General features: G+C 34.3%; 9 protein-coding genes across 12 annotated transcripts in view; 3 read left to right on the top strand and 6 right to left on the bottom strand.

The window, feature by feature from the left end:
* Nucleotides 1-2,598: 2,598 nt before the first annotated feature.
* On the bottom strand, nucleotides 2,599-7,494 carry LOC132698199 (odorant receptor Or2-like). 3 transcript variants are annotated; one of them, XM_060664144.1, is made up of 6 exons: nucleotides 7,429-7,494; nucleotides 6,573-7,379; nucleotides 6,343-6,442; nucleotides 6,093-6,191; nucleotides 5,822-6,033; nucleotides 2,599-5,479 (listed from the first exon to the last, which is right to left on the bottom strand). In XM_060664144.1, coding segments are annotated over exons 2-6 (1,188 nt in total). In that variant the 5' UTR covers nucleotides 7,349-7,379; nucleotides 7,429-7,494; the 3' UTR covers nucleotides 2,599-5,478. The 3 variants fall into 3 exon arrangements, with proteins under 3 accessions (XP_060520127.1, XP_060520126.1, XP_060520128.1); XM_060664143.1 differs by having other exon boundaries at nucleotides 6,573-7,361; nucleotides 7,429-7,493; XM_060664145.1 differs by having other exon boundaries at nucleotides 5,878-6,033; nucleotides 6,573-7,361; nucleotides 7,429-7,493.
* A 21,298-nt stretch (nucleotides 7,495-28,792) lies between these two features.
* On the bottom strand, nucleotides 28,793-29,752 carry LOC132698639 (G-protein coupled receptor dmsr-1-like). Its single transcript, XM_060664833.1, has one exon. The coding sequence runs from the start codon at nucleotides 29,750-29,752 to the stop codon at nucleotides 28,793-28,795; it is 960 nt and encodes a 319-aa protein (XP_060520816.1).
* Nucleotides 29,729-113,203, bottom strand: LOC132698314 (uncharacterized). Its single transcript, XM_060664309.1, has 11 exons — nucleotides 113,060-113,203; nucleotides 49,513-49,781; nucleotides 46,470-46,676; nucleotides 36,469-36,681; nucleotides 36,140-36,388; nucleotides 35,908-36,063; nucleotides 35,742-35,858; nucleotides 35,568-35,684; nucleotides 33,673-35,514; nucleotides 31,578-31,723; nucleotides 29,729-29,844 (listed from the first exon to the last, which is right to left on the bottom strand). Exons 4-10 carry the CDS (start codon nucleotides 36,593-36,595, stop codon nucleotides 31,611-31,613), a joined length of 2,721 nt encoding a protein of 906 aa, XP_060520292.1. The 5' UTR covers nucleotides 36,596-36,681; nucleotides 46,470-46,676; nucleotides 49,513-49,781; nucleotides 113,060-113,203; the 3' UTR covers nucleotides 29,729-29,844; nucleotides 31,578-31,610.
* On the bottom strand, nucleotides 46,402-84,327 carry LOC132698638 (uncharacterized). The gene is made up of 5 exons (XM_060664832.1): nucleotides 83,923-84,327; nucleotides 82,177-82,836; nucleotides 49,513-49,781; nucleotides 46,470-46,676; nucleotides 46,402-46,405 (listed from the first exon to the last, which is right to left on the bottom strand). The coding sequence occupies exons 1-5, from the start codon at nucleotides 84,325-84,327 to the stop codon at nucleotides 46,402-46,404; spliced, it is 1,545 nt and encodes a 514-aa protein (XP_060520815.1).
* A 13,121-nt stretch (nucleotides 113,204-126,324) lies between the features above and the next one.
* On the bottom strand, nucleotides 126,325-130,155 carry LOC132698774 (uncharacterized). Its single transcript, XM_060665016.1, has 4 exons — nucleotides 130,057-130,155; nucleotides 129,633-129,793; nucleotides 126,472-126,573; nucleotides 126,325-126,413 (listed from the first exon to the last, which is right to left on the bottom strand). Exons 1-4 carry the CDS (start codon nucleotides 130,124-130,126, stop codon nucleotides 126,360-126,362), a joined length of 387 nt encoding a protein of 128 aa, XP_060520999.1. The 5' UTR covers nucleotides 130,127-130,155; the 3' UTR covers nucleotides 126,325-126,359.
* Nucleotides 130,156-132,034: 1,879 nt separating this feature from the next.
* Nucleotides 132,035-132,843, top strand: LOC132698364 (probable prefoldin subunit 4). Its single transcript, XM_060664375.1, has 4 exons — nucleotides 132,035-132,168; nucleotides 132,218-132,322; nucleotides 132,383-132,499; nucleotides 132,589-132,843. Exons 1-4 carry the CDS (start codon nucleotides 132,133-132,135, stop codon nucleotides 132,736-132,738), a joined length of 408 nt encoding a protein of 135 aa, XP_060520358.1. The 5' UTR covers nucleotides 132,035-132,132; the 3' UTR covers nucleotides 132,739-132,843.
* Nucleotides 132,844-134,256: 1,413 nt separating this feature from the next.
* LOC132698838 (serine/threonine-protein kinase Wnk) lies at nucleotides 134,257-160,733 on the top strand. Its single transcript, XM_060665169.1, has 7 exons — nucleotides 134,257-134,498; nucleotides 143,825-144,043; nucleotides 156,828-157,204; nucleotides 158,501-158,966; nucleotides 159,020-159,267; nucleotides 159,325-159,602; nucleotides 160,257-160,733. The coding sequence occupies exons 1-7, from the start codon at nucleotides 134,406-134,408 to the stop codon at nucleotides 160,376-160,378; spliced, it is 1,803 nt and encodes a 600-aa protein (XP_060521152.1). The 5' UTR covers nucleotides 134,257-134,405; the 3' UTR covers nucleotides 160,379-160,733.
* Nucleotides 160,734-171,887: 11,154 nt separating this feature from the next.
* On the top strand, nucleotides 171,888-194,089 carry LOC132698055 (heparan sulfate 2-O-sulfotransferase pipe). Of its 2 annotated transcripts, XM_060663904.1 has the most exons (8): nucleotides 171,888-171,996; nucleotides 172,053-172,187; nucleotides 191,832-191,971; nucleotides 192,019-192,086; nucleotides 192,146-192,423; nucleotides 192,482-192,638; nucleotides 193,197-193,476; nucleotides 193,574-194,089. In XM_060663904.1, exons 2-8 carry the CDS (start codon nucleotides 172,144-172,146, stop codon nucleotides 193,741-193,743), a joined length of 1,137 nt encoding a protein of 378 aa, XP_060519887.1. In that variant the 5' UTR covers nucleotides 171,888-171,996; nucleotides 172,053-172,143; the 3' UTR covers nucleotides 193,744-194,089. The 2 variants fall into 2 exon arrangements, with proteins under 2 accessions (XP_060519887.1, XP_060519886.1); XM_060663903.1 differs by having other exon boundaries at nucleotides 171,984-172,187.
* Nucleotides 194,090-194,874: 785 nt separating this feature from the next.
* The window catches only part of LOC132698637 (glycogen-binding subunit 76A), a 40,803-nt gene continuing 23,041 nt past the window's right edge, over nucleotides 194,875-212,636 (bottom strand). Inside the window, exons 3-4 of the mRNA XM_060664831.1 lie at nucleotides 199,961-201,565; nucleotides 194,875-195,312 (exon numbers count right to left, since the gene is read on the bottom strand). Coding sequence (XP_060520814.1) covers nucleotide 195,312; nucleotides 199,961-201,565 — 1,606 coding nt within the window. The 3' untranslated portion in view covers nucleotides 194,875-195,311. The remainder of the gene's footprint in view (nucleotides 195,313-199,960; nucleotides 201,566-212,636) is intronic.

Genomic DNA, 212,636 nt, shown 5'->3' with positions numbered 1-212,636 from the left:
CCCTAAAAATAGGCCAAGGAATACCTTCACGCTCAACTTGCTCACTCTCGAGGTCGTCTCTATATAAAAGTCGATTGGAAACGCAAAACTGACCAATCTCCGCGTCGTTTACCTCGTCTTGTTGAAGTTTAATCTACGGAGTAATTTTAAAGTTCTCTTCGTTTACGTCGACGGCCGGGTTTTAATTAACTCGCATAGAAAAACGTTCCGCTCCTGAAGCAGGGGCTAAGTTACATGGTTGCCCGGGCTCGCGTTACAGCGAAATTAAACTAAGAACGTTTGTCCGAGCTTTTTATTATCGGTTCAGCATTACAGATCCAATATCCTAATCCATCATGGGTTCATTTTTTTCAGGGCTGCAGAGTACTATATCTCGCAGTCCGTCATTTTATTACTAAAGTCGCCAACCGCCAATTTTCATTTAAAAGTAATTTTTCTAATGTCTCTTTCCTTCCTTGATTTATATAAACAACTTAGACATTTTTTCAAAGAAACTTCCACAGGCTACTGTAATACTATTTACAAAACTTTTGGATTCCTCCTGCGTTGGTTGTTGTTGAGTCGAACTTGCTAACGTTTCGCCAATCATCCTCCTGGCTTCTTCAGTTTCAGTTAAGCTCTGAAGAAGCTAACAGGATGATTGGCGAAACGTTAGCAAGTTCGTGTCAACAACAACCAACGCAGGGGAATCCAGAAGTTTTGTAAATAACTATCTTAGATAGTGAAAAATTATTTATTTATATATACATGGTGGTGAGAAACCTATCCGAAAAACTCAAGTTGCTGATTTCTTGTTTAAAATGAAAGGTAGTTTGTTATATAAACATTGGGTCAAAAGTTAACCGATAGAGAGATATCGCGCTACAAATACCGCGGAAAAATAATGTTTTTATTTTTTATTATAAACGAAAATATATAGAACAATAAAATATTACGGAATTATTACTATTATAAAACCACAAATTTTGCATATTTTTTTAAAATAGGTGGACATGATTGAATCAGACTGCTCCTATCATTGTTCTTAACTAAATTCAAATAAAAATTCATTCAAAAAAAAAGAAATTTCGTAGCTGGGGTTTATTAGAAACTGTTTTCTCTCCTCTAATTTTTTAGTCAATGTGACAAAAAATATATGCTTCTGAAACCTATGTTTTATTTCTGCAATTTTGGACTATTATCTTAGAATAAAATGGTGAGGGGTGATCAATGTTGTTTAAGTGAATAACTTTTAAACAGATGAACGGATTAAAAAAAAATCAGGCTCGTCGGAGAAAGAGACCTATCGAACTCATTATTTTTCGTAAGACCTGGTTGGTGATTAAATAAAGACATTGACGGAATCGTTGCTGTTGCACGGGATTATCCAAGGGTGGTCATTAACATACAATGCAACAAGATTATTACCTAAAGTTTGGAAATTTAAATTCAGGTAAAATTGTGGTCCGTAATAGAAAATAATTTTATACCTACCTGTGTTTAACATTCTTTGGTTTGGTATACTACTGAGTTTAAGTTCATTAGTACTCATTAGTACTCATTCTTATTTCGTGTGTAATACAGCGTGTGTTCAATCGTGTGCGAATTATTCGAAATATGTGCGAGTCTAGTGTATCTCAGGAGATGCTCCCGCCCAAATGTAGAAAACACTATTATATTGAGACTAAGGAAGTTATAAAGAATGTTTATTTGACTCATTGAACGTGGTGCGAGCAAGGAAGCATTTTTAGAAGAAACGGCATTGACGGAAATTCCAACATCAACTGTATGGAAAATTGTGAATAATCCCATTTCAGCGAGGAAAAAATGAAGCGATGCTGACATTTTCTCGAGTGTGGATGTAAGTGATCAAGATAAAATTTACCAGTTATATGAGGAACAAAGAGCGCCTACATTAGATATCTTAATTAGGAGGTTTGAAAAAGATGAAACCGGTGTTAAATGTGGCAGAACTACCTTATGGAAGTGTATTCAACACATGAGTTTTAGATTTAAAAAAATTGACAAAAGGCAAGTTTTAATGGAATCTTTTAGAATTCGGAAATGGCGACTGGAATATCTAGAAAAAAATAGGATTTACAGAGAACAACAATTATTTACTTAGGTGAAACCTGGTTCGACACTTATAATACCCAACTGATAAGTGTAAAACAAACGCGCCATCAAAAAGAGGTAAAAGAATAACTATTTTGCATGCTGCCTCTAAAGATGGTTGGATTCCATTGCCATGAAGACACCACCGCTGATTTATTTGAAAGTTGGTTTAAAAACCAACTAGTTCCAAACATTCCTCCTAATAGCGTCATTGTAATGGACAATGCAAATTATCACAGTAGACAGTTGACTAAAACCCCTTCCTCATGTGACACAAAAGCAACAATCCAAAACTACATGTATAATAACGACATTTATATTCACGAAGATTAATTAAGTTCTACAAAGCTTGAACCTACAAAAGGAATACGTCTGCGAGAATTATGCAAAAAATCTAGGGCATACAGTTTTAAGGTTTCCACCTTACCGCTATATATTTAATCCCATTGAACATGTTTGGCACCAACTGAAATCTGTCATTCGTCGAAACAGTGTTTTTGCCCGTGTTAACTCCAATGTCCTCAAACTTATAGAAACCGAAGTTTTTAACATCCCTCCACAAAGTTGGGCAAATTCTGTTAAACATAGAAATAGCAGAACAATCGTAATATAGAACAAATAATAATAATTTAAGTAAGTAATAAAAATAATTTGTAATTTTATTTTAGATTTAAACATAAATACATACATAAATAAATAAATATTGTTTAGTATCTTTCCGAACAAAACCCCAAATAATTAAATTCTAAGCAAAGTACGGAAGTGTTCGACCATATTTCATTATTTCGCCTTACCTGGGCCTTTCCTTAATTCGTATTAGTTAGTCACTTTCTTATATCTATGAACAGACTTTACCAGTATTTTCAAAGCGGTTTAATTAGAGGGAGCAAGTGTTAACAATCAGTTTTTGTTCAAGTTGTGTAGAATATGTTACCAACAAAATAGCACGAAAAAGATCAGTGTTCGTCTAGTTAATACGATCTATAAACACTATGTAAGGCATATACAATATGCTATGTTACAAAACTTATACATCACTGTAAACTACCTAGGTATATAAAAGTGTCAAAAATTAATATTAAGTTTTAATCAAGCTCAGTTTCACTCTCACTGTCATCATTCAAGTTCACAAAAATTCTTTCGCTTGCCTTGGCCACAGATCCTATACTTAATATAATTGTTCTACTTTTTAAAAACGGGCTACACAATTTTTCCATCTGGTAGGGACTAATTATTATTAAATCTACCACAAAAGAATTCAAAGTTGACGAACATCCCACACTGTAGTGACTCACCTAGGTGTCAAATCGAGAGTAGGGTGGGGTAGTGTATTGTAGTGTCATTTGATGTTTTAACTACTCTTTATTAATTATTTCACTTCTTGTAACGGAATTATCACGGAGAATTGAAGATCTGAGTCCCTGTTTCCACGGATGAAACATCTATCCAAACTGCGTTAAGAGAATTAATTACAATTAAGCTAGATCATCAAAATCTTTTACCTACAGAATTATTTTTAATTACTTCTGTTGCTGTCCCTATCCCCTTGAGATGAACAATAAATAACACGGGTTGAAGGTAAGGGATTTGCATTTTTAATATAGTAGATCGGAGGTAATATCATACATCGATTCTATTAGTCGTGCCGCTGCAGCGCCCTTTTTAGTGTAATAACAGAAATTGCAAAATTCACTATAAAATTACTACAAAAAACACATACAAATTCATACATTCATGTAACCCGTACCAAGACTTCCTAAACTTCCTAAGAACTAGTTAAATAAAATGTTCTTCTTCCTGTAGTCGTTACATTTTTCAGCATTTGCATTTGTTTGCATCTTTGCATTCTTAGGTACACATGCCGCATCCAGTAGTCGGTATGAACGTCTTTCTCGCCGAAGCATATAGAATGCGAGCTTAATATAACATTTTATTGCATTTCTCGTAGTGCCATTTGCCTATTCCAAAAGGTGTATTAGATGTGCGCGTGCTTTTAAGCGCACTCGTTCGCTTATTCTGTGCAAATACTTTCGGAACGCAAGGGAGTTTCTATCCGGAATGCGGAAACGTGGTAAAATTTTAATAAGTACTCTTAACTTAAGCGCTTTCATCAATTTATTGTTAGTTTTTTTAATAAACATGTTTCCGAAAATGACCTGTTAAAGAGAGGCCCCGAAAATATTTTTTTTGTTATTATTTCGGAAATAGTTAAAGGAACCTCAATCAACTGTTTGTAAATCAATCTGTATAATATACAGGGTGATTGATAGTGAATTGGAAAGGAAAATTGAAAAGGCATTCGTTATGAAAATCTGGGTACTTAGCCGAAATAAAATATCGTTATTTTATATTTTACATTACATTTTTTGATTCTCTGTTTCCTTTCAATTATTTTTGCTTAATACTTTCTCCGTGCTTATTTAGATATCTAAGATAAATTTGAGGATATGCGTTCAATTAATCCAAAATTTTCTTGATGATATCTTTGGAACTCCCTTAAGATTTGAACCGCAATGGATCATGGAGTCTTTTTGTATTTAGGCAAATTTACTTTCATATTTTTTTAAGAATGATATACATTGTATTGAACTCCCTAAACATTCTTGTTACAAACTTCTGATATGATTGAAAATTATTCCGCGATATCATAGCTGCGTTTGTTGAGTTCCAATTGATAGATAATAAAAAGTTTCATGGAAACTTCGTTTGAGTTGCTCAATTTTAAATTATTGTAAAGTAAATACTAAGAAGAACATTATTAATGAAAATTGTACAACTTTGGAATTCATTTTGAAGCGCTAGTTGAGCAATTACTATTAAACAACATGGTGTCGCTTGGCTAACTGATAAAAATATGTCTAGATAATGAGATTTTAAAAAATTGTGGCGATTATTTAGAAAATCGTACGACTTATGTGTAAAATAGTCTACTTTATTTTAAAGGAAATTTTATTGTCTTTTAGAGTTTGGAATAATGTAAAATAATAATAAAAAATAAAGTTTTAAAAATTTTTATATGTTGTGAAAATCATTAATTTTGAAACACCCTGTGCAGTATAGTGCAGTATATTATCGAATTTTGGATAAAATAGAAGTGGAAAATAATCAAAAATGCACTAGTATTAAAGTTTAAGTATTAAAATTATAATAAAATATAGGATATAATATTTTAGTTCGATATAGCAGACTTGAAAAAGTAGTAAAATTTAAAAAAAATCTCCGTTTCTTAGTAAAAGTGTACGCCTGGGTCGATTATCAATTACCCGGTATTATACAATCAAAGCATTTCATTTACTTTGAATCTTGCCATGCCGGCCTGTGTTGCATGCTGGTTCTAGTAGGTATTTAACATTACACTTATGTAGGTGTACGAGCCCTTCATTATCTGAAACACAATATTAACATTAGTATATTGCGCTATTAGTGGAGCGCCGTAAGGTTTATACCTCGGAATCCAGGGCCAGTCAATAAATCTTTTTATAAACTTTGGCAATGTGTTTTTAATAGCATATAGAAAAATGTTAAAAAAAAATATTTTGTGCGATCTTAATTTTTTAATAATTATTATAAATAATTATTAATTTTTTGGAGTTTTCCTTAAGTTATGTTAGTGTAAAACTAGATTTTAAAAAGAAGAACTATTACAAACTTCATCTTGGGACTCAAGGGACTGCAGGTATAACGATGAAGGATGGGGAGGGGCAATAGAGGGAGCAACAGTACTTACTAATTATTTATAGAATACTTCTGTGTAGCGTCATCTGGTTCAAAGAGGATACATACCGCAAGAGCTGATTCTGTCGTCATGGCATCGAACGGTCCGATAGTCAAAACCAGAGGCCTCTGCATTCGAATTAACACAGTCAATATCATTTTTTTAACGACCTCGCTTTGCTCGTACCACGAGCTCTCATATAATGAGTCTCCGAGCGCCAAACTCTATAAGAAGCAGTTTTAGACCACCATATTAATTACTTGAAGCAACCTGCTGTGGTTACCTGAGTTTTTATCTCATTTGCGCTCCATCCGAGGACGAAAGTTTGAACAATTAAAAGACCAAAGAAAATCATAGGAGATGCAAGTTTATTTTTCTCTAACTGAAACGGATAATTATAAAACAAGATTAATTAATATGAACGTATTTAAAGATACTTTCAATAGTTGACAGTTGAGATTAGTGGCAACTATTAAACAGACAATAATTTCAACCTAAAGTCGCAGAATAAAGCGTTTATGTTGTTAACTCACCGTGATTAACTGAATAGAGACGGTTGCTATATCCAGTGAGTTTAATAGAAAATCCAGAAAGATTAAGTACTTCACAGAATCGTTTAACTTTTGGATAAACCTGAAACCAAATAATTGTTCTAAACAATAAATATTTTATTTTGTTCAACTTGAAAATTATAAAAAGTTATATTAGCGAAAAAATGAGCAACTTCATTCATTGATAAATTATTTACTGAAACAAATTTTACCAGATGGTCTGTTGATGTTCTGCTATCAGTTCTTTCAAATTTGCCAACATGTCACTCCCAGCGACGCCCAGCTTCCTGAACCTTATCTGTAAAGTTTTCAGAACTGATGCGGGGAAGATGATACAGGAAAAGAAGATAATTTTACTCGAAGTAAACAAGAGGCAATTGAGGGGAAGCAGCACGTAACTGATGCACAACAGCGTCGTCTCGTATTTCGCCCGATCCAAGTTAAAGAAATACATATCGAACGTCAAAGGTTTTTCGATACTGCGATTATTTCCTTTGTTAAAATTCTCTATTTCGAGTCGTTGCAAATGGGTTTCCAGAAACATCGATATTCCCATCCAAACCGACAGCGACACTATTCCGAAACTCAACCTTCTGCAAAACTGTATTTGTCGGGAATGATATCGTAAAACGTCTTCGTCTTTTGATCGAGCTATGTTCGCGTCTGCTTTCATTATGTATTTTATGACGAGTCTTGCGTTCTTTCTTCTATACAGAATTATAGTGACGCCGACTATTAGCAAGCTGATGAGGAAGGACATTTGCGAAAACAACCCTTCGCGGTTTTCATCAGAGTTTCCGTCGTTCACTTTCAACCCGAATTGGATGTAAAGGGAAAGTAAAAATATCGAAAAAAAGATGTGTATCAGTCTACAATAGACCGCGTATGTTTTGCGGAGTGCCACGTTTTTCGTGGGTAGCGGTAGCGGCCACGTCCCAGCGAGGATCATGGAATTTGCCGCAAGTTTTAATATCGGTTTGAGTTCCATCGCATTTGCGTTTCTGTAAAAATATATAAAACTTTAAATTTTCAACTTACATTAATTTCTTAACAAATCTAGTTATATACCTCTATCTTTCCAGCTTCAAAACATTATATTTTCCATTGATCCCATTACACTAACCAATTTTCCTCAACTGCCACAACGTTTTAAACAAATCCGAAGGGAGTCTCGAGATTTTATAAGAAAATGGGGGCGATTGTATTCGTTTTCCTTCTGTGTACTTTAATAATATAGCTTTCCCTTCTGTCTTGTAATTATTGAAATGAATGGGTCAGTATATTATAGACGTTACTGCGTTTGTGGTCGTAAAGATTTCAGCGAAATCGTTTTTTTGTTGTTTTAGTAATGCCCATAAGGTCCGATGTTTTCTATACCTAATTTGTTTAGAGATACGTTGAAGGGAACTTTTGTGTTTGTTACAGAGGTACGGGTTATGAGTACGTATAAAAGTATCATTAATAATTAATTTTTATTGTATGAGTCTCAACTTGTCTGCTTTACTTTCTTTCGTCAATTCACGTGCAAATATGCAGGGTGTTATTTAATTGTTCTATATTTCACAGAGTGATTTCTCATTCGATCCTTCGTTTCCGATATAGAGAGCGTCAAAGTTTAATTTTTGTTTTGTTTTTTCTGAGTAATTTCTTAAATACTACAGATTTATTATCAATAATTGAGACCTGGGGAAATTTAAATTTGCTCTTAGTTTTAGGTCTAACTTTTAGAGGGAAATATGTACATGTCCTTTCTCATTTTCAAAGGCTCGTGACTTCTTATACGATCCTCTATTATATGTTTTGTGAAAAAATGAGCCCCATTTTTGGGTGGAAAAAGGTTCTCTTATATGTATTAAACCCCACGTTTATAGCAACTTTAATTTAAAATTATTTAAAAAATGACACTGGAACTATCGAACATCTATTAAATAACACCCTGTATTATCATAGCGTAGTAACAAAACGGGCAGACATAATTGCCGCAAACAGGCTATAATAAAGGACATAAACCGATTTCATTGTCTCGTTACAGTAACTTAGAAGAATTAAATCGCCTTGTTGCAAGGAGAAACCGTAAAAACAAAGAGGATCCTACTATGGTCCGAATCATTCCGATCCCGATGGGAATAGAAACTGCATTTTCCAGTGGGAATTGTACGGGGCGTTGGCCCCTTTGCGGGTTTAAAAGTTCAAACACAATAGAGAGCAGAGCTTAAATTGGGAGGCGAAAGTCGACTTTCTGAAATTGGAATACGGTGACCACGCGTATAAAAATCAACGGTTTCTGATCGTCGATACTGGACAACTTGGGCTTCCTCCGTTTGATGTGTCAACGCTTTAATGTATAGGATGGTCTTAATTTTAAAATTTTAGTCTCTTTATTAGGTAAACCACTTGTTATGAGATCCATTTTTGAGGAATTTTAGATAACTTTAACATTTTTTTTAAATAAAATGTAATAAATTCTCAATTTTTTGGAAAATGAATACAATTTTTTTATTCTATATAAAGAATGTCCCTGTTGACCCTTTTTCAATCGTGTGGTCTCTGATATGAAATTTTTTTATCCTTTATTGGATTTTTTTACTGGCTAAACTTATGCTTGAAATTCATTTATTAATTTGAAACCCTTCAAAATTACGGAAAGGCAAAAAAAATATTTGAGTTAAAATAGCCATCCTAATTTATGCCTAAACTTAAGCTTATCATCGAATTTTACCAGAGGTGAGCTATTTATTATTTGGGTTAAATTTTATGATTTTGTGCCCTCCTAAATTTTTCTTCTTTTTCGTGAATTTCAATTTAGTTAGTTAAAAGTTATACCCAATTGCTGCTGCATAAAATAAGAAAGTTGTAAACTTTTGTACGGAATCGGAGAATTACTGAGTACGTCACTGCATTAGACTAGAATAATTGTCTCTGTCATATCTTTGTCCTAAACAGTATAAATAAAAAACTTATCTACAATTTTGAAAATGGTCGAAAATTGATGGTGAAGATGGTGTAAATCAATTTTTGCTATACCTAATGTACAAAAATATTCCAATTATCACCACCCTATACTGTACTGTGTATCTCAATTTTAATAGTTTTACGGCGTTATTATCTAATAAAGCTAGCGTGTTTGGATTTTTATGACCTACCGTTTTTTTATGAAATGAAAGGTGACACAAATAGAAATGTGATAACTATCTTGGATAAAAAAGGTAAAAACTGATCTGGATAGGGTTTTTTAAGCAGGATCCAGTGGAGTAGTCAGTTTTTTTTATGCAACTCACAAATTTTGATATAAAAACAATACTTGAGTTTTTTAATATAATGTAACACTCTCTGCCTTTTAATAATTTTATTATGCTTTTTGTTAGCTTTTTAAAAAGACAATACTATTCCAAACATAAAGAAATATACATTTAATTTTATTTTTTTATGAGTGGGTCATGGAAAATACAGAATTTTGTTTACCTAAAATTGATTATAAAATGTCAAAATAAACTTGTGTATGTAGAAAAAAATTCATAGATTCATAACTCACAGCAAAAGTAAAAAGAGCGCCAAAATAAAATAATAATTACGGAAAACGGACATTTCTTTTGCATGTGTTTCTTCGTTTATTTACTAGGCTTGCTTAAAAATTAATTGTAAAATATAAAGTTGCGAAATCACAGCCACCGGGAAATTGTTAATAGTTATGAAAAATTACATCCGCAAAAACTTTATTATTTTAAATCTGATTACTGTGAGACTTCATAGGCTTTGGAAAAACGATTTTGGAATTCGGCGCGGGCGTCGTCTGCTTTTTTTATTGATGCAGCCATATGTAGGACGATAATTCTGGGAGTTTCGACGCAATTGATAAGAAAATTTGTCTCGTCCCACGGGAAATTAAAGTCAATTGTTGCGTGTGTCGCGCCGCGTCGCGGGGATTTTGAAACACGTCGGAGTTTGTTAACGGTGGATATTTACAAGCCAGGAGAAAACTTTTTTTATGGCTTTACTAACGACATCGCGAGTTGCGTTTCGTTATCGGTAGAAGGATGTTTGGCGCGTTTAAATGAATAACGACGGTTGAAAACACCATACTAGTAGGCACTTCAATAGGATACGGTTAATAACATTTGTAAAGTTTCTTTTCCTCTGCATTTTGTTCTTGTCATTTGCCTGAATATCAAATACTTAAATGCCTGTGTAATTTTTACCAATTTATTGTCAACTTTTACTTGAAGTGAAGTGTTTTTTTTTTTGAGGTCAGTTTTTTTATCTTTAATTCTGAGCTGAAACTACTCGCCCTTGTCAAGTGGCGGCATATATTTTTTTTAGTCTCTATTAATTTATTTCTCGCGTTAAATCACAAGTCGCGTTTGGTATAGCAATCATTTTTGGAGTAACTTTTTATTATAAAATTAATGATTATTAACTTGTTCAACACAATGACAAAACTAACTTTTTGAAAATTGCGGTCAGACCTATGGTTTGTATCAAAATATATCGCATCATAAACCCGTGACTAAAGTACCCGATAAATAAGGAGCAGTGATAATGATTTAGATATAGATAGATATAATAATATAGATAAGATTAGGAAATTTATTGTCTTTTTAAATAGGTCTAGCCTTAAAATTACATTAATGAAAAATAATGATATTAAATATATACAAAATTTGAATAAAATATTAATTAAATTATCTGCACATAATTATATTAATTTTTCAAAGAAACATCAACAGGCTACTGTAATACGTAATAACGTTAGCAAGTTCGACTCAGCAAAAACCGACGCAGGAGGAATCCATAAGTTTTGTAAAAATTACATAATTATATTTTTTTTGCAAATATAAAAGCGCTGTTCGTTCCACATTCAGAGTTGTCATTGAGATTAATTCCAAACAAAAATTATATTGATCTGTATAGAAATGTCCTCAACTCAACTAATATATCAGCAGGGGTCGGATTTCGTCAAAAGATGACACGATATAGTTTGACATGCACTATACAAAGTCAAGAAAAATATGACGCCTTTATATAAATTGTATATGAGTTTCGCACTAGCATCAACGTGTTTAGATTATTCTTTTGATGTTTTCTAAAGTTGGTTTATTACAAAATTGTCAAAAAAAAAAATTAAATAAAGTCTGTTCGTATTTATAAGAAAGTGACTAACTGATACGAATTAAGGAAAGACCCGGGCAAGCTGTAAGAATCAAATATGGCCGAACAGGTCCGTACTTTACTTAGAATTGAATTATTTGGGGTTTTGTTAGGAAAGATACTAAACAATATTTATTTATTTATGTATGCATTTATGTTTAGATTTAAAATAAAATTACAAATTATTTTATTACCTACGTTAATTACTTAAACTTATTCATATAATATATCAGTATCAGTATCGCTATCATCGCCTGTTCTAATTATTATTTGTTTGTTGATTGATTGTTCTGCTTTTTCTATATGTTTAGCAGAATTTGAACAACTTTGTGGAGGGATGTTAAAAACTTCGGTTTCTATAAGTTTGCGGACATTAGAGTTAACACGGGGCAAAACATTGTTACGACGAATGGCAGATTTCAGTTGATGCCAAACATTTGCAATGGGATTAAATATACAGTGGTAAGGTGGAAGCTTTAAAACTGTATGCCTTAGATTTTTTGCATAATTATCACAGACGTATTCCTTTTGTAGGTTCAAGCTTTGTAGAACCTCAATTAATTGCTATTTGGTATAATCTTCGTGAAAATAAATGTCGTTATTATACATGTAGTTTTGGATTGTTGCTTTTGTGTCACATGAGGAAGGGGTTTTAGTCAACTGTCTACTGTGATAACTAGTTTGTTTTGTCGATTACAATTGCGCTATTAGGAGGAATGTTTGGAACTACTTTGTTTTTAAACCAACTTTCAAATAAATCCATTTGGAATCCAACCATCTTTAGAGCCAGCATGCAAAATAGTTATTCTTTTACCTCTTTTTGATGGCGCGTTTGTTTTACACTTATCAGTTGAGTCAACTCAACCCTTTTGCGGGGTATCGTAAGTGTCGAACCAGGTTTCATCCAAGTAAATAATTGGAATTTGTTTGTTGATATTCCAGTAGCCATTCCGAATTCTAAAAGATTCTTTTAAAACTTGTCTTTTGTCAATTTTTTTAAATCTTAAATCCATGTGTTGAATACACTTCCATTAGGTAGTTCTGCCACAATTAACACAGGTTTCATCTTTTTCAAGCCTCCTAATTAAGATATCTAATGTAGGCAGGCTTTGTTCCTCGTATAACTGGTAAATTTTATGCCGTATTATATCTTGATCACTTTCATCTACACTCGTGAAAATGTCAGCATCGTTTCTTTTTTTCCTCGCTGAAATGGGATTATTCACAATTTCCCATACATTTTCGTCAATGTGGCCGTTTCTTCTAAAGATGCTTGCTTGCTGGCACCACGTTCAATGAGAGTCAAATAAACATTGTTTATAACTTCCTTAGTCTCAATAGACTAGCGTGTTGTACATTTGGGCGGGAGCATCTCCTGAGACTAGACACTAGACTCGCACATATTTTGCGTAATTCGCACACGATTCAACACATGCTGTATTACACACGAAATAAGAATGATTACTAATAAACTTAAACTAAGTAGTATACCAAACCAAAGAATATTAAACACAGGTAGGTATAAAATTATTTTCTATTATGGCGCACAATTTTACCTGAATTTAAATTCCGAAAATTTAGGTAATGATCTTGTTGCATTGTATGCTAATGACCACCCTTGGATAATCCGTTCAAAAGGAATTGGTCACTTTCTTATATCTATGAACAGACCATACCCAGAGTATGGTCTAAACTTTTTAAATCAAGTAATTAAAATTGCATTAATCTATAAAACTGTCTTGAGTTACGATTCAATTTCTACCCATTTTTGAATTGAAATTTGCCTGTAGAATATTATAATTCTTATCTCTATAATTATGTCGCCCTTTATAACGTTAAAATTTATACCTCAAAAATTGATTAAAATATTTGGGACGGTACAATTTTAATAAGGTGACATATTTATTGGCTTAGCCTAGAGTTTATAATTAATATTAAGCCCCGCAGGGTCTTGACACTTCAATATCCTACACTAAATCCAATCATATCGCACGCCATTGTTTGGGAGCGATAAATTGTAGCATCTGGGAAATAAGGATCGGGTTAATAGCTTTTCTGGAATTTCCGGTTGAAATTTATGGTCGTCAATGATCTTCTAAAATCGTAGGCTTGACACGCTTCCGATTCGTTCTATCGCAATTCTTTAAATTTTCGAAAATGTGTCTTAAGCTTTTTCTGTTATTTCTATGTCCGATTTTAACGTAAAACCCGGAATTGTATGCCATTCGGGGTTTCATTCGATAAGGTTAATGTCTCCTTTTAGAACCCACGTTTTACGACATACTTTTATACTGTTTTCACATTACGACTCGCACCGTTATCAAAAATAAATCTAGATTTTAGAGTCGTCAGTAGAGAGCAATCCTTAGCTTTTAACGATATAAAATTATTTATTTTTCACCTATCTTGAGTGCATCCAAATTGGAAGTTCATTCTTGCCTTCACGCTACACTGATTTTTTGGGCCACGTCTACCTGATCCTGATATTATGGTATAAGCAGTATTAAAATATATATTCACATATTCAAATTTAAGCCTTTCGTTGTTTTGGCTCATGCCATAGAACCGAGTGGCATAATTTTCAAATTCTCCATTGAATTAACACACTCGCTCAGTTAGTATCAAATCAAAATATTGTCTAAATTGGCATTTATCAACCTTGTATAATAATCCATAATAGCACTTACACTAATATTATATCAGTAGGTTTATAATGTTAAATATACAAAAAAGTATAAATTAGAAATAATCCCATGCAAATTGTCAGCATCTCATTTTCTCAGCTCAATCAGAAAATTTTTTACTTATTACTGGTCATTCTATTTTTCGTTTGTTTCTATTTAAAATGACAAAATTTCAAAACTAAACGACATGATGTTGCGTCTATAGGACTGAAAACTTTTCCATATTCTCCCTATTAATTTTTTCAATTTAACTTGGAATCAACTCCAAGGACTTCGCAAATCAGAAAAACTTTCGACGGGATTACTAAAAGTTTAATAGAAAGCTCGATCCTTGAACTTATTTCCAATAGAATACTTTCCCGAATTAAAAGTTTAGGTGAAACTTTTATTTCTAGAAAATTACAAAATTAACTGGATAAAATTTAGTCATGATACTGCAGAAAGAATATGATTACATTTTTTTCAGCTATGCCAAGTGCAAGTGTTTTTGTTATGGGTGATTATTAGTGACCAGAGATAAATGTTTGTAGTTTTAAAATGCCAAAAATAGTCCATTCGCGTAGTGGAGTGGTTTGACATTATTGATAAGAAAGCGGGTCGTACTCTACAAATGTACCTCTATACCTGTTTCAATCGCTTCCTCTGTTAAAGAATTATAATGAAAGGGTTTAGTACATGTGGATGTTTTATATTTACTTACAGAGGTTGACATGTGCAGCAAAAGTTAAGTTAAATTGGGCGAACCAGTCTTTCCAGTATCAGGTGATTGACAACTTACAGATCAGATTTAATTAAATAATTTTTGGATACCCTGTATAATGTTGCGTTTCTTAAGTATTTGGAAGATTATGATCAAATTCAAGTTATCAAAATAGTCGTAAGATTTGAGGTAAGTAATAAATTTCCTTAAGTACAAATATTTTTATTGCAAATTAATAAACATCTACATACCTACATACCTTGTTTGGGGTAACTAACCAATATAAACATTTGACAGATCGCTTCTTTTCTGAAATTAATCTTTGCCACGTAAAGCGAAAAATCCTCCAGTATATTTTGCTTACCTACCGTCTTTCATTCCCTGCAACATGTGGGTGTTCAAATTCCTATCGGATGTACCTTGGTATCAAATACCGTACCTATTAATAAAGCGGACTTATAAATCTCCAATCAAATATTTTCCCACGTGGTTAGCATAAACTCGTATTTCGCTAGAAAGCCAATAAAGACGATAAGTAGCTCGCAATCCTCGTGGGACTTTTCTCTTGTTAGGAGTATCGGATAAAATAACAGAGTCCCAAAACTGTAGTCCGACGACCTTAACGATGACGTGCGTTTTTTTCAACATCAGGATTACAGTTCCAGCGGCCTTATATTCCAGTACAGTTCGTTGGTGGATTCCATTTTAACACACGTAATCAGTGCCGACATTTTTACTTGGGATTTATTGGACGGAAAGGAAAGAGACATTTAAATTTCCATAAATTTTATTGAAAACGTTAACAGACACGACACGCGCACAACTGTTCGCAGTAGTTGTTTATCTCCATCTTAGGGCTCTCGTTCTAAAACAACGGAGATAAAAACTATCCGCGTTATCGTTTTCCGACAAGAAGCCTGCTCGTATCGACTATCGCTTCATGGAGGATTGTTTCGAAACGAACCCAACAATCTGGTATTCTCGAAACTTCGGATAACTCCTCCGTAGTGAACGAAATCTCATTTGAATAGCATCCCAAATGTGCTTTTGCCAAAGTTTCGATTCTGACAATCTCCAGCGAACGGGTTTCAGAGAGTTTCATGTCGGAAAACAAGAAACACAAAGATTTAATTATAAACAGCATTTACATTGATGGCATAACGATAGGACACGATAAACATCAGAATATTCGAATATGTAATACTTCCTGAAATCTAGCGCTTCCTTTTAAAACATCGAATTCTTTAAAATTAAATTTTTGATTTTACTATTTAACCATTTAAGAAAATAATGAAATATTAATATCAGGGCCGGCTCTAAGTGTAAGCAAATGACGTGGTGGTGGCAAAAGATAGTGGTATATGATCATATTTTTATCAGCAGCTCACCATGCAATAATTGTTAGTCCCCAAGTAAATTATATGACCATTTATCAGCTTGCCATCGAAAAGTGTAGGAAACCCGAAAAATCTTGCATTTAGGAGTTCTTTCCGTGGTGAACGTTACTAATTGTAATGGGTGTTTTTTTCGATATATAGAACTTTAAGTTGGCATTACTGTTCAAGATGGCGACCGATTTAACAGCTGTCAAGTGATTTATTCTCAGTTTGGTTTGGCAATTCATCATGAATAGACTCACGCCTGAACAACGCTTGCAAATAGTGCAATTTTATTTCGAAAATAATGGTTCTGTGCGGAATACGTATCGCGCACTACGTCCACTTTATCCTCGACAAAATCGTCCATCAGAGCAGTTAATTCGATTAATAACCATGGAACGTTTTCGCACCACGTTTACTCTTATTGATAACTCATTGGATCTGTGTCCATCCACTTTATTGAAGATTTTGCGGAAGGATCTTCGTTTACGTGCTTACAAAATCCAACTCGTGGAAGAATTGAAGCCAAACGATCATCAAGTAAGGCGTAGATTCGTTGAATGGGCTCAAAACGAGATTTTGTTTAACGATGAAGCGCACTTCTGGTTGAATGGCATTTGGAGCAAAGCTAATCGTCAAGTGTATGTCGAAACACCGTTACATCCAGAAAAACTGACTGTTTGGGGCGCTTTATGGGCTGGTGGAATTGGTCCGTACTTCTTCAAAAACGATGATGACCAGAACGTTACAGTTAATGGTGATCGGTATAGAGCTATGATTACTAACTCTTTCATTCCTGAATTGAATAACCATGACGTCTAGGAGATCGATTTATTGAAAGACACGTTTGGTGACCGCCTAATTTCACGTTTTGGACCTGTGAATTGGCCTCCAAGATCTTGTGATTTAACACCGCTAGACTACTTTCTGTGGGGCTATGTAAAGTCATTGGTCTATGCCAATAAGCCACAAACGCTTGACCATTTGGAAGACAACATTCGCCGTGTTATTGCCGATATACGGCCACAAATGTTGGAAAAAGTCATCGAAAATTGGACGTCCAGATTGGACTACATCCGCGCCAGCCGTGGCGGTCATATGCCAGAAATCATATTTAAAATGGAATGCCACAAGATTATCTTTCGGATAAATAAAATTCATGTCAATCGAATAATCCATGGTTGTTTTATTGCAACTTAAAGTTCTATACATCGAAAAAAAAACACCCCTTATTTGTGATATAGAAATTTTATAATTACTATCATCAATATTTACGTTAATTAGTTATACATTTATGTAAATCAAATTTTCTAATGTGCCTCCTGATATATTACTAGATATATTTGCTTTAATTTTTTTCAAGGAAGCAAAAAATAAACGTTACTATTTTTTAATAATTATTATATTTCTCAAAAAAAAAGAGAATTTTTAAAATAACGATAAGAAAACAGAGGCTTGATACAGAAGCACTGAAAGGTGGTGTGAACAAATTTCCTTTAATAACAAATTAAGAAAATACAATGCACTCTTCTGCATCGCATGACACATTCAACTTCAGCATCAACAGTAGACATTGAAGATAATCCGAATTCGACAACGATAATGAAGCATTCAGAAGCTCATTCGTTAACGATCGATACCAATTTACATATTTACCAGGAAGGAGATTCTAAATAAATAAATAATTTGGACCAATATTATAATAATTTTACTTACAATTCCGTAGCTTCTCGTGTACGCTCCTTTTCGAAATTGAAGTTAATCAAAACTTATTTTAGTTTAACGATATATCCAGAAAGATTTGTTGGTTTTCCACTATTTTCTATTGCAAGGTAAATATTTGACAATCTAGATTTGTGTCAATAAAATTCAGGAAAATTGCATTTTAATATTGGAAATAAATGTTATCAGAAAAACAAAAGTAAAATAAATCAATAAAAAATTGAGATCCAATTTTTGTGTAATGCTCATTTGAGGGGCGTCAATTACTGTTGTGCATCGGATCATCAAAATCCTAGAGCCGTGTGATATTTTCTATTATAAACTCGGTTCAATCTGAATGTGTGTTTTAAAAGTAAGCGAAATTCCAACAGGAGGGCATAATGTTGCAACTTTCGTCCCACTAGTCCTTCCCTTAATATTCCCTCCCTATTCGTACTCACATAAACATTATATACGATTTAGCGTAGTTTATGCTGTATACCACAGCGTCATACAAATTTAGCTATAGCGTTACTTTATACGTATAAACATATAAACGACTAGTTAATTTTATGAAATTTTTTTGTAAACATATCACAAATATTGTTCGTATATTTAATCGAATAAAGATTATTTACAGCTTATTTACAGAACAGTCGTAAAATCTCCAATAGTTCCTTAATCTAGCACAGGAAAACGTTGTAGGTAAACTCTGAAAACCGTGAGATCTTTTCTAATAGCGCGACTTCAATTCAGAAGCACCTTTTTAAAATTTCGAAGCAATGTTTTACAAGGATTTCGGTACACCAGTCTGTATCGTAAAATGGGCGTATGTAATCATATATGTATAGAGAGACAAGTATCCATTACGACGAATTGTAATGTGACGAAACTAATCGCTGTAATAAATTATACCTATGGTTAGACACTTATCGGTTGAGTTTGGCGAATCAATGGACTCGCTTCACGCAACGATCGGCATCTGTGTACAATCATGTTTTTTGAGCATGATAAAATATAGGCGCGGTATCTGTTTATGGTTAAACGGATGGTTAAATTTATTTAATTTATAACACTCAGAAATGTAGGATAAGGGAAAGCAAAATATGAATCTGTTCATTCGATGTAGACGCATGACGCAAGCAATTAAGCAAACTTAACCAAAAACTGTGGCTAGTGGAGAATGATAACGGAGATTAATGAATTGTGTCGGGTGTGGGGTTTCGAGACAACAGATAAAAAGACTGAAAACTTGTGTGAGTTATGGTTTCGTCCTACTTAATAATATAGTTATGAGTTTAATACAGTTAATTCCGATAAGCTCAGTTATACCAGGAATAAAATGGCCATCAAAAATGCAAAAACTTTTCTATCGTTTTTGACAATGTAGTGAACGAAGGGATGAATGGTTTCGAAAACGTATCAACATAGAGAGAGTTGTTAGCACACAGCGGTTCGTAAACTCGAGGTACGCAAGAGGACTCTAGGCTTGCTGAAATTTAATTATTCCCTGTCTACAACATTATTTCTGAAAGGATAATTCCATAAGTACAACTGCGCAACACACAACGGTGATATCCGAAATAGAGTACTCACCGATAGCTGCTAACAAAAACTGAAGGAGTTAACCACTAACTTCACTTCTTCAAGTGTATAAATTTTAATGTTCTTCGCAAGGTGTTGGAAAGGCAAGAGCGCGTCCGAAAATTTCACCGATAGTACGTGGTATTCAAAATTTTCGCGCAATCGCAGTATGGTACCCTGCACGTAGGTTCACAGTTGTGTGTTTGAAATATAGATAAAAATGACTTACTTTAATGCTTTTTACAAAACTTCTGGATTCCTCCTGCGTCGGTTTTTGCTTAGTCGAAATTGCTGACGTTTCGCCAGAGCTTGACTGAAACTGACTGAAGAAGCCAACAGGATGATTGGCGAAACGTCAGCAATTTCGACTAAGCAAAAACCGACGCAGGAGGAATCCAGAAGTTTTGTAAAAAGCATTACAGTAGCCGGTGGAAGTTTCTTTGTAAAATTAATGACTTACTTTACTTTGTTGCGTGTCCGCTGACATTAAAAAAACGATTTGTTCTTAACCCTTAAATGCATAATTTTTTATTTTCGTTTTGGATTAAATTTATTTACTAAATGAGGAAAATATAAGTTTGCGTTTTTCTCTTTAGCATAAAGAAGAATATTATTGCCAAAAGTCTACTATATGCATGTTGTGCATATCCCTTGCAACTTAAGTCCCAATCTTCTTTGGTGTTATATATTGAGCGCACGGCCTTCTTTCTTCGTTTTCTTGCAATCTTGTTGAACTCTTTTATATAAAAATCAAGCAATCACGGCTGATAAGTCTTGTAAAGTAGTTTCAAGTTCAAAAATCCTACCATGTAAAAAAATATTTTTGTTTGCCGGTGATAACTAGTACGAAGTCTCATCGGAATGTTCTAATTCAGCATTTTTTATTTCTTCTTGTCGGAATTCTCTTATTTGTAGGTTCTATGAAATTGCTTATGTCCCTCCGCCCTTCTTCTTCTTCTTCTTCGCCAGGTTCATGGGAATTCAGCAAATATGTAATATCAGCTAGGCTATTGGTATCGCTAAATTCACTCTGGACATCTGGACACTCTGGGAACCAGTGGAGAAATCGAATAATGAATGAAACCAAATCCAAATACATGCTGTTTCCAAACGGCAATAAATGAAAATAAATAACTTCTCTGAAATTCAAATGGTTATACATGATTGACATGCTCAAAAAATTATAATATTTACTTTCCTATACAATATATTCCGATGAGAGTGTTTTACGGAAAATGTATACAAATGGATATATCATTCCCTATAGGACTACTTCATTTTGCGTGAGATTGTGGGTCCTTCAATTAGGTAAATTACAACCATTAAAGTACTACTACTAATACTACTACTAAACTGCAACGGTATGCATTTAAGTGTTAACACGAAAGTGACTAGAATCATTTCTTATTATTTCCTAGACCAGTATTCGCAATTGAATCTGCACTATATACAAAACTACACCAATTAGTGATATAAAATGGTGTCTCCGAAATCATTGGTATTTTAATCATCACCTATCTATCGCGTTCTCTTCGATTATACTTTATACCTTATAGTTTTATAAATTGACACCATAACAACGGGAATTCAACATAACCACATGTAATATTCGTTCAAGCAAACTGTGGATTTTAACATAAGGAAACCGCAACTTTATTATCATATCACACTTTCTTCGGTGTCGTTTACGACCAATACCCTGCTCCAAATACTGCCGAATTGCCGGACATGCTAAACTAGCGACATCTTAGTCTCCGCCCTGTTCTCGTCGCGTAGGTTTTTTTGGTGCGGCCTAAAGCAATTGGACATCGATTTCAAGCGAAAAATCTCTTGGAACGTCACTCGAAATTGACGGGACATCGAGCAGTAGAGAATGAAGTTTATCGCAGAGTTCGTTAGGGCCATTATGTCCAAAACTTCTCCTGCAAATAAGAAATATTAGAAGCTCAGTTGGCCGTTAAGAAATCGCCGGGCATTAAATAATAATATCCATTTTGTCTTCTCTAACTTTGCGGCAACTGCTTATAAGTTTATTATAATTTGTCATAATCATAAATTAATAGTTTGTTGGTGGATTTCAGAGAGAAAAACATTTTGTATTTTTTTTGGGTTGTAGAAAGCTACTTCGAGAAACTCGAAAGCAATTCTGAAATAAATCGCGTCATAAAAATCTATTACTAACTAAAACGTGCTTCGTTTTCAAGAATATTTAAAAGAAAAGGATTTTTAATAAGTAGTAAGTAGATTGAAATTGTGAAGTCCACAGCCTTACTCGGGATTTATCATAACGAATACTATTGTCATAGAGATTTATGTTACCAATTTTTTGCAATTTTTATTATTTAATTTGAATGAGTCACTAAGAGTACAAATTTTTGGACTCTTGGGTTGTTTTCGAATTCGATAGTTATCGATCGACAAAATAAAAATCAAGAAAATTGAAAAAACGTATTTTTATGAACATTTATTTTTTTTACCCCATTGATACACTTACATAGAAAATGGGAAAAATGGCGCCCATAAGATTCGTTGGTGGTATTTACCCTACGCTTAGGAATTTCCGCACTATGAATTTTTTTTTTTCAATTTTTTTATCGTTCAAGTCGCATTGAAACGCACTTCCTAGATTTGTATCAGGCTGTCCGAAATTAGACGTCAATATTTAACTAGGTATTTTGTTATTATAAACTTTACATTGTATCCTTATTCTTCTTCTTCTTGTGGTGCCTATCCGTTACGAATGTTTGCGATCATCATGGCAATACGTACTTTCTCAACTGCTGCACGAAAAAGGCCTACTGTTGTTGTATTGAACCATGTATGCAAGTTCTTCAACCACGATATCCTTCGTCAAGAGGCCTCCTCCTGCCTTCCACCTTGCCCTGCAGAATTAGTTGCAACAAGTCATACCGCTCGCTGTTCCCCATTATGTGTCCCAGATATTCAAGCTTGCGTGTTTTTATTAAGAGAAGCAGCTTCTTGTCTTTACCCATTCTTTCTAGGACCCTAAGATTGGTTATATGGGCGGTCCATGGGATTCGTAAAATAACCACATCTCAAATGACTAGATTCTTGTACAGGCAGCCTCAGTTAAAGTCCAGGTTTCCACCCCGTAGAGTAGCACTGGAAAGACATAGCACCTCAATAATCTGATCTTAGTTGGCAGTGATAGATCATGGTATTTAAATAGTTTTGCCATTTTCAGAAATGCGGCTCTGGCCTTCCCTATTCTGCATTTGATCTCCGGAGAGTGATCCCACGCTTCACTTATCTTGGTTCCGAGATAAACACAAGTACGAACTCGTTCTATATACTGGTTATTTATAGAGAGTTGGCCAACATGGTTGTTGGTTTTTGACACAATTTTGTTTTCTTAAAGTTCAGAGAAAGCCCGTATCCTTCACTGACCTGGACCACCCGAACCATCATCTCTTGGAGACTCTCTAGGCTATTAGCGAACACTACCGTGTCATCTGCGTATCGTATGTTGTTTATATACTCGCCGTTGATCATAATTCCACTGTTCGTGTCTTCCAGAGTCTCCTGAGAAATTCGTTCCGAGTATACGTTAAAAAGTAGAGGAGACAGCACACAGCCCTGACGGGCCCCTCTTTCTATCAAAGTATCCTCCGACTCCTCTCCTTCGATGCTCACAGATGCGGTTTGTTGCCAGTACAAGTTGGCAATTATTCGTAGGTCTTGTTCACCCAATCCGATCTCCTTTAAAATTTCAATAAGTTTGTTGTGTTGCACGTTATCAAAGGCTTTCTGGTAGTCGATAAAGCAGGCAAACACATCACAACTGACGTCCCTGCACCGTTGGAACAGGACCTGAACACTAACTAGAGCCTCTCTGTACCTACAGTAGAATATATGTTATTGAATTACTCTTGTTAGTTGTCTAATGCCGTCCGCATCAAGCATTTTTACAAATTCAGAGTATGTGCCATCCGGACCGGGCGCCTTGCTGTCTTTTAGCTAGGATACAGCCTTCGAGACCTCGTCTACTGTTATTGGTAGCCTGTCTACATTGTTAAGATCTGGAGGACTTTCTGGCCTGGTGTCCGAAAAAAGGTTTTCTATGTAATTTTTCCAAGTGTTCACTTTCTCTTTGACGTCGGTGATCAGTTTGCCGTTTTCATCATGTAGTGTCCCAGATGTATGATTTTTGTATATTCCGGCTGCTTCTCTGATTTTCTTGTTCATATTAAACGTGTGGTATTTTTGTTCTAGTGACTCTATTTCCCTTGCATCTTGCGCTAAGCCAATTTTCTTTTGCACTTATTATTTCACGTCTTATTTCTCTATGAATATTTTTATACCTCGCGTCGATGTTTTTCGCTTTTCGCCTGTCTTCCATAATTTGCAGAATATTATCGATCATCCGGCTTTTCTTTTTCTCCCTGTTTGCGACCAAATGCTCGTTTCCGATGTCCCCGAAGAAATCAGACATTTTTTGCAGCCATTCCTCTGTGTTATCTACTTCCTCTAGTTGTTTAAATTTCTCAGTACGTTTGTCACTCTCTTCCGTGTTTCCTCCTCTTTCAGGGTTCTCATGTCCCATTCCTTGCGAACTGTTTTCTTTTTGACAGTCTTTCCGCCAAAAGGCAATCATCCGATTCGATGTCAGCGGCAGGGAAAGTCTTCACGGATAGACAACTATTCCTAAATCTTTTATTTACAAGGATGTAGTCGATTTGGTTTCTCACTGTTTTATCTGGCGATATCCAGGTATATCGTCGTTCAGTAGGGTAAAAAAGATATTAAGTAATACATGTCCTTCTTCTTCGACGAAGAGCTTTAACCTGTCACCGCGTTCATTCCTTGATCCGAAACCGAATCCACCTTTGAGTTCGCCGCATGTTCCTCTTCCAATCTTCGCGTTCATATCACCCATGATTATTGCCATATCGTGCTTATCAAACTGCTTTAGGACATCTATTAATGATTTATAAAACTGTTCGATTTCTTCATCCGTTTTATCGGCAGTTGGGGCATATATCTGGATAATATTCAATTAATTGGATGGCCATTATTCTTTCTGAGACAGCAATAAAGTTACAGAATACGTGGTTAAAATACTGACGTCTAATTTCGGAACACCCTACATTTAATATTCCACTTAAAACAATTCGATACATGAACACACAACAAGATCATGCCACTTTTTTTTGTGAGTCTCTGCTGCTTTCATTGAATTAAATTTCTACGTGAAACTTGAACTAACTCTGTATTTTCAGCGTCGCTAATGTTTCGCTACATTGCCAATTGAGCCATAATTATAACTGACGCTATCTGATATTGAACAAACGAATTGCCAATCGATTCGATTACGCTGATAAATTGTGATTTTATTTGTCTGCTAACTAATTAAATGATAATGTATGTCGCGTCCAAGTTTTAGATATTGAGCCTGTCTCTCTCTCGATCTCTGGTTCTTTCTTGTAATTAATTAAGACTTGATGTATTACGCACAATTTGTAGAAAGCAGCCTTTTACTAATTAAAACAACCTCTTTAATATTCGGAAAAGTTGTTTTCAAAAGAAAAATGAAGGGCTGTATGTAATCACCATTATTTCAAATGAATGAATACAGTTCTTTTTTTAGGCCCTAACTTTCCACAATTTTCATGGGCATTTTTACTAGCTTAGCTGTAAGTAGTGTAGTTAATTTTCGAAAAATGTTTTAGATAATTTTTTTCAATAATTGATTTTGATATGTTGGGTTTAGTTATGGCTCCAAACAGCTACGGCTGTCAAATATTGATAATTATTAAGTGTCTCAAATTCAAAACACGGCCGCACCTTCATTAATTTTTGCCGTTCAAAATTCCGTCCGAATTATGACCGGAATGCTTTAAGAATCGGCGATAAAAAGCATAATGAACCCATAAAATATTTAACAGTAAGGACCGGGGACCCAGTAGCCCATGAAATGGCGATAAATTTATGGATTCGAATGATTTATGTGACGGACGTTATTCAGCAGCCCTGTCAAGGTTTCGTTCGAAAAAGCTATAAAAATGAAAGCTCAGAGAGTGGGTTAAACTCGGAGTTATTTATTCAAGCGCACTCAGCCTTCCTGTTTTTAATTATGGCCTTGTTACCGATAAAGTAGAGCTCCGGTTAATTACTTTACATTTCTCATCAAAAAGGCACCAATTAGCAAATGTATCGGGCAAGAAATTGAAACATATATTGGCCAGACAAAACGGTAGTCTGTGTAAAATTGAAGTCGTATTACTTTTAACGCTGAAGCAGGTAGGTAGGTAGTATGTCCACAATAAGGATGTCTATCATTGGCGTATTAGAAACCATAAGAGACATGATGAAGACGGTTAAAAGGATGCAAGAAATATAGGTTAATAAGGTGTTGAGAAAAATGAAAAATTCCCATCACTCCCGAAGATGCGCAAAAAAAATAGAAATAGAATTTTTTTTCTGGTGTTAATTAAAGAGATATAAAAAATAAAGGTCACTTTCTTGTTGCCGCTTTTTGAACTCTGCAAGATAGCGTTGAGAGATTTTAAGTAGGACATTTTGTTTCGGCGAAGTCATCATCAACTTTACTTTTTCATATGGTTCGTGATAAAACTAAACCTTGCTCTCTCTGCAATAATTCTTGATAATCCTGGTACGGCTTTTGAGGTTTTTTTTTACAAACAGGTCAGATGTCAAAAAGTGAGGCGACTTTTAAGTTTTATCAAAAAGTATTTATTTGTTTATCAAAATTAATTACTTTCTGGTAAGCACATCCTGGTATAGGCTCGAGTTCTTCAAGCGATTTTTTTTTTATCTCCTCATTCGTTCCACACCTCCTTCCTTGCATGGGTTTTTTGAGTTTCGGGAACAGGAAAAAGTATATCCGGTGAATATGATGGCTGAGCCATGATTGTGGTTTTGTTTTTAGCCAAAACGTTAGGCACAAGCAACAATGAGTGAGCAGGTGCATTATCGTGATGCAAAACCCATTAATTGTTTTCCCTCAATTCCGGACGTTTTCTTCGCATTGCTTCTCGCAAACGAGGTCATACTCTTCATTGACCGTACGACCTTGTGGTAAGAACTCTTGATGTACTACGCCACGATAATCAAAGAAAACAGTAAGCAAAACCTTGACATTTGATCGAACTTGACGTGCTTTTTTCGGTCATAGCGAGTCTGGGTTTTTCCATTGAGACGGCTCGGCTTTGGTTTCGACTTCATAACCATACACCCATGATTCGTCACCAGTTATGACTTTTTTGAGCATATCAAGATCATCACTGACGTCGTTTAACAGCTCTTGAGCGATGTTCCTTCGGCGGTTATTTTGTTCAAAATTAAGCAGTTTCGGGGAAAAATTTTGCTGCCGCACGTTTTGTGTTCATAACTTCCATACCGTGCCCAAAAATTTGATGGCATGATATCTGTTGAAGGTGTTTCATACACTAAAGACTCTAAGAGCCCCCAATAAAAGAAGTCCATCGGATTAAGGTCTGGTGAGCGAGACGGAAAAGCTAGAGGTCCGCCCTGACCTATCCATCGATGTGTAAATACCTGATTTAAATACCTTCGTACAGCCAATGTAAAGTGGGCTGCGCCATCTTGCGTTAACCACATGTTTTGTCTAAACTGCAAGGGTGGTAGTTTTGGAGAAATTGCCAATACATTTTCCCATTAAGCGATCCGTTAAATAAATAAGGTCCTATAAGATTTTCTCCTATAATCCCTGCCCAGACGTTTATGGAAAACTGAAAAATGTTCCACTGATATATGTGAAAAATTACAATGCCAACACGACTGAAAGGAGCCTCGTCAGTGCACAAAACGATATTTAAGAGTTTCGGGTAATTTTTAATTTTTTCCTAAAATTTGATTGCATAAAATTACTCTCAATTGCTCATCACCCTCATACAGTGCTTGAACCCTTGAACATGTAAGGGCTGTACTCGTTGGCGGTCTCCCTTCATACATACTATCAGGTTTGAATGATCCTCTTTCACCGAGTCTTCTGTGTATGTTGATGAACATCTTAGCAGATGGAACGTTTCTAATGGAAACCTTGATATAAAGCCGTCGTGCTTGATCTGCATTTCTATTTGCCCTTCCGTAGCAAAAATGCATATCGCGAAATTTGAATATTCCTGATGGGCCATCACTGTAGCAGTTGAATAGTAAGCTCTTTTAATAGAAACTAATTTTTAACGGATTGTAACAATGACTTTTTCAAATTTCATCAAGTCCTGTTAGGTAAAATCACATTTATAGGTAAAATTCGAGCCGAAAATAAAAAATCGATTTGTGGTTAAACGATAACACTTAGCGACTTAAAACGAGAGTAGCAATTTTTGAGGATTTGTGATTCTGCTAAAGGCAATTTGTTCCCAAACTGTAGAGCAAGCGATTCTTTCCTGAGCAGCAAGTTTTCTCGTACTCGTTGACGGGCCAGTAAATTATTCTTTCTTCGCTTGTATGTGCCTTCTAAGTTTTGGATATATATGTACTCCAAGGAACTTTGCCGATTCTGGATTTTCACTTCGCTGGGTTTTTGCAAACGTGTCTTGAATTATATGCTATTTAGCACACAAAGGTAGGTAAACCGAACACTGCAGTTATGTACAAAAATCAAACAAACGACACAATTTTTTTTAACCATTCACAGAAATCTAAATATATTTTTTATTTTTGTAGGCCACAATGTTTAGTCGATAAACATGAACCTGCTAATGAACCGTCGATAAGTCTAAATCGAGTTGTATCGATTTGGTTTCCACAGTTAAATAAACGCTCATTAGTTGAACAAATTCTAACGACGACGCGTTGCTTTAAAATTAACAAACTAGAACATGAATGATTATCGTTTGACGGAGAAGTAGTCCGTTACAACTTCGCAATACAATTCTATAGATTTCCTGCGTAAAGCGCACTGGCTTGGCATTACCTTCAGGAAAAACCAGATTGTTTTCAAAATGTGGTTCCGCTATTTAGGAAGTTATTTTGGGAATTTGTTGACACAAATTTTTCGAACAATAACAGATATTACGGGATTTTAAATCGTTGAAAAATTGCATGCAAGTTTATAATAATACCCGGTCATGTTATTCTTAACCTTAAAAGTGCTGTTAATCACTCCATTCGCATGGTAAAAAGCTTTGCAATGCTGAAATTATATGAATAAGTGCAAATCTATTTCTGCGTACGGAAGTTCACCAAAAATACAACTTTAGATTTGATGAATTTAATAAAAAAACTGAACGTCAAGACTTACCCAAAGCCGCGTAACATTCATCGAGGAACTGTTGCCCGTAAATGGCACTAGTCAGACCAAGTATCGCCTGAGGGAATTCGGTGACTAGGAAGAGCAGCAACACAGCCAGCAGCATTTTTGTGGTCCGATCCGCCTGGTTTTCCTTGTAAAGTTGAATCGTGCTGGATTTGGGACGTCTACTGCCACTTTGCAGGGGGCTGCTCGAACTTAGGAGCTTAATTCTCCTTCTCCTCGTTTCTAATAGGGCAGATATTATCTTGTACGATAAGATCGTGAGCAAAATGCATGGCAGGAGCTTGAGCAACAAACTGTACACCCATACGCTCAAATAGTTTGGATCGTTCGGATGCAAAATAAAGATGGTTTCGTTCTTGAGTTTTCGATACTTTGGTCTGTCTTCTTTTAATACTATCACTCCGTTCAAATCACAGGTCTGGTTGTATCCCATTATTTCCAGAGTGGAATACATAGGGAAACATATTATGGGACAGGCGATATAAGTTACTAGTATCACTATGACCGTTCTTTTTTGGTCCGAGCAGATGTTGCTGGCGTGAATTTGAGATACGTAGACGTAACGCCAGATGGCGAGGATAATGGTCAGACAGCAAGCGATGAAATGCAAAACCAGGGTGAATAAGGAATGGAATTTGTAGAAAACCGCCCAACTGTAGTTAAAATGCGTGTAGTACAACGGTAATGATGGCAAATTCCTATGCACGGTAAAAGGTATGTACTGGGCCATTACTAAAAGGTCCGCGACGGCCAAACCAACCAGTATGCAGTTGGTGGGCGATCTCATCTTCCTCAAAACACAAATGTTGAAAATATTCGCTATCGATCCGAATATGCAGACCGTCAGGCTGAGATACCCGTGAATGTTCTCCTTGTAGTGTTTTCTGAATTCTTCCAAATCGCAGTAGGTAAAGTTGTTGGATAGATTAGCCATGGTTTTCGATGTTTCTTGCACTATGCGACGAGATAATGGCACTTTCGATCGCTGTTCATATTTCACAGAGAAGATCCTCTCGATAGGTTAATCTGTAACAGTAAATTTAATTTTTTTTAGACCAATATTCTGAATCGGAGGGGAGCAGTATTTAAAGCTACGATTCGGTTAGAACACGCAATTGCTGACAATTAAAAACGTCCTCCCTCAGTTTCCTTAGATTTAACTATCTGGTTGGATTGAAATGGTTTTGCTAACATCTGCAACGCGCTGAAAATATTTTCCTTTCTCTTTTAAATAATGAACGAGATCACAAGAGAATGTCGTACTAAATGCGAAAAGGTTTGCTTCACTCTAACCCCGGTCAAGATTAGTTTAAGGGTTTGTGTAGGACGGGTTGTTATCCCGACGGAGAGCTGACCCTCGGTTATAGATAATCCAGGAGTTAAGATAGAGTTAAGGGCCAAAATGTTTGACAGCTCCGTCTGAGTGGTTATTGAAAGTTTCCACGAGTTCTTCTGACATAACCGAATATTACGCGATTCTTGAAAAAAACATTATGTAAAATTATTGGTAGCAGTTATAAAATCAAATTGGAATTAACTTGTAATATTCTGTAAAAAATTGATAAAAAAGACAATTATCTGAATAGAATATGCATTAAGAAAATATATGAAAATTTTGGGACTCTAGCCCTCAAATTATATGAAAAATTTACTGGTTATAACAAAAATTTTTGCAAATGGAACGATACTAATTGTCTATTTTTATAAAGAGTTATATTTGAAATAAACATTTTCAGATCAACAAGAAGTTGTCAAAAGTTCGTATACAGCGTCTTGTATTTACGAGTTACTGATAGGAATGAAAGTTGTGGCACACATCATAATTATAATGGAAAATTTACCTTTGGCTCAAACTTATTGGGAGCAAGATGGCGTGCCACCAGACAGTGCAGTTACTTATTTTTAAATTAATGAATTGCAAAATAACTGGATTGCGAATCAGAGATCCATAAAACAAGTGACTAGATGTCCCGACTTGACTACCATGGATTTTTCCTTTGGGGAATAATCAGAGAGCTGGCATGTAGAGAAGAGATAAATACTAGAGAGTACTAGAAGTTGTGGTGCGAAGAGCTTTTGAAACTATAACGCCATTTGACAGGTAGCCCCTTATATTCTTTTTAAATGACGTTATTGTTATACAATTAGTGCTAAATTATCTTTTGTGTTTTTCCCAGACTGCTATTATTTTTCTTGCAGAAAATTAAACCATATGGTTTGAGTATGCGCCATAACATAGTTTTTATGTAATTTGAAAATATATTACGGTATGTAATACAATTAATGCATTCCGATTTATAAGAAAATATAATTTTATGCCAATACTTGATAAACGGAACTACTACAGAAATATAAATGTATGAGTAAATTTATATATAAAACAATGTTAGAATATTTATTAAAAAAAGTTATTCTATCTATTCTATTATTCACTATCGTTTTGTAATAAAAACCAATTCTTCGTATGAACGCACGCAAATTCTCTTGGCAACACTAAAAGTTCAAAACACTATGCAACTCTTCAAGTTCATGTCGGCTTACGTCTTAAATAAGACCCTGGCATGTGGTACACGTGCTGTATTGCTGATTGCAAATCAAAATTTTGTGTTTGCTGATATGATATATTTCACTATAAAAAAAACAGAACCTTCATTTCATTGAGGTGATAAATTTTTCGCATTTCGATAAGACATCCGATTTTCTAGTGATTGACGTTCTAATTTAATATCTGAGAGATAACCCATTTCCGTTTTGCTTACCTACGATTTTATTGACGCCAAAATATAACCCGTTTACTCAGCACGATCCGCCGGATCATGCTTCAACTTCGAGCAAGAACACGATTCCAATATTGTCGCCCGCAGATCTGTTAGAACTTCTCGTACCGCATTTTTGATATGCACTTCTATTTAGATACGAAATGTTAGAAGGAAATGTAAAAGTTTAAAACAGACAAAACGGTGTATGTATGGACCTAGATGGTAATTTACTGTTTTATGACGCCTTATCTCTGTAAAAGTATCAAAAACACTGACACCCATTCATATCTTTAAAATATTATGTTGTTATACAGGGTGTCCCATTGTAAAATCTTTGTTTATGGTTCGATTTTGACAAATTTTTTTTGTTGGATTGGTAGCCGAAGAATGCACTAAAATTTTGTTTTGCTTATTGCTTCAACTTAAAGTTATGGCCAACTAAGAATAAACAAAGAGAAGAGTCAAATTGGCAACAATTCTTATTCAGGGTTACTTAGAACCCAACTATACCAATTTTTATATTTCAATGCAGGGTGTTTGAAATATCGTTCGAGCCCCGCTCAAGGCTGTACATCGTTGTAAAATCTTTGATTACGGTTTGGTTTTTAATTTTTTTTTGTTGGACAAATCTCACAAAAATGACTAATTTTTGACGTCAAATATCGAGAAGGGCTATTAGGGATTTCTATAAGAATAAAGTGTCGAATTCTTATTCAGGACTACATAAAACCTAGCTATATTAACATCCATGAAGTTCGAATACAGGGTGCTGGACATCTCGCGGGCGATAGATCCATAAACAAAAATTTTACAAGGGTGTAGAGTTTTTAGGTAGGACAACACTTATTTTAAATAGAACTTCCTGTAGGTATATTAAGCGATTTTTGAATTCCTTTTTCTAACATATTTTGAATTTTATGCCAATTATTATATAATTGGAGTTTATTTATTTTTTATTTCTGCTTTAGTGGTTTGTGTTAATATTTCAAAAATAAATAAATACAGGGTGGGCAAAAATTAATATTAAAACATTAAATGGAGAAATCGTGAAGGCGTCTTTTTTCTCAAAAAACGGACAAGCTATAGATTTCGAAATATTAGCAATTGCATAATAGCAAAACGCTTTTACATTTTAAAAATGGTGTACGGACGAACATGGCACAAAAAATTTATGCACTACAGAAGTAGCAGCAATTTACTGCCAATTACTGTTATTAACACAAAAGTCATTTAAATTTATTTAGTTTCTAAGAACAGAAGAAATGTTATCAAAAAAATTTCCAAATAATCGAAAACCGACATGTAACAAGTGTTAAACGAATAATAAAAAATTAGTAAATTAAGAGTCGTTAGAATTAGGCAATTAATAGAGTCGTTTTATGAAAAATCTCACTTTTACGTATTTTTATCTGAATGCTGCAAATAATAAACTATTATTTAATTATTAAAAACGTTGTATAGACATTAGATCACTTTTTTTAAATAAAAAAGCAATAAAAATGACAAGGTAGATGGCATCAAACTGTCAAACATTCATTTCCAAACTCACAGGAAGCCAAAATAGAGACATTCCTGTAGTGCTCGATTTTGTTTTTCGTCCTCAATATCAAACCCAACTAATATCAAAATATGATATATATTTATATGCTTTACAGCATTTTTCATTTCTAACGGGTAATAGGTCATCTTATTCAAAGGCATTCTTTACACAATTTTCAATTTTTTTATTCTTACAATACAGTGATTCTGTACGAATTTTTATTAAATTTTAGTTTTTTTAGAACCTGTATTTATTTAATTTTAAAATATCAACAGGGACCACTAAAGTAAATCCTGTTCTATGATGAAACTCTCGAAGAAATCTTTACATACATTTACAAGCGCCACTTTTTTATGTTATGTTTAAAAAAAAGAAAGTGGTACTTGGCGACGAAAATATAAACATCCACACAAACAAATTTTACACATACACACTTTTTGGATATTTTTTAGCAATTTTTAAGATGCGATGTCATTCCTTACGGGCTAACCGGTCACATGGGACCTAAGTGTAGGTTAAAAACAACAAGCAAGTTCTATCTGGATAAAGATTTACCCAGTGTCGAGAGATCCATTTCGATAGGTACACCATTGACAACGCGAAGCACCATCTCATTTAGGGTAGAATTGCTATCGGTATCTTTGGAGTGATAAATGGAGCTGAGATGCGGGTCTTTTCCTTTTCGCCCTGATGCATTTTTGTCCATAGCGTGGCTTGCCCAATAAAAAGGGCGTCCTAAGATTGGCAAATTGTCAGTCGAAGCATCCGAAACATCGGCTTGCCATCCACTGGAGACATCATCGCCTTCAGAGTTACGCTTGTTTTCAGATTTTTTTATCATCCGCACTGCGGCTGTTGCTTCTTGTACTATATCAAAAATTAACTCCTTTATTTGATTTCTTCCCTTTTGCGAGCGCAGAATCATTGGTTTCTGCAGTTCCCCTACCAGATGTTCAAAAGTTTCTTGGAGGTAGTTCTCCCTCTCCGGATTGTCACGGCTCCATTTCATCTCACACACCAAATCGGCTAAGAAATTTACTAACACTTCTTCGAGGTAACGCTCTTCCCTTTCCAATCTTGTAAAAAATTCTGTAACGAAGTTTACAAAAGTCACCTTGAGAGTAAGATTTTGTTGGATGAGTTGGGAAGCATATGTAGCTTTAGGCCACAAGCGTTCCAGTTCAACAAAAATCTCTTTAGCGACGTAGTCCAGCAGGGCGGCGGTTTTTGCAAATATCTCCTGCTTCTTTTTGTACATCCCGCATATAATATTGTCGGCAAGCTCCTGCAAAAAATTATCTAACATCTCACTCGATTGATGAATGTTGGCATCCACAAATCGCCCGACTTCGATAACATTCTGTACTACTTCATCGTCATCTAAACAATAACAAAGGAAATTTTTGATGAATTGCTCGACTGCAGACTTGGAGCTGTTGATGTAGTCCAGAGCAGTTTTCTTCTGCGTCTCGTTCAATTCGGATGATAGTTTTATGGTATTCCCCAGCGAATCGGATATTTGTTCGACCAGTTCATTAGCGAATTGCGGAATAGGGAAAATGTTATCGACTACGTAATCGTGAAACACCCGTGGTAAAAAACTCCAAAATGTGAAGTCGGTAATTGATTTCCCTTCCGTTAGGTATTCGGCCATAAAAAGACTCGCGCTTTCTCTAACTTTACTCGACTTCAACACCGTATGATCTAAGTCAATGTAACTCAACGAGCTCGACCTTCTATCTTTTCGTGTGCTTGCAAGCATGTCGGCTATTAACTTAACAAAAACTTGGGATGATTTGTCCATGCTTCCACTTCTATCTTTATTTTCCCAAATAAGTTCCAATTCTCTCTTCACATCAGATCGTAGGTGTATCTCTTCTAGTAATTGCTTGACCAGAACCAGTGCAGACGGACCATGGGAAAGTACCATCGGTTTTAATTTCGAGCTACCTCGTCTTTCTGCATCAGACCCTTGAGTTACTTCAGACTCATGTGAATCATTATTTACCGGATGCATAATTTTCAATAGCGACTCTGCACATGAAATTACTTTCTCTTTTAAAGCATACCTTGATTGTATAGTACTTCTGTGGGCCTTTACAACTCGAACCAATTCATCCGCGAGTTGTTCCAGTTGATTTTCGGGTTCACTGTTCATATGAATCGCAAAGTCAACAACAGATTTCTTTACGTGCGAGTCTACGATCATCACGTTTTGGTCTGTTTCTGCATTGACAATGCTAATGGCGGGCGATTCTAGAGACTGCTGAGTGGCACCTGCTTCTTCAACCTTGCCTGTGAGATTTTCGAGATTTTCCGAGTGATTGTTTGTATTTAGGATATGCATTTCGGTGACATTGGACTCTGCTCTGTCTGTCTTTAGGCTACTGATAGCACCTAGGCAATATTACATAAGTGACAATTATTTTCTTAAATTGATTTACCACAACCATGTTCCGATGCGACATTAGGTTCCTCTGTCAGAACAGAAGCTTTGGTTTCAGATTCATCCTTATGGTCTACACTTTGATCCTCGTATGTCGAAACGTTTTCGGATGGATCTTCTTCTGTGAAACTTATTGCGTCTACGCAATGCTCCTTATGCCGTTTATTACCAACCTCACCTTGAGTTTCACCGTTCGGGATATCGATAATGCTGTGCGTTGTCGACCCGTCCAAATGGTTGTCGGTCTGTGACTCATATTGCTCAGCTTCTAGAACGATTGATACGCTTTTCGCATCTAGCAAATAATACTTAAATAGTTTTACAACAATAAGGTCATCTTTTACCCAAATCCTTATCAATTTTCTCGGCGTCTACGCAGTGCTCCTTATGCTGTTTATTACCAACCTCATCTTGCGTTTCACCATTCGCGATATCTATGATGCTGTGGGTTGTCGACTGGTCCAGATAGTTATCGGTCTGTGACTCATATTGCGCAGCTTCTAGAATGATTGATACGCTCTTTGCATGTAGCAAATAATACTTAAATAGTTTTACAACAATCAGGTCGTCTTTTACCCAAATCCTTATCGATTTTTTCGGCCTCAGCTCTGGATTTACTCTGAGCTCTTGAATTAGTTTCCAATTTTTTGGATTCCCTCGTCGGAAACATCTGGTTTTCTGGCTGGCATTTGCACAATAGTTGCGCAGCGTCTGGTATGCCGATTTGGGCTCGTCTACCGCATTTTTCGGAGCAAAATTTTAATTTCAAAGACTTCTGAGCTATTCGGGTGTTATTCATGTCTGGGTTGTTTCTTTGTTTTGAGTCTGAAACATGTGAGCGTGGTGAAAATATCAATTGCAGTTTTCTACATGAGACTAGTGGGATGAGAAGATTTCCTGCTTACCCTTACGATTACGACATATTTTTGATTTAAGCGGAATGGCACACTGAACCTTTGACTCTATAGTGCCGTACGGGGTGTACATTTTAGTACGCGATTCAGTTCTTATGACCTTCACTTGACTGCCCATAGATTGGACTGATAATTGACCGTTGGAATTACTGCGCACCAATTGTTCGTTTTGTGTCTTTTTATCCACCTTTTCTTTGTGAATGCCTACGAATGTGCAATTACTTACAATATCTTTCAAATTTGTCTCTAAGAGATGAAGTTTGGCTTATAATGGCAAGAGTTGCCTAGTCGGTCTATTAAATTCTGGAAGTAGCAAAGTCCGTTATGATATACGCATATTCCCATTTTCATGATATCAATGAGTTGAATTTGCAACCTTTGCCTATACATTAATTAATATTTGCCTTCCTGGCGAGCCAAGCTGTCGATGGTTACTTTAAAACTTTGTATAATACCCTTGCAGCGTTATCATTCCCTAACATCCCCTAAACAAAACCCGCAGGAAAATTAAGACTTTATTTATCTGAAACGATTCAATACGGATTTCTCTAAGCTGAGAGTCGCTATGACTTTTCTTCGATCATAATCACTACGTAATCAACGTTAGAATTGCACGCAATTAGGGGACATCTGCCAATACAACTTAATGGCATCGAATTGAGAATCGAGATCGTCGTTGCCGTCTCATTAGTCAAATGGGAATGGAGAGCAAAGGAATATTCCGATGCATATTGCCGTGCTAATTATAACACGATTGGATTGATGATGGAAGAATCTTTTAGAGATTCAGTAGAGACGTTGAAGTATGCCGCCTTAGTCATAATAGCTATCGAAACGCTGCAAATGTTAAAGACGTTTCTAATAAATTGCGTAAAAATATTTGTCATAATTAAGAAAGGGAAACTACAATTCGGACGGCATTACTACTACAAGTTGTATTCTAGAACTAAATACTCTAAACCACGTCCCCACCTTAAACTCTACAGGTCGAAATCTGGAAATTTCTAACATGTAGATTATTGAAAAGGCACGTCGAGGAAAATAAAAGATTGCAAAAAAAACAGATATAGCTTCAAACATCAGAAAATTATACTTATTCTAAGCTACCGAAATTGTCTAATTGCGATACTCATACGTATTATTTATTTGCCAAATACGTAACTTCCCGAAAAATTGAAATAACTTCAAAAATATTTTGAGAATTGTTGGGATGAAAATTAAAGGTGATTTCTTACCGAAACTTTCAAAATTAATAAAAAGCGAAATTCGTTTTCCATTGTACCTCATGGAAAGCATTTCAAAAATTGATGATGAATTCCGCAGGATCCTGAAGTGTCCTTGACGACTGGCCTTTTATCGAAACAATATATTACATTCCGGATAAATTTGTGGTAGCTTCTGATTGGGATTTACTGCGGAATTGGTTTTCGCCCCGTGTTGTTGGGAAATTGATATTATGGGGACGGGTTTCTGGCCGATTATTATTAATCCCGTATCTCACTTTGACTCGTAAGAAAGGTAAATGATAGTAATGAATATTTATTTACACATTTTGATTTCTGTACGGTTAAATGATTATGTAATAAAAGAAAGCATTTAACGCAAATATGAATAAAATACTTTTTATAAAACTTCTGGATTCCTCCTGCGTCGGTTGTTGCTGAGTCGAAATTGCTATTGGCTTCTTCAGAGCTTGATTGAAACTATTTCAATTTCAGTTCAGTTCAGTTTCAGTTTCACTCAAGCTCTGAAGAAGCCAACAGGGTGATTGGCGAAACGTCAGCAATTTCGACTCAACAAAAACCGACTCAGAAGGAATCCAGAAGTTTTGTAAAAAGTATTACAGTAGCCTGTGGAAGTGTCTTTGAGAAATGAATAAAATAATTTTATGTGTTTAATTAACATTATTATGCAATAACAATTTTACGGGTTCCTAGTGTAAAAGTAGTGCATATCCTTTCATTCTTGTTCAAATGACACGGGAAGTATTTTCGTATAATCGTAATATGAAAAAAGCACAAGTGTAAGTTATTTTTTGCTAAGAAAATTTTAATAAACATTATTAGTCTCTATAGCTGTTAATAAAGCAGCACATGTGTAAGGCAACTTACAATAGTGATAATTTTTATTCCGCATGTTAATTAGTCTAATTTGCAGACATCCTTATATGTAGATGTTATTCCACAAATAAACTAAACTAAGTGCAATCAGCAAAAATAATGCATTTTTTTAAGAAAATATTTCATTCCGATAACGACATCATTAAAATCCTCTTGTAGCATACTTTTAATTATAATTTCTCGTTTTCCAGTTTCATTTTATATGGCAAACATAATTATTAAAAAAAAATGTCAGACTGGAAATCTTTTCAACAGTATCTGGTTATTGGTATCGATCATGAAAAATGGTTGGATAAATGAGTCTTTTATGCAGGGTTAGTAAAAAATACGTCAAATATTTCGAAACTAAAAAGCGGAACCCAGAAAATGCAAAATGTGGGGGTATTTGAACATGCTCATCAGATTTATCACTTTTACGTTACATGTCACAATTTGGTTACTTTGAATGGAACTGAAGTTTTTTTTGCAACATGTCATAATTTCAATTTTTTTCTATTAACTATTGAGCTCCGACAACACAGTTTTTTCGGTAAAGAGTAGCGGAACGGCTAAATATCTCTTAAACTGCCAAAGCTGGAAAGATAAAATTCAATTCCTGGCGGTTTTTGAACATGCGGAACTTAAAAACGCTATAGGCAATGTTGTCAGATTTCCACATTTACATTGCATGTCATAATTTTGTTATTTTAAAGCTGCCAAAGCTGGAACGATACAATTTGAAAGGCAATGTAATTAAATGTAAATAAAAAATATGCGCTATTCAAATTATGTAGTGAAACGTAAAAGTGGAAAATCTGACAACATTGCTGTTAGCGTTTTTGAATTTTGCATGTTCAAGAACTACCAGGTATTAAATTTTATCGTTTCAGAGTTATCAGTTTTGGAGATATTTAGACTTTCCGGTACTTTTTACTGACCCTGTATATAAGTAACGCGTGCTTGTAGTTGTCAATATGAACTAACGACATCGCCTTTATTCTTTGTTGGATTTTGTGTTTTGTGTAAGATTTACATAAATGATAAATGTGTTACATATTGTAAAACTAAAACGCCAAAAAACATGTACGTTAAAGTAATCTAATTAATGTATATCTGATTAATATTAATAGCATTCAAGAAGGGGCCAATTTATTGGTTAAATTTTGATTATTTTGTATTTCAGTAATTTCTGTGTGATAGGTACTAACGCAAGTATTTTTTAAGACAACTATGATTATCAAATAAAATAATTAAATTGTATCCATTGGTGACTAAAAGCAGAATTATAGAAAAAAGTATGTCACTGCATTTAAGTTATAAAAAGTGTTTTAATAATGATTTTATCTAATCCATTCATTCTCATAAATAAAAAAGTTATCGGCAATTTTCTAAATGCCCAAAAATTAAAAAATCAACCAAAACTGACATGTAAATCGATTTCGCTCTAGTTCCCTTTTTCCTGCTAAAATATTCTACCCTGTACAGACCTATATTCTGGTCCCAACACCTTCGTTCCACTGATGTGTAACTGTAAATTTTTTACATCATTGGCCAATGTACCTCGTTTAATTTTATGTTGTCATCGGCCCAATCATAATAATACATAATTTCTATATTGTCAATAATTGACAAGGAATTATTGTCTTTGCCGTAAGTTCAATGCGTGGTAGAATGTTGTAAGGAATTTTAAGCTTTCATGGAGTCATTACGATTATATCCACTGTGATGTAGAGTAAGTAATATCTAGAGTCTAGTACAACTGTGACTACATGTGCGTCTGAGTGGTTAAAAATAAACTTAGTCGCGAATTTATGTACGTATTTTTTAAAGCAGAATGGGCAAATATGAAGCAAAAGAATTATCAAAGAATTGCTTCCGCACGCATAAAAATAGGGCTCCGGGATTTAAAAAAGCAAAGGATGGAATGAAATGCTTAATTTCAAAGTGCAAAAAAAATGTCGCATTTACACTCCGTTTACGAGTGTTGTTTTCCGGGAGTATATCTTTGGATCGCATAAAATCATAAAATTGGCTGTAAAATCTCTCGCCTCGTAAAATTGAGCGTAACCGTAATAGCATAAGAGTTTTTCCAACTTGAAAATATTATCCACTATAAAAAAAGGGCCCGGAAAGCAGTTCCACTTAACCGGAAATAAAAAATGCTCATATCCGGCCGCTTTCGTTGGAATGTACGTTGAGATGTTTGTCCATAGACTATTATTTACTGAGAAAATAATCTACGTAACCGAGTTCCGCGGTAAACTTCGTCAATGTTTTATTTTTATTTAAAAAGGAAGATATGGGGCGAAAGTAAAAATAATAACACTACACAGAAAATATAGAACCTGGAAAAGAGTGTTCCTTAGGTAGACGTAACCAAATTTAACTTAATAAATAAAATATTTCTTGAAAAAGGAAAATTGGGAACTAGATCAATTGGTATTACATACTGGCTGAAAATAATCAATAAATGTAATTGATTGAAGGTGGCTGACATTTCCGGTGAAAAAAATTCTCTCTGAAATTTGTTATCACAATGTACAAGATGAAGATAAACAAAATAATTATAACTATCGTAATTGAGGTAGTTGCTCTTGGTTAAGTATTAGTAGTCTGTTCTCGTTTTTTTTGTAAGCTTAATTTATGAACTGCTCAAATATCTGCTTTCATGTAGAAAAAAAAATTGTATAAAAGCAAATGTAGATGTTATGTCCATCTGACCGAATTTCACAAATGGGATATCATTATAAAGACAGTCGAACGCCGTTTGAAAAGATCTATCACTCGATCCCTTGTTCCATTTGAGATAGTAAGGATTTTGGCCCCATCTTTCCTAGAGTGTTAAAGTTACGCGTAGATCCGATTTCTTATAGAAACGCAAATATTTCTCTTTAAATGAAGAACCCGGTATATTTATTTCACTAATTAGATAAAAAGTTGGTGTTATTGAACTGAGGTGGCTTTTACCTGATGAAAATCCATTTATCAAAATAAATAAGAACCAAAAGTTCAGATTTTCACGACATTATATATTATGACATGACAATTGTTTAGACAACACCGTGCCTTTATCAAATGTTCACATTTAGTTCTTATTTATTTTGATAAATGGATTTTCATCAAGTAAAAGCCACCTCAGTTCAATTTTTGAAAGAAGCTGAAATTGGTTTCTTGGCTATTTGGTATTTTAAATTGCTTCTACGTTGCCGAATATGTTCCCAAAACATTTGGTTTTTTAACAAATGTCTGCAAAATAAGGTTTTTCCCAAATACATAAAATTGAAAACCAACAACAGAAAAAAAAGTTGGTTTTAGTTTCTATAAAATGAGGCAAATATTATACATTCATTCATGCATCAAAATATTGGGAACATTTTTTTGAATCTTCAATTTATCTTTCAGGAATTATTTATTACGAATGCTTCACCAACTCTCCGGCGCTTTTATTCCGTCGTTGATAAAACCGCCGTCAACGATGCCTACTGCAATATTTGGTTTCATTACAAAAACCGAAATTAAAATGGGCGAGACCATTGTCCGTCGAAATGAAAATTCTCTCGTTTTCGGTGTAATGGGCGATATTTTTCTAATCGATATTACTTTTAGGTTTTAATTGCGACGCACCAACGGTTCAATATTGAATTTGCACTCGGCAATTTGATACCATGTCAGAATGTAATCCGATAACGTAGATTGGGAACCGTCGGATTGCAGTTTTCACGATTACAACAAAGATCCGTGTTCATTTTCCAGAAAAGTGCGTCCAATGAAAACACCTAATTTTAGAATTCACATTTTATATATTATATAATAACATCACATTTTATCAATCAAAATGATAAAAATTGTCTATAACTTTGAAAGAACTAAATTTTCAAATTGTAATGGTTCAAAAAACTGACACTTTAGTCTCCAGCTTGGTTTGGCAGGAGGAAAGCGAGTGTTTAATAAACGAGAGACTGAAGAAGTTTGTCAACGTGTTGCATACTATACTTTTTTCTGCGACAGTAAGTGTTTGAGTACATTTTTGCAAAACAGCAGTAATACATTCACTGAGTAACCATCAGAAGTTAAAAACGTCAAAAAAACATCAGTAGCTAAAATCCACCGAAAATATACACCAAATATTTATTTATTTATTTTTGAGTAGAGATTATAGACAAAGAATTATTGTTCACTTAAATTTTCTGTGGCACATGGCGAAGAAATGCTTGAGTAATAAATACATTTTTGTAATCTGATATTTGTTCATGTAATATATGAAGCTGGTTTTTATAATGTATATGCATAGACCTAAAATAATAATTCAGTGATATACAACTTTTCGAGAAATAACAAATAGAACTATCCCAAGTTTGGTAGACCGTCATAATTAGTATACTTTCGAAATATTTTGTAAAATGAAGCTCTGCCATATCGAATAGACATATCCCTACACCGATATCTCGACGACAAATTTTCATCATTTTTACATATCTGTAAAAGCGTACATCATTCTGAGAACACCCTGTATAAATTTAAAAGATGAAAATTAAAAAAAAGGAATTTAAAAAATAGTGGTTTGGGCCCACCTATCAAACTTGAAGTAGAAGAGGAAAAATATTAATTATTTTTTTCCCGAAAAGCGCGGTATTTGAAATTCCAAAGTTGCCATTATGAGTACATCCTGCAACAATGCATTTAATAAAGCCTTTATATAAAATAACGCATACCGGAATGTTATTAAGTTTAATTTGCTTGATATTTTGTGAAATGACTATTTAATTGTTTAATTAAATTATCTAAATAAATTAAATATTTTTCAAAAACGGATCAAAACCTTGAATAATTAAAAATGACGCATATACGGCAAAGTTATAGTACATGATCCATTTTTATGATTAATTCGCAAATGCATCTTTGCGTTTCTGCTATTTGTCTACTTAGGTATTTTTGAGGGTCTAGTCAAAGACTGTAGTTTAATTTATTCCGCTGTCAATAGACGTCTTTGTCGTTCCCGTTTCGTACACTATTTGATAAGTTTGAAATTAAAGAGCACGTGGGTATGTCAATAAATCGATTTTCCTTTATTACTAACTCGTTTGTCAGTATATAATGGAAGCAGGAAATTTCGCCTGCGGATAATTCCATTCCGTGCCGAGATTAACGTGATCCTGCATTTTTAATCAAAGTCCCTTTTGAATCTTCCCAGGGGCGTTCTACAAGTCATATTATCAGTCGAAGATTGATACAATTCTGTGCCACACTTTCTAATTGCAATGGAGTAAAGGTATAAATACGTAAATACCTTAAAATGAATACTGCATTGTTGAAACACTTCATTTATACAATTTTGTTTAGAAAATTCTTAATTTATATTACTTATAGTTCAATATACAACGTATTAAATTTAAATTAAATCCTGACAGGAAAAAAGCCAAAGGAAACCTTCGGTTATCGGCGCTGACGAAATTGCTGAGCCTGAATTTAAAAATGGGGTGGACAAAGTTTGAAGCTTTTTTTTATTTTTGTATTCGCGTTAGCTATGATATTTATTATAAATCCGTTCTTCGTTTGTGCTTTAAGGATGCTGCATATCATTGCTCTAATGATTTAAAGAGACGAGGACTGTATAAAAAAAGAAAACCTGTTGTTTTCACATTCTGTAATCACGTCATTGAGCTGCTAAAAGAACGAGACGTAAACCAAAGGACAATAGACATTATTCGGGACATGAACAGCGGAAATAGCACGTATATAAGGGTAAACAAAGAACTATCCAGTAAAATACCAGTATCAACAGGGATCAGACAAGGAGATAGCCTCACTCCAATACTCTGCATCATTATAATGGACGAAATAGTCAAAGAATTTAAAACTGCAGGTAGAGGATACAGAATGGGAAAACATGAGTTTAAGATAATTTTCTACGCTGATGATGCGGTTGTAATATCAGAAAATGAGGATAATCTGCAAGAACTACTACACAGATTCGAAACAGCTGAAGCAGGAAAATTCAATATGATCATATCGACACAGAAGACACAATCCTTAACAATAGCGAGAGAACCCAGAAAATGCAAACTGGCAATTTATAATAAAAGTGGGGTGGCAGGTTATGTCTTTTAAGTATCTAGGGGTTAACATCATGAGCAATAGGAACCTGAAACAAGAAGTAAAAATGCAAACAATGGTAGCATCTAGGATATCGGGATTCCTTCGAACCGTGATATGGAGGAATAAATACTGAAGTATCGAAAGCAAAACACGGATATATAAAACTTGTGTTAGACCACTTATGACGACATACGCCATAGAAACGAGGGCGGAGACTGCAGCTGCTAAACAGATTCTTAGAACGACCGAGATGAAGACATTACGCTCAATCACAGGGAAAACGCCAAGAGACAGAATAAGGAGCAATTAAATTAGAAGAATGGGTGACGTTCCGGATATAGTGAGATTGGCCAGAACTAAAAGAAGAGCATGGAGAAATCATTTCAATAGAATGGAAGACGATCGACTGGCGAAAATCGCAAAGGAAGAGAGACCCAATACAAGCTGACCTCCCAGGAGACCACCAAAGCGCTGGTATGAGAGGAGTCACAACTTAGGCTGCTTCCTTGAAAACACAAGACATAATCTTAAAATAATAATAAGAAGAAGAAGTAATGTAAACTTTAAAAAATAATTGTGTATAATGTGTTGCCGACCAATGAACGACTGACTTAAGGCCTACTTTGCGCCATTTTCTTTGTGATCCTCACAGACTTAATTCGTTTTTCCAAAATTGAAAACTAAGGAATTGACGGGCAGTGGACATGTTGGATGTTGATGGCGATAAGGTCTTATTGGTAAAATATCAGGAAATGACATGGGGATTCCCATAATATTGAATGTTCATTATCATTTTCTTCAAAAGTCAATACAACTATTTTAATTATTAAATACGAATTTTGTAACCCATAAGTAAATATGCCCATTTTATGAAAATTACTTTCAAAGAATTCGAGAGCCATTTAATAAAAAATCGATTTCTTGGCGAAAGCCCAGGAACATGCAGAGCAACGGTTTTTTTATATTTATTTTAAAATAAATGAAAAAAAAAACGGAGAGATCAAAAAAGCCTCATTTTTGATTATTTTATCTAAAAAAATTATTAAATCTTTAACAGATCTGTAGCGTATCAGGATTTTACCTATCCATATCAATTATATCACTCTTTAAGACGCCACTGAAATGATTAATGAAAATAATTCAGTAATTAATATAAAAGCAATTTAAGGCACATGCTTATCCTTGCGGGATAAATATGCCATTAAATACTTAATTCTGAAACACCCTGTATATCTAGTAGCTACACCGGGTTCCCCACAACTTATTCGCTATAGAGCCATAGCTGATTCTATAAATTAAAATAAAAAACATTGTTCGATATACTTGTATCAAATTAAAATGTTGAAAATGAAACTTAATTTTTCAAAAATTCTATTATTTTTCAAATATTAAACTAAAATTAAAATTAAAATTAAAGTAAAATTAACTGTAAAGCTGAGACTATTTTGATTTCATACTAGAGAATTGTCATTCTTTCTTTGTAAATATCGATCTGTGCGAAAACCAAATTGTAATTGCTTTCGTTATTTTGTCAGTTATTTATTACTCTTAATTAAAATCTCTAGAGAATTAAGTTTTGCTATCGCATTTATTAAACAAATCTTCATATTTTAATTTATGGTACCCTCTATATATTGCCCACATGACGTCATTTTAACGTAAACGCAACATTTGAAGGGGTCGTGATAATATAAACGTACTAAATGGCGTCTCTAGACATTTTCTTAAATTACCTGGAAACCAAAGACATTTAACCGGAATTCTGCCTGTCCAAATTAATTAATTAATTCCAGTTACCCACTATCGCATGCTTCAGGACCGCAGAAACACCCCGCAGGATGATGAGTCAACGCCCCGCCCCTAGCGACTACTTCCGTCTGCGTTAATGCAACGTTTCGGCACATCTCGTATGTCGGAGTTTCCCGGTCTGCGACTCCCGCATCGACCTTTTCCGGAAGACGTCTTGTCCGATCTAATCCGCGTCCTTGGCTTAAGGTCTTGAACCTAAAGTTAACGTATTTGTAATCGTATAATTGGTGGCTTCCCTTCCCTTTATCGTGCCAGCGATTTATTCCATCAGTGACGAAGAAATACAAGGGTAATTAAATTTAAGGGATGCCAGTCGGATTATTTCACGCTTTTTGGTAAATTTGTTGCTGTTGTTTACGGGATCTTGTCGAATTCCCCAAATTTTACGCTTCGAAAGCGACGGAGGACCCCTTCGAAATAATGATGTCACTCTTTAATATTTTTAATTAAAATACCAACAGAGCAGGTAAATATTTTTTTTGTGGAATAAATTTGTACCAAAGCCCAAAAAAACGTTTATATGACATGTGATCTAAATGAAAGAGTATATTTTTAAAACTGATTGCATATTATTGTTGATTTGGATTATCACATACAAAAATTAAAAAATGAAACACGAAAATAAATATTACTTGTAACAATTATACAAAAATGTAAAAATATTCGCCTGAAAGTTGAAATTTTTCAATAAATTTTAAATGGATTTAACTATCCATTAGTAAATACAATAGTTTATGTTGCTAATTTGTGTCTTGTAATTAACTGGACTGAATTAATTGTATCCCAAAAGTCCTTTTTGTAGAAAATTACGATTGTGTTAAATATACATAAAGCATGTTGTTAAGTTGTAATAGTTAAAAGCCCCCTGCATGAATGTAAGTAAATAAGTGGAGCTGCTGATAGTAAACAAACGTGGACGTATTGAATATTTCAGAATGTTTACTCATTACCTGTGAACCATTCTATTTGTAAAAGCGACAATAAAGAATTATTCCCGGTTCCGTTAACAGTTTTTCTGGTGTGTGGTTTGTGGAAAATGCCGCAACAACCATGTCTGATAATGAAATACACTTTATTGTACATATTCAATAGATCCAACTAGCAAAATTACAAACAATCCCTACGAAATTAAAAACTGTAGAAGTATCCTTTCTTGTGGAGAAGTTGCAAGTGTATTGCTGTAATTCACCTAAAATATACCTCGGTTGGTTTATAGGACAACATTTTTACATAAAAAACTGGGATACGTAACGAAAGAAGATCAGCGACATATATTAACAGAGCATTTTGTGGTGTTTTATTTCCGTAATGGATTGCAATTTTATTGAATGATGAAATCGGCAATACGTTTCTGTACAACGAAAATTTGTTGCTAATTTAGGTTGGTCGAAAAACCAAACCAAACTTGCCAACATATTCTTTTAGTAGTTCCCAAACATTTAGATGTTACCCGGAAATAACAACAAATGCGTTTGACTGTGTTAGTTTTCCTTGAGTTAACTCGATTTCACTCAAATCAGTTTTTACAATGTACAAAAGTTTTTTAGCATTATCAAATATAGAGTTTAAAAGTTTAAAAATCCGATATCGATCTTCTACGTGCTCTATTACTATAAATTTTCTCTCAATTTTACTCACTGTTGATCTTGTAATGGTTATTTCTGGATATTTTGCGTTAAACAAATTACAAACTTTCTGAGTTCTCGTTTTGTCTAGGTTTCATTTAGATGGACCATTTTCCCTTTCTTTTCTGCCAGAAATATAATGGTGACAATTTAATAACTTTACTGGTACTAGCTACTTAAATGTTAATTTCTAAATTAAATTTGGTTTTTATTCTTTTGCCCATAAAGAGGCAGGTATAGGGTCCACTACAAAAATTGTGCCTGAAAAATGAACTTGGAATCGACATCAACTTTTTGATCCACCCTGTATATTTTCTGTTTACTGCAAAAAATGTCCAAGAAAAATAATTATGATAAACTTCTGCGAGCATTTTTCTTGAAATCTAATAAATGACTTCTAAATGAATTTGTTTCAGATATTAGCCGTTCACCGTATAACAATATTATTTTACTTCTGTAGATGAATATGTAATACTAGAATATTAACTAATAACCTCAAAATATAAATCGTTTGTATAAATTGTAAATAGAACTAATATGAAATATACAGTCTATTTTGCACTACGTCTGGTATATAATTTGTATTAGGTTTTTCTACTCCCTTCGGTAACATACCTACTTACACACCGATCTAGCATATGGGAAGCGTCACTAAACCACGTCCGTTTCGTTTCCCACGGATCCGAGCCAGGTCGGATATTTCCGGGATTTTACCACACGGGTTTCGGAGCAGTCGTATGTGTTCGGAGATATTTCCCACGTCTTGAATTTTGACGTTTGTCAATTCTGACGGTCATGTCAGTGAATGCATTCGTGTTGTTTTGTGGAGATATACCCAAAAACTAATAGTCGTATAGAAAGTATAGTATGCAACAAGTTGGGTAAACTTTTTAAATAACTCGTTTATTAAACACTCGCTCCGCTGCGCTGCGCTCGTATCAAATAAACTCGTGGGTGAAATGCCGTTTACCGCATAATATACTATTCTTTATAATTACCAGTTAAATATGATTGCTTGCATAATGTTCACATAAATTTTGTAGGTGAAAAGGTACGGTAATAAAATGGTATATTATGCAACAAGTGCGGTAAATGGCATTTGACTCACTAGTTTCGATTGCTTCCAAATCCGTGCGGTAAAATCCCGGAATGTCCGAAATGGCTAGGATTCATGGGAAACGAAACTGACGTGGTAAAGCGACGCTTTCCGCACGCTAGATTTGTGTGTAATTAGGTATTTTACAGACGAGAGTAGAAAAAATATTTTTTTGTTTGGAATTACCTCAAAATATGCATTTTTAATGCCAAAAACCAAATATTGAGCATCACCTAAATTTATGCAAAGTTAAAACTATTTTCTAACTCTGCTAAAAGACCAGAAGAAGATTTAAAATGACAATGCTAACCGTGATATAGATAGCTTCATATTTGGATCGATCACCGCAGCATATCTCCCGTTTGATTCCAACTGTTCGAAGGATTCAACAACTTCTTCGCTCCTCAAGTTTACCAACTTGCTGACTGAGCCACCTTTCGGTCGCAAAACGTCCGTCAAGATGCTGAGAACGTCGTCCCAAGTTTGAACATATTTCGGGTTGATGAAAATCGCGCGACCTTCGCCATTAAAGTCTCCATTTTCCCAAACCACAATACGCTTCGCGTCTTCGCCGGATTCCTTTGAATAACAAAAGGGCATTATTTTCATCGAAGGTTTTGTTTGAGGTACAAAAAATTTTTACTCGGTGTCTTTTTTTTGCAGAAACGTCACAAAGACATTTGCTTGGTTTACATTTCGCCATAATTTATATCTCGTTCCAATAAATTCTTGGAAATTCCCATTTTGCGCAGATCATTTTATCGGAAAATTTACTGAATTGAATAAATAACATTAAAATAATATGTATAATATATTATTATAAAAAAAACAACAAATTTAGCCATAATTGAGTTACATATCGCTCCTACCTGCTCCCCCTATGGAGACATCAAAACACCATTCCTGACGAAACATTGAAAACATCCATGGGTATTTTACGAGTTGGGAGCGAAAATAATATATAGAGCTTTTAAGAAGATTAAATTTTTAAGATGGTATAAGCAAGAAAAAGCAGGTCCTAACCTTCAATTTAGTTCTATTTGTAATGATGGGACAAGGATATTTGAAAATGGTACAATTGGTCTTGCCAAGATATTAATATAAAAACTGTAAAAAACCACCAAAGTTCATGCGAACGGTATGAACATTTTCTCTGGGAAACTTAAATTATAAATGTCACTTTACTTACCGAATAATCCACTAGATTTAAATTGTTGCTTACAGCACGTAGTATTTAAATTGTCTGATATTTTGTATAATATTTTTCTGTGTATTAGTTTTTGGGTACATTATTGCAAACCGACACGAATACATTCACCGGAATTGACAAATGTCAAAATTCAAGACGTGGCAAATATCTCCGAAAACATCCGATTGCTCCCAAACCCGTGCAATAAAATCCAGGAAATGTCCGAAGTGGCTCGGATCCGTGGGAAACGAAACAGACGTGGTAAAGTGATTCTTCCCGCAAGCAAGTTCGGTGTGTAATTAGGTATTTTACAGACGGTATTAGAAAAAACACATTCCATACACAACTTAAAATGCACAATAACTTTACGTTTGATATTAAAATCCACACTTAAGGCAGGTAAGTTTAGCATGCTGGTCCATTCTTATTCGAAGTCAAAATCAAAATTCATTACTAGGAACAAAGCTTTGCATGAACCCTTTATAGAGAAATAGGACGGGTTGCCAATTGAAACGTCACACTTGACTAAAACTGCTTCTGAAATTAACAAATGCGTTTAGTTAGCCCAGCGTAACGTGAAAATGGCGGGTAGTAATTGACTAACGCGTAAATTGTACATTTATCTGAGTACAATCTGTACTCCGGCATATATTTAGGTCAGTAATGGACCTCCCAGCGGCAATACAAAAGGGGCGTAACACACGCTGCATGCGATTTAGTATTTCAGCGAAGCCCTTAGTCCTAAAAATAAATAGTGTGGATTTCAAACCGGGAAGATTACTGGATTCTGGGTAACATTTGCAGACAACAACGACCGTCTAATAAACAAAGCATTGAAGATGTTAGGTTATATGAAGCTTTGACAATATTAAAAGTCTAAACGTACTTAAAGGTTTTCTGGTTTGTTCTTCCAATCGCACAGGCATTTTTTCTAACGTGCGGATTCATTGGTTTTAGATCACTCATTTCACACAACAAAAACTGCAATGGTATTTGTGAATTACAGATATGGTTTTAAAAAAAATAAATAATTAAAAATAACGTTACTTGCCGCTGACAATGTTCAAGTTTAAAATAATTTACCATATTTCTTTGCCGTTTATGGAAATAACTACAACACAATAATTTGAGTTTAAATTTAAAAATTTCTAAATTTAATTTAGGAGATACCTTTAGCGTTTAATTCGGTCTTAATAATGGCACTCGACACGAGGTTAATCAGATCACAAGGTTCAATCCTACTTCTGATGTTAATTTAGTATCAAATTAATAACATTTTCTCCTCAAAAATGGCTTCCTATCCACTTATAGGGAGTGCACCCTACAAGTATGATATTCTGCTCAAGCAAATATTTTTCTTTCCAAATTCGTTATAAATCACCATAAAACTCCATAGCCCAAGGATAAAATTTTCAATGAAAACCCGCTTAAATTCGTTATCGTTAAGATTCATTCGCCAGGGTGGTTCTGATATCGAATCCGGGGAGGATAAGTGAATTAATTTCCGAATGGCAGGTCCCGTTAAGTAAACTGAAGTTTTATTCCGGCACGTTTTTCCGGAATTGCTCGCAATTTAAATTTTAATTAGTTCAATAATTGCAAGTTAACGATAACTCGAATATAAATTGTTCGATTCTGCAGGTCCATATCTGTAATACTTTGACCTAAATCTCAGAAAAAGACTGTCTTGAACAATCGTACCGCGTTCATCCTAAATATGATGTAACGGGTATTAAGGAAACTGATGGTCCTGGAAATTTGAAAAATAATTTTTAGAAATTAATTTCGGGTTTCTGACATAATCAGAAGGGGAGTAGCTGCCACTTAAATTTTAAAAACCCGTTTTATTTCCATAAGACTTGATTTACAAGTGTTGGATATTGTCAGCATAATGTAAAAGTATAAAATTATCTTAGTGTAATTAGTAAATTAATAATAATACTAAGTAATACTGATGGATAAATAACAAATATATAAACAATAACAAACAACGAATACGTATTAAAAGGTATCACAACAAAGAAAATCCTTAATATTGCAATTTGAATTTTGTTTGAATAGTTATCTCCTTCAGTTCGACAAGCAATTTATTATAAATTTTTACAGTCAAGAGAAAGGGACTATTTGCTGTAAGAGACAGTCGATGTGTAGGTTTTTTTATGTTAAGATTCGGTCTTAAACTGTACTGAATATGTGAGTTTCTTGAGGGCATATAAAGATTAGAGTTACTTTTTACATACGTGGCACAATTTAGTATGTACTTACTAGGAAGTGTCAATAAAGAGTGTTGTGGAAATAGGTTCCGACATGAAAAATTCCAGGGCTTAAACAGTATAGTCCGTAAAATGCGTTTCTGACTTGCTCGGCACGTGGGGAACCTCCCCAACAAACCAAGGCGTAGTTGAGACACGAATAGACATACGAAAAATAGTACATTTTTAACAAGGGGAAAGAAACCTGATGGCGGAGCCTCCATATGACCAAGCAGTAAACAGAAAGTTTTCTGCGAATGTGGTCCACCTGTTGGAACCAGGAGAGTCTCGAGTCTACATAAACTCCGAGGAATTTTACAACACTTATTTAAATCCCGTGTTGAAAAGGCGATCATCTCAGTTTTACTTTTATTCAATATCAATTTGGTAATTTCTGCATAACGTTTCATTTGCTCAACCGTTGTCTTGGTTGCAATGCTAAGTTGCTCAGACGATGTTGCAGAAAGGGTAGAAACTGCATCATCCGCAAAAAGGGAAAAGTAAGTATGGGAGAAAGATGAAAATACATCATTTATAAACACTATAAACAATAAAGGGCCGAGTAAACTTCCCTGAGTTTCAATTCACTGACCTGGAATCAGAGACGTATTCAAATCCTAAGGTATCTCTCAATTTGACCAACTGCGTACGACCCCCAAGAAAATACTTTAACCAATTTAAGGCGTTACGTCTAATACCATATGAACAAAGCTTGTCCACTAAAATATCAACATCGACCAAGTCAAATGCTCTTTGTAGATCGAACAAAACACATGCTGTCTGCTGCCTTTCTTCTAACTGGGTGAGAATATGCTTATATAAAGAGAGAATGGCATCCTGCGTAGATCGGTTTTTTCGAAAACCAAATTGCATGCCGGAAAAAACGTCTCGACTTTCCAAAAAATTAGAAAGTCTTAAATGCAGTGCTTTTTCGAAGATTCTTGAAAAAACGGATAGGAGTGCTATAGCTCTATAATTTGAAATAATTCTTACTGCATTTTTTAGAATTCTGGGAAAGGATCCATGCAAAAAGGAATAATTAATGAGATATGCCATCGGTTCTGCAATAGTGTCGACCATATGCCTTAACACAGCGCAGGGAATGCCGTCCGAACCCGCTGAATACATCTTAGCGACAGACAGAATTATATTACTAACTTCTGTACATAAATATGGACTCAAGTACATGCTCTCTGCAAGAGCTACATTTAGCGAGATCGTATTTTTATGTGGTGAAAGCATATTTTTGAAACTATTGGCTAAATCGACGAAAAAATTGTCAAAACAATTTGTAGCCGAAGTCATATTAGTAACTTTTTCCCCGTCTGTATCAAGAAAAAAAATCCAGTGTTTTTTCGCACATTTTATTTCGTTATTTATTATTTGCCACGCGGAACGCGATTTGTTTTCGGAATTCAAAAGACATTGATCATTAAACAATTTTTTAGCTGCATATATGTGCTTTTTGTGATTTTTTTTTATTGTTTATAATACAACACGAGGCCTTAATTATGTAGTTTCAAGGTGGCGAATTTATATAAGTCTTTTAGTCTCACACCCTGTTGAATAATATCCCTTGGCTTATCCTTGTTACTTAGTACTCTTTGCTTTATGGTGGAAATAATTGTTGATATTCTAAAAAGAAATGATGAAGATTAATAAACTTCTAGTTTATATTTACAGTTGTTATTTTATTCTTTGCGATTCAAATTAAAATGGAACTAATTTTTTTTATTGCTTTTTAAAGAAGACACAAAAATACCCATTTAAAACAATTTTTTTCATATGAAAAATTACTCATATCAATTGCAGGAAACTAACTTGACTTACTCCTTATTGACGTATTAAGCATAAGAACCCGTAAAGTTGAAATGCTTCCCTAAATTCAAGTATTTAATCATCATAAAAAAATACGTAAAAAAGGGCAACGATGGGTTTTCAGCAAATTATTTTTTTGCGATTATGTCAGAACGTCTGATCTGGTGGCAGTCTTAGAAATAAAATCGCCTCATTTATAGCACGATTGATAGCCTAGGAAAATATTCACACTCCCGCCACTTGTCTTTTAGAAATACAGCAAACAGCATTAAACAAAAAGATTTCACTTTTTCTCACCTTGAAAATAATAGCGACCCTAACTATCAGTATAAGAAAGAAAAATCGAAGAACGGCGTTTATATATCAAAATGGGAATTACTTCTCTGGTGTCCATTTCAAAAACTTGGAAATAATTTTATTTCTTTATCCATCCGTTTCTCTAATGCTATGCCTCATTGTTGGGATATCCGAAACAGAATCTGTAAAATGATTTATAATATAGCAAGTGAAAACAATTGGTATTTTATAAAAATGTTGGTTTGAATTATTCATTTCCTTTGTAGCGAATGAAACCAGTTTGAAGCCTGTGTCGCTCCCAAGTGACAGCTAACTCTAACTAGGGTTAACTTTTAGAATTACTGTCCTGCCATTATAAAGCAAAATTATATGAAAATTCCCCGAATCTGCTTTTTCGTTGTAATGCATGTAATAGGAAAAAAGTTGTCGAATTAAAGTCGCAACTTTAATTTGACATGGAACTCCATATACCAACGTTCATTTAAATTGTAAATCGTATGCAGATGCCGGAAGTTGGAATATATCCCTAGGTTATTACTAGAGCCGGCAGAGTTATCTGATTCTATCCAAGCCAATACTCGGTGGAGTAAAACCTTGATACACACAATGGTCATAAAGTGGGTCTTAATTTTGGGCGTCGATTACGTAGGAATAAGCTCTAAGTAGGACCCGCACAAACGCACGTACGTGACTGACATAAATTGGTTTAGGACAATATAAGATTTTATGTTTTCCATTATAGCAAATGAGATTACTTTATACTGGGTATTTCTTAAGTGCGTGACCAAACTTCCATGATTTTAAGGCAAAAAGTTTATATACTGGGCGTTCGATATGGTAAGTTGCAGGTTTCCCTGCAAATAGCCGCCATTTGTTACTCGAATTTCCCCAAGATGCGAAAAAAATTTAAAACAATTTCATTTTTAGTTGCTTAGATCATTTGAGTAGGATGTCTTCCGGGACGCCACTGGAATCATTAATTTAATATAATTAATAAATAGGTTAAAACATTTTAATGTAGAATATGGTTGTTTTGGATTAATGATTTTTCTATGCATTTCAAACTACATTTAATTTTAATGGTATAACTACTAAAAAGTTGTCTAATTAAAAAAAGTGTATAGCTAAGCACAATTTTAATTCTGTTTGTGACTCTAAAATTACAAATTCATTATTGCTCACTGAATTCGAAAATTGGATACCATTTTATTTTTCGAAACCGTTTTTAGCACATTCAATGAACCCAAAATCGAATTATTTTCCGTCTATTTCCATTAGACGCCATCATTTTCGTTAAATTTACATTAAATTCTCCGGCCGGATGGGGCTAGCTTAACAATGATAAATGAAGCGCCCCAATCAGGCCACGTTATGTGACCAATATGATGGCATTGTTACTAATTTGATCCCTCGTAAGTTATAAAACGCCAAAAGCTTGCCAAGGCTTTCAAATTTCTGTAGAGTACGAATTAAAAAGAACGAATGTTTAAAAACCGGGTGTTGAAAATAACGTGAATGCAATTTTTTGATACCAATATTTTTATTTTAAATCAAAAATTCTCTTACATTTGGTGATTTTATCAACACCCCATTTTCAAAAAATTCCGATGTGGATTGCAAATGACAAGACAATGCCGTAATTAAAAGAAAAGAGTGCCAAATAAGAACATTTATGATAATAACAGTTCTACATTTCATAGCAAAAATCTACACTAAATTGTATTATAAAGTGGTACAGCACAAAATTTTTATGTTTCGGCAAAGACAAACTAATAGAGAAACTCCCAACTTATATCGAAATGTTTCATATACTTTAATTTTTCTAGTATTTGCGGGTTCTACAAAAGTGCTAATGTTGATTTAATCTATACAAGTATACTTCATAAATAAACTAACCAAACTAACCAAGGACAATTGCATCCAAAGGAGAAAAAACAATTCATTCATAAAGTGAATTGAAAACGTCAGTCAACAAACATTTGCAAATACATAGTTTGATTCCCATGCTTGTGGTGATAGATGGCATTTTCCATTCCATGATATATTTTTTATATAAGCAAGGGTACATTTCGTCAGCAGTATCTTCTTCCTGAACAACCTCACTATGTACTTTCCTTTCCTCTACACTTTTTCTCCAGATTTACACTTCAAGAAAAAATATTTTATAAACTTCTTTGCGTACCAAGAAGAAGAAGAAGAACGTCTGATTATTCAGAGTGGTTTCAGATACGGAAATAAGAAAAGTAAATCTGATCGAGTCTAAACTTGGGACCCTTCTGAGTTCCAAAATACTAAAAAATACTAAAAAATACTAAAAAATGTGCTCGGCATTCGCAATAAATATTTCAAGTTCTTTATGATTTTATATACCTCAACAAGTAAGTATCTGCCAATTACGCAAAATCGTTCGCCCAGAGTTCCAGCGGAGGCCGAGAATAGGATGACCCAAATCTTTTCTTGTAAAAGATAAGTTATAATCTGACACGAAGACGGGATCCCTTTTACGCTTTTGTGCTAGATGTGGGATGGAACACCGACCGTCTCGCAAAATTAATTTTTGCGGTCAAAGGGTCTCGCGATGGATACATTAACGGGGATAATTTAAAGGAATGAGATTTTTCTAAACTCAAATTGGAGGTTGAAGAAAATTTTTTTGAAGTGACGTTAGTGTTGGGACTGGTCAATTGACCACTTCTTAATTTACCTACTTCATTTCCTAACTGACTAGTCAAATTCGATGAAAATGTTTTAAATGACAACTGTAGAGTGTTGTCTATCATTATTTAATAATATTTTATATCTTATTTTATATATATATACACATGATGCTTACTGTGGACATTCGTATGACCTATACTACCATACCCAGTTTACATCCACAAAACAGTTAAGCAGGAACATCCAGCTGACATCGGATTACATCAGTCAATTTAATATATGCTTGTCGTCCATATTATTTTAATAACAATAAATACAATAATAAAAATCGATTAAAAAGTTTATTGAATAGATACCGGTGAGTTCATTTTCTATACTATTCTCACCACTTATAAAAACGAGGTAAAAGTCAATATAAAGATCGCGTAAAGCAAATCCGAAATAAATCCACATTAATAAAATTATTAAAAGTTGTACCTTTGCCATTTTTAGTAGGTAACTTATTATATTTAAGAAAATAATTTTCATAGCACAAATGACAATTTGTCAAATGTCATCTCGCTCCACTAGCTTTCCATTTATTCCAAAGCATTTTTCAGTTCTTTTAAGATTCTTTCTAGATACTTATCTAAGTTAGGGGATTCTATTTTTTTGACATGCTTGTCTTACTCTGGCACAAAGTGCATCTCGATTTCTGGACCTTGGTTATAAACTTTAGTTTTTATCACTCCCCAAAAATTAACATCGAGTAGTGTCATATCGGGGGATCTTGGAGGCCAGCGTTCAAAAGGTCAAGAATAATCCTTGGATGGATACACCATCTAGGTGGAAATAGGTATCCTGTCGCAAATTGGGAGGAAGGTTTTCTATATAATCCTATAATTCCACACCGAAAAAGTTCATTTAATGATTCATTATAGAAAAAAGGACTTATTATTTGGTCTTCCAAGATCCCACGCCGTACATGGACTTTTTTGAATATTGACCTGTGGAGATTAGTATCTACAATTTTGAGATGATGGTGAATGTAGCCTCATCGATAAACATCAGTTAATAAACTATCTTGGGCCCGATGACAATAATCCAATCTTTTATTCTCATCACCTTCCCTTAATGTATGTAAGAACTTTGGTTTATAGGGTTTGATTTTGGAACGGATGAAACATTTTGTTTTATTTTTACAAATACTTAGCTGATATGATAAATCTCGAAGGCTCAAGGGTGGATTTGCTCGATTGGCTGAGGTTGACCATCTTGATAGATTTTAATAACATTGCTATTGAAAGAAGCATTTCTAGCGGCTGCTTTTCGATGTGTAATGAGATTATTTCCATTTTTTTGCTGACGTTAATGATTGCACAACTGTCAATTCATTACTTTACACGGTACACTAGTTTACCGATTAAAAATATAATAATTATTATTAGAATATAATTCGGAACAACTTCTTCAAAGAACTATTTGCAAAATCTCAGCGCAAAGCGAAATACCGAAAATTGTTTGGGGCTTTGCAGTAAGCCGCGTATAAAATTTTAATTTCAGTTTCTTCAAAGATGTTACCTTAAACGCGATATATCTACTGTATGAGCCCTCTTAGTGTTTGCTTGACCTAAGAGTGTAATAGTTGGTTTGATTTATTAAGATATCAATCAATGATTAAAGCTTCCAGAAGTACGAACCATTTACACAATACCTACCACTCGGACATGTGGAAAATCATCCGTAAAATGGGAATGCATATAACGACAAATCAGAACGTAAATGCTGGAAAATCCGTACCAGCAGTAATAATGTTAAGCCGGTGAAATATTTAATCGAGTTTTGATGTGACCTGCTGCGTTAGCGGGCCGGCACGTGGTATAATAAAATTAATTTTTGCTTTGGATTCACAACTTCACTATAATGTGTTTTCGGCTGCTATATATTAAAAGTATGTTTGTTTTAATATTCCGTTTCTCTAAATCGTGCGTAGAAATAAAACCGCGATGCAATGCGACTTCAATTCAAAAGGTCAGGACCACTCAGTTTACGAACTTTAATTGATCATTGTTATGGGCCCAAAATATTGGCAATACGTACACGAAAGGTGCGCTAGTATTTGCATTGCATTTAATAAACGAGTGGCTTAAAAAGTTTACCGAACGTGTTGCATACTAGACTTTTTCTACGACCGTTAGTTTTTGGGTATATTTTTGCAAAACACGAATATTTTCATTGACATTAGCGTCAGAATTGACACACATCAACATTCAAGCCGTGCGGTAAAATCTCCGAAAGCATCTGAATGCTCCCAAAACCGTGCGGTAATATCAAGGAAATGTCCAAATTGGCTCGGATCCATGGGATAAGAAACTCGCGTCGTAAACTGATCCTTTCTGAAAACTAGATCGGTGTATAATTAGGTATTTCACAGAAGAGAGCAGAGAATAGTATATTAAGCAACAAGTGCGGTAATAGTATATTATGCAACAAGTGCGGTAAACGGCATTTGCCTCACGAGTTTATTTGACACGAGTGGAGCGCAGCGGAACGAGTGTTTAATAAACGAATGAGTTAAAAAGTTTACCGAACATGTTGCATACTATACTTTTTCTACGACCGTTAGTTTTTGGGTACATTTTCGCAAAACAACACGAATACATTCACTGACATGACCGTCATAATTGATAAATGCCAAAATTCAAAGCGTGGGAAATATCTCCGAAAACGTCCGATTGCTCCCAAACTCATACTGTAAAATCCCTCGAAGTGGTTCGGATTTGTGGGAAACGAAACTAACGTGGTACAGTGACGCTTCCCGCACCCCAGATCGGTGTGTAATTAGGTATTTTACAGACGGGAGAAGAAAACACCAATTAAACAACGTTTTGTTTTAACAAGTGAAATGTGTTACATCTATCGATTTATATTTTGCAAAGTACTCATATTGATCATTGAGAAAATTAATTCCGACTGTACAAATTTGATAGTTTAAGGTTAGAAGTTCCAGCTGAATGAATAGCTTGTTCGTATTTACTTTCTGCAGTACTCTGTAAAATATTTCTCCTTATTTCAAATATGCAATTTTGTAGAAAAATACTTGGTAAAATATTTATATTCCTTTTTCAACTAAAATGATTGAAAAAAATTAGCTGGATTAGTATCGAAAAAATACCTTGAATTTTACAACAATATTTAAAAAAATGTCCAGAGCCCTAATTAATTGAAATTCTAAAAGTTAATAATCATGCCAATTTTACTTATTATTATTTTATTTTATTTTCATTTATAACTTACAGAATGTTTTGTTATTTTTTACGATTTTTGCAAAAAAAAATTGTGACTTAAATACTTAATTTTGTTGTTTAGTTTTTTGTTAGATTAAATGTTTGACACTTTGAAAAGGGTGTAAATATAAAATTTTAACATTGTTCTTTTATTTCAATCACTTCCTCAAATCCTTTGCAATTTCTGTTAATATTAGAAAGCAAAACTACAAAATATTAAAAAACAGTTTCTTTCTTTCTTTTCTACCACAGGATCTCAAATTTCGCAACAATTTTGCAAAATTTTAGTATACATACAAATTTGTGTGTTAAGCGGCCAGGTAAAATTGAACTGCATTTTTACAGGAACGAAATTAAATAATCAGATCTTTAAAAAAACACAAATTAAATTTTGATGAGTAAGATTAAATTTAAAAATCTAATATCTTTCGAAATCACTAACCATGGTTAATTTTTTAGTTTTTATACATTTCTAAAGCCAAGAAATAAATTTTTTATTTCCTTGAATGTGTGCAGCTGTTTTCTACTATTACCGCAAAACGCTTTGAACCTTTACCGAAGACTGCTTTTTCTAGTACTGCAGAATCGCAACTTGTGGGGTAAAGGTTCTTTCCCCTTTTAAATTCTCCGAGCGAAACTTTTGGAAGGTAATAATTTATTCTATTTTGGCTTTCCTTACTGGAAAAGTTCCTTGACTCACCTTTGAATAGATGCGACCTAAAAACTGCTATAAATATATAACCACTTTCCTTATATGCTTTTTTGTTTTACATCTACCTTCGCCTAACCTTTCCGTTGAAAACTTTGTTGCCCTTGTTTGGAAGGGACGATGGCTTCTCAACTTCAACCCTCGCTATACATAAAGGTGCATAAATCTGAACTACTTGTGTCTGTTAAAATACAGAAAGTTTGTTGAACGGTATATTATTATTTCAATCTGTCAGAGGACCGAAGATTAACAACGTTTCTCATTGTTGCGATTATATCAAAAACTTACGGAGCATTTATATCCCAGACTATAATATTTTAAATGCTTTGAATATTTGGGATGGAACTTTACAAACAATGCAATATGGCGTGCTATCTTGTAATTTTATTTGTGCAAAGTGGTAAGTCCACCTAATTATCTCGAAAAACAGAGACGTTAGGTAATACTTTGGACTATATATTCGTAGAGCATTAAAGGGTAATGGAGTCTGGATAAACCTGTGCTCGCAAAGGTTATCGGATTAAAGACAATAAAATTAACTGATAAGTTTAGTAAGCGAAGGGATGAGCACAACTCCTCGACAATATTAAAACATTTCTCGGGAAACTTTGAAAGCTTTTAATCTGTGCATTGTCATTTATGTTGAGATTAGGACCGGATATATACGAAATCGAATTTGACTAAAATTTACTTACAATTGAAATAAAGTAAATAATTAAATTGTTTGTGTCAGTCTATATATATAAACAAAATTTAGAACGATGCATAATAATATATATATATATATATATATATATATATATATATATATATATATATATATATATATATATATATATATATATATATATATATATATATATATATATATATATATATATATATATATATATATATATATATATATATATATATATATATATATATATATATATATATATATATTCTCACGTATTGATTCACGGATGGAAAAATGTGATGACACTATATTCCGGGATATCATCCGTTCGCTCGTTGAACTCCGACTGGAATCCTGCATCCGACTGGAATCCTGCAAATCTTGCATCCGACTGGAATCCTGCAGACGTTTCGCCAAAATCTCACTTGGCATCTTCAATGCTCGCGCTCCGAAAACACTTCGAACACTCGAGTGTTCGAAGTGTTTTCGGAGCGCGAGCATTGAAGATGCCAAGTGAGATTTTGGCGAAACGTCTGCAGGATTCCAGTCGGATGCAAGATTTGCAGGATTCCAGTCGGATGCAGGATTCCAGTCGGAGTTCAACGAGCGAACGGATGATATCCCGGAATATAGTGTCATCATATATATATATATATATATATATATATATATATATATATATATGTGTGTGTGTGTGTGTGTGTATAATTTCTTGTTTTTTACATTTATGTAAATAAATTGTGCAAAGTTTTCATTAATTTTATTTGTTTTGTTAATATATTTCTTCTTGGCCGCAACAAAAAACGAATTTTTAAATTATACCGTAAATCGCAAAATATTTTAAAACTAAAATTCGGTTGACGCGAAACAGCAAAGGGAAATATCCTTTCAGAATATTATTTGGGGAGCAGAAACAGTCTCACGTATTGCGCTTTTCATTTCCAACGGTTTGTTGTGACATTTATGACACGCGTTCGACACATTTATTTCAAGTTTCAGTTCAAGAAGTGATTTGCTGATGCGATAGAGAGGTGGTAAAATGCAACCCAGAATTTTTAATGAAAAATACCTTATCTATCTAATCCACATCATATATCTATTTTTCTATTTTTAAAATTGCACTCGCTCAGTTTTCTTTAATTATTGTTTTGAACATTTTTAGTTTAGTTATAGTGTAGTATAAGTATTGTATAAGCCTTCTGCTGGTGAAGTTGGATCCCGAATTTGTACGAACGGTGTCTTCGTGGGTTTTCGGAGATATTTAAAAGCAAATATAATTGATCAAAAATTTAAATTTTCATTTTTTTTCACTGTCTGCTAAAGACAAATGTCGGTGATTACTGATCAACGATAAGACACATGCATCAGTCTCTGGAAAAGTCACTTTCGACAATTATCACATACACATGTGATTCTAATCGATTTAAATCGCTATTACCTTCCATGAAAACGCACTTTATTGCGGTACCGCGGTCGATGTCAAGGCATTAATTTTATGATCGCTGTCAGGAAGCCAACCAACCACTCTCTCTCCAGTCGTTGCTCGATTCCGAGCGTCGTGAGTTATTCATTGTGCAAGCCTGCTCCATGCCTATGTATGCTGTGCGCTTCTCAGAACTTGATCTGGTCTATAAATCGGACAGGTGATCTGCATCTCGTTCTTTTGCCGTCCACTTTCCTTTGGATCACAATCTTCCCCATACAATCCTTCCGTATCACGTGGCCAAAGTATTTTAGTATACGCTTTTAAATTGTTGGAAGCAGCCTTTGATGATCCTGAGTATTTAGTTCACTGTGTATGGAAATGTTTATTCTGCACGACGTCCAAGGGATCCTTAACATCCTACGGTCCTGCATATCATTTCAAATGCTTCTATTCTCCTGCGGCATGCTTCATTTAATGTCCAAGATTTCGACCCATAAGTTGCGATGGAGAATATTGCGCGTTGAGTAGTCTCATCTTGGTCATTTTCTGAATGTTGTATTCTTTCCATATTTAAGCCAGTCTACCCAAAGTTTCTTTTGCCATCCCAATCCTTCAATTGATTTCTGGTTCGGAGCTTCCTTAGCTAGTTAGTTTTGCCCCAAGTTGACAATGTCCTTGGTTTTCATATCATGAATGTGTCGAAGTATGAGCTGAACACGGTTGCGAAACTGCGCCACAGAAAGCGGATTAACCCCATTGCGTGTACTCAAATAACTAGAAAACTTTTCATGGATCTAAGTACAAGCGAACTAACATAACCTCAAAAAGATTCTATCTATTTTTTAAATTTTATTTTGTTGCATATTTTTAATCGGAAAAATTAAAACACAATGATAATATCTCTTTCAACGATTCGAAATCTCAAAACGAAATTTAAATTCTAAACCTGTTTTGGAAATAAACATGTAAACGTAGTAAATAAGACTTGTCATTTCAAATCTCGCGTTCAGCCAATAGCGGCGTCCAACAGTCGGAATGGAGTTGACAGCTAGTCAGTTTTCAATTTGAAAGTGGTTTGTTTTCGGTAGTATTTTGTCAAAATGTGTCCGCATTTTAATTTTCATGAAACAAGAACGAAAGTCTATGCAGATCGCTGTTTAGAAATGAAATGACTCAAGGTGCAGGACAGCAATATCCAAAATGACCATTTCACTTTTAAAAAGTAACTTTTCGAGATTAAAAACTCTCCCGCATTGACGTTAGCGTTTATTTGACATTGAAATTTCTTAACATCTGTATCGCAATTGTTAAACAAAGAACTATTTGTTATTTCATCGGTAATGTTTCGCGAAATATTAGCAAGACATTTTCTTAATGTATATTGGGTGAAATATCTAATTTAATTTTGCTTTTGAATTCATACAAATATTATTCTGTTCAAGCAATATGCCGTGATAAAAGTGATCGTAAAATCCGCCGGAACATCGTCTCAGTTCGTCAAGATATTTCCTTAAAAAAAAATAAGTAATAACTTTAAAGCTTTTTTTGTATTACATTAGTATTATTTTAAAAACTGTCAACTTTAATATCCACACATTCTATGAATGCCTGATTTCGAACAAATTACCCTCACAATAGCTTTGCGGCTGGTTGCTCCTTAATTTGATGTAAAACGCACAAGTTGCAAACAAGGGATGAACAAGTTAGGTGCTTCAAAAAAGGCCCCTCCGGTAATCAAGATTAATGCAGCCCTTGTAATATCGCGTAGTTTTAAATTCTCGTTAATCCTAATAAGACCGCATTGGGACGCCCGTACTTTAGGTTAGTAGATCTTGGAAACTATTTTTTGTATCTAGAGACGGCTCTTAGTATTAATTGAATTTGACATTGGATCAACGTTTTTGAAAAAGAGTGAGAGATATTATTTTTTTCTTCCCTAGTGATGAAATTCGTTTTCTGCAAAACGCGAGATTAATAGTTCGCAGCGATCATCACTTTGCTGCAACGTCCGCGTCTCGGGTGATAAAAACCCAATGCCCCCGAAAGGCCATAAACTAGATTTTAATTTGAGATAAAACGCTTCATACGCGTACGCAAATGTACTTCGGACGCCGTTTTATATTTGCGACGTCGTTACAGTATTTTTTAGATCGGCAATTTTGTACGTTAGTTTGACAATGTCTCTTTAATGCCATATCTATATTCAGTGGTTTCGGAATTGCGCAACATCCCTTTGCTAATAATTGGTTAAGGATTATCCGATATAGCCTTTTATGTATTACGAATTATTATGAGATATTAGCTATTTTCGCGCTGCCTATTTCGAACCTATTGGGGGCATAGCCCGAACACGTGATAGATTTAACGAAGATACATGCTTGTCATTGAACTTTGTCGTCAAAAAGTTAGTCTTAAATACATCTGAATTCGACTATTCCAATGAGACTATGACCATGACCAAACTTTTCAGTACAGTCCTTCCCAACAAACAAGAACTACTTAAGTTAAAAATTCAATAACAATAAAGCAAAAAAAAAATTACATTTTTAATTTATTGAATTTTGATAATAAATGACAAGGAATACAAAACCTAAGTTTATAACAATAAACATCAGCACAGTAGATTCTTCTAAATATCTCGGTTTGATTATCTACGGGTTCATATAAAACCTTTTTATTCAGTTAACGTTACGTATGTTTCATTTGCTTCATGCAAAATATTATTTAAAAAAAAATAGATAAATGTCAGAGGAATTCAAAAGGATGGTTGTTGATATAGAACGAAAAGTTAAATATTACTTGGTCTTGGTCCGTTATCTGATATATTTTTATTAAATAATATTTTTCATCAAGGAAATTAATGTTTAAAGTTGTGCACAATATGTGTTTTTTTTTCTTCAAAGAAACTTCCCCAGCCTACTGTAATACTATTTACAAAACAGATGGATTCCTCCAGCGCCAATTATCCTGTTGATTTCTTCAGAGCTTAACTGAAACTGGTTCGAATTCTACTCTGTATCTGCTTATATATTGTTCTAGGGGGAAGGAGCTGGACGAGGGTCATGAACATTGTCTCGGCTGGCTGATTCCCATATGGGCGACAGGTAAAGATCTGAGTCGCGGATAAGATTGTTTGTCGCTTATAGATTTCTATAAATCCTTGGATTTCTCGCGATTAGAAGAATAGATTGTATGCATTTATCGAATGGATTTATCGAATAAAATTGTATATCTAGTTTCGTGATTGTGTTCGGCAACTGCTGATAAATTTATTTGTCTTAGTCTTAAAGCTCTTTCGGGCTCTTTGAGACTAGTGAATATTTTTTGTCCGATCCCTCTATATGCGAAGCCTGTATCGTAATTGTGAAAGCAGATAAAGAAAATGCTACGGTGGTCATCAATATAAATGAATATTGGGAAAAGATTCAAAATATTCCTACAGACGGATCCTATCGTCACCTTAAAAAAGATCCTACATCATCTCTGGAACGCAAGCTTAAATCTGTTATTACGGCTTCTTCTCTACCAGAATCGGCGAAAAAGTCTGTTTCTCTACGGACCACCTAAGAATCACAAACCAGGATTAGCCCTTCGACCTATTGTCAGTACCATTGGTTTTCCAACATATTCTCTAGCAAAATGTCAGGCTTCAATATTAAAACCGGGGAAAACAGATAGTTTCGTATTTAATTCCTTTCATTTCATTGAACAATTTAAAAGCATTACATTAGACCCTCGGGATGTTCTGGATAGTTTCGACGTAGAATCCATGTTTATTAAATTACCCACTAATGAAACTCTCAACATTATTTCCTAGAATCTGAAACCAAATCTTCTCATCTTAAATGCTATGCTAAAATACTTGTCTGGAACATAGTTTTCTGATAAAGGTCAAATTTTTGAGTAAATGCCGGGAACAGCTGTGGGTTCTCCACCATCAATAGTCATAGCGAATCTAAAACCAAAATTATGCAAACGCTACGTTGATGATATTTTTGTTATTTGCCCTCATTGTCAAGAATCCCCACTAGATTTTCTTAGCCTTTTTAAACTCTAACATACTATTGAATTAGAAACTAAAAATAATCTCTCATTCTTAGATATTCTTATCAATAGAAAATCAGACCTAACATTGGGTCATTCTGTTTACAGAAAACCTACGCACACAGGCCGATACCTTAATGCATTGTCACGTCACCATCGGACCCCAAAAATTATCCTGTTTACAGAGCCATAAAACTATCCCAAGTCACTGAACACAGAATGAAAACACATTATATGTGCTCTTTTTTCTAGTAACTTCCACATTAGAGATATTGACCGCTCCATCACAAAGTACACTTTACCACAACCTTCTAAAGACAATGAGTTCGAAAGCAACCTCGCAATTGTCACTGATGTCCTTCCATACATTCAAAACTGACGACATACAGGAACTTCTTAAGAAATATGGCGTCAAAACCAGATTAATAAAAAAATCTCTTAACATCTTCGATCCGTCGAAGAGAAAATTCCGTTGTAGAAACTGGAAGAAAAATGTCAATTATGCTTAAAAAACATATATATAAGCAACCAAAAAATCTTATTATCAGTTTGAAGAAGCCAACAGTATAATTGGCGAAACGTTAGCAAGTTCAATCCAACAACGACCGACGCGACGCGGGAGAAATCCAGAAGAATTTTTGTAAGAAGTATATGTTTTTCACCGAAACGTACTTAATATTTACCGAATAAAACATTTTTAAATGACCGAATGCTCGACAAATTTTATTTTGTTTGATTAGGTGCATGCGGTCAGGAACTTCCAAAAAAAGTATAAAAAATTAGCCTCTGGCTGCTTCTGTGTAGGGGCCACATTTTACGAATTGGGAAGGGAAATTGCATGAAATGTATACTTTGCCCTCATAAATCTCGTGTCTTTTAGGGATCTTGTTTTCAACATATTTTGTTTTTCAAAAATATCCATCAGGAATTTATCCAACGCAACTGTGAAGGAACTAGAATTCTGAAGAAGGAAATAATTTATTAGCGATCGGCTCTAGGGCAATTTTTTATTGTTATTGCGTTATCCATTTATTTTTTGACAGTTGTTGGTCTTTTTAATTTGTTGTGTAAGCTTTGTCAATATGAAATAATAAATATTTATTTTCTTGGTCAACAAGATATGAGATGATATGTTTTGAATTACGCTCATAAGAACAAGTAAATTTTAAACTTCAGGCTCCTCCACAGTTTTCGTCTTTCTTTTTAACACACCGTGAGCAGGACCTTAAAGAATTTCCTGTCACCAAAATAATTTCGAAATTTAATGGAAAGACTGGGACATTCACTTTCGTGCCATATAAATCCGCATTTCTCCCATCCCCGCGTATGTAAATATCGTGAAAAGTAATACGAAGAGTTTTTTTTGCGGTTCTATAGCCCTTCTTCCGATACTGTTATGGTAATAACCACGCATTATGTTGCCTCAGAATCCATCTGCGTAGAAAACTCTGCTATTTCGACAACAAAGTCTCGTAAAGATCGATTTAAGTTCCAGATTAGAAGTTTTTTTCTTAAGGAGCGCCTCGCGTGTAAGGATTCGAATTGCCCTTTTATTTTTTCGGCGAGGTCGACAATCTCGAATGAGCTTTGGCAAATATTTACGATTACCTGCCGGAAATTGCCTTATACGCAGCCATTTATCAATAATTTTTAAGCAAAATATTTTTTATACGAGGAAATTAAAAGGCGAAATATGTTTTTTAACAAATAAGGTAACATAAAATTGAAGAAACTGTTATAATACAGTACAAAATTATAAAGCATTTATTTAGTTCAAAAATAAAAAAACGTTATTGAAATACAAGAAAATAAAAAAATATTTACAGGCAAAATTGACACTAAAGCCTAAACTAACATTTTCATCCTTCCAAATCGACGTAATATCGGTTCTTTAGTCTTCATTAGACTAGCCGTAATAAAGAAAAACGTTATTAGAATGTTAATAAAAAAATTACAGTGATGTTCTCTCTTACATTTCCAATGCTGTAGGGCAGGCGTTGCAGATAAATCTCTCTTCAGAATGTTTCTTACAAACGGATTTTCCTCATTTCGAACACGTTGGATACTTTCTATCTTTTGATCGTGGACATAGAGAGCATCTCATTCTTTTTTGAAGAGGAGGTTGCAAATCAGTGGCGTCGGCTTGACTTTGTTCTGCTATTCCGAGTACTTTTCTTATTATGTTTTTTATTTCATTAGGGATATTCAATGAGATCCGTTCTTGAAAATGTTCTTGTATCAGGGCTTTTCCAAGTAATACATGATTTTTTTTTCTGGTGATCTTATTTTCTAATTTCGCAGCTATAGATATAGTGTACGGGAGTTTACTGTCGAGATATTTAATATAGCAAAAAAAACTGTTAGAGGCCATCTTCGACTTCTTCTGCTACAAGAATAACTTGCACATTTTTGATCCAAACTCATTATTTATTTATTTCTGGTTTATTGGATCCCCTATTGACGTCATCACTGTGGTGCATCGAAGATAGCAGCATTACACTCCTGTTTCTTTTTGGAACAAAAGAGACTAGTGTTCTGTCCCCAGTAAAACCAAATATTGAACTTTGTGTGGTGCGATTTTTGTTGGGCATTATTTTTTCTGATAGTATCGAGGTACGTTAGACCTCTCGACTTAAGATCAGACACTAATTCATTAGAAGAAAATCAATTATCTCCTGTAAAATTTGTATTTGTGTTTTCAATCGGTGCAAAAGATCTAACACGTCTAAATTTCGGATTGATAATTTCTTTGGGTTTCTCCTTAAAACATTCTTGCCACTGTAAATGAACGCATTGATAAGATAATTTTAGCATCACATAGGCACCTAATCTTTAACATATATTTTGCTCATTATATGCATCCTAAATTTTCATTTTCCTCTAAACGGCACCAAGATTTCGTCAACATGTGTAGCCGGTACTGCAATTTTTTATAAAATTTGTAAACACTTCAGAAATTGCAGCTGCAATGTCAGTAGGTGTGATTCGGTCTGCTCTGGTATCAGCATTGTCAAATCGTATCGCGAATAATAAAAAAAAATCGCTTTAGAGTCATAGTAGCTCGAAAAATGTCTCTATCCGTTAAGTCCACAGCCCAGAGAAACTCTGCGTCTTCTCTCCCAGATTTAAAAACACCGGCTAATATATTCATACATGAGTTCTTACATACATACTCATACTCAATTCTGTAATCTTTGCGTTAGTATGCTCCAAAATGACTTTTAGAATATCGTCTATGAATAAGAGTCGCCAAGTCTCAAGGGGACTAGTTTTTTTATAAGATTCATTGCGCTAAGGGTCAACCTTGACCCCAGTATACCAGTTAATTCGTGTTAACAAAAAGGTCTAATGTTACTGATTGCAATTTTTTCCAGCGCAAAGATTTTTATTGAGTTTTTGGAAGCTAGTTGTTTCCTATATCAAATAAAGGTGAACAAATTCCCGTTTTCTTTTTGAATATCCTTTGGACGTTATGATTAGCTGTTTTAGAATAATGTTATTATATGTATAACAAAATTGCAGAAAACCGTTTCTAATAAAATTTATATACAAATATTCAATGTACACGATAGATTGCTTTTAATTTTCACTATTCGCTGTATTCAAATGATTATTAACACCGTCTATCCTAAAAACAAATATATTTTTAGGTAACGAATTATAGGCAGCGTATTTTCGCCATTTGAAGAAATGCAGTTTGTTCACATTCAATAGATAGATCTCTTTGCTCTAGGTAATCAAAAATTGTCAAAAAATATTTATTTCAATAATTCAAAATTTCCTTTGAGGGGGCCGTTAAACTTTGCGTCAGCCCGGTAAAAACTTTGATTACACACGACAGCAGAGCGAAAACAAATTACTTCCAAATCCAAATTGGCGAAATTGCTTTTCAAAAATTTCCTTCTTATATGTCAATGACGCTTTATTTATAGCATTTTCGCACCATTAGGGTCCATTAGCTGTTTCAAGTTTGTCTCCTTGTCCGTAAAACGCAAACATGTCATTTATTTTGAAGGACACCTACATTTTTTCTGTTTGGTAATAATTTCTTTTAGTACACAATTATTATTAACTACTTTATTCAATGAGTAGATCGATGAGACCAACAAAATTTTTGTTTTTATCAGAACCGTAATAATAATAATAAAATTAATAATAACAGCCTTTATTATAACAAAAAAAAGCAATATACAATATCAATATTTTTCAAAACAAAGCAAACAGATAGCTCAAAGGCGGCGCAGTCTAGCTTTAAATAGCTACTTTACTGAACCGGTAAAAAACTATTTATATAATCAATAAATTGCGCACTATTTATTGAAATAAAAACTGGATGAGCCGCAAATAAAATATGAAAAATAACTGCAAAAACCAGAACAATATAACTCTACTACACACTAGAGAAAATGCAATTGAAGATAAAGAATTTGATAAGTAAATATAATCCCTTGCTAATAACATAATTAGCAATACAGTATTAGGAAAACTTTATTTGTAACAAATGATCTTTGTACCTTTTTTTTAATTAATATAAATGTAAGTTTCTGTGACAAAGAATTATAAACACGAATGGAACCGGTATCTTAATTCACAGAATGGATAGTACTCCTACGAGTAAGCCGCTCTCTCAGCAAAGGGGGTGAATCGAGGTTATGGATAATTTTGATAACGAATATGTTGAAATGAAGAGCTCATCTTTGTTCCATTTTAAGCCAATGAATACATGGTCATACTTTCGAAGACCCATAATAAAACGAACCAACAACAACCTTTGAATATGGTACTTACACTCGTTATCAATAAAAAAAAACCATACACTACATCACAGTAATTAAAATGTGAGAGAACAAGTGATTCACGTAATTGTTTCCTTAGTTTAAAATTTAAAATTTGCCTTTTACTATATACGATTTTTAGTGAGAAACATGCTTTTTGAAAGACATTTTTTAAATATTCACGAAATCTTAGATCACAATCTATGATGATCACCCCCGAATTTTTTGCAGAATCGACAACGGAAATTTTAATATTATCTAACATTATATTAATATTTTGTTTAAGTAGCTCAACTTAATTTTTATTTCCAAATATCATTAAATGCGATTTTGATGGGTTTACCTTTAAATTATGGGCACGAGAAAGTTCACTAATCCTGTAAAAATCTGGATTTATAAATACCTCTGCATTCATGCTACTTTTAAAGTCAAAACAATTGAGTATCGTCGGTATATGCCTGAACTTTGCAAAAATTTAATGGTTTTAAAATGTCAGAAGTGTAAATAAAAAAAATGACGGCCCCAAAATGGAACCTTGCGGCACCCCAGAGAAAATTTCATTTTTTTTTCGAATATCTGTTATGACAATATATTTTCTGAAATCGATTTGAAAAATTTGAAAAACCATGGAAATTCAGCTTGGAAATCAGTAGATCATGGTTCACCGTATCGAAAAATCCAAAAGTATTAAGGCACTCATTAGTTTTTTATCAGTGGTTTGGACAATATCATCAATGACACTTATAAGAACATTCGCAGTACTTGACTTTCGTTTAAAACCGCACTGACTTTCTGTTACTATTCTATTATCCATTATATAAGTATACATTTGATTATAAAGAAATTTTTCGTATATTTTTGATAATGCCGGTAATATACTTATTATTCTTACGTCATTGAAACTTGTCGGGGCATTATTTTTAGCTAATGGTTTTCCAAGTGACATTTTCCAGCTTTTATCAGCTAGTTATCAATGTAAGGACTGCAGTATTTAAGCATAAGTGGAGAGATTTCTTCAACCCCAGTGGCATTTGTTTTAATTTCATGAATGTATTTATGAATATTAGCAAGATTTGTTAATTCAAAAGAAAAGTGTAGGGCATTATTAACACAATTGTCTTGATAATATTGTATTTTATCATTACAGTTTGATTTGTTTTGAAATAAGTGCGAAAATAACGTATTAATTTCTTCAAGGTCACTGAAGTTATATGGAAGAGAAGTGCTTTTTTTAGTTGATATTAAAATTCTTTAGAGCCTCCCAAGTTTGTTTGGAGTTATTAAGATTGCACAGTGAATCTAGATATATCCTATTTTCTCTTCTTATTGTACACATTGTAAAATTCCGAAGACTTTTATATAAGAGCCAATCATTATTATTCTTTTAATTCTTTGTAAAGCTGAATCTCTCTGCTTCATAAATATTTTAACATTTTCCGCCAACCAGAGGGCCTTTGCTTTACTTATACGTGATTCTTCAATTGGAGCATATGCATCAAATAATGTTAACAGTAAATTATTAAGTATTGTAATTTTCTCATTAATATTGTTTTCATAGTTGCATAAGTTGCACATATCATGTTTTGTATTTGTTGACATTAAAGTTTCTAAAACAACGGTACTTTAGAATCATGGGATCAATAGACTTTTTAAAGAAATCGAAGATGCAATAAATTAATTTATGGTCGGAAATATGATGTGTATCTAAAGTGCCAGATTCGTTAGCAAGCAATGGCTCATTAACAAAAATCGCATCAATCAACGTACTATTGCTGTAATTCTTTTGGGTTCGTTTATAACTTGATAAAGATTTTAATTTTCGAAGAAGGGTACTAGTGGATTATCGTGAGATAAAAGATTGACATTAAAGTCGCCAAGACAAACAGTGTCATCAACGGTGGGATAAACATGGGAAAATATATTGTCTAAATCACCCAAAGAAGCGTTTAAATTAATATTCGGGGTCTACAGAAACAGGAAAATGAGATTTTTTTTCCTTTTATGCAAATTTCGAAGATTAAATATTCTAATCTACTATTTACACTTAAAATTATGATTAATGACTTCTACATTTAAATTACTTTTAACATATGCAGTAATTCCACCCCCTCGACCCACCACAAAAAAGTCTGAATCTGAAATCTTTTTGGAAATTTTTTTAATTACTTTAAGTTCATTTATTAGCATAATTTTTGTGGTATTTAAAATCCAAAATGTATTAGATTTTTCATAATACTGTCCTGTTATGATTTTTATTATTATTTTATGTTTTTCTGGTTCCCGCGTATTAGAATTATTGTTTGAACATGCAAAGTAGGATTCCAAAGTCTGATTTATAGTTCGAAAAGTAGGGTGACAAACAATTGGGTTCCTTGAGGATCTGTTTTTAGGGAACTACTTAACCTAGAAAATGATACTATGATACTATGATATAACCGGCTCAAAAAGATAACATATTGAGATTTGAAAAAAGTAATTTCCAATTTTGAATTCGCCATTTTGTGTCTCCGAAGAAGTTGCAGTAAACAAGAGTTTACAAAATTTAAATACCTTTCATATTAAGGAAAACATGGAAAATATTTAAAATCACCATTATTTCAATTTTCCTATTCAAAATCAGATTATTCCGTGGCCCAAGCAACTATTAATAATTCAATAATAACGTAGTTTTCCAATCGGATACATCGAAAATGGGCCCGGCCTGTACATAAGTTATAGATATTTAGAATAAAGAGCAATGTCGAACAAGGATAGAACGCTGCTAGACGCGTGAACTATTTTTGACTCGTTAAACTAAACTGTTTATGGTGGTGTAAAATTGGCTAGGCCGAATTGTTGAGAATTATGTAAGTGCGGCCCTCCTCATAACCTGTTGAAATTACTTTCAGTATAATTAACTTCGCGAAGTTGATAGAGCGACTGGCATACCAATCGATTTTCGTTTTTGTGGGAGTCTTAGGGCTTCGATGTAATTAACAAGGTCGCGTATTTGGCATGTTAAAAAAACAAGACTAAGTGTATAAATCTCAGGACCTTAATCAAAATTTTCAAATGACCTTTAAAATATAAAATAAAAAATTAATAACATTACTATAGAGATTAATCAAACTGAAACAAAGGGCCGTTAGTAAAACTTGCATATTATCATCGCTTTTTTTTTTCGGGGCAAATCCCTTTTTAGTCATTCAGCTAAAAATTATTCTGAAGGTTGCCAGCAACTTTTTTGTTTCCCTTTCGCTTTGGGGACGTAGTACATCCCCAGCCTCAAATTTGGTTTTGACTTTAAAACCCTCGCGAGACAATGAGCTATTACGGTTGTTACCGACTTAATCTGGGTCGGCGCCCTTAAGATAGAAATTCACACCTTCTGCTGATCAGTCTGGAGAAGGTGGCTCACAGTTAGTTGAGCAAAAGTTATGCAGTTATCTAAATGTCTAATAGAAATTTACACGTAAATTCACTCATTTAATATACCGGTTTGATCGGTAACGACCGTAACGTTTTTATTTTAAATGGCACGATCTGTATTCTTTTTGCATTTTTCAATTTACAAATCAATTTGTAAATAATGAGAAAATTGATATGCTTTTTTAGAAAAAGTTCTAGACAAAGTAGATCTGCTTTTTACGGGAAGCCTTCTATGGTATATTTTAAACGGATTAGAATTTTGAGAGATTTTCATGCATTTTGAACTGTTTGAAGTTTTTTAATATCGTAAAAAAGTTTATATGGCTTTTAAGATATCTCTTTTATCTTAACAGCACCTCTCGTTGGATCAATCATGATTCAATTCAATGACAAAAACAACAAATAGGTAAAAATGTACATAGAAGCAAAGCATTTTTATTAAAATCGGATCAAAATTTATAAAATTAATATACAGCTCTGTTTTTTCTTAACGTGAACTTATTTTTTAACGAGTTTTTAAAATGTTTAAATCAAAATGTTTCAGTCAACGTGTCGGTTTTAAAAATTGTTTGTTCCTATTATGATGCTAATTGAAAAACCGGGTTTTCTTAAAAAATATTAGTTCTTTACATTAAATGCTATTAGCTGTAAGACAAATAAGGAAAAGTTGTCATTTAGAATTATTCAAATCAACAGTCGGACCGGTATAAATGGTATTTACTGCAGCCATACAAACAAAATTTTTGAAACAAAAAAGATCGGAAACATAATCTTATTCGAAAAATGCTTTTTAATGTAAAAAAGTTGCACCCAAATTTCAAATCACTGAGTCAGACTCGGTATATTTGTCCATTTATTATTTACATCATGATTTACATTAGACTTATTATTTAGCCATATTTTAGTTTTAATTACAGAAAAAAGATCTGTTAAAGTGTTCATATTTTTGTCTTTGTCTAGACATAGGAACTAACATAACATGACCGAGAGTGTAAGCGACAGAAATGAATGTTCTTAGCAGTTGTAGGGTAGGATATCACGGATAAATGATTGGGCCAAAAAAGATTCTAAAATTGGCAACCGCTATAGAGAAGAAAATGGGAAGAAGGAGGTGTGGAAGAACAAGATTGGATGGTTAGGTAGGGCTGGGAAAAGGGAGATGGCCACTCGCTTATTTATTTATTGGCTGACGAAAGTGTCCATTATTATATACACTAAAGTAAAAGCAAGATTAGACTAATACCAACATAAAGGCATTAGCAAAACAAGTTCGTTCTGTGAGACTACGAGGTTAAAAGCGGACAACCAGCCAAGGCATTGGTTCGTTAGAGGTTTGCGACGGGTACGCCTGTCTAAAGTTTGACCGACCATATACCGTTTTTACAACCTTTTATGGTTTTGACTTCAGAATTTAAGACCTGCCTGTTCTAAAACGGAAGGGACCATTCTTTTCAGCACCTGTACCACAAGCCAGGGCCGTATTTAAAATATTAGCCGACAAGAATTGTGCCGTGCGGACTGTTGTATTTTAAGAGTAGGGAAATTTTCTTTGATTAAACTGTTATGTTAATTCATATTAGCATGATTTTTATAAACCTTCCGAAAACAGTCCCTACTTGAGGTAGATCGATTTCAAGTTGAATTTGCCAATTAGATTGTTTGATCTCCTATATTAAAATCATATTAAAAAGCTTAAACTCATTTCCATAATAAATATAATATTTTCCTAGAAGTGCAATAATTTTTAATGGATGTTTTCCCAGATTGCTATTGGTTGATTTGTGTGGGTTGACATAGTTGTGATTGGTAGCCAAGAAAGAACAACGCGGTATGAAGCGTATCAGAAGAATATTGTTGAATTAGAACTTGTTGAATTAGAACTTTACTTGAGGAGTTGCGTAATATTTTGAACATTAACTGTTGGCAATAGACTTTGCGTGCGTTCGTACAAAGAGTTGCTTTTTATTACAAAACCATTATATATTTAGATGAGATCTGGTTCGATAGCCACGATACCGTCAAGGATGGATTTATGGTAACAGCAGGAAATATTCATTCGGATGTGCCAGTTTCGCGGGGCAAAAGAATTATCATACTACATGACATCTCTGAAGCTGGTTGGGTAAATAACGTTTTGTTGCACTCTGCTCTACCGAATTCGTCATCGACTAAAGAAGTAATTCAATTTTTTTGTCCGTCTTCCACCATATCACTGCAATTCTAATCCAATAGAACTGATATGGGGACAGCTGAAACCCAGTTTAAGAAGAAACAACACCTTTCCGAAATTTAGTTCTGGGCAATAAAATTAATTAGAAGTGAAGCAGAAAAAATATCTACTTCTAGTTGGAAAAAATGCGTAGAAGAAAATGTTTACAGACTAGTGCCACAATTAATTATTATTGTGGGGGACGAGTCCAGTTACGATAGTGAGTATTTTGATGTAGAATATTTTTTTTATATATATAAATAATATAAAATTGTTTTATAGCTAAATTTACTAATTCATTTACATTTAAAATAAACATTTTAATGGAATGGATTTTTCATTTCATGAACGCTATACAAATCCATCAGTTTTCATCATTTGTGTGCACGAAGTACCGAAGTAGGGTTCTGAAACGTCATTGTGGAATTGCGAATCTATATATTGAGGATTACAAAGAGAAACCCAAGCGAGGTAGGCCTGCAGTTAGACCTTTATAAAAATTTACCAAAGTTGAATAACGGATTATGTCTTAAAAACGGTATATCGTTTGGAGAACTTTAACGGAGGCAGAACACCGAGTTCACGAGATAGAGATTTATAATAAAATGGGCAATTGTGAAGAATTTTAATAAAGTGGAGAAACTTTCTTATATATTATATAATCCGTATATTATGATTTTGAAAAAGTGCATATTCTCACTGGGAACAAAATGTTTCTGAGAATATGAAATAATAAATTACCATTTAGTAAAAATATCTAAAGATGCGAAAACAATGGAACTTCGCGCAAGGGTGATGTGATCTAGGGCCAAAACTAGCGTAGCTGTCGGCACTGTAACTTTTAAATTTACTAAAAAGTGCCTTTTTTCAAAGATAAAAATTCTCTCTCCATCTTCATTCATATCTTTCGCTGTACGAAGATTGTCAATTAGAAATCAATAAATCAGTCATATTATTTTGAAGAAAAAAATAAACTAAGATCAATCAATGTTTTCTAGCGAGATTTACTCGAAACGGAAAATTGATAAATTACAGCTAAACACTCTTTAATCAGATTTCACACAATCCGAAATAAAACAAACATTATAGAGCAGTTTATAATACATGTGCCACATTAATCCCAGTCACTGAAAACGAACAATTTCGGATCGCCGAAACGGACGAATGTTTTCTTTTTAGTCATTTGAATGTAAGCAGAATCGCGAATGTTTATTTTGCAGCCCTACTTCTGCCGCCGCGATGTTGATGCCGAACAACGTGAAATATTTGGTGGACGATTTATATTTTAATATTGGATATTTTACTGACGCCGTTTTCCCGAAATTGATGTACTCCATCTGACAATAAAACGTTAGATAGACGACGTGGTTTTGTTGTACAATTTGTGCAGATTAATAAGGTTGATGGTGAATGAACTACGCTCAAAGTTACGTTTGAACAAAGGCAAAACAATGAATTACTTAAATAATAGAAAAACCATATCATCGAAATATATGTAAAATATATCCAATTTAATCGACAACATATAGAAAACTTTTTTCATTCTTAGTTATGTAAAAATATATTCTTTTTATAAAGTTCTATTGGCAGATATTCAATATTATCCATTTGAAAACTTTTCTGTATTATCCCTGAAAGTCTACGACACCTTTTCCCATATCACGTGGAAAGGATAATTACAGCAACATGTCAGGAAACCATTGAAGATATAATAAAGAATTTATTAAGGGAATCTAGACCGTCTCGACAAAGATGGTGGAAAGAGTGAGGAGTTAGCAAATTGATATAAATTTCAAATTATTTTGTTTCCAATTCAAATAAAATAAAACTTATTATTTTTTCATTATCAAAATAAAGGTTTTTCATATTCTCATTTGTAATTTTCATAAAGCATTTATCCAGAAATTTTTTTTATGCGAATGACAATTGTCAATATTTTCAAGATACTTTGCTCTCGTATAAAATTCGCCTTTTTCGACAAAGCTTGTAGACAACTCAACAAATTTTGTGTCTGATGGTAGTGTCTCAAGTATTTTTCCTAAAATTAGGAAAAAAAAGTGCCCCGAATGGTACTAAAACAGTATATCGTAGGTAATCACAGTTTTCTTAATTTAGAGTTAATACGTTCTCTTGGTTATTATTTGGATATTAAATATTAAAAAACAATTAACTAAAATTAAATTAAAACTAACCAATCAAGTAAATTTCGTTATTGTAACTATACCTACTGCGTCGTAACATGGAATTTAGACACACTTTGAGGAAAGAACCTTTGCAATTTCTGGAAGAAATACAATATCAAAATTTGGAAAATACCAAAAATTATTTAATGGAATGCAATAATAATAGTTATAGTTTTATTAAAATAGAAGCATTTATTTAATGATTTTAACCGAATATAATATTGACGTTTTGGCTTTTCGCGTTTTTGGTTTCAGGTTTATGTTCCTTTCAATTCTGTTGTTATCGAAGTGTTGACATTTATTTAAAAAACTGTTTTATTTTATCTATTAACTGGTGATCTTATCCCGTTAATATTAAGATCCGTTTTACACATTTAAGAGAGTTCTAAAATATGTTGCTTTTATATATTAAACTTGTAAAGAGAAATTTTTTACAATATGTATAATACAAATATGCAAACAGGACGACTGTTTTTCTTTAATACACTGCGCTAAATAAAAATTAAATTTATATTTCTGAAGGTTTCAAAATTCTCTCTCATCGTTCGAGTTGAAACATTTTCTCGGCTATATCCACAGTTTTTTTTAATATGGTTATCTTTTTTCTCTTATCACAGATCTTATACACATTGTTCACTGTCGCATCGTGCGCTATGATAAATTTAATTATATTCGCATTTCATCTCCCTGGCAAAAAGAAAAATAACCATCTCCATATTAATAAAAAAAAACATATTATTATATTTTACAGAATGACGATCTGGCACCAAAACCGTAGTTACAAAATTGTCCTTGGTGACAGGGAGGAATGTGAAGCATCGATCAAGGAAAGCCATGCGCTCTTGCCTCGCTGGGTCGGCGATGCCACATTTTTACTAATTATGAATACATTTTCAGTACGCTGCATGGTTACAGTTGGTTTTAAGTAACGGTCCGCATTATTTTACCAAATTTATGTAGGAAGGACAGTGAATTCATGGTGCAAGTTTTATTTAGAAGAACTTGGGTAGTAATGGAAATTATTTTTTTCTATTCCCATCTGTAAAATACCTAATTACCCACCGATCTAGCGTGCGAGAAGCGTCACTTTACCACGTCAGTTTCGTTTCCCATAAATCCGAGTCACTTCGGACATTTTCGTGATTTTATCGCACGGATTTATGAGCAATCAGATGTTTTCGGAGATATTTCCAACGCTTTGAATTTGGACGGTCATGTCAGTGAATGTATTCGTGTTGTTTTGCGAAAATATACCCAAAAAATAACGGTCGTAGAAAAAGTATAGTATGCAACACGTTCGGTAAACTTTTTGACTCACTCGTTTATTAAGGCCGGTCCAGACACTCCGTTTTGCACAACGTTTTAAATCCGCGCAGTTTTAAGACGGAATGAAACCGTTGCAACTTTGAGCGTCCAGACGGTATAGTCTTGACGGTGCAGTCTTGTATTTTCCGCTCAGTTTTGTGTGATATCGCCATGGAGGAGGTTCTCCTGTGGTCAATTTTCGCCTGCTGTATTGTAAAAAAAAAAAAGATTGGAACACATCAGAGGAACCGTTCGTTCAAAATGGTCACGGAAATGGCTTTTAAAAAGGCGGGACTTTTCCCATATAAGATTATTGAGTGAATTACGTGACGAACCTAATGATTGGCGAAACTACTTGAGAATGGACATGGACACGTATATTTACTTATTGGAATTAGTGACACCGCATATCAAGAAAGAAAATACTTGTATGAGAGCAGCAATATCACCACATGAAAGGCTAACAGCAACTTTAAGATTTTTGGCAACCGGCAGAAGTTACAAAGACCTGGAGTTCACAACAATTATATCAAAACAATCGCTAAGTGAAATCATTCCCGAAACATGTGAAGCTATCTACAAGGTGCTGAAGAAGGATTACTTGAAGGTAAGAAATATTGTTATTTTCCATAAACGATTTATTATTTAATTGAACATTATAAACTTTATTATTGTAGAAAAGTTATTATGGTAAGCAATAGAAATGCACGCAAGTATACTTCAGTTTGCTTGAAATGATGACAAGTAGGTTCCAACGGGAGAGTGGGCAGGGGCTTGGTGGGCGCGTGTCTGTACATCTTGTTCACCTTGCTGTGGGATGATGCATGAAACTGCCGGAATTTTCCCAATTGTTTTATACTCCTGAGTGTGAGGTATTTGTTCTGGGGCGTAGTTATGTGGCATAGGCTGCGGCTGCTGCGAGAAGGAGTGGTATTGTCCAACTTGTGAAGAAAGATTTTGTTGCATTCTGATTTGATGTGGCGTATTCTGTTGAGGCCAATAATTCGTGGCATTCATTGAACCAAAATCATCTTGTCGCTGGCTTTTCATGTCAACAATTCGAAAATTTCTGGTAAGCGTACCCAACTCAGCTTCGAATAAAACGTCGGAAATTAGTTTCTGAGCAATTATGTTTTGTGAATTCGGGACTTCTCTGAGTTTATTAGCCACATGTTTTCCGAATACCTGAAATGCATCATCTGCCTGTAGCGATTCCAGTTTCTTCCCTATCACCTGCAGGACTTCAATTGTGCCATCATCATTCCCAACAGCCTTCCTCTTGTTACGAGTTAACTTGTGCGAGGTATTGACAGAATGGGAAGTACTCGTAGATGCTTCGGAAGCAGGAGTAGCAGGGGTAGTAGCAGCTTCACTGGGCCCACTGTCAATAACAGTTTCTTGCACATCGTCTTCCACCTGAAAATATTAAACAATAAATGTATTATTGATCTCCATATTTTTATTATTTTTACAAATTTTCAATGATGAAACTCTTGCAATATTTCTTCTTTTTTTGTTTTGTTTCAGTTTCCCAAGACTGAAGAGTAGTGGATGGAAGTTGCAGCGGAGTTTGAAAGAATGTGGCAGTTCCCTCATTGTTTAGGGTCAATTGACGGAAAACATATTAGAATTGTGCCACCTAAAGGAAGTGGGTCCTATTATTTCAATTACAAAAAAACACACAGTGTTGTTCTTATGGCAATAGCCAATGCCAATTGCGAGTTTTTGTATTGTGATATAGGAACAAACGGTCGGATCTCAGATGGAGGAGTCATAAATAACACTCAATTTTATGAAAAACTCGTTAACAACGAGTTAAAAATTCCAAAACCCCGATCCATTGGAAGTTCAAACAGAGTTTTAAGATATGTTTTTGTTGGGGATGAAGCCTTCGCTATGCGTCCAGACCTTCTCAAACCATATCGACGAGAAACATTAACAAGGGACCGAAGAATTTTTAATTACCGCCTATCTAGGGCGAGGCGTGTTGTTGAAAACACATTCGGCATTTTGGCTTCCCGATTTCGTATTTTCCACACAAGTATTAATTTAAAGATGCACAACGTCGATACTGTAGTTCTTGCGTGTTGCGCTTTACACAAATTTTTGCGGAGAAAGTCCCCCCAAAACTACACCCCTCCAGAAAGTATGGATCAGGAAAATATTTCTGAATGTACTGTTCAATTAGGTGAAAGATGTAACCCAGAATTAGTGCACGACCTACAGCGTGGACCAAGAGGCCACATGTTGAACAATGCTAACGGGGTCAGAGATCATTTCAAGGAGTACTTTAACAATGAGGGGTCTGTTCCTTGGCAAGATAGATTTATAACTTTAAACAATTAATGGCGTACATAAATAATTATTTGGTACTTGTAATTTTTTAGTAGACACTTGTAATAAACATTGTAAAAGCTGATTGTACCTATTAAATAAAAGAATATGTTTCAGTTAATAAAGCGATTAGGTAATAATAGGAAATTTTGTTGTTTTTTTTCTTACCAGTTGTGATGATTCGTCGCAGTTTACAGACTCTTCACTTTCGTCCGTGGTATTCCTCGACGGCCTTGGTGTCTCCTGATCATTGAGAAAATGCAGCAAATCGAAATACCACAGAGATGGCTTGTAAATTTCGTCTTCTCCAGCCCCAGATCGAATCGATTTGTTTACCTTTGCCAATTCTTTGCGATAAACGCTTCTCAAAGAATTGATTTTCTTCACCACTGTCTCCCTGCTCGCGTTGACATCTATTTCTTTGAACTTTTCAACCAATCTCTCGTACGCTTCCCCCTTTTTGTCCCTGTCACTGTACTCTTTAGATTTAACTCGCCAAAGGCACGGAAAACTTTTATAATGTGAAATAAAATCCGTCAAAAACTCGCGAGAACAATGCCGCAGATCTGCCATGGTCGGATGATTAGAGAAAACTGAGGAACAAAACGGATTGGAAAACGGAGTAAGTGTCCACACGCAACGACATGTCTGCGCAGGTCACGGTTTTCAGAGCTCACGAGATCAGTTATCGCTGCAACTGTGCAGTCCTCCCGACGGACTCAAAACTGCGCAGTTTTCCGGTCCACACGCAACGTTTTGTCTGCAACGTCTTGAACTGCGGAGACAAAACGTTGTGCAAAACGGAGTGTCTGGACCGGCCTTTAAAAACTTGCTCCGCTCGTGTCAAATAAATTCGTGAGTCAAATGCCGTTTACCGCACTTGTTGCGTAATTACTATTCTTTTGTCAACACTTTAATAGCAATGGCAGATAATGGGAGAAATAATTTTGATTTGAACGACTTTGATATATTTTGACATTTTTAACGGTGATATTGACATGGTGGTGTCACTAAATATTGTTTAAAATGGAGTGTTCAAAATATCTACCAAACTTGAACAAAATACGGGTTTTATAACAGAGAGTTAAGTTGTTGGCGAGGAATAAATCTGATGTTGGTAGTCGATTTTTATTTGGTCGCTCGAAAACGAGATAAGATACAAGGACAACTTTTGTTCTATACACTCGGAAAGGAAAGTTTATTTTATTTGGGTAAGTAACATTAATATTAAAGTCTCTTGAAGTCATTTAAAAAAATATGTTATGGTTCTGTAAATGAAGTATTTCCATGTAATACCGAAAATCGTAAATTTGATTTTATCATTTGTATGGCATATTTCTGTCCATTATTTCAATTACAAATATTGTTTAAATGTATATTTAATATTTTTTAAGTTTATTAAGACAATCCTACTAAAAAAATAGATAATGTTATTTTCTAAATAATACATTTTTTTAAACCGACAGGAGAGACAAAATATTTTGAATTTATAAGTATATCAATTTGTATGATATATAAATAAAATTATAGTTATTTACCAAACTTGGAAACTGGCTTACACAAACTATTTACAGCTAGTCAAAAATAAGAGCAAAGATTCTTGGCAATTAATTAATACGGAGAGTTGTAGCATATATAAATATAATTTTACGAAAGATTTATCCCCTGACGAACTCCACATATTTTTTATAACAGCAGCGCATAAAATCAAACTCCTGCTAGGTCTTCTACCATTGGTATACATGTATCACACGGTGATTCATAACTCAAATAACATGTTTTCAGTTCACTCAGATAATCATAAATACCCCACTTCGTCCTCAAATTTGCTTCGAACTAGGAAGTTTAAATACACTAAAAGCATGAAAAATTCTCTTGACATAATTTTATACAAGTTAATTCTAAATCAACTCACAAACTTGCTATTTAAAAATTTTAAAACAAAAATAAAATCTTTTTTGTAGCTCTGTTTTTACTCTGTAGAGGAATACAAACAGAAGATAAAAATATTACAAGTTTGGTTGTGTTCAGTATCTAATCGTATGTGTTTGTGTGTGTGTGTGTATGGATGTGTATGTTATATAGTTGTATATTTTTTTTTCCTTTGTGTTTAGACGTGCTGTAAACATACTATATGTTGTAATTCAATCAAATAAAAATCTATCTATCTATCCAAATGTAAATTACTTCAGTAAGAATTATATCGGTAACCAATGTCATTAAACAATGAACAAGAGAAGACACAAATTCCCATTATTAGTTGTGTTTTTCTACTCTAAAATTTGCCTCACTTTTGTATCGCACCATTGTAAGGGTAGCAAACCATAGTCACTTCTCCCTTATATAAACAAATCTAAATCTATTTTAGGATTTTTGGTTCCATGCAAACAAAACACCAAAGACACGATAAAGGACACGCTCAAGTACATCTCACAAGCGATAAGGTAAACGACGTTACAAAGCCCGGCCATAACATAACAGAGCTATCGGATTTACCGGCGGAAAATGAAAAATATGGGAGCTGCAGTGTATGTGCACCCATAACGCTTACGAACTCACGTCTTTTAAATATGCCCAAAGTTTGAGCGTTTCCTAACAGCCATGAAATACGTTGAAAAAGAAAATTCCAAAGGCCATGTCGTTTCAAGTCACGATAAAGCTTTTTACACACACAGAGAAACGTCAATATAATTTGAATAGCCAGGCAATATATCTTCCCACATTTCATACTAGGGCTGAACTTGATGAGAGAGGTATAGAACTAAGAAATATCAGAATGGGCCATAATATAAACAGCAAAGTGTTAAAATATCAATATTTAGAGTGTTTCTCCATTCTAATGTTAATGTTTCTTGAAAAGTTGAAAGGAGTTAATATTAACGAGCACATAAAAAGAATTGAAATTTTTTTCTCCATAAGGAATTCATTACAGGAGACTATAAAGTTTTTAAATAAAACCAAACAGGTATCATTCATTTCAGAATCTACCAGTGGCGCACCGCCAAAAGTTCGTGGAAACAAAACGAGGTATGTCCACTAAACATTAGTCTTCCATTAGACCGTAACGATCAATGGACCTAAACTAACCAATACCTCAAAAACTGCAAAGACTATATTTGAATAAAAAACTAAAAAAAAAACATTCTATATAGTTTATATTCATTCATGTAGTTTAGAGGAAAAAAATCTTTTTTAAACTTAAAAAATATGTAAGAACTAATCCCGGAAACACTTTGTATGATAGCTCCAAAAACTGCTATTTATTTGAACATAAGAAATAAGAATTGTTGTCTCTTTCACTCGACTTACCATTATTTTTCATAAATCGGGGAAAGTCATTTGTTTGTTTATTAAAATTATTTTTGAATATTTCAAATATAGGCTAAAAGGGCTCTTACGTTTAGAGAGCAAGCAAAAAGATTACCTTCAAACTTCAAGACCCGTTCCAATAAATTTGATATGAAAATATCCCACAGGGGATTGCGCTTATTTCGATATTTCGTTTCGTTTGTTGGCATTCGTACTTTGAAGAGAGACACAAACAATAAATTCCTTTAAAAGGGAAAGTTCCATTCGTTTTCATTTCCATTCCTTTAAACTGCGTCATCGCCGTTTTCGTTATCTCCATTTAATCCTTCTTCTTTTGGAAAAGTAGCGTAATTCCTCCGAACTGCAAATTGGAAAATATCCGTTAATTTAGAACAGCGTTTAATAAACTTCCTCCTAAGGCCGGGCGCGCTGAACTTTGTCCCTGATATTCATTGCTCTACCTAAATTGGTGTTTTATTTTACTGCTGGTAAATCCTTGTTCCAATGAATAGAAATAGGTACATTATGCCGTACACGGAAAGCGAAATTTTCGAATGTTTGTCATATACTTTCAAAAAATCATTTTGACTGCTGTGAAATTTAAAATCCAGTCTCTTGGCAATTCAAGTACATAATACATATACTCTATGTATCGAAACAAGAGAGTTCCCTTGCAGTTCCAATTATTTGCATCATTTAATTCCGGGCGATAAATCAGGCGTTAGAAGTTATATGTGTATTTTTGCAATTTTCCCAATCAAAGTTTTTTAATTTAATTTTTAATTTAAACTAACTTAAACATCAATATGAAGTCGAAACCAGAAAGTTATATTTAGAACGTAGTAACTATTGAAAAACAGAAAACTTGGATCACGAGAGAAACAAGAAATAAAATGTGAAACTAAACTAAAATATAGTATTATAGTAATTTTTCTGCAGCAACAAATATTCTTCGAGAACCAGTGCGTGTGGATTTAGAATAGTAACATCATCGTCATCACTAATCGATAATTCCGTAGCCGTATTCCATAGGCGTAGTCTTGAACCTATGATTATTGTGCTATTGTAAGAAATTAGTTGTACGGAAATAGAAAAGTTACCGTTAGAACAACTTAAAATAGACTACTGCGAAACTGAGAGCAATGTTTGGACAGTTAATTTTGCATTTAAGTTTTCTTTTAAAAAATCCCTTTTTCTTATTTTCTTTTTATTGATTTTAAAATATTTTTATGGTCGAAAGGTCACCACTAGCTTCCTTATCAGATCTCGCTACACTAAAATTTAATCATTTTAATTAATTTAATCATTTTAATTATGGCAACTAATTGCTGAGTTTGCTATTTTTTATATATCACTGCAATGCCTATTTTAGATGATTTTTTATTATCATCTAATTAAATGTGATTTTTGGCAAACGTTGAACATAATTTTATTTTTGCAATAAAACCAACATGGCAACGGCAAAAATTCACTTAAAAATCAAGATGAAATAGAAAGTTACATTTAGAACGCAATAACTATTGAAACACAGAAATCTTCGAATTCAAGAAACAATAAATAAAATGTGAAAGTAACACAGCAAGAGTAGCTTCCAAAAACAGTGCGTGTAGGGGTAGACGGACATGTAGTTGACCTACCTGTGTCTCAATGTATAGGTATCGGTAAATAAGTAGCGACACAGCCAATCAATTTTGCAACCACCATCTAATAGCATACAAGTAAAAAAAATATTGTTTTCCAGCTTTGAATTTTTGAAAAATTTTAGACACCCTTTAACCGGTAAATCAATTGTCTACAATTTGGAAAATGTCATTTTTATTTTTTCATTTACCATACCAACGTTTAAACCAGTCAAATATAGATATCTAAACAATTATCGAAATTAGATATAGGGAAATCAGATCCTAACCCGTCATTCCTTTTAAGCTCTCTATTACTCTACAATCTCAAAACCCTATGGCTAGTATTTTAGTACTAAAATGGAATTAATTTAGCAAAAACCTTAGTGACACTAAGGGGCGTTGTCTGTAGGTAATCGCTGCCAGTTGTCCAATTCCCTCTTCTGACAATATATCAACGTATAAAAACATCCCCCGATCGAAACCTGTTGAAGCGGAACAGAACGCTGCATCTGATAGATCTTTTCACCGTTTTCCTAATTGGTATACGCGACGTCGCCTGCTAAAACGAAAACGAATTGTTCGAATGGCAAAATTTCATCATCCCCTTTCTTTATGAATCGAGCATTTATGAACGACAATAACTAGGGTGGGGAAGGGGGGGGGGGGGCAGCGTACAAAACGAACAAAAGGGAGGGTGTCTCCGACTATTATTTATCTCGTCATTGATATTTCGACGTTTAGTCGCCTATTCACCCGAAAGCGTATGTAAATCGCAATTCTGATAAAGTCTGCTTTACCTATCCCCCAAAATTCCGGCCGGATATAAGTGACGTATTTAAATGGAGATTTTAGTCACGACCTAGGGAGATTTTCTTTCGACCCCACGGGGCGTGAATCCCAATTTAAGTAGGGGCGCGGAACGACTGTGATATTCGGATAGGCCACGGGAGCACGTGTCAATAAAATTACCGTTCAAATAATTTAATGTCAGCCATAAGCGATTGTTCCAAATTCTCCTCAGAAGATTATGGCATAACTATATATACCTATTACACATACAAAGGATCTGTTTACGCTGGTAACACAGAAAATTTTGAATTCCCCATGAAACAAAAAGCAAAAGAACATAACTTTGCGGCTAGTGCATGAAATTTAAAAAGTAAAATATGACGAAAATGCTGCTTATTGCTCTCCATATTTAAAAGGGCACCAAATAAAAACTACTGCGTAGAATTAATAGAACTTTTTCACACACAAGCCTTGCAATATCAGCTCGCAAGACATATAATGGATATGCGGGTTAAGTGTGAAGTTGGTTTCGAAAAAACGTAATTAAGTTCTCTGACGGGAAAAAACGAAATGACTTTCCGAACAACCTTATTGTCATAATTTATAGTTACAAAAATACCATTTTTTATTTAAAAACAAATTATTTTATTTAAAAATAAAATTAAATAGAATTACCTTAGAATGAAAATGTTAGTTGTTTCCACAGAATTAACGTCTATTTCTTCTTTATTGTTTTAAACATTCTTTAAACGGGACGTTTGCGACAATTATTAATTGAAGACACTGCGAAAAGTTTCGAGCAAAATGAACCGAGGTGTTCATCTTGTCGATAAATTGCGAAAATAACGTGCTTTGAAAACGATAACCATTTTACTGAAAATAGCGTGTAAATTTAATAATATTGCCCTGACATCTGGAAAGTCCCGTTGGATCAGATGAAACTTTAAAATTTTAGCTCCGAACAAAATAAACTTTCCCGTCGTAGCTCGAATGAGTTCGTGTAGAAGTTAATTAACGAAATATTTAGTCCACGACAAAAGCATTCATACCTTTTGATCGGACCGGTAATTACTTAAACCACTCAAAATTTTAACTTAACCGGTGAACATTCGAAACTGCAAAATTAGAGTGAAAATGAATGCTGATTTTCTACTCTATCCCTAAGCTTTTGCAAAAGTATAATTTTCAACATAAATTAATTTTTCGGTTATGTCGACCTAGTCGACCTTTATGAAAAAAAAAACGCGTAACAACATTCCTAAGATCTGTATTAACTAAAAGTAAAAAAGAAGATTTTTCATAGACAGAATATTTTATACTATGTGTCAAATATCTTCAAGAAAAAAAAATTTCTCCTTCAATACTTCATTATTTTTATAATTCAGCGCAAATATTTTATGGTGTTAAATATTTGTGTCACATGTAAATATTTGTGTCACATGTACGAGGTTTAGATTAAATATTTTTGAAAGGGCAAAGGTATATCACACTTCCTCCAAAAATAAACATTATTTTCGGAATTCCCATTCAACTTAGATTATTGAATTATGACTAATTTTGATCTCTTCTTTTCATTCGAATTTAAAACACTCTACATATAAATATTTTTTTCTAACCCTTGTTGATATGAATTTTTGTTCTTAAAAATAATTAAACCATATGAAATATCAGAGAGCTATTAAAAAACATCCCGTAATTACCAGTTTTAAAGATTCATTTTTCTTTCAAAAAACTTTTACACTGTGAGATGAAACAACTAAAGAAACAAGAATGCCAGAAAATCGAAAATTTACTATAAATCCTTAACTTTTTTGAAAATGATTCAGTATTTTCAATAGATTTACCATAATCTACTAATTTCAAAATGTACATTATAGAGAACGCTAAATTTTCACGGTATTTTTCAAAATAAATTAATAGACAATACAATGCTTTTAAAAAATAAAGTTGAGTCCCACAACTTTTAAACTGGAATAGTCCAGTCTAAAAGTTGTATAGACTCCCATACTTCTATCAATCATACGTATCAAATAATAAAATAAACTTTTTTGAAAATCCTCAAAAAGAAAAAAGGCTGCGGAAACTTCGTTTGTGCACTTTTTAGTTTTTCAAAAATAACTAGTAAGTAAGTAATTTTAACTTTTTCTAACCTAGTCATTGCATATTAATATGGGGTGGAGCAGCCGCTAAATATTCTTCAAAACCATATGCTTAAAGTAATCTATAAAAAACCCAGACTATACCGCACCTCTTTGCAATATTTAGAAAATATCCTTATTGCTTATACATATTAAATGTTAGAACATCTGTAGCTGCTTATATACAATAGGGAATATACCTCTTATGTCTATGAAACAAGGCAAAGAGAACATAATTTTATTGTAACTCCTACTAATCATCTCATTAACTACGGACCACCAAAAATTTTCAACCAGCTCCCCAAGAGATTAAAGGCAGTAATAGGCAGATTTTTGAATCCATGAAGAAAAGAATGTCTCAGTTCATATATAGAAATAACGCTCTAATATTTGGAGAACTCTTTGGAGCATAGTAAATAAACAAATGCATTGGTTAAAAAATGATAGTCGTTTGTTGGGAATTATTGCGTTAGAGTGTGGGTAGATGCAGATGCAAATACTTTGTGATTATTATGATACACTATACAAAATTATTTTTCGTACATACGGCTGTTAAATCAGCTAGATGGCACCTAATAATTTGTAAGGTGCATATGTGATAGAAATAAATATAATTGTATTTGAAGAATGTATGATAAATTAAAATAAACAAACCATAAAAAAAGTTCATTGCAAACTTGACATACAGGGTCTGTAAAAATAAGCCGTGTAAAAATCAGTATTTGAAATCGATTTTGTTCGATAATTCAAGCCTGTTTTTACCTGTGCAACCACATAAATGAATATGTCAAATTGATTGAAAGCGGACTAGGACTAGGACGTTCGGATTTAGGTTCGAAACGAATTAAAACTATGTCATACAATACCGGAATCAAGAAACAAAATAAGACATACACATCAGAGATGTAAGTAAAATAATGCAAAATGTTTGGTTGAAATTAAAAAAAAAATTATTACTTTGTTTTTAAATTTGCAGATACATGGTTTTGAAAAAATCAAAAATTTTCGAGTATTAAACAGTTTATTTACAACGGGGCATTCTTTGCCTTTTTAACGACGCTGTTATCCAATTAACTATCGTTCGTTTTATGGTGGCAAAAAAAACACGTTTAACGATAGCTGGAGAATAATACGGGAAAATTTATGTACTGTCGACGAGAGACTTTATGGGAGCCTCGCAACTCCCTCTTAAAAAATAAAAAAGTCAAATGGTGAGCGACAGTATTCCGATGGCGCCTCCATTAATATTAAACCGCGTTTCCCGAGACTTGTAAATGGGAAATCAAAGCGTTTTCGCACTTCTCAGCTCCAGTCAACCAATAACACGTGCCGCTACTGGTGTCATCGATAAACTTGCAATTGACGAACGAATCTTTTAGGAAAACAGGAAAAACACATTTATCAATCCTGTCCCTCGCGGTGAACTTTAAATGAAGTTTAACAAAGGAGTCTATCCTATCCTATCCTATCCACTAATATAATTAAAAGGCTACTGCCAAAATAATAAAATGTTAAGTAACCATCATCAGTGGTGCAATCTGGAACGGTACCAAAACCAGTTAAGAAATTTAAGCGTTTATTAATATATAGTGAAGCCAGAATAATAATGGAATTATTGCTATATGTTCTATAGCGGAATTTTGGAACAAATAAGACGTTGATATAATATAAAATCCCAAACAGCTTGCCAGTCAGTATATTCAAGTAGATAGTAAGGAACTTTCTCCACCTTTGAGGAAATGTCAAAAATTTACACCATTTACACCATAGAATCTAATTTGGCATTGGATCTTTTTTAACAATATATTTAGTTTTAGAATCTATGACACACATAGATTTTTTTAGGTATTTAAGAAATCTTCATGAATATGTTATGAACTCTATAAATGTTAGTAGTATGTAATAAAGCATTTTTTCCAGAACTTCATTATAAATACAATAATTTATAGAAAGTTATTTCAAATTATAATAAATAAGCGGAAGGAGACCAACGAGTCTACTGCTAATAAAAAGACAACCTAATAAACTCTGGATCGCCCCAGAACAACTAGGAAGGGCATTCAGGATTCTATAAACAGAGCGAAACATTTCTTCACAACTCACAACAGAAGCAATAGCATATATATAACATATATATAACACATATATAACAAAATAACTTTTGTTGTATATGTGGTAGTTATTTCGTAGTAAAGCAAAAGCAAACTATAACTCCTTTTGTGAAAAATGTATACCACTCTTATTTTGGTGTGAAAATTATCAACCAAGTCCTGAGCTCCTCATGTTGTTTGTCCCGCTTGCGTTGAAGCATTAAGAAACTCGCATAAAGGTATGAAGAAATGTTTAAGTGTTCCTATGGTATGGTGATAGTCTAGGAATCACAATGATGATTGTTATTTTTGTTCGTGTAATGTCCAACGATTCAACAGAAAAGAGAGGAAACAAATTTTGTATCCCAATTCGACCAGTTTCTCATGGACCAGATGTACCGATACCCACCGCCCGAAAAAATTTAGAAAACGTCATCAGAAACAGAGGAATCTAATTCCGACCTAGATGACTCAGATATCGCACAAGATTTGAGAAAGCCTGAAGTGTTTAGCCAGAGCGAATTAAATGATATAATTGAGATTTGAACCTTTCAAAAGATGCATCCGAATTGTTCGCGTCTAAACTTAGTGACAAGCACCGGGATCGCGAAAAAGAGTTATGTCAATATTTTAGTCAGGAATAATTTACTCAGGGAATATTCCTGACTTAGTTTGAAAATTAGGAAATGTGCTGCATATAAAAGAAGAATGGCCACTGTTTATTGACTCAACCAAGCGTAGTTTAAAAGGCGTTTTATTGCACAATGCTAACGAACTGGCCTCGGTTTCCGTTGCACATTTGAAATGCATGAGAAGAAGGTATTTTTGTTGGGTTGCAGATGAGAACATTATGCAAAGACAAGGAATTTCAAAACACAATAACCAAGTTCGAGAAAAACGAAGTAATCGACAAGGTTCTTGGGATCACATTCACCGTCTAGTTTTTAATATGAGTTTGAAAATGCATTTCCTGTTTTCACACTTGAACCATTGTTCCGGAAATTTTGGAGCAGTTAGCGAAGAACAGGGAGAGACTTTTTACCAGGACACTAAGGAAATGGATCGGCGATACCCATGATGACGGCGGATTACTGCTGGATGTTAAAACGGGATATGCCCTTAAAAGCACACGGCCGAATGTCCAGACAACGCAGCTTTTTGGCAAACAGTCGAAGATTTCACTCACAAAAGTCTGAGTATTTCATTTTAACTTCTATAACTAGCATTCCACTTTGTTACTGAATAAAAAAATGACTTATTTTAGAAATATCGTTTTTTTTTCTTTAATTTTTGCAAAAAATTTAGTCGACGACGACGATAATTAGATATGGTAAGTATAAATGTTTGTGGGTAATCACAGATTGAATTTTAAAACAGGAGATAAGCCTAAAGTAACCGTCAAGTATAATGTAGCTGGACAACCGCAATGAATATATATTTATATTATCAGCGTCTATAGTAAATATCAGGAAATTGATGCATTTTGTTCTCTGTTACAACACCTAGGTGTAGACCTTCCACATCGTTTTTTAAATATAAATTGTTACTACAATGATTGATGTAGCACAAGCCCATATTCACAATCAAGACCGTAAACCTTGAATGAAAAAATCAATCAAAATATTCAGTTAGTTCCGAGTGCAATTTTCACTGAGCACCAAAAAAACCCCTATTTTTAACTTTCAAAATAATTGCGAAATTATCCAATAAACGCGTTGAAATTTTTACCTGGAGAATTACCCACTGTTTACCGGAAATTTCAAATTTTCTAGTCGGATGAAATCGACGGCAAAATAGTATCCAGAAAATTAATTTCCGCAAAAATTTCTAAAGGCGCTTCGTTAATATCCGGAAAATAAAAAAACAGCCCTAGAAATATATAACCTCTCGTATTTTTCGAGGCAATAATTTCAGCGATGAAATTTATTTATGGATGTTCCGATGGTACAATTATGAAGTCAACAATTAAGCACGAAATTTTATTTTGTTTATTGAAATTCCTATATCTTCTGTTTCTGGTCCCATTTGCTTTATAAAATTGCATACAAAGATACGAATTAGAGTTTTGTCTCAGTGTTCTATGTTTTCTGCTTAATTTTCTTTATAAAAAAATTGCCTTATCGTAAAAAGAAATGAAAAGAAAAAGAAAATTTCGTATAAGTTACATCACAGTATAGAGTACATATGATTTTGACGAGTTGGTTTTGGTTTCCATCAATGCGAGCAGACGTCCTGTTTATAAACAAATAAACAAATTTAGAACAAATAACAAAAAACAAAATGAAAAAGGTACATTAAAACCCCATAGGTATTTAAAGTATATAGTATTTTTGGCTGAATGTTATAAGTAGTCTTTTCTATATTGAATATCCACGCATTCATGAATTTCTTTTAGTACATTCAAAATAACCTCGTTTTGTGGTTCAGCATTCTTCTAACAGAATAAAATTAATTTCGTTTAGATTCATTTCAATTGGATTTTTTATAGCTACGGGAATTGTTTCCTCTGCGAACCGTGTTGCGAATACCGTTCCGCTGAATATTGAGCAAAATCCCTAATTTGTCAGTGAAATGAATTTTACGGTATCAGCAATTTCTCAAAAAAGGCCTCTGCTCGAAATTTTGCAGATATAAGAATCATTCAAATTCATAAATGAAATTATTTAAGCGATACAACCATACCTTTCGCTATAAAGCGGGACGGAACATTTGTCGGGTTACATCAGCAGATTTTATTCGTAATGATAAAGATGGAAGATAAATAAATTAAACGACACGTTATGAAACAGTTTCTGGTTAAAATCCAGAATTAATTGCGAACGTTTTAAAGTCTTTATAAAGGATGTCCCAAAATTAACCCAAGAATTGAATTTGCTGCCATTTTTCGGCGACCCTGAAACAATAAGAATTTGATAGCTAAGAATTTACGGTTAGTCAAAATGAAACATTATACATTAACGTGTTTTCGTTACTCAAAAAATATTTCAAAATAATGAAATTTTATACAAAATATTAACCTCGTCAACTGTAAGAAGGTCGACAGTCCAAAAACAAGCCGTTTAAATCTTAATATCGAAACAGTACGCGAGAGGGTTGGTGAAAACCCAGTATCATAATTTAAGCCAGCGTTGTGGACAAGAATTGCAAATATCAAAAAGCTCGCCATAAATGATCTATGTCTTCCTGCTTATAAAATTCCATTGTTACTGTTTGATGCGGATTTTGGGTTGCAGGCCATACAATGTGGAAAATAATGATGGTCAAGCAGTTACTGTTACTGGTGCTCGATATCGCGATATCGAAACTGAACGTTCTTAATGTTTCCAATATGTAATTTCAACAAGACAGTATCACGTGCCTGTTGTGAGTGAGTGAGTAAAATAATTCAATTACTCCATGAGATATTTGCTGGTCAAAACAGATCGGAATTGGCCCCTGATTTTATTCATTTAGATATTTTCTTATAGGGTTACTTGAAGTCAGCTTATGTTAACAAACCTACGGTCGCATGTGCATTACAAGAGGCCATTAAACGCTGCGTCGACGAAATTCAGCTACAATTATGGAGAAAGGTAATGACAAATTTCGAAAGAAGATTCTATATGTACCAACAAAGCCGTGGAAACCATTTTCTAGACGCTATTGCTATAACTAACTCGATCCTATGTACTTTATGGTTAATGAAAAACTGTATTTTATATTTAATTAAAATCTTGCGTTAATTTTTGAGACTTCCATTAGAAAACAATTTTAATAATAATGATTTAACAGCTATATTTATTTGGCGGATTCGATTTGATGGGCGCCATTTTTCAAAGTAATTGAGCTATTATTAATCATTTTCCAATAAGTGGAAGTGGATTCAAGACACGATTCTTAAATAATAAAGAATGAATGCGTTAATTAAAAAACTTCATTTCCAACTTTCCAAGAAATTATCAATGAAGGAGTGAGTAGCGTGGAATTCAAAAATTCCCTGCATCATTCGTTCCAGAACGTAGGAATTTTACGTCTGTTGCGAAATATCGAGGAGGGTAAATGTACCGGAAATTTGGCCCTTCACCTTATGGATCCCAAACATATACGGTGTCAGTTTCAACGAAATAGCTTTTAACTTTTAATGGTGAAAATGCGTAAAGATTAAATTTGAATGAATACCTTGTCACTGGCATAGGGAATAATAATAGATATCTGCAGAAGCATCCAATCACAAGCAAATATTTGCTGTTGTCATAAATCTGTAACTTCTAAAGTAAAATCTTTTATTCATACCGTAAAATTTTTCAAAAAAAGAAAAACCTGACGAAGTCTTGCAAATTAATGCTATTCTACTCAATCTGGCACTCATTTCTCGCGCTTTACCAACCGATACAATTAATAATATCATCAATAATACTGATACCAGATCCACCCAGCCATCAACGAGTCTGCGCTTGTATTTAAATTTACGAAAAGTATAAAATCGTCTGGAAGAAAACTAAGCCAGTTAACACAGTTAGTTGTAGATAAATGATCTTTGAAAGAAAGATGTACTAATACGGGGCAAATTGTATTTACATTACATTCATATGATATGCACTGAATGGATTGAATTTTGTGTTTTGAACACAATGGTGCTCAAAATTTTGTTGGCAAAAAAATAAAATTTCTTATAAAAAGATATCAAATTGAGATGGCAACAAAATAACAAATTATCTCTAAAGTTTCGTTAATTCCTTAATAGTATACTAAGCCACAAGTTGATAAACGCTATTTTACTCACGAGTGGAGCAACCATCAAAAGGGACAAACGTCAAAATATCACTAAAAACATCCGGTCGTCTCAAACCCATGATTCATTTACCAGAAACTCCCGAAGTGGCTCGCAGCAATGAATAATAAAGCTGTAGGAATAGGGAGTCGAAAAAAATGTTGGTCCCTGTCATTTTAATACGTTGCAACCTCCCATATCTCAGGGTCGACATTAAAAAAAATATATATTTCACAGGAGAATTGCCTTGCTCCGCTAGCAACCCGTGCTCCCAAAAGGAATTCGTACCAATTAATATAAAAAGATAATAAAAAAAAGCATACAAATTTAGACGCTACCTACGCATCTTCGGTGTACGCATTGTGTTAAGAGATAGAGGGAGGGTGGCAAAAAAAAGGAAACGTACTGAGTAAAGTCGGAAAAGGACTAGATTTATCACAGCTGAGTAGTGGTCGCTGCAAATACTAACATTTAAAAAAAAATTGAACAATAAATTTGAAAAAATAAAACAAGTGATTTTGGATAGACGCTTACGAACAAAAAAAACAAAAGAAATAATGTCCACTATTTGTGACAGATTTTTATTCCGCTGTCATTGTGCACACGAAGAGAAGAAAAGTACTTATAGGTTAAGCGCTCCCCCTTCTACAGTACAGTCCAGTATGAGCTGATCCAAAGGCTACCTCCAAAAGATCTGCACTTACTCTTTAAAGTTTAGTAAATTATATCACATTAGGGAAAAAGAAACAACACAGAACGCTTAAAATTAAACGAATTGCTTATCTGCTCTCCTTGCGTTGTGGACCACAAGAGCAAAACGACCGTTCGCCACCAAGGCAGGGCAGGAACACGAATAGTCAGAACAAGAAGATGGCGAAGAAGAAGAAAAAAAAGGAAAAAAAAAGTGGACTAGGAAAAAAAATACAGAAGAATACTGAACGAAAGGTAGATTGAGGTAAGCCTTGAGTCCAAAAGAAATAATTAGTTGATGATTTTATTTACTAGTCCATGGCTTTGGTTATGGACACACAGATACAAACTACGATTGCTTGCGGTATTGTAGTCACACACATACTGAGCGATCAGATGTTTTCAGTAGATTTTAGCCAAGGTATTTTAACGTTTGTTACTCAATCGTATCAGCTTAAAGTATCATTTTGTGATCCAAATAGTTACATATTCATGTCAATATCTTTCAAATACTAGTCAAAAAGGCGTCATCGGGCATTACAGTAACGCAAACCTTTATAAACCATTTGATATCGATGTAAAACCCCCTTTCTGAGTCAAATAGTTGCCCATTTCGATAAGATCCCAGTCAGAATCTGCTTTTTCGCCTCTTATTGCACCGAAATCTAGCTTAGAAATGCACTGAAAATCCCTCCTCTTGCAGTTTTGCAAAAAGAAAAGGTATAGTATGCAACAACTTGATTAACTTCAGTCACACGTATATTAAGCACTGGTCCGTCTCGTGCCAAATCAAACTCTTTACATAATATATTAATTGGTGTTTTTTTTTCGATGTATTGAAGTTTAAGTTGCAATAAAACAACGATGGATTATTCGATTGACATAAATTTTATTTATCCGAAAGATAATCTTGTGGCATTACATTTTAAATATGATTTCTGGCATATGACCGCCACGGCTGGCGCGGATGTAGTCCAATCTGGACGTCCAATTTTCGAAATGGTCAAGCGTTTGTGGCTTATCCGCATAGACCAATGACTTTACATAGCCCCACAGAAAGTAGTCTAGCGGTGTTAAATCACAAGATCTTGGAGGTCAGTTCACAGGTCCAAAACGTGAAATTAGGCGGTCACCAAACGTGTCTTTCAATAAATCGATTGTGGCACGAGCTGCGTGACATGTTGCGCCGTCTTGTTGAAACAAAATCTCCTGCACGTCATGGTTATTCAATTCAGGAATGAAAAAGTTAGTAATCATAGCTCTATACCGATCACCATTGACTGTAACGTTCTGGCCATCATCGTTTTTGAAGAAATACGCACCAATAATTCCACCAGCCAATAAAGCGCACCAAATAGTCAGTTTTTCTGGATGTAACGGTGTTTCGACATACACTTGAGGATTAGCTTCGCTCCAAATGGGGCAGTTTTATTTGTTGACGTAGCCATTCAACCAGAAGTGCGCTTCATCGCTAAACAAAATTCGCTTATGAAAATCGGGAACAACGGCAATTTCGTTTTGGACCCATTCGACGAATCTACGCCTTACTTGATGATTGTTTGGCTTCAATTCTTGCACGAGTTGGATTTTGTAAGCACGTATACCAAGATCCTTCCGCAAAATCTTCCATAAAGTGGATGGACACAGATCCAATTCCTGTGTTCGATGGTAGGCACCGTACGGCGTCTCCGGCGATGCTAGTTATCAATAAGAGTAAACGTGGTGCGAAAATGTTCCATGGTTAATCGAATTAACTGCTCTGATGGACGTAGTGCGCGATACGTATTCCGCACAGAACCATTATTTTCGAAATAAAATTGCACTATTTGCAAGCGTTGTTCACGCGTGAGTCTATTCATGGTGAATTGCCAAACCAAACTGAGAATAAATCACTTGACTGCTGTTAAATCGGTCGCCGTCTTGAACAGTAATGCCAACTTAAAGTTCTATAAATTGAAAAAAAAAAAAAACGCCCATTATTTGCGACGTTGTTGAAAAATATACCAGTTTCTATTCCGTTTTTAAATTACCATATACCATAAAATTATATTTACTGCTCCATAAGGATAACTGAACGGAGAACTGCATTTGGATCAGTATAAACAATGAGGATCTCTTTTTTTGTTTGCCGCTTAGCCGAAATTGTTGCATCTACTCGTCTTTTTGTGATCGGCGTAAATCTACTAAATTTCCCGATAAATCGAGGATGTACTTTGCGCAACAATTGGGGTTATAGGTATTAACCTTAATGCGATTCGAAACAAAACACTCGTAAAGAAGCCAGTGTTTAAGTTAGTTTATCGCCACATAAAATTACTGTAAACCGAGAGAAACGAGAATTTAAACTAATAAAGCCAATTGTGAGATGAACGGTCTCAGTGGCTTCTACTTTCAACCTGATATAGTCCCTGCTAATAGATGGCTGATAAGGAGAAAATACTACGATAATCTCGTTGTGTTAACATTTCTGACCATGCTTTTCTTGCAGTTCAAGTTGCCGATGTAGGTAGCGCGCCGGTCGATTTCGGTTAGTTTCTCAACCTTAACAGGAGAGATATCTTTGCATTAAAAACGTTATTTGGCCCGGACTATAGTGTTTACATCGAATCTAAATGAAGCTCGCACGTCACGGGATGATTTTTCTAAACTTACTAAGATTACGTGTAGATTGTGAAATACCGCGCCTACGATAGTAAAAAATAAAAAACTTAGACGTAACTTGATTTTTTATTTTTTTTTAAATTTCAAGCAGTTGCTAGTATATTGATTATGGTGGGTTTAAGAACGAAACTGGATGTTATCTCTCAATTTACAAGATTTAACCTGAATAATTGAAAATATGGTTAAAATGAAATTAAAATTAAATTAACTTTAGTTTTGATTATGAAATAAAACTACAAGTTCTTGAGTCTGTTCTGTTTGAAGCTGCCTTGGCATTCAATATGGTTTCTACAAGGGTAGGTCGATTTTGACTAATCTCGTCCGTTCAGAGAACCTATGAAGCAATGAAGAATGGCCGTGACGTTGCGTTGGTCTTACCGCCTTTTCCAAAGCGTTTAACAATGTTCATCACCATATGTTGACTATTATATAGTTGGACATTTCGGTCTGCAGGGAAGGCTTCTTATTATTATGTGCAAGATAGGACTAGGTATGTCGCTTTTAATGGAATAATATGAGTTTGCTTGCTCTTTGTTTTATTTTTATATGATATAGGACCTTATTTTATGGACCTTCACGGTACGTATTCATTGTACTCTAATAACGTGAAGTAGCCTTTAGACATATCAAATCTGCCGACAGCCTTAGACGGATTTCCTGAGCACAGAATCTTAATCGCCTCCACTTAAATGTTGATACACGTCACTAAATAGTTTTTCCTTTGCTGGACCCCATGAGGAATCCAAATATGAATTTTAAATTAAACAATATACAATCAAAACATATTACGTAGTTAAAAGTTTAGAAGTTGTTCTGTGTTCTAAACTGACATTCGAGTCCCATATAGAGGCTATCATATGGAATCCACTGCGTAATTTAAAATTTCTGAAGTATTCGTGAACAGTTTGGAGTCCGATGTACCATATTTACGTCAATCGAATGAAGAGTGTCCAAATAAAATTCATAAACGCTCTTAATTTTCGTTTCGCTCGTATAATGAAAACTTATATCATCCCTTGCAATCATTGAAGTCCAGAAGCCAGTGCTTTGATATTTTCTTTATTTACAAGGTAATAAACTTATGGATTTTGAGTTGTATGTAAACTATATGCTCATTAACGCTAGCACTTATGCCCTTCGGAAAAGACTAACTTTCCTTGTGTACATTGCAATGAGATTATACAATAATATGGTAAATAATGGAAATAATAATAATTAGATAATACGAGTCATTAAAAAAATTATTAGGAAATAAATTTCTAAAACATTTCACTGAGATTGCTCTTCGCGTATTCAGCGGATTTGTTGTCAATTTTTTATGTTAGAATTTTTTTTGCCAATTATCTAATTCCTGTTGCTCTATACTCGGTCTGCTTCACGCAGGTGGTTGAATAACGTTGCTGGTATAAACAAATAAAGAATTAAAAAAAAATTATTAAAATAAAATAAATGTAATGGAAACTCGTAATGAATATAAGGTTTTATTGAATGTGATTTTTATTTGACTTGCCAGCCATTTGGGTTGAAAAGCATAACACTAAAAAAAGCATAGAAAACAGTTCCGTATTTCAAAAAGTGAACAATTTAGTAACAATTTATTTATAGAAATGTAATTACCTGTCGACCATTCCTTCAGAATTGCCATAAATGGTTACCGATAATAAATAGATCATAAAATCAAAACGAATATGCGGTTAGCATTCAGAATAATATGTGAAAAAGCATCGAAGTCACATAGCGATTTACCTGAAAGGAAATCGTTAGTTATAGTCTACACAATATGGGAAACACTCCTCGAGGTGTTTGTAAACGTATTACTCAAGTTGTGGAAGTTATATTAAAGCTTGCCTACAAACTTTCGTCGGTAGGCACGTGGGGGTTAGAAGTTATATTAATTTTTCAAACCCAACTAAACAACCTAAACTTAAGATTCAGCTTATTCATTCCAATGTAGTTTCAAGTGATCTATATCTTGTATAAGGAAGACTTGAATTAGCAATCTGAAGGGAAAACTCACTTAAATACAAAGTCGAAAATGAATGACGCTGTCTGTGTACAGTGTACAGTGTAGTACAGTAAAAGTATAATATAAAATATATATAAAAGTATATAATAATATAGTATGCAACAAGTTCAGAAACTACTGCAACCACTCTTTTATGAAGACTCGGTGCACTATAAGCTTCATTTTGTATTATCTAAGATGCTAAAACCGCATGGCGCCTCATGTGTCCAGTTCGAACTGGTTCAATGCAGTCAGTTTCTATTTCGTAGAAGGCCAAGTTTTTGTCTGCCATTGCTTTGTAATTGAGAAAAAAATTCAATTCAATTTCAAATTTTATACCCCCAGAGATTATCACTGAAATATCTTGTTCAGAAATTTACCTCGTGAGTTTTTGTTAAAGTGGTAACTCAATGGTACAAGCACAACGTAACAGAGAGAAAGAAAATTTTCATTCCAGCGCAAAGCTCGCGCCGTTGAAATAATTTGAGGCGAATAAATTAAGTCTACCCGCATTACCAAATTTTGCAGAATTTAATTTAGTCGTTTTTGGGATCCAAGCCGGCGAATTTTCTGGCTGTTGGCTTTATTGCGCACAAATTTTCAGCCAACTCCAAGGTCTAATTTTAAAACTTTAAAATTAAATAAAAAGCATAGACAACGCATCCTGTGTTGGAGCTTAATGAATGAGAAGAAACCAGCACCCAAAAATTATATAATCAAAATATTCTAAATTCATAAAAGTTGTATTATCCATTACAGAATGTTTTTTAATTTTTTTTGTGTTAATATATAAGAAACAAGTAGAAGTTTTCTGTTTAATATTTTTTAATCTTCCTTCAAATATTTTTGTGCATTAATGTATTTTGAATTAAACAATATGTTCTATGTTACAGTAAGAAATGATATTTTTGGTATGTAAAGCAATATTTCACCACATAATAATTTATCAATACTATAACTAACAAGTTTACCAAGAATTAAAACTATAAAATGTTGCTGCACAGACTTGCCTATTGATTTCATTGACATGCATTTTTTTATGCGCAAAATTCGTTTTATATACGGGGTGATCCCTAATAAATATGCCAAAAACAAATCCTAGCTTAAACTAGTGAAAATAAGGATTTTGAGCCGAACCTCCTGAAGTTGTTTCTGAGATATCGACAAAACAACATGGACTCGCTATTTTATGCCATAAATTTAAATTAAATTATGATAGAGAGATTATTTATAAATAAAAAAGATAGACTATCATTACTTCGATTAAATATATCGTTTTCGAGATATTTGAATTCTAATTAAAAACTCAGTTTAGTTTATACTGATAATATAATAATTTCCCTATTCGTTTAGCATCTTAAACAGTGTTTTGATTTAACCAGAGAATTTTAAATTGTTTTTGTCTCTATCACCAACGTGCTATATCTAAATATTAATTTTCCTTTTTATAAGAATACGTTTCTACACAAAAATATACCAATACATCATATTTTCGTATAAAGCAAATTAAAAAATTTTGGGTTCAAGATCAAAAGTTACCCACAGGGGGATTAAACAGATTCGACTATTTAGGCAAGAATTTGCCACTTAGCAAAATAACTAGCACACCAATATTAAATAATAAAATGAGTTGAAAAAGAAAGTAACTTTGTCGTTTGTTGAATATTTTTGCAGTTTTGTCGGAATTTTTAATATCGCTGTGGATCTTAGTAGTACAAGATGATTAGAAAATAAAATTCGTGGTTAAAAGTCGTTCCGAATGAAAAATCCCTGCAACGATTCCATAATCTATCGAACAAGTTCCGATTGAGTTCTAAATTTAAAACGCCTTCTCGTGAAACAGAATTTTTAATCCAGAGTGGTAATTTTCAACACAGCGAACGGCATGCGCTAGTATTATGAATACGAAAGGGTTCAAATTTATGGATTAATCAATATCAATAAATCTAATAAAATATGTTTGGACAAGGATTTAGGTTAATAAAGGTTCATTTGTGTCTTGTGTCTTTTTTTCAAATTTTGGCAGTTTTAGATTAATTCCATTTGATTATATCGACACCGAATTTCCCGTTAACCTTTTCCGAAAAACGGCGCATTTATCACGAACTCGAGAAAACGCTGATTACTAATGGAAGTGTTGGAACTCGGCGATTTTTTTCATGAAAAATTTAACAAAGCAAACGTCTAGTTTATCTACAGCTAACGATGTTATCACTCCGTAACTCGATATGAACATCCGCCTCGAGAAAAGTTATAATAAAACTATTTTGTGTAAGTATTGGTACTTTAAATTGACTCCTGCAAAGTTCCCGACAAAGTTTAAAAACCAGTAACGAGTGTGTCGTTTATAAACTCTTGGAAATAAGTAAATACTTAAAATAACTTTGGCATAATAATAATATTTTTAAACCTCGACGTTTCGGCGTTCGAAAACTGTAATTAATTAATAGCCGCTAAATTTACCATCACAACAAAATGTTTCTATACAATTGCATTTACTTTCGTGTTTTTCAAGTAGGTCTCTTTGTTGAATATAACGGAATAACCTTAACAAAGTTTTTATCTTTTTTGGTAAAAATAGCCATTTTTGCGGAGCGCACCTATCCAATTTACCATGGTTGTTAAAAACGCAGAGGAAGCGAAATTTGGAACTCAACAGATACTGAAATAGTTACAGGGATTTTTCATTCATTCAGAACGAATTGTATTTTTTGCTACATTTTCTTTTTAAACGATTTCACACACTTAGCTCGTTTTCCCAGAACATAGAGAGATGGCATATTCTATGAAAATGCTGGCGTAAAAATAGATATGTCGAATTGGCGAATTATCAGCAGCCATATTGACAGTTGGGCGCGGCTAAGGCTTATTGGTTGGTTTGAAATGACGAGTGTTCCTGTACTATCAGCATAAGTAGAATCATTTAAATAGAAGAGGAATTTCTGGCGTATTTTATCAAACTGCTAGAAAATGATAGAAAAACGACGATCATATTTTTACTTCAAAAATTGCGCCGGGCAGTTTGCACGTGCACGCGTTATTACCAACAGCAACCATGAACCCTGAAAACGTAGCGGATATGCCTGTAAAAATGCGAGACCTCACGGCACTAACACATTTTGTCGACATCGTGGCCCCTGAATACTTAATGGTCGATAAAAGTGGTTTATTTTTTGAAGACTCTTTAGTATTCATAACGTGATCAAAGATATCGCAACCATTATCTGCTATGCAAATTGCTTTAGTTTTATACACCAACACGCTTGCCAAATTACTATTACTGCCAAAAGCAGAAGCGTATCGTTATCGACAACATTTATATTAAAACATTAAGTAAAGTCCACCACCAAGAGCACAAACGCCAGCATGGGTGGATAATATAGTGGCCTAAGAACGGGAAAAATTTTCACGCACTTAACAGAGCAATTAATGAGTCCATTAACGAGGCCATATTTTGTGAAAATACTGCGGCAAGAAAGCCAAATCGAAACTGAGTTAAAGACTGTTGAAGGTCTTGTTAGTTGACTTGAAGTGACAGGTTCCTGTATTATTAACATAGGCGGGACCTGTATATATCTAGTGGCCATATGTAAAAAGGCCGGTCAGATTAACTTATAAACTCATACACCCACGTCTATTATTAATATCAGCGGCAATAGAGTTATTACACGAGACCGTGTAAGTAATTGGACTGAGGTGACTTTTACTTGATGAAAATCCATTTAACACAATCAAATTAGAACAAAAAATATTCAGCAGGTACAGAGTAAAATACGAACCAGTTTCAGTGAAGCTCTGAAGAAGCCAACAGGATGATTGGCGAAACGTCAGCAAGTTCAACTCAGCAAAAACCGACTCAGGGGGAATCTAGAAGTTTTGTAAAAAGTATTTTGTTTGTTGTTTATGATTCCTGTAATATTCGACAAATGGTTCATGTTGTGTAACTGAGATCAAGATATTAATCTAGACGTCGCCTTTTGGGATATAAGTATGTAAGTAAATTAGTTTTTCTAAAAACCGTCTGTAAAATACCCAATTACGCACCGATCTAGAGTGCGGGAAACGTCACTTTACTACGTCAGTTTCGTTTCCCACGAAGCCGAGCCAATTCGGACATTTCCGGAATTTTAACGCACGGGTTTGGGAGCAATCGGATGATTTCGGATTTTTTCCACGCCTTGAATTTGACATTTGTCAATTATGACCGCCATATCATGTGTTGTTTTGCGAAAATGTACCCAAAATCTAACGGTCGTAGAAAAAGTATAGTATGCAACACGTTCGGTAAATTTTTTAATTCACTCGTTTATTAAACACTCGCTCTGCTGGGCTCAAATGCAGTTTACTGCGCTTGTTGCATAATTTACTATTGCATTAAGTAACTTTGTCAAAAATTTTATGCAAGAATTTAAAAAATCTTAAACTGTTGTCATTACTATGTTAGAGTCAATAGTTGGCGTTGATTCAAATTGACGTCACTAATGTCCCTTAACTTTGGAGGGTGCAAGTTACAGTCTCATTAAGTTAGAAAACCGTTAGACAAAAATTTCTTTAAAGTTGATAGGACCCAGATATCAACAACAATGCTTCCAAATTTAAATATATGATAATTTGAGTTGTAAGAAGAAAAAATCAAAACTTCGCTACGAATTCGAGAAAATGTCGGGCCGCTATGATGCAGTACCTTGCGAAATTAACTATGTTATCGAACAAGCAAATATTGATACCTTGTTTATCGTGAGCTATTGGTAACAAGTAACCATTAGCATTATCTTCACGTGACAATACATTATAAACGTTTTGTAGCATGTTTGCGGGCAGGTAGCGCTATTACCTAATTACCTATGACGTTTTAGTTCTTTTTCATCAATGATATCTTGCTAACGAATTGCGCTCTTAGTGTAATAACAAAAATTTCCGTATCGCGCTATAATAGAGCATAGTTACCGGGCTGAGACTCTAAGTAGCGGTCTTTTTTATTAATTATTTTTTTAAGGCACGTAACTTTGTGTATGTAATTCAGCAAGTTTGATGTGGCGTCTAGAAATGAAATAAAATACTGAATGTTGAATAATACGAAAGCCACCAGACGGTTTTTCCAAAAAACAATCAAATAGATCCTTCTTAAATCAGCAACTTTTACAGATGAGGATTTCGTATTTGAAATTATCACAAAAACCTCCAAAAGAAGTCGAATTTGGCCCGCCCCGTACGAAATCCAAATTTCTCACCGAAAACGTCGTAAATGCATTTGAAATCTTGCAAAAGCGAAAGCACAAAAAGGCATTTACGTTATACAAACAAAATAAATCCCTTGCCGTACGATTTCGGCCTCAAAACCGCAACTTACTTTTGGATCGGATTTTTTTTGTCGAAGGCAAAATTCAAGTCAGAGGAGTCCCCTGGGTTTTAGGAAACAGCGGATATAACGGGACAATTTGAACTTACGACCAAAGTTCGCAGCCCTCAACTTTTCATTACACGTTATTGAAGTTTTCCGATTCTTTCGTACAACATAATAACCAATATACCGGACCCACTATCGAGCATCGTTTATCAGTTATTTTTAAGTTTTTATTTAAGTGTTTATTGGTATTGGTATTTTTCACTATTTTCTGGATTATTTGCTTACTGCTCCCCGCATAAACAAAAAGATGCTAATGTGTTCTTTATAACCAATAAAGTGCCCAGCATGTTTAAGTATTGTTTTCTGTAAGAAAGGAAAAGCGCGAAGTATAAGTTTTCAAACTTCATGCGTAAATAATGGGTTTCCAATATTTATTATTATTATTATTATTGTTATCAGACGTTTTATATTGTTAAAAGTTGAGTCGTAAACTACCGATGGTTAAAAAGAACACAAATCACAATTATGAAAAAATGTTTCAAAAATATTACCTATTATTTACCAAATATGGTGTAACAATAATAATAATACATTTATTGTTCGAACCATTGAAATTATATGTAATTAAGTAACCAAATTCAAATAAATGGATCGTCAACGATAAGTCTTCTCTGGGCAGTTATCAGATCCCGGTACTGATTAGAATTCAAAAAAGTTAGAAAAGTTGGTACATACACAGAATTTTGCACTATACATTATGCATTATCCGTTGTTATTTAGCTTCTAAACAAAAGAAGTGGAAACCTGAACAAAGGGCCACATATCCTGTAAGAAGTTGGGATCACAATAACTGCTTCTTGATATTGGTTTTAAACATTGAGTCATACCGATGAATATTAATAGTTTTCATTAGTTTAGTTAGTTAAGGTTAATATAAACGGCTGTATTATAGGGAATATGGTCTTTTAAATAATTCTTTACTGTGACGCGTTTTTCACATAGATTGAATGAGATGCAACCAGTTTTATAAAGGCCACTTCAGTCACAAGTTTTATTTTGCACTACCGCAGCTGTGAATCAATAGTCAGATTAAATTCGGAAAATTGCATGAATTAAATAATTATCATTTCCAGAAAGTTTTACTGAAAACTTATTGCGGTTAAGCTTTAAGAGTTGATCAGTTGCAATGTTAGAAAATAAATGATGAGGAATAATAAATTTTAATGTCATCCGCATAAACGTCATTGTTGGAGTGACGAAAAACACTCAAAAAGCTCAAGTACACAAGATCGGAGAATGTCTGCAGCTGATTGTAAACAACCTGTTCTGTCCGACAAAATATAGCCTTAAATCCTTCGAGCACTTTCACATAAACAAAGACACCTCAAATGCCTTAATAAAGTTCAACAATATCTAAAAATGTAGCCTATAACGTCTAACATATCACTCTAATAAGTATGATCAGTAATAAAACCGGTTTGTTTGTCAGGAGGAATATGATTTAGATTTAAGAAGCTTAGCATTTCTTTGTTCATACTCCTTTAGATGAAACAGATAATATCCTCGCTTCCAGATATAAGGACCAGATAAAAGGTAAGTACGAGTTTGGAATAGACTCATTATGTGATGCAATATAAGGACCGCAGAATACCTTTAGTGAAACTTATCAGGAATGGATACGACTTGTCAAACTTCAAACACCAAAGCCGAGTGACCTCTAGTCACGTCGAACTATTATAAAAGTAGCGGCAACAATTTTTACATACGACGTACTCGATACAATTCACGAATACTTAAAGATTTCGTAGGGTTCAGGAATTTTGTTTGATTAGGTACATTTGGTTCACATTATTCTACTGAATGTGTAATTGCAAGTTAACTCAATGATATTGTAATTGGCTTGTGCCTTGTCACTTACCCCGAATGTAAAACACCGGCATTGAATTCAATCTTTATTGTTACGTCACAATTACTGGCATTACAAACCGATCGGATTGCACAATGCAAAGTGGCTTCAAACTGGAGATAAACACATTAGAGAAAATGCAGATTATTTATGCCATTCGAATATCGTTTTATTGTATTGGATGTTTACCGCGGAAAATACTCTTAATTTATTGCTGTTTGTGGGTTTCGTCTGATAATAATTGAACTGATATAAATTGATTAATCTAAATCTCCGCTCCCGAATAGATTTTGCGTTAATGACTACAGCAATAGAAATATTTTCATTCAAAAGTATCAGTTTCCATATGCGCATAATTCCGAGATTTAAACCATTGAGATTTTATTTTATTTTAAGTTAATTAATTAAGTTAATTATCGGGCAACGTTATGAACTGTACCAAAGGAATTATATCCAAATGAAACGACAACTTATTCATAAAATAAGTCCAACTTGGCAGCCAAAATAAACAAACATTTATGAATGTTTTTTTTTTTCGGTATGAAAACTGAAAGTACGGTAATAGTAACTGACCATTCCACGTACTAAAGAGCACAAAATCATTTTATATAACTATTTAATAAATATTTGGAAACAGGACACTTCGCAGATCCCAAAATTCTAAAAATCAGCAAGAACAATGAAGCAAATTCGACATCTAAATTTTAAATATCAAAAATCATTTTTAAATCAATCAATGTCAACTAAAATTCTGTATCTAAATCACCACAGGACCATCCTTTCATCAAAACATGTTCTGGGATAGCACCAATTCACTTAAACGGATTCATTTCAGTTTTTGCTACTAGTTTACCTAACATACCATCTGTTGATTAGTTTTGCTTCTTCTGCGCACCACTTTAACCTCTTTTTATCAATACCTATCCAAAACAATATCAAATTTTTGCAGGTATTCATCACATTTACTCTGATAGTCCTGAAAGGAATGTATTATGTTCTGTGATACCCTTTTAGAATTCTTTTTTATAAATAATTGAGTTAATATTCTATCCAGTGACTAGTTTTGATTTAGGGGTAATTTTTTAAGTTCACATTTAAGTTCAGTTAACATAACGCTCTACAATAAATACTGTCTGTCCCATAAAAGGATTTAAAAATGTATTTCAATATATTGATTTCTTTTTAATATTTATTCTGGAGGAATAAATTAGGCGCCAGGCAATATTGAAAATAATATTAGGATATGGAAAATCGACAACATTTGCCAATTGACTGCTATTTCTCCTAATAAAATATAAAATAAAAATACCGACGGATTTATACGGTATAAGTTCGCATTTTTGAACAAACAAACATAGACATTCATCAAACAATATGTGACACCAGTAACAGTCCTTCGACCACTCCATAACGAAAAAAAAACTGAATTTCAATATCCTACTTTACAATTCAAAACATAAATTATTAGATTCGAAAATATGGATCGCGGAGGGACCGAAGGTTAGCTGGCATCGATACTCTCATATGAACCATAAGAATATATGAAAAATATGAAATGAAATTTATCAGAAATTTTTTAAACAAATTAAGTGTGTTTTTATAACATTGAAATGATTTGCTGCCTATGACAGGTGTTTCGTAAGTGTCATAGACAAACTGCACACTTTAGATAGCCATGTTTATAATGCGTATATAACATTCGACGTCCAATGAAAAAAAAATGCAAAATCAAGCATTCGGTATTTGATATGAAAAACCTTTGATCACAATAAACTTAATTGATTTCGGTTTATGCTGTTGTTTAGAAAACGAGATTGTTGATAATTATTAAACGTAAACGAGTTAAAATTATCGTCGAAAGGTCAACGCAACACGCATGCTTGTAATTGTCATCACATTAGAGTCAAATTCGCTCCTTAAAATAAACAGAAATTAAAAAAATTGATGGTTTTTTTGGCGGTCCTCACCGAAAACCAGAACCGAGAACGGTTAGCTTACCTTAGATATTCATTAATCCAAAAGTCCAAATGTTCCGCATCGTACGTGTAACTCTAAAAAAACGGTACTTGGTATAAGTGAAAGTTTGTCGGCAACTTTTCGCGACGCGGAAGCTCTGAATTTTCACTCGATCAGTTCGGTGGTAAGAGCGCGTTTGCCGCCAGAACCAGCAACAAAATCGTCACGTTGATGGAACGCATGCGATCTTGCCACACGCATTTTAACGCTCCAGAAAGAGGAGGAAAATTAGCTTGCCGACATTATGTTTAAAAAAATACCATTAAGGTGGGCTCGCAAAACACATTTTCTTAGGCATTTCTCTTATAAACTCACTGGCCTTTCCATTTGGTTGGTGAGTTGGGTTAGTTGTCAGTTAGTTATAAAATATTGATGAAAAAATAATCTGGTGCCGGAAAAAAGTTAAAATAAGAAACAGTCTTACTAAAAATGACTTAAATATAATATTTACTACAAGGAATTATATAATATTAAAATATTGAGACTACAATGCGCAGGTGAAAGCTATTTTTCTTAACTTTGTGCATATTGTGATTTGATGAAAAAAGTAGCCAAGTTTTTTACATGTTACATATAAAAAAACCATTAAGTTTCTGATATATAAACCTTAATATAATTTTTAATGGAACACCATGTATATTACAGTCGGCATAACTTCGCTTATAAAGATTGACCATATAATAAGCTATTGAATTTATTGAATGAAAAAACTATTTCAAATTAATCAAGCTATTGCTATTAAAATTGTAAACATTTTAAAAGTTGAAATTAGTAATCTTCAAGTGTATAATAAATTTCATTTTACAATATTAGAATATGATTTATAACTAGGTATTTCTATACTTATTAAATTAGTATTTAACTTTTATTAAGTAATTAAATCTGTGACCCTAAGAGTATACAAAAATGTAATTTTTTTAACCTCCACCAGTTGGACAATAAATTCAATAATTGCAAGTAAAGCCTGTTAAAGTAAATTTCGTCTAGGGCAAAAGAAAGGAAGATGTAATTTTTTTCTGCGTGTGTAAAGTACATACATCATCTTAAAAACGTTCATTGAAAATATTAAGGATAACATTCCAAATATCTGAGCATCCACCAATTGGAAAATAAATTTATTAATTTCTAGAAAAGCCTGAAAAAATAAAATTTGTCTAGACCAATAGAAAGAGAGATACATCATTATCGAAAATTCTCACCGATGATAGAAGTCCGAGAATATTTCGTATCATTTAATAACAATATTATTATGATTACATTTTGAAGGAAAACAAAACCATCAGACATTTAAACTTAATACATTTGTAAAGTAATTCATTCCCATTTACTTCAATCCGAATATCCCTGGAATGTTCAAATTCAATTGTCCAGAAATTTATAAATCCATATGTCCCATATTGGTTACTAATCTCATATAATTTTATTTACTATAATTTATATCTAGGTATTTATTAACTCACTTATGCATGCATGAAACTCACTTTTAATACGCAATCAAATTGAATTTTTAGAGCCTCCACCAATTCAACAATAAAAACAATAATTCCAAGAAAAGACTGCAAAAATTAACTTTCTCTAGAACATTGGGAAGATAAACGAGGTTCCTTTCTACGTTTGTACATCATTACATCATTACACAAACGAGAAATGTCAGGAAATTTTTCTAAATATCTAAGCTGTCTATACCCTCAATTCGTCCAATCATCCTGATCTGCGAATATTTTACAATCAAATGTTCAGTTTTACAATTTAAAGTGAATCAAGAGTTTCAAATATTGAAGCTTAATCTTTAAAAAATATTTGCTCACAGATACTTCAATCGAAATATCTACGGAAAGCTAAAATTCATTTCATTTTTCCACTCTATGTATATAAGAGGATTGTCCTGTGAGGGGAATCGTATTTCCCTGCTATTTTTGAAAACAGCACAAAAATTAATCAATGATGTGCGACGGATTGTTAGTGATTGGGGATAAAGTTGCGTGGGAGAACAGTGGGTTTAAGAGATAAGCAAAACACGACGATATTAGATATGGCAAATTAACTGGTATTATAATAAATGAACCCGAGTTATTGCTTATATTAAAAACAATCGGAATCTTAACAAATTAAAGTTGTCTTCGATAACGGAGCATTAATTTAAGATATATTCTTCGGAAATAAAGTTTGGTTCATTCATATTAGTTTGTTTTGCAAATTGTGTTGATTAAAATGGAGCTCAACCCGGATTACCATTAACATAAGAAACCAATTGCTAAATTTTTGCAATAACTTTATATCTCATAGAACTAAGTATTCTTACCTAAAGAAAATGATAAGTAAACAGGCGAATCTAAAAATAACCTGCATCCGTCTTATCAACAAAGTTTATTTAGTGACAAGTCGTTCAGTTTTCATTCGGAAAATGTATCCTATCCTTTTATAATACAATTGGATATTTTTTAGTAATTTTAGTAATGGGGAAACCAAGAGTAGCTGAAGATGTTTATCAACATTGTTGCATACTAAACCTTTTCTACCAACATTAATTTCTGGGTACAATTTTCACTGAGTGACATGGGATCTGTCCGTCAGAAAATTATAATACCAATACTTAAAGAAGCAATTGAATTCAAAAAATATATATAATAATATAGAAATACATAACAAATTACTATGAACCTCTTTTTTCTAATGAAGGTAGTTCATTAATAGGGAAGTCGAACATTTTTTTTATTTCCTTAATTCATTTGTGTGTGTGTGTGTATAGAAATAATTCATACCAAATATCAAAACTCAAAACCCAATAGTTAAGTTGCAATAAATATTTCAAATTGTGATATTGGGCTATTCGTTTTAAACGATATTAAATGCGCGGGAATGATGGTGACGTCAAACCGCTGCTTTTCAATCGATACGGCGACATATTATAGAGTTATTCTCAGGTTATAAGCCTACAATTATATTATTTACTTTTATGTTTGGATGGTGTAAAATGTGTTTCTATTTAATCAACGACAGTTTGTATTTGTGCTTAGTGTGCTTTACATGATAATAATGAAAGCAACACAAAACAATATTACAACTCGTTTGAGTACAGTACAGTACAGATAAACTTTTTATTCGTCGGTCAGAAAATAAAAGCCGTCGTCTTTTGTTAACATTATGTTCAGGTGCCATTTTAACCTTAACTGTGCAAATATTTTTAACTCTTCGAACTTGCACCCATCCTATTGTAGTTTTCATGGGAATGACTTCCTGATCTATATAAAATAAAGAACACTTTGAGTTATATACTTACCAATAAACTTTAAAATCAGTGTTTAGGTTTCTACTAGTTTAAAAAAATCCTTTTTGTTGAACAATTTGAATTTTAAAAACTAGAAAACTTTAAGCTGATTACTGTATTATATTGGTTTAAAATTGTTGCCTAAATTTTCTATGAACATACCTTTTAGCTTTAACACCGCGAACTTCAGCAAAAGAAAAACCTAAAACATATCCAATGAAGGTAAATTATCAGATTGGCCTTTTAAAAAATCGACTTCGGTTATTTTCAAAACCTTCTACTACCGTACCTGGCGCGTAGTCTAAGGAGCGAATTGACGTCACAACCGGTTACAGCCAATGACAGCGCGTTTCAAAAAAATTTAAATTTTCAAATCATTAATTGCTTATATTTGTTGCACAGTACCACGAAATTATTTTTTTTCTAAACTGTGCTTCTTTAAATAGGATAAACTTACATTAATAATCAATATTTTTCAGATTAAATGTTGTAAAAGTTCCCTATTGAACAGCAGCAAACGAGAGAGCAAATTATTTTATTATATATATATATATATATATATATATATATATATATATATATATATATATATATATATATATATATATATATATATATATACATATATATATATATATATATATATATATATATATATATATATATATATATATATATATATATATATATTCTCACGTATTGATTCACGGATGGAAAAATGTGATGACACTATATTCCGGGATATCATCCGTTCGCTCGTTGAACTCCGACTGGAATCCTGCATCCGACTGGAATCCTGCAAATCTTGCATCCGACTGGAATCCTGCAGACGTTTCGCCAAAATCTCACTTGGCATCTTCAATGCTCGCGCTCCGAAAACACTTCGAACACTGGGAGGTTATCGGCGGTGCGTGCGGTATTTATACTCTGCGCCGGAGATGGTAACGGTGCTGCTTGTGCGTGGGGGGAGGTGGCTCCGCCCCCTGAATTGTCGCGTTGTTAATTTCGCCCGATCGTAGTTGCGATGTCCCCGTTGGCTGCTGCGCATCGCTCTGCTGTTTGATTATCGTTCTCCACGTGTTGGATAAATGCAGAGCGTCGTCTCTCGTATTGAGGTGTCCGGACTTTTCTATTTCGATGGCCTCTCGTATAATCCTAGTCCTAAAATCAGGAATGTTAGCTATTTGTTTGCAAGTGCCGAAATCAATTTTATGGCCTGTCTGATGTTGGTGCTGAAACAAAGCAGATGTTGTTTGTTTGTTTCTTATGGCTAAACGATGTTCCTCGAGCCTGGCTGAAATCCTTCTGTTGGTCTGTCCCACATACGTCAGGCTGCACGATCCGCATGCTACACTGTATACTCCTTGGTTTTCCAGAGTAATTTTTTGTTTTGGGTTTCTTAGTATTGCTCCGATGGTATGGTCAGGTTTGTATGCCGTTGATATGTCGTGTTTCCGTAATATTCGGCCGATTTTGTCAGTAACCCCCTTGATGTATGGCAGGACAGCGATCGATCTTCGTTGGGTCTCGTCCTGCACTCTCTGCTGCGGCTGTTGTTGTTTACTGATTGCCTTGTTGATGGTGCGCCTTTGGTATCCGTTTTGTTGAAGACAGGTACTAATTTTCTTCAGTTCTTTATCTCTGTTCCTCTCGTTTGTGAGCCTGAAGGACCGAGCAATTAATGTATTTGCCACTGCCTGTATCTGTGATGGGTGGTGATGAGATTTAGCGTTCAGGTATCTATTAGTGTGTGTTGGTTTTCTATAGACAGTGTGTTCCAAGTGTCCATCTTCGGTCCTTGTGATGTGCACATCTAAAAAGGGCAGACTGTTATCCTCTTCAAGTTCTATTGTAAATTGAATCCTTGGGTGAATGGAATTCAGATGATCTAGGAGTTTCAAAAGCTCCTCTTTGCCAAAAGGCCATACAACAAATACGTCATCAACGTATCTTGTCCATAGTTTTGGCTTCAGATTTGCCTTCTCTATTGCTTTCTTTTCGAAGTAAATCATGAAGAGGTTGGCAATCACAGGTGAGAGAGATGATCCCATTGCTGCTCCATCTATTTGTCGGTAAATTTTCCCGTTGTGCATAAAGTAAGCGTTTTTCAGGCAATGTCTTGACAGATCCATTATGTATGGCGGAAGATCTTCGTTTTCTTCTATAAGCAAGAGTGCCTCTTCTACTGGAATACTCGGGTAGAGGGATTTGACATCGAAACTTGCCATAATGTCGTCCTTGTCCATCCTGAGAGAACCTAAAATCTGAGTGAAATGTTCTGAGTTTTTAACATAGGAATCTGCCTTTTTCACTATAGGCTGAAGTGCACTGGCCAGATGTTTTTCCAGCTTGCATAATGGTGAGTTAAAGGCGCTTACGATTGGACGCAGGGGAACCCCGTCCTTATGGATCTTTGGGAGCCCGTAGAATTTTGGGCAACGACTCGATTTTTCCCTCGGAATAAGTTTCTTCTTTGTATCCTCGTTTATTGATGAATCGAGAATTTTGGACTTAGTTGTTTTTTCCAAATATGTCGTGGGATCTCTGGTGACTAGTTTGTATATTGGGTCGTTCAAAATATCCTCCAATTTTGCATTATAATCCGACGTATTCATGACGACAGTGGCATTTCCTTTGTCTGCTGGCATTATTAGAATGTTTTCGTTTTTGTTTAGATTCCTTAAGGCTTGCATTTCTTCTCTGCTTAAGTTTGGTTGCGGTGGTTTTGACTGTCTTAAGACTCTGGCGACATCTTGCCTAATTAACTCCGCATCTTGTTCGTCTATGGTGGAAAGACTTGCTTCGACGTTGGAAACGATCTCTTCGACGGGTACTCTTTTTGGAGCTATTGCGTAGTTAAATCCTTTATTCAGTACGCTGACTTCTGTATCGGAAAGATGGTATGCTGAAATATTATGAACTGTACTGCTTCGGTTTGTATTTGGCACTTGTCCTGATTTTTTGGAATTTGACTGAAGGATTTCTAATTTCTTCCACAGTTTTTTTGACGTGATGTCCTTGTCTTTCTCAGTGCGCCATGATGTTACTAATTCTATGCGGTCCCACAGCAACTGATGGATCTTGTTGCTCAGTTTCAGGTGGAGTCTGAAAAGTTGTAGCTCAGTCTCACTAATTTCGTACCGGGTCCGCCTGATCTGGTCTTGGAGTAGGGCCTTGCTAGCTTTGTCCAGGATAGCTTGTGTCTTTCTGGTGCGTGTGTGATAAGACAACCTTGTAAATGTTGGCAGCAAGTTCTGGTTGCGGCAGCTTTTAAGAAAATTCAAGTTGCACAGCGAAATAACCCTCCTTTGTCTTAGTTTTTCATAACACTTGGTGGCTGTAAAGATCTCCTTCCCGTAAAGGTGTATGATATTCTCACGTATTGATTCACGGATGGAAAAATGTGATGACACTATATTCCGGGATATCATCCGTTCGCTCGTTGAACTCCGACTGGAATCCTGCATCCGACTGGAATCCTGCAAATCTTGCATCCGACTGGAATCCTGCAGACGTTTCGCCAAAATCTCACTTGGCATCTTCAATGCTCGCGCTCCGAAAACACTTCGAACACTGGGAGGTTATCGGCGGTGCGTGCGGTATTTATACTCTGCGCCGGAGATGGTAACGGTGCTGCTTGTGCGTGGGGGGAGGTGGCTCCGCCCCCTGAATTGTCGCGTTGTTAATTTCGCCCGATCGTAGTTGCGATGTCCCCGTTGGCTGCTGCGCATCGCTCTGCTGTTTGATTATCGTTCTCCACGTGTTGGATAAATCTGAATTCCATTCACCCAAGGATTCAATTTACAATAGAACTTGAAGAGGATAACAGTCTGCCCTTTTTAGATGTGCACATCACAAGGACCGAAGATGGACACTTGGAACACACTGTCTATAGAAAACCAACACACACTAATAGATACCTGAACGCTAAATCTCATCACCACCCATCACAGATACAGGCAGTGGCAAATACATTAATTGCTCGGTCCTTCAGGCTCACAAACGAGAGGAACAGAGATAAAGAACTGAAGAAAATTAGTACCTGTCTTCAACAAAACGGATACCAAAGGCGCACCATCAACAAGGCAATCAGTAAACAACAACAGCCGCAGCAGAGAGTGCAGGACGAGACCCAACGAAGATCGATCGCTGTCCTGCCATACATCAAGGGGGTTACTGACAAAATCGGCCGAATATTACGGAAACACGACATATCAACGGCATACAAACCTGACCATACCATCGGAGCAATACTAAGAAACCCAAAACAAAAAATTACTCTGGAAAACCAAGGAGTATACAGTGTAGCATGCGGATCGTGCAGCCTGACGTATGTGGGACAGACCAACAGAAGGATTTCAGCCAGGCTCGAGGAACATCGTTTAGCCATAAGAAACAAACAAACAACATCTGCTTTGTTTCAGCACCAACATCAGACAGGCCATAAAATTGATTTCGGCACTTGCAAACAAATAGCTAACATTCCTGATTTTAGGACTAGGATTATACGAGAGGCCATCGAAATAGAAAAGTCCGGACACCTCAATACGAGAGACGACGCTCTGCATTTATCCAACACGTGGAGAACGATAATCAAACAGCAGAGCGATGCGCAGCAGCCAACGGGGACATCGCAACTACGATCGGGCGAAATTAACAACGCGACAATTCAGGGGGCGGAGCCACCTCCCCCCACGCACAAGCAGCACCGTTACCATCTCCGGCGCAGAGTATAAATACCGCACGCACCGCCGATAACCTCCCAGTGTTCGAAGTGTTTTCGGAGCGCGAGCATTGAAGATGCCAAGTGAGATTTTGGCGAAACGTCTGCAGGATTCCAGTCGGATGCAAGATTTGCAGGATTCCAGTCGGATGCAGGATTCCAGTCGGAGTTCAACGAGCGAACGGATGATATCCCGGAATATAGTGTCATCACATTTTTCCATCCGTGAATCAATACGTGAGAATATCATACACCTTTACGGGAAGGAGATCTTTACAGCCACCAAGTGTTATGAAAAACTAAGACAAAGGAGGGTTATTTCGCTGTGCAACTTGAATTTTCTTAAAAGCTGCCGCAACCAGAACTTGCTGCCAACATTTACAAGGTTGTCTTATCACACACGCACCAGAAAGACACAAGCTATCCTGGACAAAGCTAGCAAGGCCCTACTCCAAGACCAGATCAGGCGGACCCGGTACGAAATTAGTGAGACTGAGCTACAACTTTTCAGACTCCACCTGAAACTGAGCAACAAGATCCATCAGTTGCTGTGGGACCGCATAGAATTAGTAACATCATGGCGCACTGAGAAAGACAAGGACATCACGTCAAAAAAACTGTGGAAGAAATTAGAAATCCTTCAGTCAAATTCCAAAAAATCAGGACAAGTGCCAAATACAAACCGAAGCAGTACAGTTCATAATATTTCAGCATACCATCTTTCCGATACAGAAGTCAGCGTACTGAATAAAGGATTTAACTACGCAATAGCTCCAAAAAGAGTACCCGTCGAAGAGATCGTTTCCAACGTCGAAGCAAGTCTTTCCACCATAGACGAACAAGATGCGGAGTTAATTAGGCAAGATGTCGCCAGAGTCTTAAGACAGTCAAAACCACCGCAACCAAACTTAAGCAGAGAAGAAATGCAAGCCTTAAGGAATCTAAACAAAAACGAAAACATTCTAATAATGCCAGCAGACAAAGGAAATGCCACTGTCGTCATGAATACGTCGGATTATAATGCAAAATTGGAGGATATTTTGAACGACCCAATATACAAACTAGTCACCAGAGATCCCACGACATATTTGGAAAAAACAACTAAGTCCAAAATTCTCGATTCATCAATAAACGAGGATACAAAGAAGAAACTTATTCCGAGGGAAAAATCGAGTCGTTGCCCAAAATTCTACGGGCTCCCAAAGATCCATAAGGACGGGGTTCCCCTGCGTCCAATCGTAAGCGCCTTTAACTCACCATTATGCAAGCTGGAAAAACATCTGGCCAGTGCACTTCAGCCTATAGTGAAAAAGGCAGATTCCTATGTTAAAAACTCAGAACATTTCACTCAGATTTTAGGTTCTCTCAGGATGGACAAGGACGACATTATGGCAAGTTTCGATGTCAAATCCCTCTACCCGAGTATTCCAGTAGAAGAGGCACTCTTGCTTATAGAAGAAAACGAAGATCTTCCGCCATACATAATGGATCTGTCAAGACATTGCCTGAAAAACGCTTACTTTATGCACAACGGGAAAATTTACCGACAAATAGATGGAGCAGCAATGGGATCATCTCTCTCACCTGTGATTGCCAACCTCTTCATGATTTACTTCGAAAAGAAAGCAATAGAGAAGGCAAATCTGAAGCCAAAACTATGGACAAGATACGTTGATGACGTATTTGTTGTATGGCCTTTTGGCAAAGAGGAGCTTTTGAAATTCCTAGATCATCTGAATTCCATTCACCCAAGGATTCAATTTACAATAGAACTTGAAGAGGATAACAGTCTGCCCTTTTTAGATGTGCACATCACAAGGACCGAAGATGGACACTTGGAACACACTGTCTATAGAAAACCAACACACACTAATAGATACCTGAACGCTAAATCTCATCACCACCCATCACAGATACAGGCAGTGGCAAATACATTAATTGCTCGGTCCTTCAGGCTCACAAACGAGAGGAACAGAGATAAAGAACTGAAGAAAATTAGTACCTGTCTTCAACAAAACGGATACCAAAGGCGCACCATCAACAAGGCAATCAGTAAACAACAACAGCCGCAGCAGAGAGTGCAGGACGAGACCCAACGAAGATCGATCGCTGTCCTGCCATACATCAAGGGGGTTACTGACAAAATCGGCCGAATATTACGGAAACACGACATATCAACGGCATACAAACCTGACCATACCATCGGAGCAATACTAAGAAACCCAAAACAAAAAATTACTCTGGAAAACCAAGGAGTATACAGTGTAGCATGCGGATCGTGCAGCCTGACGTATGTGGGACAGACCAACAGAAGGATTTCAGCCAGGCTCGAGGAACATCGTTTAGCCATAAGAAACAAACAAACAACATCTGCTTTGTTTCAGCACCAACATCAGACAGGCCATAAAATTGATTTCGGCACTTGCAAACAAATAGCTAACATTCCTGATTTTAGGACTAGGATTATACGAGAGGCCATCGAAATAGAAAAGTCCGGACACCTCAATACGAGAGACGACGCTCTGCATTTATCCAACACGTGGAGAACGATAATCAAACAGCAGAGCGATGCGCAGCAGCCAACGGGGACATCGCAACTACGATCGGGCGAAATTAACAACGCGACAATTCAGGGGGCGGAGCCACCTCCCCCCACGCACAAGCAGCACCGTTACCATCTCCGGCGCAGAGTATAAATACCGCACGCACCGCCGATAACCTCCCAGTGTTCGAAGTGTTTTCGGAGCGCGAGCATTGAAGATGCCAAGTGAGATTTTGGCGAAACGTCTGCAGGATTCCAGTCGGATGCAAGATTTGCAGGATTCCAGTCGGATGCAGGATTCCAGTCGGAGTTCAACGAGCGAACGGATGATATCCCGGAATATAGTGTCATCATATATATATATATATATATATATATATATACAGGGTTTTTCACTTAAAACTCCGCACGCCAATAAGTCCAAAACGAAAAGAAATATTTAATTTATGTAAAAAGTAGTCAAAGTGTGGGGTCAAGTAGATATTTCCTAAAGTTTAAAAAATTCGACGCCTGCAAAGAGCTGGGCGTCGCGACGCGTCGAAAAATTATTCGATAGCAGAGACTTTGGAAATACGCGCATACAAAAGTACATATTATTTAAAAACTTTTTTGTTATTTACTCAAACTTATTTACTTTACCCGTTTCTAAGTTATACCGATTTAAAGTAAACATTTCTTGATTAATAAAAAATGTGATGAACGCTTATTTTTACAAGTATGCCATGAATGTTAGTTACTATGGCAACCATTGTTATCGCAGTTGTTTTAAGTGCAATTACAAACGTAAGTTGTTATTGCTGTATCAAAAAATTGTCACATTTTGTCACAAGAAATATCCAAATTTGTTCGGTTTAAAAAAAAACTAAGAATTATTATGTGAAAATGGTGCAATTTAGCAATGAGGAAAAAGTAGACATGTTACTGGTGTTTGGAGAATGCAGATGCAATTGTAGAGAAACAAAAAGAGTTTACGCACGGCGTTATCCGTATAGAAGAGTCCCCGATGCAAAAACCTTTTCAAGTTTATGTAAAAACTTAAGAGAATATGGCAGCTTCATAAAACCTAAAAGAGATAGGAACAGGACGGCTACAAATGATGAAAATACTGCTGCTGTAATTCAGCAGGTTGATAATAACCCCAAGATATCCCTATCAGAGATAAAAGAAAATACCGGTGTTACCATAAGTTCTTCGTGGAGAATTCTACATAGAAACTCTTTTCACTCGTACAAAAGTAAACTAGTTCATAAACTAGAACCAGGCGATTATGTTAGAAGAATGTATTTCTTAGCGACATTGTCCGATTTGTATAGCCAAGATGCAAATTTTCTCTCGAAAATTTTATGGAGACAAGTCGATTTCAAAATAATGGAATCGTTAATAGACACAACTGTCGTTTTTGGTCCGAAAACCATCCTCGTTGGATTACAGAAAGAGGTAACCAACGAATTTTTAGTATCAATGTTTGGTGCGGCATATTAAATGGATTCCTTATTGGACCTTACTTTTACGAAGGAACTTTAAATGCAGATCGCTATTTAAGATTTCTTCAAACTACACTTCCGGAACTATTATAAAAGTGCCTCTTGACACTAGAATGAATATGTGGCTACAGCAGGATGGAGCGCCTGCACATAATGCCCAAATAGTAACGAGGTATTTGAACCGAGAATATAAATAATAAAAATAAAAAATAATAAATAAAATCATACTAATATAGTTGAAATCTATTGTTTGTAATTGCACTTAAAACAACTGCGATAACAATGGTTGCCATAGTAACTAACATTCATGGCATACTTGTAAAAATAAGCGTTCATCACATTTTTTATTAATCAAGAAATGTTTACTTTAAATCGGTATAACTTAGAAACGGGTAAAGTAAATAAGTTTGAGTAAATAACAAAAAAGTTTTTAAATAATATGTACTTTTGTATGAGCGTATTTCCAAAGTCTCTGCAATCGAATAATTTTTCGACGCGTCGCGACGCCCAGCTCTTTGCAGGCGTCGAATTTTTTAAACTTTAGGAAATATCTACTTGACCCCACACTTTGACTACTTTTTACATAAATTAAATATTTCTTTTCGTTTTGGAGTTATTGGCGTACGGAGTTTTAAGTGAAAAACCCTGTATATATATATATATATATATATATATATATATATATATATATATATATATATATATATATATATATATATATATATATATATATATATATATATATATATATATATATATATATATATATATATTAAATTATATTTATTATTATTATTAAAACATTTTTCTTAGTGCTTTAATTATTTGGAGCTTAACAATTTAAAAGCAAGGGTAGGACACTCAATTTCACCTATTCGAGTAAATTACTTTTCACGAGAATATTTGCGAATGTTCGAATTTGCCGAATCCCAAGCGATCGAAACAAACAGGAATGTAGTCCCTTCTGGATAAAATGCATTAAATTATTTTATTAATTACGCCACTCTATTTTGTTCTAGTTTTTTTAATCTTTTATATTTTTACTTTACACTTATTGATGAAGTACCTATATAATGAACTAGCATTATTTGGATAAAAAAATTACATTTTGAAACCAACAGCGCTCAATACGTTCTTCTTTATCTTCGAAAATTCATCGGTTTCAACAACATTACCCAATGATCATGATGGAGAAAATTTTGGATAAGGAAAAAGAAACAAGAAACGCATAAGAGATTAATAATATTCATTAACAGGTAGCATTTTCAAACCCTTTTGAAAACACGCGTGCTTGTCGCCCCCGCGTTATTTGCAGCAGTCTGAAACAAAACATTGTTGCAGGGACCCAACGTTGGACCGAAAAATATATGAACTTACAATAACCAATTCCTCGTCCGAAAACTTCAACACTCTATCTTCGGACATGCTACCGAATTTCGAAGAAATTGTCAAAGTGTCGCCGTCTAATTTCGCGACACTCTAGAAAAAAACCAAATTATTTAAATATATGTATGAGTATATAGAAGATACATATTTAGAAAAAGAGACTTATATTTAAAAATAATATATTAGAACATAAATAAGCAACACCTTCACTTTTATATAAACAAAAACAAACGTTCATTAGAACAAAAAAAATATTAAAAAATATTGGAACAAAAAGTCTATTCTCTGCAAATAGGATTCTCATAATACTATCTTCACCTGTAACAGAAGAAAAAGATATTCTAATCTCAGGCAAAAAAAAGGACACTTATGTTTTTGACACAAGTAGCTAATGCTTTCCAGATTAATGAGCGAAGTTCTCTGGACAAATTGGGCATAGCAAATCTTATTTTCAAATGCTCATTGATAAACTCAGAGCGATTTTTTTTTATTCCAGGATTAGCTGCGTGAAAAATGATATGACTATTTACCATAGCAATATCCATTATAGCGCATCAAATCACCAAAAGCCATCGACGACATCTTCGACCTTAACGATAAAGGGTACATTTTTGGTCAAGGGCATCGGCGCTTCCTTTCGTCACATTGTAAAACATTATTATCTCAGGTTTTTTAGTTTCCTGATTAACAGAGTCTCCAGTAAAACCAAATAGGCACTTATCAACTTGGTAGTTTTTATTGGGTTCAAATTGTGGAGGAATTTCCCTCTTGTTTTTATGCATGGTTCTCAAATATGTAAGTCCAAGTTTCTTTAGTTCACTAACCAGCTCTAATGAAGTGAACCAATTATCACCAGTAACATTCCTGTTACTATTAGCAATTGGATTCCCTAAAGTGAGTACTGATCTGGTAGGTATGGATAGCTTCAGAGGATTTGGTTCATTGGTTTTGCCAGTATACACGAAAGCATTTACCAAATAATGTGTCTTGGAATCACATAGACACATAATTTGATGCCGTAATTGACCGGTTTGGCTTTCATATACAACCTAAAAGGGCATCTGCCCCAAAACCCAACCAACATCTCATCGATTGTGACATATTCGGAATAGGTGTAATTTGCTATACTGTTTGGTATAAAAGTGTTGAACAAATAGGATATTGCTGCAAGTCTACCACTACTGACCTTTTTTTGCTCTCTTATTACATGATTATCAAATCTAATGGCACTGAAATAAGAAGCGTTCCTTTGACATGGCCCGCCTAAGGAACTTGTTGAAAATAGTGATTCTACATCCTCGGGATTGGATTTGAATAAACCGGAGAGATGTAAAATACGCAAAAAGGCCTTGAGTTCAGCTTCGCTTACGTGATCGGCAAATGTGCATGTATCTCCATAATTTGCATTTAGTTAGGTATTGTTTTTATTTGTATATCAATAGAGATCACGATTCAATTGAACTCGATGGTTTTGATTGTAAGGCAGGTCCACGAAGACCTACAAGGTGCGTAATAATATTGTGCGCGCGAACTCTTGATGCTGCCGGAGGATTTTTAGCCCACTTATATCTGTTGCGTCCGTAATAATAATTTTCGTACGATTCTTCATCAGATGCTGATTGAACTTCGTCGCTTATGTAATCTGCGTTACTTAGATGGATTTCTGAGTCTGTATCATGGTCAGAGTGTTTCATTGTCTGTATCACTGTTATTATTGTCAGTGTTATCTTCAACATTCTCAGGTGGGTCGTTTAAAGAGTCTAGAAAGTTGTACACATTGTCCGATGTCACTGTGATACCGCCAATTCGAACAATAACTATTAGAAGATATTCAGACTAAAATAAAATTAACGCAACTACTATCGCGGGGTCAAATTCACTTAGGTGGAAGAGTATATAGCGCGACAACGTCACGCGCGGTACCGTCTGCCAGGTAATCACAGAAGAAGTTAATTAAGCCAGATTTGACCCCACGATAGTAGTTCAGGGTTAAACATGGAATTTTTTATTTTCTAGAATTGTGAAGATAAACCACTAACAATGATATAAAATTGAAAGAAGATTTTTGGCACTTATTTTCTCTTGACGAAACCCTGAATTGGTTAATAAATTGTATATTATACAAAAATAAATGATGATTATTGAAGATTATTTTCTTTTCAATTAATTAAATGAAATTATCAATATTACTAATTATTCCATTTCGGTACCAAGTTCTATACTATTCAACTGCAAGTTGTAAAAATTGCCTAGTTTAATACCACTTTCCCTTCGGTTGTTCTCATTAAGGCAAACTCCCATTCAGCCATGTTATATGCAAGATCAAATTAGATTATTAACGGCATTTCTTATGAAAGGAAGTCTATTCCAGTTTTTCAGATATTTGTTTTTCGCAACTGTTAATCTTGCAATATACTCGTGCGCTTTTAGGCTTTCGGGCCATATTTACGGTCTTCTCGCAAAACACACTTCTTTTAGAGTTTTTATTACGGTTGCTGTAATCTACGGGGGCTCACTTTTGTCACAATTTGATATTGATTGATTATACCAATACAACAAATTTGGTATTAATTTGAACTTTCCTGGTTACGTAAATACATTGATTATTTTTATAAACTCTTACTCACGGAATGAAATCCTGAAAATGTATATAAGAGAAAGCAAAGTAAATAATTCATAAACCTTTTATTTTTGACCCGATTTTGACAAATTCTAGATACTTCCATATATTTGTAAAGTATCTAAGGGTTTCGCGGAAACTTTTTTTAATAGACAGCTGCCTACCAATTTTTATTTAATTTTTTAATGTAAATGTAATGCGATTAAATGGGGGTTTGTTTATTATGAGGTAATATTTGGGCTATCTTTGCCAAAATTTTTTAAATCGATCGCAGAGTGCAGTACTTAAAATTTAGTAATCTAATTTTAGACAGTGAATAATTGAAAAACTATTTTTTTCGGTATTTATTGCTATTTGTTTATCAAGATTTGTAAAGAAAGGCGTTTTCATTATTAACAATACTTTATGCACAAATATTTGAACTGTCAATGTTTATTTATTTCATTTATTTATTTATTTTTCAAGCTTTATAGTATTGTTAACAATTTGCAGTTATTGAATAACAATAACAGAGACAATGTTGCTTACTTACTGTGATCGAAGCATCAGCATTATTTACGCCGATTTCCTTTCCCTCTGTATATTCCAGAGGCGGTTGGTCGCCTACCGCTACAGTAATCTTATCCCCAATAACAGACACGGCAATAGGCTTCACATCGGCTTCAAACGCCTTGGCAATTTCTTCGGGAAAGCCTGCAATTATTTAGGTAAAATATTACTTAGTAATAATCATTTCTCGCAAACTGAAAACGGTGATGTGGTCTGAATGAACATGTTTATATTTCAATATCGTAAAAAGATTCATTTACGTATAAAAAATGCTATCCCCCTTAGCAATAAAATTAGGAAGTTTGTTCGAAAATACCCAACAAATTCAGTTAGTATTTAGTTATAAAACAAATAATACCCCGCAAATATTGGGCACTAAAAGTTACTTTTTATAAAAGTGCGCTTACCAGCCGCCTTATAGTAATCACCAACATTTTCTTGGCTGACAAACTCGAATTTTCCATTTACTTTTGCCATTACGCTATGTGGGTCTAGCGTTTTGTAAAACCGGCTATAATAAGCTATAATAAACTTAGCCAGGATTTATATATATTTCCCAATTAATCACCATCTGATAAGAACAATGTAATCAAGGTATACGAGTGACATTGCCAATTGCAAATGTCCGTCCCTACCTAAAGATATGACGCGCGTCTTATCAGTCGTATTTGCTCAATATAACTTTTTAAAATTAGGGTCGCTTTGCGGATCTTACTCCATGATTCATAATTTGTTTTATTTTCTTATAAAATATATTCAAAATTAAAAAATAAGTACTTTGAAACGTATACAGGGTGTTTCCAAAAATAGGCCCAACGCTTCGTCATCCAAAAATAATTCATGTATACATAAATAGGTCCAGAAATAGTTACAAAACATTTTTTTGCAATTTTAATCATTTGCTTGTTGTTTTTAAACCAAAAATATAAATCAAGAAGCCATTGAATTAATCCAGCGAAAAGTGGCAAAAATTTGAGGGAGGGCTATGTTCAGTAGTGGACAATATCAATTTTCCATAAACATAATGGCCGGCATTATTGATAAAGAAATACTTGTGAAAGCTGTTTTATCTAATAGACTATTCAATTCTATTAAATCTATTCAAAATGTATAATCAAAGATATAACTTCATTTTAAACAATCCGCTTTTAATTATTTTTAATTCGTTTGTATGTCCTTGGAAATTAATTTATCGATTAAAGGCTGTCCAAAATTTAGCAATATACAGCATAGACAGAAATTAATAAATTGATAGAAAATATGAAATAATAACATAACTGTTGAAAATACGTATAGAGAGAGCCCATCGTTGCGGAATTAAATTTTGCGTCACACCATCAAATAGTAACATGGTACTATGAAAAAGCTAACAGAAGGATTGGCGAAACGTCATTGATTGATAAACGACCGGAGCAGGAGGAATCCAGAAGATTGGTAAAGAGTATTACATATTTTAAAAAACAAAGTTTTACAACATCAAAAATGATATAAATAAACGATTGATATATTTTGGCCACTCTTCGGCAGATGTTTTATTTTACCATACAGGCGATAAAAATGAGCCAAAAACTGTTAAAAATTTGTTTTAAAAATTTTTAAATTATTCAAGGAAAATTTTCTCAGAAATATAAAAATAAAATAATATACCGCGTATTCTATTTAATATAAGGAAGTTTAATACAATGAGATACCCCGTATAATTATTTTTACGGCATGCAGCACATTCAAACAAACAAATTTTGTAATTAAAATTTTCTGAAAAAATAAACAGATACAATTCAGGCACCAAGTTTGTACATATAACCGCAATCTTAAGAGGCAGTTTCAAATAATACAGCAAATCATATTATTCCGAGTTTGCTCTATTTATCATTCAAAAAATAAAATGAATCACACTTCGTAAATATATCTCTTATCGATATAAAATCAATTCCGTTTATGTTCAATTACATAATAGTTGACTCAGATTATTAAGAATTGGTCCAACTCATTTAAACCTAGGTAACCGTTCAGTACGCAATCATCATCAGTATCATCTAATCATCTATCATTAGGTTGTCCTTAACAGCGTACTTTGTAATTGGTGAAGGCGACAGGATTTGAAGTTTAAATATTGCTTTGTCTTGAAGTCTGTTGCCCAAGCATTTAAATATCTGTTAGTTTATTTCAAGAAATTAAATAATGTTTTAAAAAAGCTGTATGTAATTTTCAAAATTAAAATCAATAAAATCAGTTTTATTCTTTTAAACACCTATAATAGAAAATATCTTTCAACATTTCATTTACTTTCGCTGAGTCCCATACTAAGTGTATTCCCTTATTACATTATTGGGAATGCCTGTTTTGTCTAACAACGTTCTGTGTCAATGTGAATCCGTACTCTGTGTTGAACACGACAGTGCTTCATTTTTATTCTGTGAACGACATAACCTTATTTGGCTATTTATGTTTATTGAGTAAATCGAAACGGCGGTTGTATCGAAATGGCTTCAAATACAAACAAAGGCACTTTTCAACCAGTACGTGTCGAACATTTCAGTGAAAAGAGTTCTAAAATATTCATTTTAGGATTCGGATGTTCATATAACCTATGAAGACCAACAAAAAATAAACATATTTGCCCGACTTAATGCCAAGCTTGAGGATTTAAAGGATGAAGTGAAAGCTAAAGAGGTACGGGACTGACAATACTGAGGTGGTGTCAAAACTAGCTGATTGTATGTGGATTTTTAGAATGACCTGAAAAGTTTAGAAGACGCTTCCGATGAAATAGAGCTACTTGATGAAGATGAACCAGTTCCATACCTTATAGGAGAAGTGTTTGTCTTCCAAGATTTAGGCACTACACAAGTAGGACTCTATGAAATAAATAATATATAATACGATGATGATGATATTAAAGTAGTCACTGTATAAGAAACATTTTCTTTCTTTTACAGAAATGTTTAGAAGAAGCAAAGGAAAAGCTAACCGAGGAAATGAATGAGTTAAAAATTAAAGCTGACGATGTAAAGGAAAAAATGTCTGAATTGAAAGGTCACTTGTATGGAAAGTTTGGTAGTCACATAAATTTGGAGGCAGATGAGTAACCAATAAATAATAAAAGTAATAATTTTCAAAAAACTTGCTGTTCTTGTGAAATGTTAATAAATTAATTTATAGAAATAAATGTTCCTTATTTCTAAGATTAGAAATTTTTGTATAATTTTATTATTGATTACACTCAAGGATAAATTAATTACTGTAATAAATAACTGTGAAAGTCTTTTTTCCACAATGTAAAATTTTTTTCCAAATACTCGTTATTTTAATATTTATGGACCCCATAATTCAAGCGGAAGAGTTTCGAACGGAATATGCAACCAATTATACACAGAAATTATTCAGATGGAAAAGCTCAGTGAGAATCATTTTGTAAGGTTGTTTCAAAAAAAATTAATTATCTAAATTGCAGCTTTGATAGTTGAAACTTTGCCAATAAAGAATCCCAGATATATCTCTCTTTATGGCTTTGTAACGTTCTGTATAAAATATGAATAAATTTGAAATGATTTACGCATGCGTATAATTTAAAAATGATTATTTACAATTGTTAAATGGTAAGCCACAGCACCATTTCCTGTTTGTATTCTTACGCCATCGTCGTTAACTCAGATTAATTGTACATGAACGCTGTAGGGCATGACATATCCACTAACTAAGTACTTATTAGTTTAAATGGGAAAAACACTTATAATTACTATCCAATATGTCGAAACTTTCTCCAATGAGAAGAAAAAGGTTTTCATCCCAAGTTTTCCAATTTAATTTTAATTCTCGTTTTTTGGTTAAACTGTACTCAATTTTGGAGACAAAAGAAATTTAGTCAAATGGAATATTGATAAGTAGCAGAGTAGTAAAACTATTTCGGTTTCGACCTAAAGTGCTAAATGTTTCTAGTGGATAGTTTTGCGATATTCTTATTTATACAGCCATTTTCATAGTGTTCATAACTTAAGCTTGACAGTAATTGAAGCTTCTCAGTATAAGTGGGCGTAGAGTGAAGTTTGGTATACTAGTAGTTAATATTTTTAAGCTCCCTCTTAAAATCTCTACTTTAAAATGTATATTAATATTGTTTATAAAATTTAATATGGGTAGGGAACGCTGAAACGCTCAACAGCTAACATTTAAATAAAAATATAGGAAGTTTTTATAAAACTTCTGGACTCCTCCTGCGTCGGTTTTTGTTGAGTCGAACTAGCTAACGTTTCGCCAATCGTCGTGTTGACTTCTTTAGTGCTTCACTGAAAAAATAAATTAAATGAAAAAATATAAACATAAAAAATTTGCTAAAGAATATGCTGCCGTTATTTCTAAAACCTCTTTCCTTGCCAAAATTTTTTAAAAAATCCGATTTTCTTATTTGGCACATAATTTTTTTTCCACCATTTGTTAGTGGGACACCCAATATATGCTACAAATATGGCCACTGAAACATCGTGGACGCCGCGCCACTGCCTCTGAAACTTCCTTAGCAAAATACCTTAGCAACAATTGGCAATTAACAATTTCTACTTCTCTGCTCGGAGCTGGTAGGGGCATCGGTTACAAGGCTTGGGCTCCGCTGGACCTCTTACCAGTCGATCGCAATAGCCGGTGAAACCAAGAATACAAGCTGCGAGCAATTTAATTTGCGTTTGCCTGCTTGTCTGTTTACAAGTGTCTCCCTCAGTTCTTTATCGTCGTTGGACGCAGACCGATCGTCTCCATAACCATGGAGAAAGAACAACACGCAGAGTCCATGGCGACGGTAAACATCAAACCGGACTACCCTCCGTCAGAATATTGTTCCTCAGAACCGCCACCGGTAAGAATTTCATTAAAAAATATCCTACTTGGTACGAACACTCATAAAATATCAGACTATACGTTGAGTATAATTATTTTCTTTAAGTTAACATTCTTTCACACTTGGCGCTAATTGCTAGGTGTAAATCGACGACTAAAAAAGGACCTTGGGGGATAACATTAGGATATGTTACTAATAGCCACGCTTATAAAAAAAAGATAGTCGATGGATCCGACATAATTTAATTAGATGGGCTTTTAGGGACTACTTTTTCAATTTTCACAAATCTGCACTGCGTTCAAGACTTTCCACTATCGCGTTTATATCGTAAAGGAGAAAGTCCCTTATCGTATAAACGATAACGAATGAAAAGAACATAATTCTACAGTTTCTCGATGATAATTGGAGAAATTGTGGAAATTGGAAAGCACCATTTATCGTTGCGATGCTAGGGTCAACAATAAATTTTTCAAATTAGCGCAGAACGTTTTTTGCGAAATAAAAATCGCTAAAAATCAATTCCGGAGGAAGCCCGTGTCGAAACGAAATTACAGAAATTTCAATTGTTAAACAACTATATTTCTGCCGCTGCATAAAATCCGATTTTCGTTGTTTTGCTTGAAATTGCGGCGTAATTAAATCCATTTCAGATATTGCGGTTCACGCTCGAGTGGCCATTTTATTATACCCGGGATTTAAAAAAAAAAACGCATTAAACGGTGTTATTGTTATATAATACAATTGTATGGTACCTATTTTCTAGTGGAAACAAAAAGCCTGATTTCCTTTTTCGCGCGAATATGTTATTAACAAATTTGTGTTATTAAAATTAATAGAATTTTTCTTCAATTCGCTTTCGGACGAGCTCGGAGTATTATTTTTGTTCAATCAATCAATTAGCAAAAATATATTTTGCTCGTTTGTTCTCAACTTACACATATTTTGCAAAACCGGTACTTGCAATAAATGTTTATTTCGTCTCAAAAGCTTTATTGATAATCGCCTATTGTGTTGCGCCAAGTTAATCGTTATGTTTTCAATGCCAGTATTTGAAAATTTTATTACTTTAAAATTGGTATTGTTTGATACAATTTTATCGCTTAAGGGAATTTGTTTGTCAATCTAGTCAGCTTTTCTAATCAGAGCGACTTGTATCTGGACATCTCTAAACAAAATGTTCAACAAGTACTAGACTAGATAATCGCAATATCTCATCTCACTAATAAAAATTTTGGTTAAGTTCTGTTATTTATGTACGTGTTTGGAGGATGGTGAACAATTAGTCAAATGTTACCAATGCCCAAAAAATGTCTACGATGATAATTGAAACTGGTAAATTGTGGTTAGTTGGGCAGTGTGCTTATATGCGAAATGTTGTCCACAGTGATCTTTTCCCATTGATATTTGCATGGACACTGTTAGCAATGTCCGATTATTCATAATTCCCGTAACAATATATATAAAAAAATCACTCTCACTGTCCCAACTCTGGAAAGGAAAAAAGACCGATTTCAAATATTCAATATCCATAATATATAAATGTATATTTAGATTTCGATATTTTTCAATGCGATATTGTAATGGAATTGATGACCTTTTTAAACAACCTACGGGAGGTAGCATTATTCGATATGATTCGCTATCACGATGTTTGTTTAAGTAAGACACGGCAGGGCCAAACAATTCGTGCATTTTATCTAAATCATAACGGTATGTCGATTTGAATGTTTACTTCTTATTAGAAAGAATTAAATAAGGAAGAGAAAATGGCGGCATATAGTTGAAGGACGTGTGCACAATCTTCGTAGTCTCCCAATAGTAAAACAATGAACGAACATTGATGAAGATGTTTCTGTACTTAATACTTTCGAAAAGAATCGATTTCATCGCGCTCCTCACTAAACTCGGGATCTCGGTGAAGGTACACGCTTCAAATTTTGCTCTTTTTTAACAATCCACAGGATACATAAGATATGTAAAGATGGCTGCGGTGAAGCTTCGGCCTCTATCTTTTTTTTTCGATATCGACGTCAAATTTAGCAGAGAAGTAAAAGTCTTTGCTCACATTTAAATAGTAGAGATTGGGTGCAATCAAATTTAACCCAGTATTTTTTGAAAAATTTTGAATTTTTTTGTTGGTTATTTTGGCTTCCAGAAAAACATGCTTTTCTCCCTAACCATTCACTCAATCGGAATTTTTTTTCTTTTACCAGCAGACGCGGAAGATCCAGTGCTAAAACATTTATTTCAGGCATTTTTTCGATTATATACAGGGTTTCCCAATAATAGACAAAACTGTAAAAGACCCAGAAAATTGTTCTTTTAAAGAGTAAATTATTAAACGCAAATCAAAAATAGTAAAGAATATGACTAATGACATTTTTTGTCTTTACGGTTTTCGTCTATCACACATGCTGCTTGAGATATTTGAAAAAAATCCATATTAAAATCACTATTCCTCGGCAGTCAAGACACGATGCCGTCATGGTTTCAGAAAAAAACTTACTTCCTCGAAAACCATTTACTCTATCGGTAAATTGGAGCAGGAAAAGTAGGAGATTCAGGGCTATAACCTCTATATATTTTTTTAATTTAATTATGTACAGGGTGTGTCGATTATGAGCAAAAAATCAAAAAGTCTCTGCAAATTGCCATTTTCGTTGGTTAAATTCTTAGTCGTAAATGAAAAACAATAAAACATACGTTAATTTGGTTTAAGCAGTATCGTAAATTGGGTCGAGAGGGTCAGGTTTCGTCTATCATACACGTATCATACACATACACATACGCGAGAGATTTCATACATTTCATTGGAAATCACTATCATTTGTACAAATTTTTATATTTATCATAGTTTGCGGTGGCTTTGAAGTTTGGCGATACGTGAAAGATGCTTTATACTGGGTGTATGCACAATACAATTACATCGATTTTGCCAAAGTTCCATTGTTATCAAGCAGGAACACGATAGAAAAACAAAGCGTCCCTTTTTTGACAAGAAACCGCAAAGCGGCTTCTTTTTGAAATACAAACCTGCTTCGCGCTACGCGCTACGAACTTGCCACGTCCAGCTACGATTTTTCCAAAGCAATCTTGCTTAATAAAATGTTACTGATTAATAGAAACTTGGTAGCTTCGTATATTAAATTAAAAATAGGGCAAGGCAACAATTATAACTGTAAAATTTCATGACACGAATCTTGATGGGTGGTAAATAAAATATTTGTCTCAATGTGGTAACTGCATTTTGTTGGACGCTAATGATTTTCGTCTATTATTTCTCCTAGTCGCGGTGCGCGCGCCAATGTTTGATTCCCCCACGTTATTGCTTGCAACAAGGACACCTGTTCCGGTATCGTGATTCCAGGGCTCTTGGTCGTTAATTATTAACATTGAGATAATGGCGGATTTCTATTGCTTTCAATGATGCCATTGTTTTGTTTCTTGCGATCTCTGTGCACAGTTTCACAACTCTTAATCGCTTCATGAAGTCGCGTTGACGGCGAGTTTGCCGAAAACACTAAGAGACAATGGTGTTTAGTTTTTTATTTATTGTTGTATATTACCTTTCGTAATCGAGTTACGCGCACCACAGAGGATAATTTTTATCATAAATTGTTAAGCTTTACTGACAAGATTATCAATACGTCAGATTTTCCAGATCTTAGTGATAAACATCAATTTCACCATCGCATAGTTTATACATAGGAGATTCTCAGTTCCATGAGAATCATATTTTAAGAAGGCTTTTTCTTGTCACGCTGTGAAGTTTTACTATGTTCTTCCCGAAACATTTAAGTTATTCAGTTCTAAACCATTAAATCGTAATGCTATTATTATCTTCTCTCGCCCTTCTGATTCAAATGCTTTCTCTCTGGTTGGTAAAGCGGAATTACAAAAAGGCTCCCTTTTTGTAATTCCATCATTAAGCATTGGAGCCGTGATTGTTGCGTGTCATCTTATTATTATTAATTTTTATTAGTCTGAGGATAATTAAAGGTTGCCTAAAGTTAGAACAATTTACTAAATGAAGACGATTTGTTGTTATAATAATAATAAAGTGGTTTAATTACGTAATAAATTACTGGTGGCGATATTTGTAGAATGCACAAGGCCAAATTAAAACACTGCATTTTTAGGTTGCAAGCTAAAAAACGAGTTTCATTTAAGAAAAATATTAATTACATATTTGTAAAGTACATTTAGAATTTTAAAAAACAAAATATGAACTTTGTTTTAAATAACTCATTCCTTCGTACTTTATGAACACCCTATTTTAATTTTAATAAGTATTTTATTTATTTTTATTTTCATCGTATTGCAGGTTAGCCCCGTTTCGACCGACAAATTAAAACAACAAAGTATTAATACCCATCCCGGAATTGTAGGCAATTTGTGTCGATTTTCACTTTTGACATTTCAATGTGGATCTCAGGTCATCTTCCTTTCACTCCCGGCACCGTAACGCGTTTTGAATTGCAATTTCTGAAGGCTATGGTTTTTCAAATTGCTTTGAATAAAGGTTTATTTTTTGAGGGCATCACGACACAATCAGTACAGATCAGTGCTGAGTTTTCCTAGCTTGGGGCAGTTTTTCACAATCCCAGCAAAGTGGCGTGACATTTCTGTCGATAACATAGACTAAAATCAGCCGCAAAATCGGCAAAAAAGGCCTTTGGTTATAAGCAAAATCGGTAAATTCTGATTTCTTCATTACTTTTTCCTAACTTCAACAGCTCTAAGTTATTTTCGATAATTTTGGATATGGTTATTCTAAAACTTCTTTCTTTAGTCAGCTAGTGAGTTAAAATATGACTCGAGAAATTCAGTGCGTTTCCCTTTGATAAACGACAAAACAATGGCGCGTGAAAGCTCGCAACCAGGCACCCGGTGTGGGATGACTTTAGGTCAAAGAGGAAGAAGCAATGCGATTCTTCGGTGTTAACGAACCCGTCTCTACTTTCTATTCCTCCATAATAAACATTAGCTGGCAAACAATACTGCAAGGCGACGAACGGCACTGGAATATAAAACTTATTTTTAAATTGGAACTTCAAAACATTTATTCATTTGTCGAATTGAACCTTTCTTTAAATGACCAGTAAGATGCTCCTAATAGTAAAATTTACAAAAATGTTTGTAATGAAATCTACTCGTATATTTTTTTAAAGCTTAATTGACTTCGAATATACAATAATAACTAGGTGAAGTGTCTTTTTTTAAATGAATAAATATCACAAGCACGCAATTGCATCTAGAGCAATCAATTTGAACTTGGAAACCGTCACAAACTTAGAACAATATATTTTCGTTCTTGCTCGTTTTTAAAATTTTGGATCATTGCAGCCGATTCTAGCCAAATTTTTGTCGAATAATAATTGAACAATGTTTTCGTGTCCTTGCTAGAAATGTTATTATATCCGATTTTTGTTGTTGGTAAATTTCAGTTTTCAAGAAGGGGTGAAATCGAAACTTAATATCAAACGAGTCCCTTAACTTCGCTAATATTCACTGTTGAAATTGGTTGACGGTGGTAGATTAAGCACCAATGAAGTCAAAAGCTTTTTAAATTTATTTCATAAATGTGGAACAACCGAGAAAGACGTTTCTTTTGCGATTTATTTTAATTTTTCTACTAACTATCGAAAAATGAAAAAGCAGGTAGGTCGAGTGCAAAGTTCAATGTCAACGTGAATTTAAAATATTCCTATTCGATAATGACCATAGATCAAGTTTATTTGTCATAAATCTCCAGCGGCGGGCTCAATAGAGTCAGTTTTAGCGAAAAAAGCGTAAAGAAATGTGCTCATCGGATCAAGTTCGCTAAACGCGCTCTGATTGGTCATGACGTCAGTACTTGTATCGAGAATCTTAGAATTTTTTAATTGCGAGGTAAATTCTTCTATTTATACAATAGCTTTACTGTTTTTGGTTACCAAACACAAATAAAACAAGTTGAATATAAGCTGTTTGGGAAATTAAGAAAAATTAATTTATTTTTCCGAAATACTCTTTGATTTAAATTGCTTTGTTCATTTTTTTTCTCCAACTATTTCCACACAAACGTCAGAAATTTTTTAATCTTTTTTTTGCATTGGATTGAAAATTAATGTTGATTGCTATACTACAATAATGTAAAGTTGACTGACTGACTGCTTGTGGTTTTGTTTGATGTGAAAAAAACATATGTATTGTAGGTTTCCTTTCGCACTAAATTTCGCAGTAAATCAACAAATACCTTGCCGGGATTATTTTTTTAAAAATATAGACCAAATTCGAGCCTTTTATTTGACAAATGTGATTATTTATAAACAGAACACAGCCGCAGATTAATACGAGCACTGACGACAAAGGACGGTAAACCTCCCGCAGGGTATGTTTTCTAACTTAGCTAATTTTCTTGTTTTTAGTCCTACAAAATCTGAAAAATAATGTAACTTTCTACAAAAGGTGACTAAAAAGTTATATAAAATATTTGAGTTGTTTTCAAATCGATACTAAATTAGTAGGGTTCAATAAAATAAAACAAAAAAAAACTGAGCTTTATGCAAAATAATGAAAAAAATATAATAACATGTACTTGTCCTCAGGCGTGCGAAATTGATGTGGGAGTATTATCCCGCGTAAAAGATAAGTGCGGGAATACAAATTCCATCCGTGAATTGAATTTTTCATTGCAAGAATTTTAACGGTGGAAATCCCAGCCCGGCGATTGTTTATTCTGATCAGGAACATTTTAAAGCTGTAGAACGTATCCGTATGAAATGCAATTACAATTAAATAATCTTCGACTGAAAACGGTAGACAATCGCAAGAGTTATAATTTCTATATTAATTGCGAAACAATTTTGAAAACTTCCTTCCTTTAACGCACACTGTACGATACAAGAACGATTGTTTAATAGTCGAGGAAAGTTACGAATTTTTATACTAACAATGAGCTATAGAAAGTCAGAAATTGCCGAGAAGTTTGTTTTATTTAATTTACTTAAATTCTCTCAATTTCAATCAAAAATAAAATCTCACAAAAATAAGCATATTCGATGTCTGGAATAATAATAATTGAGCTCTGGGCAAAATTAAATCGCCGTTTTATGCTAAAATAACGAAAACACCATGGCAAATTTAAATGATATGTAAACAAGTAAAACAATTATTATTAGCCAATCGAGGTTGACTCGTGTGACTTCGTACCAGGTACGAAATTATGATTTGCCAAAACCGCTGAGAAATTTTTCATTCGCTATTAAAGTGGCAGTCGTTGGTCGGTACTCGTTTTCATGCATGAAAAAAAATTAACATTCGAAATCTGTCTTGATAGGACGCTTACGGACACATTTATTGTCCACAGTTTTGGCTAGGCGGATATTTTTTCTTGCCATATACCGAGTCAATCCGACACAAATTTACTTCCAAAACGCTTTCAGAGATTTTTGTTACAGGATGAGCAACGTCTTTTTTTTTTCACATATTGTTTCAAAAATCCGAAATAACTCTTGCCATTAATTTTTAATGTTTTCGCTAGTTGCATGTGTAACGTAATACGACATTTTAGTTCAGTTAAGCAACTGATTTGTATTGCTATTTAATTGCGGTGTCTAAATAGTTAAACAAATTTTGCAATAATAACATGCCAGAGGCACCGCCAGTATGTAGAATATATGAATTTTAAATATTATTCAATTATGTATATCAACGATGGAATTACTAGTCCCTTCTGTTAACATTTGTTCCCATAAATTTTATTTAATAGGCATAAATGCTTATTTAATTACTGCTACGGGAAATATTTTCAATTTTCGTAGTCCGTTGCAAAAAATTGAGGACACTAACGGCAGTTCATTTTTACATCTTGAACCTTTTAGCAGCACATTAACTGCTTTTTGGCAAGTAATTGCAATTAAGCATTTTATTGTTATGAAAATAATTTACTTCTCCACGCACATATCAAGCAAATTATAAAAATTTATCTTTTAGCAAAGCGTAAGTGTAAAAAAAATAAACACAGCATAGCCAGAATGGCCTGTCAATATTGAATATCAAGTACTTTGTTGGGAGTATTTAACAAGAAAGAAATACTTACATTGGTCTCCTGCATAAAAAATGTGGAAGATGGAGGCTAGTATTTTTGTGAGGTAAATGTTGGTTGCTTTTAAAAGTGCATGTATTTTTAACTGGTAATTTTCTTTGCGGTACACACGATGTAATTATTTCGATTATTTTCTTTAGATTTTTGTTTCTAAAGTTTTTTAATTTCACACAATTGACAAACATAGTTTTTAGAGTTCGGACATAAAGACCTACTTGTTGGTGTAAAACTAGAAACCAGAGAAATGCGGATTATTTATGTTTGAAATACTATACAAAGCTGAAAATCATAATAATTATATTATTTTTTGTGTTTTCCAATTCTTGGGCAATTTTCGTCTCTTTAGGTCTCATTAAAATTATATTATATAGTATTGCGAAAATAAAATATTTTCTATTGTTGAATTTTTCTAAACAATAAGCCAAAAATCGGATCTATTCAACACCACAAGGCGCTTCCTTAAACATTTTTTCCGTTTAGATTTTTCCTACCCTATATTGATTACTTACATAGATGTCCGTAAATGTTTTTTTTTTGTTAAACTATAAGTGTTTTATGTTTGCTGGTGTATGATTTTATTGCTAGCGTTATTTGTTTAAAATTTCCACGTGTAATATCTTTATTTGTAAAATAGTTAAATTTAATATCGCCCTTTGGGTGATACTTGGCCTATTACCCTATTTTTTTAATTTATCATCACTAAAATGTAATTTTTCTAGTTATTTCTTATTGTGCGGTAAATAGCTGGTACTTTTATGTGTCAAATTTCTTGCAATCCTTGCAAAGAATATTTGCAGAAATGCATGTAGAAATCGCATCGCATCTACCGACAAATTTCGAAAAGTTATTTCTATTGCTATATGACGGATATTTTATGAGACATCCTGTAGAACAGTTCAAGAACAGTGAAGTAATAACTAATATTTAACACACGAATAACAAACGACGCTAGTTAAATATAATAAAACGCTGGATTTCAGCTTTGCTTGTTGCAAAACTTTTCCGTGGGAATCCGCGGTATTCATGCGAAGGCCACGTAGACGTCTCGCGAGAGGTTTCGTTTGGGACGTCGGCGTTCAGTTGTTTCCAACCCAATGTTCCATCGCCAAGGTCAAAGCAATTTATGAACACCCAACGAAAATAATGTGGCGCAAAATTGATCCCGAAACTTCACAAATTTCTATCTTCGCAAATAACATGCCTGCAGTTGCCATTTTGACTTCATCTTGCCTAATTAAGTTAATCTTTATTCCAGGCATATCACAAATCTCAAAGCTCGGCGGTACAAGTCGCAAAAATAATAGCGGTGACCGTTGTGCTAGTGTCCTTTGTTTTGGGCAGTTTTCTGTTAGCCTCTGCTTACGTCCAAGCTAGTGCTTCCTGTAGGCAGCTGGAACAGGACCTGGAACTTCTGAGCGAGGTCGCCGACAAATTCGACAACCAGCAACCTTTACAGCCGCAGGCTTTGATTCAGGTGAGTTTCATTACTAAAGTAAAATTTCATTTTTTTTTACAATCGATAAAAAAGATAATAAAGATAGGGAATGTCCAGAATTTTAAGAAAGACAACAGTACATGGTCTTGAAATAATAAGAATCTTAATAATAAAAGATTTGTTATCGTAAACATTTTGAACAATATAAAAAAACAACAATTTAAAAAACAAAGAATCGGACTTTCAGCATCTATATTTAAAACAAATATGGGGCTGTTGAAGATTTAATTTAACTAGAAAGGTTTAGTTGTTACATGACGCATTGTTTTCAAAAAAGAAAACATGCCAATTCTAGTCTATCATAGGCAATCTGTAATGTTTAACAAACTATTACGGTAAAGAGAGAAGAGAGGACTGGAGAGAAATGAGCCGTGCATAAAATGTATTTAGGCTCTAAGAGCCAGGTAGGAAAATTCCTTCTTAGAAAATTGTTTCTGTATTTAATGGATTTGAGCGCTTGTATTTTCCTTATTTTATAAATCAGTAGAGTGTAAGTAAGATTAATTAAAAAAAAAATACATACAACTAATTAGCATCTTCTGTCATGATGGTTGTGCCCATGTATTTCCACACGGACAAGGAACTTTTATACATATCTCTTAAATTTTTTATTACTCAATGGCTTCACTTTTGATGGTTTATTGAAGTTTATTAGATTAGATTACATTTAACCAAGTTTTTGGCATTTAGTGTGCTTAAATTTCTTGCTGCGTTTTTCGGGTACGATGATCATGATAAAACGAGTTCAGCCTCGATGTGTCTTGACTCCTATGTACTTCTAGCATTTGGTAATGGATGTGCAAACATAGAAGTGGCATGATTTTCAATCTTTTAAAAATGGGCTTACAATGCTCTAGATAACCTGCACACGCTATTACTCTAACTACCTTCTTTTGAAGTTTAAAATCCCTATAAGCTGGGTGATAAGTTAGGTGTGAATGAAAGAAAGCATAATATGTCATCATAGCATAGCGATTAATTTTTTTAATTCAAGAACTGTAAAAATACTAGAAGACAGTGTTTTGCACTTGCTAAGCTTAGCCCAAACTATCATCTATTGTAAAACTCTAGAAGTTCCACACTAGCACCTAGCACCAAGCTATTATTTGTTGAGAACACAAGATGCTGTGAGTTATTTGCATTTAATTTAAGAGCATTACTGAGAACCATAACTCATCCCTATCTTCTACTTGTTTTATTTGCTCTATTAATTCTTGCTTGTTTTGGCCATAGCTAATAATCGACGTATAGTATGCATAAAAAAATGCATATTTATTGTGGGACAAGAAATAACATAGTTCGTCAATAACAGTATAAAGCAGCGGATCCAGGACAAGGGCCCTGGGATACGCTACTATCCACGCTTCGCAGTTTCGATATTTCATTATTGTAGACCACATCTTGTCTCCTAGATGACCGGTATGACTTATTCCGTCTGCCTTGATGCGTCTCCCACAACCCTGCACTACTGAAAAACGTGATAACTGGTTCTTTATTAATGACTCAAAAAAATTTCCAGTAGGGGAACTGTAGATATCGGTCTCTAATTATTTGGTAAATTAGGTTGTCTCTTTTTTAATATCGGTACTGAACCTCTTAACCTATTCAGATAAATTCCCCCCAAGGATGCATCTGTTGAAAAGGTAAGTAAGGGCTGTCAATATAAATTCAATTACCTCTTTAAGAATAATACTGTTAATTATTATAATAATGGAGAAAGGAAGTTAGTGAGACTAAAGATATATTGTTCAGACATTTTCTCTGTATCTCTGATCTGACTGTTAAAGACGTCAAAATATCGGAAGCAACGCTAGTAAAAAATGAATTGAGTTCAGTTGCAAAAATATAATCGAAGTGATCTTTTTCAAAGTGATTGTTTCTCATAAGTAATTATTTTCTCTACATCTGTAATTATGTTACCTGACGTACTAATATACTTGTTATATGCCTCTCGCTTACTATCTGAAGTAAAGTCATGAACTACTCTGAGGCCCAAATACTCGAAAAATTACGTCTCAAGCCTATGATTCGTTTATTAAAGACGCTGACTAACGCTAATTTAGGACAATATCAAAGAATTACAAATCATAACTTAGTCTTAATACTGAGAGACTTGTTAATTAAACTACTAAGATTTGATAAAGTCTCGTTACAACTTGTTGTTTTAGTCACTTCTTTTATTTGCGGAAAGTGGCATTTTTTTATGGGAATTGTATTTCTATCCTCCACTATTTGTTAAATTCGCCGGGGTTTAGGCTCTTCACAAATTTACCCGAAAATCATTTTTAAAACTAATTAATAGTTTAAAATGTTGTGCATTCTTCTTTTAATGCCGACGAGTGCAAAGGAAAATCGTGAAAAGCAGGACTTTAGTATGACAACTAATTAAAAATCTCGTTACTACTAAATTATATTAACCAAATTTATAACTTTCAATCATACCGCACTTAAGAGGCTTCGGTGGGACAGTGTGAGCAACTTTCATGTATATGTATAGAGCGTAATTCTTTCTTTCATTCCATAGCTAAGAAATGTGAAAAAAAGAGTTGAAATCCAAGAGTTTGGTATTTTATAATTATGTTAGAAATTGTGAGACTAGAAGGAATAAATCTCCATTTGATGCGAAAAAGATTAAAATTATGAAGGAGCTTCATTGTGGGACATCTTGTATATGTTGGTTGTTTTCCGAAAACTAGTACCATTAATAAGTTTTTTTTCTATAATCATAGTTAAACATGAATAAAGAAATTCAAAAAATTGCACGTTGCGTATTTATACAATACAAAACTATCTGCTAAAAAATATCTCAAAATGAGTTTTTTGTATAACCGAATTGTTTATAATGGCAATATAAATATGGTGTAAAGTCATCTTATTAAGCCCGACCCTGGAAATGAAGGTAACCTCACTGCGCTTTTTCCAGCAATGGTAATTTAATTCTAGGTCAAATAGTAAATATTAATGACAATCTGCGCTGCTGCCTCTAGTCGCGTTTTTATTGCCAACGTTTTAATAAGAACCGAGACAACGATATGAAATGGGAATTGAATTTCATTTCCAGTAACATTTTCAACAGAAGTCTGTAAATAATAGCAGTTTTGTAAATAAACAAGCAAATTGCTGTGGAAATTTTTTTAAACCAAGCAAAGTTTTGCAAACAAATACCTTAAATTTCGCAAAAATATATATTTTTTCAATTATTATGGATAGCAATATATTTTCATCATTGTGACGGGTTATAGTCATTCTATAATGACAGATGCCACTCTGTGAAAATGATGAAAATATTTTACTGTAGCAAATCATAATAATATTCGATAATTTTTAAATGAAAAAATCTATTATTAATAGTTGCAAAACTATTTCTATTTATTCACAAGAACTATGAAGTTATAGGCCCGTCGAGTGTTATACGAACTTTTCCAAATGCCCTGTAAAAAGCGTTGCTCCAAACCGGCTCGCAATGTTTTCGCGAAACTTCTGTGACGCACGAATCCAAGTGTGACAAAGACTTCAAGGCCGACTACTACTAATCTTTGCTTAAATTGGACGGCTAGATGTAAATAGAAAGGTAAACTAGTACGGAGTCAAACAATACATATTATCGCTTCTCAAGCTTGTTTCTCCAAACGAGAACTATAGCTATCGTTTTTAAAGATAGTATTAACATTTTGATTAACCGCGGCAACACAAAATCGGCACTAATTGCGAATTTGCCAACACCACAGGACATTAACGAGGTACCCAAACGTGACGAATAACATTATTCGATAGAAATTGTACGAGGAGAGAGTTCACCGACCTGAATATTATAAAATATTCAATCAGTTGATTATGCAACATTTGCAATACAGCTTCCAACACGTAAAATTGTTATGTGCGTTCCTCGTGGCATTCATTACATATGTCAACATTACCTACCGGTTCATTACTACGGCACGTCAAACTTAGACTTAGAATAGAATATAGACATAGAATGAAAATATTTTTTGGCAAATTTTCTACTTGTTTTAACAAATAGATCAGCTTTCCTTGACAGTTAGCTTGTATATAGTGTTTATACGATAAGTTTAACAATTTTGTCATCGATAGTAAAAGTCCAGTTATTAGGAAAGAGTACAGTGTGTATTACATTTGTATTCTTGTCTCTGGCGTCTACTGTTTCTTACAACTTGTGATAAATGTAGAAGTAGTTACAGTTGCGTTTAAGGTTAAAAGAGAGCGAATTAACGGTGACTAAGAGGATAAACAATGTTCTTGCTTTGGAATTGATGACATTCCCCATACTCTTTTCTAATAAATCATGCATTCTGCCATTTGGATCATCGTAAAATCAAAATGCGAAATTTAGGCTCTTACCAATTATAGGTTAGAACCAATGTATACAGGTTGCTGTTACGATAGTTACTTTTGTTTACGCAACCTTTTGTAAATCCGTCAAGTTTTGCGGGCTCAATTTTAATAGAAAAGCGCTGGCGACACTGGTTACGACTAGCAACTTACATTTAACCAAGCTTAAATAAAACATATGTATGTAAAAAGCTTTTTATTAATTATTTACTAAACTATGTTTTTGATGTATTTTGTATAATTTATTAGATTAGCCAACTACCGGACACTTTTAGTTTCTTAAACTTTTTCGTTACTTTCGATTTTTATAGATATTAGATATGAAAGTCAAGTCTTAGAATCTAAAAATAAATAAATAATAATAAAAATAAAGTTTGCTGGGAGACGCCAATTGAATTATCTCTCATGACTGACAAGAATCAAATCTATCAAGTTTCATCCAAATATGCAAAGAGGGATTATGATACTTATCAACTACTCATTATTTTTTAAATGTTTTGTTTTTTAAACTTTTTTGGTAACAACGTATTTTAAAAAGCAATATAAACAATCTTTCAATATGCCTAGTGAAATAGTCATCAGCATGTTATGGGATACCATGTTCTTGAATAAAAAGGGAAGAGAAATTCTAATAACCTGTAAAATGTTTCTTTACAGAATTTTGCCTAAAAACTTATTTGTACAAAACTTTTTTTGATACTATTTTGATGTTATATAAAAGTTTGAATACCTCACTTTATGTTTTACTTATATTCTAAATCCGTAATTTTTAAATTGTCTCCTGTGAAATGTAAGCAATTAAAATCTCAAACCCTTTCTTTTTTTTATTAATTGTTCATAATTTCCCAATTTGTACGCCACATACCTTTAATTCTTTGTTAAATATGGAGACATTTCATAGTAGCCAAATTAGATAAATGGCAACATTTTATGTTTATTTTGTCCATAATTGTGACCCCGACTTCATATCCTTTGTTGCTATACACAGTCAAGAAGTATGAGGCAAATGTAGAAAGTATGTCGACTTTTATATAAAACTTTGCATTGTAGAGCATATTATTCGATCGAAGCTTGTCCTCGGACACGTGAGAGATAATAATTTCCTTCGAAAGATGTGATTTTGGTTCGGACGGTGTATTATTACTCACAATAAATTATTGCGCCGCAATTTGCTGCTCTGAATGTGCGCCGGAATTTTAGAAATTTTATTGCAACTTGAAAGTGTGCTACGCGGCGTCGGTTGCCGTGCTACGCGTCGAACTTATTATCGCGTTCGTTTAAAATTCGCCTGTAAATTTTAAATTGCCTGTAACATTTCATTGCCAATTCGCCACGCAACTTTATTTATTATTGGAAAAAAATGCATAAATTCACCTAAGTGCACTGCTTACACAATTTCTAGCATCATTAACAGAATTTTATGTATGACATTCAAAGGGAATAGAGACAAATAGAGAAAAAAAAGACTGTTCTAGGGTAATGGTAGAATCAAACAACAATTAACAAGTAAGCACATAAAACACAAGACTCCGGAAGAATGAGAGTTACACAAGGTGGGCGGCCGGAACCTAGGCTCGCAGTAAAGAAAAAGGAGAAGAAATGTCAGGGAACCTCAAAGTTGGAAAATGAAGGGACCATTGCACATTGCGGACGTTTGTTCCCGCTCGTTTCAAATAAAGTTAGAAATCGATTTAAAAGTGGGTCGCTTGATTTAAAATTAAGATTAGCGTGTTCATCAATTGAATAATTAAATTTTCTATAGTTTTGTGAATTGGTGTTGGATCTTGGTCAGTTTTTGGTTTTCTTATATTCGCAGTGGTACCCAGGTCATATGTGATAGGATATCGTGAGTGTGGATTGCAAAAGTCGTGAATCGATGGCCAAATGATGACTAATTATTTAGAAGTTGATTCCACTAAGTATATTAAGACACCTGATGGATGATGGATCATTCCAGACTCGTTCTTTTCGAATGCATCCTTTTAGAATGTTCAATTATTGTTTTTTTTATAAATTAAAGTGTGTAACAACCTAAACTTAGAAATATACATCGTTAGCAAACAATCACTGTCGAATCCGTCCCTTAATGTTATCGTTTTATTCTTAAATTCAGATGTCTAATAGTTATAAATTTTAATGGATAAATATAGCAAGTTGACATGGGCAAGATTTGAAGTCTTCGAAATGGCCCCGATCGATCTGGACTCAGTGTACGGTATTGGGCTGGACGAGTTGCTGACCTTCTATAGGAGGGACGCCCTCTAGCATATTCTGAGGCCTAAGTGCTTGGTCACCCGCCGGGGGCGCCCCCCTTAAATACCAAATACCAATACCAAAATCTAGCAAACATTTTTGAGTTGCCCAGAAGATATACTATACTAATTTTTCTCTAAATCCTCACATCAACAAGGAGATCATCATATCATACTATCAAAACTCTTTCCTGAAAAACTTTATTGAAATTGCAGAAAGTTAGGGAAGCTTTCCCCAGACCATGATTCCACTGGAAAGAATTGACTCAATATTTAATTAAACAATTTCTAGGTGTCCACTGCATAAGTTGATAAAGGTTGGGGAAAATTGTCCTCAATTTTGAAACTATGTGATCGTCCCACAGAAACAAAGAAGTATTTAATAATATGTGTCACATTTATTGAAGGATAAACATAGAAAATCCAACATGTCACCATTAAGTGTTAATAAGCTGTGTATGTTGTATGTTGTATATGTACATAATACCTAATTATACACTAAATATTTTTAAGCCAGTAAAGGGATAAATCGAAAGTTAATACTTTAGTATACCGTAGGACAGCAGCTGCGATTTGTTTTAACATGATTCGTTTATTGTGACTTGAAGGTAAATTTCCATTTAACAAAATTATTTTGGTTAGTTTTAGGCACGTTGGATTAGTTATTTTGTACCAATTAGTCGCGGCTAGCTGCACGCTTTAATAACTAATTAGCATGCTGGCATAACACGGAAGCAGTTGTGGATATTTCAATATTTTTAATCGACGTCCTATGACTATTATTAATGCTTGTCCTAGGTACGCAGCAGTTGTGGGACAACGAAAAGAGACAATTAATAAAAGTCGTCTATTTTCTCGGTCCCCTTCCTGTGAGTATAGAGAGGGATTGAAATGATTTCACGAAGAATTCGATATTAAGTTGAATACAGCATAAATAAATTTTTTTAACAATAAACAATTTAATGTGCAATTTTGCTTCAAGATATTGATAAGGTGCAAAAAGACTGTGACTTTAAAAGTTTTGTTAAAATTCCAGTGTAAATTTCTTTTTCGCCAGTTAAGCCTGTTTTTCGATTTCGAGTCTAAAATCGAATCACATTAAACGCGCAATTAGGAAGCGAGCGCTGCATCGTCTTGTTGTTACCGACTTAATAATTGAAAGGAAAAAGGAAAAGTTTTTTAAAAGCCGTGTTAAACAAAACACGCGGAAACTGCTCACAGTCGATCGCGCTTTATGCCGATTTGAGGTGGCAATTTACTCCTTACACCTGCGCTCTCGTTGTTTTCTATCGGTTTTTACGGTAAAATTATCCTTTGGTGTTAATTTTTAATCGAAATTTCCCTCGCTTCGTCGACCGCGACGCTTCGAATTTAAATTTCCTATCGCACGGACGATTCGCCCATCACCCAAGTTGAATTATTACTCGATAATAAAAGCAGTTTCCCGCGACCAATTTGCCGGGCTGCGAATTCTTGCAGTTCTTTCGATTTCACCGATATTCGGTGTTTGTGCTTCTTTTTGCTGAAAAATGGCGACGTATCAAGCGCCACTCGACCGATGTTGGTAAAGGTGAAAGCGACGAGGTCTTTGATCTTAAGTCGACATTTATTGGGGTCAAATATATGGCTAATGACTCTACTTTTATGGCTGTAATGGTGTATAATAATTTGTACTTTCTTTGAATGGTTTGTATGCAGTTGATTCAATTTGCCTGCTATAAATAAATGGGGTCCCTTTAACCCATGTCTGGATAGACTTCAAAATAGAATTTGTAACCGCAGAAATACAAATAATGCGACACACGTAACACTGCAATGAAAGTTACTAAAATGAATAGAATCCTAAAAAAACAGTTTTTTAACGCATTCACGATTTTTGTATGGTACAATTACATAGCCCTGCAATTTACCTGATCTTAAATTTGTACAGGTCACAGACAGTTTCAATAGAATGTAATCCCGCATATTGCACCGCAGTTGGTGATAAAGTGCTTTTTAAAACAGCGCTTTCACAATTTGAATGCGGCACAAATTTGTGTGTTACGTTTGCTACCATCTGCCGTCAAATGCTGACTGTATAGAATTTAGAATTCTTGCAAAAAAGACTACTGCTCAAACGCTAGCTTAACAAAGCTGACGTCATTTGTTAGACAATGTTCGGAAAGTTCGCCATTTTAATGTTTAAGGCCGCGCTTATTTTATATTCTACCTAGTGAATATTAAACTAACTAAATGTTCTTAACTTAACTAACTATATTATGTGTATATATTGGGACAGATGTACCAAAATCAAACAAATCAGGAAATATTTTAAGTACTAGAATATTTTTTTTTTTACTATAAATATTTTAAGTACTAGAAGTAGGGATCTAACTACCATTTGTCTTGGGGGAGACCTCTAGTGACATTTCTGAAAATTTACAATGCGTTGCCAACTAAGGTTATAACAACTAGAAAACTTTCCTTATCTAACAAACCGGTAGAAGAATTTCTAATAGAAAAATGTTTTTACTGACATTATGAATTCTTTGGGGCAACTAAAATTTGTGTGTGTTCTTGTTCTTACAATTTGTTACTTCCTTATCCTAGATTCGCTCATGACAATTCTTTACATATTGCATGCAAGTATATAGAAATTAATGAAATAAAAAAACTGAAAAATAAATTATTAGTGTATAGTGTAAGAGCAATGACGTGATTTTCACTAGTACAAGAACCAAAGAAGTTTTCAAGAACATGTAAAGTTATTGAGGTGGATAGTTTTTCTAAGAGCACTTAAAAGTTTTGGTAAGTAAATAAATAACACATACAAATAAATAAGCGAAATATAAATTCATAAATTGTTCTAAAAATCGATGGTTTGGTGGTGTAATTCCTATGCACACTTTTTTGATAAAAGCTAAAACATCCATTATCCTCTTTGTTGATTGTCGGTGTGCGCTTTTTAAAACTTTATGCAATGTTTAGTGAAATTAATAAATCTACATAATTTCTATTAAAATCGAAGTAACATAATGACAAGCAATATAGAACGAACTGGGCACCGAAATTCGTGAGATTTTCCAACAAATGAGGTCATCAGCGGTCGCTGCCCATTCTTGGCCGCTCATAATATACCCATAAATTTAGGACAACTTTTAATGCCAGACAATAAAATCAATATCGCATGTAAAAAACTAATAAACAAGTTACAATCCTGCTAGAGCCGCTATAACAGTGGGCGACTATGTAGGTGCATCTTTGACTTCAAAGTCGCATGTGTCAATCTTGTGGTGGTTATCACGAGTATGGCGCAACCGGTAATTGCGTATTACATTAGCAACTGGTGACATAATGCGACATAACGGTTTAGAAAGTCCTTCTCCCATAATGTGTCGATTCAGGGTACGCCTCTAAGATGATCTGTAAGTTTACAGAGTTGTTGCTGTTTGTTGTTTTGATCAGCTGTTTGCTGTCGTATGTGTAGGAGGTCTATAGGTCGATCTTAATACAAAACCGTTTTATCGCCCGTTGCCATATTCTTAGATCCTGTTATTGCTTTTAATACATCCGCGACAAGTAATATACAATAAACAACTATGCAGCGGTATCTAGTGAAATTCGGGAATGCAAAAGACTCTAATGAGCAAAATATTTACTGCACTGTTTTTCGAAACATAATGAATGGCTCCTTATTTCGTTTCGTAAATTTTGTTTAAGTTGTACTTTACAATCGAATCCGAACGTAAACTCTGTGGTGTTTAGGACTTTCTGCGCATGTTCTGTGCCGACGTCGCCTCCCGTGATCCCGGAGGTAGAAGATTATTAAAGCACCGATATCAAAACTGCTATCCGGAAGCCGCCGCTTACCCAATCAAAACGACTTCGGAAAACTCTAGAGAATGATTTAGCCGTCGCCGCTTAAATTACAACGACCTTCGCGTGGCACTGTTGTTTGCCACTGACCATACGTCATGTTTTATTCAACGCATTGTTGATGAATTATTTAAATAAGATTTGCAAATAATTGGATTTAGCAGAGTATTTTACAATACTTGGACTTTGCGATTGCTTCTTTAAGCAGAGAATCATAGCTCAAAATAGTTGATTAAGGCAGATGTGGAAAACCATTCTCTGAGGTTGCTTAACCATGAACTTTGATAATTGAATGGGATCTAAACGCATTTTGACAAAATGCTGCCGAAAAATGTTATATCCAAACTGGTGTTCACAAGAAAAATATATTTGGTGGGATTATCATGAAATAATCAAAAATATTATTAATAATATCTTCAAAATGTGCTTTTAGGTTCAAATTCACTAATTGCGCTCCTGTTCTCCAGCAAGCAGTGGCACAAGCAGCCAAGCATTTTCATTTGTGTACTATCAGCTATTACTTTCACTAGATATTACTTATTATTTTAAGCTATACTGCCTATACAATTCAGACCCTAGCGCTTGCAAAAATTGAATATTAAAATTGAAATATGTTTTATGTACCTTTTAAATTTAAAATTGTTTATTAGTAAAATCATAAAACCAATATTTGCTTTATGAATGTGTGTGTACAAAACATGGTCCACTAGTTCACTGTTATCACTATTACGTGAACTAAAATAGCTATTAGATAATATGATGATCTTACTACGGAAAACATTAATGCGATGCGAATGCGATATTTTCTTACTAAACAGCGATGTATACACACCAACTTTTTCACGATCTGTCAGCGGCATTGTTGGTTAAAAATGAGATTTCTTCTTTCTTCATAAGTTTCTGTATTAGCAGCATAGGCAAGGCCTCTATATCTCTAGTAGATATATGAACGGACTTGTATCTATCGCGATCTATATTTTCACACTATCAAACTACCGGTCTAAATGATTTTCTTTTAAAAAATGTAGTGGATTTGTCTGATAAGTCAAACGGTGGATTGCTGCTCTATTTTTGAGGATGCTTACATGTTCGGTAAGGTTGCAGATTCAGATTTCTTGTTACGTTTGACGACAAACAATAAAAAATGGACTTGACTGACTTTCCATCATAGTTTTCACTGTCAGTGATTCAATTACCATTTTCATGTTTCTTGTCCGTATCTGCCTAATTAACCGAAGTATGCTCATTGTCTGGTTGACAATTCATTGTCACATTGAGTCCTTTCGCAAGGTTGCTTGTGGATCCAAAAGTGCCTGTTATATCAGCACAGGCAAGTTAAGTATATGATACGCATAGGTACAAAGTCTGGGTCACTTGTGATGAAGCAGTTACTAGGTTATAATAAAGTACAAGACTGTTATTGCGAAACTCAGACCATTAGTAACGCAAAGTATCGTGCCAATTAAACGAAGCAACGGGTTATTGATTTTAATTTGTTGCCTTAGATGTAGGAGAAAAACCAGGTCAACCCATGACACCCCGCAGTATTACGATTACGGGCTCGTCTTGGCGTCTTTGCAACAAAGAAATCGAATTGTTCGCTAAATATCACCGGTTTCTCTTTCGATCTTCGTCGGACGAACTGCATTGTTAAGCAAATGCCTATTCAAAAATTGACCTCGATTTATTCCATTGTGATATAATGAATTTAAAAAAACACCGAAACGAAATGAAATTTTATTTTAAATAACACCTACATGACTATAAGATGGTAACTATAAGGATAATCGACAATATTCCAAGATGTTACTCGCAGAGTACGGCACCGAATATTATTTATTGTTTTTAATTTCAATTTTGTCAAAAGCTAATCTAATTTGTTTTTCTCGAGTATCTAGGAAGTAGGTATGTAAGTTGTTAATTTGACATGAACAACTGAAAAAACTCTACAAGGCAATTATAAGGCACTGGTCAATTTAAATCAACTTATAGTTCCTGTTGAACATCCAGTATACGATTATCCACTAGAATTGGGACACATCGAACAATATATTGTTACACTTTACCAAACTTAAATTCCTGCCGTTAATTTAAAACGTTAAGAAGCCGAATCAGAGAGACGACCCTGAATAAAGCTCTAGAACAATGGAGGGAGTCACAATAGATCCTTTGTCAGTATATATTGCGATCAAGTCGACTAACCACACAGTTCTCCAACCTGTCAAATTGTTTTGGAGGCAAACATTGCTTTGTTAAATAACCACCTTCTACCTGCTATTTATTTATAACCATCGTTTGCCTTCTAGGACGAACCTAAACACGCAAAAAGAGAATCGCAAAGTACCGCGGAATCTCAAACCAAAGATATCGACGATAACAGCATCGACAGCGACAGTACTGAATCAGATTCGACCAGCGTTTCCGACGAAGACTCCAAAGAACCTATCCGCTTCAAACTTCCGCTGCAACTGGACTTTGATGATTTGGCGGGTGCGATGATCGCCAAGAACCAGAAATCGAAAATGAACTGCATCGTGGAGAAGAAGAAGGCGGAAGAAGTAGTTGACCACCAACCCAAAACTGTGAGGTTGCCGTTCGGAGTAAACCTCACTACCGATCCTAGATACGAAAGGCTTACGGGTGAAAGGATGGTCATCATATGCGAGAGTGGAAATATGTTAAGGTACTTGCAATATCATTATTTTTTCCGTACCTAATATGTGCTCCATTTATTTGATTATTAGTATTTTTCGTACTTCTATACATGTACTATTTCACGTCCCGTAGCTTAAGGTATCCAAGGTCTCAAAGGGTCTTTAAATATTAATATAGAAAATGATGGGTGAAATAAAATATGTGTACATGGTATCGATATTTCAAAAAATTAAGTAAACTAAACTAGGCCAGTTGTCACTTTAAAACGTCAGCTTCATTAAATACTGCCGCGAGTCAGTTCGCGCATTTCCAGTAATTTAATCACGTGTTTGTCGGTGGCGGTGGTAGAAAAAGTTTACTATACAACGCTCTAATAATCTTCTTCAGACACTTGTTTATTAAACAATTCCACCCTCCTTTTTCCTAAACAAAATCGCCGCTAAAGTATCCTTTATAAAACGTGTGGCGTAATAAAAAAAGAAAAATATGACAAAAAATTTGAAAAAAATATATTTGGTCACATTTGGATACTTTATCCACTATCGTTGATTAAAAACGTGTCTCAAAAATGTCAAAAAGCTGGGAACCACTGACTACGGAGTAACATTTTTACTGCGAAAAAATATATATCTGTTGTTTTCTCTATGTCACACTCTCTCGAACACATTAGGATCTCAAAAATGATTAGAAAACTGACTGATTCAAATCGGGGAATTAAACGCCATAATAAATATTAATATTAAATATGGCGAAAAGTAAGACAATTTGAAAAGCAAAAATATGCTCACATGTTACTATTAAATATTTGAGCCTACGCTCCTTTTGTAATCTCAAAAATATCCCTTGTTTTAATCTGTTTACAATAAACAATTGGAGGTGAACGAACTAAGAAGTCAAATTTGCAAATCGCTGAAATCCGTTCATCAAGTCACGTTCATTGTATGCAACGGTACAGTATTACGCATTGTTCGCAGAAGGTCTAAGCATCGAGCATAACGTTTCGACACGTTTTGTTTGAAGGTGGTGAAAGTTGCGGTTAATAAAAAGCAAAGCCAAGAAATTGCCCAACAAACTTTGCTAAAATAAATATTAAAACGAAACTTGAAAGCAAAAGATATTTTCGGAAAAAGACGACACGGCTATCGAGTTAAAAGGTACCACGCTTAAAAAACCTTTCTCTTTATATTGCCCGGAATTGTTATTCTACGGTCATTGGCAAGTCCATTAAAAACTAGCCGAAATTCTTAGAAGTCTACTGACCCGTTACGTAAATAACAAAGCGTTTCAATAACGTTTACCGTTATCGAATTAAATTTCGTTACAGCGCGCAACCCCAGCAACCTGAAAAACACCAAACAGAAGACGAAGAAGACGACAATGAACCAGACACTATTATGATCCAACCTGTGATGATTCCTATTCCTCACACCGCATTCCAAACTCATATGCCCCAACAAGCTCAACCGTCATATCAGCAACAGCCACTACCTCCTCAAATGCGTCCACTCCACCCCATGGAGACTTTGAGGCCACCAATGCCCCCTGTCAGACAAGCTATGGAACCCATGAGACCTCAAATGGAACCAATGAGACCTCCCTTTGAACAAATGAGGCCTCAGATTATTGCCGTAAGACAGTTCGAAGGTCCGATGAGGCCCATGAACTCCCAACGGGAAAGTTTCGACCAAGAGCCACCAAGAGTAGTAGCCATTCCATTCAGACCGCCAATGCTTCCTGAGAAACAGCAAGCTGCCCCGGAAAGGCCCCAAATTATGGCCATTCCCCAAGAGGTTGGTTGCTGAGTGTTAGTATGCAAGTGAAAGGTTAAAACTTTTATTTCCAGGTGCAAATTCGTGTACAAGCGCAGACGCAGTCGCAACAAGGTGATGTTCCTCCGAACCCCATAATTCACCACATCATTCAGCAGATTATTGCTCAGAAAATCGCCGAATCTCAACGGGCCGAGCAAGATAATCAGGTTCAAGAATCGAGGGAGGATGACTACGAACCCCAACCACAGCGTGAAGTGCCAGAGAATATGATGGCCCACAGAATTCCCATTCCTGAAGAAATTCTGACCCAATTGAATAGGTAATGTAGCTTTTGGTTTTCATCGAACGTCTATAGTTTTTTCTCGTGGGGTTTCAGATTGCCAAACAACGACCGCGTTATCGTAGCCGTATCTGAAAATGATTCTTCCGAGGACGATTCTTCTTCTTCCTCCTCTTCTTCCGACGACTCGTCGCAAGATTCTCAGGAGATGCAGTTGGTACAGGAACCGAGACAGACCGCTTCGGAAATGAACGGAAGGCAAGCGTACGCCAGACGACTTCCGGTGAGCATTCCGGTGAACATGATGCAGCAGCAGATGCACGAACAAGACCAAGAGCCACAAGCCGTCGCTTCTGAGGACGTTCGCCCACATTGTAAGTTGAACGTGAATTTAGATGGCAATATGAACTGGGAAAAAATTTGTGTTTCACGAAAAAAAAGTATTACTTGCTGTTTGAATAAAAAGGACGAAACAAATAATATGGAAATAACAAGGGCTAGATTTGTCTTAAAATTGTACCACCGTGGTAGTACAATTTTGATGCGTGTGTCAAGAGAAAAAACACTGCAAAACAATTTATTCTTCGTTCGTATTATATCATTAAAACAAGGGCTGGCTACAAGGAAAATAGAAAAAATGACAAAAGCTGTGTGTGCACCAATTTGTGATACGAAAAGTAGATTGTATTAATTTCTAGGTTTAGTGTGACTATTTTTCAGATTTAAAAAAAAATTATCGAATTTATGGCCCATAGCGACCATGAAACTTTTTTCATATAATTTCTAGCCAAAACTATTACAAATTAAGAGCGCCTCTTATTAATTTGGGCCTGTGTTCTGTATGTCAAAATTTCGTCTGAAACTGAATTCAAAATAGTATTGTTATGCCGGAAAAAAAAATTTATATATATATGACTTCATAATAATATACTCACACATACATACAATACACAAATTAGAGAAAAGGAGGAAAATAATAAGTTCCGAAAAAAAAGTTGAAGTTAAAAGTCCATTTTACATTGTTTTAGACGTGCAACCCAGATCAATTCCGGCCGATGATGGGCAGGCCAAATCTAGAGTCGCCAGATCCGTCAACCCCCTTGTTCCGGAAAAGAGGGTGAAACGTTGCTCGTGCGACTGCGCCTGTTAAATCACTACGGCACTTTTGTAAATGTGGATAAAAAATATTATAACTGTTATAATATCCGTAGGTGTAGGTGAAGTACTTATAATTTAGATAAAACCCCAAAGGCTTCCACACCCCGTCAATACTAACCGCACTTTCCGGGAGGTCCGCGCGTGTAAATCGATTTGTTTTCCTGTCGCTTTTTTTCCCATTTCGCAACAGAAGCAATCCCTTTATTTTCCTAGTTCGTAGAATACGTTGTTTTATTGTGAAATAGTGGTCTTGTAAATAGTCGACTAAAATAGCAGTTTCGGTCTATGTTATTGTGATAGAATTCCTCTGTACAAATAAGGTTTTAAAATATACGAAATTATTTTCCGCTTGTTCTATATTATTGTTGCCTTTTTTGCGGATCCTAATGCGCGCCACTGTATCGGGCAGAGCAATGCGGTAGCAAAAATTATTTTACAATGCAAGCAAGAGGAAAATATTTATCTAATTCGGAAGTAATAATAAAAAAGTGTCTTTGTTAAAAATCAAAATATTACAATATCAGTATCTAGTAGGACAAGAGTGGCGACACTCGCAAATTGCGCTCTTCCATGTAACCACAAGGACAACCGAACCAACACCATAATAATCTACAAAGTCATAAACTCATTCGCTATTGCTAGATACTGGCACTCCTAATAAACAATCTTAACGCTTGTTTGAAGGAATTTATTGTGAACAGGGACGTTTTAGCATAAGGTATTTCATTAAATAATAACCAAAGTGTGTCTAAAAACAAAAGTGGCTAACTGAACTTCCGCTTGAGCCAACTCGAATCAGAGAGGCACTGTGAAATATGGTCATACTTTCTGAGATTGTAACTAAAACGAATATAAGCATTCTGAAGTCGTTGCAGTCTCTCCTTATCTCGATTAAATATAGCTGACCAATAGACGATACTGCAATAAGCGATATTTGATAAAAGTAACATATCACGGAGTTTAAGTTTGACTTCTTTACTGAGAAAATGTTTATGAAAATACAATGTCCTCAAGTTATTGAAGGATCTTTGTAACACCGAACCAACATGCTTAGATAACCGCGAGTGGCCGTCCAACCATAATCCTAAATTTTTACACTCGTCTGAAGATGGAGAGAGAATCTCATCATTTAGCTTAATCTTAAAACAGTCGTTTTTTGCAATATCTTCCCTTTTATTTCCAAATAACAACATCTGCGTTTTGTTAGCATTCAATAAGAGGTTGTAAGCCGCAGATACCTCCGAAATTATTTTTAGATCTAAATTTATTTTAGTAGCTGCGTTTAAAGCTTCACTAGTAACAAAAACAATAACTGAGTATCATCGGCGTAGTGATAAGATTTACAAAATTTAAGAAAAGTAAAGAAGTCAGCTGTATAAACTGAGAACAGAATAGGTCCCAGAATATTCCTCTCCAAAGAGTATGAGAGAATGAGTATTTCCTATAACTACCCTTTGGTATTTCTGATCAAGAAAATTTAAAAAAAATTAAAGAGTACTTTTTCTCCCGAAGAATTTCAGTTTAACCAGGAGAAGGAAATGATTCAAGGTATCGAACGAACAGTATGAGATAAGAGTTTAATTTAGAATCCGCTACTCTCAATAAATCATCAGTAACATGAAGCAAGGCAGAAGTAGTGCTGTGAAGAGGTGGAAAACCAGATTGAGTGTCTGGGAGAATTTCGTTATCGCATAGGAACTGACGAAGTTGTTTAGCTGCAATTTTTTCAATATATTTTGAGATGGTTGGCAGCAAACTGATTGGCTTAAAATCGTTAATGCCACTTGGACACTCTTTTTTTGGAACGAGTATAATTTCAGCTTGCTTCTAGTCCGGAAAAACCCCAGTCATCAGACATTTGTCAACAAGGAAAGTGATATGATCGACTAAATACGGAATAGTCAAAAGAATCATTTTTATATCAATATTGTATATATTTGTACAATATTAGTATAATATTAGTTTTAATACTAATCAAAGTTTTATTAACTTCCACAAGGTAAACTTTAGCAAAATGGAATGAATTAGGGCCAAATTGTTTATTAATATAATTTGCATAATAATTTGTTTATCAATATAATAAGTAATGGAATGGTTGCATTATTTTCATGTTCTTCGTGAGTTAAAGGAAAGCCTTACCGGTTTCCAATCAAAACCCAATACAAATTGATGGATGTCACTCCAGTCACATTAAATGACAATTATCCTATAAACAATTTTTTTTTTATTCCAAATTTTATTGTTAAACATTTTTATTCTAACGCGCACAGCAAAACGTTTGTAACAAAATGTTCACTTACAATTTAAATACGATACAATTGGTTTCTTGCAAATATCCTTTTTCTACAAACACCAGACTACAAGGACTGAGCCGCTAATAATCCTTTATTATCCTGTATGCAGATGGAATAGATCGCCTGTCAATAGAGGTCGACAATTCTCAGAGAGGTACAGCGTCCTCATGCATGAATGATTTACAATGAGGCTAGGCAGATGTGGTTAAACTAAAGAAATAACATTTTTGTTCAAGAAAATCTTAACAATTTTCTAGTCGATTTTGGTGAAATGTGACAATGGCATTTGCGGTAGTAAGGGGCCAATTTAGCACTAACCAAATTTAAGTTATTCGTTGCAGACCGGGCACGAAAAGCACTTAACGCAATAGTTTTCAAGCAAAATGAATGTTCCCACTCACTCTTTTAATTAAGGGTGATTTAAAAAGTTCTCGAAATTTATTTAGATTATTAAAAATACAAGTTTATTAATCTGAATCCATAGTGTCACCTTCAAAGTAGGGATTACTAGACTGCAACACACTTATGCCAGTGCTTGATCCAGTCCTCGAAACATTTTTTACATTCGGTTTTCGGTATGTCCATCAGTACTTTCTGTCATTTTTTCATTACTTCCTCTCGGTTCAAATGCGTTCGCCATAGTGATTTTTTTGACTCGATTGAACAAAAACAAGTCACATGGAGCCAAATCAGGCGAATTCGGTGGCTATTAGATGGCATTTTTTGTCAAAAAGTTAGGAATATTTATGGCATTTTTCGTCATCATAGTGCAAAATCCACGAGTTTTCTGCTCACAATTCTCGTGTCTTTCGGCGAATTTCTTCACACAAATGTCTCATAACACGCAAATAATACTCTTTGTTTACTCTCTGGCCTTCTGGCAAAAACTCATGATGCAGTACTTACACCTCTGTAATCTATGAAAACCGTCCGCTACCTTCTTTTTTGGTGACTGTGTGTCATGCAAATCATCTCTTTTGCGACGTCAATATGCTCCGTTTTTCTCATAAAATTGAGGTCTTTTGGCACCAACTTTGGGCAACACGACGAAAACCCAAATCATTAAAAAAAAATGTCTTGCACAGATATCAAGTCCTCTCCTAACTCTCTCATGGTTAATTTGCGATTATTGACCAACATTTATTTTATCAATAATTTCAACGGTTTCAGAACTCAAATCGGTTATTCCTGAAACTTTTTATTTATGAAAATTTAGTATAAAAATTAGAAAAAATTGAATTCCTCAATACTCCTCCCCCGCCAAATTCTTTTACAAATTGTACTGCTTTATTTATTACACAACAACACAAACAAACATATTTCTTGTAACTTTAAACTACTCAATACTTTTTTATTTATAAAAATTTAGAACTAAAACTTTATTCGAACTCAACCATAGTTGTGTATGTCCGTTATGAGACCCTGTTTCTATTTCAGCAATCTAAGCTTAACATACAGCTGAATTAAACATCGCATTTAATATTTATTGGATTTTGTGTTCTGTGTTTGTGTGGACCAACTTAATATTTAAATTAATATGACACTTGACATTTAACAATTTAAAATTACAAAAAGTATGATGTGAGCGTTACGTATTTGCAAGAGTAAAATTGATTATTCCAATTAAGTTGAATTTTATTAGTTTTTATTTTAATAATTATTTTATTTCAGTTATTACATTAAAATAAGTGTAATCATTAATTAAATTAATATAGGCTATTTTGCTCTATCTAGTTTAGTTTTCCCTCTTAAAACACTCCAATTACCACCACTCTTTACAAGAGATATTTAATATAAAGCAGTTTTTCGTGTTCTGGTTAGTGGCTTCAATGATCTAAATGAACACATACAGAACAATGCACAAAGAACAAATTAAAAAGAAAATTGTGTATAACGTATTGCCGATATTCTAACGTCACTTTCGGTTAACAAGTTAATTTAACTATCAACGTCACCAAAATTCCAGTGAAGAAGATCGTAATTTTTAATGGCCGATGCCGAAAAAGGAGCCAAAATTTTCAAGAGATCTTGCGAACAATGTCACACGCTTGAAAAAGGAGCCAAACATAAAAATGGTCCAAACTTGTTTGGATTATTCGGCAGAAAATGCGGCTCGATGAGCGGATTCTCTTATTCCGACGCTATGAAAAATTCGGCGTTGGTCTGGGACGAGAAAACTCTAAACGATTACCTAAGGGAACCTAAAAAATACATACCAGGATCAAAAATGATTTTTCCCGGTCTCAGAAAGGATAAAGAAAGGGAAGACGTCATCGCATACATGAAAAAAGCGTGTGGATAGATTAAATAAACAAGAATCTATCCCTCTGCGGAAATTCTAGCTGTCTAAATATATATTCCGAGTAATCTAATAAACTTAAAAAAGTAAATTGGCAACCAATTTGTTTTATGGTGGATGTGAATCGATGTGAGCGAAATCTTACGGACCCAGGAGTCAGAAAAGCTTTGGTGCGCAGCGTATACATAGCATAGTTTTGCAATTATTAGTGTCGAATAAGCGATAATTTATAGTCAATTATATAGATTACGAAGCAGTCGTAAAGGTGAACCATTTTTTTCAAGTGTTATTTCGTTCGCTGCACTTTTCTCAATATCAGTATTTATTTCTAATATTACTTATATAGAGAAGACATCAGCACTTTGATTCCATACGAAAACTTAACATAATTTGGACCGGTGACAACTGGTTTACAGTTTACTCCAAAACCGAGACAATTCGCCAGCATATTATTTATATGTAATGTCATTTAATAACTGTCCAACATTTCATAGGATAAATTCTCAAGATCAAAAGGTAAACAGGTATTTACAAATCTTCTTAACTGAAGCGCTCTGAAGCTCTGAAGAAGCCAACAGGATAATTGGCGAAACGTCTGCAGAAGATTTGTAAATAGTGTTACTGTGGAAGTTTCTTTGTAAAATTCAGGTAAAGAGGTTTTTGCTTTCGACATACAGGATGTCAGTTTTGATTTTTTCTACATAATTTCCTAAACAATGCCGACATCTGAATGAAAATTGGTACTTGGCGTTTTTTTCACATGCGAAATTTTAAAAAAATGTATTAACATTAATTTGTGTTCGGTTACGCAACAAATTTGTGTATAAATTTGTTGGTACCAATCTGTAATTCCAAGATCACTCTGGTTCCCCGAATCCGAAGTAAAATGACCGTAATCATGCCCTGACTTACCCCAAATTTCCTTGTGGAGGATGTGCTGGGTTGAAGGGAATGCGCTGCACGGTTCTACCGGAGGGTTCGACTCTTGAGGGTGTTGCACACTGCTTTTCAAAACAGGTGTTCAAATTTCCGACTCGCAACGTGCAATTCTCGATTCCGGCACGGCCGCTCGCGAAGTGCCGGAGGCAGGTAAAAATGGAGGAACAAAAAATGTATATATAAAAGAAGGAAAGGTTTCCCGGGAATAAAGGAGGGAGAACAAGACGGAGTATACAGTTGTCAAGGCATGTATATACGCACAAAATAATAATAATTAAACTATATCCCGAAACCCAAAGCACTTCCTAAAGTGAATGAATACCACCCAACGTAAACAAAAAAATCATTCGTAAAGTTAAATAAAAGTAAGATAAAAAAAGAAAAAGAAATACAAAAGTAAATGGAGACAGAACAAACATTATATAATATACTTTTGATAAAAACAACACAAACAAAACGCATTGTAGCGCTTATTAGCCTAACTCATCTATTTCTCTTATTGAAAAACGGTTGCAATTGAGGAATTAATTTTTTTGTCAGTATGTCAAGACTCGAGCGTCAACCACTAGGCTATCGGTTGGTTAATTTAAATCGACCTAACTTAGATACGACGATAAAAACAAAGCGGTCTTTTTTATTGTGTATTTAAAAATATTAAATTTAATTACTTCTGGTGCAATTTATTTATTCGGGAGCGATACTTATCGCGCCATCTATGTTCTAGCCGTTGAAGCAAACTTAAAACGGACACGAGCCTTTTTCAACGATAAAAGCAAAAGTAGAAATACCTTTTATTTCGTAATTCGAATTAAGTTAATAGTGTCTCACGTTCGTTTCTATTTACACCTTAAAATATGCGTTTATTCTTCAGCGTTCAGCCGATAGAGAAGGATGTAACCTCCGAAGTGTCTATTGCCTTGATGTTGGAGTTGCTAATAATCTTGGTTTGTAGATTTTTTTAGAAATATCATAAATATGGTTTTGTTATCTTACTGCGCATATCCGTGTAATAAGTTTAACTTCACTACTACTAACTGTTTACTAATTGCAGTCGAAATAAAAGGCCCTAGGTCCTCCAGGTATGGTATATTCATAGATATAAGAAAGTCACTAATTGCTTTTGAATGGGATTATCCAAGGGTGGTCGTTAACATACAATGCAACAAGATTATTACCTAAAGTTTCGGAATTTAAATTCAGGTAAAATTGTGGTACGTAATAGAAAAACATTTTACACCTACTTGTGTTTAATATTCTTTGGTTTGGAATACTACTTAGTTTAAGTTTGTTGTGTATAAGTGTTGAATCTTGTGCGAATTATGCAAAACATGCAAAAAAGTGTATCTCTGGAGATGCTCCCGCCCAAATGAAGAAAACACTATTCTATTGAGACTAAGGAAGTTATAAAAAATGTTTATTTGACACTCGTTGAACGTGCAAGCAAGCATCTTTAGAAGAAACGGCCAAATTGACGAAAATTCCAACATCAACTGTATGAAAAATTGTGAATAATCCCAATTGAGCTAGGAAAAAAAGAAGCGATGCTGACATTTTCTCGAGTGTAGATGAAAGTGATCAAGATATAATACCGCGTAAAATTTAACAGTTATATGAGGAACAAAGAGCGCCTACATTAGATATCTTAATTAGGAGGTTTGAAATAGATGAAACCGGTGTTAAATGTGGCAGAACTACCTTATGGAAGTGTATTCAACACATGGGTTTTAGATTTTAAAAAATTGACAAAAGGCAAGTTTTAATAGAATCTTTTAGAATTCGGAAATGGCCACTGGAATATCTAGAAAAAATTAGGATTTACAGAGGCAACAAAGGTCAATTATTTACTTGGATGAAACCTGATTCGACACTTATGATACCCCGGAAAAGGGTTGGGTTGACTCAACTGATAAGTGTAAAACAAACGCGCCATCAAAAAGAGGTAAAAGAATAACTGTTTTGCATGCTGGCTCTAAAGATCGTTGGATTCCAAATGGACTTTCTCTGTCTGCGAAAAATATTAAAGATTCTTCTCTGGATTACCATGAAGACAATACCTCTGATTTATTTGAAAGTTGGTTTAAAAACAAACTCGTTCCAAACATTCCTCCTAATAGCGTCATTGTAATGGACAATGCAAGTTATCACAGTAGGCAGTTGACTAAAACCCTTTCCTCATGTGACACAAAAGCAACAATCCAAAACTACATTTATAATAACGACATTTATTCTCACGAAGATTATACCAAGAAGCAATTAATTGAGGTTCTACAAAGCTTGAACCTACAAGAGGAATACGTGTAAAAAATCTAGGACATACAGTTTTAAGGCCACCGTACCACTGTATATTTAATCCCATTGAACATGTTTGGCAGCAACTGAAATTTGCCATTCGTCGTAACAATGTTTTTCCCCGTGTTAACTCCAATGTCCTCAAACTTATAGAAACCGAAGTTTTTAACATCCTTTTTTGTAAATTTTGCAAATTCTGTTAAACATATAGAAAGAGCAGAACAATCGTATATCCATATTGCAAATAATATAGAACAAATAATAATTAGAACAGGCGATGCTGGCGATAATGATAGTGATATATTATGTGAATAATTTTAAGTAATTTAAATAGGTAATAAAAATAATTTGTAATTTTATTTTACAGTGAAACATAAATACATAAATAAATAAATAAATATTGTTTAGTATCTTTCCTATCAAAACCCCAAATAATTAAATTCTAAGCAAAGTACGGACCTGTTCGGCCATATTTCATTCTTACAGCTTGCCCGGGACTTTCCTTAATTCATATCAGTTAGTTTCTTTAGTTAGTTTCTTATATCTATGAACCGACTTTACCACAAAAACCGCCCAATTGCTTATTCCATCACTAGCGCACCCAGTTATTAATGTCCCTAATTTTGGAACTATCAGTTATATACTGATTAAATGGTTCTCAATCAACTCAAATGTAATACTATATATTTTGGTTTCAAGTTAAAATTTAATACCAAACATTTACTTTTTACTATAGTTGTCAAATAAAAAAATGTGTCAGATATTTTGGTTTTGTTCTTTAATAGAATAAATTTCGCTCACATAACAGTGTGTGGTAAACAGTTGTAAAAAATACAGTTTTCATCCACATAAGCATATTGTTAACGTTGACAGAGACAAGTTTTTTAAAACACGAAAAAAATTGCAGCTTTTAAAGCAGTTATTATCGAATAAAAAATTTTCCTCAATAGTAATACCATATATTTTGGTTTAAATTGAAAATTTAATTCCAAATATTTACATTTTACTATAGTTGTAAAATATAAAAATGTATCAGATATTTTAGTTTTGTTCTTTAATAAAATGAATGCAGCGGGTACATAATTTTCGCTCATATAACAATGTATGATAAACAGTTGCAAAAAACACTGGCCAGTTTTCATCCTGAGACAACTTTTAAAGCAGTTATAATCGAATAAAAAATTTTCTTCTTTTTTTTTCTTTCGTTTGCTTTAAATGTTTTTCAAAATTTGAGGATTTTTTTTGTCATGGCAAATCTTGGAAATGCTCCTCCTAGATAATATTAATAATATTTTAAACGCTGTATTAATTTATCCATTGAACCTATAATGTGCATATTTAAAAATATAAATTTTTGGTCTGTTTTATTTATTCCAGATCTTTAAATAGGAAGAGCATGTAAAACAATGCTGTATAAATCAGTAGAAGAGTTCTAAAACCCAGTAAATTGTTGGAAAGTATAAAAATCGCCCAGAAGCGGTAGTCAAATGAAGGAAAGGCACCTTTCCCTCCTGCTGATTATATTAGTAGGCCCATATATTATTCCAACAATTATCGCACTTTCATACACACGCTCCTGACATAGGTAAACAAATCTATCAATGCGCCTAGAAATTTGCACGCATTGAATTATGTTTTATAACATTTATGGAAATCGTACGACATGTCCGCACTTTTTCGAGAAATCAGATGTGGAAAGCCAAATCCGATTTGTAATCAGACGAGGAAATGTTGAACTAAACCGCAACAGTAAATCATCTAGAATCCACGCCTGGTTGTCATCGACTTTCGTACAAAAGGTGAATATTTCCGACACAAAGAGACAACAACCGGCGCACGATCGACATAATTGGGGAAAAAATATCGTGATCGACGGACCGTACGAAAGATTTACGCAGTTACACGGAGCTGTGACTTGTCGCAGTTATAACATCATATAGAAACAAATTTTTGAAGTCTTGTCGCATCTCCTCGTAGATCACGATTAATAACCAAAAACTAATGAATACAAAAGGTAGAATAATTTTCATATTTAAAATTTACTATCCACTGCTAGATGAAACACATTTACACAAAATACTAGCCATCGCAAACTAGCGGTGTCGGCTAAAATTTTAGCAATGCAAAGTGCAGTCTAAATTTAAAGTTAGACTATCAGCAAGGAGCGAATTAATCCAAATATGTGTTGTTTTATTTTTTAAAATCTAATTTTACCTCCCACAGAAAATCGACAGTATTAGTACGTTATTGTTTTTTCAAATTGTATATTTTAGAAACATCGTTATGTCTCATTAAAGAAAAAAATTGTACTTTAAAAAAACTAGAAAGGAGCATGAAGATTTGAGTTCCTGCAAGGAAGTTCCACGTACCAAGAACTAGTGATAGACTTGTCCAAACTATATAGCGATTGCGATTGGGTTTCTTTTGTAACCCTCAATAAATAGATTCGCAATTCCGCAATGACGTTCCATAACCTTACTTCGGTACTTCGTGCATACAATTGCTGAAAGCTGACGGATTTGTGTAGAGTTTAATTGGGATTATTATTAATCTATGCAGTGAAGAAATCGATTCTTACTTGTAAATCCTACTCTTGAAATACAACAGTCCGCACGGCACAGTCCTTGTCGGTTAACATCCTAAATACGGCACTGGCTTGTGGTACACGTGCTGAAAATAATTTTAAAATATTTTGGAGAACTCTACTTAATAATTAGAAGTCTGGCTTTGGAAACTTTTGCTATGGGGAGGCTCGCCACCCTGCTGAAAATACATATTTAATTTCACGGCAAGAGGTATATCATCTAACGAGTCTTCAATTTCATTTCGTAGGAATTAAAAATATCGTGCTCCAGTTAAGGCACCATAAAAAAAAACAGGTCCAATAATTTGCCTTTCTATCACTGCTGCCCAAATATTGATTTCGAACCGTTCTTGAAGCTGTCCGGGATGAATAATTCTTTAATTATTTAAAGTATCTGTATATGTTTATCTAACAGTCAATTACAATATCGAAGTCTTCTTACAAATTTCGCTTCATAAAAATGTCGATGAAGCTTATATTTAAGAGAATGATAGCAGTGTTTTTGCTTCCTATCCTACGTAGAATGATCTCCTGACTCCAAAAATGTACAAAATATGGGTTGAGCCATTTAAAATTCAAAAGTTTGACCAAAAATTGTCAAAAAATTGGACATTCAGCCTATATTAACCTTTCCAAATTTCAAATCGCTATCTCAAGCCGTTTAAAAGTTGTGGAGTTGTGGAGTATTCCCCCTTGTGTCACCCAATATAGGGTTAAAAAAAAATATGTATATATATATATATATATATATATATATATATATATATATATATATATATATATATATATATATATATATATATATATATATATATATATATATATATGTATATATATATATATATATATATATATATATATATATATATATATATATATATATATATATATATATATATATATATATATATATATATATATATATATATATATATATATATAGTAGATGTAGTTTTTATTCTACCCCATCGGCAACTAAGATAATAAAACACCCTGTACATTGCGGTCTAACGATTCGAAAAGGAAATGTTGGGCAATGTGGCAACAGCGTCAGTGTCATATTATGCCCATTTCACCAAACAAATGATGATCGGACCGAATGAAGAGTAGGCCAATCGCGGAAGCAGGAGGTGAAGCGAAAGATTGGACGTTAGCTGCGGAAAACGCCAGGCCGTCAGTACTTGGGCCGCGCAATAAGTGATTCGGTACTGGCAGGCGTCGTCGGTATAGTTAAAAATTAAAAGTAATGTTTACACTTTAGCCGTAGCAGAAAAATGAAGAAGTCCGCCATGATTCGGTGATAAGTATTTACGAACTTGTTCCACTGATTTTCATTAGGAGAGCTGTTCGAAATGGAGTGGTCCTATAAATACAGAAGATTCAATTTGCCCAAAAGGTATTTCCCGGTTTAGTTTTGCTTTTAATTTTTATCGTCTCGGTGTTTGGTTTGACGCCAATTTCTGTCTCCGAATTCCAATATTACAATTTATTTTGTCAGGTGTGTGTAAGGTATTATTTAAAAAAAGATGATTTCTCAATCATTCAATTTTTATACAAAAAATACTATTATATTTCTTTGGAGCGGTTTTTGAAATATTTTTGTTCCAAGTAATCGATACATGCTGTTTTAGATAATGAAACAATAATTATAATTAGCAAAAAAATCCGGCAGACTAGTGAGTACATTTTACAAATTGTTTCTTTGTTTGTCTTGTCATGTAAAAATTACAAACTTAATACAATTTTAACTTACAGTCGATTAGTAGGCAATATATTTTAAATAAAATTTCTTGATCTCTTTGCATTAACAGAATTTTTTGCACACCCATTATTTCATACCAAAACATTTAGAAAACTGTTTTGCTTCTAACGACTTCAACCAAGAGGAATTTTTCAAGTAAACATGATTGTGGAATTCATTTCTCTTACCAAAAATATGGTACAGAGTCGTACAAAAAAGTCATAAGCGATTAAAAACTTAAAAAAACATGTAGGTATGCCCACCCACAGGTAAGAACAAGTTTAAGAACAAAATCAAATTTTTAGTGTCAAAAAATTAAATTTAATAAATAACAATAAAATTTTTACATCCTGTATCTCGGCAAAGAATTTTAGACTACATGTTTATAGTAACTTTTTACCTTAAATCTGCACACTTACCGCCCTGTAATTACTAAAACTTTTTTCTTAAAAAATATGCATATTGTTCCAGTGATGCGAAAGATAATTATATCCATATTTAACATTAATAATATGCTTGTTAATCGTACATTATACGCAAAACATCCATAATAAACCGACTAGTAATCAGTTATTAAATATTACAGAAACTTGTCCAAAAATCACCGATTTTTAAGTGAATATACTTACAATATACATTAAATTCACGACCAGGCAAACTCCCGGATAAATAAATTCGTTGATATTATAACAATTTTCTTCAGATTATATTCAGATTTAGTTATTTTGTATAAAATAGCTACAGGGCCGCCCTTGTTAATATGTCTGTATAAAGTTCGTTGCCTATGCAGCTATCGAATTCACCAAAATTCTTCAAAAATACTTCTGCTAGACAAAATTTTAAGGATTCTATGCAAATTATTAATATTATTTTAGCGTTATTAATAATTATGTAGTAGCTCAGATTGGTTTTTAATAGTTTTGGTTGTTTTACTTTTCCCATGATTTGTTTTTAGTAAATCCTTAATTGATTTAAAAATATATGCAAATCGAAGATATAAAATTACAATAATAATGCGCAATTGATATTTTTAAAGTTTTTTTTACTTTCTTTTATTTTGCAGTTCAATTTAACATTTTCCTACTTAAATACGAGTTAAATATAGAATAACAATTTATATATCTATATTACTTTTTTTAATAACTTTTACATTACGCTACATCCCAACGATTCTCGTCATAAAATTCTCACAATTGTCGAATCAGATCGGTGCTTACTCTAGCCTAGCTTTCGGTAAACAATGAATTAGCCCAATTTAATAATGTTTTGTGAAGGACGATAACGGATTTCACTGTTCTAACGGAAATATACAGGTGGTTTCGAATTAAGTGAACGTTATTGCTACAGAGTAGTGAAACTTGGAGGTTTTCATTAATTATCGTTAATCAAGAACTGTCACTTTGAGGACCTAAGTATTGAAATTTTTCTGAAAGCCCAAATGGAAAAAAAGTAAGACAGATGGTCCAAACACAAATTAGTAAAAAACAATTCAAAAATGTTCATTTTCAGTTTTGCGATTGAAAGCAATAACTTTCAGCCCAATTTGTTAAAAAAAACCTCTATGACCTTTATGTTTACGTATTGATGGATGTGTATACATATCGTTCAGGTTTATAAATAAATGTGCATATTATTCTTGTAAATCGTAAATTTGCTGAATTTCTTTTCGAGTTCTAAGAATAGAGTCTTTTCCCGAAAGCAAAATATTTGTCCGAGATTGCATATTCCACAATCAGTGTGACCCTGATCGGACTTTCTTTCCCGTCGCCGCATTAGCGTCGCGTTTTTTGGTTACAACTTTTTTTATTTGTTTTTGGTGTTCCATTACAGGTTCTGATCATTCCACGTAGCCACAATGAGCAAGTAAAGACATAATGCACGATACAAATAACAATTCTGCAACCATGGCAATGATTGATTTGTCTTTTTCTAAAGTATTATAATGCATTGATTAACACGGTTTGGGGGTGATCGGATGTTTTCATATGGGCGATAGTCGTAGTAAAAGTATAGTATGCCAACAACACGTTGATCAACTTCTTCAGTAGGTCGTTTATTGACTCGTGCCAATTGAAGTTAGTGACTAAAGTTGCATTAATCAAACTTGTTGTATTAATGCATTAGTTTGAAATAACAACCAAAACAGAAAAGGAAGGAGAAGAAAAATATTTCGAAGCAAACTTTTGAGGTCCGGCTTGCATAAATAGTGGCATTTAATTGGTTAATACATTTGGAACTATAAAATACCAGTGATATGCCACCAGTAACACACGAAAGATTTTTGACATTTGATAGTTTTGTCTGATGGTATTTGTCGTTAAACAATTTATTTCTTATAAATAATGTCTTTACGAGTTAGATAGTAAGTGGCTTAATGTATTTTTCTTTTCTCCATATTTAAACATATTTTTTAGTTAGGTAACTACTAACTAACCCAAACTACCATGCTGCATTAAGTGATTATTTTGTGAATGTTATATTGCCAAACAAAAAAGTTAATAGAATTACAGGGAGAAGCAACTTAAAATCAGTCAGAACGTCTCGTCCCCAGTTAAAAATAATAATTTTTTCGTAAGCAATAAGTTTTGCTTCATTTTTGTTAGTTTCGGTTAGTTTTGAATAATATTTTGTTGATATAGGTTGAAGGCATATATTTTTGACAAAATTCAAAGCATCTCTCTCTTACTCAGACATTTTCAAATACAAACATTCGTCTTTACTAGATTAAAGTGCGAATGATTCAAAACTGGCACGACCCGTGAAATGTTCTATTTCAGTTTCCATTAAACTAAAGGGTGAGATAGTAGAAAGGAATCGAGAAATCGCACCAAAATCAATTTTGATTTTGAGCAACTGTTGATAGTCAACGAAATTTACCTAGCTAATAATTTTGGAAATCGGATTCGCGTTATTTTCGTTCAAATTGCCAGCAGATTGAAATAAACGTAGCACTTTCTATAAACATTATGTAACAAATAATTTCCGTCGTAACCTTGAAGGTCTCAATTTATTCGACGCCGCTGACTCTTGATCTTCACACTACGCTTAAGCTTCAATGAGAAATTTGCCGGATGAGAAATAAGTCGATGGTCTCGGTTAAGGTCCCGTTACGGCAAGATCTAGAACATTAGGTTAAATTTGATGCATAAAAAGTATTGTGTTTCAATTTATTACTAGTGTTTGGTAAACTAAGGGTGTCAGTTCGTTATAGGCCGCATTGCCCAGCCAAATGCAAGCATAATAATGACGTGAATTGATAGGTAATGTTTATACTAACATAAGCTGAAGCTGAAGCTAAAATGAAAGATAAAATATGGAACTTTTCAAGTCATTTTTAAAATCAGTTAAGATTCTTAATCATTGTGAAATTGGGGATAATTTAACTGGTTAGTGACAATTAACAACAGTGGCAATTTTTTATAAAATCGAGAATCTTTAAGATATATATAAAGAAAACGAATACTTTTTAATTTCATGTATTTTAAAAAACAACTAATTTGCTTAAATTAACTAACATCCTGTATGCAACGAATATTTGTTCGGTTTCCACTTTAGCATCTGAATATGGCAATCATCGACCAGAATGTTTCAATTCTATGGAATATTTTATATTGACAAAGTTACTACGTTAATACGAATAATTTGTTTTCTAAAAAGGTACAAGTTTCTTTAGAGGCTGCCTTCTCAATAAAACAGTCTAGCAAAAAAAATAAGGCCATAAGAGATGAACTGTTAAAGTAAATGTCAATCGTAATTTTATTAATAATTTAGATTCAGGAATAGATCAGCCGTAACAGATTAGGTTAATTTTACCAATCACAGACCTTATCGGACGATTACAAAAAATTCATCAATTAGTAACCGAATATAAACAATATTCAAAATTCAACTACGCGGGAACTATAGACATGCACCCTGACAATAGTGATTTTATGCCAGTGATTTCGTACACCTGTAAACCAAATAAATCATTCTTGTAAAATTAGCGCTTTCGTCCAATTTTCCTTTCCTATGTAGTGCTCAATTAACGTGTCAGACAAAATTCAGCAAAATATTTCACTTCCGCCATTATGTAATAACTAATGCGACCACGGTATCATAGAACACTTTCAATACTGTTCGTGGAATGAACTTTCTCAATAAATTGCATTAAATGCATTAATTTTCAGGAAAACTTTCCAACCAGGTTCGATTTTATTCTATTAAGTACATTCCTTCATATTGCAGAATTTTTCTGGGCTTTGATTAGTTTTATTGCTAAATTTAAATTTTTTAACCACTATCCTGTATTCTAAAATACAACAAACTGTAACATGAATGAGAAATTACAGCTGCATGGTACAATCATTCAAAAAACATACACTTCACTTACTAATGCAGAAAAAAATATTAATATTTCAAATATGAATAAATTTTCCTAAGACTTTTGAAGCAAGGTAGAATCTAGTTTGTTGACGGTTAGAGGAGTGAGGACACCTTTCTTTTTGAATAGATGACGGGGAATTAATGACCTCGAATTGAAAATTTAACTACACACCGTGACATGTATGTCCCAGTTTAATAAAAAAAAACTCGTAGTCATTATAAGCAATTATTGACTCCAAATCTGTTAAAAATACTGATGGCCTTTGCGACCTTAAACGCTTCAGCAATCGTATAAAAGCAGGTATATGATAAGCGGGTACCCTTTTGTATGATTCTATTTTTTTATAATGATGGGATGTAGCTAATACACATGAAGGTAAAACGGCAATGACGTGAATATAGCGGTAATGTTTATATGGCTTTGTGGAAATAAGCAAAAATGGGGTCATTGGTCGACCACACATAAAATTTTCATCTATTCAATCTACTGCAATACCCAAGTTACTAGTCAGTTGCGATATTAGTTATTCCAAATATCCAAATTCGCTTTTATGTCATTTCCTTTTAACAATCAAATTATTATAATTTTCTCTCATATAAGGTAAATTCTAATTAGTTTATTTAATACGAATTGACTTGAGTTACATAACATTTTATATCATGTCAAGATCCTTTAAGACGCTTTTTAGTAAAGTGATATTTACATCTATATATAGGATACATGTATTAATATACAAGGTGTTATTTAAAAAGAATACAATATTACTCAGCGTGATTTCTCAAGTATTTTTAATGTAAATAGTCACTATAAACGTGTGGTTTAAATTGCTTCACTTCCAATATACAGGATATCAAATTTTTATTTTGTTTTTCCTGCATTACCTCTTAAATAATGTTGATTTTCTAGCCAAAATTTATAATTGGAATTTCCTTAATCATTTGTAGGGGGCGTTATGTACAAATCTTTTCTCTATTTTTTTTCTCATGACTTTCTATAAGACTTTGTATGATATTTTTGGTAAACATATAATATAATATAATAATTCCTCAATGAATAGAATTATTAAAAGTCGCTAGCAAAAAAAAACAAATGAACAATTCTAATAGGGAAGGAAACATCAAACAATAACATGCAGGATGTAAAAAATACAAACATAATACAATTGTCATGTATCAGATGTTGCACTAAGAATCGTTCTCGGTTGTATCTCGAGAAGTATTGGTCGTATGATCTGCTTAAAAAACATATCACCAAAGGGTGGCGAATAAGTGAAAGACATTTTTAGAAAATTTTATTTAGGAAAAGAATTAAAAAAGATATTTTTGCTCTATCTGCTAAAATACAGTTAATCGGAATCAAACGACTAGCTCTCGTTTAATACGGTGTTTCTTAATCTATATTCTGCTTTACAAACAAGAAAATTATTCATTTTACATTACACGCTGTCTCATAACTTTAAAATTTAAAAAAAAGTCTAGCTAATAGTGACGATAAACATATGTTTAAAAATTCAACCAAAGGTGCAGCTTTTATATTAATTAATATATATATATATATATAATATATTATTAATATTAATAATTATTGCGAAGAATTAAGTTCTCAACTAAATTATTATTTAAACAGGATGTTAGTAAACCTCTTCATTGTGACAATTTTCCGAAAATATGAGAAAAAATCAACTTACCAAGTAGTCAAGTTGAAATCATAATTTTTTATTGCTTTAATATTTCTTTATATACTGAAGAAAATACATTTTAATTTTTTTAGCAATGCCGTAATTCGTTCAAAGGTTGACAGGACGCAACACCAAACTAATAAACCGTCACAGGAGCTCCTTTAGGCATAAGCAGAGAAGGGAACCGCTCTCTTGAAACGATTACTTCAAACTTTTCTCAAGCTCCTACCTGTTCTGCCATCTTAATTATTGCTTATTATCTCATCTAGCAAGATATTATTATCAACATCATCGAAAATTAATCATTTCTTTCACATGATTTCTTAAATTGGACTATTTTTGCTAATATCCTGAAAAAAAGATTTGATATCTAAAATTACCCACATGAGAATGGGCAATGTTTGCTAAGTTGCAAGGCAACGCCCCCTAACATCTAATGTCAAATACATATGATTACCTTTTAGAAAGTAGAATACAAGGTGGTTGTAAACGAGACACAGAGAGATTCTCCAGTTCAATCCGGAGTAATTAACATTTAAATAAAAACAGAACGTTCCCCACCACTTCATCTTATCAGATAAATCAAAATGGAACAAACCGAAAAAAAACGAAATTTGGTAAAAATTCCGTATTCCAAACTATCTAAAAACAAAAATTTCTCATGCACTATTTGGTAATAAATTGCACCCGGTACAATTGAGTAGTATCAAACCAAAATAGTTGTAAAGTGTAAAGTACAACAAGTCATGAGCCTTTGAACGTGAGAAGAGGTATTCTACAATCAAAGGCTGAATTAAAAACATATTTAAATTGCTCATGCCAAACAACATGGGCATTATTAACGAAATTATGCAGAAAAAAAAATAAAACTTTGAAATTTGTATTTACAAAACCCACGTGAGACCAGAAGTTTGTGGTAACTTTTTACCTTAAAAGACTACCATAAATCACTCTTTGAAATATGGACTCTAATTAAACAACACCTTGTATCCAATATAATCACAGATTATATATACAGATGTATATATAATCCGTTGGCGAATAAATATCTAGACTAGAAATACATTTACACCTCTTAAAGCTTATTATGAAAGTTACAGTTAGGAAAAAACAATCTTCGAGCTATTAAGAACAGTTATCGTCACCACCACTTATCCCATTCAACCAACCATTTTATAAAAAAATTACTATTTCTGCCGCCTGATGGCACAACCCACGACACCCATGACAACCAGATTAGTGTGTTAACTACATAATGTATTATGCGCAGCTACGTTTGTAGGTTGATGCATTTGTATTGTCGCTAAATGAATGGGATGCATCGTTAGCAATTTTCACGCTACTAGACGGCTCGCGCTTGAGTTGCCTGGACTTCCGCATTTTTACTGCACAGGTCGACCATTACTACCATTAGCAAAATTACGTTTGCCACCATAGATGGATTTTTTTCTATTTTAAAGTGGTACGAGTGGTAGTGTAGCTAGTGGGAGTAGTAGTAACTTTCAGATCGCATAGAGACACAGCAAGAAGTAACTACAGCAGAGTTCGATGAACTCTCTATTGTCGTTCTGAATTTGCACCTCCAATTGCAGTTGTTGGCTCGATCATTCAATCAATGCCAGTTTTTTTTTTCGTTTCAATGTATAATTTCAATTAAGAATAAAATTATCTCATAATAAGTAATTAATTAATCAAATAAATTTAAAATCTCGTAGCCCAAAGTGCTGGACATCATTCTTCTTTTAAGTTGTCTCAAGCTACCCTTTTCTCATAGTGGTGGTGGTTGCAGTGATGAAACACAAAGAATACCATGATACTATACAGATGTGGGGTGGTTACATGGCCATAGGACTAAAGCAGTTTCTAAATCGAAATTCGATAAAACACCGTGGACATTTATAATAAGAGAAAAAATTAGCACCTACTGCAATGGTTTATTAGAAAAAATATATATTATTATTGTGCCTCCTTCTAGACAGAACGCTCTTGTAAGCACTGTAATTTCGCTTAACTGTGAAAATTGTAACTCTAGTTTTCATAGAAGCTATGCTATTTATGCAAAAGTTACAAACCAGAGTGAAAAAGCCCTATAAACCTATAAAAATGGAAGAAAAGAAATTAAAACCCTCATTAGATTATCAGTATGTGTATCCATTTAAGGAAGCCATTGAGTAGAAAATGACGACTTTGGAGACATCGAACAAATTTGACTCAAATGTTGAGAAGCGAGAACTCTTCCTTTAAGCGAAGACTACGAGCGCTAGAAAACAAAATTGATGAACTTGAGCTCAAAGGAAAAGTAAATAGTAGTTGTACTGAATCAGGAGAACTCGGAACCAAAGGCGATTGTTAATCAAATAGCAAAAACCATACAAGTATCTGTTAATGATGGTGAATCAGGGAATGCTATCGTCTAAATAAAAACGAGGATGAAGCTATACTAGTAAAATTCGATGACTTTAATGTTAAAAAAATGCTAACCAGAGTAAAGCAATTGAAATTCGTCACAGTAAAGAAATGCGGATTAAAAGGAAGTGATAGAAATGAAGGTCAACCAATAAATAAACGTGCCTTATTCAAGAAGGCACGTGAAGTTAAAAAGAATACTTGCGGAAAAATGAGCATGACATTTCTATAAGAGTATGCTCAGAAGATGACCTTTAAAATAAAATCCGACAAAAGTGCCGCTTTAAAAAATTAATATAAAAATTCATAGATTTTAATAATATCCTAGATAAGGCTCGCAAAACTATTGAATGTGATAACCCACTCAGGCTGAATACTTGAATAGTGTCGGTGATATTAATTTGATGCATGTAAATATATGGAGCATATATAGCGGCTTTGATAACTTTCTTGACTTTTTGGAGTCGACTGGCCTTTGCCAGTAATATTCTTCCTTAACGTATGATAATCATCAAAACTGTTAAGAGTGCTGTCGTTCCAGAAAACACAAATATGTAAATGATATAATATTTGGTTTTTTATTTAATTGATAAATAATTGATGATTATGAGTATCTTCCGTATACACCTAGTTATTGTATGTGGTAAATACATTTTTGCATAAAGTATCTAATTAAAACTACGAAGTGTCAAATATTAACCAAAAGTTAAAAACAAAAATCCCCCAGAATTGAATAGCAATTAATATATATTTTTTATTTTAACAGCAATTTTTATGTGATAAAAAGCATACAGAAAATACACGTAGAATTACATTCTGTCTACTGCTCTTTAGAATAAGAAAACAAAATTATGTTCCCGGAAAATCTCAAGATAGTTCTTATTCATTTACCTTTAAAAAGAGAGATTTTTTTTATCCTTATCAGACGGCATCGAAACAAATTGATGCGATTAGCAACAGAGCAACGAAAATAATCAGTACCCTCGAGTGATTGCCGAGAAAATGACCGTAGAAAACGGTATAGAAAGTTTTAATTCATTATGATAGGAACGGGTTAAGTGCATAAAAAAACAGTATTACGGTTAAGCGGAGCAAGATTGAATTTTCTCCATACATCGAGATTAGTAAAACGCCGCTGACTTTAGCCGAGTGAAATACAGGCGAGAAAACTGGTTTTTTATTCTCTGCAAGCCTGCAGATGACTGAAATTGGGTGCACACAGTCTCGTATGCACTTGTAGGTGTTCTAAAATTTAAGACGAAATTTATTTTACGTCCATCTAGGCTTTTATGTTTTTTCCAACTTACCCGAGTGTGCGCATGTACTAACTTCAAATATAACCTCTACTTAAACAAAGTTTATCGATCAACTTGTAAAGTATTAAATTAAAACCAAATATCGAAAACTTTATTCTAACGGCTCATACAATTTGAAAATGGAACTCAATTTTACAATTATTAATAGATAACAAAGCAATGACATTATTATCCTGGCAGAATCGATTTTAATAGAAGTCATCAATATTAATAAGAAAATAATTTATCAACTTGTCTCTGCAAGAAAGATTTTTCAAGGGTGTTGAACTCGGAAGAGAGAATAAGTTGCTGATCACCGTCGCTGCTATCAGCAAAGAAACATTGCATAAACGGGCAAGTGTGCAAATTATAGCTGAGATTTGTGAGTTCTCTTAAAAGGTCTGAAAATAGGAGGCTAAAGCCAAAGCAAAAGCGAATTGCACAGGTCAAGCAAGATCTGAATTGCGGACATCACCTCCATGATTCTGAGTCGAAAGGCCGGATCATGGAATATAGAGAAAACGGTAGAACACACAATTGAAAGTTGAAAGATTATCATATTATATCATTCACATTATATCACACTATAATTTAATTTAATTTTCATTTCAAAACTGTGTGATTATATGAAAAAAAGAGAGGAAAGCTTTCCGACGTCGTATGCCGTCTCACCAAGGCAACGCTCTTACCTATAAAAGCTTCGAAATTCGTCAGCATTAATGCGTTTCTCCAGACTTGGCATCCAGTGACCACCGGCGTTCCCAATTGATAGATAATTTACGCATAACAAATTACAACTTATTTATATAATAAAACAATGTACTTTAAAAAATGCATAAGACAAGTATTACAAGAAAATGTATAACAAACAACAACTTTAGTGTGAAAAACAGAAACGTTCATTTTGAATAGAAAGAATTTTGAATTTAAAATTCTTTCAGGTTGTAGAAAGCATCAGCCGACAGGAGCCCCTTGACCTGTTTTTTAAATTGCTTTGTTGATAAATTTTTTAGACTTGGAGGAAGCAAATTATGATAATATGGTTCTGCGTAATTTAAGAATCTTGCACAAAACAAACGAGTAAGTTTTGATCACATTCACTGTTCTGGACGTTGATGTGTTTCTTATGCAAATCTTTATTTTTATGTGTGATTAAGAGAGTATGCACGATTGTCTCAGGAAGAGTTTAAAAATGAACCTAAGCAGCCTATTTTGTTGTATTCTTTGGTAATCATTCAGAAGAGTAGTAAAAGTAATGAAGCGTAGTAAAAAGCAATTAGTGGCCTCTGGTTAATATCGCGAAGAACATTTTGTTTACCGTTCTGCATTATCTATGTCCCAAAATAATACCTTCATGGGATTCATTTTCGTATGGATCAGGCGCTGATAGAAAGTGGCAAAAGGGCAAACATTTGTTCTGAGAGTGCTGATAGTATATTATGCAACAAGTGCAGTAAACGGCATTTGACTCACGAGTTTATTTCACACGTGCCGAGCGCAGCGGATTGAGTGTTTAATAATAAGTGCACTATGTTTTTTGTCAGCTGAATGACTGCATGAAGTCTTTTCATAAAGAATAAACAGAATTTTTTTTTGTTTTTATGAATTCGATATTATTTGCTATACAGTGGTTTGAACGAATTAGGATAGCAGGTCTACGAAAGGCTAGAACATAAACTCGATTTAAGCAGGAGTGAGGCATTAGGAAGAGCCATTGATCGCGAAGAACTGTGTCTAAGAATAAGACCATTTTATACTAGCGGACATGAATCCAGTACAGCTACGACTCGACAGATGTTTATAACATTTACTTATCGTAGAATTGGAGCTTGTACGCGACAATCGTAAACGTCTGTTGATATTGCTATTAATCAATAAATAATAAACGTGTGGCATGGTGCTAAGGATTTTGTGCTCACAATGGTCGGCGAGAAAGGCACCAACTTGCTCGCGATACTGTACTATGATCTGGGGTAAATAATTTTTTCTATTCCCGTCTGTAAAATACCTAATTACAAACCCAAACCGATCTAGTGTGCGGGAACCGTGACTTTACCACGTCAGTTTCGTTTCCCACGGATCCGAGCCACTTCGGACATTTTCAGGAGTTTTCCGCTCGGGTTTGGAAGCAATCGGATGTTTCCGGAGATATTTTCCACGCCTTGAATTTTGACGTTTGTCAATTCTGACGGTCATGTCATGTATTCGTGTTGTTTGGCGAAAATGTACCCAATAACTAACGGTCGGAGAAAAGGTATAATATGCAACACGTACAGTAAACTTTTTAAGTCACTCGTTATTAAACTTGTGAGTCAAATGCCGTTTACCGCACTTATTGCATAATATGCTATGGAAACTAGTTCTTTGCAATCCTACATTAATAATGCAACCTATCGGTTTGCCCTACCTTCGGCAACTGGAAAATACACATTTTCAGACATTGCAAGGCCACATAATTCTGCAGTTAGTATAAATTTCCTCCGAGAAGTCATGTCTTACATATACATAGATACATCAAGAGCTAAGATTATTCTGGACGCACCGAGCACAGGCAGATATCTTTTATCTGGTTCGCAATATCACACAAATTTCAGAATCTCACAACTTACTTGAAGGTGCAACTCACTAATAATTTTTTAACTGTTTTCTATAAATTTGCTGGAAAATGTCATCGATTGTTATTCATATTTATCCCAAACTCGTCCCAAAAGATGAATAAAACATATTCACATTCACAACTACGCCCCTGCGAGCAGGTAATACAATACACTGACGAGAGTGATGTATTCGGTCAAAGTGGAGTAGACAGACGTTCACAGCATTAGAATGTAAGTAGTTCAAAGCTGAAACAACGACGGACGCTTACATGCGTGTGTAATTGGGTTAAACGATCTAAAACGTCTTTACAAGCAAAATTTTTGACGTTGATGTTTGATAACACGCGCGAGACGTGGAAGAGAAAGCTTTAATTTGGTTTAAGTAACTCTCGCGAAATTATTCGAGTGACGGACACTCTACTGGACGCAATTAAACCGCTTCTTACTCCATAGTGTAGAGAACCGTATTAACTGTTACGAAACGGCCGATATTAAATTACTTTAATTAGGATGATAGGTGTGCGCCGCAATCGACAACATGGTTTTAAATTAATAGTGCAATTGGTGCGAAAATGGCCGTTACATTTTAACATACGATGCATACGGTATTGGTCTTTGTTTCAAAGCTGTGTGCAGATATACCGAAATATTGTAAAAGAAACATGAACAAACAAAAGCACAAACGTTTTTCAGATTAAGATCAAATACTACGCGTTTGATTTCTTAATGATTTATTATCCTCTGGGTAATAATCGAAAAAGAATTACAAAATTTGATACAATTATTATATGCTCCACTCTTTGCAACTTAAAGTTTGAACTTCACGTATGGCATAACGGTTTTCCGGTGGTATAGAAGAATTCTGTTGCAGAAAAAAGTTTTTCTACTCCCATCTACACAGCGATCTAGCGTGCGAAAACCATCACTTTACCACGTCAGGTTCGTTTCCCACGGATCCGAGCCACTTCGGACATTTCCGCACACGACAGCAATCGCAAGGTGACGTTTGTCAATTCTGACGGTCATGCATGTAATCGTGTTGTTTGGCGAAAATCTACCCAATAACTAACGGTCGTAGAAAAAGTCTAGTATGCAACACGTTCGGTAAACTTTTTAAGTCACTCGTTTATTAAACACTCACTCCTCTGTGTCAAATAGATTCCTGAGTCAAATGCTGTTTACCGCATTTGTTGGATAATATACTATTTCGTTATATTTAATATAAACTTCTCCTATGACACATGAGCACCTTTTCAGGCATCTTTCACTTCCAAAGAAGATAATACCACATTTGAAAAATTACTCGAAATTCGAATGAAAAACTGCTAATTTGGTTTAAAAAGTAACCGAAATGTTAACTGGACACAACCACTTGTCATAACATAGTGAATATGTACCTACGACTTAAGACACTCTTCTACAGTATATACTCCTACATCATTTCATTGCGTATCATTTATCCAAGAATTGTAATATTTGATAGAATTGTCATTAATCTCCATTCTCTGCAATTGAAAGTTTAAGATAAAGCAGTAAGTAAAATGCATTCATTTGTAATAGTCTTAAATTTCCATCTACATAATTCATTTTAAGGATAATTCTTCCACTCTTCCGCATTTAAATATCTGTTGCGTAACTGGAAATTCGAGTGAAATTGATATTAAGTTTTATATAGCAGTACTCTAAAACTATAAGCAAAGTTTACAGAATTAAAATATAAGATGCCGCCCTCGGCAACGTGCCGTCGATCGACCGTCGGAAGCGAATTTGGGTAAACGCCATCTTCTACTCGGTGACCGAAATTAGTGAGCAAAATATCTGTGACGTATTGTGAAAGGTTGTAGCAGTAAATTAAACGAGGGACTTTTTTTTTTCGTTGTCTATTAGATGAGGCTAGGTAATACTATTTTAAGGGTTTTTTTCTCTTTCTTTTTAAGGAAAGTCCAGTAGCCCACTTTCTCAATTGATTTTATTGCTTACCGATATATTTATATACTATATTCAATCTCGTCCTTGTTTGCGGGTTCGCGCTTGGAAAAATGTACTTGGATTTATAGGCACTCATAGATACGCTAATATAACGTTAGAAGAAAGTCGCAGTCGAAGCTCGAAATCGCCATCAGAAATTTTCAATTCCTCCTTTGAAATTAAGTACCAGGTTCACTTCTGATGGCAAGATTCTCCTGGAAAATTAACAAACGGCCGAATTTACTTATCGACTGGTACATTTATGTAATAAATATATGTATGTGCAGAAGAAAACAAAAATAAGAAAGGCATATATAGTCAAACTAAAATTAACACTGAAAGGTTAAAGGTTGGCAAAAAAAACCAAAATTTCATATCGTACTTGCGAATTCAACCGGTACTAATTTGATGTAACGGAAGGTTGTAAATAAATTTACATAAAAATAATATAAAACAAATTTAATTATAAAACCAAAATTTCATTTTTTTTTATTTTAAAATATTTGTTTAAAAAATTTCATTTTAAACTATGTAAAAATAAAAATAATCTTAAGTGCTTCATATTATTAATTTATAAATATATCATACTTTTGGAAACCATTTGCTACAAACTACACGTGGAGGGGAAGCGGCCAGCAACTTATATTTTAATTCTGTAAACTTTACTATAAGACAGTGTTCAATTTGATATTGTGCTTGTCCCTAAGCCAAAGTTACTCTTATTTCCCATAATAATGAATTGGTCTTTGTTAGAGCAATCTCGACACAGTCGCCGCCCCTCTTTTTTTATTAATCACCCTATATATTATCCAACATTGCAACAGTAGTATAACAAACATTTTAAAACTCTTCAAAATGATATACTATAGAAAAAATAATTATTTAAACCACATAATTACATAAATAATAAATAGTAAGAACCGCTAAAATCAAGCATACTGAAATAATATACAAAAATAGTCAGAAAGAGATGACGGAGCAGCGAATGCAATAATGTAGAGGCCGATTCAGAAAATATGCGCCAACGCTCGACTGGAGATTCGTCATCCAAAAAATAGAAAAACAAATTAATCGTAAATACGTAGTTTGCAAAATACAAAAAGTCAGTGGCGTACATATTTTTGACAATATTATTCATCAGAATACCTCCTGGGACGGCACTGGTTCTTATAATTTTAATCTAGTTGCCAAATTCCAAGCAAATCAACAAAACTTTTTTCTTTTTTTTTTGGATGACAAATCGCCAGGCATCGGGTATATTTTTTAAACATCCTGTATATTGCGTGCCCTTTTAAAATATCAAGGTTACCGCTACTTTTTCTTCTACTACTTCTACTTTCCTCTACTTCTGTAAAACACCTAATTTTACACCGATCTAGAGTGCAGAAAGTGTCATTTTAACACGTCAATTTCGCTTCCCACGGATCCGAGCCACTTCGGATATTTCAAGGATATTACCCCACGACTTTGGGAGCAATCGTATTGTCAATTCTGACGGTCATGTCATGTATTCGTCGTGTTTTGCAAAAATGTACCCAAAAACTAAGAATCGTAGAAAGAGTATAGTATGCAACACGTTTGGCAAACTTTTTAAGTGCCGTTTACCGCACTTGTTGCATAATATACTACTATACTACTAATATACTTAGGTCGGTTGTGCGTCATCGCTTAGATAAATAACTAAATGCTCGATCTTATGTCTCATCCACCCTGTATATTTGATATATTTAAGATCTGAGGAATTTCGGTAGACAATCCCTTTTTTTGTTGTATTTTCTTATAATTTAAATCTAACGAGCGTAGTTTTGTTTATATTGTAGAATCCAACCCGAATGACCAATCACGTTTCAATAACAATTCCGGTATAGTCCCGGCGAACAATAAGAGAAAGCAGTCAGCTGTCCACTGCACGGGCACAATTGCCATCCTTTTTTTTTTCTTTTTAATGGATGTATTGCGTTACCGAAGCGGATTTTTGTGTACCCGCTGCGATGATAACCGGTGAAAGTCGCGCATTTGGAAAAAAAATCTCAAGACTTCAAAGGTCGAGTGTATTAAAATTGTAGCAAAAGTAAAAGTATCCTCCGCAAACAATTCGTAATCGTAAATGTTTTCTATCGAAAGGAATGGGTACTGATGAGGTGCGCAATAAAAATCGTCTCAATAAATAATAAATAAATAAATTTTATGAAACATATAATTAAAGCTCAACTCTCGTTTAGTCGAAATCATTTACATAAATAGGGATTGTAGTATTGTCTTTTAGAAGGCATTATGAATATACAAATACAAAAATCAGTAACATTAAAACTAATGTTCGCTCTAGAGAATAGCCGAAATCAGTTACATAAAAATGTTTTCTTGCTTTGGCATTTCATATGTTTCCTTTCAAATACAAAAACACAACAATATTTCTGTGCAAACATAAATATGTATCACACAATAACGCGTTTTACCACAAACCGAAACTCAATTTTACGTACTTGACGCGCGTTTCGCCAACCAAGTTGGCATCTTCAGGAGAAGATTAAAACTCCAGTTTTAGTACAGTGCCGAAGGTTCCAGTCAAGAGTTTGATAAATATGTATGTTTTTAAGAATTTTTATGGAAAATTATTAAGAAGTATTATTGAGGTCAACGATATACAAAATTACATCGGTATGTGTAATAAATAAAAAGGTTTTTTTTCTCTGGAAAACTTCTTGGGAAAATATAAATTACTTTTTTTGCGGGATAATTCATTACGTTAAGCAATATGTTTAAATTTTTAAAAAAGTTTTGGTTTGTTTTCTTTCAGTTTTAATGTAACTGAGTTCGACCATTTTAAAGTCCGCAAGGGCCAGAGTAATATTTTTAATATGACTGGTTTAGGTTAAAGGTAATTTTTCCCTGCCTTACTAATATATTTAATACTACGAAATGTCTAATACTAAATGTTGCTAGTTTTATACAATAATTCGGGAGAATAGATCATTTTCCTATGATACGCTGTTAATTATTATTAAACAATCGAAAATTCTGCCCCGAACTGTATTTATTATATTTATTTCAATATTTATTATTTCTTTATTTAGGATTTATTTTTTTATAACCGTTTATAGATTTGGCTTTTCAGTTCGGGAACTAACAATTTCGAATTTAGATATTTCAATCTTCCGATTCAAAAAATATTAGTTCATTGGGTTAACATTGTCTGCTGGTTCTTTCAAAAGTTTGATATGCTTTTCTTGTAACGTAAGTTCTAGTCCAGTCAGTTTGCATTATTATGTCATAAATATCTTATTTTAACAGATAACTAAAAAGTACTTTACAACACAGACATAGTCCATTTTATAATAAAATAATAACAAAATTCGAAAAAATGCAATTTAGAAAAAACTATTTTCGAAACTATAAAGGAAATGGTTTTAAATAGAATGGATCATTTTTATAAAGTAAATACTATACAGGGTGATATTGAAATGACAAAGAGACAAGACAAGAGACAAATACCAAAAAAATTAAAATATTTGATTTTTTGAAGCTATTTTTCTACAGCGATAAGCCAGGCAATAATATTTGCCATACTGCTGGTTTGCCAAATCGTGCCACCGTGCTTAATAGCTACAAATATGACAAAAACTGCGGGACACAAAAATATGATTGTTTCATAGGGGTCTCGGTTGATAGGTAGGGACCACAGAGACGTCAGGTTATACTTTGACAAAAATAGCTTTTTCAATCCGATTTATACCGAACGAAATATCTTTTCGGCATCAGGGTGGCTTCCAGATTCACTTAATTAATTGTCCTAGTAACGGATACACTGTCAGTGTCACTTCGATTGGAAAATAAATGTGATGTATAACGATATAACATCAGTTCCTAGTTTCATGTATTGCCTCCGTAGTAACCTCTCCGGTTTTGGTTAGTAAGCCAAATCGTCTCCACTAGGTCAATAGAAGCATTTGAATCGTACATACGGTCTCACATACTGATTAGTCGAAAAACAAAAACACAAACAATAAAAATTTGCATTTAAAAGAAGCCGTTTTACTGGATGACGCCGCTGTTAATAAGTATGCAAACAAAGTCTCAACACCGATAGTTAGCGCTTGCCGTACCTTTCTAATGTTAGAAGAATAGAATTCACTTTTACCAGACAATCTTCACCTAATCACTTCCCTTCTGGGGGAACTTGCAAATCGATTTCCGAACTCGTCAAATTGCTCGTTGTTAAAATTATTGCCTATCTCTCGGACTAGCGCCGCTTTGTCCCGTTTTTCGCGGTCCGATTTAAACATTTACGAGCTTTCTTTCTATAATTTCTCGTTTCGAAGGAAGTGGGCCATCGATTTTCATCGGTGTTGGTGTTACATATGATTTACATACACATTACAAAATTATGTTAATGTCGTGTGTTTACACCCACCTCTATCGGCAATACGTCTCTGTGAGAACAAGTTAAGAATATACAACAGAATGTGTCACTAAAAAGGACAAAAATTTCTAGGAGCAGATACAATAAATAATAAATAAATAAAAATTAACTTAACAAATAAATAGAACAAGACCCTGGAGGATATTATAAACTATGTCACCAATTGTGAGCAACACAGATGAAAATTCATGTCGATGAAGGTAAGAAAGGCAAGGCTAAGCAAGCTAGGACCAGAAAAAAGAATTCTATCAATGATGGAAGATCTACTAACCCAAAAAAAAGCGGACTAAAGAAGCATCTATGGTTAACGGGAGTGGAAGAAAACACGGAATACAGGTGGAAGAAACGGTCTGGTGTAATTTTTATCAAATAGGGGGCAACAACCGATAAGGGGGATCCATTATCGAAGCTGTGAAATTATATCAGCGAAATCAACCTAGATAAAGCTTTACAATTATTACTTCACTTAATTCATTCACTTAATTTATTTGGGGACTGTAACAAGTTTTAGAATAATTTGTTCACTCTTGATTGTGGCTTTGTTGATGCATATATTCTCTCATTTTCAGAACAAGCGAGCTCATAGCCTTGATGGCGGTCTCCGTAACACTGTTTCTCTTTCTGCACACGCGAGACTTGAACACCAAATTAAAAGAAATGGAAGTAAGACTGCAACCGGAGGACGTCGTGCCTTCAAATCAACTGACTGGTAAGTTCAGATCGCCTTCGCAGCGTGGTTTTACCTGAAAATCGTAGGTAGCAGTGAACCAGCTGAATCGTCGCGAGTGAAAGCCATGATGAAGCTCTTACAAAGTACCGGAGAAGTACGTAAAACCGTTTAATGCAAACCGTCGAAGTTAATAAGTTACGACGTTTTTTACAGATGTCAACGTTGCAACCTCAACAACTTAACAATACTCGCAAAGCGCAACACGACGTAGTATTTTTCAATAGGGTGCCGAAGGTAGGCTCCCAAACGCTCATGGAACTACTCAGAAGGCTCAGCATAAGGAACGATTTTGGGTTTCACCAGGACCGAGTTCAGAGAGTTGAAACCATAAGATTGGCTCCTGAAGATCAAGCTGCGCTCTCCGGTTTAGTTTCAAGCTATGAGCCGCCGTCTGTCTATATCAAGCACGTTTGCTTTACCAACGTTTCGGCGTAAGAAAATACTAGAAACGGGTAAAGGGAAATCCACCAAAGTCAGTTTACGCTATAGGTTTGGCCTGCCCGAACCGATCTATATTAACCTGGTAAGGGATCCTGTGGAGCGGGTGATATCGTGGTATTACTACGTCCGCGCACCATGGTATTACGTGGAAAGAAAAATAGCGTTCCCGGACATTCCGCTGCCCGACCCGAAATGGCTGAAAAAGGTAACTTAAAGTGAGGAAAATATCTGAGAGCTTCGAATGAACCGTTCATTCTCTCGCTAATGCGATGCGGTAAAAGTAAAGAGAAGGTAAACTAATTAGATTTTGTACCAATTCACAAAATAGCTTCGGAAATGGTTGCTATGAATCTTCGACACGCCTAATTACGTAACGATTTACATAACGAAATGATCTGGGAACTATTGGGTAACTAGTGTAATAAATTTTAATATGAATACGTTCACCAATGACGGTGGAGCCTATGAGAATCTGCAACATCGGCTATAATACTTAGTACGTTTTTTAATGGCTGTAAAATAAGATTACTTCAACACACCCTAGCGAAAGTAAACTTAGTAAAGTTATTATGCTTCAGTATGCAGTATCGATGTGTAATCTTGGCAAATATAATTTTTATATATCACAACTTCTACACTAGATCTGCCCAACATCATTATTGTGTATTTATTGTAGTTAAGGTTTAAAATGTCACATACTATTGAAGAATTGAAGCGATTGTGGTATACTCAAAATTTAAAAGTTCAATAATTTAAATTTTAGGATTTTGAACATTGCGTGCTATCTGGAGATCGAGAGTGTCGCTACATACGAGGCGAGGTGAGGGAAGGCATTGGCGACCACAGACGTCAGTCGATGTTTTTCTGTGGCCATCACGTAGACTGCCTTCCGTTCAATACTGAGGGTGCTTTGGAAAGGGCGAAACGAGCTGTTGAAGAAAACTACGCGGTGGTGGGCGTCTTAGAGGAAATGAATACCACTCTGACAGTGCTGGAACATTACATACCCAGGTTTTTCGAGGGAGCGTCCGATGTCTACTGGAGTAAGCATAGAAGTGCCTATTATTAAAATTACGACGTCCCAAATCGCCCGCAACGCTCTTTGTTGCTGGTTGTTATAACAAACTTCCTTTGTTTCAGACGAGATAAGCAGGTACAAGCCGATCAACAAGAACAACTTCAAACCGCCGGTGAGCGAAGAAGTCAAGAATATCGTAAGAGCCAATTTCACCAAGGAGATTGAGTTCTACGAATTCTGCAAACAGAGGCTTCATAAACAATACTTGGCACTAAAGCTGGACAAGTCTTAGCGAGCAAACAACTTGGTGACACTTTTATTTATTTCATTATGTTCTGAGAAAACACACAAGAAACAAGACTTGCAATTTTGCCAATACCTAAGGTTTATGTGACATTTGTTTTTAAGTGTTCGTTATTATGGTATTGTAGATAATTTAACGTTAACGTGTAGGATTCGCTTAGATATTTATATTTGCTACGTGTATAGGAATAAGTCATCGCTCATCGATCATGTAGGTACAAACATTTTTAGTAATTTTGTAGAATCATCAAAACAATTGTGATACTTGCGAAAAGAAATTGTGGTCCAATAAAACCGTAAGTGCTTGGGACTTTTTCTTTACACCAATAAACATCTAACACCAATTTTGGCTATTCTTATAGTGTAATTGAGCAAGTGTCTTTGGAATTTTACAAACGTGCAATGTAACCTTAATTAAGGTTTAACAAACACGAAAGAATTACGCGCAATTGCCCATGCAGTTAAATTCTACTCTACTGACAGCACCATCTATGCCATGATGGATGAAACATGGAGAAAAGCTTAGAAAGTTACTCCAAAATACTGGCAGCAGAGGGCGCAGTATAATAGTAGATATTTTTGGCAATAACACTTCTTTAAGATACATTTATTTGTGAACACACAACTAAAAGTCATTTTAAAACGATCATAATTTATGATTTTCTAAGAAATGAAGCCCAATCACTGGAAGTTAACTTTAATTCGTCGCCACTCTAAATAATATCTACGATGATCAAATATTTGAACGTTAAAGTTTTGGATTTTTTTATTGTCCTATACGTATTTAAATTCAAAACAAGTAGTCTCCTATACTCAATATGTGGAATATATTAGTTTTGTTCCTTTGTTTGATTGTTTCTTAGAATCCAAGCGAAATTAATTGTTCTGTCAGTTTTTGATGATTTAGGGTTTTATGATCAAAATTGCTTAAAACATCTTATATTAAGCAAGGGCTCTTCTTTACTGGTAGTGATTTCTATCTTATCCCTAAAAAGTCAGTGCGGATTCTAAAATATTAAATTAAAATGGAAATGCTTTACTGCGGAGTAAAGTAATAAGACATTCGAATCATAAACTTCTTATGTAGCTGCACTAAATAAAACATCAGCAAAATATGAGTATTTATTTCTGGACAGCATAGACTTATTATAAAAACAGAAGGAAGATTCCTAAAATACAGTCCTAGCGACGTAAAATTTACAAATAGATAAAACTCTTAAGATTCCTAAACAGTAGTAACACTTCGTATCGATTATAAATATGGTTTAAACTCTTTCTTGTAAAAATACTATCTCGTAAAATATATATATATTGCTTTCTGTAACAAATAAAAACAAAAATAAGACTTAACAAACAAGAGAGTTGCTGGGCTGCGAGTATGTCGGTTAAATTTCCTCGGCACTCGGAAGGCTGTTAAATATCCGCATCGTTGCCAGATTCCGATGAATCTGTTGTGGTTCTCTGGTCACCGCGTTATTTGTGTGTTCCGTGAAACATGTCTCTACCAGATGTACTCTTCGCTCGATTTGATTCCTAGCTTCGACGCTGCGAGACGTTCCTGAAATAATACGAATATCCTGAGTAAGCCATAAACTATATATCTAGACCGAGACTAGCGCCGTTTCTGCACGGCATTGCAGCTACCAATCGCATCCCACGCTACCCTTGCATCTCCGGACTGGCAGAATACGTTTAAAAATTTTGATATTCGTTAGCAATCATAAATAAAATAATAAGCAAAACTTTCCTTTCCAAAGTTAATTTAGCAATGAGGATCTAATTCAAATACATCAATAAAGTCGGCCAGCGATATTTCAGAATTCAAAGTCAAATTATCAATAAGTCATAAATTTTTTTTACAATTGAAAATTTCTTTGGTATTGTGTACTGGCGTGGCAGCAGAAAATTTATTTGAAAACAAAATGGAATGCAGTCAAAACAAAAATTTTTAACAATCCGTGCTCGTTGGCACTTGAAACGAATTATGCAAATTTAAGCAGGATTTTCAAATAATCCTAGACGCTCTTGGTTAACACTGTTATAATATGTATTCAATTTTCGGCAATGTCGTGATAATAAGCAATTTATATCCAAGCAGACGGATATGCAAAACGCCTGCCAGGAATAAAACACAACCATTAACATTTGCTTCGATCGGTGAAGCCCAAAGGTTGAAAATATTTCCATTTTGTTTTAGCTCAACATATTATTACATATTTGTAGCCGGGCCGCAATTTTCGCGCACAACATCTAAACCCAAACATTCTCCCCAATGCGCAACAATAACGCATAGTTAACGATGAAAATTACTGACCAGGCGGAACTACTTAAATGCGCTGTCTATATATTTTTTTAAACGTCTCGCACGGTTTCGCAGTTGTCTTAAGGGTATAGCAACTGCAGCGAGAAGAAACTGTCTATCAAGCTCTGCAGAAACAAGTAAAATACCATATAACGCAGAAACAGATACATATTCAGAAAAACCATTGGGTAACAAGTAATACAAATTTGGTTGTCTGTTACAGGTTAACATTAAAATGATATTTATTTTAGTATAATTAACTAACTGAAAATTTTTTTTATTTCTATTATTTTATTTATATACCATAAATAAATTTGGATTGTGCAAGTTAAGTTCTTCCGTTCCGGTGGACGTCAAATTGCCATTCTACCGTCTTGCTTGCATAGTCCACTGAGAGCAATTCATTACTGGATAATCGTAAATTGACCCAGGAATTTTGTACTAGCGGATGGGGAGAACGCGATATATTCATTCCCGATATTGGCAGCCTGTAACGAACTGAAACAAAACTAACCGAGAGTTTTGGCGGGTAGACTTGTTTATTATGTCAGATTGTTTTGAAGGTTGACATGATTTGATATTTCTTGATACTTACGATTTTATTTCGGCTTTTGACTCTTTTGATTGTAATTCCTTGTATTGTTGTGCTTTCTGGTGTTTTCGTTTAATTTGTGTTTGATTTATTGAAAATGGATAGCGTTAAATGCTCTCAGTGTGAACAAACCTTCAGTGCTCGTTTCAATTTGGGAAAACATGCAAAAAAGTTTCATCCAGGTAAGAAAAGCCAAAGCTAAAAGTATTGTCTTTAAGCACAGTGTTCAATTTTGAGATTCAGTTGACATTATAGCCCCGAGAAAACAATATAAACATTAGTGTAAACATTGTAATAAGAATTTTAATATACTGAAAGACTTTGCATACCATCAAAAAACCTATCTTCTATCAACACTTTGCCAATTTTTTTTCCTAGGAAATAGTTACTTCTACGGCTCATCGTTGCTCTATTTGTCAGTTTCAAACTCCTAGAGATAAGCTTCTAATACATTTTAAAATAGAATATAACATTGAAATTACAACAGAACACATAGAGTTTAATACTTTAGCAGAATTTCTTGAATGAAAAAAAAAACAGGCAAGCTACTTCTCACTCACGTTTTATAAAGAACAGAGCAAATTATTCTATAAAAAATAAAACTATTATAACCTACACATGTCATCGTTCCGGCAACTTATTTCCTAGAACAAAAGGTGTCCGTTCGTTATCTTAAGACCCAATATTTTTTATGATCTATGCCACACTATCGAATTGCTCTTCTCAGTATAATAGCCGGCAACCAAATCTAACAAGGAATATATTTTTCATATTTCGCCCATCGTATGATAATGATGATTTGATGTTACATTTCACGGCCTCTACGGGAATACATGAATCGCGTTCGCCTCGTCCGCTAGTAAATTTTGTTTGTCAGTTTGGAAATCCATGTCAAAAGCCGCGTCAAGACCAAAATTTTTTAGCTAAGACGTACGATTACGTCATCACATATTCGAATGGCAAATGGAGCCCTTTTGGTCGTCCAGATTACACTAAAGAGAGAAGAGGAATTTCAACGCCACTTTGCCAACATATCATAATGTTTATCAAGCTAATTTATTATATCGTACTAATTTTTTGCACTGAATCGTTTATCTATTTTTTAGATGAATTAAAGAATGGTAAACACCTATAAACACTGCGAAATATATCGACTGGTTGATTGAGTTGAAAACATTCCGTAACCTAATCATAGGGGAACGCCGTACGAGAATTTGGCCTGGTACCTAGCAAGCTAATTGTTAGAGAGTAAATCTGACAGTTTACAATTGTACGTAAGTGTTCTGTTTAGAGCATTTATTTTAAATTCCGATCTAACAAGACTGTGGTCATGAATAACAACAGTTATGTTCGACTTGAAAGCAAGTCATTTCATAAATTTACCGAATACAAATGAGTTATAGACACATATGAGACTTTCGGAGCAAAGAAGTCTTTTGTCCTTCCTTTTAGAAAACCGTCTAATTATGTTACCATCGGTTATACTATACACGAATTTCTTTTAGAAAAGGAAAGATTTTGATGCATATAAGAGACTATTTTTAGTGCACTACTGTTAAAACTTAGGAACAAGTCTATCGAGTAATATTGCGTGTCATACTGAACTTATCCCACGCCCACTGTCTAAATCGTGAGTGAGATTACGAGAGAAGTAAAGCAAATTTATCCCCAACGATCTTTGGGAAAGTTCTTGACACATGATAAACTCTCTTATCAGATTTCAAAGTATTATTCCCTTGAATAAATTTTTAATTTGGGGGAAAACATCATACAGGGTGCGGCAAAAAGGTAGGCAGGATTTCAAATAGTGGTTGTTCGGTTTGTAAAACCGGCAACACTGTGTACGCACTCGCGTTAGGCAGACAAAAGTATGCAATTTTCAGTTATCGACATGGCTTGGAGCGGAGTGCGTCGTGCTTTCGTTGTCGAGGAGTTTATTAGAAATGAGGAATCTGTAATAGCGACGCCGCGCGCCTTTCGTAATCAGTTTGATGTTGGTCGGCATGGCGCGGTTCCGGATGCAAGAACAATTCGTCGGTGGGTTTTACACTTCAGGGAAACAGGTTCTGCGCTTAACTGACAATATACTGGCTGACCAAGGACAGTAAGAACACCGGAAAATGTGAATGCAGTAAGAGTTTCCGTACACCAGTCTCCAAGGCGTTCAGCTCGTAAGCATGCAGCTGCTTTGGGAATTCCCGATAGAAGTGTTCGAAGAATTTGACACAACTCACTCCAAATGCATCCGTACAAAATGATCGTAGTGCAAGAGAAACCCGTACAAATTTATGCCGGCATATTCTTCAAAACATTCCCTGAGGCGCTGTATTCATGTCTAGCGATGAAGCTCACTTTCACCTCTCGGATACCGTAAATAAGCAAAATTTCCGTTATTGGTCAGCATATAGTCCACAGGAAGTTCATGAGTCACCGTCTGGTGTGCAATCTCGGAGTTCGGCGTGTGGGGTCCTTACTTTTTCGAAGACGATGGAATAACGGTAACAGTCAACGGAGATCGATATTTTGATATGCTTAACATTTTCCTGCGTCCAAAAGTGAACGAGTTGAACAACGATCAAAGAGAACATCTTTGGTCCCAGCAGGATGGTGCTACATCGCACACAACGCGTCGTTCAATAAATCTTCTTCAAGAAATGTTCCTAAACAAAGTGATGTCTTTACGAGGTGATCTTAGCTGGCCGCCACGGTCGCCTGATTTGTCGCCTTGCGACATTTTTTCTTTGAGGTTACCTGAAAGCGAAGATTTTCACACATCGTCCGCAGACTTTGGAAGAATTAAAGGCAGCCGTAAGACAAGAAATTGTCTCAATTCCCGAAAGAAATGATCCATCGGGTAATAATGCGCTTCCGCGAGAACCTACAAGAGTGCATCGACAATAATGGCCGTCATTTACAAGACATAATTTTTAAAAAATAACGTTCCTAAATGGCATAAAATGTACATTTCAATAATAATTTGAAAAAAATGTTTGCTTTATGTAATTTGGTTTTTATTAACATCCCAAATAGTACCTATCATTTTGCCGCACCCTGTATATTGTTCTTCATAGACTTGTTGAAGTCTATCTGTGTTGCAATAAAATTAATACTAGGCGGTGGGAATTGCTAAATTGATTTAAACTCTTTTATATATGGATTATATGGTCACGGTATTTGATAAATATTTAAGGTTGAGGACTTGTATACGTTATATGTGACTTTACGAATGTTATAGGTTATGCGTTTTAACCTCGCTAGCATATTTTCACGACTTTTATCAAATTTAAAGTCATATTAGTAAGGGACACTTACTAGTAAAAACTGGCGCCCCAATCGTCGTGCCCATGTACCGTAATGGGCGGGCAAGTAGCACTGTTAGCTGCCGGCAAACACTGGAAGACGTAGTTGCGCCCATTGTTGTTATCCCAATACTGACACCCCCTGCACTGAAACCGACAAGCGAACTCTAGCCTCTGGCCGACCTTCAGGGTGTGCGCGTAAACGATAAACGAAAACTTATCCGAGAATCCATCACAGGAGTTGCTCACGTACGTCGCTTGGACGTCGGCGAAAGTCTTCCAAGAATCTAACGTGTACCTGATATGTACCGACTTGTGAAAATCCAAATTTCTGACCCTCACGAAACCCCTGATTGAAAATAACACGGGGTCGTCGACGAACGCGTTCTCCAAACACACTAGGTTATCTCTGACTAGTTCTAAAAATGTCGGCATCCCTGCGGGCTGATCGAACATCGGCACTAATATCTTATCGGCTTTGAGGCCGTGATACTTTGGGTTTAATGACGTCAAGTCGGTCGCCGAATCTGATATTAAATCGACGTCGTTCAAGTCGTCGTAAGCTGACTTAGGTACTTTGGGTATTTCGTCGAGGAACGTTCTGACATCGGCCAAATCTAACCCTAAAACGTCGGCGAAGCGCACGATCTTTTTTCGTCCGGGAGTTCCCGGCGGAGTTTTGCCCGTTTTCAGCGACGAACATCTCCGCACTCTCGGGGTCGCGCTATCGTCCTGATCCTCGTCATAGACTTCCCCGTTTTCACGACATTTCTCTTCGTTGTCCTGGGGACACTCCACGGACATGTGGATGTCTATACTAAGCGTACTAACAAAAGGCCTGTCGGTCTCACCGTTCTGTCTAACATAATCAGTCTCATCGTTACTTTCAACCGCATCTCCGCAGTCTTGACAATCTCCGTTCCTAAAACCATTCACACTTAGTAACTCCTCCTCGCTTTTATCGACGGAACCGTTCAGCCTGCAAGATTTCTCCAAAGAGTCGATTACCTTTAACAAACACTCATCGCTCTTGTCGCTATCGTCTTCATTGCGGCTTAATGTGGAAACGTCGTCGCTGAGTGACGCTTGAGGTGTGCAATCGAGCGACGTGCAAAACGCGTCGCTCAAAGTTCCTTGCGAGTTTACGTCGATTCCGGTCTCGCTCTCCGAACTTCGGCTCGATTCCGAATTTCCGTAACCGTTTTGCGAAGCAGATTCGTCGTCCAAATCGTAGAAAACTTCGTTGTCGCTATCGTTGGAAGTGTTCCGAGGGAGACCGTTGGGTGTCGACTGCAGATTGCAATGACAGCCATTCTGCAAGCTGTCCCTGTTTAGAAGCGTGTGGAATTCGTTTTCTTCGTCTTGCGGGCTGCCCGGCGATTCTAAAGCTTCGAGTTGCAGGTACCGTTCGGTTTCGAGGGTGTGAAGGGGTTGGGAAACTGTGATGGGTTTCTCCTGGGGTCCGAGCCAACTTCTTTCGTTCGACGGACTCGTTTGGGTTCCTAACGAGTGCAGGCGCGACTGAAGACTCCTTGCGAACGCCTCTGCTCTGTCCCGGCAGGATATTGGGAGTATGGAACTAAGGCCACAATTGTTTTGTTCGGAAGTCATTTGGAACCTATAAAAAAACGCGTCTCTTAGTGGGGTAAGAAGAAGAATTTGCTTCGAAAAAAAAATTGAACATTTAGACAATTCGATGAGCCCACAGCAAAACTTCTGGGACAAAACTAATGAATTTAAGACCGATCACAGCAGTTAACATATCCAAATATCATAGATGATATAGTTTGTTTTAGATTAGTTCATGAAATACATAAAATTATTGTATAATATAAAATGTGTGTTCTACCTACAGTTCAGCAACTACTTTTCGCTACGTTGGACCTAACATTTTTTTTATGGGAGTTTGCATGCAGAAACAGCCAAAATTGTTGTTCAACTCTTATTGCTTATGTACTTTCGTTGCTCCTTCATATTTCGTTGCTTAATGCGAGAGAATAATAAAATGTAAATTTGCAATGAAAGAGATCATTAAACAAGATAAATTGGAATGATAGCGTCTAATAATTTCCGTAGTTGAGTTTTTAAGACCTACACACCTCAAATCGTTCCTAAATTAGTAATTATACATCATTATAATTATAGAGATGGCCAAATAATTGAGAATTGATAAGGGATATTCATTTTTCAAAGATCCAGTCAATAAGAACTTATATAGAATTTAATAAAAAAATCTGCGGGTGCTCTACAGTCTTTTTAAGCAAGTTATCCCACATTGTTTCTTCCATTTTAATCACATGTTCAACGAACTCACAAATTTTTTAAATTCACTGTCTTTATTTCATCTTGCAAAAGGGCTTCAACGTCCCTCATTTTAAAAGTAGCGTTATTCTTTACATCAAACCTTTTTATTGGAACGCATACAATTGTACAGGGTTTAATTCACAGTGATATAGGGATTTTGTCGAAAACAAATTTCGTACCCAAAGAGGTTAGTTGAAATTTAAAATCTCCCATAGCTCATTTTTCAGTAAATATCTTTCTGAAATTGCTTCTTATTTAAAGTAAATGATACCATTTACAAATCTTCTGGATTCATCCTGCGTCGGTTGTTGATAAATCGAACTTGCTGATGTTTCGCCAATCCTATTGGCTTCTTCGGAGCTTAAATAAAATTGGCTCGCATTTTACTCTGTACATTCTTATATACCGTTCAAGGGGGGCGAGGCTAAAGGAGGAGCATTGACCATTGTCTCGAATAGCAGAATCCTATATTGGTAAAACCTGAGTCGCGGTTAAAATTGTGTTTGGTTGCTCAAATTCCAGTCCCAGTTTCTTGCCTGTGCCATCCGCACTGCGGTATATGAAGAAGCCGGAAGAGTGGAGATTCTTCTCCTTAATGTGCGGTGTTATATAACGGTTTAATAAAACGTTGGAGCGCTAAAATATATTGCATAATTTAAATTTCCCCTGCACCTCCACCATTAATGATAGTTGTTCACTTGAGTATCATTTGAAACTGTGCCTTTTATAATTCTCTTTTAAAATGAACATCTGCAAAGCGCCTATAACTAAGCTAGGAGAGACTTCTGAAACCAAATATACAACTTTAACTACAACAGTTTTTCGTTCTATGGATTGTGTGTGAGTGTGTATTTTAAAATCCTTTTATATTCTATGTTTTAAGTGGTTGTATCTAAATCTTTAAGCAAAGATTACATAAGTAGCGAAGTTATTATTTAGTTATCTTGTGTTTTACGTGATTTGCATAGCTAAAATTGTTAATTCAAGAAATTTTTCTGATTTTGGGCTCAGCAAGTTCTCTGAATGTCATAAGGTAGCACAAAAACTTGTCTTGAGCGCATATCTGACCTTATGTAAGCTTCTTGACACTATTTAATACTATTTTTGTAACTATATAGGTTTGCAAAAATGTTTGAATGTCTATTTACAGAAGCAAGTTTTTTCTACAGAAAATAGGTATTGCTACGACAGGCCTTTTACTATTCTTCAGTCAAGAGCAATAATTATTAGTTCACAGAGTTAAAAAAAAATCCCGATTTAAAAACTGCGTTTTTTTCAGGCCTACAGAACTTTTTATAATAAACACCTGCCTTAAACGCCCTAACTTTTGTGCTAGGAAATTTGATATTTGATTGCCATATTTTTGAAGAAAAAAAAAGGTACGCCATTGATATTTTTCTGATGCAGAAGCACCGTTCTTGATTAAAATAATTAAACTCAAAGTGCTAGCAGCACTGACACAGCATTTTTAATTATATAAGCAGCCTGGAATAGAGCAGAGCGGTTTATCAATTCCAGTGTCAAATCGCTCTTTGTAAACTCAAATTGGTCGTCAAAATCAACTTAGCTTAATGTTTATTCCATTTTTAGTGTTTATGTGTATGGTCTCGCAGACGGTAGGCGTATTTATCGCGAAAGATTTTTTTGATAATTCAGCAAAGAGAGAGAAATTTAGTCTTTGTCGACAAAAAAAAACCATTTGTCGATCCTGAAATTTTTTTGTGTGCACAGTGGCTGAAACTAAATCTTTTATGGACTGTAAAAACCAAACAAAGCGTTGCAGTGATCCCGTAAATTTACATGTTAATCCTTAACTCGTGAGGCAGCGGATGTTTCTTATTTGTATTCAGCAAATTACAGTATCAAGGCGAGAGAGTCCAGAATTCGTACCGCACACTGCGAAGACCACACTGCGTGCAGAAACCAACTCGCCGAAGTCAGTAATATACGTTTTTAGTTGATGAAGATTGCTCTTAAAACCATCCTTAAATGTATAGGGTGACGCACGAGATTCTGAGAATTTGAGTCGCTCTCGTACAGCGTTTTGCATAACTGATCAAAAATTGAAACGCTGCAAATAGCTACGGAACAACGCAATTTTCAGGATAAATTGGTATGGTCTGTTCATAGATATAAGAAAGTGACCAATTGCTTTTGAACGGATTATCCAAGGGTGGTCATTAACATACAATGCAACAAGATTATTACCTTAATTAATAATTAATTAATTAATAATTTTCTTAATTAAAGATAATATTCTTGTTGCATTGTATGTTAACGACCACTCTTGGATAATCCGTTCAAAAGAAATTGGTCACTTTCTTATATCTATGAACAGACCATACCCACCCAAATTAGCGAATTTATTCTCCGATGGTTGCGCTGCTGACAGTAAAAAAATATGGTCGTAAGGAAGTATTTCATAATGTTAAATGTTAACCTTTGAACCTGCATAAGGGGCAATAAAGCATTTTTCTTTCCCTTTTTGGGGTAAGGTTTGTGCAAAATGTCCCAAGACGAATTTTCAGATGAAATCTATTTTTCTACTCCCGTCTGTAATGTACCTTTACCACGTCAGTTTCGTTTCCCACGGAACCGAGCCACTTCAGACATTTCCGGGATTTTACCGCACGGGTTTGGGAGCAATCGGATGTTTTCGGAGATATTTCCCACGCCTTGAATTTTGACGTTTGTCAATTCTGACGGCCATGTCAGTGAATGTAAAATAATAAAGTGTTAATTTGGAGCCGATAAGCATTTTCTTTAATAATGGAATCGTTAAGGAAACAATGGAAATTTTACTTCCCAAATTTTTTCCGCCAGATGTCTCATTGAACTGTAAAATAAAAAATCCCAAGAATTCCAAGACGACAACATTGTAACGAAATAGGTCAGAAACAATCTTATCGTCGCGTATACCGTGTGGAATACTATCGCGCTAAATCCGATAATTATGCGGAACACTCTGCAACTACTTTAATAACAAATTAAGCGATCGCTATGGTCGTAGAGTTGCGAGCTATCATATCCATTTTATTGCACTGATAACTATAATTCAAAGAGTATTCCAACAATTTGCATAATCAGGTTGGTAAAACGCGTAGGCTGCTTCGAAGCTTATCGAGTCAAAATCAAACCAGACATTGGCAAATTGCAAATTTCTAGATTCCGCCCTTGAATGTACATGTCGGACACCTTAAGTTATATACAGGTTTGTTTACTTGTTACCTGTCTATCACGATTTTTAACTTTGGAGGGTATTGAGTATTTCAGCGCCTTTAAAAGGTAATATCGACCATACATAAAATTAAAACAAATCACGTTGTTGCTGATTTAATACACAGCGTGGCCCAGTTTTGTTGCAGGTACGAAATATATCGATTATTATGGCGTTGATCAAGTAAGACATAACATTTTTGTAATGTCTGAAGAGTAAGAAAATGGAATTTTCATTTTTTGAATTTGTTTAGATTTAAGTTTCTCAGGCAATATTCGATATTATTATAACATTTAATTGAATTGAAATTGGAATTCGACGGAGGAGGTGACTTCCGTTTTTCGTAAAATGAAGTCTAGGATAGGGCGATAAGTATAGTTTGAGCCCAATCGTTGACAAACGTTACATTAATTTCTTTTGCAGCAAAAAAAATGTAATATCCAACTAACCAATTAACCAAAACTAATTGTGATAGAAAAAATACACGTATTCAATACATTGATAAACTTCTTCAGGTAAAGTCTGTTCATAGATATAAGAAAGTGGCTATCTGATACGAATTAAGGAAAGACCCGGGAAAGCTGTAAAAATAAAATATGGAACAGATCCGTACTTTGCTTAGAATTTAATTATTTGGTGTTTTGTTAGGAAAGATACTAAACAATGTTTATTTATTTATGTATGTATTTATGTTTAAATCTAAAATAAAATTACAAATTATTTTTATTACCTACTTAAATTATTTAAAATTATTCACATAATATATCAGTATCACTATCGCTATCATCGCCTGTTCTAATTATTATTTGTTCGATATTATTTATATACGATTGTTCTGCTTTTTCTATATGATTAACAGAATTTGCCCAACTTTGTGGAGGGATGTTAAAAACTTCGGTTAAGTTTGAGGACATTGGAGTTAACAGGGGAAAAACACTGTTACGACGAATGGCAGATTTCAGTTGGTGCCAAACATGTTCAATGGGATTCAATATACAGTGGTAATGTGGAAGCCTTAAAACTGTATGCCTTAGATTTTTTGCATAATTATCATAGACGTATTCCTTTTGTAGGTTCAAGCTTTGTAGAAGCTCAATTAATAGCTTTTTGGCATAATTTTCGTGAAAATAAATGTAGTTATTATACATGTAGATTTGGATTGTTGCTTTTGTGTCACATGAGGAAGGGGTTTTGCATTGTCCATTACAATTAGGCTATTAGGAGGAATGTTTGGAACTAGTTTGTTTTTAAACCAACTTTTAAATAAATCAGCGGTGGTATCTTCATGGTAATCCAGAGAAGAATATTTAATATTTTTCGCAGACAGAGAAAGTCCACTTGGAATCCAACCATCTTTAGAGGCAGCATGCAAAATAGTTATTCTTTTACCTCTTTTTGATGGCGCGTTTGTTTTACACTTATCAGTTGGGTATTATAAGTGTCGAACCAGGTTTCACCTAAGTAAATAATTGGCCTTTGTTGTTCTTTGTAAATCCTATTTTTTTTCTAGACATTCCAGTCGCCATTTCCGAATTCTAAAAGATTCCATTAAAACTTTCCTTTTTTTTTCAATTTTTTTAAATCTAAAACCTATGTGTTGAATACACTTCCATGAGGTAGTTTTGCTACATTTAACATCGGTTTCATCTTTTTCAAGCCTCCTAATTCAGATATCTAATGTAGGCAAGCTTTGTTCCTCGAATAACTGGTAAATTTACGCCGTATTATATCTTGATCACTTTCATCAACACTCGAGAAAAAGTCAGCATCGCTTCTTTTTTTCCTCTCTAAAAAGAGATTATTCACAATTTTCCAGACAGTTGATGTTGGAATTTTCGTCAATGTGACCGTTTCTTCTAAAGATACTCGCTTGCTGGCACCACGTTCAATGAGAGTCAAATAAACATTGTTTATAACTTCCTTAGTCTCAATAGAATAGTGTTTTCTACATTTGGGCGGGAGCATCCTCTGATATACACTAGACTCGCATATATTTTGCATAATTCGCACACGATTCAACATACGCCTGTATTACACACGAAATAAGAATGATTACTAGTAAACTTAAACTAAGTAGTATACCAAAACCAAAGAATATTAAACACAGGTAGGTATAAAATTATTTTCTATTACGGACCACAATTTTACCTGAATTTAAATTCCGAAACTTTAGGTAATAATCTTGTTTCATTGTATGTTAATATCCACCCCATTCAAAAGAAATTGGTCACTTTCTTATATCTATGAACAGACCATACTCGTTTATTATAAAATCGTTATAGTATGGTCACACCCGTGGTGTCTCAGTTCTTTGACGAGTTGCCAAGTATATGAAAACGAATCCTACATCAGTTTTTTAAGCAATATTACTGCGTTTGAAGTATTGATCGAAGTTTTCTTCATAGCCTAACACCGTATATACTTTTGGAGGACCTATATAACGACAAATTGAGTCTCAGTACTCCACAGCGTTTTCGCAGAAAATAATATCGCCACCGTGTATGTACGGTAAACAATTGGGTTAAATTGATTTTATTTTAATGCGGGTAGTTATTTAAAACCGTTTATTTTGCACGTAGACATATTGATCACTTCAATGCGATAATGTATTATTGTATATTAATAGATGATTATTTATATTAATATTAATATAAGGTAAGTGTTTGAGGGCGGGGTAATACACGTGAAGATAAGAAACAGCACATATACGAGAAGTCAAAAAAGTTTTAATTTTGATAAGGTTACTGAGTGTCAGCGTTAATTTTTTTATTAAATGCAAGTAATAGAAAATAAGTACGTAAATAAAAAATTTGAAGCCAAGGTCAGTATGCACATAGGGTAATTCAGAAACAAAGTTAAATATATAAGTGGCATTCGTTGAAACCTCGTAAAATTGGAAGATGCATAAGCGATTAATCCAGTATGTCGTATTACCATAAGAATAAAAAATGGTTACAGACGAATAAAATATTAACCGAATTGAATTGGTTATTGTATCAATCAATTTGGGCCCATATCAATGCACGTGCTTGGCAGTCATAAAACCGCACCTATATACCGGGCGACGTAACTCCCCCACCCGCACCTAAGATAGTATATTTATTGTAAGTAAAAAAGTTACGTATTATATGTGGTACGATTTAACAGTCGGCCGATATATCTTTGAAATTTATGCTGTGGAAAGATACACAATGACTGTTTGTGCAAGACTGGACAACCGAACTGTAGATCACATTCCAAACGTACCCGCCGTTGCCACATTTCAAGTTTAGTATTTGCTTTTGTGAAAACATAAGTAATTGAGGGTTGTAACTTTTTTATAGTACGTACGATTTGTGATGGCATAGTCGGTAATAAAATGCCAGACTCACTAACGATCACGATTATATTACGAGTAAGAGAGACAGAATCAGTTGTACTTGGCATTTATTAATTTAACTAGTTTTAGTACGCCCATACTCAGAGATCGATTCAAGTATTTTCCTTGTAATAGTAGATCAGGGCGATATGCGAATATTTAAGTACATGAAAAAATATGATAATTTGTTAAATAAACTATTGTAGGAAAACTCTGTCCATGCAATAAAAATTTAAACAATATACCATATAAAATATAATTTGCCAAGAGTAAATATACAATTAAACCATATTTAGTTTGTATTTATGATGAAACAAAACTGGAAACCGATACAAAAGAAAGAAAATTAAAAAATAACGTTAGTACGAAGTAATTTGCAATATTTATAAATAATTGTTTCTCAAACACTTATTCATAATTCGGTCTCACGCATGAAAATGAATTAAAATGGGGTTTTTCGTAGATTTATATATTGTGACGCCTGAAAGTTCCGATGGCCATGTCACACATCATTGGGTGAAAGTATTCGCGCTTGCAAAAATGTACCCGAAAACTAATTGTCATAGAAAAAGTACACTTATGCAAGACTTTGATAAACTTCTTCAAACACTCATTTATTAAACAAAAATCAAACTAAAATATCGTTTATTAAAATCACAAATAACTCCAAGAGACTAGTTATTTTTTTATAATAAAGAAAAGTACCTTTTTATGGCAAATGATTTAAATAATTAAATTGTTGTTAAAAAAAATCACACATCACACACACACACACAGACACACAGATAAAGTTTGAAGGCAAAATAAGTAGCACCCCTCTTTGGCGCAATATTTTAAAATGTTGTCAGCAGGAATATTCTTGATCCAATCAATTGGATTTATGGTGTAAATTTCATTTCATGAATGAGGCTTTTTAGCACATTAATCAAACTACCGTTATTTCTTAATATTCTATTTACCCTATAAATTTGCGAAACGTTATTTGAACCACCCAATTTTTTCTGTTAAAAACGTTCCTCATAAAAAATCACCGGTCAACTGGTTTGATAAAGATCTTGTAGCTCTTGGAAACAGAGTGTCAGCTGTTAAAACTCTCAGTAAAGTCTCACATACCCTCTATATACAGAAGTGTATAAATCACAAAATAAGGAATATAAACAAAAAATTCAACAAACCAAAAAAGCTGCCTTTGATGGCTTCATCGAAAAATCAACCAATAAAAACAAAGATGTCAGGAAAATCGTTAACTATGAAAGAAATTGTCTTGGGAGATGTGATAAAGAATCTGATTTATCAGCAAACGATCTTAACAGTTTTTTTAGTTCTGTCTCGAGTAATATTATAAAGATCTTAACGGTGAATCACAATGTACAGAGTGCATGTATTGAAGGGATTCCATTGGAGGAAACTACTTTTTTTTGCATCCGATAACGTGTGAGGATACGTACCGAGCCATACTAAGATTAAAAAAAATCTTATTCTAGCGATGCTTATGATATTAATAGTGTCTTGGTGAAGGGACTGGTTGAGTCTCATTACACTGCCATTAACCACTTTATTTAATAAATGTATTGACACAGGTGTATTTCCGTCGCTGTTTAGGATTTCGAGAGTAGAGATCTCACTCACTGCTGGTCAGTTTGGATTTAGGGGAGGGTGTTCGACGATCCAAGCATTGTCTAAAGTTGTGAGTGGGATAGTTGAGGGCCTTGAGGGGGGTGAATTAGTTGGTTTGACCTTGTGTGATCTCTCTAGGGCCTTCGACTGTGTCTCTCACCAGCTTATTATTAAAAAGCTATATAGATATGGTATGCGAGGTCTGCCCTTAGATCTTATAGCGTCCAACTTGTAGGGTCGACAGCAGTTTGTAGAATACCAGGATGACCGTTCATCACTTGAATCAGTAGCAAGCGGGGTGCCCGAGGGTTCCGTCCTGGGCCCGCTACTATTTACAATCTACATAAATGACCTTTATCATTTCTTGGCCCCCAATCAGTGCGTGAGGTTTGCCGACGATACATCCTTCACTACATCTGCTAAGAGTGTCGAGGAGTTGTCCGTTAGGGTTGGCATGTTGGAGGACAGGGCTAATGTCTGGTTCGAAAATAATGATCTTAAATTAAATTTAGACAAGACCCAGAGTATTGTGTTTTCCTCCAATTGCTTGGTAAATAGTGGACAGTCCGTCAAGTTGCTTGGCATTAGGATCGATGATAGTCTCAATTGGAAACAACATATCTCAGACCTGAAATATAGATTGTCCAGCAACATATTCGTTCCTTGACGACTGAGAGGCCTGATAGGAACAAAGACTTTGCTTATGGTCTATTTTTCTTTGTTGCATTCGCACTTATGCTATGGCACGTTGCTGTGGGGTGATTCCTCAGCTACTCTGGAGATTTTTAGAATGCAGGAAAGGGTCATTCGAGTCATTGCTAATATAGGATATAGGGACCATTGTCAACCTTATTTTAAAAAATTTAAAGTGATGCCCCTTCCTTGCATCTATATATACTACCAGTTAATAAAGATACAAAGAACGAAAGGAAACTTTAGCGCTAAAGCTGATTGCTATGCCTATCCAACTCGTTCGGGGGATCTCCTTAGACGGCCTAGGTTTAGACTGACGAAGTCTGAGAGCAACTCGTTGAACCTGAAATTGTATAATGTTTTGTCAGGTACCGTGAAAAAGATGAGCAATAGAAAATTTAAACATTCTATTAAAGAATTGCTACAACGGCATTGTTTTTACTCCCTGCGAGCATACATTGACACTGTCACTGATATCGATGCGCTATAAAACTGTATAGTACTGTATAATTTTGTTTGTATTAGATGTGTGTTTTTATGTTACTTTTTAATGTGGTTTTATTACACTTGAATATAACTTCTGACTTGCTACAATTGTACGTTCCTTTTGTACGAAACGTAGTCAATAAATGAATCTATGTCAGAGTTGAATTTTAAACAACCGATATACGTACCGAATGGAATCGCATGAAAGGCGATGCTTCCAATTTTTCGTAGAAGAATAACCCGGAGACATTTCACTACCTCTCAGGTGAGTGAACGTTATCTGAAGAACCGAACCCACAGTAATCTAACCTAGATTGGAATCCCTGACTTCTAAACAATGAACCTATTACGCCTTCGAACAGAAATCTCAAGATCTCAGCGACATACCATACCTAATAAAGTATTCCTTATTCTGATGAGTTCCATTCGTTCACTGACAATACTGCACTTGATAACGTTTTTCTTTATGTCCGGTCCGCATAATCTGATAGTACTAGAATGTAGATAACTGTGTCTTGAATCGGATTGGGAATTATTAATCCATCTTGTGAGTACATGAACATATGTCAGCCACTGATTAACGTCGATATGAGTTGGGTGCGCCTCTGATTTATTTATAACGCGCAGCGGATCGAAGTTAACACTTTTACGTTTTTTCATTCTTATGTATTCCTTATTCGTGGTAATATGGCAGACAGTTTCTGATTCGTTCCGATTGGTTTGATGCTAGATATAAAAAATTGATATGGTGCATTAATGCCCAACAAATCCCACTTTGCAAGTTTGGCTAAATGTATATACAAAAAGTTAATACAAACATATTTTCCGCCTACAATTTTTGGAAGCCTAAGCCATAGTTTACAATTATATAAATAATTTCAAATTTCCTACAGATTAATAGTGATCTGTGGTAGTCTTTAAAAACATTGATTTACTCCTTATAGCATTCCACTCCAAAGAACGCAAATATCAACAAAGCATCTTTTAAGAATCCATCTTAGCTTCTAAAGTCTA

This window comes from Cylas formicarius, unplaced genomic scaffold (assembly GCF_029955315.1).
Source record: "Cylas formicarius isolate icCylForm1 unplaced genomic scaffold, icCylForm1.1 PGA_scaffold_2__14_contigs__length_35257938, whole genome shotgun sequence".
In the NCBI taxonomy this organism is placed as follows: domain Eukaryota; kingdom Metazoa; phylum Arthropoda; class Insecta; order Coleoptera; family Brentidae; genus Cylas; species Cylas formicarius.
Note: the sequence above shows the minus strand (reverse complement) of the source record. Positions and strands in the feature narration are given on the sequence as shown.

Coding starts and splice junctions, on each gene's coding strand:
- LOC132698364 (XM_060664375.1), top strand. CDS start 132,133: ATGGCTTCAAATACAAACAAAGGCACTTTTCAACCA. Junction 132,169..132,217: donor ACAAAGGCACTTTTCAACCA/GTACGTGTCGAA, acceptor TATTCATTTTAG/GATTCGGATGTTCATATAAC. Junction 132,500..132,588: donor AAGATTTAGGCACTACACAA/GTAGGACTCTAT, acceptor TTTCTTTTACAG/AAATGTTTAGAAGAAGCAAA.
- LOC132698638 (XM_060664832.1), bottom strand. CDS start 84,327: ATGGCAGATCTGCGGCATTGTTCTCGCGAGTTTTTGACGGATTTTATT. Junction 82,837..83,922: donor GCGACGAATCATCACAACTG/GTAAGAAAAAAA, acceptor TAATATTTTCAG/GTGGAAGACGATGTGCAAGA. Junction 46,677..49,512: donor ATGAAGCTATCTATATCACG/GTTAGCATTGTC, acceptor CGTTAACTTTAG/GTTCAAGACCTTAAGCCAAG.
- LOC132698838 (XM_060665169.1), top strand. CDS start 134,406: ATGGAGAAAGAACAACACGCAGAGTCCATGGCGACGGTAAACATCAAA. Junction 144,044..156,827: donor AGCCGCAGGCTTTGATTCAG/GTGAGTTTCATT, acceptor TTTGCCTTCTAG/GACGAACCTAAACACGCAAA. Junction 159,603..160,256: donor TGAGGACGTTCGCCCACATT/GTAAGTTGAACG, acceptor ACATTGTTTTAG/ACGTGCAACCCAGATCAATT.
- LOC132698774 (XM_060665016.1), bottom strand. CDS start 130,126: ATGGCAAAAGTAAATGGAAAATTCGAGTTTGTCAGCCAAGAAAATGTT. Junction 126,574..129,632: donor ATGCTGATGCTTCGATCACA/GTAAGTAAGCAA, acceptor GTTTTTTTCTAG/AGTGTCGCGAAATTAGACGG. Junction 126,414..126,471: donor CGGACGAGGAATTGGTTATT/GTAAGTTCATAT, acceptor GTTTTGTTTCAG/ACTGCTGCAAATAACGCGGG.
- LOC132698639 (XM_060664833.1), bottom strand. CDS start 29,752: ATGGCTAATCTATCCAACAACTTTACCTACTGCGATTTGGAAGAATTC.
- LOC132698199 (XM_060664144.1), bottom strand. CDS start 7,348: ATGGAACTCAAACCGATATTAAAACTTGCGGCAAATTCCATGATCCTC. Junction 6,443..6,572: donor GAACATCAACAGACCATCTG/GTAAAATTTGTT, acceptor ATTTGGTTTCAG/GTTTATCCAAAAGTTAAACG. Junction 6,034..6,092: donor CAAATGAGATAAAAACTCAG/GTAACCACAGCA, acceptor TGCTTCTTATAG/AGTTTGGCGCTCGGAGACTC.
- LOC132698314 (XM_060664309.1), bottom strand. CDS start 36,595: ATGGGCAGTCAAGTGAAGGTCATAAGAACTGAATCGCGTACTAAAATG. Junction 36,064..36,139: donor AAAAATCGATAAGGATTTGG/GTAAAAGACGAC, acceptor CAATCATTCTAG/AAGCTGCGCAATATGAGTCA. Junction 35,685..35,741: donor CCCGAACGGTGAAACTCAAG/GTGAGGTTGGTA, acceptor TAAGTTTCACAG/AAGAAGATCCATCCGAAAAC.
- LOC132698055 (XM_060663904.1), top strand. CDS start 172,144: ATGGAGTGGTCCTATAAATACAGAAGATTCAATTTGCCCAAAAG. Junction 172,188..191,831: donor AGATTCAATTTGCCCAAAAG/GTATTTCCCGGT, acceptor TCTCATTTTCAG/AACAAGCGAGCTCATAGCCT. Junction 191,972..192,018: donor GCCTTCAAATCAACTGACTG/GTAAGTTCAGAT, acceptor TGAAAATCGTAG/GTAGCAGTGAACCAGCTGAA.